At 32.5% G+C, this 280,171-nt stretch overlaps 37 protein-coding genes, 1 long non-coding RNA gene and 2 pseudogenes across 68 annotated transcripts in view; 26 read left to right on the forward strand and 14 right to left on the reverse strand.

Moving 5' to 3' along the window:
* LOC114379287 (protein JINGUBANG-like) overlaps positions 1–2,110 on the forward strand; it is a 3,022-nt gene extending 912 nt beyond the window's left edge. Inside the window, exon 1 of the mRNA XM_028337925.1 lies at positions 1–2,110. This exon is cut by the window's left edge and continues 912 nt beyond it. Coding sequence (XP_028193726.1) covers positions 1–1,523 — 1,523 coding nt within the window. The 3' untranslated portion in view covers positions 1,524–2,110.
* A 5,511-nt stretch (positions 2,111–7,621) lies between these two features.
* Positions 7,622–12,958, forward strand: LOC114378348 (extra-large guanine nucleotide-binding protein 1-like). The gene is made up of 8 exons (XM_028336926.1): positions 7,622–8,968; positions 9,103–9,240; positions 9,321–9,425; positions 9,717–9,890; positions 10,243–10,417; positions 10,997–11,235; positions 11,624–11,787; positions 12,035–12,958. The coding sequence occupies exons 1-8, from the start codon at positions 8,054–8,056 to the stop codon at positions 12,651–12,653; spliced, it is 2,529 nt and encodes an 842-aa protein (XP_028192727.1). The 5' UTR covers positions 7,622–8,053; the 3' UTR covers positions 12,654–12,958.
* Positions 12,959–23,003: 10,045 nt separating this feature from the next.
* LOC114379972 (diphthamide biosynthesis protein 3-like) lies at positions 23,004–24,978 on the forward strand. Its single transcript, XM_028338831.1, has 2 exons — positions 23,004–23,383; positions 24,688–24,978. Exon 1 carries the CDS (start codon positions 23,116–23,118, stop codon positions 23,374–23,376), a length of 261 nt encoding a protein of 86 aa, XP_028194632.1. The 5' UTR covers positions 23,004–23,115; the 3' UTR covers positions 23,377–23,383; positions 24,688–24,978.
* Positions 24,979–26,512: 1,534 nt separating this feature from the next.
* Positions 26,513–28,884, forward strand: LOC114379964 (pentatricopeptide repeat-containing protein At2g15630, mitochondrial). The gene has a single exon (XM_028338823.1). It carries the CDS (start codon positions 26,681–26,683, stop codon positions 28,550–28,552), a length of 1,872 nt encoding a protein of 623 aa, XP_028194624.1. The 5' UTR covers positions 26,513–26,680; the 3' UTR covers positions 28,553–28,884.
* Positions 28,885–32,417: 3,533 nt separating this feature from the next.
* Positions 32,418–33,679, forward strand: LOC114379968 (transmembrane protein 45B-like). Its single transcript, XM_028338829.1, has one exon. It carries the CDS (start codon positions 32,512–32,514, stop codon positions 33,397–33,399), a length of 888 nt encoding a protein of 295 aa, XP_028194630.1. The 5' UTR covers positions 32,418–32,511; the 3' UTR covers positions 33,400–33,679.
* Positions 33,680–34,451: 772 nt separating this feature from the next.
* Positions 34,452–37,508, reverse strand: LOC114379967 (B3 domain-containing protein REM20-like). 3 transcript variants are annotated; one of them, XM_028338828.1, is made up of 6 exons: positions 37,259–37,508; positions 36,159–36,317; positions 35,510–35,876; positions 35,305–35,438; positions 35,023–35,109; positions 34,452–34,951 (listed from the first exon to the last, which is right to left on the reverse strand). In XM_028338828.1, the coding sequence occupies exons 2-6, from the start codon at positions 36,228–36,230 to the stop codon at positions 34,712–34,714; spliced, it is 900 nt and encodes a 299-aa protein (XP_028194629.1). In that variant the 5' UTR covers positions 36,231–36,317; positions 37,259–37,508; the 3' UTR covers positions 34,452–34,711. The 3 variants fall into 3 exon arrangements, with proteins under 3 accessions (XP_028194629.1, XP_028194627.1, XP_028194628.1); XM_028338826.1 differs by having other exon boundaries at positions 35,510–35,909; positions 37,259–37,507; XM_028338827.1 differs by lacking the exon at positions 37,259–37,508 and adding an exon at positions 37,179–37,203 and having other exon boundaries at positions 35,510–35,909.
* A 1,997-nt stretch (positions 37,509–39,505) lies between these two features.
* Positions 39,506–43,172, reverse strand: LOC114379965 (B3 domain-containing transcription factor VRN1-like). 2 transcript variants are annotated; one of them, XM_028338824.1, is made up of 4 exons: positions 42,613–43,172; positions 40,523–41,195; positions 40,232–40,446; positions 39,506–40,137 (listed from the first exon to the last, which is right to left on the reverse strand). In XM_028338824.1, the coding sequence occupies exons 1-4, from the start codon at positions 42,673–42,675 to the stop codon at positions 39,763–39,765; spliced, it is 1,326 nt and encodes a 441-aa protein (XP_028194625.1). In that variant the 5' UTR covers positions 42,676–43,172; the 3' UTR covers positions 39,506–39,762. The 2 variants fall into 2 exon arrangements, with proteins under 2 accessions (XP_028194625.1, XP_028194626.1); XM_028338825.1 differs by having other exon boundaries at positions 40,232–40,431; positions 42,613–43,170.
* Positions 43,173–46,776: 3,604 nt separating this feature from the next.
* On the reverse strand, positions 46,777–48,756 carry LOC114379966 (annotated as a pseudogene).
* Positions 48,757–50,397: 1,641 nt separating this feature from the next.
* LOC114379970 lies at positions 50,398–52,055 on the forward strand. The gene is made up of 3 exons (XM_028338830.1): positions 50,398–50,869; positions 51,382–51,486; positions 51,593–52,055. Exons 1-3 carry the CDS (start codon positions 50,531–50,533, stop codon positions 51,893–51,895), a joined length of 747 nt encoding a protein of 248 aa, XP_028194631.1. The 5' UTR covers positions 50,398–50,530; the 3' UTR covers positions 51,896–52,055.
* A 119-nt stretch (positions 52,056–52,174) lies between these two features.
* Positions 52,175–55,370, reverse strand: LOC114379971 (annotated as a pseudogene).
* Positions 55,371–56,662: 1,292 nt separating this feature from the next.
* LOC114380198 (arginine decarboxylase-like) lies at positions 56,663–59,837 on the reverse strand. Of its 2 annotated transcripts, none has more exons than XM_028339166.1 (4): positions 59,708–59,837; positions 59,593–59,634; positions 58,635–59,192; positions 56,663–58,354 (listed from the first exon to the last, which is right to left on the reverse strand). In XM_028339166.1, the coding sequence occupies exons 1-4, from the start codon at positions 59,768–59,770 to the stop codon at positions 57,335–57,337; spliced, it is 1,683 nt and encodes a 560-aa protein (XP_028194967.1). In that variant the 5' UTR covers positions 59,771–59,837; the 3' UTR covers positions 56,663–57,334. The 2 variants fall into 2 exon arrangements, with proteins under 2 accessions (XP_028194967.1, XP_028194968.1); XM_028339167.1 differs by having other exon boundaries at positions 59,730–59,825.
* A 3,592-nt stretch (positions 59,838–63,429) lies between these two features.
* LOC114379457 (endochitinase PR4-like) lies at positions 63,430–64,967 on the forward strand. Of its 2 annotated transcripts, none has more exons than XM_028338121.1 (2): positions 63,430–63,828; positions 64,519–64,967. In XM_028338121.1, exons 1-2 carry the CDS (start codon positions 63,524–63,526, stop codon positions 64,541–64,543), a joined length of 330 nt encoding a protein of 109 aa, XP_028193922.1. In that variant the 5' UTR covers positions 63,430–63,523; the 3' UTR covers positions 64,544–64,967. The 2 variants fall into 2 exon arrangements, with proteins under 2 accessions (XP_028193922.1, XP_028193921.1); XM_028338120.1 differs by having other exon boundaries at positions 63,450–63,824.
* Positions 64,968–67,982: 3,015 nt separating this feature from the next.
* LOC114379456 (endochitinase PR4-like) lies at positions 67,983–70,006 on the forward strand. The gene is made up of 2 exons (XM_028338119.1): positions 67,983–68,475; positions 69,396–70,006. The coding sequence occupies exons 1-2, from the start codon at positions 68,040–68,042 to the stop codon at positions 69,800–69,802; spliced, it is 843 nt and encodes a 280-aa protein (XP_028193920.1). The 5' UTR covers positions 67,983–68,039; the 3' UTR covers positions 69,803–70,006.
* A 5,938-nt stretch (positions 70,007–75,944) lies between these two features.
* LOC114378111 (membrane-associated 30 kDa protein, chloroplastic-like) lies at positions 75,945–81,063 on the reverse strand. Of its 2 annotated transcripts, XM_028336656.1 has the most exons (11): positions 80,889–81,063; positions 80,657–80,763; positions 80,452–80,562; positions 80,126–80,190; positions 79,961–80,042; positions 79,262–79,336; positions 78,949–79,019; positions 78,769–78,851; positions 77,699–77,763; positions 76,877–76,951; positions 75,945–76,315 (listed from the first exon to the last, which is right to left on the reverse strand). In XM_028336656.1, exons 1-11 carry the CDS (start codon positions 81,007–81,009, stop codon positions 76,199–76,201), a joined length of 972 nt encoding a protein of 323 aa, XP_028192457.1. In that variant the 5' UTR covers positions 81,010–81,063; the 3' UTR covers positions 75,945–76,198. The 2 variants fall into 2 exon arrangements, with proteins under 2 accessions (XP_028192457.1, XP_028192458.1); XM_028336657.1 differs by lacking the exon at positions 80,889–81,063 and having other exon boundaries at positions 80,452–80,570; positions 80,657–80,765.
* A 1,550-nt stretch (positions 81,064–82,613) lies between these two features.
* On the forward strand, positions 82,614–86,160 carry LOC114379812 (peptidyl-prolyl cis-trans isomerase FKBP16-3, chloroplastic-like). The gene is made up of 7 exons (XM_028338546.1): positions 82,614–82,772; positions 83,097–83,365; positions 84,068–84,151; positions 84,864–84,913; positions 85,292–85,340; positions 85,496–85,570; positions 85,859–86,160. Exons 1-7 carry the CDS (start codon positions 82,721–82,723, stop codon positions 85,976–85,978), a joined length of 699 nt encoding a protein of 232 aa, XP_028194347.1. The 5' UTR covers positions 82,614–82,720; the 3' UTR covers positions 85,979–86,160.
* A 502-nt stretch (positions 86,161–86,662) lies between these two features.
* LOC114379811 (TBC1 domain family member 22B-like) lies at positions 86,663–92,509 on the reverse strand. 3 transcript variants are annotated; one of them, XR_003659614.1, is made up of 10 exons: positions 92,162–92,509; positions 91,448–91,604; positions 91,154–91,337; positions 90,763–90,833; positions 90,248–90,385; positions 90,069–90,160; positions 88,754–89,025; positions 87,869–87,976; positions 87,616–87,717; positions 86,663–87,108 (listed from the first exon to the last, which is right to left on the reverse strand). XR_003659614.1 is itself a non-coding variant. In XM_028338544.1 (10 exons), exons 1-10 carry the CDS (start codon positions 92,242–92,244, stop codon positions 86,947–86,949), a joined length of 1,347 nt encoding a protein of 448 aa, XP_028194345.1. In that variant the 5' UTR covers positions 92,245–92,509; the 3' UTR covers positions 86,663–86,946. The 3 variants fall into 3 exon arrangements, 2 of the variants coding, with proteins under 2 accessions (XP_028194345.1, XP_028194346.1); XM_028338544.1 differs by having other exon boundaries at positions 87,869–87,954; XM_028338545.1 differs by lacking the exon at positions 92,162–92,509 and having other exon boundaries at positions 87,869–87,954; positions 91,154–91,369; positions 91,448–91,573.
* A 6,743-nt stretch (positions 92,510–99,252) lies between these two features.
* On the forward strand, positions 99,253–107,947 carry LOC114380092 (ribosome biogenesis protein BMS1 homolog). 2 transcript variants are annotated; one of them, XM_028339019.1, is made up of 17 exons: positions 99,253–99,668; positions 99,753–99,843; positions 99,958–100,076; positions 100,221–100,411; positions 100,546–100,756; positions 101,440–101,680; positions 102,053–102,483; positions 102,751–102,847; positions 103,063–103,259; positions 103,459–103,811; positions 104,580–104,679; positions 104,748–104,966; positions 105,492–105,731; positions 105,865–106,074; positions 106,204–106,473; positions 106,580–106,789; positions 107,399–107,947. In XM_028339019.1, the coding sequence occupies exons 1-17, from the start codon at positions 99,375–99,377 to the stop codon at positions 107,558–107,560; spliced, it is 3,636 nt and encodes a 1,211-aa protein (XP_028194820.1). In that variant the 5' UTR covers positions 99,253–99,374; the 3' UTR covers positions 107,561–107,947. The 2 variants fall into 2 exon arrangements, with proteins under 2 accessions (XP_028194820.1, XP_028194821.1); XM_028339020.1 differs by having other exon boundaries at positions 103,066–103,259.
* A 4,629-nt stretch (positions 107,948–112,576) lies between these two features.
* LOC114380279 (B3 domain-containing protein REM20-like) lies at positions 112,577–114,116 on the forward strand. The gene is made up of 5 exons (XM_028339280.1): positions 112,577–112,585; positions 112,668–113,067; positions 113,139–113,272; positions 113,468–113,554; positions 113,625–114,116. Exons 1-5 carry the CDS (start codon positions 112,577–112,579, stop codon positions 113,862–113,864), a joined length of 870 nt encoding a protein of 289 aa, XP_028195081.1. The 3' UTR covers positions 113,865–114,116.
* A 2,890-nt stretch (positions 114,117–117,006) lies between these two features.
* LOC114380034 lies at positions 117,007–122,313 on the forward strand. 3 transcript variants are annotated; one of them, XM_028338933.1, is made up of 9 exons: positions 117,007–117,240; positions 117,713–117,803; positions 117,876–117,941; positions 118,024–118,057; positions 118,149–119,883; positions 120,267–120,345; positions 120,586–120,803; positions 120,880–121,148; positions 121,989–122,313. In XM_028338933.1, exons 2-7 carry the CDS (start codon positions 117,721–117,723, stop codon positions 120,620–120,622), a joined length of 2,034 nt encoding a protein of 677 aa, XP_028194734.1. In that variant the 5' UTR covers positions 117,007–117,240; positions 117,713–117,720; the 3' UTR covers positions 120,623–120,803; positions 120,880–121,148; positions 121,989–122,313. The 3 variants fall into 3 exon arrangements, with proteins under 3 accessions (XP_028194734.1, XP_028194733.1, XP_028194732.1); XM_028338932.1 differs by having other exon boundaries at positions 120,897–121,148; XM_028338931.1 differs by having other exon boundaries at positions 120,910–121,148.
* Positions 122,314–124,187: 1,874 nt separating this feature from the next.
* On the reverse strand, positions 124,188–130,434 carry LOC114379153 (protein NLP9-like). Of its 5 annotated transcripts, none has more exons than XM_028337756.1 (6): positions 130,354–130,434; positions 127,994–129,059; positions 127,411–127,455; positions 126,509–127,255; positions 126,113–126,236; positions 124,188–125,656 (listed from the first exon to the last, which is right to left on the reverse strand). In XM_028337756.1, the coding sequence occupies exons 2-6, from the start codon at positions 128,948–128,950 to the stop codon at positions 124,614–124,616; spliced, it is 2,916 nt and encodes a 971-aa protein (XP_028193557.1). In that variant the 5' UTR covers positions 128,951–129,059; positions 130,354–130,434; the 3' UTR covers positions 124,188–124,613. The 5 variants fall into 5 exon arrangements, with proteins under 5 accessions (XP_028193557.1, XP_028193553.1, XP_028193556.1 ...); XM_028337752.1 differs by lacking the exon at positions 130,354–130,434 and adding an exon at positions 130,090–130,308; XM_028337755.1 differs by lacking the exon at positions 130,354–130,434 and adding an exon at positions 129,953–130,059.
* A 4,849-nt stretch (positions 130,435–135,283) lies between these two features.
* LOC114378040 (U11/U12 small nuclear ribonucleoprotein 59 kDa protein-like) lies at positions 135,284–139,473 on the reverse strand. Of its 2 annotated transcripts, none has more exons than XM_028336549.1 (8): positions 139,124–139,473; positions 138,675–139,040; positions 138,481–138,564; positions 137,903–137,968; positions 137,374–137,446; positions 136,497–136,873; positions 136,142–136,182; positions 135,284–135,606 (listed from the first exon to the last, which is right to left on the reverse strand). In XM_028336549.1, the coding sequence occupies exons 1-8, from the start codon at positions 139,235–139,237 to the stop codon at positions 135,528–135,530; spliced, it is 1,200 nt and encodes a 399-aa protein (XP_028192350.1). In that variant the 5' UTR covers positions 139,238–139,473; the 3' UTR covers positions 135,284–135,527. The 2 variants fall into 2 exon arrangements, with proteins under 2 accessions (XP_028192350.1, XP_028192349.1); XM_028336548.1 differs by having other exon boundaries at positions 138,675–139,017; positions 139,124–139,472.
* A 2,199-nt stretch (positions 139,474–141,672) lies between these two features.
* LOC114378609 lies at positions 141,673–146,767 on the forward strand. The gene is made up of 7 exons (XM_028337256.1): positions 141,673–141,858; positions 142,877–142,976; positions 143,539–143,598; positions 144,218–144,326; positions 144,481–144,563; positions 145,609–145,670; positions 146,337–146,767. The coding sequence occupies exons 1-7, from the start codon at positions 141,683–141,685 to the stop codon at positions 146,443–146,445; spliced, it is 699 nt and encodes a 232-aa protein (XP_028193057.1). The 5' UTR covers positions 141,673–141,682; the 3' UTR covers positions 146,446–146,767.
* A 6,869-nt stretch (positions 146,768–153,636) lies between these two features.
* On the forward strand, positions 153,637–156,193 carry LOC114378214 (RNA-binding protein 48). Of its 3 annotated transcripts, none has more exons than XM_028336768.1 (9): positions 153,637–153,766; positions 153,941–154,013; positions 154,106–154,189; positions 154,296–154,376; positions 154,648–154,787; positions 154,885–154,975; positions 155,065–155,131; positions 155,601–155,663; positions 155,736–156,193. In XM_028336768.1, exons 2-9 carry the CDS (start codon positions 153,952–153,954, stop codon positions 155,811–155,813), a joined length of 666 nt encoding a protein of 221 aa, XP_028192569.1. In that variant the 5' UTR covers positions 153,637–153,766; positions 153,941–153,951; the 3' UTR covers positions 155,814–156,193. The 3 variants fall into 3 exon arrangements, with proteins under 3 accessions (XP_028192569.1, XP_028192571.1, XP_028192570.1); XM_028336769.1 differs by having other exon boundaries at positions 153,658–153,728; XM_028336770.1 differs by lacking the exons at positions 155,601–155,663; positions 155,736–156,193 and adding an exon at positions 155,235–155,287.
* Positions 156,194–163,308: 7,115 nt separating this feature from the next.
* LOC114380281 lies at positions 163,309–164,094 on the forward strand. Its single transcript, XM_028339282.1, has one exon. The coding sequence runs from the start codon at positions 163,309–163,311 to the stop codon at positions 164,092–164,094; it is 786 nt and encodes a 261-aa protein (XP_028195083.1).
* Positions 164,095–170,725: 6,631 nt separating this feature from the next.
* Positions 170,726–176,013, forward strand: LOC114380419. 2 transcript variants are annotated; one of them, XM_028339463.1, is made up of 4 exons: positions 170,726–172,503; positions 172,748–173,056; positions 173,769–173,860; positions 174,882–176,013. In XM_028339463.1, the coding sequence occupies exons 1-4, from the start codon at positions 171,538–171,540 to the stop codon at positions 175,729–175,731; spliced, it is 2,217 nt and encodes a 738-aa protein (XP_028195264.1). In that variant the 5' UTR covers positions 170,726–171,537; the 3' UTR covers positions 175,732–176,013. The 2 variants fall into 2 exon arrangements, with proteins under 2 accessions (XP_028195264.1, XP_028195263.1); XM_028339462.1 differs by having other exon boundaries at positions 170,728–172,515.
* Positions 176,014–177,396: 1,383 nt separating this feature from the next.
* LOC114380171 (calreticulin-3-like) lies at positions 177,397–184,012 on the forward strand. Of its 3 annotated transcripts, none has more exons than XM_028339123.1 (15): positions 177,397–177,588; positions 177,679–177,786; positions 178,215–178,407; positions 178,957–179,215; positions 179,485–179,541; positions 180,200–180,247; positions 180,406–180,492; positions 180,574–180,631; positions 181,165–181,232; positions 181,496–181,591; positions 181,687–181,743; positions 181,861–181,944; positions 182,483–182,512; positions 183,644–183,680; positions 183,835–184,012. In XM_028339123.1, exons 1-14 carry the CDS (start codon positions 177,489–177,491, stop codon positions 183,653–183,655), a joined length of 1,257 nt encoding a protein of 418 aa, XP_028194924.1. In that variant the 5' UTR covers positions 177,397–177,488; the 3' UTR covers positions 183,656–183,680; positions 183,835–184,012. The 3 variants fall into 3 exon arrangements, with proteins under 3 accessions (XP_028194924.1, XP_028194925.1, XP_028194923.1); XM_028339124.1 differs by having other exon boundaries at positions 183,644–183,669; positions 183,835–184,011; XM_028339122.1 differs by having other exon boundaries at positions 177,398–177,588; positions 183,644–184,011.
* Positions 184,013–188,325: 4,313 nt separating this feature from the next.
* Positions 188,326–192,338, forward strand: LOC114379750 (probable hydroxyacylglutathione hydrolase 2, chloroplastic). Of its 3 annotated transcripts, none has more exons than XM_028338448.1 (8): positions 188,326–188,731; positions 189,245–189,427; positions 189,583–189,786; positions 189,921–190,044; positions 190,601–190,701; positions 191,394–191,468; positions 191,562–191,660; positions 191,844–192,338. In XM_028338448.1, exons 1-8 carry the CDS (start codon positions 188,717–188,719, stop codon positions 191,988–191,990), a joined length of 948 nt encoding a protein of 315 aa, XP_028194249.1. In that variant the 5' UTR covers positions 188,326–188,716; the 3' UTR covers positions 191,991–192,338. The 3 variants fall into 3 exon arrangements, with proteins under 3 accessions (XP_028194249.1, XP_028194250.1, XP_028194248.1); XM_028338449.1 differs by having other exon boundaries at positions 188,327–188,731; positions 189,221–189,427; XM_028338447.1 differs by lacking the exon at positions 188,326–188,731 and adding an exon at positions 188,744–189,155.
* Positions 192,339–193,171: 833 nt separating this feature from the next.
* On the forward strand, positions 193,172–199,231 carry LOC114379749 (3beta-hydroxysteroid-dehydrogenase/decarboxylase-like). 3 transcript variants are annotated; one of them, XM_028338445.1, is made up of 13 exons: positions 193,172–193,345; positions 193,473–193,730; positions 193,855–193,944; positions 194,031–194,164; positions 194,283–194,453; positions 195,390–195,506; positions 195,585–195,664; positions 196,006–196,201; positions 196,531–196,648; positions 197,302–197,476; positions 198,081–198,237; positions 198,592–198,658; positions 198,741–199,231. In XM_028338445.1, the coding sequence occupies exons 2-13, from the start codon at positions 193,481–193,483 to the stop codon at positions 198,944–198,946; spliced, it is 1,761 nt and encodes a 586-aa protein (XP_028194246.1). In that variant the 5' UTR covers positions 193,172–193,345; positions 193,473–193,480; the 3' UTR covers positions 198,947–199,231. The 3 variants fall into 3 exon arrangements, with proteins under 3 accessions (XP_028194246.1, XP_028194247.1, XP_028194244.1); XM_028338446.1 differs by lacking the exon at positions 193,172–193,345 and having other exon boundaries at positions 193,352–193,730; positions 196,006–196,033; positions 196,124–196,201; XM_028338443.1 differs by lacking the exon at positions 193,172–193,345 and having other exon boundaries at positions 193,352–193,730.
* A 2,042-nt stretch (positions 199,232–201,273) lies between these two features.
* LOC114380101 (flowering time control protein FPA-like) lies at positions 201,274–213,225 on the forward strand. Of its 2 annotated transcripts, XM_028339034.1 has the most exons (7): positions 201,274–201,775; positions 204,217–204,462; positions 205,059–205,136; positions 205,356–206,347; positions 206,878–207,931; positions 207,962–208,432; positions 212,795–213,225. In XM_028339034.1, the coding sequence occupies exons 1-6, from the start codon at positions 201,503–201,505 to the stop codon at positions 208,418–208,420; spliced, it is 3,102 nt and encodes a 1,033-aa protein (XP_028194835.1). In that variant the 5' UTR covers positions 201,274–201,502; the 3' UTR covers positions 208,421–208,432; positions 212,795–213,225. The 2 variants fall into 2 exon arrangements, with proteins under 2 accessions (XP_028194835.1, XP_028194833.1); XM_028339032.1 differs by having other exon boundaries at positions 206,878–208,432.
* A 2,113-nt stretch (positions 213,226–215,338) lies between these two features.
* Positions 215,339–219,665, forward strand: LOC114379405 (F-box protein SKIP16-like). Its single transcript, XM_028338054.1, has 5 exons — positions 215,339–215,634; positions 216,549–217,271; positions 217,436–217,654; positions 218,343–218,449; positions 219,245–219,665. The coding sequence occupies exons 1-5, from the start codon at positions 215,431–215,433 to the stop codon at positions 219,321–219,323; spliced, it is 1,332 nt and encodes a 443-aa protein (XP_028193855.1). The 5' UTR covers positions 215,339–215,430; the 3' UTR covers positions 219,324–219,665.
* A 1,760-nt stretch (positions 219,666–221,425) lies between these two features.
* On the forward strand, positions 221,426–226,372 carry LOC114377908 (probable transcription factor PosF21). Its single transcript, XM_028336382.1, has 4 exons — positions 221,426–222,039; positions 224,333–224,465; positions 224,671–224,755; positions 225,454–226,372. Exons 1-4 carry the CDS (start codon positions 221,444–221,446, stop codon positions 225,840–225,842), a joined length of 1,203 nt encoding a protein of 400 aa, XP_028192183.1. The 5' UTR covers positions 221,426–221,443; the 3' UTR covers positions 225,843–226,372.
* A 6,495-nt stretch (positions 226,373–232,867) lies between these two features.
* Positions 232,868–235,126, forward strand: LOC114379686 (protein ENHANCED DISEASE RESISTANCE 2-like). Its single transcript, XM_028338374.1, has 2 exons — positions 232,868–234,136; positions 234,806–235,126. Coding segments are annotated over exons 1-2 (933 nt in total). The 5' UTR covers positions 232,868–233,204; the 3' UTR covers positions 234,807–235,126.
* Positions 235,127–236,531: 1,405 nt separating this feature from the next.
* Positions 236,532–238,100, reverse strand: LOC114377965 (RHOMBOID-like protein 13). 2 transcript variants are annotated; one of them, XM_028336458.1, is made up of 3 exons: positions 237,990–238,099; positions 237,757–237,873; positions 236,532–237,646 (listed from the first exon to the last, which is right to left on the reverse strand). In XM_028336458.1, exons 2-3 carry the CDS (start codon positions 237,773–237,775, stop codon positions 236,808–236,810), a joined length of 858 nt encoding a protein of 285 aa, XP_028192259.1. In that variant the 5' UTR covers positions 237,776–237,873; positions 237,990–238,099; the 3' UTR covers positions 236,532–236,807. The 2 variants fall into 2 exon arrangements, with proteins under 2 accessions (XP_028192259.1, XP_028192258.1); XM_028336457.1 differs by having other exon boundaries at positions 237,757–238,100.
* A 1,946-nt stretch (positions 238,101–240,046) lies between these two features.
* Positions 240,047–241,043, reverse strand: LOC114379787. The gene is made up of 2 exons (XR_003659604.1): positions 240,865–241,043; positions 240,047–240,490 (listed from the first exon to the last, which is right to left on the reverse strand). It is a non-coding gene; the product is annotated as an uncharacterized LOC114379787 (long non-coding RNA).
* A 969-nt stretch (positions 241,044–242,012) lies between these two features.
* LOC114379786 (B-box zinc finger protein 24-like) lies at positions 242,013–245,366 on the forward strand. Its single transcript, XM_028338505.1, has 3 exons — positions 242,013–242,587; positions 243,535–243,834; positions 244,724–245,366. The coding sequence occupies exons 1-3, from the start codon at positions 242,405–242,407 to the stop codon at positions 244,955–244,957; spliced, it is 717 nt and encodes a 238-aa protein (XP_028194306.1). The 5' UTR covers positions 242,013–242,404; the 3' UTR covers positions 244,958–245,366.
* A 1,893-nt stretch (positions 245,367–247,259) lies between these two features.
* Positions 247,260–251,336, reverse strand: LOC114378335 (fructokinase-2-like). Its single transcript, XM_028336905.1, has 4 exons — positions 250,833–251,336; positions 248,480–248,812; positions 247,793–247,909; positions 247,260–247,630 (listed from the first exon to the last, which is right to left on the reverse strand). Exons 1-4 carry the CDS (start codon positions 251,244–251,246, stop codon positions 247,502–247,504), a joined length of 993 nt encoding a protein of 330 aa, XP_028192706.1. The 5' UTR covers positions 251,247–251,336; the 3' UTR covers positions 247,260–247,501.
* Positions 251,337–254,897: 3,561 nt separating this feature from the next.
* On the reverse strand, positions 254,898–261,607 carry LOC114379514 (uncharacterized CRM domain-containing protein At3g25440, chloroplastic-like). 2 transcript variants are annotated; one of them, XM_028338192.1, is made up of 4 exons: positions 261,493–261,607; positions 260,915–261,254; positions 259,898–260,299; positions 254,898–255,514 (listed from the first exon to the last, which is right to left on the reverse strand). In XM_028338192.1, the coding sequence occupies exons 1-4, from the start codon at positions 261,576–261,578 to the stop codon at positions 255,062–255,064; spliced, it is 1,281 nt and encodes a 426-aa protein (XP_028193993.1). In that variant the 5' UTR covers positions 261,579–261,607; the 3' UTR covers positions 254,898–255,061. The 2 variants fall into 2 exon arrangements, with proteins under 2 accessions (XP_028193993.1, XP_028193994.1); XM_028338193.1 differs by having other exon boundaries at positions 260,915–261,249; positions 261,493–261,576.
* A 146-nt stretch (positions 261,608–261,753) lies between these two features.
* On the forward strand, positions 261,754–264,796 carry LOC114379515 (protein FAR1-RELATED SEQUENCE 6-like). Of its 3 annotated transcripts, XM_028338197.1 has the most exons (4): positions 261,907–261,925; positions 262,037–262,121; positions 263,221–263,783; positions 264,250–264,792. In XM_028338197.1, exons 3-4 carry the CDS (start codon positions 263,274–263,276, stop codon positions 264,475–264,477), a joined length of 738 nt encoding a protein of 245 aa, XP_028193998.1. In that variant the 5' UTR covers positions 261,907–261,925; positions 262,037–262,121; positions 263,221–263,273; the 3' UTR covers positions 264,478–264,792. The 3 variants fall into 3 exon arrangements, with proteins under 3 accessions (XP_028193996.1, XP_028193998.1, XP_028193997.1); XM_028338195.1 differs by lacking the exon at positions 262,037–262,121 and having other exon boundaries at positions 261,754–261,925; positions 264,250–264,796; XM_028338196.1 differs by lacking the exon at positions 261,907–261,925 and having other exon boundaries at positions 261,952–262,121.
* A 3,034-nt stretch (positions 264,797–267,830) lies between these two features.
* Positions 267,831–268,699, reverse strand: LOC114379191 (calmodulin-like protein 3). The gene has a single exon (XM_028337790.1). The coding sequence runs from the start codon at positions 268,418–268,420 to the stop codon at positions 267,968–267,970; it is 453 nt and encodes a 150-aa protein (XP_028193591.1). The 5' UTR covers positions 268,421–268,699; the 3' UTR covers positions 267,831–267,967.
* A 7,615-nt stretch (positions 268,700–276,314) lies between these two features.
* Positions 276,315–280,171, forward strand: part of LOC114379190 — a 4,008-nt gene continuing 151 nt past the window's right edge. Inside the window, exons 1-4 of the mRNA XM_028337789.1 lie at positions 276,315–276,448; positions 277,871–278,968; positions 279,782–279,819; positions 279,906–280,171. The exon at positions 279,906–280,171 is cut by the window's right edge and continues 151 nt beyond it. Of these exons, the coding sequence (XP_028193590.1) occupies positions 277,964–278,968; positions 279,782–279,819; positions 279,906–280,116 (1,254 nt within the window). The 5' untranslated portion in view covers positions 276,315–276,448; positions 277,871–277,963 and the 3' untranslated portion in view covers positions 280,117–280,171. The remainder of the gene's footprint in view (positions 276,449–277,870; positions 278,969–279,781; positions 279,820–279,905) is intronic.

Raw genomic sequence — 280,171 nt, forward strand, 5'->3', positions numbered from 1 at the left:
AGTCGATTAGCGCGCACGACGACGCCGTGAACGCGGTGGCGGCGGCGTTCGGGGGTTGCGTGTTGACGGGCTCCGCGGACGGGACGGTGAAGATGTGGAGGAGGGAGAACCAGGGGAAGAAGTTCAAGCACGTTTTAGACCGTGTTTTGCTGAAGCGGGAGAACGCGGTTACGGCGCTGGCGGTGAACCGTTTAGCTACGGTGGTTTATTGCGGTTCTTCTGACGGGTTGGTCAATTTCTGGGAGCGTGACCAGAAAGGTGGATTCTTGCACGGCGGCGTTTTGAGGGGGCATAAGCTTGCGGTTCTCTGTCTGGCCGCGGCGGGGAACCTTGTCTTCAGTGGCTCTGCGGATAAGAATGTTTGCGTGTGGAAGCGTGACGAAAATGGCTTCCACACGTGCCATTCGGTTCTGACGGGGCACAGTGGTCCTGTTAAGTGTATCGCCGTAGAGGAAGCAGAACCGCCGCCGGAGGGTCGTTGCGAGAAGGGGAACCTGCGGTGGATTGTGTACACCGGGAGCTTGGACAAGTCGGTGAAGGTGTGGTGCGTGTCTGAACACGCGCCGGACGCGAGCGTGTTCCAGAGCTGGGCCACACCGTATCATTCCTCCTCCTCCGCAGTTGGATTCAGTTATTCCTCGCCGGGGAAAATTAGTGTTAATTCATCACCGGCGTGGAGTTATTCGTCGCCGAGAAGAATTGGTGTTAGTTCCGTCTCAGCAGGATTCAGCTATTCCTCACCCACTTCATTCGGGCTCAATTCATCTTCCTCCCCAGCAGGAGGAATGATTTATTCTTCGCCCAGAAAAATCAATGTTAGCAACAACAGTGGAAATAGCAACCGCAATGGTGATAGTACTCAAAGTTTTGATAACGATGATGATGATGATGATGATAGATGTATATTCAATGGCAATGGCACCAACAACAGGAGCAGTAGCACTAAAAGCGGCGACAATGGCATTGGCAGCAACAACCGCGATAGTGTTAAAAGCAGTGGCAATGGAGAAAACAACCGCAACAATGGTGGTTCTAAAAGCGGTGACAATGGCAGCAACAACGTCAATCGTGATAATGCTAAAAGTGGTGGCAATGACAGCAACAACCGCATCAGTGATAGTTCTAAAAGTGGTGGCGATGGCAGCAACAGCCGCGACAGTGATAGTGCTTATGGCAGTGGCAATAACATCCGAAACAAAGATGGTGCTAAAAGCAATGGTAACAGCAGCAACATTGATAGTTCTTATGGTAATAGGAATAGCATACACAATAGTGATAGTGCTAAAAACAATCCCCGTAATGGTGATGATGCTTATGGCAACAAGAACAACAATCATAATGCTAAAAGCAATGGGAATAGCAATGACTATCGCAACAGCAATAGTGTTAAAAGCAGTGGCACTAGCAACGGCATCCGAAACAGTGATTGTGCTAAAAGCAATAGCAATGTCAATGGCCATAACAACAGCAGCTGCAAGAGTGATGGTGCTAAAAGCAATAACAATTACACTCGCAACAGTTAGGGTGCCAGTAGCAATTACAGCCAAACCAGTGAGGACGCTAAAAGCAATGCCAATGGCAATAACAATAGCAGCTGCAAGAGTGATGGTGCTAGTGGCAATGGAAAGAGCAATTACAACCGCAACAGTGATGGTCCTAAAAGCAATGCCATTGGAAATGACAACCAAAATAGTGGTGCTAAAAGCAGTGACAATGGCAATGAAAAGATCAATAGCAACCGTAGCAGCGATGGTGCTAAAAGCAATAACATCCAAAACAGCAATATTGCAATTAATTACGTATTTTATTAGTTTGTTGCAAAAGGCAATTAATTAATGTTTAGGAAGAAGTGCATTCAATTGCATGTACATAAAAGTTGAAGCAATGTGATGAAAGAGTAAAGGCAAGAGAAATGAAGATAGAAAACGAGGTGGAGCTTACGCGGGTGGTAATAGTGACAGGAGGGTGTGCTTAGGATTTCCCCTGCTTGCAGTTATTTGTTTAGCGTAAGTAAGTGGGATCAATTAGAGTTTGTAAATATGGTTTTCCAGCCTGTATATATGCATCCATAGCCTTAATTAATATATATACCTTTTGCCGTGTTGCCTTCTTCCCCTCCCCCCCTTTTTAACTTTATAATTATAATTCGTCATCTTTTCTCTTATATTCCATTTACTCTTTTTTTTTTTATCTTACAAATTTCAAAAGAAAAGCTTAAATGAGAAAAAGTAGTTATATTGTTAGAGTTTTTTTTATAAAAAAAAATAGAAATCAATTTATATTTTTATATGATTAAAAAAATTATATATTTTTTCTAAACAATCAATTGATTTTTATGAGAAGCTATCTCATTTTAATTAGATTTTATATTCTTTTTAGTTTTTGATTATTAATGCATGAAAAACTATTACAAGTTATTAACTTTTTTCAATGAAAGTGTTTCGTTTACAATTTTTTTTTTTATAACAAACATCCTATAATCCATAACATTTTTCTTTTCTAATTTTTCTATATCTCTTGCTACGCTCATTTTACATTTCTCTAAGGTGTTAAAATATTATTATTCATTCCTTTATATATATTTGCAGCACCTGTACACTTTTAATACAGATATGAACACTACACATTGCAATATAACTTTACTGAGTAAAAAGCTTTGAATGAAGCATAAAAAGTTGTCGCCAACTGATTCAGAAAACACTAGTTTGATAAATTGATATACTTATGCAATTTTATATTGACTGGTATATATATATCTAATTAGTGGGGAGCAGTGTCTGATGGTACTGCACTACTTCTGTATGATATTATGCTCTTGACAATTAAGAGCTGATATCCATGTACTGGTATGTGAGATGTTTCATACAAAATTGGATAATTTGTGAGAGCATTTTTGCCAAAATTATAAGCAATATGTTTTACGGTCATTTTGTGCACAAGTTCTAACGTCCCATTGTGATTGCATGAGTTAAATTTCACAAGCATATCGGCTTTAGTTCATTTGTGTCAATACTGTATGTATTTGTATGGTTGATATCATCAGGCTTGGTCATTTGAGTAACAAACTTACTGCACTTAATTGACACGAATAATCAGTAAGCAAAGCATTTAAGCATTTGAGAAATTAAGAGACTCGTATACCTCTGACAAGAAAATGAAAGAGTAAACACAAGAGAATCTAGTTCAGTACGTTGATTAAGTAAGAGTATATAAGTTGTTGTAAATCTCCTGACATTATATTATGTTTTTGATTCCTAGAAACCAAAAAAAAAATGAAGATAAATAGGAGGTGGAGCTTAAGCGGGAGAATTTGGACGGTTGGATTTGGTGCGGTAATAGTGACAGGAGGGTATGCTTGGGCCTTAAGAAAAGGGATGGCAGAGTTAGTTTCCCTCCTAAGGGGAGCACTTGAATTACTTTGGTTGCTTCTTTGATTGAGTGAGACGCGGAAAGTTACGCCTTTGTGCCCCAAATGAGAGGGACTAATGGTGGCCTTACTCGTCAGCATTCATATTTTACAGATAAGCGTTGGACCACCCTTCACTTTCAACGTGCAAAAAAAGGCCAACACAGCATGACGGCATTCTTTGTTTCATAATACCTTAAATTGTGTTTTTAGTATGGTTTTTAAGGTATGGCCGTCAGAGGAGAGGAGAAATAATTTAAGCTCTTTGTAAGAAAATGTTTCAGAAAATGCTCACAGGTCCTTTCATACTTGGATTAAATTTTTTTGAGTGTTTAGTGAAAAAGAGTCGCGAATAAAACGTGAGTTAGAGTGAACATCTCCGAAAAAAGAATTTTAAATTCTATATTTTTTTAGAGAATTTGAAATCATACTATTTTAATCAATCAAAATGATTCATAAAAATATCAGAAATTAAATATTCTTTCAAATATTCTATTCAAATAAACTATTTTATTATGAATCATTTTAAATTTTTTTAAAAAATAATTTTTCTGCTAAATTGATCCATCCAAGAGTATTCTATTACATAAGTTTCAGTTAATTCTCATTTGTGGATAACATTTTTTAGTGAGGAGTACAACAAAATTGTTTTTCTTTTTTTTTATTCTGTTGTTGCTGCCAGCCTGCAAGATTAAACTATTCCAATAGCCAGCCCTTTTAACAGGTAAACACAGTGCATGTAGAAGCCGCCTTCACATATTCTTAATCAGTTTTTTCCCCTCAAGTCCTCTGTTGCATAGATTAATCTCTTTTGGACCTTCGAAGCTGTTATAGCTTTAAATAAGAGAAACAAGTTTCTTCAGTCCAAATACCCACTTTGGGACAAAAGAAATAGCAGAAGAATAAGAAATATTAGAAAGATAAAGAGTGAGCAGAGGTGAGAAGTAAGGAATACCTTCAAGAACATCGTTCCATGTATTAGTGATCCCTTTACAAACGTAGACTTCGAACTTTATGGCCAAGAATCTTTGGAATATGTGACCAAAAACACAACTGTACTTGGTATAAAAAAGGGTTCTCTCCTAAAGAGCTGGAGTGTTATAGATGGAAGGTTCTATCCAAGATTCAAAAAGGGTTCTCGAAAGCCCTTTTCATCATGTGTATCAGGTAGACAAAATTGTCTCTAAAATTGTTCTTACAGAATCCCCAAAGAAAGTCTTTGTTTGGTCTCCTAATGAAGTACATGTACACTTGTTTAAGAGGGGAAACAAATTAATTTAGTGTAGTTTGGAAAGTCTGATATCATTTATTAGAGTATTTTTAAGCTCAAGAATCCCTTTATATAAGTTGTATTACTAAATTGTCATCAAAGATCTCCCCTATGAAAATTGGGTTCTAGACGAAGAATTCTTAAGAAATTTTCTTTTTTTTAAAAAAATAATTTGTATTGTCTCTTTTTCTAATTAATTTAAAATTAATTAATAAAATATATTTAAATAACACCTACGAAAATGTTTCAAGAACCTAAAGTGAAATCTACTAATAAAGAAAAAAAATGAAAAAAATTCTTACATCTTATTTAATACAATAAAATTTACAAAAAGATCCAAGAATCAAATGTGATTCTACTCCTAAAGATACTGTAATAATCTCCTATATGATTTTCCAAATAAAATACATGTAGACGGGTGGAACCAGATTGAAGCAAATAGGGGCTGTCGCTACCTTGGTCTAAAATTATTGCCAAACATGAACCAATATAATATATTTTACTTATTTGTAGTCCCATTCCAAACTTTTATACAAGTTTTACTATCTATTATAACTCGATACATAAAATAATAAATTGTATTTATTAAAAATGTTTAGCACATGTTATTTAGTTTGAATTGATTATTTAATTAATTTCTTTTATAGATATATGTTATAGATATATCTTTTTAATCAGTTTCTTTTTAGTTTGTTTTACCGATAATTCTATTTATTGTTAACTAAGGTTTTATAATATTTGGAATTTGGTAGATAAATTAATTTTTATAATGTAGTTGAAATATAGTATCTTAAAGAACTCCTTTTCCATTTTTAAGAAAAAAAATTCAATAATTTTAATCTATTTTATCTTACTCTTATATAAAAAACATCAGCACAAAACTTATGAACTTGATAAACTCGACCTTTTAAAAAGAAAGAATCAATAATTTTGATTTATTATTATATTTAATTTCATAAGATATATAATATTTTATTTTTGTATTAAACTAATTTTAGACAATTATTAATAATAAAAATAATTATTGTTGATTTTAATTATCATGTGTTTAATTATTCATGTGCTTATGAATAAGGGATACCTAGGTACGTATGTAGTTCAATAGTAGTGAGCTTATACTTGAAACGCCACAAACCTTTAAGGTTCTAGAGGAGTGGCCATTCTTTGACATAAAGAACCACATTTTCTCTATTAATGTTTACTTTTTGGCCAAAAGCAACATAACATGTATAAAAAAAACAAGTGAAAAAATGCATTTGGATTCTAGAGACTTCTCCAAAAAAGAATTAAATCATCTACAAAAGAAGGGTATGAAATAGGAAGGTCACTTTTACGATTTTTAATTTTTCTTTTCTCAATAAGATGGACAAGCCTTTCAAGACAAAAAATAATACAAATAAAAAAAGATAGAAGTCTTAATCGCATGAATGGTTGAAAGTATGTGTAAAAAATTTAATATTTTAATATAATAAATGTTTTCCATTCTATTGAATAATTTTTACGTGTTCCTCAAACAATGTTTTCACTTAAGATACTCGTTAGCACTCATTTGATAATTAAAAATAGAAAAAAGGATTTAAAATTAAGACTTATTAAACACTAATTAAAGAACATTTTATGCTTTTTACTAAACACTTTGAATTATGCAAAAAAAGAAGAAGTAAATATTAGCCTTTTTTATATTCTATAAACACTAATGGTTGAGTCTTCTGTTCAAATTAGTTATGACTTGAATTAAATTCTCAAATTTCCTCCATTCGTAGGCTATATGTAAATTCCACAATAAATATTTGTTGAGATTGATACTCTTTCGGTATTTCCTTACATTAAGGGTGTGACATGCCTTTTGCATTAACTTTTGGATGTACCAAAATCTAGAAGTGTCAATATTATAATATTCTAGAATGGAGTCTGCATGTGATAGGCAAGTGGGCCTATTAATTTATTGGCCACAGAAATGATCGAACCGAAAAGCATGGGCCTTATTGGGCTGCTATTTTGGTGTCTACAAAACTCAACTCAATGTCAACCTCTCTGCTTGGTGACTTGTGACAACAATTTATTTGCCACATTCAGCAAACATCTCGAAAGAAAAAGTCAGCTTCCCTTCTCAATTATCATAGAATAATTCTAGAAACCAAAACTTCAATAGTCCTAACTCGAGAAATGAAGAAAAAAAAAAACTGTGATTCCAACAATCACTAACGCGTGACCATTACGTATATTTAATATTTTTGTTCGTACTACTAACTGCTAAGCAATGCTTGTCATGCGAGTCTATTTTTTTTTTATTAGTTGTTGACCATTATTAAAATAAATAACTTAATAACATGATCCTTTACATTTTTATTCATAGAAAAATGATGCCAGTTTCAATTGACCTGTTCCTATTTTTAGCAAGTTACACTTCTATTTAAATCAACTTATTTTTATATTAAAAATGCTTTATAGTTCAAAATTTTGCAAAAATAGATGAAGTATTTAAACTCGTCCGTTATTGAAAAGGTAACAAATAACAATAGATATATAATTTTTTCTGCCTCGATTATAAGAAGAAGAAAAAAACACATTTTACATTTATTAAAAAAATTATATATTTATTAAATTATATTATTTTCAATTAAAACATAAAAACTTTTGTTAAACTATTATTTATTGGAATATAATATCAAGGATAAAAAGTATTTGACCCTGTTACATAGAAAATGTTTTATAGAGAGTCTTATCAAATAAGATATAAATAATTAAGATTTATTTACATTTTAATTAAAAATAATACATTTTTGTTGCTCATATTTAAGATTATATATATATATATATATATAAGGGGTATGATTTTTTTTTTTCATCATAACATTGTTATTAGGAATATTCACCACATGATTAATCTGAGTTGAAGAATCAAATAAACATTCGGATGTTTTCTTCCGATCATAATTATTTTCATTCGTAATGCTGGATTCCAAGATCTTAATTAACGGATCAAGATCAGTTTTGGACCAACAAATTGTGGGTAAGGTCTAAGGTGTACGATGTTTAGGGATAACTAAAACATACGCAGTAGAACAGTCCTGTAGTTTGAAAAAAGTTCCAAGCCGTCGTTGTTGTCCATTTCTTTTCTATGTTATTTCCGTTCCAACCTTTTGAATACGTTGTTCTTCCTTACCAAAACCTCTGCCACACTTTCCCTTCATATACTACTACTACGCAATTACCACTCACTTTGCTGTTTCTTGAGTTATGTCATGATCATTGATATTACGTTTCATACTATGAAGAACGAAGGTGGAAGAAGAGCATAAGCAGCGAGTTGGGGTTGATGAGATCAGAGTGAACAAGTTTGTTTAACTTGGGTTTTTGAAACGTTGACCCTGGAAATGATTTACATGGCTTCTCTTCTGAAAAATCTACGTCCTGGTGTGCCTTCAGTTCATGATGATGGAAGTCATCATTACAGCTATGAGTACTCTTTTGCTGAGGAATACAAAGGTCCTCCTCTCAACTATTCCATCCCAGAAATTCTTCCCTTCAACGTTAACCAAATCCCTCTTGCACACGTTGCTGATCATTCTCCCCCTCATCACTTATCACTCCCAGTCATCCAACCCTTTACAAAAATCAATGCAGAATTGGATTCAAGAACTGATTCTATTTCTTCTGAGCCACTTTCATGCAGAGAAGAAGAGGATCATCATGATGATCATGATGGCCCTCTTAGTCCTAAACATGTTAAACGGCCTTCTGTGGTTACTTTTCGTGATCCCACGACAAATGAGATAGTGGAGGATGAAGAGTTAGTTGAATCTGTTAGAGGAAAAAGTAATAGTAGTAGTAGCAGCAGCAGCAGCCGTGTGAGGCCACATGCTGTGAGAGGTGGGAAGAAAGGATCGTGCTATCGATGCCTTAAAGGGAATCGTTTTACTGAGAGGGAGGTTTGCATTGTTTGCAGTGCGAAATATTGTGGCAACTGTGTGATTAGAGCAATGGGGTCAATGCCTGAAGGCAGAAAATGTGTCACTTGCATTGGTTATAGAATTGATGAGAGCAAGCGAGGGAAGCTTGGGAAACCTTCTAGGATGCTCAAGAAATTGTTGTCTGAGTGGGGAATGAAACAAATCATGAAGGATGAGATGTTTTGTAAAGCAAATCAGATACCAGCAGAAAATGTTATGGTGAATGGAGAACCTCTTGATTGGGATAAGCTCACTTTGCTTTTGACCTGTTCAAACCCACCAAAAGGATTGAAACCCGGTTTCTATTGGTATGATAAAGCATCTGGATTTTGGGGGAAGGTAATTAAAGATTAAAACTTTCATATATACTCTTATTTTTGTTTAATCTGAGTGCTGCTTATTGAACTTCAACTTACTCTTTATGTTTTCTTCACAAGCAAAGCTCAAATATGATGTACTGCTTGATCGTGCAGGAAGGTCAACGGCCAAGTCAAATTATTAGCCCACAGTTGGAGGTTGGGGGTCACTTGGAGAGAAATGCAAGCAATGGAAAGACAAATGTAACTGTAAATGGTCGAGAGATTACGAAAGAAGAGCTCTGGTTACTGAAGGTTTGTTGCTGATCTGGGCAAATTTCATGTTATGGATTTTGAAACTGTTAAACTGAAGTGTTACTTTTGTTTGTTTGCAGTGGGCAGGAGTGCCGTGTGAGGGAACAACTGAATTTTGGGTGAGTCATGATGGATCATACATGGAAGTGGGACAGAAGAATGTCAAGGGGAATATATGGAAGAAGGTAATTCATGTATAGATGGATCTTGAGTTTAATTTTGATACATTGTGTGTAAAGAGTTTTATTCTGTCAAAAGTAGTTAGATATGACTTTTATAGGAATTATAAGAAAGTTAACAATCTTTCCATACATGGCAAATTGGCAATCCATGATTAGACGACGGTAATCCAAAAAAACTTTTAAAATCAATGCATTGTAATTAAATTATATAGATGTTGCCTTGTTTGGTTTTTTTTTTTTTTTTTGTAGTTATAAATCCCTCACCAATAACTGTAGTATGCATGCTTTTAACAGTCTACAGTGAAGCTAGCTTCTCTAGTGCTCTCACTGCCAGTTCCTTCTAGCACTTTGAATCTTACCGCAGAAGAAGAAAATGGAATTAGCGAACACAACCTTCAACAGAAAACGCTTCACAAATTTTTACTTGTTGGTTCTGTCAAGTCTGGAACATGTACTATATTTAAACAGGTAAGAAGCTACTAGAGGGAAATTATTTTGTCATGCATTTGTTTAGTATTTGATATGCTGCCAATGTCAGCTCTTGAATTTACAAGTAGTCTCATAATATGGGCTATGTTATGTCCGAATTTAATCAAATATAGTATTGGATATAAAACTTCGTTAATTTGAGTTTACTGCCAAATGTATTGAAAGCTTTTAAGGTCCCCCCTTGCAGCTTAATCTTTGCCTTACAAATTGCTTCTTGATTTTTTTTCCCCCTTTTGTGGTGTATAGTTCCCTGACATATGAGGAACTCTTGGTAATTTTTAAGTTGAAGCCTTCAGTTTTAGTAACACTAAGACTGAACTTTTTATTGCAGGCCAAGCTTTTGTATAATGTTCCTTTCTCTGAAAATGAGCGCCAAAACATCAAGTTGGTAATTCAAAGCAACTTGTATAGGTACCTTGGGATAATACTGGAGGCACGCGAAATTTTTGAAGAGAGTTTGCGCCAGAAAACTAACGGACGGCATTTTGATGAATCAACTTCTTCTGGTATTTGTTTTGTTTGGATAAAAATCTAACCAAGAGACATGTTCTGTTTGAATGAAGTATTTGTGTGCGCATTTCTTTAAGCAGTTCTCCTTTTGCATTTTACTTTTCGAGATAACGTAGACTATAAAGTAAAATGGCTTTATCCATTTGATCTTAATGAGTTGATAACAAGAGTGCTGTGAATTTCCTCCTTTTTTATACACAAAGTTAATCTGTTATTTGGTATCAATCACGGACACTGAGTTTTTCAATGTGGAGTATTACCATTGTGAAGTTTGGTTAGTCAGAGTTGTATAGTAACCTATAAATACACACTTAAATCAAGGGAGTCTAGCTCATTTGATTGAGTAGTGTGCATGAGTTTTTATAAATCTCTTGACAGTTGAGTTCGATTCCTACAGATAAAACTCAGCTATGTCTTACATAGAAATTAACTGAGACCATAAACACATAATGGTCCTAAACCATACAATAACTTCTCGCATCACACACCCCTTGTTAATTAGCTGAATGAAGAAGGTTTTACAATATATTGGTAAATGTTAGGGGCAAAAGTTATTAATGATTAATTTGCAACAGGGATCACTGGGGAAATTGTTGACACAACCTATTCCATTGGCCCAAGACTGAAAGCCTTCTCCAATTGGCTACTCAAATACATGGTGTCAGGTAACTTGGATGCAATATTTCCAGCAGCTGCGCGTGAATATGCCCCACTGGTGGAGGAACTGTGGAGGGATGCAGCCATTCAGGCCACATACAACAGAATAAATGAAATAAAAAATTTACCAAGAAGCGCGAGTTATTTTCTAGAAAGGGTATGATAATGTTTTTCCCTCCACATTCATCATCACATGATAATTCATTTGTACTCTCATAACTGATTCCTCTTATTAACATTTAACGCAGCCTCATCATTTTTTTGAAGTTGTTCTATTTCTACTTTGTTGCCTTTTTCTATATTAGTTCTGTTTGGGAATAGAGTTGGAATTACTGATTTCACACAATATAAATGGTTTATCACTGTATAAAAACTGTTTATCTTATCTTTTCTTATTTTAATCCCATTTGGACTACCGGAGTTACTTTAAATAAGAGACGGGATTAATTACCACCTAAATCAGTTTAGTGGGAATTTTGTATGGAGATTATGTAACACAAGATTACCTCAATCACATCAATATCTAAATATTTCTTCTGATGCAGGCTATTGAAATTTCCAGGATAGATTATGAACCCTTGGACACGGACATCTTGTATGCTGAAGGGATAACCTTATCCAATGGCCTTTCTTCTATGGAATTTTCATATACTGTGACAGGTCATGAGGACTCATTGGACCCTGAGTATCAACATGATCCTTCACTCAGGTCACCTTTCATTTCATTAAGTTTACACATGATTTTGAATTGAACTCAAGTCTAGTTAGTCAACATCTAGTGATAACAATCTTCAGCTATAGAGTAATGCACTGAATCTTTTTTTTTTTTTTTTTAATTTCAAACCAAAATTAAGGTAGCTGATTTATGTCACTCAAAGCATAGACATCGCAAAGAATAAAAACAACTTGGCAATGCACTGAATCTTTGTTACCACATTTCTATGTTGTGCTTGTAGGTACCAGCTCACCAGAGTAAATCCAAAAAGCCTAGGAGAAAACTGCAAGTGGTTGGACATGTTTGAAGACACTGATGTAGCCTTATTTTCGGTGGCCTTAACTGACTATGATGAGTACATAGTAGACAGTAATGGAGTTGCTATCAACAAAATTTTAGCAGCCAAACATCTCTTTGAAAGCATCATCACTCATAGAGTTTTCAGCAACAAGAAATTCCTTTTATTGTTGACTAAGTTTGATCTGCTTGAGGAAAAGATTGAACAGGTTCCTCTAACACAATGTGAATGGTTTTGTGACTTCGACCCAGTTATTAGCCACAATCATAAAACAGATAGTATTAGAAAACATAGCAATCATCCTCCATTGGCTCAACGTGCTTTTCAGTACATTGGTACGAAGTTCAAGCGATTGTTCAATTCTCATACTGGTCGAAAGCTGTTTGTTTCACTGGTTACTGGGTTGGAACCAGGTACTGTTGATGAAGCTCTTAGATATGCCAGAGAGGTTCTTGTGTGGGAAAAATGGGACCCCACTTTGAGAAATGAGAAGTCTGAGATAACATCCACAACTTTTGAGGCAAGCTCTGATGAAAAATATAATAACTATCACCCTTCATAGAAAATTCTATTGATTTTTCTTTCTCTCGCATTTTGGAATCAATCAATACTGGGATTGATATTGAAGGAAATGGTGCAACCTAATCTTGATTATGCTAGAACTCATGTTGCCACCATATATGGTCCAATTGCATGTCTCCCCATACATGCTAGAACTCATGTTATCACCCAAAATTAAAGTTTACCAAAGATCATTTCTCAATGCCGACTTAGCTACAGACGTTGGCATTTGTCTACGAGATAGAGATAAACTTTATGCACAGAATTATTTGTTTAGTATTCTAAGAATATATGTAGTTAAAATCATACACCTGGCACATATAATTATTTTTTTCTTCTAATATTTTTAGGCGAAATATACTTAATTAAAATTTAAAAGTACTAATTATCAAAGGAGATAATATTTATCAAGGGAATTTAAGTTAATTGAGGAGGTTACGCGAATATTCTAATTCCTAGTAATTAATCTTTGATTCTTCCTTATAAAAAAGAGTTCCTATTTAGTTTCTTTTAATAATTTTGCTTATGCCGGATAAAACTAACTCAAATATAGAAAGTTAGTTAGTAATTGAAAATTAGAAACTGAAAAATTAATTTATTAAATGATAAGTTTTTGGTAAAATTAATTATTAAACTAATTGAAAAATATAAAATGACAGAAAAAAATAATTTATTTAAAAAAGGTAATAAGAAAATTTAATAAATGTATTAAAATAAAAATTAAAAAATATAAAAAAAATTAAAAGTTAGAAAAAATAATACTTTAAATAACATTTCAAAAAAATATTAAAAATTAAGAAGTTATTAAAAAAACTTAATTACTAAATAATGAAACAAACATTTCAATTAATAAAAAAACTAAAAATTAACTAAAATACCACCTCTATGATAACCTATATCATTTTCAGTCAAATGAAGTAATTATTATCACAATCATCCCATGCCCCATTATAAACTAGTCAACAAGCTCTTAATGATTTCCTTTAGAAAAAAAATCATTAATGGGCTGTTTCTGCAAACACAGTTCTACGATTAGCTTGGAATAATTGATGTACAAACAAGATAGGGTCATGAGAGGACTCAAATAGTTTTTATCATTGATTCATGAAGTTGAACACTGGCCAATACAATAATCTGGCATTAGGGTGGAACTTTCTCCTGTTGTCGGTCTAGAAAATTTTGTATATATACAATACATATACTCTACACGAACCATATAAATATACAGAGGATTAAAAAGAGTGTTTTTTAATATAAAAAAAAAAAATCTTTGGTATGAATGGAAGATGTATTTTTTACTCAATGCTTAAATTAAGTTTTTTTGTTAGTATGAAAGAATCTGTTTCTTTATCACACTTTATATTATGATGCAAACTTTTAGATAGACCTTTATCACAAAATCAATGAATTTAGTAGGTATGACTATAACTATCTTGTCTAGTACTGACGCTGATATTTTTTAGGCTTGACAAATATCCAGAGACGAGAGGCACTTTGTTTCTAATAATCGTAATATCTAAACTTTTATGCGCATAAAAAAAGTTCTAAAATTTAAAAGCAGTGATATTCAGTTTTGAAAAATATTCTTGAACACCCTTAAGTGTTTAAATTCTAAGAGAGATAAAAAAAAAAAAAAACGAATCATAAATAATTGATTTGATTGATAATGTAATATGAAAAAAAAATTAAAGATGTTGATAGAATATTTGTAATTTGTGAATATCCAAATATCATCTTGAGTTTTAGTTTAAAAAATTCACAATCACAGTTTAACCACAACAATTAACATTAAACAATTTAACCAAAAAGGCACGAGACATTCTAAACTCGAGAAATTCTTATCTGCATTTTCTATAAAGTACTATAAAATTAAACTCAAAATACAAAACTTTGTACCAAAGTATTATGTTTTGATTTAATTAGATCGGTACTTCTGTACAATAGTTAACAACATCTCCATTACATATCTCGCGGACTAATATACAAGACATATTGTAACCAAAAAGCTTGAAGAAAATACAAGACATCTTGGTTCTGCTGTTGCTCATTCCTTGATGTCCTCAAGAACATCTTAATGAAAATATAGTATCACCAAGGCACAAATCGATCCATAAGCAAACACACCGTTGCCTCTGACATGGTTCCATTACTAGTATCTCTCTTAATCTTAGTGTTCTCCTTCTTCTTTTGAGTTTCCTTTTCTTCTTCTTGGTTCCTTTCTGATCCTACTTTGGCTTCGGATAAGAGAGGCTTGCGGGGAAGAACTTTTTCTCTAAGCTTTGTCAGCTCTCCAACCCATACCTGTACCATAGCAGACATTTTTCTCAGCACTTAGAAACTAATGGGGTAATAAAACTCTTTGTTTTCTTGTTTTTGCATGAATATGTTGGAGGTGAGGTGAGGTCAGTGTGGTTTATATAGGAATTGAACAATAGAAATTAAGGCTAATGATGAATGGGGCTTAAGGCTTTGTGATGGGCTTAGTAATGTGTCAGAAACTATGAGCTTTTGGGGCACCTTGGATGTGGTGGCACACAGGACTGAGTCAATTCAATTGGATATACTCTAAAGTTTGGGATATTCGGTGGGAGAATACTATTGGCTCACTATCTATATTTTTCTTGACTTGTGGTCCACTGGCCCCCGTAGTATGTTATGGAATATGATTGTCATAGCACCATGGTTTGAAATTTATTGAGAGGCCAAGGATAAGATGAGTGTGAACATTCAATATTATAGTTTTTTTTCCCCCTTATGAGAACGAAAACTATACTCTACATTCTCCCCACAAATTTTACTGAATTTCAGGTAGTTCATTTCTCTTACAAAAGATGCATATGTAAGACTTATAAAACGATTCAAACATGTTAAACAGATCAACATATTAACCTCTCGTCATTGTTATTTGTTTCGTTCTCTCTTTAGTTCAGTGTTATTATTTGTTTTGTTCTTCCTTTAGTTCAGTGACGCTGTCGTAACATGGATTCTAACATGGTTTTCCAAACCCTCACTATCTCATAATATAATATTATATAGTTTGCGTGCTGTTGATGATTTGTTAAAGTAAAACGTGATATGCATTTAATCCTTCTTGCGACACAAAATTAATATTAATTTAATATATCCTTTATAATTCGTTTTTATAAAATAAATTTTATTTAAATCTCATTTCATTTACACGAGTCTCACTTTTTATTTATAAAATTCATATAGAATTTTCTTTACGAGATAAAAATGTCAATGGGATACTTCGAACAAGACGTGTCCCGGAACGTTTTGTTTGTTAACCAATCTTCTCATTGTGAATTGTGATATTCAAGCAACCTCTTATAATGGAAGAGAGAGAAAAAAAATTAAAGAAACACAACAAACAACAGTGAAAAGTTTCTAGCCTGAGTCAGATTGACAAACTGACATGAAGCAACTTGTCCCACTCCCACCACAGTCCCATTCATTTGCCTTGTTAATTAGATTTAATTTCTTTAAAATGAAGAGATTCGTAAAAAAGTAAGATCATTATTTAAAGTGAATTAAATTTATAAATTACTTCAAGTTAAATTAATACAGAGTAATTAATGAAGATGACTTTAGAAATTCTACCAAAACTTATATAATGAAAATATATTATCGTAAGTTCCATAAAAACTTGTGATGAGGATTATGTCCATTAGTTTACAAGCTTTCGATAAAAAAAAAAAAGTTGTCATGATCATGAATGAAGTATTCAAATAGATCCTGTGCATATTATATTTCCTTCCTTTTACAAATATATCTCTACACAAAATACATACAAAAATAGAAAATAATCCATCAGTATAATGGTGACACTGGAATTGGAACATATGAATTTATACATATTATCTAATAAATCTCTCTCTCTCTCTCTAGCTCTACTAGACAGACTATGCACACATCATTTCTAAGGGTTAAAAGAAACCAACTAAAGTCTTACTGAAGTATTGATTGATTTATTTCCTCATCAAGGGTTAAAACATTCAACGAGCATGGAAATTGAAGCCTCCGAAAAGAGAAACCTAGGCTTGTTAAATTGCATGAGTTTGGCAACAATCACAGCGAACCCAGATGAGGTCTTGTCCATTTCCTGATGTTGAGTGGCAGCAGAGTTAAGGGATTGCTCCTTTTCCCTGAGCTTGGTCAGTTCCCTTGACCATATATTCACCACTGCAGACATTACTTGAAAATAAGCAGCAAACACTAAAGAGCTACCAAGAGAAATATATGTCTAGTTTGAATGTGATGCTTTGCCTGTTGTGAGAATTGAACAAAAACCGATGGAGCGAGGCATATTTATTTATAAGGAGACCAAGGTCATTCGGTTAAGTAAGAATAATACTAAAGAAAAAGAAAGGCATGCACAGTCGGAAATTACAGGACTCACTCTAGGGACCTAAAATCATCAAAGTAAATTTTATCTCTTTTAATAAAAAAATTTTCCATAGCACTATCAAAAAATAAAACTCCTGCATGCTTAGAAAAAGTGAATTTTGTTTCTCCCAACCAAATACACAATCAGAAAATCAAATCTGTCAAAATTGTCAAAATGCATAACAAATCTAGACATCTGGTAAATGTGCAGGACTAGTAAAAACATGTAATATAGTGAAAATCAATTCTTCACAAAGGAAGCTAGAAAAGTCAAAATATTTTATTGCGTTACTATCAATAATAAAAATTTAAAAGTGGAGCCCCCATCAGGTAACCGTGTTATTTTTGTCTGTGTGCTTTGAAACTGAAATTAACGTAAAACGGGAACTAGAAGCCTTGTGCAAAACTGCTGCTAGCTGGGGCGAAACCATGAAATGAAGGATAAACAACGGGCGTGGCGCATTATCAATAAATTTTGCAATTGCTGTTTTCTGTTGGCTGGTTCAATAAGATTCAGGTACGAGGTTTTTTGCTTTGATTTAATTAGCAACAACTGCACACAGAGTCACAGACCCAAAAGAAGAGTCTCGCACTCTGATTCAATGCTTCAAGTATTGCGCAAGGATTACTGTTAACTTTTGGTGCTCATCCAAACCATTAAACCAAAGTCCTTATCTTTATCTTTATTATAAAATTTTGTAATAATTAATTTTGAAGTTTAATCATTAAGTTATACAATTTTTATTTATTGGATTATGAAAATATAATCTTTTTTTTTTTTTTAATTTCACATACCATAGGATACATATTTTTATTTATAGATTATTATCTAATATATTAAAATACTTTTTTTCTTCTTCTCAATTCTCATCTTCTGTTACCTACATATTCTTTTCGGGTGTATCAAATTTTTATTTTTTTATCCTCGTTATTCTATTTTGCGAGAGGCAATCAGTGGCATGTTGTCTTACCCACTGGGTATGAGACCATCAACAACAAGCCAACATTCTCCTTCAAATAAAACATAAAGTTTGCAAACTAAACTAGTCATGTGTGCTCAACACAAAATAGTTTTACTTTTCATCGCAGAGCACCCTAAAATTATCATTGACCATATATAACTACAAGTATACTGTTTTCTTCATAACATGAAGACATCACCTTATATATGCATAATATGTATAGTTTCCAACGGCAATAAGGCCTCCTAAAGAATATAAATGGAAATGATATTACAGAAACAGGAAAATGGAAAGAAAAAAATCAATCAATTCTAAGGCAATTCTGCTATTATGTATGTTATGACAATTTTAACATCTGAGAATTGTCAAATTAAAGGTTGAACAGAAACAAATTATGATCACTAATATGTACTTGAGTGTAAAAATATCTGTAAATCAATTAAAAAAATGTTTGTTTTTTTTTTGGTTGAAATCCAGAATTATTTTCATCCTTTAACCATTAAAAGAAAATAATATGCAGGATTCCCAGCATATATAATACTTTATTATAGGGATATCAAGTGGCTTGAATTAATTGTGTCCCTCAGGCTAGCATCAGTAGCATGTGATGTAGTTTTGTTTAGTCTTGCATTATTTACATTATAAAGATTGGCACAGATAACTTCGAGTACCGGCCGGTAGCTTGGGTTTAAGCATCCTGGTCCTTGGAATTAAACTTGTTCAAGTTACAGTTTTGGTCTTTTAGATGCTAGACGGGGTGTTACCCAATGGAATTAAGCATGATAGCCTCATGATATTTGGGCTACACATATTGAAGACATTGATAGATTTCACTTTCTAAAAGCCATGACTTCAAGTTGGTCATTCATTTATTCTTGGACTGAATATTAACCCTACTTAAGAACACTTTAGGTGCTTGCTTGTAAAATAAGTTAATTTGGACTTCTACTTTTTAGTTTATGTTGAATTCAAACAAATAACTTAAGGAAAAACGCATTGAACTACTTTACGGGAAAACAAACCAAGCCTATTGTTTTTGTTCTCTACAAAGGAATACTAATTTATCTGAATCTCTCTAAGATGACATATAATAACAAAATCAGAGTTTTGAATCAGTATCAGCAAAAAACCAGAAAACAACATGCATAGGTATCAATATGGATGCCATAACATAATAGCTAAAGAAGCTTGCAAGAATGCATGAAAACACCCTAAATAGCAGCCATAAATTGAAATACGTTGAGGCGTAAGATTTTACTGCCATTAAACCTCCTCTGTAATTATGAACAGGTCTAGTGGCAGTTGGAGTACCTTTTACCTTGATGTAGATTTATGCTATGATGAGTAGACATGATAATGGGAAGGGGCGGGGACGTGTATTGTCTTCCCAAATCTCGACCCGATTCCCCATCATGTTTCCCGTATCCAATTCAAATTAGAAAAATAATTTTTTGTAAAAAATATATTAAAAATTTAATTTTAAAAAAAATAAATTGATTGTTAAACATTAATTTTTAACTATTTATATATCAATAAATTTATTTTATGTCCATAAAAATTGTTAAGAAAAGAATATTAAATTTTAAAATAAAATTAACTAGTAATAAAAATTATAGACCTTTTAATTAAATTATACAAAAATTCTAAAAATTTTAAGTGGCAGGACGAGTCCGATTTCAGAGTTGAGGCGGATATAGTAATCTCATACCCATGCCCGTACCCGACTTTTGGTTATCGGAGAAAACCTGAACCCATATCTGATCAACTGAGATATTATCTATGAAAGTCGAGACGGATTCAAACGGATACACAGGTACACAGGTTTTCTTATCATGTGTAGATGAGGGACTTAGAGAATCAAACCATTTGTACAATTCAATCACATTCACCTTGGTGCATCGGCTTTTCTTTCATTCTTGGGGTTGTCTGACAAACTGGCATAACTAACTATGAGCAGAGACATGAAAATGCCAGACAACCTTCTTCTCCCAAGATAAAGTGCATACGTTCCATGAATTAGTTATGCTGCATTGAAAATAAATATCAGCTAATCATAATTAATTGTCAAGTCATATAAAACTTATTGTAAATATTTATTATAAATAAAATGTCATGTAAGTAATACTTAACAGAAATATAACTGTTACTTTTGAGGGATTCAGTTATAAAATTTTAAAATATAAAGGATTTAATTAAATCATGATGAAACTATAATCAATAGATTAATTTAATCAAATTAAAAATAGTTATACATTTAGTGGTAAAGTTGTGCCTTGGTGACTTGTTGGTCATGGGTTCGAATCCGGAAACAGCCTGTTTGCATATGCAAGGGTAAGGTTGCGTACAATATCCCTCCCTCATACCTTCGCATAGCGAAGAGCCTCTGGACAATGGGGTACGTTAATTTTGAGGGCGAGCCCTGGTACAGCGGTAAAGTTGTGCCTTGGTGACTGGTTGGTCATGGGTTCGAATCCGGAAACAGCCTCTTTGCATATGCAAGGGTAAGGCTGCGTACAATATCCCTCCCTCATACCTTCGTATAGCGAAGAGCCTCTGGACAATGAGATACGCTAGTTTATACATTTGTACATGAGAACATGAAAAATTATACTTATGTAGTTACTAGAGATATTTGGTTAATGTAGCAGCAACTAGCAGGTACGAAAGATGAAAATAGAGCCCTTCATGATGTGGAAAGCTCGGTTGAGACCGATAAGGAAGGAGTTACTTTAGAGATATAGAGCCACAAAAAGAGAAATTGCAACCCCGATAGTTACATTACCCTTTTCCTTGCTTAACTGGTACTTGATCCCTAATCTAACATTGACGTACAGTGAGTTTCATATTATCAAACAGCAATAACTAAGACCACCTACAGTGCTAAACCCACAACACAACAAAACCAGGAACTAAAAACATATATGTTTCATTTTGCTTGTTACTATTGCTTCAACTTTATCTATATGTCCTTTCTTAAGAATTTACTTTTTTGCTTCTTAGTATAAAAAGTCTCTTTACTCTGAAATTTTCTCAATTTTTTATAGGAAGACTATATAGGAAATTCTCAAATTTAATTTGTTGGTATGAGTAACTGGTACGAAAATTGACCAAGAGGAGTTGAAAATCAACACAAGTGACATTCAAAGGGAAGTTAATGGCGTGGGGGCTGTTTGGAATCCTCATCAAGGGCTGAGTTTAATTACTTGGCTATTTTAAGCATTTTCATCAGTTAAGACAAATAAAATTCAGCCATTCAAAACCTTTCCAAGATGGTTACAAAAGAAGCATAAATGGGACATTCAAGGCCTTAAATAGGCGTGTGGCTAATTATGGAAAAGGAATATCATGAGCTGATTGCATTAAGTCATTAATTGCATTTTATTACTAGTTTTATTGTGTTTAATTAGGCCTTAATTGCATTTTATTACTAGTTTTATTGTGTTTAATTAGGCCTTACTGTTTTTCGGCCATATATGGATGTAATTTGATCATTGAATAAAACAAGAACAATTCAGTCCAATTAGAAATTGTGTTTACATTTTCGCCCGATTATTTGCAAGCGTCGTCTTGAAAATAGTCCGATTAGCTCAATTGGTGTTGAGTGCTAATCTCGTATTAAGCTATTGGTGTAGTTTAATATTGCTTATTTTTCCTTGCTGATTTTTGTAAAAACCCAAACACACAAATATCAAAAATACTTAAAGGAATTCGACTAATAAGGGTGGTACCTAGTACCTTCGTTATTGGTTGTTTGCTTCCGTTACCACACTCTGATTTCGTATCAGTAACCATTTGGACTTTGGAGACTTTGAAACATAATTTTCTTGTGGATGCTAGCAACAGAGACAGGAAACCCTTCAAGAGACATATTGGACACACCCAGCCACTCACTGCACGAGCAAAAGGACATTTTCACTTGACAAGAAAAATAACGCGGGAGGTGTGTAGTTAGAAAACAAAGTTTAGCAAAAAGAAACTAATTGAAACTAAAAAGGCAAATGGTGTTCTGAAAGCCTAACCATGCATAATATTTGAAATACTAGTTACTCAAGTATTTAAGTATGCATTCGAACGTCATTTCAAAAGACCACGATCCGAGAAATTATAAGAATAATAAAAACGATTTTATGTCCACCTATATGAAAATATCTTTAAGAATTCTCATCTTTTTAATACTTTTTTTAATTTTTATAGTTTATATTTTAATTCTTTTTTAATCTCTATAATTTAAAAGTATTTTTTTATCTTTATAATTTATATTTTAATTCTCTTTTAATCCCTATATTTTAAAAGTAATATTTTTAGTCTCTATTATTATCTTTCAGTCCTTACCAATATTAATTCCGTCAAATATATTTTATTTTATTTCTTTTTTTATTTAATTGTTGAGAAATACAATGCAAGTAACCACCGTTTCATACTGTTCGTGCTTGATAATATAGTAAAGTATAACATTGTTCATTTTAATGCTTGATTGTTTCTCGAAAAAAGACTTATTAATGCTATTTATTTAGTATAGTTTTAAAAACATAACTTATAATGCAATTAACAATGTTCGTGAATTAGATTAGATTGATTTTGGAAAAAAAATTGATTCAATTTTCTATTTCTTTTAAACTTACAATTTAATTGGTGTGATAATAAAATCAAATATGACCCAGTACAATTCAAACGGTTTATATTGGATCAATTCTTATATCTCTTCTACATCTTTTTACCAATATTTATTTTGAGTCTAAAATGCCAAAATTAAATAATTCATAAAGAACAGACACTCCATGTTTATTTTTTAAAAAATAAAAAATATAATAGAAGTTAGTGAATAATTCATAAAGAAAATTATAAAAATAATAATAATTTATAATGTAATTATAAGAATAAAATAAATATAAAAGTGTGTAAAAAAAAAATACCCTATTCCCTCCGTATATACAGTTATAGATTACATGGCTTTGTGGTTTGTACTTTGGAGGGTAGTCCCATAAAACTCCAAAAGCGTTAGATTGCATATGTTAGTTAGGTTTTGTCGTTTTGAGGGAAGTGCAGAGTAGTGAGAAATTCTCAAGATTATAGGGTTTAAATTGCAAAACGCAGAGAGAGTGAGAGGGCGAAACGATGTCGTACGACGATGTGGAGATCGAGGATATGGAGTGGAACGAGGAGTTGCAGGCCTACACGTACCCGTGCCCGTGCGGGGACCTGTTCCAGATCACGAAGGAAGACCTTATGCTCGGCGAAGAAATCGCTCGATGCCCTAGCTGCTCTCTCTACATCACCGTCATCTACAACCTCGAAGATTTCCTCGCCGATTCCGATCAAAATCGACGAAACAAGGGCCTCCAACCTTCCAAGCAGCAACCCCTCACCGTTGCTTGAATTTCAGGTCCGGCATTCACTATTTCTTATCCACAATCGTGTCTTGTTGAACTGAATGATATGTGATGTTTCTATATTACAATTATTGTGTGTTCCTTCCTGATGAATTTAATGTTACACTTAGTCTATTGGATTGCATATAGTAGAAGCATCAGTGAATGCTACTATCAGAGTATGTGTAATTGTGTAGAGAGACAAAAAGAGAAACATTAAGGGCCTGTTTGAATCACTTCTCTGTTTTTGGTTTTAAAAACTGTTTTCAAAATCAATTTTATACTACCGGGCAAGTTATGGAGTTCTCAATATGATTGGTAGAATGACTGATCATCTTAAATGAAAGGTAGTCCTGTGAACTTTAAAAGATAAGTGGAATAGTGGGTCTGTGGGAGGGTGCAAGTGCTAATTCTGCTGGTGTCTGTGTGTGGCTTAGGAGTTGAAGCAAAACGAGTAAGCGTGTCTCTAACTTTTCAGCTTTTTTAGGATGCCTCTTTGGTTGAATTTGAAGTTCTATAGTCACCCAAGTTTTTCCATTTTTAGTACAGCTTAGAGAACAAGTGTGTTTGTTTGTAATATAATACAATTTGATAGACTTGAGGTCTGAGTCTTTGACAGAGCCTCTTATCAAGTCATTGGTTGTGCTGATGCACTCATGGCTCGTTAGTGGTAAAGAACCTTTTGTTGAGAATTATTTATTCCAGATTCCACTATCTCTCCGATTCTAAAATTTCTTTAAAAAATGTAGTGGTGTTGTTTCCATTTCAAGAGTCAAGATCCTTCCAGCCCGCCAAAAAATCAATTCCAAGGGATCTCTTCATAGAATATGTAACTAGAAGGGTTTTAGGCTTTTAGCACATGTTTTAGGAGCCTCACAGTTAATGCTGTTGACTCCGATTCTTGTACTAAATTTTCCTTGTATGTCTCTTACTTTTTCATTTCTTGTCAGAAAGTCCCTCTCACACTACTGCAAATGAGATATCTTGTGTTTTTGTTGACTATGATTTGTGTTTATTTTTGTATTTTGGTTTTTATAAACTTGCCTTTTATTGTGTCAATGTTTGTGGAGGAGTGGCCAATTGCATATGCTTTGTACCTTTGGGCCCGGGACTCTAGGTTTCATTTTATGGGTTTTATTCTCATTGTATAGATTTCAAGGAGTTGAAGAATACTTTAATAATGTAGTTGTAATCAGATTTCTTATTGTGATTATTATTATTTGAGAGCTGATTACTCACTATTGCTTGTGATTTTATACAGAATTGTAAATAATTTATTTTATTCTCTCCTTAAATGACTGTATGCTTTGTCTTGCAGATGTCCTGACATGGAGAGCGCAATAGGTTTTGTCACGGCTTTGATTTATCATAGCATCACATATATTGTTTTGCAGATAGGAATTTTGGTTTTTTTTTTTTTTTTTTTATGGAAAAGGGTAATTAATAATATGCTAGATTATATTACAGCAAGAATACTAATCTTGTCACTCAACTCCATTGAACTTTGGTATGATATCATGTCAATTATCTAGCCTTGTGAAACATATCGTTGTAATAGTTAGACTTCATAATACCTTTTTCAGAATTATAGCAGCGACTTGTGTGATAATTTTCCTTTTTGAACAAGTCATCATGAAAAAGTAGGACCCGATCCTGTGGTTGCTAAAAGTTTGGCACTTAGATACTCAGATGCGTTCTGCACCATACAACATTTTTTGAGTTTCAAAATAGCGGAAAAAACACCTTGATTTTTTTTTTTTACATCTTATAACACATTAACCTTCAACTTAAATAATTAGCAAAATTTCCATATGCTTGTCAGTTGTGAAAAAAGATCACCAAGAATCGAGCAATCTCCAACAAAGACCTGAAAGTACTCTCAAAATAGATATATAAAGGATCATCACAACCCATTCCTCTTAAGAAAGAGTTATCATTTATAAAATTTCAACACTGTATGAGCGCAATAATAATGCAATGCTTTAGACAAGGCTTGTATGACATTTATAAATGATTTTCAAGAGGACAAAATTTAAAGTCAGTTTGTTTTGATGTCATGTTGATGTCAATCCATGTCTTTCAGTAGCATCTTCTTGTAGTTTTTGCTCATTTGAGTGGTTTCACGTGGTTATAGTGTTGGATGTGGTCCTAAAACCTAGTTCCAGACATGCTCTCAACCTTAATAAAGTAAAAATACATCGAAAGACCTAAGATATCAAGCATCCGACAAGTGAAGGAAGTCATGAAAACCTATTTTGTCTAAGAATATTTTGTTTTCATTTTTGCGTTTGTTTGCTTTGGCGTCTGTTGATGTCAATCCACATCCTTTAGAAGCATTCTATTGTGTAGATTCTATGTCATTTGAGTGGTTTTGGTGTTGGATGTGATTCCAATACGTTGTTCTAAACATACTCTTAATCTTGATTACCAAAGTCTAAATACCCAAAAAAACCAAATGTCACTCCAATAAAATTTTAAAAAATCAATGTTTCAATTTTTGTTTATTTTCAATTTGGATTTAAACATCTTAACCTATTTCACACACATACTGAGGGTTGTGACAAAAGTTTAATATATAAATTTAGGTTAGATGAGACAAAATTAGTTGAAAATTAACTTATTAAATTATAAATATTTTATAAAACTAACGGTTAAAGTAATCAAAAAGTGTAAAATATAAAAAATAATAAAACAAAGATTTATTTAAAAAGAATAATAAAAAAATTTGATAAATATATTAAGAATAAAAAATAGAAAATATAAAAAATAGAAGTTAAGATTTTAAAAAATATTAGTTCAAATAATGTTTTAAAAAATGTTAGAAATTATTTAAAAAAAAACTTATTTACCAGACCGTTAAATAAACTTTTTAACTAATAAAAAAATTTAAAAATAACTAAAATATTTTGTTGAACACAATCTTAAATGAATAATGGTACCTCAAAAGTTTTTATACTGATTCTTATAATATAAATGAAAAATATACCAGTATATTGGTTAAAATTTGGAGAAAACTACACAAAATTTTAAGGTTAAACTTTAATATTGTTTATTGTATAAAAAATGTAGTAAAAAATATGAAATTAAAAAAATTATGTAACGATTTACTTTATTTCGTTTTGGTTGCTCCTGCTTCATTTCAAATTCGCAGGCGCCGGCGCTTCCCACTTAGCCCATCATATAAATTTGGAACTGACAGACACTATCACTGCACAGCATCATCACCTTAGAATCTGTTGTCTGATGCAATCTCAGGTGCCCGCGTTTCACAAACTAACTTCCATTAGCTCTGTCACTTTCGAGTTTCCGCAATGAAATTCCTTAAAATCTTCAATTCCAAACCCTTCAAACTCCGAACTTTCAATTCCCTCTCCCATTCCCAAACACCTCCCTTCTCCATTCCCACCACACTCACCGAATCCACACTCCTCCATTCCATCGAATCTTCTCAGTGGCATTTCATCGAACAGGTTGCCCCACACCTCACTCCCTCCCTTCTCTCTTCCACTCTAACCACCCTTCGCCACAACCCCCAACTTGTCCTTCACCTCCTCTCCCATCTTCAAAACCACCCTCACTCCCTCGACCTCGCCACCTCTTCCCTCGCCATCTGCGTCCTCTATCGCCTCCCTTCTCCCAAACCCTCCATCAACCTCTTACAACGTCTCATTCTCTCTCCCACTTGCACCAACAGAACCATTTTCGATGAGTTGGCCCTTGCCCGTGACCGCGTCGATGCCAAGACTACTCTCATCTTTGACCTTCTGGTCAGGGCCTACTGTGAACTCAAGAAGCCCAATGAGGCCTTGGAGTGTTTCTACTTGATTAAGGAAAAGGGTTTTGTGCCTAACATTGAGACTTGCAATCAGATGTTGAGTCTGTTCTTGAAATTGAACAGGACTCAGATGGCTTGGGTTCTGTATGCTGAGATGTTCAGGATGAACATCAGATCGAGTCTGTACACTTTTAACATAATGATTAATGTGTTGTGTAAAGAAGGGAAGTTGAAGAAGGCAAAGGAGTTTATAGGGCACATGGAGACACTTGGAGTGAAGCCTAATGTTGTCACCTATAACACCATTATACATGGACACTGCTTGAGAGGGAAGTTCCAAAGGGCTCGTGTGATCTTTCAAACAATGAAAGATAAAGGTCTTGAGCCTGATTGCTACACATATAATTCTTTTATTTCTGGGTTGTGTAAAGAAGGAAGGGTTGAGGAGGCGTCTGGTTTAATTTGTAAAATGTTAGAAGGTGGCTTGGTTCCGAATGCAGTGACGTATAATGCACTGATTGATGGGTACTGCAACAAAGGGGATCTGGATAAGGCTTATGCCTACAGAGATGAGATGATAAGTAAAGGCATAATGGCATCTCTGGTCACCTACAATTTGTTTATTCATGCACTGTTTATGGAAGGAAGGATGGGGGATGCTGATAATATGATAAAAGAAATGCGAGAAAAAGGGATGATGCCTGATGCTGTTACTCATAACATATTGATTAATGGGTATTGCAGATGTGGGGATGCAAAGAGAGCCTTTGGGCTTCTTGATGAAATGGTGGGAAAAGGGATTCAGCCAACACTGGTCACATATACATCACTTATATATGTTCTGGGTAAAAGGAATAGAATGAAAGAGGCAGATGCATTGTTTAGTAAGATTCAACAAGAAGGTCTGTTGCCAGATATTATAGTGTTTAATGCTTTGATTGATGGTCATTGTGCTAATGGTAATATCGATCGTGCATTTCAACTCTTAAAAGAGATGGACAACATGAAGGTTCTTCCTGATGAAATCACTTATAACACCTTGATGCAAGGATACTGCAGGGATGGGAAAGTGGAAGAAGCTCGCCAACTTCTTGATGAGATGAAGAGAAGGGGGATCAAACCTGATCATATTAGTTACAATACACTCATTAGTGGTTACAGTAAAAGAGGCGATATGAAGGATGCTTTTAGAGTTCGTGATGAAATGATGACTACAGGATTTGATCCTACGATTCTCACTTACAATGCTCTTATACAAGGCTTGTGCAAAAACCAGGAAGGTGAGCATGCTGAAGAGCTCCTCAAAGAAATGGTAAGTAAAGGCATCACTCCCGATGACAGCACCTACTTATCTATAATTGAGGCGATGGAGACAGTTGATGACTTGGAGGGAAATGATGATAAATGAATTGAAATTGAATGGAGAAAGGGCTGTAATTGAAGAAAATAGTTTATTCAGGGGCTTGTGTGGAAACTTCTATCTTTGGAGTTTATGCACAAACATGCCTGCATTCCTTATTCTACAAGCTGCATCACTGAGCCAACATGTGCCTGTGTATGAAGAACAAGTTATTGGAGTTCCTGAAAAACTGTAATTTGCCTTACTTATTTCTTTTGTAGTAAGATTATTATTATTATTATTATTTCCTCAATAGTTAGTTTTGTACCATATGCTTCACAAAATATTTGTTGATGTTTCTGTTTGAGAAAAGAAAATGATAACTAATGATTGAATTTGTCTGTCTTTGGTACATAGAATTATGCAGGAAGATTGTTGTGATAGGGGCAAAATTGGGCAAAATATTTATTGTTTTCTAAAAAATAAAAAATAATTGCTTTAAATAATTTGAAGTCTTCTATTTTTAGTTTTTGTTTTCTGCTCATAATATCAGTCTTTGTACTGTAGTGTAGTTAAGTTGTTATTTTCTTTTGATTATAGACGCTTGTGGCTTTTTACAGCATTATACGACATCAATCCTAGTTATGTATATAGCCATGCTCTTCTTCTGACGTGAAATAGAGTTTTGTGTCCATGGATAAAGTTCCACTTTCAAAATATATCCTCTTTCAGCCTGTTTGTCCTTGTGTGCTTGACAGACACGAGATGACATGTTAGTTAATAGTTTTATATTGAGAAAATTGGCTTATCATTTAATCTGGTTGATTGAATAAGTAGATTTTAATGCCTGATTAAAGCATGTTTTATCTGCTTTCTTTGTCCAATACCCCCATTCATATATTAAAGCTAAAGCACTAGCTCTGACAATGGCATTTCAACTACTCAGTGAACATATTCTTCAATTTTTATTTTGGCAATTTAGCATTTTGCTTGAGTTGTCTTCTTATGGATCAATCCCTTAGTTTTCCTTGGTTTTGAGATTGATTACCATGCACACTGATTTGTCTTATTTCCCTCTTAGTCTGTAACAACCATTCGGTTTGGATTGAGGGAAGTGTGCGGTAAAATAGTTGATGTGGCGAAGAGAGATACAAAAAAAAAGTAATATTGTAAAGAAATGTTGTAGAAATAGTTGTACGAATAATATAACATCAAGTTTGTGCTACTGCATCATTTGCTGGTTTCTCAGTTCAATGGTATCTTTATTGATCAGAAGAGCAACATCTAGTGTTTTGCCTCATTGGAAGCTTTTATCAATTATTTGGAAGTTTCAACCAATTGGAGTGTCAAGTTTTGTGTCATCTACTATACTCTTTGAATTATTAAAAAAGAATGTTTTTCCACGTGCTATTCACTACTCAGGATTCAAATTCAAGTTTTAACATTTAGAAGTAATATGAATATGAATTAGAACGGATTACCAGCTCAATATTTCCCCGTACGTAGTTTCTCATGTCACTGCTTTATTCTTCATTCATTCATAAATGGCGGGGTTCTTTGCAAATGATGGCATTGCAATGATTTTAGTGATATAGACTTTGGATGGCAATTTTGTTCGTTTCTCAAACATGTGAGCACAAGAACAACGTTGCAAAGCTTTTTGTTAATTCCTAAAGTGCAACAAAAGGCAAAGAATATCAGGAGATTGCACAGGTGTTAGCTTAGGACTTTATAATTAGAAAGTCCGTGGCTTGTTTTTAAAAATTGTTATAGTTGTTGCAATAACTGTAGTTATGGTAGTTAAGAAGAGGGGAGTTAGATGCTCGATAATAGAAACGATTAATGTGTGTAAATATGACTAAATCCTATTTTACAGGTAAAAAAATAGAGTAGTCAATTGTAGAGTTCTCACCCCTAAACTAGAAGGGTAATGTCTTCATGTATTATGTATCATTTTGTTTTTCAGCTCTACTTTCTGGGGTCACGTGGATTGTTACTCAATGCTCCATCAATTGAATCTCAATGAATCAATGAATTCTCTGATGTCATAAACTGTAGTTGATTCTTGCAAGGTAGTTTCCATTGATTCATTGGCAGAAAATTATCTTATAAAATGGCAAGAATCAACTGCAAGAATCAAAGAAAACTACCTACTGCTATTCTAAAGACAATTTTAGGCATTCATAACCTTCTTTTTTTTAACTTGTATTATAAAACTTACATCTAATTTGCAGTCCTGGAGATCAAAACCCAAAATTCTGTGTACAATCAGCCAAGCGATCTACCTTGCATTTTTTTTAAAAAGTTTCTATTGCATTTATATGTGTATATTTAATATTATTTTCACATTCATGTTCATTGCGCATTTATAGCATAGTTGCGGTGACTTAAATTCGTAACTACTAATTAAGTTAGAATAATTACGTGTCAATTAATTCATGCTGGTGGTTGTATTTTAAATAGTTATTTTTTTTTTAAATTCTCCTAAGTTATAAATTTTATAGAAAAAATAATCCAAATATGATTTTCAGTTTATATGAAAAGTTCGATGTTTCCTAATTCACTAAAAAAAATGTTATCAATTTTTCAATATACTCTTTCAAGTTACTATTTTTTATTATTAGATGAAAACGATGTAGAAGAAGACTTGCATAATTTAATGAATCTCATATAAATTTTACCAAATAACGAGAATATATTAAAGAAAGCATATCATTAGCAATCACCATTCATCAGTTTCGGGCAATGATGCTGAACTTTTTAGCATTCTTTATTTGCTAATGCACATAAGTTTCTCATAATAGGTTGCCATTGCAAGGTAACGTCTAAAGCTAAACTTTCCAAGGATTATCATGTGTGTGTCTATAATATATATAGATGAAGGTGGCAGTACATGAATGTTAGCGGAAGTCCTCCATTGGCCAAGCTAGTTTTTCTCTTTGTCTCGTCATGAAATCGTGTTCTAACTTCTAACATCTTATTTTATAAATGTAACTTTTGCCGAGTCAAAAACCAAAACTTGAAAACTACAATTAGAAATGAAAGGAGGATGGTCGATGACTGGCAACTGCTTTGCCAAGATGTATCTCTCAATTGCATTCTACTTTGTGTTTTCTTTCTTTTTCCAATCAACATTCAAAATATTCACCACGTAATTTATAAAATTTATGTTTTTATACCAATTATATATACCATACGTTCATTACACGTATAATTCAGTGCTCTATATCTTTTCTTTTCTAAACTGGTATAGTTTTCAGTATGAAATATCATTTTATATCTATCTCTAAATTGAGAACTTAACTTTTTCGGAGTGGTCCATATACCTTGATTATTAATACAAATCAATTATGTTACCAACACGTACATCAATATGGTGGTAAAATAAAATACCCATAATCTTATCTCTTTCGCTGTCATATACTTTTTTTGTTTTTTTTTGCATGAATTTGCTTTAATGGAGAATCAACTTCTTTTAATGAGTGGGAACATATTGCTTGCCACATGAATTTATTGGAGAGATTTCACTCTCTACTCTCTGAAGGGACACATTTTGCTTGTATGGCTCAAAGCAAATTAAAGGCAAAATCACTATCAGCAGGGCTAGTTTTCAGTTTCACAACAAAAGACACAAGTTTGTATTTGATGTTGATTGCTGTTACATTTGGCTTTTTTGGTAGTGGAGTTGTATCTCATCCTCCAAACTCTAACGCGGATTTCCAATTAGAATGCAAACAGTTTTGAAGAAAACAACACATCCCTCAACTTTTACTTTAATCTCTGGTGAAGTGCTGTCCCCATTTTCATCTTCTTTCATGATGTTGCTCATATTAGGTCTTCTTTTTCCGTTTGTGGAAACACATGCACCATGCACTTAGTCAAATGCTTGGACTAATCATATATCACGTAAAGCACTTTATTTTGTGTATGGATCATATTTGCTATGGCTTCAATGCTTCATATATTTAAATGAAGGAATTGAGTTAAAAAGTGGTTGTCTTCTGAAGAGAAAAAAAAAATTATCATTCATGGGCTCATTTGTAGGACATGCAGTGCAAGGATCAGCACTAGCCCTTCTTGGATTATGGCACACCATCCACACCATCAGATCTTACCTTGTGAAGGGCCCTGCCAACTTCACTGTTAGATTCTGGTACCAGTTTAACACCCCTCAGTCTAGACTTAAACACTTGGAACTTGTTTCCATTTTATCCTTTTCCGTCCTTGCAATTTTCATGCAAATTCTAGACTTCCCTCATTTCCACTATGCCTTTAAGCTTGACAACTTTGAGCATGCAACTATGTTCATACACCTTGCTTTGTTTGCTGGTTTCTCCCTCTCCACTGAGTTGACTGATTCACTTGACCTCTTCTCCGGCTTTGTTGGGATACTTGCTTCCTCGGTGTTTAGTCAAGAACTATTCCTTCTCCATTTTCACTCCACAGACCATGTTGGACTTGAAGGCCATTACCACTGGCTGCTGCAGCTCATAGTGCTTGTCTCACTAGTAGCAGCTTTGGCCGCAACAATTTTCCCTAACAATTTCAACGCGGCTCTTGTGCTTTCTATTTCAGTCATCTTCCAAGGATGTTGGTTTATAAACATGGGTTTTATGCTATGGATTCCAGCTTTTGTCCCTGAAGGGTGTGTAATGAATTTGGCCAAGGCAAGTGGCCATGAAATTATTGGAGCAGTTACTTGTGGCTCCAAAGAGGCTGATTTCAGGGCCAGAGGATTGGCCAATTTACAATTCAGCTGGATCCTTTCTTCAATTCTGATATTTGCAGGAATCATTTGCTTGAAACTTGCTAGGAAATGTACCATTACAACAAACCGGTTGGAATATGAGAGAATTCAAACTAAAGGTGCAGCAGACTCAGCTTTGGCCAATGAAGGTTTCAAGCAGGCCAGATAATCTACCACCGCAGTTTGCTAAACAGGCCTGGTGCTTGCATTTTTAAGGTTTCAAGTGTATATAAGAGACCTGAGTTATGCAATGAAATAAGCTACAGTTTATTTTATTATAGACCAAGTTTAAATAGATGTCCAACAATCTGTTGGGTTATATCCTGTCAGGGAATCCTTAGCAAGCTACATAATGTTGGTAGAGTTCAAAACTATCAAGTGTCTTTTAAGTTACTGGCCTTTCTATGGTACACTCTTTCACTAAATTAAAGAAGCATAATATCTCCAGATCTTGATTGCTTCACGAATTCCCTTAAATTTCAAACAACAGACTGCTGGTATTGGACTTCTAAATTATAAGGATGTTTGTGCGTATCAATTGAGAGTTTAGCTTTGTTGGTTGCATTGATAACCATAAAAAAAAACCCTAGAGTTTTTTTTTTTTTAATCTCTTTTTGCAAAATTTCTGATTTTCATTTGTCTTTTGCTGTTATAACAAAGCAAAAGCAAAAGCAAACTGAGAAAATATAAAAAGGCAAGAAAATAGAAGACTGGAATTTTATAATTGCAAGCACACTGATTACAAAAATATTATAGCTCTTTATACATGGCCTAAGCATAACTAACAATTAAAAAAGAAACACCACAAATCAGTGTTTTTATTAAAAGACTTGAAGAAAGATACAATTTTGTTTTCTATTAAGACAATAAATACATTAATCAAATGAAGTTTATGAGATTCTCACTCAGCCTCTCCCAGAGAAGCTTCAGCTCAAAGAAGAACAAATCCTATGGCAATCCAAATAAGAACAATCCCATTCACGATGGATGCAATCTGGAAAATCTCAGTTGCAGCATTACATGTTGTTGCCATTATTTTATAAAATGAGGAGAAAATATATAAAATATAGTAAAGAATTATTATACACACTTAATCGATCTTAAATTGGTTCCAACATTTAGCAAAGGAAACAATTTTAACAACATTGGTTAACAAATCTCAAATGTGCATAAAATTGATGTTCATACTTGTCCAACTAGTAGCAAAGTAAACAAGTAGAATTGAAGTCCACAAACAAGATTCCAAATTCCAATTCAATAAATAGAAGTTGTCCAAAGCAGAACAAGACAAATGGATAAGCAGTGAAATAATGTAAGCTAAATGATGGTGCAACACTGCAACCAACTACAGACAAATATAGTTACCATTCCATGAGAAAATGGAAGAAACCATTATTACATAAGAGAATGAAATGTAATAATTCCAAAAAATATTTACAGCATGTAATTAATTAAAAATAAGCAACATGCACCCGTAGTGTTCATCTCCGCCTAGCAACATGCACCCGTAGTGTTTTTACTACTTGGTCTTCCCCTGATATAACTTCACAGAAGCATGTATCATTTCTTTCAATTTTATTCCTTCTACAAAAGCTTGCCCAACCCTTGATATATATTCTATGATCTTGCCACCTACACACTCTTCCTGTCACTTCCTGATACTTTATGCGGATGGGTGTCAAATTATGATGATAGTCTCCCAATTCATTCATTGGAATATCCTGTTGTAGCAAAGAAAGTACACAAATGAAATATAGTTGTCAAAAATGGTAAGTAACTATTAGAATTATACCTTGCGCTGGCAGGGTTGACAACATATAAGGGTGATCTTTTCAGGAAGAGTAAGGGAAAATTCTTGAATGGCATTTCCTGGAATATGCTGCAACAGGGAGGAATCAAATCATTAGATAAGTGAAGAAGGAACATGCAGAGAGATTAAAAGGGCTTACAAACCAAACCAAAGGGAAGCAAGATTTGAAACAAATGGACTAATTCATCTAACAGTGCTTTCGTGTCTGAAAAGCTAATATCTAGATACAAGTTAAAAGGACAGAAGAAATATAAGAATTCTAACCAATTCGTTGGGTCTAGTTCTGTAGAGCTTTGCTTTAAAAAAATGATTCTCCGGATGAATACACATTTGTGGATCAAATACATATTCTGGAAGAGGATCTTCAGCATTGGGGTTGGAACTTGATGCAGTCTCCCCTAAACAAGGACAAGCAGTAGGTGAAGAGAAATGGGAAAAAACTAGTTTTCAAGATGAAGATAAAACTTACTTTTGCAAGCTCTTCTATGATGACTTTGAAGATTGAATCCAGCACTGAATTCTTCTCCACTCTCTTCATCATCATCATCGGAAGAGCTGTCTGGCTCCTCAACTAGTTGTGTTGCTGCTTGCTCCTCCTCCATCTTTACCAAAGGCTTTTGACACTGTGTTGATAATTGAAGGATTAGTACCACGAACTCATTTCTCCGTTCAAGCTTGAAGACAAGAAAGTCTGCTTGGCCTAAGCAGTTTTCTTGATGGAAAGCCCTCCACCCATCATCAAAATATAATTTCTCTCCAACATATCGTGTTTTGACATGCCACACTCTCCCACTAGCATTTCTCAGGATCACATCCTCAGGGATCCTTCCTTGTAACTGTGGCAACCTCACAAAAGCATTTGGTATAAGCTGCAATTCAGATAATAGAAAAACCTCCTCTTATTATCATTTATCATACACTCAGCACAAGATCAATACCTTGGTAATCAACCACTACCATTACTTTTCTATGCCACACTTCTAAATCATTATAGAGATAGCTAAATTGTCATATCTCATTACTTTCAGTAATTATTTGTCCATACAATTTATATTCAAAGTAGTAATATGAGGATGTCAATATTATCGTTGCAGAAAATATAATCAAGAAAATAATACCATTCTCTCAGAGTGCCTCTCTGGGAGGAAGACTTTGAAGAAATCAGGGTATCTCTGGGCACCAGTACTCATCTATCCAAATCTCAGGAAGACTTTATGTATCCATTTTATCTTCACTGTTTCTTTAGTTTTTATCCATATAATTGAAAGAATGTTAATCTAATAAAAAAAATTAAAAACATATTGTCAGGGATAAATATTGAAGCAGTTTAATTTTTTATTCATTTTAAATTAACCAAAAAAAAAAAAAAAGAGCCACCAAAATCATTAGATTCTTATGTCAATCAATGACAAAGAGAAAGAAGTAAACAGAGATAATATATAAGGTAGCCAGTGTTTATTCTGCTTTTGGCACAACAATTGTTTATTTTTATTTTTTAAAATATATTATTGGTACGAAATATTTATTAACTTTGTAGATGACTAATCTGCTGTCTGATCCTTCTTAGTGAGGTTCTCTCTTCTCAATCACATTTTTTCTGTCCATAAAACTCGAACATGAAATCTTGTTTAAGAGGATTGAGTTCAATACCACTCGGCTAACAACTTGTTGATCTTTTTTATTGTTTTTTTTTTAATGAAATGTTTTGCCTTTTCTAAAAAAATCAAACTAAGGTTCTGACAAGGTAAAATAAAACACAAGAAGCATGAGAGACACGAGAAACCAGTCAAAATCAACTACCATGTCCACAATAATAATTTTGCTCCGTACACGACCTATTTGAAACCCTCAAAGTGTAAACAACATTTTCTCTTTGTAATATTCAACCACAAACCAGTGTTGAGATCAAGTTTTTCCCAACCACTAGCTAGCTATTTCAATCGTCAGGTATAAAGAAAATGGCTTCACTCGAGGCCTTGGTGGACAAATACAAGTTCTCTTAAATGGAAAAAAAAAAAAAAAAGGTTTCAGAACCACCAGTTTTTTCAAATCTCATTAATTAACTAGTGCTTTTAAACAAAAGGATTTCACTGTTTCAGAAGCAACAGAAGGTTGAAATAAAGCTTTGTGATCCTTACCAGCAAATCAAGTGATATATACCATGCATGAACCCTACACACACACATATATATATATATATGAGAGAAAAATATCATACCAGTACTGTATGGCGCTGCCACCTCAACTAACAGGAACCGTGAAAAGTGCTGTGGCTTTGGTGTGTTAATGGCTTCTCAACTTAAGATCAGTTTGAAAAGTGTTGGTGATGGCTTCTATGATTTAGCTGTTCATAACAAACACAAATGGATGGTCAATTTCTTTTGTTTCCCAAAAATCTTCTCTCGTGATGGTTGTGATTCTTTTCTTTGCTCTTTCTTTTTCCGGAAACTGATTGTGAAAGCATGCTGCATGCATGGTGCATGTGCAGTACACTAATAGTTTCAACTCAATGCTTATGATGCTAATTAATTAATCTGTCTATTTTTATTCCTGTGGTCCCTCACTATCTATTAATGATTTCTAATAAAAATATGCTATTTTTGAAAGTCTAACCACCACAAGCATCTTTCAGTTGCTATCTCATTTCTACTTTTATAAATCAAGTATGACTATATATGGACAAGGTTCCCTAATAAGTAAAGTGGGTCCAATGAAATAATTATAATTATTTCACCTTGGTAATTTCTAACTCTGATATTTATTTTCTGTAAAAAAACTGATTTTTATTTCCCAAATTGTTAAAGTAAAACTTCAATTTTAATTAACATTGTCTAAAATATATACTTAAAATTTCCTACAGGCTTCCCTTCGTAATCCGTCGCATGCAAAGAAAGATGTTTTTTTTTAATGCAAAGAAAGATGTTAACAAGAATAAGGATTAACGATAGTATTTAGTAATGTATTTAGCTCAAACAAACCCAAAGTAAAGCATAACTGAGAGAAAAAGGTTATTTATTGATGGTATAATTTTTTTTACACAATATTACAACTTATTATTATATATGATAAGTTTATTAATTTTTAAAATAATTATTTTAAAAAATTCAAACAATAATTTATAATTAGATAATAATATAAAATTATTTTATATTATTAATACATAAAAATTAAACTCTTATAAATTATATATTTCAAGATTCTCTACAACCGACTCTAGAAAAATTGGAGGTTGCATGTTATATCAGTTATTAATGCCACGACGAGAGAAAAAGTAAATGTGAATTAATCATCTCAAAAAGTTATTCTTCAAGTGCTTTTATTTTGTTTTCTTGGTCTATTTTTATTTAGAGAACAAGTCATAATCGAAATACGGAAGAACATCTTTTTCCACTCACACAGAGAAACTACTTATAATGCATAACCTTCTATACAAAGGAAGGGTTTCACTTTCACCATCAGAGAACTTGATGGGTACGTTTACCTTCCCCTGGTTCCCCTGTTTGTGACATTAATTTATTTATTTTCATTTTATAAACGTATGCTTTATTTGCTATCCAAAATGCAATGCAAGTGAACATGTTTTAAGACACTAACAATTATATGATTGGATTGAAATTATAAATGTTATGCACATATTTCAATATAAATCCAATTGATAAAAATAAAATAAAAACAAAAGAAGGATCCAGATTCATTAACAGAATTAATTTAACATCAAAAGTATTTTTTTTCACCTGAAAACTAAACATACACCCATTGACAAGTTGGGTCAAAGCACGGGTCCCTTGAAAGCACAGAATCTAGTAGGCTGAATTGCTACTTAATGGAATATCATCTGTTAAAATATCAAAACGTATTAACAAGGTCATTAAAATGTTGAATTTGCTTTACTTGTTTTCATTATCAACATTAGAGAGATTATGAGCAATTCCAGCTGATTTTTAAATATCTTCAAATATATTTGTTCAACTATCTTGAGTTAAATATAGACCCAAATGAATAATATAAAAATTACTTTCCATAAATCTTTTCATTCAAACAAAACCTTGAATAATTACATTTACAAACTTATTCCGTACTTGATGGAAAAAAAAAAAAAAACAATTCAAAGTGCCAACATGCCAATAAATTGATTTGAAAAAATAGCTCCAAAAACAAATTACTTCTTTTGCATCCCAGAGAATGGAATTTCTACTGATATAAAACATTATATACTTATAGTAGAGTGGCATTCGCTTGCATGAATTGAATGAATTATGGCAACCAAAATTACACAAGTGATGGCCTTTAAAGATAATGTTACAGTAATTTAATTTTAAGAAGAAAAATAAAAAAGTAAAAGAATCTATTGTTATAGTCGCCATCCATGCATCCATCCATCCATATCACAGAAAAGATGAACATGAAAGGGAATTATTAGACACAACTTACTTCCAACAATCAACAAAAACAGTAAACCGAGTTGTCATGCAGAAGAAGCTATATAATTTATCTCCAAACAGAAAAAAATAAATTAAAACCAAGATAAACAATAGGACAAGCATTGATTCGGTTTCTAATCAGCTAGATTGAACAATCTATTTACAACCCAAGTCAAAAGGGAAACAAAAGGTATCAAAACTATAATTACTATGTTCCACTCAAGTCACCCTGAAATGTTGGACAGAAAAAGCATCTAAGTTCCACACAGAAGCAAGGAGTTATTTTGATACAGTTGAACTATCAGGAATGAACCTGCTGCTGATTTCTAACCATTTTAGTCGAAGTGAGGTGTTGCTGCAAGGGAGTGTTCAGCATTTTAGCCGAGCTCATGTTTTGGTTCTGCTGCAAAGGAGGGCTCAACAATCCCACATCCTCAATAACACGAAAGACAGTAACTTGCAGCACTACTTCTTTCATTCTAAGCAGCTCAAACACACAGACATCACCTTCCCCTAAATTGTTCTCTAATGAAAATTCAAACCACCCCTGGCTTAACTTGGCTCTACCTCCTCTATAGAGGCAGCGAACAGGCCACTGTCTCCCATTAGAGATCTGAAGTTTAATAAACCCTGAAACTCCATTCAAATGCTTTTCTGCAAAGCAGGATGGCAGATACTGGAAAAACAAAAAGAGGAGTTTATAGTATGCAAGATCAACTATTAAAGAAGAATGAAAAGGTATGTATGTTGTGTTGAATTCAAGGGCTCACCATTATGCATCCCCTATATAAATAGGATGGCCGCAGGACAACCCGACAGAAAGGATTAGGTGGTTCAAATGCTTTTGCTGCATTGATGGCCCTCTCTCTTTCTTCTGCTGTTACAGTTCTTTTTCTTGCAGAAGCACTTTCATAAAATCTCAAGCGCATTTCTACCTCCTCTTCGTGTTCAGCAGAGGGATCTTGGCCATCTGCACTTGCACAAACTGTGTTGATCATAAAATTCTATTTCAGATAACGAGATCATAGAAAGAAAACCAAGTCAAAAGATACTACTAAGACCTGATTTTCGCTTCTTTCTTGTAGTTTTTTTCATCCTTTCCTCCATGGAAGCACGCAATTTCAATTCTTCAGTAGATCTTTTAAACTCGACTGCATTAAACTGAAGTCCTATGTCTCTGGTCAATCGATTATCTAGTGAATTGGCAATTCTTGAAGAATGGGCATTACCACCCTCTCCCCAGTTTATGCTATTAAGTTTAGATCCATTGAACAGATTCTGCAATGCTGGAGGTGTATAACTCTTCCCAGGCATCATTTTATCTACTGATCCAGTAAGAGCTTGATTTTGCAATGAACTGGGAGCAAGGTGGGAAGGTGATGAATCCGAGATTTCAATGGAATCTTCATCTTCCATTTCTTCAAATAATTTAAGACGATTTGTGAAGTGAAGCCCTTCATTACTGCTTCGCGTGGCTGATTGATAGTTTATCTCAGAGGTAGCCAAATTAAAAATATGGACACTGAAAGATGACTTTCCTTCGTATTTGAATACCAACAAGTATCCAATGCTAATTGAATAGTGTTTAACAAACTCTTTCCAACCATCAAGGAACCAATACTTGTTGTCTGCCTTTTTCAATCCTACACGCCAGACACTACCATCAGGAACAGAGAGGGTAACAATTGGCAATAGTTCACCCCCATATTTCCTCATAAAATTATCTGGAAGCCTCTGCAATTCACAAGTCAAGTTAGATTCCAAATATTGGTAATTGTTAGTAATACAGACTGAAGAAGGAGCATTCCACTGTAACGATGTTCTAAACACAAAGAATCAAACTTATCTGATGAAGACAATAGGCAGACTGTGCCCAATTCAATCACTATAAAATGCCCAATGCCCACGACCAAGAAGAATAATGTATAGATGATACTTTAAGTAAACATGGTTTGACATGGATGCAAAACTCAATTTCAGATGCAAAACTAGACTAATTCTTGAAAGAAGTTCAACTTTTAAATAGGCTAACTTCAGAATAATTGGAACTTTTCAATGTGACTAATGAAGCTCAAATGTCAAATACAGAATTAGACTTAATAATAATTCTATAGATAATTTTAATATAATTACATTGCATGGATATGTGTTCACTTCAAGTTAAGTGCTTCCTCCATCAGTTCTAATGTATGTTGAGAGATACTTAAAAATCTCCACCAAAATAAAATTGGTAGGGATAATAAAATCAGTTTCAGTGCATAGGGGGAAAACACTGTTCCAATGCATGATAACTGTGTTTCATACTTGCTAGAACCCGTGGCAAAAGAAATTGGAAGTGCTCAGTAAATAGATTAGATCAGATCTCTAAAACCAAGCATCAAATTAATTTATATTTATTAAGTATGCAATTTATCAGAATTCCCTCTGGTTAAACCCTTATTTCTTATGCCGAAGAACCCATCAACTCACTAGTCAACCTACATAGTCTAATTTGAAGAAAACAAAAAGTCTAGCAATTTTGCAGGAAGTTTTTCACCTAGGAATATAGAGAAAACTGAAAGGCCTATATATGAGAGCACACAGTAGAAAAAAGACACAAAATTAACCAGCCACACTTTTTTGACTTCAAGTCCAGGACTAATTCAAGTGAGCCAACACTACTAAGTGTCTCTTCTAAAATCCTAAGACCTAAACCCCCAAAAGAAATTATGGTTTTTCTTCATAACCATTCAACCTGTCTTCGGCGGTAAAAAAATTAAATGCAGGCCAATCATGAAATTAATATAACAAAACCCAGGAATTTAAGTTCAGAACTCATAACTCCACTACAAATAGTCTTTTTTTAACTAAAAAAAAATTATTAGACCAACCATTTAATTTTTTTCCCAACCCTAACAGAACAAACAAGTACAGATAGTAATTGGTATTCACAGTTCAGATGGATTTAAAAATCCAAACTTGATGAAAGAGGTGACAATGTTTGGGAATTGGGGGTGGTGTCGGAGTGTAGAAAAAGCAAAACCCAGAATCATTATTTACCCATTTCTTTCACTTTCACTCAAATTTCTCATATACCCAACAATAACAATAGCCACTCCAAAACAAAAAAAACAAAAAAAAAAGTGGAAAGAATGAGAGAAAATTGAGGTACCAGTTGTTGGTTGGGTTGGACAGTGGAGGGTAGAAGAAGCTTGTGGAAAGAAGGGTGCGGCATTTTCTGAGAGTGTCGGAAGGCAGAAAAAAACCAAAACGTTAAAGCATTTGATGACCCTTTAATTCAAAGTTGAAAACTTTGGGCTTCACCTACTCAAATTCTTCACCTTTCAGATCTACTTCGCCATCACTCCCTATTCTCTAGTCCACACTCTTCTCTGCTTTTTGAGTCAAACAATGGTTTTTTTTTTTAAACCTTGAAAAAAAAAAACCTCAACTTGACATATATGAAAATGTTATTAAAAAGCTAACGAGTCACGACTCGGCGAGTTACAAAAGCTAAGCGTTTCATTTCATTTCCCAGTTTAGATTTTCTCGTTCAATTCCCAAAACCCCGTTTGTTTTGTTTGGCTCTCAAGTTAGGAAATTGGAACAGAACAGAGTGGGTTATTTGATTTCATCATTTGTTGTGTTTGGTCCCTATGAATATGATTCTCCGTAATGTACACAAGAGACGTTACCAATTGGAGAAAAACACAGAGAGCCACGGCACCTCCATTTATAGCCCTCCCTATAAAAGATAAAAACGACAATGCTTTGCCTAGCCAAGTAATGTTATCAACGAAAAGCGCATTATTTTCCAATCACATTTGAATTTTTTTTCGCAAATTGAAATATGTATTTGTATTAGGCGAATATCTAGGATATTGATTAAAAATTTTAAAATAAAAATATTTTTATTATGAGATAAAAATCATATTATTTATAATCTTTTTTATATTCTGAATGATTTATACAATAAATATTTTTTATTTTAATTCTTTAATCCATATCCTAAAACTATTCATCACCTGCATTCTTTTTTTTATCACGCGTGTTTGTGTTTGGTGAGTAAGTGACCACAAACTTTGGGCTTTGGGCTTTGGGCTTTGGGCTTTGGGGACACTGTCCTTCCTGTGTTGAGATTCAGAGACCACATCAATGACATCCTAATTTCGTAAAAAGTTAAAAATAATATATATATATTAATGACCAATAAATTAAAGCAAAGCAATCCCTATGAAAATAGATGTCTTTAAGAGTAATGTTAAATTTTGTTTATAAATTTTTATTACAGTACTTTATAATGAAAGACTAAATGTATTTAAATGTCTTGGAAAGTAAGAGAGTTAGTAAAAAAAATGTTATAAAAGAATTTAAAATTATTTTATTTTAAAATAAAATGAGTAACTTATACCTAAGTTTATGATTGAAAATTTGCATTAGCACATGTAAATAATCTTAAATGTTATGTCTTGTAAGCTTGTTCAAGTAGAATCATTTGAGTTTACATGTAATTGAAAAAATGGTTAATTTTTTTAGAATTTTTTTTAAGAGAACTATTAACTGAGTTATTAGGATATTTTTTTGAATTATAAAGTATTGGTAAAATTAATTGTTAAACTAGTTATAAACATAAAATGACATAAAATAATACATGTTGTATGTTTTTTTACTTATAAAGAAAAATATATTTTCAAGTAATTATAATTAAAATATTTTAGTTAAGTATTTTATGTATAACCATGATTTAAATAATATTTATTTTACTTTATTTTTAATATAATTGTAATATGCATGTATATTATAGATAAAATGTGTTCGAAAGATAATAAATCAATTAATCTAATAATTTTAATATTTAATTACAAATAATTAATTGGTCAAATTAGTATTTTTTTTATAATTTAATATAAGTAAAATAGCATATGTTTGACTTTCAATTTGACGGTGTTTGGTTCATAATTTGTGATTGAAACCCAACACCTTTAGTAAGCTTGGTTAAGATAAATAAGAAATGTAATGTAATTGTTTTGGCTCCAAATAATAATAATAATAAGTTAGTTTGCTTATATTTATTGAACGTGGGATTAGTATATACTTATCACTTTTTTTTGTCTTTTTCCTATATAAAGTGGGAGACGATTTTTTTATCATATAATTTAAATAGCTATTGAGACATAATTTAACTAAATATCTTTTACTGTTCATATGTAATTTTATTTTATTTTTGTTTCATTATGTAATTATATAGTTAATACTAATTTCTTTCACCTTTCGCTCTCACTAATTTTATCCTTCAATATATCATACTAGAATGTAGAGAACGTGTCATTTAGGGGTAAATAATCTTCTGAATAATATATGAGAAAAAGAAGAATTAAAATTATGATTAAATAACATATATTATTATATAATGTCAAATTTCAATTCTACAATTTAGCTATGATTTTTAATGTTTTCTTTAAATTTCAATTCATTACACATAAAAATTGGGATGAAAATTTTAGCCGTTATTTTTCTAACAAATATCACCATCTCATTATCTTTTTCCAGTTTCTTTTTTTAATGCTAATATAAGGATCTAAAATTTTAGAATGAAAAGCACTTATTGGATTATAATGCTAAAGTTTTTATTTATTTTTTTGTTGCAAAATTAACGTTTTTAATAGTATGTAGAAATATAATTCTTAAATTAATTTCAAATGTATGTAATTTTTTATTCCGTTTAAATTATATAATTTTGGTGCTGGATTTTTTTATTTCATTTAAGTCGATTTCAAATTAAATTATATTTCTTAATGGATGTGGCACTAATCAAGCTATATTAATGAATAAATTTGCAATCAATAATCAAATGCTTAATCAATTGATAAATAATTTCTTGAATAAATCAATTTTATTTATTACCTTAAATATAAATTGGCAATGAATTTGCTTAAAAAATTGTTACATTTATAATTTTTAAAAAATTATGTCATGAATATGTTTAGTAATGATAAATAAAATTATATTATTTTTTTGTGTTGTCATTTTTTTGCTAAAAATTATATCCAGTTTAAGTCATTTAAAATGAATATTTTTAAAATTGATATTTTTAATCATTTAAAAATGGATATTTTTTTGTTCAGTTTTATTCTCTTTCGCTCTACTTTATTTTTAACTAAAAAAGTTTATTCTTAAATAATTAACAATGTCAATCTTAAAGTGATTGACAAAACAAAAGAAATATGAAAATAAACTTTTTAAAAAAAATCAAAGATTAAACTAAACAAAAAAATAAGATAAAAGATCAAATTAAACTTTCTAAAAATAAATAATCAAACTAAACATAAGAAAAATGACCAAATAATAAGTTATTTTACCATAAATAAATAATTAAAATTAAATACATAGGGTGTAAACATAACAAGAAAAAGTACTCCCTATCCGCAGGGAAAAAAATCCACAATTATATATTAAAAAAAGATATTGTAAGACTTTACTCTATTCTTTCATGCCGTTTAGTTTAATATTTAATAGGAAAATAATCTGCACAGTTAGGAAATGTAACTTTTTATGCACATGTCGGCATGAGGAAAACTAATGGGGGACCACGAAAAACTAAAGATGACAATCCATTGGTAATTTCCTTGTTTTGTAAAGTTCTCTCACTCCACCATTTCTCTTTCTGTTTTTGAGGGATCATTCTCTGAATAGTATGAGATTTGCTCCAAGATCCATCTCCACAAATGACAATTGGCAAGCAAAAGAAAAAATAAGTTACCCCAGCAAATTAATGCACTTACTATCACTCATTAAAAATCAAATTACCATACAATTAGTGAAATATAAACAATTCATCCTTCAAGTGTAGGCACAAAAGACAACATTTGCGATATATTAAATGAAGGAACAAAAATGGGGGATATATTAATTGAATACAAGTTTTCCTTTTTACAAGGAATACAAGTGTTTTATGAACAACAAATGGGAACAATTTGATTTTAGAGTGGTTTTTTAGATACGTATATACAAAAAAGATTAAAAAAAAGTGAGAGATTAAAAAACTATATCCAATGTCAGGTATCATATCAATTCTGTAATGTTCAAAACTTCAAATATTGAAATGCTCAAATTAAAATAAAAAGCTTTGAAATTATGAAATTTTAAATATAGTGGAAGAAAATTGAGAGCTAAGAGACTTTTAATAATATTATATTGATAACATGTTTATAAAATCTAGAATACTAACCATAGTTATGCGAATTATATTTTTAACTAAATAGAAAACAAATAACAAGGGAAAAATTGAATTGATGATCATATATTTAAAAGATAAGATTATTTATTATGTATGTCATGTTACCAAAGGTAATAGCCAAATGATAAGTGGTAATGTCTAATAGTGGAGTGTTTCTATATGGATACACACCATTCTGTAATACAATTCCTACTGAGATCACTAGCATAACGTAAATCAAATAACTGGATTCAAACTAATGTGGTGCACATCCGGTTCTGAATATGTGAACACTCAAATGATTTTGGTCTTCAAGTTCAAAAATGCAAGTGTCACCTTTCATGAGCTTCTTATCACGCACGAATTTTCCCCATCCTGTCGTAAATCTGAGTATAGCTTTTATTTTGATATCTTAAACAAGCCACTTCCACTTCCCAAAATTTTCCTTCCGAATTCCGAAGAATGATCTGCTTCACTGCTTCAAGAATGTACTTACAGGCAAACTCAGTAGCAATGTGCTGCATGCAAAGATAAACCTCAATTTATATCACATTATTCTGTGTTCTAAATGAAACTGTGTCTTAGGAGTGTGTGACGTGACTTAGATAAACACTCCCAACTAACATTTGAATCAAGAAAACTGATTTGGTTTTGTATTTTAAAATTTAACATGTGAAATAAGCATGCCACTCTATAGTAGTGATACTAATGCAGAAAATAAATTCATATATGTACCAATGTGCAATGATCTTCCACATTGCATTTTGTCATGAGGTGCTTCCAATGAGGATCGCGAGAGGTAAAGGACTCGACCAATTTGCATGCTTCTGAACTTTCAATTTTGATTGAACTCATAGGCTTTGGGAAGTCCTTAGAAAGTAAGGCTTTGTTGCTGAAAGGAAGATCTATTACATACATAAAACAAAAATTTAAGAAATGAGATATTTTTGGGGGGTTATAAAGGCCAAATTTGTAATGCTGTTTACATGTTCTGTTCAAAACATTAGGTCAAATCAAATTTGAACTTTTTGAGATTGTAACCACATTTATGTGTATGTTTGAGACATCATATTTACCTTCTTGACAAGACTTCGATTCATGGTGGTGTAATGAACCAGCAGAAGTTTTTCTTTGTTTACTCTTGTTTGTTGTCCTTGCCAAACTTGGGATGGAAGCTTGTTCTTGTCTTGTTTTCTTTATCTCACATCCATCAAAGAGTCAGGCATTGTTGCTGAAAGGCAGATCTATTTACAAACATAAAACAAAAATTTAAGAAATGAGATATCTTTTGGGGATAAAAGAGGAACATAAAGGCCAAATCTACAATGTTTAGCCCTCCAATCCATTCTCACCAAAAAATTGAGGGATGGCTGCTTTCTTGTCTTGTTTCTTCGAGGCATAGCCTCTCCAATCCATTCCCACCAAAAATTTGAACATGGAAGCAGTTCCCTCCATGATATGTGAAAAAAAAGAACTCATGAAGCACCACCGAGTTGTCTTTCAGAAATTGTGACCAACCATTCTTCATATACACGTCATTTCCTTTCTTCCAAATAGTTACTAGCCACTTATCACCAGAAGGGCCTATAAGAACTGCATTACTCCACAAGTCTTCATTCAAATGCTTAAGGAACTCCTCTGGGACTTTCTGCAAGTTATGACAAAAAAATCCAATTTCTGAACTAGTTTCTCAGCATCCAAAGAAAGGAAAACATTAATATTTTCTCAGTAAGAAAAAAAAAAAACAACAAAAGCAATGTAGCATGAGATCAGAGAGAAAAGCATAAAGAAAACCAGAATTAATCACCAGTAGCTTGGTGTTCTTGATGATAGTGAAGAAGACTGCAAGGTTGTCCTGATGATAATCCATGTTGTTTTCGTGTAATGAAAAGTCTCCCATTGTGATAGAGGAACAATGAAATAGAAATTGGAATGATACTTGATAGAGGTACATATATGCTCCACGCACAAAACTGGTAATGGTAGTAAGTGGTTATTCAGTTTAACAAAAAGAGAAAAATCAAACATGTACATCGCATGTTAATGGATATGATACATTATATTATATATGCAATAAAAAAACAGACATAAAAAAGAAGAAAAAGATATTATGGGTATGAAGGAGAATGGAGTCTTTGCACTATATATCCATCTGCCCCCTCTCCCTTTTTGTTTCCTTGCACAAGAGTAAAGCAATTTAAAGTGCTTCGTTTTCATACACATTAGGAACCTGCAGTGTGACAGAGGAACATAGACGGAAATAGAATTCTGAAATCATAAAGGTACTGGTCCACCAACAAAAATGGTAATGGTTGGTCAGCCTACTTATAGTATGGTTTCTACCTGTGATTCAAGTTTCTAAGTCAAAACTCCTAATCTAGAAGAATTAGTAACCTTAATTACAATTTCAGATAAAAATATTTAATAACAATGGCTTGTTTTTAGATAATTTAATAATAATTTTAATTATTAAATATCGTTTAAAAGTATATTAAAACAAACAAATGATAATAAATATAACTTAATATTAACTATAAAAAACAATTTAGTACAGGAAAGCAAAAATAAAGGAAGGAAAGAAACTAATGACCAGAAGCAAAAATCCTGTGATATGATCTGACAATAGATGATGATGAGAGATTTTTATTTTATTTTGTGAGTAGCAGGAGCCAAACCAAAACCCCAAAGATGATATGAGAGATGTGAAAAATGTAATGAAGGAATAAAATGAAATCGGGTCATGATTGGTCTTATGCCTCATTTGAAAATTGAAATGATGGAGTTAGGTATTATTGTTTTGCCAGGTTTTAATAAAATAAGAGATAAGAGATGGGAGAAAGTTTTGAAATTTAAACTGAAAAGAAAATAAATAAATAATAAAATTTTATTTTTAAAAAACAAAATTTCTCCATTTTTATTTTTCAATAAAATAAAAAGTGTAATTATTTGAGTTTTTATTAAAAAAATCTCGTTCAAATATAGCATAAGTTACAAATTCACATGGCCAATCTGGAATGTAGATTTATTTAATGCATTCTTAGGCCAATCTGAAAAAAAAACGACTTTCACATTCTCTAAATTTATGTATGCTTTTGGTACGGAAATATTTATTGTGATCTTCCTCCTAGGAATCGGTCTTTCCATATGACAAATATATTTTTTATTGGCTTAAATATCTTATTTTTCGTCCTTGTAAATTTATTTTTATTTTTAATACTTGTAAATTATATTTGTTTTATTTTTTTGTCCTAATAGTATTTTAGATAATATATATTTTTAATTATTTAAAGTGTTATTTAAAGTATTTTAAAGACTAAAAACAAAACAAACATAATTTAGAAAGATTAAAAGAAATTGTAAGGACAAAAAAAAACAATAAATTAAAAAAACTAAAAAGATACTTAAATTTCATTTTTTAATTTCTGGTAAAATCCATTCTCCATAATTGCTTCTGAAACAAGTTTGCCACCATATTCCACCTGGATTAGTTAACCTTTTTCTATGTCTTGGAATCACAGACACGCCAACCATCAGCTTCAATCTCTTCAACATTCTTAAAATACAAAACTCGTGTATCTTGGTTTTTGAGGTATGCAGATCAATTCCTTGCTTCGTAAGTAACTAATTATTGTTTTTTCATTCTTCTTATTTAAACACATTTTCCCATTGTTCTTGTTTAATTTAATTCATATCATATTATATTCTGGATTAAATGTGCCACGTACAAATCCATGAACGTTGTTACACGTTCATTTCATTCTTATAAATAATATACAAATGTTGACACCACTTTGTTTCTATCACCACAAAGATTGTTCTATTCTGTCCTACACACGTATTGACCCAGAAAAGAAAACTTTTTTTTTTTTTGAAGATGGGGATGGATGAATTTTTTGCCATGTCCAAGATGAGGAAAGCAGATTTGGTGAAACGGGTGGTGGTCATTGCCGTGATGGCTATGTTTGTTGCAGATGCAGCTGATACAAATGATGTTTATAGTCCATGTCTTGATGCTAAAGTTCAGAGAGGAGATGGTTTTACATTTGGTATTGCATTTTCGGACAAGCAATTTTTCTCCCAAGGTAATGGTCCACAGCTTTCACCTTGTGACAAACGCCTCGACCTCGCGAACAAAGGAGCACAGCTTTCTGTTTTCAGGCCAACGGTTGATGAGGTCTCCCTACTCACCATCAATAGGAGCACCTCAAACCCGGTATGCAATTTCATGTTTGTCATGATTCAAAATTGAATGTTTTGTATTGGATAGGAGATGTTCTCAGCAAGATTCATGAGAATGATATGTTTGGTATTTGACTTGGTTTAAAAGGCTTTAACACTTTCTCTTTTCTAGTCCCTTTCATTATCATGTGCTGTGGTAATTGCATCAATTCAGCCATGGGGCATTGCATTAGATAATGACATCTGACATAGTTAGTGTGTTATGTTTGATTGATAGCACTCTATTATTGAGACTGTCTATTAGATAATCAATTTTTTCATGTGTTAATGATAGCAAGGAAGAACCTTAGGCCATTTTGTGATTCATTTTAGGTGACTTTCAACTGGTATACAATATTCCCTGGCAAAAGTTAGAAGAATTCCTTGAAGTTTTGATGATATGTATGGTTTCTGCTTTGTTATGATTTCAAAGCTGAATGCTCCTGTAGCCACATATTCTTTAACAAAATTTTGGTTAGTTCTCTATTAATTTTGTGAGTTTATCAGGGCAACAATGCATATATGGTTGCATTTGCTGGGCAGAAATATGCAGCAAGGTCACTACCTATTATGTTTGCTGACAACAGTCACACAATTACTAGTTTCACTTTGGTAAACTCAATTGACATGCTCAGGCTTCGCTTCTCTAGTAATGTGATTTCCTTTAGGACCGACTCTAGGACTGTCATTTTTAATCTGAATGTTGAATGATTAACAGGTTCTTGAATTTCAAGAGGGAACCCTTCAAAACTTGTATTGGAAGAGTTTCGGTTGTGATGGATGTCCTAGTGGAAGCATTTGCCTGAATCAACAAGACTGTGCAGTTCCAAACAAAGAGTGTCAAAAGAATGGAGGGACTGCCTGCAACATGGGAATACAGTTGGCATTTTCAGGCACTGACAAGAATCTCGATGCTCTTAATTCTTGGTACGAAGTGCAAAATCTACGGCAGTACTCCCTCTATGGTCTATTCTCCAATCTTCGTGACTCCATCATTGGGCCATATGAAAATCTCTTTTAAGTCTACATATTTCCAGCTTGTACGCATGGTAGGCAGACTGTACCCATTTAACTGTTATTTGTGAGTTTAATAGTCTTTCATCTTCACATTCAAAATCCCCAACAACTTGTCTATTTCTATTTAGTCTAAAGTTATTGACGGAGGTTTTTCCACTTAACAAGACACGGAATTATGTTGATCCTACACTAAGGAAATCATGTTATGCAAAATCATATAGATACATTAAATTGACCAAAACATTCACAAGGACATAAAGAAATGTAGGTCATCAGTCCCCAATTAAAAGGCTATAAAAGAGATTCAGAATTTGTAATATATCACGCTAGAAGACAGTTATATATAACTCTGAGTCAATTTGGTATCCCTTTAAAATCAGAATGAAAAAAATTTGAAGATGAGTTTTTTAAACATTTTTTCCTGCAAAGCTCATAATAGAATATTGCAGCCCATTTTCAGGAGTACACCTAACTGACCATTAAAATAACTCTTTAAGCTGTATATCATTGAGAGAGAAAAATCTTGTTGCCCCAATAACTGCCAATCTGGTTACGCTCAACAACTAGATCCCCCATAACAAGTTATCTAGAATCTTATGAATTTTCAGGCTCAATTATAACATTAAAGCCAAATTCATTTCCTGGCTTGAATGATTTTTTGAGTTGTTCTTGCGTTTGGGTAGTGCTTATCTTCCGGTCCTTTACATCCAAGTTTTCCTGGTATTGTGTCATCAAATGTGGAAATAAGTTTATATCCATGACAGCCACATATGAAGGGGTAAAAATCACTTGCCTTTTTCACATAATCAGCCATGGTAGAATTGAGTATTTCTTGTATTGAAAACTTGGTGACACGTTCTTCCCCAAGCATCTGTACAAGGAAGTCCTTTGGGATCTGCATGCATTTCCTTATCAAGTTATCTTCAAGGAAGACTAAAGCATACATGATAGTGCTTACATTTTATTTATGTTGATGTTATTGACAATATTACAGATGAATGAGAAAATAACTTATGGATTAAATGATAATAAATAATAATTCATCAAATATAAAGAAAACTTGATTGGAAATCACGCACCTTTGATGATTTTCCTGGAGCAGTTCAGACATCACATGCACAATAACAATTTAATACAGTTAAAGCTCATGAACTGCAAATTCTTATGCTGTAAAAATACTGAAATATGATGAGCAGGAAAATGAAAAATCATATCAACAGCAAGAAATAAGTATTGAATTTGAAAAGGAAGCATCTATCAATGTAACTGTGAAGAGTAAAATGAAAATCAAGTTTCCTTTCTTTTCCCACTATTCTCATCATTGGTTGCATATTTGGTATCAATCTAACAGAGACAATTGACTACTATAGAGGATAGGGTCAACCAGTGAAACCCCTTTTCACTAACAAATACAGAAAGTGTCAAAATGGGCATCCAATTGGTAAAGCACTCATGCAAAAACCAAGATCAAGACCACCAATAAGAAGGATATGCTGGTCATTTCACAAGCCTTAGTTGAGCAAGAAAATGAGTAGCGAATAAAATGGTGACTAATTAATTGTCCAGGCCTTGGAAAGAGAAAGAACTAGATATTTTGTAATGAAGGTATAAGCAGCTGCCAAATGGTATTTCACATAAAAGATCGTTATCAGTCTTTACTTTTTAGTAAGTCTGGAATGTGGTAGGAAAATGGAAATACCTCGTATTTAAGAAACACTTGAGGATTAGGGAGAAATCTTGCAGCAAATACCAAATGCTAAGCTCATGTGTGTTCTTGGCAGGGAATGAAAGTGAATGACCAATAGATATGTTCAGGGTATGAAAGTGCATGTTATCAATAATGCAGCTTCTTACCTCCTTTTTGCATGCGAAATCCAGGAACTGGTGGGGCAGTACGGCCTAAGTTTGTTAGGATCCTGTCGAATACCTTCTGTGTTTGATCGCCAGTCAAGTCCACTCTTAGCTGCAATTTAATCCATAAGATAGTTATCACAACATCAAACCCAAAAGTAGTAGGGTACAGGGAAATGAAAACTTAAAAATAACATGATGCAGTAATTTATAGAAACACTGACACACTCCAGCAATATAAAAAATAAATAAATAAAGGATAGAAGGGGGAGACTAAGGAGAAGGCATGTTATAGTGATATACTGTGTGCATATTTTTTTTTGAAAGGCATATTTGAAACTGCAGGTTGCATTGTATGCTAGTGGTGGCAATGTCTGATAACAACCAAAAAACATATTTATAGCAATATTAGCTTCAATCTTGATCAACTTGTATAAACAAAAGTAACATGAAGTACACTATGACGACAGAAACAAATTAAAATACCACATGGGGAAGACTTTGCCTGATCAATTGAGCATGAAGACTACCAAAGGTTTAAGTTGAGGCTAGTTCTTCAAGGTTATCAAATTAATAAACTTGATCGGAAAAATTAATAATCATTCAGTACAAAAAATTGCACATCAGTTTATCAAATCATATTTCAGCCTTTTAACTGAAAACTCAACAAAGCCAGTAGGAATATGAATTTGAGACACGCACAAATTCCTCCATACAAAAATATAAGATTTATTTATTTATTGTTATAGATCACATTTTTCCATCTATGACAGTTCTGTTGAGAGAGATAGAAGAAAATATGAAGAGAAACAGAGAATAGAAGCTAGGGAGAAACAATTTGGGATACATAGTATGACAACATAAAGAAACACGAGATAATTTCCTGAAAGAGCCAGAATAGCAAATCTACATTGGAACCAGTATTTGCAGTGTGCTCACTTGTATCTTATTTTCATCTTCAGAATCTACTACTATTTTGGCATTTGCTAAGATGGCTGAAATATCGTTCGAATCTGTAATTGATGCTTCCAAACCTACAAGGCAATAGCATGATAATATATTAATGTTATTATAGCACTGACTTTAACTCACAGCAAAACGGGTATACAGGAAAAGACAATAAACCTAGGACATTGTCCACTTTCTGTACTTAAAACTTCGTAGAACATCCATTCATATATTTGAAATCCAACAAAGGAAAATGGGTCCAAAAGTTACCTGAATTAAGAGCTGAAATTGGTGTAATGAGATGTGTGGGAGTTGTCTCGATGGGACTAGAAAGAATACCTAAGCTGCAAGGAAAAAAGCATGTTAAAGCAAAATAAATAAGCCGTGTGTTATCCTCCATGTATATGCAAGTAATAGCCAATAGGGTTGCTAAATAAGAATCTCAAAGAAATAATGGTAAGTGAAGTAATTTGAGTACCTCATCCTCTTGGACAGAGTGGGACCGAGAGAAAAAGTGGCTCTGGATTTTGCATTTGGAATGGCAAGAAAGTGAATGCAGCAGGTTTTAGTTCTAGAGAATGGGCAAGTTGTGAAACAAGCAGCTCCAAATGTTAGGGAATTAGACTTGGAGGCCATCACCATGTTCGTGTCGTGGCTTATGGTTGCTGAATGACCATGTCTTATCCCTTAAATCTTTTTGAGGATGTGCCACACCAAGGTGGGGTCACGTTACAATTCCAATTTACAAACTATCACGTGGTTGCTTGTTTGATTTCATGATTAACTGATTTTACATAAATTTATATGTTTGATTTTATGTTAAAAATAATTTAAATTCTAAGTTTAAATAACTTTTGAATCGTTTTTCTGTTGTATAATTTTTTTTTAATAATGAGTCTGACTTTTAACTTATTTATGTCAAACATAAATCAGATGATTTTATAATTAATTTTATAAAATTAATTTTATTCAAAATCAATTTGGTTAATGTTGATCTAAACATTCATCAAGTGTTTTGCAATTTATCTTATTAGTTAATGCTTACTTATCTTCTTCAATATAATCCTCGTAGGAGAGTAAAAAATTTATTTTATTAGTTTTCTTTATTTATTGTTTATTGACTAAAAATATAATATAATTAAGCGTATTCCAGTAAAAAAAAACTATAAATAAATAATTCATGAGCCAATTTAAAAAAGACAAACAAAATTATTAAAATAATCTTTTTATTTCTTTTCCAATAATTCATATTTTGTCTCACATATATTGCTTTCCTAAATGTGCTGTTAAAAATGTTACGATAACCTTAAACAGAGTAATATTTTATATCAAGAAGATTATAATGGATACATTTAATATTACATTTGACTAAATTTTAATATTCCTAAATATATTTTTAAAATTTCATATAATTAAAATTAAAAAAAATATTAAATTACTCATTTAATTCCTATAATTTCACGATTCTTACATTTTTAATTCATAATTTTTTTAATTCTTTTAATTTTTATAGTTTAAAAATATTTTTTTAATCCTTATAATTTTTATTTTAATTCTCTTTTAGTCCTTATAATTTAAAAATGATATTTTTAGTTCTTATAATTTATATTTTAATTATCTTTTAATTCTTACTATAAAAAATATATAAAAATAATTAGTTATAAATTAATTATAAATTATCAACTATTTTTTTTATAAATTATCTTACGATAAATTAATTATGAATTGTCAATAATTTTGTAGTTAATTATAATTGATAATATTATTCATATTTTAATGGTAAGAACTGAAAAAAAATTAAAATATAAAATATAGAGACTAAAAATACAACTTTTAAACTATAGGGACTAAAAGAAAATTAAAATACAAATTATGGACTAAAAAAACCACTTTCAAAATTACGGAAACTAAAAGAGATCATTTTCAAACTAGGGACTAAAAAGATAAGAATCATAAAACTATAGGGATAGAATGAATAATTTAACCAAAAATAAATAAGAATTGGAATTTGTTAACATGGCTGAAATTTCGTTGGAATTTCAGATGGACTTATCCAATCTTGAAAATTTAGAACAGAAACAATTACTGATGGCCAGGACGAGCATATACATTAGACTGGTATCAAGCATTAACTTCTCAAGATTTGACTTTTCCTGTCACCATATGGACAATGACATAAAAATCATGAAAATTTTATATAAATCAATCCTTCTATTCTTCCATAACATTCTCTAAATATAAACTTAAAAATTCAATTAGTTGTCATTTTCTTTTTATATTTATGGCTTTTTCCAGGTAGTTGCTGGTTTGCTTCTGAGCTTTGCCCATAATTTCAGTCCTTCGATAAGGATTGACGCTATATTGCCCTGTGTCATGACATTTCTTTCCCAATGGTTTGGAACTACATTTAACGCTCGGGGAATCCAGCAGAATTTTCAAGAGACGAAAATTCAAAACTATTTTGCTTTTACCCATTAAAATGAGAGAATAGTTACCGACTTTAGTACAGCCATTAGTAGTTGCTACCAACTTGAGAATTCCTCCAACTGTGTAAATCTTTGTCTAACCGTATGGTGTGCAGAAAGACCAAAGTCCACTTGGGAAGTTTCAACTTCAAGATGCTTCAGCCCAGCTGATTTACTTACTATACATTGCAAACAACTATTGAAGAAAGTAAGGGATCAGATGCTCCAGTAATATCACCACCTTTACTCCTAACATGAAAAAGATAATCAACAGCTTTTTTGGTAATAACCTCGCCGGGGATTAATACTGGTATGCCCGGAGGGTATGGACATATAAGCTCCCCTGAAATCTCACCGATGCTCTCCTCTATCGTTACTTTTCTTTTACTTGCAAAAAAGGCATCTCTAGGGATCAAACTCGTGATTTTATCATCAAAGGGTGCATGAACTGTAAGCACTCTCTCTTCAGGTTGCTGAATGGTAACATATGTTGCAGCCAAATGCTTTATTCCTGATAAAAGCCTTTGGACATGGTCCCTACAAGTTCCAAGATTGAATGCATAAGTAATAGATTTATTCCCAACAAGTTCACAGACGACCCCGTAATCTCCATATAGGATTTCGTCTGCTTCGTAACCTGATAAACCAACCTTCCAAAAACCCACAGTGAGACGCAATGGATCAATTGCAGGAAAGGTTGGAAAGCTTGAATTCTCAAGCACTGATATACCAGGGATTCGTTTTAGCGTGCACTTTGCCTCATAAGCTAATGCCATTGCTTGGTTGAATACAACATCAGGGCTTTCACTAAGTTGAGCTCTAGCAGCATCCAGGGATGCCAAAAGCAGATAACTAGGGCTTGTGGATTGAAGAGTTTGGAGACATCTAGAAATTTTTTCCTTATCTACAATATTTCCCGACATGTGCAGCATAGATGACTGAGTCAGAGAGCATAGAACTTTGTGAGTAGACTGTACAGTCAGATCAGCTCCTTGCTGGAGGGCTGAGTTAGGCAGTTCAGTATGAAATCCAAAATGTGCACCATGAGCTTCATCAACAAGCAAAGGAATTTTATGAGAATGACACAGCTCAGAAATCTCACTCAAATTGCTGCAAATACCATGATAAGTAGGTGAGGTGATGAAGACTGCTGCTGCTTTTTTCCCTTCCATTTCTAGTTCTTGTATGGCTTTCAATACCTGGAACAACATCCAGCCATCCCACCGACAGAAAAAAGAAGTGAGAACTAGATAAGATTACTAGAAGAGAGTGCTAATATTGAGGAAAGAAAAAGTCAGAAATTCAGAATAATGGCTCATCTTTTGTGTAAGAGTTCAAAAAACCTATTTAGAATTTTTTTTTTAATGAATATGACAATTCTGTTCATGTTAACTGCTTGCATGCAATTTTTTTTTTTTTTTCATCAGTAAATTTTCCATGAAGGTAAGCATAATATGATATTGGACACAACCAAACCACCTGTAATGGAGTGACACCACCAGCAATGTCCCAATCATTCTCATAGTCAGGAACGATGTACTTAGGCACTGCACCAGATAATACCAAAGCAGATATAGCTGATATATGAGAATTCCTTGGAAGAATGAGAAATTCCCCCGGAGAACAGGTTGCCATTATTGCTGCCTGTATCCCACAAGTAGTACCTCCAACAAGAAACCATGTCTGCGACGATCCAAACAGTTTGGCTGCTTCAGTTTGTGCTTCTAATATGGGACCCTGTGGGCAAAAGAGGTTGTCAAGCTCCGGAAGCTCGGGCAAGTCATGAACAAATGGTCTTGTTCCAATGAGCCGAGTCAACGAAGCGGGCGCAGCACGCCCTCTGTTATGTCCAGGAAAGTGAAAACTGGCAACATTTTGCTCAGCCGAAGCTTTCAATGCACTAACTAGAGGAGGTAGGCCATTTTGTTGAAGCACCGGAGAGTTGTTCCTCAAAACGTGGTCGTTTCTGATTGCTATTCTTCCAATGCTTTCATCTTGCCCAACAGAAGTTACAGAAGGCGGTGCAAGGCTTCTTTCCTGCATAAAATTGTTTGCTGTGAATTCAATACCCCAATTAAACAAATTTTGGATTCTTCTCCATAACAATAAGCGCAAAACTTCATCAAACCCTAACAAATGCAATGCAAGAGCATCACTTGCAAACTGTACAAATCTCCTCTAAGATCATATGAACTGTACGGCACTTGCTGTAAATTTACAATTGGATTTGAAGTTCGACCGCGACTATATTTTGTTTTACAAATGCTTATTAACTCTTGGGGCAATCATTGAGGTTGAAAGGTTTCACTGTCTCGGACCTCAACGAATGAATATGGTTATACGAAAAAAGAAGAATGCTGAGACGCAATCGAAATTGTTGTACTCACAAAATAGAAAGAAAAAGAAAAGATTATAGGAATTAGGAAGTGAAGGAGACCTGGGAGCAACGAAGCCTGAAAGTGGAAGTGTTGGCAAAATCCTGGACATAAAAAAAAAAAAAAGTAAAGTAAGGAGCATAAGAGAAAGAGAGAGATTCTGTGATTAGAACTTACTGGAAAATGGAGAGGGCATAACCAGTTTGACATGCAAGAGAGTGAGAATGTAGGAGACATCATCTCCTTCCACGTTTCTCTGACTACAGCTCCGCTTGTTCTTGCTGGGCTTTTTCTTTAATTTATTTCATTTTTAAAAATATTTTTGTGGATAAATATAAGCGAGTTTTTTTTTTTTTTTTGTAACAGACACAGAATATTTTTAAGGGTGTTGCTAGGTGTAGCCAGCAATATTGCTGGTGCACCCATCATTTCACTTATTCATGTTTCTTCTTCCATTTTTCTTTCCGCCGTGTTCCTCCGCTCTCCTCCGCGAGTCTTCATCTTCTCTGTTCGTGGCCGTTTGGAGTTGCATTTTTTTGCTTCTTCTCTTCCATCGAGGTTAGTTTCACTTTCCTCTCCGTTAATGGCCTGTAACATTAAGGTAGAGGACTTACCTTAGAGAACTTAGGTTAGGAATTTTGAGTGCGGAAGAAGTTTTGAAGTTGTAACCTTAATACATAAGAAGTTCTTCCATAAGTATAACTTCTTCTGTATGTCTCATACGGATGAAGTTATACGTACGGAAGAACTTCTTCCGTAAGTGTTTCTGAGTTTGTAATGTTTATATAGAAGAAGTTCTTTCGTATGACTCATACGGATGAACTTCTTTCGTAAGCTTTAAATTACAACATACGGATGAAGTTCATCTGTAAAAATCATACGGATGAAGTACTTTCTTATGATTCTTACGGATTAACTAAATCCGTATGTTATAATTCTTACTTACGGATGTATTTCATCCATTTAAAACTTACGAATTTACTAGATCTACTAGAATACCAGTTACCCAGAAAAGCCAGAAAATATGTATCTCCGCTGAAATAAAACCACCACCAGTCAGAGTTTCACCTTCACCAAACCGCTACCTCTCTCAACACTTGCAAAAACCACCACCAACAACAGAAATCAGACCACAATGTAAAAAACAAAACTTTATATGCAAAAGAAAACGCATAACCAGTGCCAATTTAAAGAAAAAACAGGGAGGAATAGAATTGGAATTTTTAAAATATGCTAGGTGCACCTAACAACACCCTATTTAACTTAATAAAGAGAGAGAATATTTGCAAGGCTTAATTACTGTTCCTTAAATTATTTAAAATGTATCAATTTGGTTTCAAAATCTTAAAACGCTCAATTTAGGTCCTTCAATTGTTAATAAGAGCATCATTATTGCACACATGGGAAACAACTCCTTAGAGGAAGCAATGCGCTTGCTAGACAACTTCCAATGCCCGTGCCTATGGATTATTGCTAGCAAAGCAGCAATTGCTACCCATAATAAATTGAGTTTAAAAAAAACAAAACCTTTAAAATTTATCTCATTTCATTCTTAAAAAAATTCTTAACTTTAATTTATTTTCATTCAATGATTTAATTTCTCACAATATGAATTTGTTTTCTAATTTCATGTCAAATTCTCAAGTTCTCACAAATTCAAATATGCAAAATTTCTCAAATTTATAAAACTCACAAAATAATTCAAATCCAAATATGATAAATTTTTAATATCCTACGCTTCCATTTGCTCTAACTCATTGGAAGCAACAAAAGAGTGTTACTCCATTGTAAAGATTTATTGCTTAGAGTTATTTATATTGGGAAAAGTAAAAATAAATTATGTGTATATGTTGGTCTCATTCAAAATAACTATTGCAATTTGCTGCAATGTGGATGTTCTAATTCCTCAATTAGATCCCTTCTGTCCTATTGAGGTTGATGTTGTTAAGATTGTGAATTCCGATTATTTTCATTTTGGAATAGTGATGATTAAAAGTCATAATATTAATTATTATTATTTTAATATATATATATATATATATATATATATATATATATATATTTAAAAATAACGTTTAAGGACCTTCCTTCTCCATTCATTGACATGGCTCCAAACTTATCCGAATTGGAGCTTCAGGGCCTATGAGATGCTTGTTGGGGCTTGCCGAAGTGTAGGACTGTTTTTGTCAGAGTTGTTCTGATCATCATCGTCATCTAGTTGAATTTGAATTTAAATTTGGAATATTTCAATTTTTGTTAACCACCAAAAAAGTAATAAAATAAATTAACAATAAAAACTTAACACCAAAATGAATAGAAAAGATAAAAATATTGGATGAGAAAAAAGTTTAAAAACATAAACTATTCTAAAAAAAATTAAGAACCAAAATCATAAATATCAAAAAATGCATGGACTAAAAAAATGTAAACTTTTTTCCCTTCCTTGCTTAGGGTTTAAGTTTAACTTTAATTTCTTCACTGCCTAAGCTGCCGCCTATCCAACTAGCATGTCATTACTTTGTTTTTATAAAATTAGACATTAATATTTACCATAAAATTTATCATTGATTAAATCTTAGACCTGGCCTTTTATCTTTTTCCAATGTCGTTAATCATCTTTGTCAAAGCACCTATATTCACGTTAATCATTAAAACGTCCACTAAATCAACGAAGTTAGAAGATGAAGCAGACTTGCAGAGAAATGGTGGTAAGAAAACTAAGTAATTCCTTTGTTTCATAATAATCATCATATAAAAAAATATTTATCCTAAAATATTATTATTTTAATTTTTTACTGTAATATTAATTTTTTTCATTTATATCCCTTATTATATTAATGATATGAATAACATAAACTAAAAATTAATCAATGATGATAAGGTTAATTGTAAAATTGATATTCTCTTTAATTCATTTATTAATTTTTCTTATGTAAAATAACCTAAAAAATAATAATTATAATAGAACGGATGGTGTACTATTATTCATAGGATTAAATAGAACACAAAATTAGAAAACCAAACTAAAGTTCAAATCAAATTTAGAGGACAAAAATTATAAATAGATAAATGAATAATACTACTATAAAGTTACTTTATTGATAATGAAAAATAAGTTCGAATATAAAAAATGTAAATATTTAGAACTTCCAATCTTAAAACCATTAACCACACCCCACTCTTGAATTAATCCTTAATGCATCTCTCATTATGTTTAAATTGCTTTTTATACAGAAGTACTATTTACAATTTGAAAAAAGTTAAATATAAATTAATGAAATTTAAGATTGTACAAGAGATTTGGAGTCACGCAATATTTCAATAGTCACCAATTTTAATTGAATAGTTTATTAGAGCAGTAGTTAAATTTGTATAAGTTTCTATTTTTTCTTTTTAAACGGTGAGCCCACAAAACTTATCTAAATTGAAAAGTTTAAGGAAGTCAATAACTATTCTAATTTGTGATTATAGATAACCACACAGTCATGCACTGGTATTAACTGATCTAATCTAAACTAGGCCCTAAATACACTTTTTTTCCTAGGTTAAATATAGCTAGAGTGGCGGGCAACTTACGCCACTAAAGTCAAAAGTAAACGACTTAGGCTACACTCATGTTATTGTCTTTTTTTTTTCATAGTTTTTACATGTACAAGTCAGAAGAACAATATCAATGCCCATCCACATTCTTCAATTATCGGTATAAAAATCAAAGCCACAAAGTCAAAATCTAGCCCCCGTGTAATTAACGTTATTCTTTTCTAGAATGGGACATTCATTTCATAATCTTATCTCGCCAAGTTGATCAGATAGAAATGTCAAGCACGAACGTTAATTGGGGGTGGTACGTACCATTTCCTTTCCTAAAGTTCAAAATCCTAGTTAGCATTAACACTATAAATAGACCTCCCTTTTGCTCTCAATTCTCAACCTAAGCTTGTCTATCAAACATTATAATTATTTCTCTTACATATCTTATACTAGCTAGCTAGGATGAGCAAGTTACTACACATTCGTGTTGCTGGGTTTGTGGCAACCTTTGTCATCATGGTGATGACGATGGTGCCCATAAACGTGAGTGCTCAAAACATTGGTGATGACATCGTCACACAAGAATTCTTCAACAGCATAATCGATCAGGCTGATGCTAGTTGTGCAGGGAAGAACTTCTACTCACGAGATGTTTTCCTTAATGCTCACAATTCCTACAATGAGTTTGGTAGGCTTGGAAACCAGGATGACTCCAAGCGTGAGGTTGCAGCTTCTTTTGCCCATTTCACCCATGAAACTGGACGTACGTTAGTACTTCTACTATACATTTCATACTTTATTGCTACTACTAGTAGTATATATTTCTCCTTTACATATACTATTATATATAATTTGAGTTTAATTTATAAGCAGAGTCGGCAATCTCAGCATGATTTTTAAAAATGTTTTGTGAACCAACATTAAGGTTTTTCAAATTTTTCCGACCACAATATAACTACATCAATCGTGTATTTATTTATAAGTGTTCACAATATTAATAAAGGTGACAAAACTGTGACCACAGTGTATATTTAAAATCTTGACTGTTATGATAAAAGTTTTAGATTATTAATTAATAAAAATTTATAATAAGTATCACTTCTAATATAATTATTATAAAAATTAATAAAGTTATTATATATAAAAACATTATTACATATGTGATCTTTAGTAATATTTTTTTTAATATATACTAAAAATATTTCCAAAAAGATGTTAAGGAAAAAATGTTATTAATTAAATATTGCATATGTAATAGTGAAATTTTTAATTTGATGACAGCTTTTATGTATATATAATTATTTAATTATAAATTATCATTGTAGGATAAGTTTATTAATAATTTTTTATAATAATTATCTTAGTACCAAATTAGTGCCAATGGTGATTTCTTATTAATATGGTCGTTAAACTTTATACTTATGAAATGATTCATTAACATGGGCATGTGCATTCAGATTTTTGCTACATAGAAGAGATTAATGGAGCAGCAGGGGACTAGTGTGACGAGAGCAACACCGAGTAACCGTTTGCCCCTAACAAAGCGTACTATGGGGCGTGGAACTTCAACTACGGATTTGATATTGTGTCCTTCAAGACAGGATTGGAACATGTGATGGTGCAAACCCTAATACTGTTCAGGCTCGTGTTAATTACTACACCCAGTATTCTTCACAACTTGGTGTTTCCCCTGGTGACAATCTTACTTGCTAAGTTATCAGTATGGTACCATATGACACCATGCATTCATACGGTATATATTAACATATATCAGAAAATAAACCATTCAAGGCTTACAGCCTTATTTTGATTATTGTAATTACTACTGTTGGGAATATTGTATCTGATTAGAATCGATATTGTGTATCCAATATTGAATAAAAATACGTTATTTCTTTGGCAGTCAGTTTTATTGCCAAGATATATATAGGACTGAAATTTCAATAACAAGTTTTTGCTATATAATCAATATTCTTATTAGCAAATAGTTCATAGATTTTGTTGATGTTGAATCTTAATAACGTTTGGTCTCACAGTTTGATATTGCCGTTTGCAATTTTATGGCTTATAAATTCAAATTTCCATATGTCCTTAAACTAAAAAAATAAATAACAATCTATAAAAGACAAGCAGGGTCATAAAGATGTTGTTGTTGATAGTGTTGGTCAAAATGTTTAGTGTTGACCAAATCAACGGGTAATATAGTCAAATTATATATATATATATATATATATATATATATATATTAATTCTCGTCTTATAAAATATTTTCTAAAATTGAATTATCTTTAAATCAAAATTCTAATAATTATTAGATTATCTATTATCAGATTGTTATTAGATTTTTTTTGTCGTAAATGTTCAGTTCTATAAATTCTATAAATTTTTTTGTCAGCAAATTTATATGATTTTTTTTTTTTATCAAAAACCATCTCAATGATTGATTGACCAAAGCACATTATGTTACAAACAAATTATAAAAGTATGATTCTTTTAAAATATTTTATCAAATTGGGACAATCAATGCAGAAACTCTAGAATTTGACTCACGTGAGCTTCTTTCTTTTTCCTATCTTTGAAATTCTCCAAACGTTTGTTGCGATGGACGACGTGCCTACAAAACTGAACGTGAATTCTTGGTTGGAGAGCGTAGCCTTATTGCTTCCTAATGTGTGCGATCACTTCTTTTTCCTTTGAAATTTCCTAATTTCTTGTTGCATCCATTGACCCTCAACGAGACTAGACTATGTAATTTCTTGAAAGTCGTTGCTCGATCGGTTGGTACGTACGTTAGTATTTTTGGTATGTCGTCCAATGCAACAAAAGTTTGGAGAATTTCAAAGATAGGGAAAAGAAAGGAGATCACGTGAGTGTTTAATTTAGTTTTCTTAATCTCAATTTATTTTTTTAATCTCTGCCATTTATATTAACCTAACAATTAAGAATGTTTATTCTCATCCCCTATATATATATATTGGTCTTCTACTCTTTTGTGTGATTTCAATTATGTCCAGTTTGTCAATTTTGATGATTAATTTGTCGGTAAATCACCTATTTGGCATTTGAAAGTGAATATTATTAACTGTTGTCATATGAATCCATGGAACTGGGAATATTCTAATAAGTCCTTAAAATTTTTAGTTATTTTATATTGGTCCATAAACTTAATCACTTAATATTATTTTAATCCTTAAACATATGTTATAATATTATAATTAAGTTATATGTTACATGTAGCGATTATACTAAGTGACCGATTACACTGTCACAAACTTTATTTTTTTTTATTTTTAATTTTCTTAGTTTAAAGGACTATCTTAACAACGTTATATACTTTTCGACACCAAAATGACCTTTTACTCATAATTTGTCAAAATTACCACAATTGACTTTTTTAGCAATAAAAATCTCCACAAATAAAAAAAATGGATTAAATTAAAATCAAATAAAAATAAAAAGACAATAATAAAACAACAAAAAATGACAGATCAAATTAAAAACAGAAAACACGTTAAAAAAATCAAAAATACTAATTTTGTCCATAAATAGTAATTCCATTGTGTGAATTGCTAACAATTTATTAGGAATGAAAGAAATGGAAGATAGATGAAAAATAGTTTTAGGATTTATTTAATTTATTCATTCATTAAAGTATTACAAAATTGATGTATTTATACAAGATAAAAAATAACTAACTTGAGTAATCAACATTAACTTACTCAAATAACTTCTAGTAACTATAACTTGAGTAACCAACTAATTTACTCAAATAACTTCTAATAACTAACTAAATTAATTTTATGTCTAATACAATTGCCCCCATTTGTCAGTAGTTAATTTTAAACTACTGGCGTTATTTATGATATCACTTCTATTTGTGCTTCATTTGTTTGCATTAATTAAGAATTTTACCAATCTATCATGAAGTAGTTGTAACTAATCAAACCTTTTGTAACTTAACATTAATTGTAAGCTTTTAATGTAACGGTGAAGAAGCTGAAAGTATGAATATCAACTTCATCATTTTTACTTACTTTCATAGAAAAAAAATAGTAAGAGGATTATGCTATTCTAGAAGTTGTTTTATTTACTAAATAAGTTAAACGAATTTATTTATAATTTGAAAACCAACTCAAAACAAGACGTGCCAAAGTTAAAGAAAGTTATTCTAGAAGTATTTCCTAATAAAATTATTTTATCCATTAAATTTTAATTTGTGTAAATTAAATTTATTAATTTAACTGTTGAAACTTTGATAATAACTCAAGATTATGCACACAAAAGTTTTAAAAAGCCAGATATTTATATTTTATAGTGATATTAATACTATTGTTAATATTTATTAGATTATTAAATATACGTTAAATTAATATTATTTAATGTCATATCAAATAATTTAAAAATTTTATATAATTTATAATTTAAATTATTTACGCATTAAATTTAGACTTGATAAGAATTCTTAATATAATGGTTAGATTAATCAAATTTAATTTATAACAAAAAATTATTGAAAAAAATAAAGTTACTAAGATTTACTGCTGAATCTTGAAATAATAATAATTACAAGCATTCCCAATTTCCCTGTTATTCTTTACATATTTTTTATAGGTTAGCCCCACTCGCCCCTCCCCTATTATTTATGCCTTCTATAGTAGAATAGAATTCTACTCTTGCAGTCAAAGTTCAAGATATTTCATCAGCCAGAGACATAAATTTTACTTACTCCGGATCTACTTCTTTCATATTATACGTCATTACTTTTAAGAAATTAAAAAATATGTGTAATAATGTATTTATTCATTAATGTCTCAATTAAAAACTTGTTAGTAAGTGTCTAAGAACAATAAATGAGAAACAGAAGGAATAGGAACAAGGCATGCATGCTATAAATAGAAGTACCAAGTGTGCTCCGAACTCCCAACCTTGTCTATCAAGTGTGATCACACATTAGTTTGATAGAATTCTCCACAACAAGATGATGATGATGGGGAACAATGTGCATAGCATTGGTGTCATAGGAGTGATGGTGAGTGGCTTAGTGTTGATGATGGTGTCAAAAGGTGTGAGTGTGAGAGCTCAAAACTGTGGGTGTGAGGCAGAGTTATGTTGCAGCAAATACGGGTATTGTGGGAGTGGTGATGACTACTGTGGCAAAGGATGCAAAGAGGGTCCTTGCTATGGCACTGCCACACCCAACGACGATGTTTCCGTGGCCGACATCGTCACTTCCGAGTTCTTCAACGCCATAATCGATCAAGCAGAAGACCATTGTGCTGGCAAGAATTTCTACTCACGAGATGCCTTCCTTGATGCTCTCATTGCCTACGACCAGTTTGCTAAGACTGGTTCTGTTGATGACTCCAAGCGTGAAATTGCAGCTGCTTTTGCTCATTTCACCTACCAATCTCGACGTTAGTATTACTTACTACTACTCTTTCATTAATTTCTCCATATCCATACACTTATATTCACATTGGATGCAGTTGTTGTTTAGGTGTTTTAGGCTTTAAATATTGGTCACTGTTACGTTGCAATTTCGTTGGATTTGTTAATATCATGAACAAATGCGATCCATGAAGTTTCAATTGCCGTCACAAACAATTAAAGAATCTTGAAGTTACAATCAAAATCATGGTCTTCAGGACTATTTTTTAAAACTTTTCTTCAATAAGCATTCAAGTTGTATTTCAACAATATGCGTTATAAAAGTATACACTCAAGAATTAGGCAAATTATGGAGATGTAATTCTAATTCTTATTAGAAAATAACACCAACGAAGGGTATATCTAAGTTTTAGTTTTTGATTAAAAAAAAAGGTTGTTCTAATCATACAAAAGTGCGATAAATAAATCTTCATGCTATATGAATGATTAAAACTAAAAATCAATTATCAATAACGATGATTCAGTTAGTAACATACACTTAGTTTATAAGAGAGAATATATATTTGGTTCTCATAACTAATTAAAAAACTGAAATTTACGCAAATATTTTGGGATTCTCTTGAGGAGGAAAAGACCCTATAATTGTGATAGTTAAAAAAAACTAAAAATTACTTAAAATCTTATTATCATTTAAATTGTTACATGACTTCTCAGGGTCACATAATTAATTTCATGTCTTATGATAAAATTTAATGGTCTATATTTATCCTCCTTCTTGCATAAAAAAGACTTTCTCATTTGAAATCCTCATCGGTTGGATTGTCCGTGGATTCCATTATCAAGAAGTGTATCCACGATTTCTTTCACCAATTTCTCCTAACATATATATATATATATATAAACTTTGATTGATGAATCATTAATTAGTGTGGCCATGTGCATGCAGATTTTTGCTACATAGAAGAGATTGAAGGTGCATCAAAGGACTACTGTGACAAAACCAACCGCCATTACCCGTGTGCCCATAACAAAGGTTACTATGGACGTGGACCCATCCAACTATCATGGAACTTCAACTACGGGCCAGCAGGGGAGAACAATGGTTTTGATGGATTGAACGCTCCAGAGACAGTGGCCAGTGACCCTGTTATATCCTTCAAGACGGCGTTGTGGTACTGGACACAGAATGTGAGCCCTGTGATGAAGCATGGTTTTGGTGCAACCATTAGAGCTATCAATGGTCATCTTGAATGTGATGGAGCAAACCCTGAAACTGTTCAGGCTAGGGTCAATTACTATACTGAATATTGTTCACAGCTTGATGTTGCTCCGGGAGATAACCTCACTTGCTAATTAATTATTTGCTACTCAATGTATCGATGGATAATTGGATATGATATGACAGATATAATATCATACATAATTCGATTCCACATATTAGTAGAAGTGAACTGATAGTGTTGAACAGTTTAATAGCTGGAAGAGGTACATGTATAAGCCTCCCTTTATCATATATGATATACATTATAAAATAAAGAGTTCTACTTGTGTTTAATATCCGGAAGAGTTCGGGTTGTTTCCTCATTTTCTTTTCTTTTTATTATTATTAAGAGCTAGTTTTGTTATTTAGTAAGAAAGCAACAACAAGAATTCTGCATGAATACATGTACACTACCTTTAATTAGTTATTTGAAAGTTCAAGAAGAAAAACATGAACTTACGAGTTAGATGAAAGCATGGAAAATATGTTCGCAGATCATTTTGTGTTCTATTTTCTTTTTCTCATAACAAAGAGTATTACTCCGTTGTTAGAGACACACCGGAGTTCTGTTATAATTATTTTTTATTCTTTGTAAGATGCGTTATTGGTATAGTTATCTTTTTTCTTACCAGACTCCAAACTACTTTAACTAGGGCCTGAGTTGACCACCAATGTTACACTTAATTATGGATAAAAATTATTTGACATCCCTAAACAATTATATATTCTAATTAATTACCAACAATTATGTTGAACCGAGTGGTATTGGGTTCGATCTTCTTAAACGGTCTCAATTTCAAATCTTGTGCATGAAAAAAAATATAATTAGTAAGAAAAGTTTCACTAAAAATGATAATAATTAATTAATGTTTGTTGTCCTGGTCACAACGTACCAATTTTAAAATTTGAAATATTTATTTAATTCGCACGTACTCACTTAAACTGGTTATGGTATTAATGGATTACAAACTTACTATCATCTAAGTGCAAGACGTGGTAGTGCGGCAGTGGAGGGTTATAGTGGGGACTAGAGGCCAATGGTTGAAAAGCTACGACTTGGGTTCACTTCACGCAAATTAAATCTCTTTACTGCTGAATTATTAGTTAGGTATTCTAGGTTTCTAACTAGTTTGGAGATTGAGTTGTGGAATCTCACAACACTTATTGAAGGGGTGGGAGACATTAAGAAAAGGAGGAGGAACATTATGTGCAGCTTATTAGACACATAGCTAGGGCGAGTCAAGGTGGAGCCGCAGTTTTTGCCTACCTACGTGAAAAACAAATTATGGCTCTTGGGCTTGACTTTAGAATTGGATAACATGTGGCGGTGGTTCAACTTAATTTATGAACTAAGTCGAATTTGATTAGGGTGGAAATTGAAATTGTTTAATAAATAAATTAAATTTGAATTATGTATAGTTAGATTTCATCTGGCGTCAATGTTAATTTTGGTAACCAAACAGTAAAAAAGAATTCAAATATAAAAAAATATACTTATATATAATGATATGGCAAATTATTAAATGAATTTGTTAAAGAATTTATATTGATTTTAAACAATTAGTTAAATTGGATTGGATTTTACATGGATAAATGGATAACTTTACCACCCCTACACGTAACATAACTCTAATCTTATTGGTGAATAAATATAAAGGGCCATCATTATCAAGTTTTTACATATGATCCTACTTGTGTATCTCAATCCTAAATTAAGCACTTCGAGATTGAAAATATGAAAAATAATACTATAATTTTCCTTTGTTTGTTAAGATTGATAAGTGATAGATTTACTATTGACTATTAAAGGGACGAAAAAGAGCATGAATGGCGATGCTTCCTTCATTTGGATGACTATTGAGAAGGAAGGAGAATTTTAGAGCGTGTCTCACGCACTGCTGCTATCCATCCAAATTTGGAAGAAAAAGAGAGAAATATTTTAGTACAAAAGACAACAAAATAACTCTTTATCTCACATTTCCTTTTTATTCAAGGTATTTATGTAATTTTATACATTTTTTTTCCTTTCACTTTCTATACAATTGAAAAAAATATTTCCTCGTATTTTCTCCCTTACCTAATTAACTAATCATGTGAGGATATATCCTTTTTTGTGCGGCAGAATGAACCTTTTTAAGTGTGTGGCCGCACAACTTGTGTGGACATAATATAAATTTAGATAAATACTGAATGGTATCTTTGAAGCATGCTTCAAGGAATTAAAAACTGAATTTTTTTATTAAAATATATAAAATTATATTGCGTATAACTTTTTTCTACATTTTTTATAATATTTATAATAAATATTTTTTTTCTTTTAATTTTTTAATCAATACCCTACTATTAATGGTTTGCAAGACCCATAAATTTATTATAATGAATACCTACTCTGATGTATGTCATTTATTTAGCTCAAACACGTGATAGACTCATTCGTTTGTAGTGGTAAAAAAAGTTCAAGAATAGTCGATGTAGCCTCTTTAATATATAAAAAATTGAAAATTTGTTTACCTTTTATTCATTCATTTATTAGTAATTAATTTACAGTGAACTGTTGGTTTGGAACTTGATCAAGTCAAGGTATGTAGTGGAAGAGGTCAGGAAGAGCAAGGAGGTAGTTGAATGTTGATGGCTTTTGTCATTGTCACGATATACACACCAGTAGAATAGTTGTTTTTAAATGAATTTTGCAGGCAAGAATTAAAGTTGACAATTCAAAACTTTAATGGGAAATAATGTTTAGTACGAAACAACTTTTGGAAAACCGCACGAATCTATTATTTTCCGTCAAATTTTATTTTACACCTTTTAATTACAGCAATGCTATTTGATACGAAGCTTTACTATATGAAGGAATACGAAATCCACACTTGTTATAATATTACTAGATAAATATCAAATTAAAAATAATAAAAAGTTAAGATGATTGCCACAATTCATGATGGGTTGTCATGTATAGGTTTAATTATAAAATTTGTTCTTCTATTTTACCTATTACATTAAGTTGATTTTCTTATTTTTTATTTACTATTTGAGTTTTTGTATTTCAAAATATACTATTTTAATCCTTAAAATTAATTTTAATTATTGACTAATCATTTATCATTAAATTTTAAGTGTTGATTGAACTAAAAAATTAATTGATATTTTTTAAAAAAATAAGAACTTAAAAAAATTAGAATCATGATCTTTGATTCCTTCAAATAAGAAACACATTTTTTTATCATTGCACTCAAGTGTTCATTTAAATATTTAGTATAAAATATAATATTAATATAAATTTTATACGAAAATAATTCAAAACTCAATTTAAGATTTGTTAAAAAAAATATTGGTCTTTATTCTCTGTTCGTACATTTCGTACTGATCGTGTCCTTCGTACCAAATAGTATAGTTGAACTTTAAATTTGGGTTGACATTTCGCGGAAACCACAACTTAGGTTAATTTTGTCCACACCGCCATATATTATATGCAGATATTAATTCATTATTAACTAAACAAACATTTTTATGAACTATTATTCTTAAGACCGTGGCTAAAAAATAAAATTTCCATTATTTCTATAACAATCATTAGCCAAAACGATATTCACATCAACATTAATTCCACAAAAAAAAAGTAGCTGAAAAGATATATATGTATATAGAGACTAATAAATTAAAAAATGACGTATATAAATTAAAGAATCCTATTTCAAATACAGATGGATCTTTGCATTTGTTAGATCCGTGTTCCTTTTTTCTACATACATCCATTATTTATATGTGGATAGATAGGTGTGTGTTCACCGATAGATCATATTGAATAAAGAAACTTTTAATAAATTGACGAAAGTGATAAAATAATTGAGGTATTCTAGCTACATGTGAACATGGATGTGGTGTATTAGGGTGAGGTATCAATGACCAGGGCCTTTAGGACTTGGTCCAGAAGCCAAACGCTGCATCCAAAAACCCATGGTTTTCTTGGCTTGCTCATAGGCTGATGAGGTGTATGTTTGGAGATTATTAGCTCTTGCAAATGCAAATTCCTCCGAATGAGATAAAACCCTAGCCTCCACCCTACTTTGGCTAATCAAAATGGCAACGAACATAACAACCGCTACCAAATTCAAAAGGGTGCATGCCTTTGAGGAATTCATTGTTGGAAAGTTTCGTGAAAGCTAAAAAAGAAGGGTTGTTGTGAATTGCTAGGAGCAATGAAAGCTTTTGTGGTTGTATTGTGGCTTGTTGGTGGTGTGGGAGAGCAAGAAGTGGTGCCATTTTATAGTGAGACAAGGGGAACAAGTAAGTGTGTTAAATTTGTGCTTGCCCTTTTGGACTCAATCGACATTTTCAGTCCACATTGGTTTCAACGTGTTACGTGTTGACCAAGGATTTGGGGGAAGTTTCCAAGCAACGCTAAAATATTTGATATCTTTCTATATTATTTACTGTACAATTCTAACAAATTAAAAACATCAATTTTAATATGTATTCTAAAATTTAAAGATACATCCCAAGTATAATTCATATATATGCATTTATAAAAATTATAATACATTGATATAGTGTAAATATTTTTTTATTATGACACTCTATCCAAGATAATGCATAAAAATTAAACTTAATAATTTATATTAATATATACTAATGTTAATATAATTTGGTTACAAATAATATAACCCAATCTAAATATGACGCGCATGATTTGCCTGGAAAAGAGAATACATGGTTTCATGTTTGAATATATCAATGGGCATTATAGTTTAATAAGTTGATATTACCAATGTGTCCTTGTCATGGAGGCCAAATCCTAGGGTAGTTTTGGTTAATAGTGTTGACAATGCAAAGGTGCAAATATATTATGTTTGATCGTGTTAGGTTTTAGTCGTATACTGTGATTAGAAAATTTGAATTGACTAAACTACTCATATTTGACTATGCCAGAGAAAAATGAAAGGATAATAGAATAATAGATCACACCTAACTTTTTTCTTTTTTGGACGCAAGATCACACCTAACCTATTGTTTAGAATATCACATAGTTTTTCAGTTTTTGACGGAGGAATTTAATAACAAGTTGGTGTTTTCTTCCAGTCCCAAATTCTAACTAAACTACCACTTTTACTCTCTTTTTTTCTTTGATTCTGCAAAATAGGGAGAGAGAAAAATATATAGTAGGAAAAGAAAGAAAATCAAAGCCGTGTTAGTTGGGCTAGTAGAATCTAATGGGACAAATAGCACAAAAACAATGAAGGCGCGCCCAGACATGCTCCATGACAACCAGAATCTTCAACTGTCATATGTAATTTTTTAATAATTAAATTACTCAAATTCGCCAATAAAAAAGGTTAAATTATGTTTTTAATACATTGATTGTGCCTGTGCACATACACAAAATTATTTTTCAATTAATTTATCATATAGAAGAAAGGTATCGTTAATTTATCAGTAATCAAAATTAGATACTCAATGCAATTAAAATTAGATTCAAGTAATGGTGTCTGAAATGAATGAAAAATTATAAATGATAAAATTGGATACTCAATGCAAGAGACGTCTCTTGACTTAATGATAAAGAAAATAACTCTTAAAATATTCTCCTAAAGAATGAAGACTTAAATTTTTATTATGAGTCAATTACCTCACTATAATCTAATTTTTGTATAATGATATATTGTAATATTATAGTCGTTTCGCTTTTGATTAATTAATTTATAACAGTCAGTATATAGATTATGTAAGTATATAGGGTTGAAGTTCCTTTTAATTGATTAAAACAAGTTTTCTCGTGATTCATTTCGATTATTATAACATATTAACTTTGATATTTGAGTTCGTAGTTTGAATGCTTCATATGCTTGTTTCTTCCGTTCACTTTAGTAAAAATCAAAAGGGAGAATTTGTCGCCATACACTAAGATTGACCTCACTTTTATTCGTAGCTAGACACTATCAGTATGTCCTTGCATAAAAAAAATATGCAGCAGGCAGCACTCAAACATTATTTTGACGGTAAAAATAAACTCAATTCTCCGCAATTTTAACTCAAAAAGGAATATTTAACACCAAGAAAATGAAAAATCTGGCTTAACAAAAGGGTTATATCGTATTGATTTATGAACATGGTGGCGTTGCTAACCTTGCTCCTCATTGAAGGTATTCACCTACAAACTACGAGATTTAATACAGCATTGCTCCTGGTGAAAATTGTCGATAATAATAGCAATTGTGAGAAAATGTAAAGTTTTTGTGCAAATCATGCATTTAAATTTAATAGGAATAGAAAAGACTGTTGATCGTACAAATTATATATTACAATATCATCACACTTGAGGTATTTAAATATAACATGAGCATGCAGCTAATCAGTTCATTTTTCTAATCAATTTTTGGCCAGTAGTCGAACAATATCGTGATTGGCCTTGAGCTGTACAACGTTTATATCAGAAATAAAAGAAACTAAATTCAAGCTTAAATATGAAGAAACAAAAAAGATTCCATGATTCAAAATTCCTTAGCTCTTTGCCTCAATTGATCAAGTTCCAACTCAATCTCAGCATCTCGAAATGGAATTCCAGTGTTGGCGCTAGTGGTACTTCTTCCAGGAGGAAGGTCTCCTTTCTGCTTCAAGCAAACAGTCAAACAATTAAATGGAAAAAATTATATGTGGCACGTAGCTAGTATCGTACGAAATTTCATCTCCGTCAAATCCACTTTCTTTAGCAAAATATAATGCTTTTGGAAAAAAAATAAATATTTTCCTGTTCTTTCACAGGTTTACCGACTTCTGGTCACAAAAAAGGAAATGTGAACAAGTTGCAAGACAGTTAATTAAAAAAATCCTCATTTCTTTATTACCAAACGGTTATAATACATTTTTTGTCCTTGCAATTTAGCACTTTTTTTTATAGTCCTTTTAAAATTATTTTTTTATTTTTAGTCCTTACAAATTATATTTGTTTTGTTTTTAGTCCTTAAAACACTTTAGATATCACTTTAAATAGTGAAAAAATGTTATCTAAAGCATCACAAGGAAGAAAAACAAAAAAATATAACTTGTAAGGATTAAAAACAGAAAAATAATTCTGCAATGACTAAAAACAGAAAAATATTAAACTGCAAGGACTAAAAAGATATTTAAGTCTTACCAAACATATAAACTATTTCCCATTTGAAGCATACCTTTGAGGCACCAGATAACTCTTTTTTCAAATTTGCAAGGTCGTCATCAACTGATGAGCCCTCAAGCAAAGCAAACTGCAAAAAATCAATTATTAATAGGAGAATGAAATCCATAAGTTTCAAAAACAAATATATAGTGAAGGAATGAGTTTTACAGCCTTTGCCACTCCAAACTCCCTAATTCTAATGCATGATAAAATAATGGATGATGCAGCCCATGAATCCATTTGACGAAGCCAAGGATTTATATAACAAATCCCAATATATATTTGGAACTTAGGCTTGTTCTAAGTGCTTTTTGTGGTTCAGAGCTGTATTCAAATTATTTACCAAAGGGAAAGATTTACATAAAGCAGATTCGGCTACATAATCACTGGGCTCAGAGTCAGTTTATTTCTTTACTGAATAGCTTCCGGGGAAATGGTTTCTATATTTTCCAACGGTAAGTGAAATACGCAAAGAAAACTACATATTATTGAATAAAAAATAGGTAAAGAGAACTACATTATTATTGAATAGAAAATATAACTGTTTTTGACATTCCATTTGCAGGCAATTTATTCAATGACCCAGTGAGAAATGTAGTGAATCTGGCTATGATAATAATATTTCAGAAGATTTCAATTTCCACTATTTTGAACATTTACTTTTCCTAAGATGCAATAAACTTGGGTTTGGATCCTTTGATCCTGTTTCCCACAAGAATAAATTAAAATAAAACAAATCTAGTTTTCTTTTTCCTTTTAACCTGTATTCATTCATTTCCAAGTTCAACATATAATGCATACATATAAACTTGAAGTTACATGGTATAATTACTACCTTTCCTTCAAGATCATCACTTGTCAACTGGCCAAGAGCTTCAGCTTGGGACTCCATTGCCAACACTAACAAGATAACCAAAAATAATTACAGAGAAAAATAATTTCATATACAATAATAAAAGCACATAAAAAGCTTATGAAAATAATCTTGGCAGATATTCATATTTTTTATTGGTTAAATTAGTTTATTGGTCTTCTAATTTATTTTTTAGGTTCAATTTGATCCTCCAATTTTTTGGGGATTCAATTTGGTCCTCCAATTTTTTAAATCAATTCAATTTGATATTACCGTCTAAATTGGGCCAACGGCGTTGAGAAACTGCACTTTGTGGCTGCTTAAAACCACTTAATGACGGTTGTAAACTGTCACAAAACGCTCATTTAGACAATAGGACCAAATTTAGACAGCAAAATTACTCAAATTAATTTAGATGGGAGACCAAATTGAACTGATTTTAAAAATTAGAAGATCAAATTAAACCTGAAAAAAAATAGAGGACCAAATCGAACGTAAAAAATAAATTAAAAGACCAAAAACTAATTTAACCTTTTTTATTCTATTGATTAGTTTGTAGTTTTTAAGCATGTCATATCATATTAACATAAGCCAAGTTTCATTTTGCTTATAATTTCCCTCATTATTATAGATTTTGAATACAATTGCACTTATTAGGATAATTAAGAATGAGCATGCATATGGTCAAAAGTATAGGTTCAGCCTAATCATAATATATCTTGATTGTGCAGTATAGCCCTTGTTATTTGTCAAAATCAAAATGCATTCAGATAGCAAAGGTTTTGATTTTTGAACCACTAGAAGCTTCAACATGTCAGATCTTTTTCCTGATTTTATAGTTTATGCATATGCTAATAGGTTATCAGTTTGCAAAAAGAAAAAAGAAAGGGAAGCAGGATAGGAAGCATGGAACCTCAAAATATCTTGGGCATGGCAATGAAATTATACGTTTGTATGTGGTTAAGGGTACACATTAAGCACAGGCCAGGTTATATAGAAGTATTATTTATATATCCAAACAGCCAAAGAGTAGACTCAATGAATTTTCTTACCTTTCTCTTCCATCTTTTCAAAAGCTGAAAGAGCACTACTTGTATTGACATTTCCCAGCATCTCACTCACCTTGGTTGCAGTCCTGAAGGAGCATCAACCAACAACCATTACTAAAAGAGCCAGAGAATATAGACTGTAACAAGGCAGAAGTCAATGAATAAAAGATTTCAAAGACAAACTTTGCTGATTGAGCTCTTGCTTTGAGAGTATCCTTCTTCGACCTTGCCTCCTGTATCTTACTCTCCAAAAGCTAGAAATAAACAATTTATAGCTCATAATTGTGATAAATAAATGGTACTTATAATAAAAAAAAAATGCTAAAGAATATACACCAAGAATATAACATTATCAAGAGTCAAAACTAATCCAAAATGCTAAGCTTCATTGATCTTTGATTTAGGCTTTCTTGACACTTGTGACTCCTATGCTGTGATGTCACTACATTACAATCCAGTGTTTTGACAAACTGGGAAAAAACAAGATTTAGCTTACCCTTGTATTAGAGACAAGATTCTCAACAACAGTCTTTTGTTGATCAAGTTGAGCCTTCAAAGAACTGGCATTATCCTGCAACATATTAAAAGCATAGAATGAGCTTCCATTATGTGATATCCATGATAAGTCACTATTTTGAAGATGCACTTTCCTGAATCATAGAATAAAAGGTCAAATCAAACTTTGGCTAACTCCAAATTTTTTAATCTACAACACTGTCATCAGCATTCACATTCTCATCAATCTGACATGAGTTGAAATGTACATATGAAAGCACTTTAAAGAGTCAACTATTGTGTAGTCTGTCGTGTCGTCATCCAAAGATTCTAACAACTTCAGCTAATTAAAACACATTATAACCCATCACAATCTGAATAGTTAATCCAACTCATAGACCTATAGATTTGGTTATGAGGTTAAATAACTTTAGAACACAGGGTACAGTTCCAATCAAGCTTTTAACATGCTTCTAGGAATGGAAATATAACAATTGCAAGCATCAAATGCTTCAATACTATCAAGCAATGAGAGGAGGACAAGTTGCCAAAACATTTAACAACCATGTGAAAGGGAAAAAAAATCAACAACTTCATTTGACTCATTTACACTCCACAAATTAGCAGCCCTTTTTAAAACCTAACATAGAAATTCAAAACAAATATTAGCACAAAATCATTCAACAAAATGAGAATGTACCACATAAGATTTACGCCTCTTAAGTGCTTCACGAGCAAGATCTTCTTCACCTTTCTGAAGAGCAAGTTGTGCTTTCCGGTACCTACATCAGATGAAAAGCACAAAGGCATATTTATATACCATAAATCATTAGCAAATAAAGACAATAACTCTTTCATACATTACCACTCTTCAGAAGCTTGTTGTGCAGCTTTGTATTTATTTTCCAATCGCTTTTGAGATGCCAATACCTCAAGAAAGAAACAAAAAAGTTCAATAAAAATAAAATTGAACAAGAGATAGCATTAATAGAGGAAACTATGAATCTTCTTTGGAGTCAGTTTATATAGCTAAATAGTTCGTGTACAATCATAAAAAAATCAAACAAGCAAAACAATTATAACAATAAATAATGAACGAAAGAACAAAACAAACCAACATACGATAATTTTTTTATTTATTATAAAAAAAAATCCAAAACAAAAGAGATAAAAAAAAAAATTGCAACTAACTTGTGCAGTAGCTTGACGCATTTTGGTCAAGTCGTCGTTCATTTCAAGCACAGCTTGCTCCAATATTTTCTCCGGATCTTCAAACGAACTTAAGACAGCGTTTGCGTACGACTGCATTACTAAGATGACAAAATCTAACCATAACGACAACGACAATGAGAATATTAAAGCTAAATGACTGTCGTTTAAGTGCTTTTTTTTTCACCTTCACAACTCTGGCGAACCTGTCAAAGAGGTTCATGCGAGCACCGAGAGCACCTCCGCCACGCGTAGGCTTCACAATCCTCATCACTCTAAGTTTCAGAACTTCCACTGCAACGATTAGAAGTTGAAAACAAGGTTAATTAAGTTAATCACATGCTAAAACAGCGTCTAAGAAAAAGTAATGAAAAATAACGATTGTGAGTAGCGGAAAGAGAGTGAGAATAGTATAATACCTCGCGCGGTGCCGAAGAAGGAGGTAGTGAGAGGCTTCTTGAGTACGCAGAGAGTGGAGGAAGAAGAAGATTGAAATGGCGCGGGGGGCAATCCCGTAAATATTTGAAGTTTCGCCGCCATTTTTGTGATCGACGAACGACAAGGTTGGCTGTTGCAGATAGAGTTGAAGATATTGCGATTTTGGGAGCACTCCTCGATGCCAGCACCTTCCATTTTGGAATGGGCCGAAACCAAGGTTTATTCTAGGAGATTTTCTTTCTGCACTCACCGTTTTTTTTCAATACATCCAGTAGTGAGAGGGAAAAACCAAAAATATCCTTACATAACCCACAATCCGTATGGAGCTTACGGATTGATAATCCATATGTCTATGCAAGTCTCGAATCTGTAATTTTTGTGTTATTAACATGAAGCTCTAACCAGCTGAGCTAATATGTCAATTATATTAAGAAATAATTAGTGTCGTTATATATAACACTAAAATTTCTAATTTATATTTAATATCCATATTAGTTTACATAATAAATTTTGTAACAATTAATTTTGATCTAATAATATATTTTTTACATATATAAATTTTTATTAAACCTATGGTTTTTATTTAAAATTTTTATATGTAAAAAATATTATTAGATCAAAATTATTATTAAATTTTTTACATTATTAGATCATAATTAATTGTTATAAAATTTATTATGTAAACTTATATGTGTATTAAATATACATTAAAAAATTTAGTATTATATATAATGACGTTAATTATTTTTTAACATAATTAATCTATTAGCTTAGTTAGTTAAAGTATTGTGTTAATAATGCGAAAGTCACATATTCAATACTTGTATGGGGCATTAATTTTAAATTATTTCATAAAACATATACATGTTCGATACTTGCATGGGAGTAAAAGGGTGTCACGAATTGTCAATCTATAGACTATATGAAGAAAAAAAAAACAAAGAAGAAGAAGTAAAAAAGAATAAAGTTAAAAAATTTTAAAATATGTTAGATGTAAAAGAAATTCAAATTGTGCAGAAATAATAACCGTTATTCTAGAAGTTCACGAATTGGGCCTGTCTCCTGGATCGGCCCATTTTTGCACGTCGAGTCCATGCACTCTGCTCTATACGTTCGGAATCATTAGTATTGTTTTTCGACCAGAAAAGGAACAACTAAAATTTTATGAATTAAATTGATTTGATTAGTAACTAAATCGTTTTTTGTAGTTTTTTTTTAATTCTTAATTATGAGTTGACTTATTTTAGCTTTTACTTTTGATAAATCGCTTCTGAACTATTTTTTAAAAATTGGTTCTTAAATTTGGTTTAAAAACCGAACCATATAAACCTTTCGGTTTGGATTTTCTTAAATAAAGCATTTTTTACATACTCCTATTTGATAGTTTGAATTGATAATTTTTATCTTGAAAAGTATAACCTTACCATATTCAAATAAGATTTTTCATTCATTAAAAATATTGACAATCTCATAAAAAAATTCTTCAGAAATTAAGAAATTACACAATTTTGTCAGAAATTTATTACTATTTATTAAAATTTATCAAAAACTATAAAATTAAGAGTAAATCACATTAAACAATAAATATGATCCATAAAATTTTATAATTTTTAATAAATTTGAGTTAATTATATTATTATAAAAAAACACATTAAAAAATCACTACATAACAAATGCAAAATTAAGTTAGGTGCATGCATATTCAGTGCAACCTATTTCATTTCTATCTGCCACGTGGTAGGTACAAACACTTGCTCCAGCTCCAAGCCATGTTTGAGAAGATTCAGTTTATCCATTTTGCGGACATCATCGCATGACATCCTTGGATATGCCTACCATGGCCTCCTCTCTGCTTCTCCCACTTGGTAATCCCATTCACTTCTCTTCCTCAAATTTGCATTTTTCTGTTTTGCTCACTATCTCAACAATGCATAATTCTCTTCTATCCCATCAACAAGTTATAGCCTTTTATAGCATGATGACATGTACTTTAAAAATAAAATTGCTTTGTATAAAGAAAATAATAAAAAAATTATGTTGTGTTGATATATATATTGTTAATAGCAAGCACTAAGCAGTAGACATTCATAGAATGTGAATTCAGTTCAGTTTCTGCACAGTGTTGTTGGCCCAAGTTCCCTTCTTCGACTGCCACAATTGTTTTCTAAACTTAGTTTACATTTTTGTAGGTTCTACTTGTGGTAGAAGTCCCTCTTTTACTCCTCAAAGCATTTTGGTGGATAAACTTCGAAGATTAGTTGTTAAAGTCAAGTCCTCAGAGACAAGGGAATGCACCACTGCTATGTTTAATGCCAATTCACGTAGAGACTTTCTTGGGTTGGCTTTAGGAGTCTCGGGTGGTCTCTTTATGGGTTCATTGGATGCAAATGGAGCTGGTTTGCCCCCAGAGGAAAAGCCTAAACTGTGTGATGACACTTGTGAGAAAGAGCTTGAAAATGTATGGTGAGATTACATAGTCCCCTTCTTTGCCTTATTATATATTTTTTCTCCATTTATTTTAAATATTGCCGGTACTGATTGCTGTATGTTGCTCAGAATGCATTCACAATCATGAGGTTGCATCACTTTCTGTAAGGTGAATCATGTCTGAAATCTTGGGGACTTGAAAGTTGAAACATCATTTATATAAATATTGCAGAAGATATGATAATTTCCTAAAAAGTGGTTAGAGATTTGATAAACCCCCACTGATAAGGTTCTCAACAAATTGTTGTTAGTCTTAAAGAGACACCAAGGCTCACCGTGTGCTGTCCCTTCATTTCAAGTTTTGTGACCCAAAAATCTCTGGCAGCTAAGCTTTATTGACTAGCTGAAATTTAAGAATTAATATTTTTGCAGTGTCTAATCTACCCCCACATTGTTTCTAGTAAATAGAATCTGACTTTATAAGAGGAATGTGCAGAGATTCCTATAGTTCTACATATGATACTATATGATGTTCAATTGTGCGCCACGCAATGAAGAATCTGTTATTGTTAGAAATAGTTAACTGATATGAAGGCATTTGAATTCAAAGGGACACACTTTTAGGAACCTTTGACCGTCAATAAATGATTAGGCCAGTGGGTTTTACTATACTAACACTTTAATATCCATAGTTAATGACTGATGCTGTCTTTGAATATTTTATGCAATGCAGGTGCCTACGGTAACTACTGGATCAGGTTTGCAATACAAGGATATTAAAGTTGGGCAAGGTCCTAGCCCACCAATCGGATTTCAGGTGTGTAAAGTCTTCTGACTTGTTCAGGTTCTCAAGTATGCTTGTCTCAACCTTTCAAAATGGCAGCCAATTCCAAATTTGAACTAGATCAATGCCTAACTACTTAGGTCGTGTCTTGGGAACAACTGAATGTGTGTTTTCTTGGGAAATGGGCTGATTATATATTTATTTTTACCTTCTAGGTAGAAAATACTCTACAAATATTGGTGATGGCATTACCTTATATGGGTTTGCCATCTACTAAGTTCTTCAACATAACATTAACATATGCTTCTGCTGATTCACTTTGCCCTTCTTTGCTTCCTTTTTCATCAAAATTAACCTTTAGGGCACTGCATAACTTTCTCAAGCAATTGAATCACTGTAGGCATAATGGCATATTTGAAAATAATAAATAAAAAAATCATATGTGAGGCAGCAGCTGCATTTATTCCACAACTGAGCCAAACTTCTTCACAATGGCATGCTTTTTTGTCTAGGCATGGCCCCTCTACCACCTCCACTCTGAACTAGCTCAAGTTTGTAATATCTGTAAAAATGAAAGTATCTTCATTTTTTCACCCTTGAATAAACTTAAGAGTAGTGACCTTTGTCTGGAGTAGAGTTAAGTCCTCTGTCAGCAAGTGATATTGATCTCAATATGGCAAGACTGACTTGACTTCCATGTGCCTCTCTGACAACTCTAATAATACCTGATGAAATGTAATTACAGGTGGCTGCTAATTACGTTGCAATGGTTCCCTCTGGACAAATATTTGATAGGTATTACAAATTTCTATGAATCTTTCTTCAGTCATTGAATGGCTAGATGATGTGGAATGATGTTTGTTGTTGTCTACACGAGAAGTTTTATGTTACTATACAGAATTGTACAGCCATGCCTAATCATATGTTGGACATCTAAATGTGTTATTAAGAGAAACGTCAATCAGCCATATTTTGCAAGCTTGTGCATTCCTTTTTTCAGTTTTTTGTCACCTTCCAATTTTTGTTTTGAAGATCTTCACTTTGAAACCTGATAACAATTATATGTGTACTATCATGTATGCACTTTGCTGAAAATAAATTTGAAGCCTGTGAAGATGACACAAACAAAGGTGCATTATGTATTGCTCTTTTCCCCCCTTTTCAATTTTACAGTTCACTGGAGAAAGGTCAGCCTTACATTTTTCGTGTTGGTTCTGGTCAGGTAAACTCTGGATGTTGCTTTTAATGTTATCAAGCTTAAGAATTTCACCTTCATTATTGTAGTTAGTGTTCAAACTTGAAAAACAATAGTTTTGGGGCCAAATTGTTTGATAATCATTTTGAAGATTAACTGATATTCAACCCAATGAGTAACAGGTGATACAAGGACTTGATGAAGGTATTCTGAGCATGAAAGTAGGGGGGAAGCGTCGACTGTACATACCCGGATCAGTAAGCTTCTTTCTTGATAGTTGATGCTAGATCCCCATCTGTAAAGCCTGTAACATCTCCCAACGTAGCAACACATTCAAAATCTGAAACTGATATTTGTGTTTTTCCTTGTGAAGCATAGTACAACTTTTTCAATATTAGGCTTCCATATTCCAAGTTTAAATGTGCATTGACAATCTATAACAATCACTCAGTGCTCTGATAATTTTCTTTACTAATTGAAAATGGCAATTCTTCTTTTCTAATTTGTTGGCTATATATCTTTTCTTTTGGTTTTTAATTTGGCAGCTGGCATTCCCAAAAGGCCTTACTTCTGCTCCTGGAAGACCAAGGGTGGCTCCAAGCAGTCCAGTCATATTTGACGTTAGTTTGGAATATATACCGGGGCTTGAAGTGGATGAGGAGTAAAATAAGGCTGTCCTTTGTACGTGATCAATCTTGATTTTTATGTCCCTATCACCATCACCTTTCTATACAATCGATAATTCTTTTTGAGAAATTTGCATAAAATCTCATAGCAATGTTGAGTAACATTATTCTGACTTCTGAGTTCAAATATTACAAAAATTTTCCATATGTTTCTACTTAAAGGGCTAGTAAACCTTCTTATTGATAGTTTATCTATGAAGCACGAACTTTAATATAACTAATCTCTAAAATTTAGGACACGGGAACATCATATATATACACACAAACATAAAGACTCATGAAATGAAATGTATAACATAACAAAATATTTAAAATGATGATACATTCATCTTTTTAAACCATCTTCCTATGTTTTTTCAAGTGTATCAATTATATAAACATGATAACTTAAGTGTTAAAGCCAATAAAAATAATTTTTATTATTTTAAACACCTAATAAGAAATATCAGACAAATGTCGGTATAAAAAAGGTGTTCAACATGGCAAGCTTCATACTAGTTTGTGCCGGATTACCTGCTGGGAAGACGACATCTTTGTCCCACTTGGGGGTTTGGTCGAAACGTTAAACTTTCAGCCACATTAATAACTATAGAACAGGGTATAAATATCAACGATTACGTTGGAAATGTATGGCATTCGTGTTAACTAGCATTTCCGTATACATAACGCTCGAATAAGAATCCATCATAAAAAAATTGCATACACAAACTGGGTATTGATCGCTGTTCTGGAATAAATATCGTTAATACAACAAAAATAGACTCGCTCTATGTAACAATTGTTTTTGTATCTCCTTTACAAAATATTACAAGGTAACGTACAAGTAAAATTGGTTAAAAAAAATAACAAAAAGCACCACACACTGAGCAAGAGCAAAAGTGATAGAAAGCAAGAAAAGAAAAGGGGAAATTGAAGGAGAACTAAATTCAGAAACCACAATCGCCTGCTCAGCTAGCTAAATGGCTAGGAGAGTTGTTGAACATGGTGTGCCACATAAATGCCCGGGAAAGCACCATCTCAAGCTCCTGGTGAGTCCAGTTCTCTGTTGGAAGGTGTTGAAGAAACATTACCAATTCTTGGAAATCAAGTTTCTGGAGTTTGTCTGACCACTAAAGGGAACAAGTAAAAAGAAAATTCAGTTTCTACTAAATTAATCATTGCCAAAAGCAAGAATGTCTAAATAATGTAAGCAACTATACATAAATTCAGCAGGAAACAAAGAAATGCATAAAAGATTGTGTGTTTAGCAGTGGCAGACTGGTAGTAGACAAGCAGGAAATACAGGTAGTATCCAGGAATGCTAGAATTGCATCCTTTGTAAAGCAATTTTAATGCACATTGGACATAAGCTAACCAATTTTAATTCACAGAAGGAAATATCTACAAAAGGCATTTGTTTAACTAAAGTGGTAGAATGTGGTGCAAAAGCAAAAGACAAGTGTATGTTATGGCAAAGAAAAATGCAAATCATGCCTAGCTTTATCTTACCATGCCAGAAGAATCAAGGAAATATCCGTTAACAAATTGACCAATAAAGACTATTCACAATCAGCACAGCTACAAGATGAATCAAATTCAAATAGATTATGTGAAAATGCCAAGAAAAGCTAGCTCACCGTTAGAAGGAAGCTGGCAAATATATATACTAGGAAGTCTGGTAAGGCATCTCCTTCAGCTAAATATGTGTCCCAAAGGCGTGTGATGAGATGGAATGGTATCTAATTACATAATCAGACATCATTAGTAAAAAAGCACAAAATCATCCCATATTTATCCCAGACCAATGTTTTCATTCTGTCATGTTATCAATTATATGTATGTTCTTGAGAAAATTTTCCCACTTATAGTTATAAGAATATCCTTGCAAACCTCACGGATGAGAAGACAGTTGAACCAGCGGAAAGCAAACTGAAGAAATTCAAGTCCCTGATCCTCGATGTGCCGCGAAACAGGCTCTGGTGCAGCTCAAAAGTTTCACTACATCAGATTACATTTGAATACATACAAATAACTATATATATAGCAACAAAAATAAGGAGAAGGTTTGGTAATTCATTCTATGAATTCCTTATAAATGAGATGATGATCAAATTTTGACACTTCCATGTAAAGGCAAATAGTAGGGAATGTCTGGTTGAATTTTTCAAGACATGGTGATACCCAAACAGATTATACTCTTCTATGTGGGAAAAAAATCCAAAATAAGCACACAGAATTTTAACCACAGTCATAAGTTATTTTACAAACACCCACTGGCCACCATAAAACATACTCATTTACACGTCAGGTTAAAGAATTTCAATAGGAAGAATTTAAGGCAGAAATTGAAGATGCTTTACAAACTATACAATGTGAACCACGTGAAGTTTTCAAAAGCTTTTTTACATTGCTATCTATACACCTATTTCTATTGCTGAGGGTAGAATGGTAATGTTACATGTTCTCAGCTTCTGTGGTTCACATTCTTCTCTTTGTTCTAATTGAAGGTGCAAAATATGCGAGTATTTTTACCATAAGAAGTCAAAAATAATTATTAATATGTTGACACAAACAGGGTAGAAGATTCATGTGAAACATGAAATATTCAACACACAAATAATATTGCTAAAATTTAGAATCAATGACACTTTCAAAATAGAAAATGAAACTTAAGAATAGAAATGGTACCAAATCAATAAAAAATAGTGAGGCATTTAAATTTCATAAAATTATACAATGCTTGGAGGAAAACAAAAGGCCTTAGAAAAAGGTTACCATCAATCCTCCTGACCAATTCCTTCAACTTAAAAACAAGCCTCTGAATTCCAGGTTGAGCGAATGTGTAATGGTCTTGCATACCATCAAGCAACTTTGACAAGCACCAGTAGCAGTCAGCCTCTATATTAGAGATTATATCTGAAGATAAATCAGACATTGACCAATTATTGATATCCCCTTCAAAATATTCTGATAAGAAAACAACCAAAAATGGTGTAACAAGATCATTTATCCCCTGAACATATCCACTTGCAGGATGTCGAATGGCCCTGGTAAAAGATTGGGAATTGTGTTAGTGAAACAAAATAAAATAACAAATTAGTAAGCATTTGTAAGTCAATGACAAGGATTAAAGAGTTGCAGAGTTCTATCATGGATAAAGACTGAAGCCAGTACAATTCATGTCTGCATAATTGTTATATACACAGTATATACAGCAGCTTCTAAGCCGAGCTTATTCTCATCCAGCTGTCATTCTGTTATTGAGAGCTGTCAATTAGTTATACTGAATTGCTGATGATCAGCACTAGGATTTTGTTTTGTATAAAGACTAGTCACCTCTGTATTACCATTGAGATTTAATAACATCAAAAATCATTTTCAGTTTTCAATTCTCCCTATTTTTCTCTCTGCTCTCTCTCTCTCTACAATCCTATATTTTTTCACACTTTCTGTTCATAATTAATAGTTCAAATCACTCTGAGAGCAATGGACATAAAATGGGAAAGCTAGACCACAATGGTCTATTGTGATTCTGGCACCTTTTCTTTTTTTTCCTAAGTCATGGCTCAAAAATGCTGCTAAGAAGAAAGCAAAAGCATATAGTAAGACTAGATCAACTATTTCAAACATCTCCTGAATGCATAGTAAATATGCATCAGAAGGTAACCAACCATCTTGCTGATTTCTAGAAGGGTTGTGTGATCATGCCCCTCCCAAGGCCCCTCCTGAGTATCATGTAGTATCATAAAACAGTTACCAGTTTACCTAAAGGAGATGTAGCAACTTGGAAACACATTAATACCCAACTTTTTTCAGACTAGATTTAGCACAGTGCCCAAAAAGCAAGTATACGTCACACCTTATAAAACTGGTATGTACTCAAATGGTTGTCATATCTGTAATGGATACAGATCCAGTACCGTATTTGTTGGGTACATATTGGTGCATACCCAATACTTAGGAAGTCACATTGCATGACTTTCGTAGCCAAGCTAAGAGTCATCTTTCAACTTAAAAAAAAAAACTATAACAAAGAACACTTGACTAAGAATTATATCTGGCCAACAAATGGATAACAACAATATCTAACCATGCATAAAGAATACGTTCCAATGATTTCTGAACTTGCTGCTGCTGGAAGAATGGAACATCGGGAACAGTTCTTGGACAATCAACACCAATCTAACAAATATACAATGACAACAGTAAAAAACAAGGACAATATTTTCATGAATAATTAAGATAGGAATATATTAAACCTGGGAATACCTGACGAAGCATGTTGACCTCGTCATCTGAACGTTCTGTATCAGGAATATCATAATACTGAGAAATACAGTCAAGATACTCAAGGCGTTTCCTTCTTAGAACTCCCTCCCTTCTATCTGAATTAGGTGGTGCATATCCCTGTTGTCAGTATATCTTTAAATTTCCAGGAAGACAAAATGCTACCCATAAAAACACATGTAACTGTGGGTCAATAATGTTGACCCCTTACTCAAATAATTCTCTATAGTATAAATCACTTCAATTTTCTGTTCTAAAATCTTCTGTATCGTCTCATGGCAAAACATTTATGTAACAGCATCTTGATTTATTGTGAAAGAATATTCCCAAGGCTCACCCTCCATGAACAAAAGTTTAATATAAGGCATCGTCAAAATAAAATAAGAATCCACAAAGTCCTGCAAATTTCTTATACGTACTACAAATCTCCTTATCAATGCCCTACATCGGAGGCATGAGCTAGAGCAAGAGAAATAGATAAAGGTCATAGAGCTTACCAACAGAAGTCTCCACACTTTAGGACGCATATTGTCTGGAACACCACTCCAAGCTAATTCCCGCAACTTGTCTACAATATAGATTTCAAGGAGGAAATGCTTTATTGCGGTAGATAACCCTAAATTTCCAAAAGGCTTAATGTCTTAAAAAAAAGGAAAAGATCAAATTCAAGTTATGTGTGATATCATGGGCATGGTTCAATTTCTGTTGCAATTTATTTTTGAACCTTACTGTCAAAATTATCTATCAGGAAAAGGCAACCACATTGTGGGTATGTTCATATGAACACACAGCTAATAATTCCACAAATGAATGCAGCAAAGTAGGAGTTACAAGGAAGAAGCCAATGAAGGACACAAAAACAAATAGAAATATAGAAAGTTAAAATACCTAATATAACCACAGTCCCTGAAAGCACCTTAGTGAACTTCATAACTCTTGCAGAATCTGTAGCTCTAGCACCCATCGTAGACTTACGGAATTCTTCAGGCGGGCTCCCTCCAAGGGAGGTCGACACTTTTAGCTTACTGGCATTGGCAATACTAATTGGTTTGCTTGTACTCTGAAATTCCTCCTGCATCAAGAGTAGAAGTCCCACTTGATGAACTGATCCCCACCACTCATGTCAGTCTTATAAAGACACATACTATGAAATGATATAGTTATGAACAATACTAATATCACCTCTACTGCCCCAGATGTGTGATCACTTGTGCCAGCATCATTGTGAGAAAAGCTCCTTTTGTAATTTGGTGAGGATACCTTCGAGTTTGAGTTATCCGGAGGGTCTACCCTACGGCTCAATAATATTTTACCGGGTATACTACGACCTTTGAGTAACCTTGATAGAGACAGAACATAGATTATATCACTAATATCGATCGTAAGGTTACATTTGGAAGAGCTCATATTATGACATAAACACTCGTGTAAGTGTTTAGGAGAGTTTATGAATATAGCTTGTGATATGTCTATAAATTGTTTTCAGCTTATTTCAAAAAGTTCTTCATGATAACTTAAGAAAACGGCTAACGACTTATATGAAAACAGCTTATTTCCTTTTCAATTATAGAAAAAACTGATAAATAAGTGCTTACATGATAAGCACTTATTCAATAAATGCTTAATTAAGTAATTTATCCAAACACACCCCAAGTTAAGCTAGTAAGCTATGTGCTTCCAGTTGTAGGCGAAACTAAATTTAAAGAGGAAATCAATAGTTAACAATATTGTACAATTAATCAATCTACTAAAGAAGAAGAAAATCAAAAACAGTCAGAAACTAATTACCGTAGTTATTAAATCAGTTAGAAAATAGAAAATGGAAAAAATTGACCTCGACGAAGCAATAATAACCCTCGATCTGAAAAGAGAAAAAAGAGAAGAATTGGGGGTTACCCTTGAACATTTCTGAGGGTCTGATTGAATCTGGAGTCGAGGGTAGTAGCTATGTTGCGCACATCTTCTTGGCGCTTGTTCATGCTTACAGTGATCGTTCGTTGTTTGTTTCAGCTACTGCTCTTTGCTTACGGAAGATAGTCAAATTGCTGAAACTAACACTCATTCATCCATCATCATTCAGCCTCTAATCTATTACCGCCAAAATAACATTCTCTGTTCCACTAATCATGCTTAATTATGGAAGAAACCCACGTCGCTAAGCTTTGTATTTCTTTAATTCCTCCTAATCGCGTTGTATAATTTGATAATTCTTTTCCGACAGCACCTTTTCGCGCATTCGTTTCACGGAATACTGAATACATTTTTTATTTTATTGAATGAAATATATAAAAAAAAAAACGAGAGAAGTAACACACCGTAAAAATAATAAAAATGTAAATAGTTGTGAATATTATTTTTAAAAGGTGAAGTTTATTAAATATTTAATTTTAGAAAATTAAAAAGACAAAATATGTATATTTAATATCTTAAGAAATCAAAATATCTTTTATTTTACTTTGAGTCCCTCGCAAATATTTTAAAGACACTACCAAATATTTAATTTAGCGCAATTATGTCTGAAATTGAATGTGAGATTTGTTTTTTTATTGACAAAATGTTAATTTTGTTAGAAAAGTTAGATGGGGATTTAAACTTGTGATTTCTCCTTCTTTTCTTGTTTGCTTTCAACAAAGCATACTTGATTAATAAAAAAGGATATATGCTAACTTGAAATGAAAATTAAGGATGCAAATGTATTTGTAATTTTCTGGACGTGGGGAAAAAATGGTTTCATCATTTATTAGACATTTATTTATATATTATTACATTGTGGTTATAAACAGTTAAACTTTTTAACTTAAATTCGTTCTACGTAAAAATGTTTATGATAGTTGTGATGCAATCGAGTTCAAGGAGACTTTTTAAAAGATTTAAGTTTAAGAAAATTAGACTCGATGATCTATACATTTTAAGATAAGTTCAAGTTATATATTTTGGATTTTCTCAACTAATCTATTGTCATATATGCTTTTAAAAAATATAATTTTTAAATAAGTATATGCTAATAATACACATTTTTTACGTAACAAATAATGAAAAAAATATTTATATTCATATTATATATATATATATATAACTTGTCCAACATCTATATTTATCTATTATGTATCAATTATTGATACACTCGGTTTACTCTCTTGTCATTTTTTATCTTCTAAAGATCAATTTGAATTTAAAGAATTAACCTATCAAAATTAGAGACCAACTCAGCTTGACTTGTTGACACAATATATTGATTTTTTTTATCCATAAATGCTAGTTGTTACTTGTTGATGTGTTATGTTAGTGGAAAATTCGAATCCAAAAACCTCCTTATCACTCAAACCTTTATATGTCCCTTCTTCAATCACTAGTTCATCTTATAACTCATATAATAGCTCAATCATGAAATAAAAAAAGTATACAATTACAGTTTAAATATATCTTACAATATTTATTTTAAGACAAACTAACATAAACACGTCAACAAGTAACAATTTAAAGATAAAAAATGACAAGAGATATATTCCACTCGTCCCAAATTTTGTTGATTCCTAAAAGTCAATTTGGATTTAAAGAATTAACCTATCAAAATTTTTTAAAAAATGATAAGGATATATATCAACTTGTCTCAACTCGTCTCATAAACACCCATAATTTTATCTTTAATTATATATAATTATGTTTAGTAACAATTTAATGGAGAACAAAATTTCAATGAAAATAATTATGTTTTGCATGAGTTGATTTCCAATGATATAAATGTAGGATTTCAATGTTTAAGTTAGTATTTGTGTGAAGAAATTGGGAGTGAAAAAAGATAAAGAGTATACTTTTATATAAGTTATAGTGATGTTTCTTGCATGACAAGACATGATAAACATCTCTAGGGTGAATGTCAATATTTTCAAGACCAAAGACTTCCCTGTCTATGGTGGTGGCCATAGTGGCATGAAAAAAATGAGATCTATATATTAGATCTCATGTTTATCATGTCTCATTCTTATTATAACCATTATCACAAACATCAATATCATTATTATTACTACTGTCAATGTCAACGTCAATGTTATTATGAGAAACATCATCATTAATATTGTTGTTATTGTCATCATTATCATCACCAGCAAACAAAAAGAGTCTTAACTAATTTTAATAGAATAAGAACTTTTAAAATAACTTTATTTTGAAACTAATAATTAGATAGAAAACTAAATCTAAATTTTAAAAAATTAAAATATGGTCGTTGTTTTTAAAATTTTTGAAACTTAACTAAAAATCATCCTAAATTTAGGCTAAACTTTAATTATTATTTTTTAAATATGTTCGATCCAATTTTTTTTAAAAAAAAGAAGATAAAGACTTAAAATATTAAAAATACTATTTTGGCATAAAAAATTATGTGAATTTTAAAATATTTTATAGGAATATAATGATTTTTAAGACTTTTTTAAAAGACTTGTGGTTAGAATTTTGTAATTTGCATTTTAATGAATTTATTTTTTGAGATAAATATGTATGTTCAAGATCCAATCCATCATGTTATCAATTTTAGTAAAGAATTTATTTTATTATCATATTTATTATTTTATTAAATTGTTAATTTGAAGTCTTTGATTAAAATTAGAGACTTGTTATCATGATAGAAATTATGATAATGAAAAACAAGATCTTTATTATTTTAATCTAAATTATTCTTGATCATATGATTATTGTGAATATGACATCAATAATTCAAATAAATCAATATAGATATAATGATATTTATTGGATAAGGATTAATAGATCTTATTTATTAAATTACATATATAGATGTTATATATGTGTATATGTCATCACTGAACTAACTTAATTAAGAATTTCTAATAGTTAATATTACCATATGTCAATAGGAAGTTCTAAAAAATATATAATAGTTTCTTTTGACTTGAGATTATCATAGTAATTAACAAATTATTTGTTATATTTGAAGTTCGGATACCTAATGTCTTAAGACACTAATTGAATGAATATTGAATATGATTAAATACTTGTAGAAATAATGATTAATCAAGAAGGAGTATATCAACTCTAGGTAATGAGCTTGAGCTCTATGATAAAATTAAGACCTTCGCAAAAACAATTGAATGAAAGAAGAAAACAATTTCTTAAGTCATTCATTAATACAATGTGTTAACTTATTAGAGTTTGACAATAATATTATACTCTAAAGTTAATCTTGAGTTATAAATGATGAAGGAAAATATTAAGTTATTATTTCTTGAAGGTAAAAAATATTACTTCATGCTATTTGCACGTTAAGGCGTGTTGTTAGACTACCCAGTATCACCGGTTTAGTATTGAACCTACAGGATTACACAAACGAGTATTCCAATCTTTATAAAAGAAAATAATTTGTTTGATAATTAAATTAGAGAGTTTAATTTAATCAAATAAATATTTGAGTGGAATGTTATTATATTTTTGCTAGCACCAATAATATAATTAATATAAAAAATGAGTATTATTTTATAAATCTGGAAGTTGTCCATAAAACAAGAATAATATTCTATTGCTACCTATCAATATTAGATCATGTGATTAATTAGTGTAATTAATCATGTGATTAATTGTGAATTATCTTTGTCTTATACTAGGAAGCTTCTTAAAATAAAATATATGAAATAATTTTTATTTTTATAAAGATAAAGAGATATGAAATTATTTAAAATAAATATTATTCTTTTTTTCTTTGAAAAAAATGTTTAAATCCACATCTCTTTAACATTATAAATAGAAACATCTACATGAGACAAAGTGCACTAGACAAAAACTAAAAAAGTTAAAGCCTTGTTTTAGATCTAGAAAGTAATAGAGGATTTACTTTTTAGAGTTGCACTTATCAAAGAAATGATAGCAAAGATTGATCGATCTCAGTGTAGATACACACGTAGAGTATTTACACAATTCATACATCCTGGTACACACATCCATTTTTTTCTATGTATTATTGTTGTATATTTTTAAATGCAAAATAGATCATAATTTTTTGCTGCAAGTGTTGAGAATACTTCTATGTAACTATAATTTATAACATATGAATTCACAAGATTTGAAAAAAAAAACTTTATAGATTTACAAGTTTAAAGGACTCCATGATTTTTTATATAACATTCAAAATTACTAAGAGTCAATGAAAAGCTAATTGATTCTAACCTCATGCTATATAGCGTTTCTCTACTCTACTCTTTGCACTAGTATTTTCTCATTCCTGCACTTTGGGTTTGAATAATAGGTTCAAAATTGTGGTATTCATCAACCGATAATGTTTAAGATGAAATTTCGTCTAGTATTCTAATTGAAAATTCATCATAATGACATATTAACCCAAAGGGTTGGCACAGTGGCATATTGTCCCGTTGCGTTCACATGTAAAAATGATTTATTTAATAGAAGAATTCATGTTCAATTCCCACCAAGTGTAATATTTCATTGGCTAAAAAAAAGTTATAAATGTCTACACTGTCTTCAACGAAGAGAAAAACAATTATATATGATGGGAGGAATAAATGCTTAACATAGCCGACAAGAAAAGAAAGAAATAAAATATGGGAAAGTCTAAGTGTTTGGGTGTAATATTGTTGGAATACAAGTGTGAGTTGAAATTTCACATCGAGTATAAGTGAAAAAGTTGAGCATCATATAAGATGAGAAGAAGACTCATAAATGAGCCTTAAAATTTTGAGTTAAAGTGTTGTGTTAAGTTCCCTTATATGGTTGTTCATGACTCATTGGTGTAAATCTTCAGATTTACTCCCTTCGAATTCCCAACAAATATTTTATATTTTCTATTAAAAAATTTCATGAAATTCATCAAAATCCATCATAAAAATAATTCATCAAAATTCGCATACTTTTAAATATCACAAGATTTTTTATAAGTCATAAAAAATCTTAATTGACTCCTTAAAAATTCTAATTATCTTAATTGAATACCAGAAAATTTATTCTTATTATTTAAAATTCTTTAAAAATCCGAATTGAATACAGCCATAAGTTTAATATTAGAGGGAAAAAGCATAAACAAGCATGGTGGATTGTCTAGTTAGCAATAATCTCTGGAGTATTTGATCTCACCGTAATGACATTCTCTTAAATAAAGCTGTGGATTGAGAACTTTAAGTTCAGATCTTGGGATTGGATTAAAAATGCTATGAAAGGATTTGATGCCTCGTGGTATGTGTGGATCATGGATCCAGCACAATGTTTGCAATTGCTGTCATTATTTCTGGTGTGGTGTTTCACCTTGGCCACGAGTTTTGTAAACTTGGGGTTCTTTATGTTTGTTGGTGGCTAATGGTTTTTGTATTAACATATGTTGTGGGGGATGAGTGTTGTACGTGAGCTTAATGGCTTTCGGGAATGCTCTTGTGCTGTAACAGTTTTTATCTGGGTATCCTTGAAAAATAATTTTTAGTGGAACCGATTTTGTTCATTTTTAGCAATAGAAAAAAAAATTATACATTAAAATTTGCATGGAAAAAAAGTAAAGATAAATATTGCGGGAAAATATAAGGGTGGGTTTGGTTTACATTTTCATTTTCTGTTTTTATTTTCTGAAAATGATTTTCATTTTAAAAAGATTAAAATTCTGAAAACATATTTGGTTTGACGTATTGTTTTTGCTTTCAAGACATGAAAACACTGTGTTTTCAAAATGAAATATATTTTTAGATTTGATTAAAATTATATTATTTGTCAACCACGTTTTACTCACAATGAGGTCTATGGTTTCAATGAAAATATTGAAAATGAGATCTTATTGTTTCTAGTTTTTGATTTTTAGAAAATATTTTTACTGAAAATAAAAACAGAAATCCAACTAAACGTATTTTCATTACCATTTTTTATTTATAATGAAAATAAAAATAAAGAACCGCCAAATCAAGATTTTTTTGTGTGTTTTTAATCAGGTGTTTTAATTTTGTCAATTTATATTATTTTATTGTTGATCAAAATAATATGAGTTAGGTAGTTCATAGACCAAGCTAAATAATTAAAAAATAGGCTAAATTACTAAAGTTTCAGGCCACGGCCCAGGGATGGAACAAGGAAAAAATGTCATTAAAAATTATTACATGATAAGTAAAATTAATAATAACTAACTTCTACTTTTGATGCATAAAAAAAAGGAAGAAAGAGAATTGTTGACCCTATCAACCAAATGAATTAAAATTTTCAATTTTTTTCTTCTAAAAGAACGAAGACTTCATTTAATTCTTATACTTTAACAATATTATTGCAAATATTTTTTCAAACAGACTTGTCAAATGCTTGGGAGTGTTAACATCAAATAAGGGGGGCAAATTTTATTTTTCAACCCAGAAGCTAAGCAGTTTTTAGGGTTTTGGGGAGATGGATTGTGTTTCCCTTTCTAGACTGGTGAATCCTATTTGTTTTTTTGGTTTTACATACTTTCTAATATTGACCTTTTGATTACGTGGGTTTTTTTTGCTCATCAGAATTTGATAATTCTAATTTTATTAATTTTATGTAAAAAATAATGTTTTCAATAAATAAGGATGGATAAAATTAATTGAATTCACCCTTAATCTTTTTTTTGAGAGGGAATACTTCCCTAAGTTATTTTATCATTGTTTTTTTTTTACGAAAACATATTTACACCACAACCAATTAAAACTTGAATATATAATAATAATAAGTTATTATTATCATTATTACCAACTAATTAATTTTAAAGAATGTAATACAAGTTAAGTTATATTTTATAATTATTGTGCTTAATTTCTTTTATTGAACTTAAAATACTTTTGTCATTTGTCATATTATTTTTTTTATAGACTACTTTTCATTCAAATGTTTAATATAAGACAATACTTAATCATATACTCAAAACACAAATTGGATATCACTAAACAGTTGAATAGAGATCAGTGTTCACGTTGACTAATAATATTAGTATTTAAATTTATATTCATGTTTATTTTTAATTTTATTATTTCAATGTGTAACCATTGTACAAAACCCCATGAAGTTGCCGCCATTACCGTTCTGAAACTGGAAGCCGATAAACCCTAAACCCCACCAAACACTACACTGGCGAGAGACTTCATTGAGGGAACCTCTTTCGATGGCTGTCAACGACGCCGATCAATCCAATAAGGCTCATAGAACTCGTCAATCTGGTGCCAAAACCAACAAGAAGAAGACTAAGAAGAAGCAGAAGCTGAATCCCGATGACGTCGGAGGTGAGGATCCGAAGAAGCAAAACCCTAAGGCATTCGCCTTTTCTTCCTCCAACAAAGCCAAGCGCTTGCAATCACGCGCCGTCGAGAAAGAGCAGCGCCGCCTCCACGTTCCCGTCATCGACCGCTCCTACGGCGAGCCTGCTCCCTACGTCGTCGTCGTGCAGGGCCCTCCTCAGGTGCATATTATTCTATTCTCTTTTCTTTCTCTTGAATTCAACTCAACACAACGCAATTAGTTGCTAATCTTGCTCTGATTTCAGGTTGGGAAGTCACTGTTGATAAAGTCTTTGGTTAAGCATTACACGAAGCATAATTTGCCTGATGTGAGAGGTCCAATTACCATCGTATCAGGTTTGTGATTGTTTTTTCTATACCCATGCTTTTATTTGTTTATCAATGCATGTGTGTATTTCAGTATTTCTCTGGACTTGGTTAACGGTGATTTTTGTGTATCACATATGTCAGGGAAGCAAAGGCGGGTGCAGTTTGTGGAATGTCCGAATGATATCAATGGCATGATAGATGCCGCGAAGTTTGCCGATCTAGCACTTCTTCTTATCGATGGAAGTTATGGTTTCGAAATGGTGAGTTAGTTTTGAATGATGACAGGTTTGTGAATGTGTTTGTACTCATGTCGGGGTGCTACTGTGTGATTTTCTTGAAGTTGGTTCGGCATTAGTTTTTATAAAATAAGGATGCTATTTTTTGAGATTTTACTTCACTTGCAGGAAACCTTTGAGTTCCTTAACATATTGCAAGTTCATGGGTTCCCGAAGGTCATGGGGGTTCTCACCCATCTTGATAAATTCAAGGATGCGAAAAAGTTGAGGAAAACAAAACAGCGACTCAAACACCGGTTTTGGACTGAAATATATGATGGTGCTAAACTATTTTACTTATCGGGCCTTATTCATGGAAAGTAAGTTGTTACTATGTACCTGTTTTGTTGTTATACATTTTCTTCTTTGATATGTCCATGTCAATGCTTAATAGTGTTTGCTAAGCCTTGTTACTACTCTTACTTTACAGTACTGACTTCCCTTAATTGAACAGGTATGTCAAGCGTGAAGTTCACAATCTTGCTCGATTTATTTCAGTCATGAAGTTTCATCCTTTATCTTGGCGAACTTCCCACTCTTATGTTATGGTAGATCGTTTTGAAGACATCACTCCTCCTGAAAAAGTGCACGCAAATAATAAATGTGACAGAAAAGTCACTCTTTATGGTTATCTTAGAGGCTGTAATTTGAAAATGGGCAATAAGGTGTGTTCAACAGTTCTACTATATTATTGCCTTTAGCTGAAACTAAATTCATTAGAATCTGAAGCTTTTCGGAAGAATGCACCTGGGATATTTCTCAATTGATACTTAAGATGGTTCAGAACAATAATTTTTTGATTATATTAATATTCCTCAGTTTATTGTTAGCTCAAAGTTCACATTGTTTTGTCCTGATTTAACTTAAACAAATTCATGCTTTATTTGTTGATTCTATTGCAGTATAATGTTTGTTAACAACCAATTAGTGGAAAGTGGAGAAATTACGATCTCAATGTGATCTTAAATCTTATTATTTGTTTCTCTAATTTTCTTCATAATAATTTTGCTTAAATTTAATTTCAAAACGTCAATGCATTTACTTGATACATGTTTATCAACCACTAATTTGCTATTTATTCTCTATTTATGCACTCTAGCAACCATTTCCCCCTGAAATATCCAAGTACTCTTTCCTTCTTCGTAAGGGATTTCAATGTATATATTACATTAAAAGAGTTCAGTTATGGCATAGTTTCATGGTTTTAGCTTTGTTACTTGCTAGAAATGTTCAATTCATTTAGACTATCTGCATAGAGCAATAGTGATCCGATGGCACTTGGAAGTATTATGTTTATGTGTTCCCAAATATTGGTATTCTAATCAGTTCTTCGGAATTTGGAAATCAGGTGCACATAGCAGGAGTGGGTGATTATAGTTTAGCTGGTATTACTGCTTTACCTGATCCTTGTCCTCTTCCATCTGCTGCAAAAAAGAAAGGACTGCGTGATAAGGAAAAATTATTTTATGCTCCCATGTCTGGGCTTGGGGATCTTCTATATGACAAAGATGCTGTATACATAAATATTAATGACCACCTTGTTCAATTCTCAAAAGTTGATGATGAAAACTCTGCTATGACGGGCAAAGGTCAGTAGATAGTTTCCTGTTCTTCATGCATTTTATTTTTATCCTTGTTCGCTAAATCATATTGTGGTCATACGGTGGAAGAATAGAATATATTTCATGCATTTATCTTTGTGAAATTATATTATGATCATTTGGTGGCACCGTGGCAGATCTTTACAGAAAATTTCAAGGTATTGTCATGGAACTTTTATCATGAAACCATATTATGTTCATATGGTGCCAGTTATCTATAGTACTCTTTTTTTACCTGTATCATTTTAATATAATTACCGGTAACAATAGTGTACTTGTTTGTTTTGCTTTTCCAATTTCTTCCCACTTCCAATTTTTTATTTTTACTAAAATTTTGTCTCATACATACACTTTGGACAGGAAAAGGCAGCGATGTAGGGGAGGATTTGGTGAAATCACTACAGAATATCAAATACTCAATCAATGAAAAACTAGAGAACAGCTTTATCAATATTTTTGGTCAAAAGGCAAATGTGTCATCGGGAGCTCTAGGTGATGCACATGGCACAAACAAGAATGTTGAACAGAATGACAAAACAGAAGCTTTGGATAAATATCAGCCTGGGACTGGTGAAGATAATAACAAAACGGATTTGGATGTTTCAGAATCATCTGATCGGGATGAAGATGATGCCACTGACAGCGAAGCCTCTGGTTCTGATGAAGACGAAGATGCACCAAATAGTAATGCTAGGAATGGAGTCCACTTGCAAGAACATATTGATTTTCAAGATGGAAGATGGAGGAGAAGAGCAATATTTGGAAATGATGTTGATCAAAATGATCTGATGGTGAGCTTTAAGCAATTTGTGTTTGTTTTTGAGTCACGCCTCACTTATACCCACAGGAAAGAAACTAGATTGTGTTAAGGCCATTCCCTCAGTTATTATTTCTTCTTCCAGGAATCTGTGTACATAGGCTCAAGCTAAAAATTTTATTGAATTACTGATTGTGCAGTTAATAAAATTATTTTTCTTTTGTTTGTGATATGTGTATCAGTTTGCATTGATTAATGCTCTACTGGGTTACTCATAATTTCAGACTGACTTCATTGATAGGATTCAGAAGGGGATGAGGATGGTGCTACCAGTAATGATGATGTAGAATCTTCAGAAGAAGAGGAGGAAGATGGCAATGATAATGATGACACAAATGGTGCAGTTTTCCTCCTATCTTTGTTAAGATTTATATCTTGTCTGTTTTTATCTGGCTGTATAAATTTGTTTTATTCATGCTCTCATCTCAGTACTAGGTTTTGGTAAATCCTTGTAAATTAATCAATGTTCTTATCCCTTGTTAATTGCTACAAGTCAGTTGTTACTGGAGGGTTTATATTTTTTCTGACATTTCTTTCTTGATTTTCCTCATAGAAGATGACACGGGTAACGTTTCCAAGTGGAAAGAGTCTTTGGCAGAAAGAACTCTCTCACGGAAAACTCCTAGTTTGATGCAACTTGTGTACGGGGAATCTACTATTAATTCCACCACTATAAACAGAGAGAATGATAATAGTGGAGATGAGGAAAGTGATGATGACTTTTTTAAGCCCATAGAAGAAGTGAAAAAGGTTGGTCCTTTACTACCTTGCAGTTGCAGGACTTGGCAATGCTTCTTGCATGTCAATGACAATTAAAAAAAGCACTATTTGAAATGTACATGTTGTATATTTAAAAATCCTCATTTAAATTTAGTGAGCTCTCAGATTATGTTCTTATTTGCTTCATAAACTAAGGAACTGTGTTTGCTTTTGTCTTTAAAATATATAGCTAAACATGAGAGATGGATTGAATGATGATGGGATGTTCAACACTGAGGATTGTGCGAAGTGTACACAATTTGTGGTTCAGAGATGGGATGAGAATGATAATGAGGAGATTCGCAACCGATTTGTGTCTGGCAATGTGGCAAAGGCTGCACTTAGAAATGCTTTACCGGCAGCTAATACTGAAGAGGACAATGATGACGTCTATGCTGACTTTGAAGATTTGGAAACAGGAGAAAAGCATGAGAATCATCGGACAGATGCTGCTTTTGCTGCAACAACTCACAAGGGAGATGATTTAGAAGCTGAGGAGCGGAGGCTCAAGAAACTTGCTCTTCGTGCTAAATTTGACTCTCAATATCCTTTTATCTCTCTTTGTATACCTTATTTAATATGGACTGTTACTTCCAATAACCCCACCCCCCTCTTCTGTAAAAAAACTAGTTTTTCTTGGAATAAAGGAGAATGCCACATTTATTGCTTTAAGGTTCTGACTTTGGTAGAATCATGGCTTTAAATAACACACATAACTTCTGTCTTATCCAAAGGTTAACACCCACTCTAACATGCAAAAAAAAAAAAAAAATCCTCCATAGGACTAGGCCTATGTTTGGTTTTAAGTTACAGAAGTACTTTTGCAATTCCAATAGAAAATTGTGTGTTCCAATGCATGAATTTGACAAGGAACGATTTGTTGCTTTGGAAGTAAAAGTACTTTTGAGCTCTCCCAACTTTAATCCAAACATGCACTAGAAAGTATAGCAATATAGCAACATTTTTTTTGTTGTTTTCTAATGCTGTCTTGCACTTGTTACCTGGGTCCTAGCGGTGGAGCTTCTTTCGGTTGAGTTTTTCTCGTCCTTTCACTTTCATCACTGCCAATGCTTGATGTTTTTCTCCATAATTGAGGTCCAAGCTAACTCAGTGATGGATGGACTACATACAAAACTTCATCAAGGCCCTGTCTCCTAACTTGAGTAATAATAAGGATCTTATGGCTCAGCCATTGATGTGATAACAGTATGGAATATGAAGCTTCTACTTTTTGTTTGATCCTGATTCATTATATTAAAAGAAAATTGTTGGGCATTATGACACTATTTTGTTACCTTAATTGTGATTCACATTTGATGATGACTCTGGGTCACAAGAGGAAGATACGGGTAATGAAAATGAAGTCAAGTTCCATCGTGGTCAAGCTAATGAAAGTAGCTATTTTGACAAGGTAAATTGCTTACATTAGGTCTCAACTACCATGTTATATGGTGGATACTGACTCTTGGTTTTTGCCAGTTGAAAGAGGAGATTGAACTCCAGAAACAAATGAATATAGCCGAACTCAATGATCTTGATGAGGCTACTCGATTGGAGATAGAAGGCTTCCAAACAGGAACATATCTAAGATTGGAGATTCGTGATGTTCCTTGTGAGATGGTTGAATACTTTGATCCCTACCATCCAATATTGGTTGGAGGGATTGGTATAGGGGAGGAAAATGTTGGATACATGCAGGTCAGTGGAATTTTTAAAGCATAATTCCTTATAAAGTTTAAATCAAATCCACAGGTGTTATAAACATCTTTAAGTCAATATTGGATGCCAAAAATGTCTACGATTGGGTGGTGATATTATAAGGGAAATATATGTTCATTCAAAGCAAAATTGGTTGGAATTTCTACTTGGCCTGATTGTTTAATGCAATAATCTCAAGGACAAGAGACGTGTTACCATCACAAAACTTGGTAGAGCATCAAAGTGAGTATATCCTGTATTTAGGTTTGGAATAGTGCTTATAGCTGCATGCCAGGATGGTCTGCATAGGAGTTCCTGTTGATGCTGAAGAGACAAAACATTTTCTCTGTTTTGTGAATGGTAACATGGACCACCTATATGTAAGGAAAGGAACGCAATGAGCTGTTTGTGTAGAAGATGAAAACTTGACTTCAAAAACATGTTAATTAGCAGTCCTGAGTTCAATTTTTCAAGTTGATTGAAAATTGAAACTTTCTTGTCTTTCTTTTTTCTCTTTGCTTCCAGGCCAGGTTAAAGCGGCACAGGTGGCACAAGAAAGTTTTGAAGACTAGAGACCCAATTATTGTATCTGTTGGATGGAGGCGTTACCAAACGACCCCAATTTATGCCATTGAGGATAGTAATGGAAGGCATCGTATGCTAAAATATACTCCAGAGCACATGCATTGCCTTGCTATGTTTTGGGGCCCTCTTGCTCCTCCCAACACCGGGGTTGTAGCCATTCAGAATTTATCAAACAATCAGGTTAAGCAGTATATTCCTTTTTGTTGTTAAATGCCCTTCCTTTAATTCATCTCAAACTATGGGAGGTTTGTTTTTGTAGGTTTTTCTGTTATAATTTTGCTTAGTGCCTGAGAGGATGTATTCTGTTTATCAGGCAACATTTAGGATTACTGCAACTGCAGTTGTACTTGAGTTTAATCATGCAGCAAGGATAGTGAAGAAAATCAAATTGGTTGGTTATCCATGCAAGATATTCAAGAAGACAGCACTTATCAAGGATATGTTTACTTCAGATCTTGAAGTAGCTCGGTTTGAAGGTGCAGCTATTCGGACAGTCAGTGGGATCAGGGGGCAGGTCAAGAAGGTCTGTTAATGGTCAAATTGAGACAATGACATATATTATACTGATGATTTGTTTTGGTAGTTTCAGTTGGATATGTATAATTTAATTTGCCATCTATTTTGTGCTAAGTTATTTTCTTTAATCTGGCAGGCTGCAAAAGAAGAGATAGGTAATCAAGCGAAAAGGAAGGGAGGGCAAACCAAAGAAGGAATTGCTAGGTGTACTTTTGAAGACAAAATTCTGATGAGTGACATTGTTTTCCTGCGTGCATGGACTCAAGTTGAAGTTCCTCAGTTTTATAATCCATTGACAACAGCATTGCAGCCTCGTGACATGACCTGGAAAGGAATGAGAACTGTCGCAGAATTGAGAAGAGAACACAATCTTCCTATTCCTGTAAATAAAGATTCACTTTACAAGGTATGTTCTAGTTTGATACCAGTGGATCATTTCGCTTCCTGATGCACTTTGATACATTTCTCCTCCGTTATGGTTGTGTCTACTTATTTTCCTTTTCTTTTGGCAGAAAATTGAAAGAAAACCTAGAAAGTTCAATCCATTGGTGATTCCCAAGTCTCTACAAGCGAGTCTACCCTTTGCATCAAAACCGAAGGATATATCCAAGCGTAATAAGCCGTTACTTGAAGAGAGAAGGGGAAGGGGTGTTGTCATGGAACCTCGAGAGCGCAAAGTTCATGCTCTTGTTCAACACCTTCAGTTAATAAATAGTGAGAAGGTAAGTATGTTAGCTGATAGTTTGTTTGCTTGACTTTTGTTATTTGAATTTCTATTCTGGATTTCTTAGCAGACTGTGAAATTGGCTTGGGATTATACTCCTTTGCTAAAAAGTATTTCTGTTCCATTTTAAATTTGAGAATGACTCAACTTCAAACACAGTAAATCTGCCTTTTATTTCACTCAAATTCTAAGAAAGCTTGCATTAACCATTAGCCAATGACTTTGTAGCTTAATGGCTGCCGTCCTCTGGAAATACTTGATCCTGGGTTCTATTGCTAACCCAGCAGTTACAGTGCATTTATTAATATGTTTCTCCATCACATAGGTCTTTGGTTGGACCTTCCTTTTAACTAAATAATATAGTAGTCATGATTAATCTGTAAATTTGAAAACTCAATTACAACTCTTGATGGTTTATTTCTTTTCCTTTTCTTGCCTCAAGATATTGATGGTCAATCGTCAATGTCTTAATAACTAACCATTCTATAGACTTTCCTGTTGAGAAATTTATTTCAAGTTGACTAACGTGTAATTTCTTTCTATTGAAGCACTAACATTGTCACTGTGCATGTCTTTTGACATACTCTATTTTCTGAGCCTCTTGCAGGTCAAAAAGAGAAAGCTTAAGGAAGAGAATAAGAGGAAAGCACTTGAGGCAGAGAGAACCAAAGAAGAGCAGTTGTTGAGAAAGCGCCAGAGAGAAGAGAGACGAGACAAATACCGGAAGGAAGACAAGCAGAATAAGAAGATTCGGAGAGCAGAGGTTTGAGTTTACGACTTGAAATTGTCCAGGTAAATTAATTTTGAGGACAAAAAGAGAAATTACGGATTCAGCATCGTGTAGATTGTTTTTTGAAATGGTGCTACAGATTTGTGAAATTACGGGCAACATTGATAGATAAAAATGCTCGGGGATGGAAATTAGTGAGATGAGATTTAAGCGGGCTTCGGCTTCGGCTTCTAAATCATGTTACTTGTTATTACTACAAATTTATAGGTCAGTTAATAGATAATTTTTTTTTTCGTGTTGTTACTAGTTAGCTTCGTAACTCGTCTTGAATATCAATTTTGATCGAGGAGTTGACCCTTCAACCGTGCTTGTGTAAAAATATTATTTCAAATTCCATGGAAAATTAATTTCTATTGTTTTATGATCTGTGCTGATTTAGTGTTAGAAGCTTTTACCTTGTTATCTTCCTTTCCATTGAATTATCTTAAGCTTACGGTATGTTTAGAAGGGAGGTTTTAGAAAGAAACACAGGGCAGTTTTTTTATTTTTAAATTAAAAAGTAAACATTATTAAAGTACTGGAAGAACATGGTATATGTAGTCCATGCAAGATCATGGTTCCTACGGTCCATGGAAGATTTTTGACATTGGAAGCTCTAAAAATGTGTAAGATCAACAAATCCAACCTCCTCAGTCATTTTAACAGCATCCATAGTTTGTAAACAGAGAAACTTTAAAAGGAGAAATGCTATTCTATATACCTGCAAGGCAACAGTGTCAGATAAGCCTGTTCTTGAAGCAGGATTAGGATTCAGTTGCTTGACCATAGGTAGATAATGCAGTTGCTTGACCAAAGGCAAATGTTAAACATGGAAGCACTAAATGGGTCATTGCAAATTGATTAGAATACAAAATGATTTGTACAAATCACACATATAAAGTTATTTGGAAAAAAAATAATCTAATAGTTATAACCTATATCTCTTTGAAGGTTTTTGTAAGAGGCAGTGTAATTTTAAATTCTAAATTTATAACAATAAAATGTAAAATTAATTTTTTCTTAAATTGTATCATATAATAATTGTAGTTCGTGATAGTTTATAATAAATTAATATATCCGTGTATTGCTCGGCTCTAATACTAGTTCAACAAATATGTGAATTTTCAATTGAATGGCAATGCAATTATTTAAATAAAGATATATAAATATAATTCAGCTAAATAGTTTCCCTATGTGTGAGTGGAAAATAGGTTTTTCTGTAATTTGTTTGTGACTTGTACCTTAAATAAAAAAAGACCAAGAAAAAATAAATAAGGCACTTTAAGTTGAGGAACAAGTTTTTAAGATGGGTAATTCATATTTACTTTTTATCTCGCCGTGGCTTTAATAACTAATGTAACATGCAACCTCCAATTTTGCTAGAGTCGGTTGCAGAGAATCTTGAAAAATAATGCATTTCATATTGTAGAAAAAGAGGAAGTGTCAAAATAGGGAAAAAAATTGTTTAAATTGATTTCTTTTGGTCTTTGTTTTATCTTGGTTTCTTCTTCCGGGAGCCTTGTCCATGTCACACGTTATTATTATTTTATAAAAATAGAGATACGATAGCAACTGATGAAAAATGGTGACATATTGTAATAATTAGTATCATTAACATTGAGGGACCACACCGCAGGAATAAGAATGGGCAGATTATATATATATATATATATATATATATATATATATATATTGAGTTGAAACTATTAGTAGGTACTGCTCATGCACCATGCACCATGCACCATCTTCATTTCACAATCAGTTTTCAGAAAAAAGAAAAGAATCACAACCATCATGAGAGACTTAAAGAGAAGTTCTGTGGAGCGAGCCTTGAGGGAAACAAAAGTGTAATTGTTGTGAACAGCTAGATCATAGAAGCCATATCCATCAGCAATTAACACCTTCCAATTTATATCTGATCTCAAGTTGAGAATGAGAAGCCAACACACACAAGCTTCAACTATTACTACTTCTCCCTCAAAGTTAGCTAGCTTATAGTTAAACAAACAAATCTATCCCAAGAGCCTGTACTTACACCTGTGAGCGAAAGAGGTCAGTTCTATACTCTCTTTTGCCTCTTTGATGTTTACTGTTTGGATCTCACTTTTGCCACTAGTTAGTTGGTCAATTGACTCTAGTGTTTTTGTGGGAATTTCTTAGTGCTATATAATATGGGTGCATGGATCGGCAATTTGGTTCCGTATGCATGGTGCTAGCTAAAGCCTTCAAAAGTTATAGTTCCCTATATATATATATATATGTCCATTCATTTAAATGTGATTTTGTCGACTAATTAAATATATAATTCCCTTCCTTTCAAAGGTTATTCTTTCTATACGTGTTTTTTGACAATGTTTTAACAATATTACAATACAATAACTTGCTTTTGAATTGATTAGTGTACGTAGAAAGTAGAATCCCTCAAGGTCAATCTTTGCTCCTACTGGATAATTAACTTTTTCAACACCTAAAATTCTCTTATACAATGGTCTGAATAAAGAATCAAGGATCTAACATTAGTAAAACAATTAGGGGTATGGAGCCCCTTCTGAAATGGTGTGAAAGCTAGGATATGGCCTCTATCCTTTCTTGTAGGTACTGGACCCTGTGCAAGGTTTGCACTTTGCACTGCTTGTAGGCACCTGAAAACTTCAGGGCCATATCCTTTAATTTAACTGCATACAGAAGAAAACAAATCAAATTAAAATCAGTGCATTGAAAGTTTTAATTATATACCATAGATACCTATGTTCTGAGAAACATACAAGATCAATGACAAGTAACATTTGATAAGCAAATAATCAGTCCTTTTTGGATGAAAATCTAAAATTAATGGAAAAAAATTCACACCTATCTATCTAGCTGCAGATGGAGATTTTTTTAGTTAAAAGAATTTTATTTTTAAGATGAGAAACTAAAAGTAATGTTAGTATTATAAGGTGAAATTTAGAGAACTTTTTTTTAATGTGAAATTTAGCGAACTTTGTAGCTTATGTTTTATTCTTTTAGTAAATATGACTAACATTTTATTCACTTAGTAATGCATGTGTCTTGAAAAAAATGTACTTTTAGAATTTTAAAAAAATATAACAAAAGAAAATTCAATGAGAAATTTCATTTAATTTCCAGAGTATGCGAGAGTTAGCATTTATAATTATAAAGTACTTTGGACTTGACCTGTGCATTAAAATACTAGTTATAATAAATTTAAAATACAATGACAATAATAAAAAAAACAAGTTTTTGTTTTAAAAAGAGTAGCTAAATGAGATTTGAAAATTTAACGAAAAAATTAACCTTAAAAAATTATAATAATTTTTGCTTAAAAAATCCTTTTTCTTAATTATATTGATAGCACCATTTAGTTAGAACTGTTATGATCGGTTTTCTTCTTTCTCTTTGTCATTGATTGACATATGGATAATAATTTTGGAGGCTCCTTTCTTTCTTTCTTTATTTTTTGTACTAATTTATAAATGAATAAAAAATAAATTTGTTATATATATATATATATATATCATTAGATTTCTATTGGCATTTCAATTTCTTGACCAATTTATTTGGACATTTCAAATTTTCAAGACTTGCAATAATTTTGGATAGATGACTAGCCATACAGTACTGGTATGATATTTTTCTCTCATATATATATATGTGTGTGTAGGGTTCATGCATGGTATATATCACTTGATTTGCTGGTAAGGATCACAAAGCTTTATTTCAACCTTCTGTTGCTTCTGAAACAGTGAAACCCTTTTGTTTAAAAGCACTAGTTAATTAATGAGATTTGGAAAAACTGGTGGTTCTGAAACTTTTTTTTTTTTTTTTCATTTAAGAGAACTTGTATTTGTCCACAAAGGTCTTGAGTGAAGCCATTTTCTTTATACCTGACGATTGAAATAGCTAGCTAGATATGGTTGGGAAAAACTTGATTTCAACACTGGTTTGTTGTTGAATATTACAAAGAGAAAATGTTGTTTACACTTTGAGGGTTTCAAATAGGTCGTGTACGGAGCAAAATTATTATTGTGGACATGGTAGTTGATTTTGACTGGTTTCTCGTGTGTCATGCTTCTTGTGTTTTATTTTATCTCGTCAGAACCTTAGTTTGATTTTTTTAGAAAAGGCAAAATATTTCATTAAAAAAACAATAAAAAAATTAATAAATTGTTAGTTTGAGTAATATTGGACTCGATCCTTTTAAGCTTCGAATTTTGTGAATAGAAAAAACATAATTAAAAGGGAAAAACCTTACTAAAAAGGGTCAGACAATCAAATCGACAAAATTAATATATATTTCGTATCAATAATATAATTAAAAAAATAATAAATAAACAATTGTTGTACTACTAGCAGAATAAACACCGGCTACCTTGTATATTATCTCTGTTTACTACTTTCTCTTTGTCATCGATTGACATAAGGGTCTAATGATTTTGGTGGCTCCTTTTTTTATATTTTTGGTTAATTTAAAATGAATAAAAAATTAAACTGCTTCAATATTTATCCCTGACAATATGTTCTTAATTTTTTTATTAGATTAACATTCTTTTAATTATATGGATAAAAACTAAAGAAACAGTGAAGATAAAATGGATATATAAATAAATAGAAAGCACGGTCCTGATCATTTAATTAGAAAAATAAATTAAATATAGTCAACTAAGTAAGTGCTTCTACTCGGAAGTATAAGGTTGCCCTCAGACTATACAATATTAGATTTCTTTCTGGCAATTCAATTTATTTGGACATTTAAAATTCTCAGGACTTGCAATAATTTTGGATAGATGAGTACTGGTGCCCAGAGATACCTGATTTCTTCAAAGTCTTCCTCCCAGAGAGGCACTTTGAGAGAATGATATTATTTTCTTGATTATACTTTCTGCAACTATAATATTGACATCCTCATATTACTACTTTGAATATAAATTGTATGGATAATTAATTACTGACAATAATGAGATATGACAATTTAGCTATCTCTATAATGATTTAGAAGTGTGGCATAGAAAAGCAATGGCAGTGGTTGATTACCAAAGTGTTGATCTTGTGCTGAGTGTGTGATAAATGATAATAAGAGGAGGTTTTTCTATCATCTGAATTGCAGCTTATACCAAATGCTTTTGTGAGGTTGCCACAGTTACAAGGAAGGATCCCTGAGGATGTGATCCTGAGAAATGCTAGTGAGAGAGCGTGGCATGTCAAAACACGATATGTTGAAGAGAAATTATATTTTGATGATGGGTGGAGGGCTTTCCATCAAGAAAACTGCTTAGGACAAGCAGACTTTCTTGTCTTCAAGCATGAACGGAGAAATGAGTTCGTGGTACTAATCCTTCAATTATCAACACAGTGTCAAAAGCCTTTGGTAAAGATGGAGGAGGAGCAAGCAGCAACACAACTAGTTGAGGAGCCAGACAGCTCTTCCGATGATGATGATGAAGAGAGTGGAGAAGAATTCGGTGCTGGATTCAATCTTCAAAGTCATCATAGAAGAGCTTGCAAAAGTAAGTTTTATCTTCATCTTGAGAACTAGTTTTTTCCCATTTCTCTTCACCTACTGCTTGTCCTTGTTTAGGGGAGACTGCATCAAGTTCCAACCCCAATGCTGAAGATCCTCTTCCACAATATGTATTTGATCCAGAAATCTGTATTCATCCGGAGAATCATTTTTTTAAAGCAAAGCTCTACAGAACTAGACCCAATGAATTGGTTAGAATTCTTATATTTCTTCTGTCCTTTTAACTTGCATCTAGATATTAGCTTTTCAGACACGAAAGCACTGTTAGATGAATTAGTCCATTTGTTTCAAATCTTTCTTCCCTTTGGTTTGGTTTGTAAGCCCTTTTAATCTCTCTGCATGTTCCTTCTTCACTTATCTAATGATTTGATTCCTCCCTGTTGCAGCATATTCCAGGAAATGCCATTCAAGAATTTTCCCTTACTCTTCCTGAAAAGATCACCCTTATATGTTGTCAACCCTGCCAGCGCAAGGTATAATTCTAATAGTTACTTACCATTTTTGACAACTATATTTCATTGTGTACTTTCTTTGCTACAACAGGATATTCCAATGAATGAATTGGGAGACTATCATCATAACTTGACACCCATCCGCATAAAGTATCAGGAAGTGACAGGAATAGTGTGTAGGTGGCAAGATCATAGAATATATATCAAGGGTTGGGCAAGCTTTTGTAGAAGGAATAAGATTGAAAGAAATGATACATGCTTCTGTGAAGTTATATCAGGGGAAGACCAAGTAGTAAAAACACTACGGGTGCATGTTGCTAGGAGGAGATGAACACCACGGGTGCATGTTGCTTATTTTTAATTAATTACATGCTGTAAATATTTTTAGGAATTATTACTTATCATTCTCTTATGTAATAATGGTTTCTTCCATTTTCTCATGGAATGGTAACCATATTTGTCTGTAGTTGGTTGCACCATCATTTAGCTTACACTATGTCACTGCTTGGCCCTTTGTCTTGTTCTGCTTTGGACAACTTCTATTAATTGGATTAGAATTTGAAATGTTGTTTGTGGACTTCAATTCTACTTGTTTACTCTGCTACTAGTTGTTAAAATTGTTTCCTTTTCGCAAAATGTTGGAACCAGTTTAGATCGTAAGATTGGTCAAGTGTATATAATTCCTTATTATATGTTATATGCTTTGTACCCTCATTTTATAAAATAATGACAAAAACATGTAATGCTGAAAATGAGATTCTCCAGATTGCATCCATCATGAATGGAATTGCTATAGGATTTATTCTTCTTTGAATTGAAGCATCTCTGGAAGAGACTGAGTGAGAATCTCATAAACTTCATTTTATTAATGCATTTATTGTGTTTATAGAAGAAAAATAAAGTGGTATCTTTCTTCAATTCTTTATATTATTCAGAACTCAATTGTTCATTACATGAATTTTTATTTGGAAACCAGGAATTGTACACAATTTGTCTGGCTTCTGGCATAAAAACTAGGTAGCGTATATACGTCAATTTTTAAGTGAATGACAAAGTAAAAATTCTTTATATTGGTAGCGTATGTATTATTTTCTCTGTAACTTATATTTGTTTATGAGAAATATCTAATTAAAGATAATTGTTCAATAGTTATTTAAATAAAATACATTTATTTTGTGTAATGCACATGCTAAAATATTTGTTATATTATTCTGAGTTGTACAAATTTGTTCTTTATCATTATAAATTTTTAATTTTTATTTATTTATAAGAATCAAAGAAAATATTTAAAAATTTATAATAACTCATATCCGATTAACTAGTTAGACTAGTTTGATATAAATCTTAATTATATACAACAAATATTTTTTTGGATAGATATAAAATAAACATTTATTTTATGTAATATGAATGTTAACATAATTGTTATATATAGAGAGAGGGGAGGAAGGGAGGATATAACATAAGAGAATGAGGATCATTATTTTCATCGTTAGATTAAAATAAAAGGTTAAGATTAAAATATTTAAATTCAAATTAAAGTCTTGTTTAATTATAAAGTTTATATAGTCTACAAGATTTATTAAATAGAAAATCAATTGTTTTAAAGATTTAATTTATATTAAAATTATGGATGTTTGTGGGGTGTATGTGCTGATTTTGGTCAAATGAAAGACTCAATTCATCAAATTTGATTGGTTTGGTTTGGTATGGTTTTTATAATTTTTTTAAAAATCCAATCCAATCTAACATATTCATGAACGGTTTGTTTCGGTTCAGGCCAACGGATTACCCATTTAAATTTGATATTTTTTTTCTTAGAATTACTATTTTATATCATAATTCATTCAAATATATAATACAATTAACACAATATTATCAAATGTCTGAAAGTAATAAAATTGATTTATGTAATACCATCAACATAATATTCTAAAATAGACTAATACAAATTAAAATAAAATATTATTCAATGAAACTTATTATAATAGTCTGAATCACAATTATTTCATACAAACTAATTTCTTGCAATAAATTTAGTGGAAACCAGGTTTGCTACCACCAAATTTGTTGCAACCAGCTTTGCTGAAACAAATGAATAAAATATAATTCATTAATATTATAAACATAACAAAAAAAATAAATATGAAAAAAATAACAATGTACTTGAAAATAATATTGTAAGAAGTTTTAAATCAATCACCACCATGACCATCGTCGTCGCCATCAACATGACTGCCAATGTAGATATTTTATTTTAATCTAACATATGAGAATGACTATTCTCATTCTCACGTGAGAAGATCATTCTCGTATAATACGTTTTATATATATATATATATATATATATATATATATATATATATATATATATTAAGAGTTAAGTGTCTATGTATCAATAGTATAAAATAGTTTTAATCCCAATAATTAAATGATTGTGTACAAATTTTTTCATTGTCAATATATAATATTTTTTTTTTATCAATGTTTTAACCATTTTATATATTAAATCATATTTATTTATCATATATTTTTTGGTTTAGTTTTATTTTTTTTATCTTTAAAAAGTTTAATTTGATCATTTATCATTTTTTTAATTCATTCTACTTCTTAATTTTTTTTAAGTTTAATTTGATAATTTATTTTAGTCTTTTTTCTAGTTTAATCATTCTTAAGATTGACACCATTAATAATTTAAGAATGATTTTTTTTTTTGGTTAAAAATGAAGTGAAGGAAAAAGGGAGAAAACTAAGTAAAAAAAGTTAATTTTTTAAATGATTGACAAAATTGATTTTAAATAGATTAAAAGATCAAATTGAAAAAAAAAACATAAAAAATTAAATTAAACTTTTTAAAAAATAAAGGATTAAAATGAATCAACCAAATAAGATAAACAACCAAATAAACATTTAACTTTAAATTTTAAATGAGAATTGAATGATAAATTAAAAACAAAATCAAAGTAATATTGTGAGACTTGAATAATAAATTAAAAAATAAATCAAAGTAATCAAATAAAATAATTATTTTTTTTAAAATTAATTTACTACTTCTTTAATTAATTTTTAGATTTAATTTGATCTTTTAATTTTTAGAGATTCAACTAATTTTTTTAATTTTTAAAATCAATTTAATTTGATTGGTGTCATAAAATCCATAATATTAAGAAACATTATTGTGTAATTACCCAATGAAATCTTATCTATCACAAAATGCATATTTAGACGGTAGGATAAGATTTAAATGATAAGATAAGATTTAAGTGATTTTAAAAATTTGATTTGATGACATAATTACTTAAATTAATTTAGATGACAAAATAAGATTTAACTTATTTTAAAAATTAAAAATTAGAGAATCAAATGGATCCAAAAAAATTAAAGGATTAAATCAAAACAATTTTTAAAAATTAAAGGAAAAAATTCAATTCGAACAAAAACAGAGGATGAAGCTTACAAAATTAATTAGAAGAAAAAAAAATTTAACCTTATTTTTTGTTTTCCTCGAAGAAACCCTCATCCTCTGTCTCTCTCAGCCTCCCTCGAGACCCTCAGTTCTCATCTCAGTTGAAGCTTTACCCTCGCCGCACCTCCGTCGCCGGTAGCGTTTGAGACGAAGGAAATCGCAAGCTTCTGGCGGCCTCCCCCTGGACGACGGCGACGCATTTGGTATTGAAAACTGACGTCTTATCGGCCTCTGAAAACAGGTTCGCACTTTGAAGTTTGAACCCTTATGTGCTCTGTTCAAACTCCTCTGTTTAACCCATTCTCTGCTCTGTTCGAATCCCTTTGTTGAACCCTTCTGTTTGGTGCACTTTGAATTGTAGTTAATTATGTATCTATGTTACTGCTCTTTAATGTATTGTATGTTATATGTTCAGGCTGGGAATCCATGGTGCTGAATTGATTCTATTGTTCTTGATATTGTATCATTTGAATTTATGATGTGATTTTAAGATAATTTTTCAGTTTCAGATTGTCCTGTGGTTCTGAGTCTACCTACTATTTGTATTTCCAGAATATAGAATATCACTATTTTTTATGATTTTTTGCAAGTATAAAAGTTTGCAGGTTATGAATTATTTAATTTTTTTATTTAATATCGATCGAGTCAATAACTTGTCCGAGTATGATAATATTGCTGTCAATCACTCCATTCAATTCAATTTTGTGCAACAGTTTAAGCAATGATGAAGTTTGATAGAGCAGATGCCCAGTCAATTTTGTCCCATTTCAAGCGCAAAGACAAACAGATTAAACTTAAGAGCAAGTAAGTAACATCCTCATTCTCCTATTTCAACTTCCTTTTTGTTTAATTACACTAATACCAAAATTGCTGCAGGTGGTTACTCGGGATTCCTCTCACTAAATATAAGATGAAGAAGTTGAAAAAATATATCAAAAATAGGTTTGTGCCTCATTCCTTCAATCATTTTGCTTCTAGGTTTTCACTCTAATTACAGTTTCATTCTATATTTTTCTGTCTTTAGGTATTTGTCCGAGTCTTTAATCAGGGAAGATGATGTAAGCATTTGTATTTCCTTTCTTGTATTTTAACTATGGTTACTTGCATTGCTCTTTGAATGATAATTTGATAATCTTGTAATTGTTTCAGATGTTTTATGAGTCTGTAAGAACTCATGTTGAAGAAGCCTTTGGAATGCACCACATTGAACAAGAGAATCATGTCACCGTGGATGATATTGATTTGATTCAAATACCAAACATGAAAAGGTTGATATCATCGTGCCTTGATAATTTGACTACCAAGGGTCTCTACCTTCTTGCTATGATAGTTACTGGTGGCTCATTCAAGTCTGAAATAACTCGTTGCAAATTGAAAAAGGTTATCAAGGGTTCTCTTTCAAGTGTTCCGGGTAGCAAAAGCGACAACCGTCTGGAGACTCGTAAGCATATTTTTTCTCTTCTCACCAATCCACAGAATTTCCGAGACAGGTGTGAGCCTTTGGCTGCATTAAGATTCCAATCTCATCATGCTGCTGTAGAAAATATATTGCGTGGACTTCAAAAATTGCCATGTCAGGCCTTGATTGCAATGCGTAGAAAACTTAAAGGAGTGAAAGCATCAATACCTCAGTTACAACCTCGCAGACATGGATGGACACGGGACCATCTAATCAAGGTAGTGAAGAAAACCAGTATGGAAATGCTTTCACAACTTGATAGAGAAAGTGAGCTGCAAGAGCCATTAGCCAAAGCCATGGCAGTAGCAGACTTGTCACAAAAGCTGAATACTGGTTGTCATAACATATTTTCAAAAGAATTTTTCCAATTCTCCCCGGAGGTGAAGTCCTTGCAAAGTGATATTATGAATGCTATATGGTCTGTTAAGAAAGTAGTGACAGTGCCAGAACTAAGAAATTTACAGCTTCTCATAGAACCGAAGGCGGTAATATCAAATAGGTCCATACGGACAGCTTTTGTGAATTTTTTGATTGAATTTCTTTTTGAGTGCAGTGATATGGATAGTGTTCCAAAGTCTCTATCACAGACCCTAGATGTTATTAACAGAGGTTCTAATAGCTGCATGAATGATTTATTGTTCAAGAAGAAGTATATTGAGGAAGAAGTTGACTGCATACTAAACATGAGTGCTTTGACAAAACAAATTGTTTTGGATTTGTTGCCTGATGATGAATTGGATAAAGACTTTACTGATGCTTACTCGGAACAATTGGAAGAAAGTGATTACAGCAGCAGCGATGATGATGATAATGATAGTCAACTTGTGGAGGATATACAATTCAGAAATGGAACATCTGGTTCAATGTATTCATTCTGTGAAGGAGAAAGTATTGGAGAATTTGTGCCATTTGAGGAAAATGTTTCTTCCTCCCCACTTACAACTAGTGATAAGTTGAATAGTGGTTCTGAACAGCATCAAGCTAATAACTGTGATACGGTGGATTTGGACTCCAAAGTTCATAACACTCAATGCAACATTTTTACTGACCAATGCCAAAGAGAAAGCACAGAGATTTTCCATACATTTATGGCCTGTAAAAATAATAATTCTTCAGTTATTTCACCTGACAGAGAATTGGACGAAAATGTTGTAAAGAGAAATGAATTTTCTGAATCTGATGCTAAAGTAGATGCTACAGACACAACAGATTTGTTTTGTAAGGAGAAAGAACCCATGCCCACTAAGTGCAGTGAATGCAAGAACCAATACCTCGCTATCCAAGATGCTTGTGATAAGACAAGTATGCTTGCATATAATCTCATAGGTCATTTGTTGGAAGAGTTTGTCATGACTGAAGGCCTAGATTTAAACTTGAGCAAGAGTTTATACCTCACTGGTAATAATCGCATTGAAGATGTTGAAGGTATTGAAAGTTTATGCTATCTTCCCTATTTTAACCAAAACATATAATATAAACTATACTATTTCTACCAATTTATTGCTACTAATTGCAAGAGGGATGAAGCAATGAAGATTAGTGATCACCTTGCTTTCCACTTTTTTTCTCATATTTTGAGCTGAAAATGAAATGAGGTATTGGAATAGTAATGACAAAATAACCAAAAAAAGTATGCTTCTACTAGTCTGCCTTGTGCACTGGTTTAATTTATTGTGAATAACATCTAACTACTGCTTTGGCATACATTTATCAATTATGAATATAGAGATTTGATAAGTTGCATCCAATACTGCTAGGATAATTGTGATGTCTACCTGATTACTTTGTTCTGTTACACACTGATACAGAAGAGCAGTCATCATCTGGGAAACATGCAAGAGATTTTGTTCAAGTAATTGAAGAGCTGATTCCTTCCTTTCCAGATAGGTATTTGTTGCATTCCTCAAATATGGTGGCATAACTAAAAGTGTTGTATGTAATGTGCATGATTTTATTTTCCTAGTTAACCCTTGAGAACTTCTAACTTTATTCATTTGCTTCATGTGGAGTACCACTCAGATTTCAAGCAAATATATTAGATGATTACTTGGCCATATAAGTGCATAATAAACAAGCCAAAGTTATGTCTCTTAAGTATGAATAACTCTTGTGTTTTGGACATTGCAGTAGCATTGAAAGACTAAAGATGTTGATGGGCTTATGATAATGGGTGTTGGGTTTAAACAGAGAAAATTTTGAAATGGGCTTACCCATTTGTGAGTTTATTTCGCAAGGCCTTGCTGCTTCCCTCCAAGAAATTTTATAGGTCTCAATCAATCCTTTGCTATAACATAAAGAGCCTGTTTGGTTGCAGCCTGGAAGAACTTCTAAGAGCTTCTCTACTGGTATAAGCTCTTTACAATTTAAAAGTGGTTTATGGATGTATATTTTTTCAGCTTTTGCAAACATTAGAGCTCTCAGTTGAGCTTTTTCTGAAGCTACAATTTTCAGGTTCTCCAATTCTCAACTTTTCGGCAAGCAGTGCTACATTTTTTGTTGGACAAAAATGTCCTCATAAAAAATTTGAAAATGACCAGTATGTCCTACACTCTCAATTGCACAAAGCCACGAAGCCTAGCTCCTCTCTTCTCTCTCGTTTCGTAACATAAGGAACCCTAACTCTGATTCTCTCTCTTGGGTGTGATTCCTCTGTTCAATCCCACTGTTCGGTTGCAATCGCTGCTCTTGAGGTATTCCACATTTCAATCTCATTCTCTGATTTCAATATTCTGTGATTTCAATCTCCTATTGTTATATGATGTGAATTGAATCTCAAGTTTATTTTTGTTTTTCATTTGGAAGCTATTTGAATGATTGGTGTGTGTTTGGATTTGTGAGAATTTCGATTTGGATTAGCATAGAATGAAATCCAACTGTTTGAGACTTTTTGTTGATTTATCTGTGTAACTAACCTTATTTGATGGTTTCTCCATTGGCTTGTAATGTGGTTCCTCAACTTGGGCAGTGTTGGAGGTCAGTGTTGTTTTTGGTTCAGTGGAAAACTCTGGTAGAAACTGATCATGGGTTCCAGCTGATGGGTATTGAGTTTCTGTTGTACTAGATTGTTGAGGCAAGTGTTTGGTCATTGATTTTGGTATAAGGGTAGTGAATTTTAGGTTCAATAGAAAAAGATAATTCTGATGAAAATTGACCATGGCTTCCAAATGAAGGGTATTGAGTTTTTATTGCAGTAGATTGTTGAGGCTTGGTCCCTGATTTTGGTAGAAGGTTACTGAATTTTGGGTTCAGTAGTGAACTCTGGTGCAAACTTATCTTCTGGAAGGGTATTAAGTTTTTGCTGCACTGGGTTGTTGAGGCTATTGTTCGTCATGGATTTTGGTGTAACTTCCTAGTGAGCCATTTATATCCAGTTTAGCAGTGGCCACAGTGCATCATGGTTTAATCATAAATTTAATCGTAGTCAAATAGAGTATTTGTCTTGCCTGTTCAATCTTCAATCTAATTTTCAAAGCATTTTAGCTAATTGTGTCGGGTAATGACTTTTTTGTCTGTTCTTTTCATATGAATAGAAATCCTTGAGACTAGTCAAGCCATCAAATGTCAGAGGACAGGGGAATTGGATCCACTTGATGAAAACTACGAACAAAATATATAGTGATGAAGAAGAAAATGAAGTTGGCCCTAGTACAACCACATGGGATGCTCAAAGTGCTTTACTAATGGAACAAGTCAAAGAGTCGATTAAAAATATTTTTCCAGCACGAATTTAATTTCTGTTTTTTTTTAATTAACTACAATACTTATATATCTTTTAGTTTTATTGGAAGACAAGGTTACATGTTCATGAGATGGATATATTTGGACAAATTTATATTGGATGACATGGTTATATTATATATGTCGTAAATCATAATTGCACAGGTAATTATCAAATTACTATTAGGAAGGTGAGTAATTAGATTGTTAAAAAAATAATGTAAGAATTAGATTTTTATTTTGCAAATTATTGACGTAGAAAGCCGTACAATTGGACCATTCTTAAAAATTATGGCATGTAATTGAACCTTTTAATTATATTATTTTTACAAAAAAATAAAGAAAATATATAAAGAAACAAATAAAAAGTTAAAATAAAAATAATTTCATTTAATTTTATGACCATTTTAGTAATTTTAATAATATAAAAGAGAAAAATATTTATTTTTAGTAATTATATTTAATTTAAACATTTCATTTAATTTCTATGACTTTTTTTAGTAATTTCAGTAATATAAAAGCACTTTTATAAATTATCCAAACACTACTTTTGTAAATTCTTCTTGAGAAGCACTTAAATGTGTATCATCCAAATACCTAATTAATTAATTTAACAAGAGATTTTCATAGTAGAGCTTCTGGATAAGCTCTTCTCCTAAAAGCTCTACTAAAAAAGCTTATCCAAATAGGCCACTGTCATGGTAAAAGTAAAAGTCCAGTAAAGAAAAAATGCGGCATGCTAACAGAACATTTTCAATTACATAATTGTTTACTTATGTATGCTACAGTTAGCTGTGCAATTAGCCTCTCGATCGAGTTCATAGCATCCCAAACATCCACATAGTGCGTTGTTAAGAAGAAAGGCAGCATCCTGATTCTTAATTCATAAGTGTTTTATGCCTCATTTGAATGTATATTTTGGTCTGAAAATTAATTGCAATCTATCATTGTGCAACAACCATTATGTGGGGTGGAGTTCAATAAATGACTCAGGAAAAAACATGGACTTTTTGGTTCGATAAAATGACTCGCTGAATTTATTTTGTGTATAAAAATGGATGTGTTTTCTGCTCCTGATTTTTGAAAGCCAAGAGGTTATCTAATTTTTCTTCATTATCAAAGTCTGCTTAGTCTTAAAATTTGAGAAAGCTCAGTGGTCCTGAACTGTGAAACACTGGATGTGTTTTGCCGCTTAGTAAGCTCTGAAGAACCTCATGAGAAGATCCGACAAGAAAAAAGAGACAACATTTACAAGATATTTATGATTTTATTAATTAAACTATCTAAAGAATTTTGAAGAAGCAATTTTCATGAGTTTAGTTTTAGACTATTGTTGAACAACTTTTTTTCTCTATTCGAGTTTAAGAGGGGGTTTCTCAGGTAATTGAACAACACATACTTTGAATTTATTTCTTTTACAGTTAGAATTAATTGTAAGCTATTAAATAAAATTAAAATGTGTATCCAAATTAATTTGAACCACAATTTTTATACTAAAACACTGTCAGGGTTGAAAGAATTGAAAATCTAGGACTAAGGAGACCAAATGGACAATGATTAAGACATTGTTTGTTTATTGTTTTTAATAGTTTTCTAACTTAAATTTGTTTGTTCCTTCAATATATTTAAAATTGTTTGTCCCATGAGCACATTTTTATTTTGTAAAAAATTGTTTCTTAAATACTTTAACATAACATTTGAAAAAAAAAGAGAAAATATCTCCTACTATTTCTGTTTTTTTTTTTTTTAAATACTTCTTTTGAAAACAATTTTTCAAAAATTAATAGAATTTGGAAGAAAAATTAATTGCTAAGTGGTGTAAAATTATTTTAGAAATCAGTTTTTAAAACCAAAAAATGATAAGTGAATCAAACATGCCTTATATTATGGTACCTGAAACTTGCCTAACCACATAATTATGGTAGCTCACTACTTATGTTCATAATTTCTTGTCATTTGGCAAGGAAAAAGAAACAAGGACTGAAATATACAGTTTTTTTTTTTTTTACTTTTGATCATATTTTCTTATTACAAATTTGTACAAACTGAAGATTGAGCTAATTACAACTATGTTGTCTACAACTGTAGACTTCTATGCAGCTTTAATCATAGCATATAGAGAGAGAACTACATATTTAACATGCTAGTGCTAGTGCTACCATGTGAGTTTATCTTTCTATCTTCTAAAAACGAGCACCCTAAAAGATTGCACTATAACAAATATTTGACCCAATGGCCATAAATGACACTTGCAAGATCTTCACAGAAACTGAAGAAATTTGCATATGGCATAGGTGGCTAAAAGGCCAACTCCTCCAACCAACATGGTTTTAGAATCCAGTGTGAACCAAAATTCACATAAGAATGAGATAAACTAACAAAATATTGTTGTAGCAAGACTTGAATTTTCACAATGAAGCCTTGCATCATATCATACACTATGAGCTATCTGACAAGAAGCAACTATTGCTTCCGCGGCTTCTAAAAACACAAGGCACGTCACGGACAAGAAACTTCACAAAACGTGTGCCAATGTCACCCAAAATTTCTGTACATTCTTGCAAATCCGAGTCATTCACCAACATCACCCATTCCTCTTCATCATCAAGATATTTGAGCTGGAATGACCCATTTTGCAATTTGAACCTTGTTGCAACTTCTTCATATAGCTGGAAACAACCTGAGGATGGATCAAACTTGAAACGTATAGTATCACCCCTATAGCTAGCTTTCACAATCATTTTTGACCCACTATCAACACAATTTGACTTGACTTTTGAATGCTTTTGTTTCTCGAAGCTTTGAGAGCATGATGAGCTGCCATGCATCATTGAGCCAGAGCCATTGGATGAGTGTGTAGTGCTTGAAGAAGTCGGATGGTTATGTTCATCAGCTCCTTCTACCCTATCTACACCAACTTCAACCTCATCAGTAACCAAGGATATTGAACAAGTTTGTTCAGGACAATCCTGAGTCTTGGTCCAAAGGCAGGATTTCTGGCATGATCCATCATTCATGGCCATTGATTTTGAATCATCACAACAATCATCAGAAGAAACATTGTCTTTCTTCAATTCTCCCTTACTGCTATTGGAGTTAAGAACATTTCTTGAGTGCACAAACTTGTTTCTCACCAGACAAACACTTTCATCATCATTCAACTTAATTGTAGAATTCTCCCTAGTGCTTCCAGGTGCTGGAGCTACTGAGACTGTTTTTTGTGTTGCCGGCTTTGGATCTTTCACAGAACTTTTCTTAGGAAACACAAGATATTTATGTGCATCAATTTCCTGCATGATTGATCCTCCGGCAATAAACCCCCCAGTATAAGGATCAAACTTCAGTCCTCCTTCCACTCCCTGGACAGAATCAAGCACAGTTTGTATCTTCTTCAAAGAACGGTTCACTTTATTTATCTTGCGGGATGGCCATCTTGAAATTCCATGTTGCCTGCATATCCTTTTTAGAGTTGTTGGGCAAACTGTTCAAATAAAAAAATGTTTGTTAACGACAAATCCGTCTTTGTTAACTAGAATTACCTTTCAGAAATGTTTAACATAACTTTAAGATAAAATCATAGAGCAACAATAGTATATGTTTTCAATTTAAATTGTCATTAACAAGGATGTTAATGAACTCAACTCAGGTTTGACACTACACTAGCATATTTGATATCTCACTCTGTAACATCTCTCTTGTATCTTTCATTCTAAGCAATTCCACCATAAAACGTTCAATGAAATTACATTCATTGTTTTCCCTAGTAAGTAGTAACTTTGGGAGAGGGAAAAAAATATACATACAATGGCTTCTATAAAACTTATATGTATGCAACCAAGCAACTCAAACGATTACAAACATCCCTCATATAACCCAAAAACATTAAACTGAGTTAAAAATTGTGAATAAATTAACATAAATAACAACGTGGTCTCACCACCAATGCTTTTTGCAGCATCCTTCAGACTACCGGAAAAGTATTGTTGGAGAACACTCAAACTAACATTCTTCTCCACTGTGCTTCTCTTTTTCTCAACCTGCTTTCTTGATCCATTCATTGCCTACAAGACAAATTCCTACAATGTCAAAATTCAATTCCAAAAAGACATTAAAAATCATTTCACCAACAAGTTACAAAGTTGAAGCATAAACTCTATCAAATCAATGCTCCATTTTGTGACATAAATGAAATGTGATGGACATTCAATATTTTGTCCCTCCGTTCTATTCTGTGATCACAGTTACTTGGAACAAATGCTTTCTCAAACACAGCATCCATTTCATATTAAATTTCACAAAGGTAAAAGGATAAAGGATACTGGTCAATATATACCTGGCTATGAACAGCTTCAGTTCCATTATTTCTCATGTTAGATGTCTTCATGGACATCTTCTGGACCGAATCATGGTCACCATTTATGAATGCTATCTCAGAGTTTCTCCTGGACATTGGAAAAAAACCTGAGACTTTTTCCTTTGGAAACCCACCTTGGGAACCATCTATTCCTGTTAACTCAGCATCTGAAACTGTCCTCAAACTCTTACAAATTCTCCGCATGGTACCTGAGAGATTGTCCAATAAAAGTTGCTGTTCTGAACTCCCTGTCATATTGACAGGCAGAAAGAATTCTAATATGTAATCATCACCATTGGTATAGGTACTCCTTAGCCTAATTGCAACTGCAGCATTCAAGTTATATTTGCGTGCGTGATGAACAAGGGGATATTCACCAATATCATATGTCTTCACATCAGTATAGAAGAATGGATGATTTGATTGAAGAGCTTTCCCAGCTATACCTTGCCCTTCCTCAAGATGATGTTCAATGCATGCATGAACAAATCCTCCTACCCCTCCATCATTTACATAGCAAGCTGATTCTTCAATACATAGGACACATTTTTCATTAGAACTTGTATGACCCTCTTTGATTCGTATTCTCTCAGTTTCATCTCTTATTCCCTCACTGTAGCAACAAGGAATCCATGTTAGTGCAAGTGGCAATCTATGTGCATGACACATGGCACGTAACACATCAATTATCTCTGTTAAAGCAACTCTTTTGTTACTTGATAAACACTGCAGAAAAAGAAGCAATCTTATAAGAAGTTCACAAATCCAGATAAAAACACATCTCAAGCACTTCTACTCTTCATAATTCAGAAAGTTTAGCTTTGTCTTTAGACTAGGGGAAAATCAATATGATAAGTCGTCATAATATTGACTATCAATACCTGAGGAAGAAGTCGTGGAGGCATTGAAGTCCTTAAATTTACAAGCTGCTTAAAATCATCATAAAGACATTTATCATTAGTACCTTTGATGATAACATAATATGGAAATATCCAAAACAAAAAAAGGTCAGTTTTCTAAGTAGGTTGATAGTGCATCCATAACTGAAATGACTGAGACGTTTTTGAAACATATTAGCACAATCCTAGAGGTTTCTCAATCAATTAAACCAAGCGTACACTTTAAAGTAACTCTGCACTAATGAATATAGGATGAGCCTACACAAGATGATTTTTATGGTTCCACTTTTTGCAAACTAGTACTAGTTTGATCACAAGAAATATGAACACACCATACACATCCTGAAAAAATCTTCTTGCCTAACTGCTCCTCAACTACAGCAAGAGGTCAACATCAAATATATAAAAAATACAAGATACTTTGTCAGACAAGGTAGAAACTTCTCCATGATAACCTTTGTACTAAGATAGCCAAGTCTCTAATAGAATAACACAGATTTTCCAAACAGACTCAACATAAGAAGAAATTGAAGCATATGCTAGAAATAGCAAAAGAAAAATCCACCTGGAGTGCATGAGAAAAAATTTCTAATTCTCTGTCAAAATTAGCCTTTTCCTTTGTAGTGACTAGTTCCAATACAGCACATGGCACTTGAGAGTGCACATCAGATATAGGAAGAGCAATTGATCCACGAATCTCGTGATTCTTAGCATGCTCCAACCTTAAATACTCAGTTTTATTGTAGTAACCAACATTGGAGGTCCATTCAGGAACATGTGATATAAACACGCGAGCAGGAAGCCCAGGACATGTTCTTGTCTTTCCTTCTGCAGAAAATGTAAATGCCCTTGACACTTCACGATACCCTGCAAGCTTTGGATCTAACAAATACGGTTGTTGACTTGTGCTTAAGATGAATTCATCACCATGCTTTGTTGGCACCCACACCTGTGCCAACATTCCCTCATCAGCTGATTCCATAAAGAAGGACAAAGCCCTCAGCATTCTATCATCAAGCGACCTACCTGGTGACCTTGAGATTATGTAATTGCACATGTCTGAGGTATTAACTTGCTGAGATTTGCCATTAAGTTTTTCTTTTGAGTCCAAGTTATTTGAATCATTTGCTTCATCTAAGAACCCAAGATGGATGTCCATTTGCTGAAATATAACTCTCTCAACACAACTAGGAGAACTTTCCATACCATTGTGAAATTCACTATCTTCTGTCATAAAGAATGAACCATTGCTTTGTTCCACTAAATTCAATCCATCAGGTGGTGGATATGGCGCTGAGGAAAATAATGAAAACACATTAGCCACACTCAGATCAGTCATGGATGGGCTATTACTCCAGCCAGCATAGGTATCAAAGTTCATGAGCTCTGAGAAGTTGCTAAACATGTCCTCTGAAGATGAATTTTTCTTTCCACCATCTACCGATGTTGATTCCTCCAACTGAGCCCCAGGAGGTGCGCAACAGCTAACTTCCTTTCCCTCAGGGGAAACATGGTCTTCCATGATTAGGTTGAAGAGAAAAATTGAACTTGAAATTTGACCAATGTTAGAGTTCCTTTGAATTAAAATTTGCACCAGAGGCTTCTTCCCAGTTTACCAACATCCTAAAAGTCTGCAAGATTAACATTGTAAGGCATGCACAATCTCAGCAAAGTGTAAGAATTCAGGAAATTAAATAAAAAGTCACACAAAATTCTTTTGATGGAAAAAGAAAAATGACAATCTCAACCACTCAAACAGAAAGGAAAACAAATTGAATTATAAGATGAATATGTAGATTCTGGCAATTCACTGAGCACTGTGTTGAGCTGATTGAAATCCCTATACATTTTAATCTTCTAGAATTTAATTAAAATACACTTTTTTACACTATCATTCAATCTTAATTTGTCATATGTTAATTTTTACTATAATTCTATAAATACTTTAAAAGCCATACCTTAGATGATTTCTCATCAGTTTATAATGTAAAAAGACTGTATATAAAAATTAAACTCAATCAAAAATTCATCTCTCTATTGAACTATCCTCGCCTCATCATTAAAAAAAATCACCTTACTTTAAAATCGCGTATTTGAAACTTGAGGGGATTGGGATTCAGGATTCAAAAATCAGTCCAAAGTCCTCTTTTTAATAAAAGTCCTAATTAGTGGAAGTAAATATAAGCAACTCATCACATCTTAGAGTCAAAAATCGCCAACCAACTAATGAGTAGACACTAGCCACCAACTACCCTAAAGGCTAAAGCTATTATTTAAAGCCTAAAAAGAATTCCAATCTTAAAATCAGGAACAACTGTATAGCAGCAAATTTAGCATAAAAGATATTTTAAACATCATACCACGTAAACAAACAACAAACTGTTTTAAAAAATATGTATCAAATTTAACAATGAAACTGGGTTTCTTAGAAACCGGAATGCTTGTATCCGAGCAAGTGCAATCAGTGAAAGAGTGTAATACAGAATAAAGGCACCAAGACCAAGGATTTGAAAAGAGTGTCAACCACTTTTAGCAATGAGAAAGGGTGTGAATGCAAGTTGTTCAATGGAACGTGAGTTTGACTCTCACTTTCAATGTGAAAAATGTGAAAACTTCATTAGTGAGTAATTTATAAGTTGTTTTCTGAACTTTGAGATCTACCTTGTTTGGAGTGAGCTTTTGGATTCAATTCAATTTGCCTAAACTTTATTATCTAAAAAAGTATGATATCCTCAAATTCCAAAAACTTGAAACTTGCAAATCAAAATTCAGAATTTTCACACCCCCCAGGAGAAGGGAAGAGACTTTTATAAGAGGAAAGGTAAGAGAATAGAAGTGAGTGGTATAAGTCTTTTGCGGCAGTTTCACATAAATGGGTTACTTAAAAGTACACAAACTGGTTACTAAAAATAGAAATCCGTTAACCTTGATCGACCCTTCTCGGCCTCAGCCTCAGTCCCAAAAGCTTTCTTATTATGGACAAAATAAAATAATAACTGTACTCTGCCCTTGTGTTGTGTAATTAATTAATTGACGTGAAACTACCAAACCACCAGTATTCAAGTGGAATCAGGAATCTTATGTATAGTATTCAACCAAAAAATAGAATCTTATGGATAGACAACTATATTTCAATAAACAAAAAAAAGATCTTATATATATATATTATTCTGGTGACAGATTGCGGACATTGAGAATGATGTACTTTTTATTTTTTGTTTTTTTAGAACCTTAAGTTGTCTCCTTAGGTCATTTTAGTACCATTTATACTCTTTGCGCATATATTTAATATCTCACTTTTAGAATTTTTTTTCCAGCGGTGTTACTAATATATATATATATATATATATATATTTGGATACATATAAGTCATCATATTTATCTGGATAAAATATGTTTGAGATTTTTATAAAATTTAAAAAATATTAATTTGTTTCTATAAATTTTTTATATTAATTTCATCATTGTAAAAATAAAAAAATATTTTTGTCGATCCTCAGTGATAATTCCATTAAACAATTTTCTTATATGATTAATATACTTAATTATTATTTTTTTCTACTTCTCAAATACAATCTGAAGATAATCTTATAAAAACCAATCTAATCATTGACTCGGTCGAGGTAGTGGGTTAGTAGTTCAATCAGTGAGTCAATAATTGGTCTGGTTTGATCCGGTTTATATTAAAAATTCAAAATTATATATGTAACTATTAAGAAAAGTTTATTCATATTCCAAAATCCAAAATAACAATTGATAATAATAAAACATCAAAACGAAGTCGTAGAGGTGATCCATTTTTTTGTGTGCATAGCCCAGTCCGGATTTGTAAAGTTGGGTTGGGTTACCGGGTTCCTCAAAAATCGGTCGGGTTTGGTCGGGTCATCCCGAACCACATGTATGAATGGTCCAATAGCAAAACCAGCCTAATTAGGCCACTAGCTCCTGGTTAGACTGGTCCGACTGGGCGGGCTGAACCAAATTCCATAACATTGGAAAACACCAGAATTTACTATTACTTCATCTTTCTCCCTGGTCTCATCATAAAGTGCGAGAAACTTGTCCAAGAAGTGATGAAAAATTGTAATTTCTGGGGGTGTTTAGTTGTCATAAATTATTTAATTCATTTTAGGGGGTTTAGTTGACACAAATGTTTAATTTATTTGTAATCAAATTATATGTGCAAGTTTATTAGCCACATCAGGTTATTATCTAACAGAATTACCACTAAAAATTAATAAAAATATATTTTATTTTTATAGTGACCAAATTAATACAACAAATTTATGAAGACAAAATTAATATTTTTTTCAATTTTACAGAGATCTCAAACATATTTTATCCTATTTATTTTGACACATTAAACAATTCTTTATAAACAAATACAAATTTATAATAATAATTATTATTTTAACGTGTTTAATTTATTACATTTTTTTGTTTGTAGAAATTAAAGATAGTCTCAAGTGATTTACAATAAATTAATAACTTACTTATCATTATTTAACCAATTAAATTAGATCCTTTTTAACTCAATTTATTAAAAATTCATATTTACATTTTGATTTTTAAAAGTAACGATGGAACATAACAAAATAAAGATGATTTATTAGATAAAATTTTAAATATTTATTACTCAATAAATCATAAGATAACTTTTGTTTTATGCATAACATCACTTGAAAAGTCAAAATTCCCATCAATTTGAGACCATACCAACCTAATCAAAGTCAATAGAAAGCAACCAAGTTTTCATATTCATCATATTTAACTAATTTTTGTTTCAATTAGTGATCTGAAGAATTTATTAAAGCTAACTCCGTACGTCTGCTCAAATGCTAATTTTGTTCAAGTGATTATCTTTTGTGTTAAAAAATATTGGTGCATTAAAAGAGTGAAACATAATCAATCAAAGCTATGATCTTGAACAAAATATATAAATTATTGTAAATTTTATGACACTCTTTTAATTCCTATTAATAAAAAAATATTAAAAATAAAAAGAAATAAATTTTATCAATTTTGTTGAATTTAATTTTTTTTTCATTGAGATTGTAAAACGTACATCCTCAACCAATAAAAACTCATGTATCCATATCTTTTTAGTAGTTATTATAAAAATTAAAAAATTTATTATATATAATAATCTTTTATTAGATAATAGTGTAAAAACTCTTTACATATTAATGTATAAATTTTTTCTCAATTTCGTTAGAAAGTTTTTAGAAACGAAAAAATATTTGATAACTAAAAATCCAAGGATAAAAAGTACTTGTTAATTGATTATTTTTAAATTTAGATAAATATAGATATCTCCATTTTTGTAAACAAGTAAGAAAGTTGTTCTTAATGTGCATTATATAGTATATATTTTTATATTTTATCGTTTCAGATAAATACTTATAATCAAATGTAGAGTTTTCAACTTACTAAAAAGTAATATCGTTTTAACATCATTTGTTTAAAAGATTTATAAAAAGTAATTGTATTAAATAAATATAAAAAACTGAAAACATTAAAATAAAAAAGAAGAAAAAAAAATGTTGTAGATCATTTAGGTTGAGGGGAAAATATATTTTCATAAAAAAATGAAAATATATCACCATATTATCATTTATTTCTTATTTTAAAAGATTTTTTCACAAAATAATAAAAGTGAGATTTTATTGTCCCCGCTATTTAATGAACATAATTTTAAAATCAAGAACAAGTCATAAATTTTAATTATTTATAAATAATTTTTTTATCAAATTAAATCAGTATAAATGTTTTTAATGGAAATAATAATTAAAATTAATGACGTAATGCTTATTTATTTCTAAAAATCAGAAGAAGAAAAAATCCACAACAGATATAATGAAAGAATTTTTATATTATATATAAATATATAAAAGGGTATCTATAAAGAGTCTGGAGAAGTCATATTCGTCTTTGATGAAATTTTAATCGTACTGCTTGTCAATGTAAAAGTATATAATATTTTTCGCTTTCCAGGTCCTCAACCACAAAAATGAAGTGTTTTGTATGATTTTATCGATGTTTTATCATTGGTAATTAATAATTCGTTGATTATGTATGCTTTTATTAATTATGTACAAACTGTGCGTGCACCCATAATGTGAGAAGGCTAATATGTAACATTAAAATTCCTATAAATCTTTAAAATCAAATAAAATCATTTGATTTCAAATTGTTTATATGTAAAAAGGTAGTTTTCACACCAAGTTATTCAATGATAATATATATGGTTTAAGCTTATATTGATAACTTTTTATTTTATTTTATTTCATTGTCTGGGTTGATTTTTCTTTTCCCCTCTAGTCTGTGGAGGAAACTTGTACGTATTGTTTAACAAATCTATACGTGAGACGTGGGTGTGATTACTGATTTCTTGAGGCGAAAAAGCAAAATATGATGAATTTAAAACTATTTCACGTTACTATCCTAACATGACATATTTTCAGCGACATGAAATTCTTTTATATTAAATATAAATATAACAGCAAATCAAGGACTCCAGAACAGAAATGCATATATGGTTCACTTGTTTATGATTTATGATTAAGTCATGATTCATGAACGCTTGTTTTGTTCCCATAAACCCAAATGGGTGTAATTCAAATAACAACACACCTTGAATTTTCCACAACATAAGTTCGATTTATATTACAAATCGAGTGATTATAATTGTTTGTTAAAAAAAAATATATAAAAATAAGAAAGACCGCTAACTTTTGAGCATGTTCGAGAAAGTTTATTTTTAGAGATTTTATTATTTTTTTAGTAAAAAGCTGTTTACAAAAATGTTTTGAACAATCCCTGATTCTCAATAAGTTATTTTATTGCATCGATTATTTGAAGCTTAAAATTGCTTTTCGACATTTTTCTCTCTCTAAAGGACATTATTCCCAAATTACTCCCAAAGTTTCCAATAACTCTTTTCCTTTCACCTTTATACTTATGTTTTTCGTAATTTATTATGTAAAACTGACTTTTTGTTGTATCTAAGCAAAATTAAATCTTAAAATCAATTTATTAAAAAAAACTGATTCTAATAATAATAATAATAATTGATTATATATATGTATAGCCAATTATTGAAATAATCTATTTTTTCACAATGGTCAAGATTTCATATCATTTATTAACGAGTTGCTTTTAAATGAACCTACTTTTCTAACCCGTGCAATGGCATGACATAATTAAATATTAAGGAGTGTTGAAATTGAGAATTCAATTATTTTTTATTATATCATGTATATCTTTTACGTGAGAATATTATTCAAGTGAAATAGAATTATTATAATCAGTTAAGTTCTATATATACTTAACACAACTAAATAGATTAAGTTAATTAATTAAGTTTAAACAATTACTGAGATTAACTTACAAGTGAGACCACTAATTAATTTAGATTTTAACACACCAAGTAAAACACCAGTTAAGATTCTAAAGATATTCTATCATCAGTCTTTTGATACTTGAGTTTTGTGAAGGATACAGTGCCCATCTATTATAAATTTGAATTGTTATATGTAATTAAAAAGTTTACATGAAAACATGTCACATTAAATGAATAGCTAGAAATGAAAAGTGGTAACAATATAAATATAAGTTTCCATTTCACTTTTCTGCTTAATAACTCTGACTCGAAGTGTTTTCCATGCGGAACTTTCACTTTATGTCACGGCTAGATTGTAACCAATAAGTAAAAAGGTTTCTGAAAGCTTCTAATTAACATTTTTTTAGAAGATCTTGTATTGTCTTTCAAACACACAAATAGCTCTTTATAGTGCGTTTTCATATTGTTTAGTTTTCAAATTTTGAATTTCTTTTATATCAATGAGAAATTTTATACGTATTTTTAACCATAATAAAATTAATTTGGCTGTAAATCACTATCGCCTCTACGTCAAGAGCAGAATACAACGTGTCTGTACAAACAACAACGATTATCAACATCTGAACTGAACACATCAATAATATAAACATGCTGCCGCAAAGCTTATAGCTGAGGTTGGCCAAGCAGGAACATAGTTCAAACCTTCAAAACTTACCATGACATCTTTGTGCAAAACTGTTGATTTGTTAACTAATAATCATTTAGGTCTCACCAAGTAAGATGCCCATATCTCATTAGCTGGAGGAGGAGGCTGAACCCAGTGCCCTGGTATGCGGCTGGATGAAGTTGCAAGGAAACAAAATCAAATAAGATAAAATGCTTTATTTTCATTTTTCACACTTCATAAAAGACATTAGAAAAACCAATACAGTTGCAGATAAGCCACATAACAGCGGTGTCAAGGATTTAAGATAAGCAATAACTATCTAAATAAATTTTAGTCGTAACCCCAGCACTAACATGTGAAGTAAGGACATAGGTTGCCTAATATAGTGTACAGATCCTTTGTGTCATAAAAGACGGTGGTGACTTTTAGTCAGAGTATTGACCTCTCATGAATATATTTTAATGACTTAACATCCGGTGTTCTCTTTCTTAACTCAGTTTTCAAATGCAACCTAAGATATGCCCAAAACGGTAAAATATTTCCCTATGCAACTTCGGTATGCCCTTAAAAATGAGGGTAACATTACATCGAACATTGAGATCTATAAGTAAAATGACCCTTAACGGTCACCCCAATTTTTAAGGGAATACCAGACTAACCCAAAGAAGCATTAGCAGAATAGTTTCAATGTTCTAATTTCTTACCTTCCTCCTGGTCTGATATAGGCATCCCATCCTCTTCTAACCTGCATTAGATTGTTCAACAGCCTTAACATTAATGATCGAGAATTTATAATGAACAAGCAAGTGAATTAAACATAAGCATAAAAAATGTAGCATCATTAGGCTATTAGTGTACCAGTTAAGTAGAACTAGCAGCCTTCAAACACAGAAAAGTTGACTAATTACATTTGTATTCTAAGGAAAAGTGCTGTTTTTGCAAAAGATGTAGAATTTTATAAATAAAAATAGTCGAGTTTACCTCAATAAGTGTGCCCATATCATTGTTGCTTCCATGATAATAATGATAGAACTCATAAATAAAAATAGTCGAGTTTACCTCAATAAGTGTGCCCATATCATTGTTGCTTCCGTGATAATAATGATAGAACTCAATGGGTAAGTTTGCCAAAGGATCATACGCTCCTCCACTGATCTGTCCTATTTTACTAGATTTCTTCTCGTCAACTGCACCAGATCCCTCTTCAGTCACACTTTGAACTGTTGGCTCTTTTCTCTCCTTTACTTCACTATCATAATTGCTTCCTTTTGACAATTTCCCTTGATTCTGAATAGCTTTCCTGGATTCCTCGGCAGTTGCAATTGCATCTTTAGCAGCATCTGTTTCAACTGCAGCCAAAGCTTCACGCTCCTCTTCTTCCACAGCAGCTTGAACTTTCTCAAGAAACTTGTCATCCTCCTCTGGGAGAAAATGGCCTGCATAATTTGTAAAGAAGCATAGAAACATCAAACATGAAAAGATATTAAATGTAAAATATGTGAATATTACTAACTATTGCATACACAAAATGTGAACATATTGAAAATTTTCCAATCAGAAAAGCAACTAAAACCATTCCTATTTGACAAATTAAGAATGAATGGTTTCAAATTGATAATTAACATATTTGTTAAATATAATTCTCATGATACATTTGTAAGGTGAATAGGTAGCTATTAACTATAATAAAAAATGTTAAGCATTGGAGCCTGAACTCAAGCACACATAATTTATAAATATAATTAATCAATCAATCATAAACCAGCATTCAGGACTGTGAATTTAAGTTAATAAATTAATATAACAAGTTCAAAAGTTATATATGGCAGCAAAGGTGGAGAAAAAGAAACCAAGCAAACCAATAAGAGACCAAGTTATTTATGCACTGTAATCATAAGACAGTTAACTAGAAGCAAAGTGATCTTCTTATATATACCTTGTTTTTTCAACTTTTGTATTCTTATGGAGCGTAACTCTTGAAGCTTCTCTACTACCAAGAGCAGCTCAAGCTGTGATATAAAATAATGTAAGAGAAGCAATTAACTAACACCCAATAAGAACATAAGAGGAAGTGATGGGGGATAAAAATAAAATGTCATGATTCATATACAGACAGACAAAGATGAAAGTCATGCATAGGCTTATTTTCTAAGATTTTGTGAGGCGGGAAAAAAGACAGGCAACAAACCCTTTGACAGACTCAAAATGACAAAATAGAAAGACAACAAGACAACAAGACAAAAGGGCAAGTAATTTGATGGTGAGGAGCTAAGGAACATACTGTGTTGAAAAATAAAGGGTGAAATTAAATGATTTAGGTAGTTAATAAGTGAAACCTGAGCAAGAGAAATAAAAGTCATAATATATGCAATATTGCATGGAATGTTTGACCAAGTTCTTCAGAGTTAACAGCAAGCATAATTTTAGAAATGGTTTACCAGTTATTTGTACAAAAAGAAAGTTACCTCAGCCTCTACTTTCTTCTTCTCTTCTTTGGCTTTAGACTTCGCAATTTCTTTCATCTTCAGTACCTGCAAATAGAAATTCCTCTGACATTACTAAGACTTGCAGTGCAAACTGATGTAACTGCTAATATATCCAAAAGCAACTTCGGTAACAATGAATCAGCATTACCCTTCCCCATTTTTTTTTCCACAGAGAAGAGTAAAGAAAACAAAGTGGCAATTAGCACCACTCTTAATATCATGAATTGATTGCCTTTCAAGTAGCTTCACTCTTAATCCGAAACTGGAAGTATATAGGCATTACATAGACACAGTACAGTAACAGGGAGTGCACTATAATTATGTGCAATGATGATTAAAGTATGGGAAGTTTACCATAATCAACTAATAGTTCATGTTTATTTAAGAATCGATCCTTGACTTTTGTCAGGGATAGAAATCATAAATCTTTTAGAAAAACCGTTTTTTATTTAAAATTGAAAATCATATTGACATGGAATTTCATTCAGTCTCTGGTAAAGATAATTACCAATTTCAGTCAAAATAAAAGTAGGTATAGTTGGCAAAAGCTTGAATACCTTGCTGTTAGCAATTTCCTTGGCGTGCTCCCTAGCTATCCATTCATCAGCTTCACGGTCAATTTGTTCAAATTGCTCGTGCTCCTAGATTTTTTCAACAAAGAAAGCAACCAACCAAAATTATCAGTCTCAAACAGCAGCTACAATCAAGAACAAAGAAAAAGCCTAACACAACAAAACCAAAACAGAACAACCTTCGCCAGCATCTCCACAACGCGCTTCCTCTTTTTCTTCCTCCACAATTTATTCCGCTTAGACTTATTCACTTTATTTGCAAGCCTAGCCACAGCAGATTTCTCCTCCCACGGACTCGCTTCATCTGCGACATACCGGAATGGCTCCAGCTGAGCTCTTAGCCTTGACATCAAAGAATTTGCAGCTTCCACAGCCAATGATTCTTGGGATTCTATACCAACTCCTCTGTCTTCTAAACATTTTACAAAACCAGAAAGACAAGGTTCGTTTGAAGCATCTTTTACATCTTCTAAAGACCCTTTACCATCTTTTATCATCTTCAACATCTCTAACTCCTTCTGCCTACAGAACATAACAACAACACACTAATTCAACAATATCAAATAGCATAAAAAAAAAAATCAACGAGAAAAGCTTAAAATCATAATGTAAAAAAAGAAGAACGTACATTGACTTTGCGAGATGGAGAGTGTGTTGCAATTCTCTGAGGCGATCGCAGACATTTCTGTTGTCCCAAAAGGAGGTTGAATTTGGTGGTTCGGAGGGTAATATCGGAAACCATGGAGGAGGGGGCGGCGGTGCAGATTGAAAAGGAAGCGGATTCATAGTGTGAGATTCAGAGAACAGACAAAAACCCTAAAGAGAAGAAGAAGAGTGAATCGCAACAGCGTTAAACAAAAACGAACAAGAAATACAATTGATTTTGGCTTCCAGTGTTATGCATTGCCAGCTGAAACAAAACACAACAATTGTTTGTTTGATTTAAAAAGGATAAATAGTCAGTTCCGGTAGGATAAGAAATATAAATTTAGTTGATAAGTGTTATAAATTAGTCTGGTTATTAATTTATCCTAGCTTGTGTACATTTAAAATTTTCATTTTTTTTTTATCTTTTATTGATCAATTTAATCTTTTATCTTGCATTTTTAATAGAAAATATGATTGTTTACTCATTCAAAAAGGAAAAGGAGAAGAAAAAAAGGAGGAAGTAAGTTTCATTTATGCGCCGTAGAGGATAGAAAACAAGAAGAGTAAAAAAAAAATCAAATATTATATACTTAAAATTATTAATTTAAAGAAAATTTAAGGATTAATTATATTTTTATTTCCCCATCTTTTTAATTTTCTGATTTTGGTCCTTAAATTTTTTTGAAACCGATCAACATTCCAAAGCTTGTATTCCGTCCATTGTTTTCATCCTGGATCAGTGTCACTTGCATTGTTACGTATCTACATGTGTGTACACTTGGCTTGTTCCTAAATGGCAATAGGTTTTCTTCATTTTTAATTTTTATATATTAATAGGTTTTGTTTTAAAAAGTTTTCTTAGAACATCTTCAATATGTGTTCTTATACCTTGATCTTCCATGTAACATCTCATCTTGCTAACATATGTTACTCTGGAGTAAAAACATTGATTTTCATTATGGAGATATGTTCTTCTGTAATAACAATCAAGATCAACAGGCAGATCCTACAAAACTGATATTTTAATGTCTTTCCCATAACCAAAGGGTCCATCATGATCAATATATAAGTACTGAAATATTACACTATTTTCCTACTAAACCTCATCGTGCATGATGTCGTCAATATTAAAATATTGAAATATTTTTATATAAATACTGAAATATTATGTTATTTTATTGATTGTAGCTTTATTGTTTGGGTTTTTGTGTTTATTTGGAGAAATGATATGTGTAGTGAGTTACAGAGTGAATAGAGGATATGATTGTTTGGATTGTGTTACACATTCGTGACTAATTATTTACTTTTTAAACACGATTAAAACCAAAATAGACACATAACATTTTTGCATAAATTAATTTCTGTTACTGTCCACAATAGGATTAGGTGAGCCATTCCCTTCAGTATTAAGTGTGCCATTTACTTCAACATTAGGTGGTTTATTTTAATATTTTTAATTTTTCTAATTTAAGTTACTTAAAATTTATTATAAACACTTTCTTAATTTTTAAAAAAAGATATAAATATGTTCTTAAAAAACTAGCTGAAAATAAATAATTAAATATAAAATTACTTATTTAATTATTTATAAAATTATAAATGATTTAGTGAAATTTAAAACTTTTATAAAATGCTATAAATGTTTATTTAATCTTACATACCGAATGCCATTGATACAAATAATTTTTATTCCTTCATAAACTCACAACTTATGAACAAGGTAAGTTTGCCAACTACCTTAAAGTGAAACTAAGGGAAAGAAAACAAGGTAAAATAAAATAATTCTATATTCAATTATAAATTTTTTTATTAAATAACAGTATAAAATTATTTTATATTTATGATTTTGTGAATACATATTTATTAAAGAAAACATGTTATTTGTTAATATTGTAAAATATTTTTTACTTTGTTATCAAATTACAATTTATCATGTATGATAAATTTATTGATTTTTATGATAATTAATTTAAAAGTCATGTGAATGATATTTTGTAATTAAATGATGATATAATTTTTTTTACACAATTAATATATAACCATTAAACTGAATTTTTAATATATTTTAAAAATGTAATCTGTATATACTTTCATATAAAAATAAGAAATTACTATTAATATTTTTAAATTTCAAGAAACTTATCAGGTATAACTACTTTTTTATTGAATGAAAATGGAAAAACAAATTATATTATTTATTCACATGTTAATTAAATAAAAATAAATATTATGAAAATTATTGTTTGTTAAACTAAAAGTTGAAGCTTTACTTAAGAATGGTAAAAACAGAAGAGAATTCCTCTCTGATTTGAGTGATTTGCCGTCCTTGTCTCTCTAACGTGTCCATCATTATCAACCACATTTTCAAATACGTTTTTGATGTTATGCGGTAATTGGCGGGAAGCAACTGTCAATTCAGATACCCTTTGTATTGTGTGGAATTGGCCAATTAGGAAAGAAAGATTCGCGTGGAAAAGGATTCATTCAGAAGAATATTTTGGAAAAGAAAAGGTTAAAGGGGGTGTGGCATCAAATTTCAATGGCTAACTCTTCTGGGAATCACGAAGAAGAGCAGACAACCCATGTTGCGTCGTCGTTTAACGGGAATTTGGCACCCGACACTTCGCCCACCGCGCTCGCCATGAAGCACAACCCCGGCATAGCCCTCGATTGGACTCTCCAAGAGCAAACTATTCTCGAAGAAGGACTCTCTCTGTATATAATTTTTTAATTCTTCTTTCACCCTTTCAAAGCCTTTTTGTACTGGTTTTTCGATATTGAAACTGTGTCTGACTCTGTATGCATCTTTTTCTTGTTTTGGATAACTCGTCAATCGAATAGTTAGTTATCTCACTTTTTTTGTTATTGACAAATGTTAGTTTTGATAGAAATAACCCGAGACCTCTCTCCCCTCCCTTTCCCAACCACTAGGCTAATCTTATACCTCCAATTTAGTTATCTTACTTACCTGTATTATTATCATTATTATTATTATTATTAAATATGGGGCGGGTTTTGTTAATAGGTACCAATTGAATCCGTGGAGAACAATTTATGGATTAAACTTTAGTATGAGAGAGATAACGGAAACTTTTTGTGCTCAATTCCATCTAAAATTTTCAGCTAAAATACACTTTTGGTCTCTCATCTTGCTTGGTTTTGAATCGGTGTCCTATGTTTAACAAGTTTCATTTTGGTTCCTCAAAATCTACTATCTACTACAACAAATTGATCTTCTCATCAATTTTTTGCATTGTCACCATTAAATTTTTGCTGATGTGGCATCTCTCACAGTTTGTCACTTGTCACCAAATTGATCAAATTAGTGTGGTGTACTGATGGAACGGAAGGGCCAACTTGGTCTAATAAAAACACTTTAAAGGTACTAAAGTGAAATTAGTTATACTTAGGGAATCAAATTGAAACCAAAAATGTATTTTAGCCTATATTTTCTTGCGTTGCCATTATTGTTTTTTTTACTATTAAGGTTATTTATTGGCCTTATCTTCTAGTGGTTTGGTTATTGCAGTTTGAAATCAAATATTGTCAGTACATGTATTTAATTTGATGTGTAAGCACACAATCTTGAATTGCATTCTGTGGCTATTCAGTGAATTCATTGTTATGTTGTTTGCCTTTTAACACCTGTTCCTTGACTAGTAAAGTGTGTTTGATAAGTTCTATAGCTAGTTGTTTTTTTTAAAGGAAAAGTCCATTTCTTTTTTACTTGTAGGTTTGCATCTGAACCTAACCTCACACGCTACGCAAAGATAGCACAAAATCTAAATAACAAGACAGTCCGGGATGTAGCACTGAGAGTCAGGTGGATGAATGTAAGCTACATACCTGTTGTAGTCTCAAGTGATTTATGTCATTGTGAATGCCTTAACCTGTTCTTCAACTTAGATAGGATTCTTAGCAAAATTTCTTGTACCGAGAAGATACTTAGCACCATTTTTATTTGATCATATTTATTAAAACACAACAATTCATTAACAATAATCATCTTACCTTCCTGAAAGAAAAGGATACGTGATGAAGGTTTCACCATTAGAATGATGCTGGACAGTGACATAGCTTTTGCAACCCTCTCACTCTTAATGAAAAAGAAAACAAGATGCTTTTTATTATTATTTTTGCACTGTGAATGCTAGACTTAGCTTCTGCATACACTGATTAAAATGAAGACAGTTGCTCAGAGGCAGAGCTGGTTCTTTATTGTAGGCTCATTAGAGCCATTTCTATAGTTACATACCTTTGCCCACCCCTCTTTGTGGCCACTTATGTTAAGCAAACATTATTTGCTTTCCTTTTGGGGGCATTGTTTGAACCCAGATTTTTTTAAGTGGTTGTTTTCCCTGAAAAATAACACCTCTAGTTTTCATTTTTCTACAGAAAAAAGAAAATTGCAAGAGAAGGAAGGATGATTTTCCAAGGAAAAGTAAAGATAAAAAGGTATTGCTTTCATTTATTTGATGTCATGTATTAATGTATTAACCAAATGGGTGTTTTGTGTTTCACTGTTGTGCATACCAATGTAGGTATGCTTTTTAACATCTTTCACTGTCCTGTGCAAGCTAATACTATCTCTCTGTTTCCTTTTCACGGCATACTACTTTGAACTGATAATAAATCTGAAAGCAAACGGTGAGCCTTTATATGCTAAGAATTATATGATAATATTATTAATAATGGCTGGCTCCTTTGCTATATTGTTTTCTTTTACCAAACATCTACATTGTGTCATTGCCTGCACATTATGATATCATCTCTTTTTAGTGTTGTCTGGTCTTTTTCTATTTAGGTGGAGAGATTATTACTATGAATTTCGCTCTTTCTCCATGAATTGCATCCTGCTGGTTATTTTTCTTTTTTCTTTTGAAATAGACCAAGCATCATATATTTAAGTATAACCAGGGCAAAACTAGGATGTCATTTCTTTCATTTTTACTTGTTAAATAAGGAACAACCTACATGTGGCTTAAAAGAAATACCAAGAAAAAAATGTGAAAAGAGGAAGCAATCGCCAAGTAGCATATATTTGCATTTATGCAATACTGGATTTTCCCCCTAGGTTTCGGATCCTGCAGTGAGATCATCTCACTATACTGCTCAACCCAATGTTTCCCCATATGCTCCTGCTATGACTATGATGGATAATGATGATGGCATCTCTCACATAGGTTGGTTCCTTTCATAGCATTAAATATTTTGTTGTTTGCATATATGATTTATCTCTTGTAAGCCCTTTTCTTTCCTTTGGATATCTCATGTATTTGCATGTCCCTTTTGAATGTTTATGCATCTGCTTTGAACTTAGCATTGTGCTTTTTGTAGCTATTGGAGGCCCCACAGGTGAGCTCTTAGAGCAAAATGCACAGGCCTTGAATAAAATCTCTACCAATCTTGCTGCTCTTCAGGTGAGTTCATTCCATTTTTAACTGATTTAACCTGATGTGCACAAAAATAATCTCTTGATCTAAAAGGCTAAAAAACACAATTTCTGAATCAACTTGGTTAGTTATATGTGCATCAAGTAGATTGTTTTCCTCCAATTTTTCTCTTTTCCCATTTTCCCTCAATGTCCTTTTATATCCATTTTTTGTCAAGGTCAATAATAACACACTTATTAAAGGGATTACACGATCTTTGAGTTGAGAAATTGTATGTTTTTTTTTTCTCTTCCCTTTCATTTTCTTATTATCTAGGTAGAGAACACTCATATGTTAGATTTTTCAGAAACCTTATTTGAGATTTTGGTTTGACCAGTGATTGTTGAAGGCTTGTACAACTATGCTTATACAGATCTGATTGATTATAATATATCTAAAAGTAACAAAGAGAATGTTAAAGACATGAGCATAAAGTGTATTCTTGGGATATTTTTTAATTTTTTAAAGTATAGGTATTCTTCAAGTATGTAAATGAATACAATTCAGTCACTGTAGCAACCTTTTCATGTCTATCTGAAGCCTTAGAAATTCAACTTCAAAATACCAGTGCCGGCACTAAGGTAGCAATATCTTATTTAAGCAGAATTTGACATTTATAAACTTACGTTGGGATAGTTCACCTAATGGATTTATTGATCTTTGTGAATTAATGGAATAAAGGGGGAAGTTTAAGCATTCTATTTAACAGGCAATCATCCTCTGGGCGGTGTATCAATGCTTATATATATATATATATATATATATACTCAATTTTTTCCCCTTTATGCTTTTGTTGTTTGGTATTATATGCAAATTTAGTCAACAACTTGGCATCATTGTATCTTAAGAGGCTGAAAAACTGAAGAAATGACTACAACTGGGGTATTTTATAACGTCTCTGATATACGTAATATAGTTTAATTTTCCAGAACTGGTTGTATGGTTCATATATCTATATCATATGCATTCTTAAGCCATTCATGGTGGCTGTAATGCTGCTGACCTTTAACTTTTTCTGTTCTCTTGTTTCCAGTTACAGGGTAACATCAATCTTTTCAGCCAAACGAGAGACAACATCATCAAAATTTTGAATGAGTAAGTAAGAAAAGCTTTTTTTGGTTGTTAAAAAATAAGGTGCACTGATCCAAGTGATCTATTTCTTTTTCTTTTTACATTATGGTTTGTGAATGACTGCAAGTCCTCTTAATCCATATTCAATAGGAAAAGTGGAAAACTAAGGTGAAACACAACTGTTCATTAACTCTATTTTTGAGTCTCAATCAAAAGGGGCAATAATGGATACAATCTCTTATATTTCCATAGCATATGATCCAAAATTCCCGGCTTCTAACTGTCTTAAAACTCCTGGAGTTTTTTTGCTTTTATGATTTCAGACGAGTTGGAGATTTTTCAAAAACAAACTTGTTTTTAGTTGTGAAATGGTATTACCTTAAACTAATAACTGAATTAAATAGAGTGCTCTTGTTTCCCCATCTTGTGTGGTGACGATTTTTATTTTTATTGAATTTGTTAAGAGTCTTGTAACAAATGCTATGATGTGTTAAGGAAAACGAAAGTATTTATGAAAAACACCACATATAATACATTTGGAACTTGAAAAGTGTTATTTTTTTTGTTTAATACTTTCTATTTTTAAATTCTTAACTGTCCTAAAGAGCACTCTTTCGCATTTGTCTTTGTAATTATTATTATTATTATTTTTTGTTGCAATTTGACTGTTTCTCTTTTTTTTTTTGGCAGCATGAATGACATGCAAGAGGCAATGAAGCAAATGCCACCTCTTCCTTTTAAGATCAATGAAACGATATTCAACTCCATACTTTCCAAAACAAATCAACATATGCAATAACGATGTTTGCTCATTCAGTGTGATATCTGGGCCTGCCGTTTCCATATTTATGCTTGCATTCAAATTGACCCAGCATTAAAGAAGAAAGAATGGAATAGGTTGACCACAACCCAGCTAAATTAGCCTTCATTTTTTGTAACATTCTGGTTTTCCTGCTCTTGCTCGCTTGCTAAGTTTAACTTAATTGGAGTATAGGAAGTAGTTGTTATTATTTTGGGGTTGAATTTAGGGACTGATAACAATAAGTATAACTTAGTTATTTGTAAATTTTATTCTCCATATTATATAAATGATAGATATTGTTTCCTTGTTTCTCTTCTCACCACTTTATCTGTATTTGGATTTTTTGGGGTCTTCTCTTGCAGTGAATCTGTTATGTATATTGGCGTTATAAATAAATGAGTTTTTCCATTGATTAAGTTGACCACCACCCAGTTTTTCCATTATAATTAAGTATAATTTTTATTTGTTGAAAGATCCCAAAATATGTTGTTAAAAAGTTATTTGTGTAGTATTTAATTTAATTGAAATAGCGAGTGTACAATTTTTTTTGTATTATAGTAATTCAATTATGTATTGTCACATTAATGAAAATGATTAAGTTTTATAATAATTATTTTAAAATTGATATCTAAAGTATTTTTAATGGGTTGAGAATGTAAACATCTTTGTACTGACGTAATATTAAAATTAAACATTTTTTTACCCTGGGTACGTAAATTGGGAATGTGTCTTATTAAATTTTCACATGAATTCGTCATGTGAAAATTATTATATCTCTCTTCATAAATATTTTCAACTATTAATAATGCCTCACTATTTTAATGTTTATAAAGAAAGAGCTTGCCTCATAACATGTTTAAAAATAATTATTTTTTCATAAGTTTTTCATGAGACGGATAAAAATAAATGATTTTTTTAAAAGTAGACTAAATATACTTTAAAAATCAATATGGTGTGATATAATTGACAAATGATGATCTCCCACATGTGATAAGGGATTCAATTTCCATATCTGTGTGTATGATTTTTTTTTTTGTAGAGAAGTTAATCTCTTAACTAAATCTTTATATTTTGAAGGATTAGATCATAAATCCTCATCCTAGGTTGAAAAAACAGACTCTTAATAGTATCTTCCAAAACCATGCGCATTTGAGACTATTCCTTTGAAATATATGACATATTTTCACTTCTTTGTTGTGTGAGGAGTAGATTAACTTTAAAACTTGAAAAATGCATGGAACCATCCTTCGTAGGAGAATCTTGAAAGTAATTAAGAGTGTTGAACATTTTTTTTCTTAAATAAATTTGAACAAATTGTTATTATTAGACTTAAGGAAAATCCTTTATTTAGGGTTTTATAATTTGGTAAACAAATTAATGGTCTAAAGCAATACCACTTTTTTGGTAAAATGTCTAACACCGTGCATTTCAAGCAAACTGATAATAGATTTTCTGCTCTCAATTGATCATTAGTTAGTTTGCTTTTTTGGCCTAGTTACTTCAAATATGCAAATATATATGCCATTGTGGTTTTCAATATGGTTCTTTTTCGTTTAGAGGATGACAAAAATCTAATGCAGTTTCAATTGTAGTTGGATTTGGCTAAGTTTGCTCTACAATAAATATGTGAAAGATGGCATATGAATTGTAAGTAGCCTGAATTCCCATGTGTATTCTGTTAAAAGAATTAAAACTTGAGAAGGTGATGACTTATATACGAAGTTATATATATGTCGATCTTCATATTACATATATATGATGAAAGGATTTTAGGTATCCCTAGGTTGAGAAATTACGCCTTAAGAGTAGCTTTTTGGAGGTCTTAACTCCTAAGGAAGCTTTCCAGATCATTTTTCATCTATATATTAGTTTATCAGGTAAAGTCATTCCAAAAAACTGCATGTGTGTATTTGAGTACTTCTACAATTATAGGTTTTTTCATTAATTGTAAGTTTGTGACCAACTATTCTTTTGTTATTTGTTAAAGACAATTTTTAAAATGGTCTCAATCATTACATGCACCGTGCAAAATTTCTAGCAAATTTGCAATGCAATACACATGAAGCATATATGTTGTCAAACCACCAACGATTTTAGTTCATATATATATATATACACACACACACAAAATGCATTAAATTATATTAATTAGTCTCTAATCATCGACCATGCAAATATTTGTGAAGCAGAATATCTTTGTTGTTTGGCTTTGCAGGTTAAAGATGGCCATCCCCAAAGGCACCACTATTGGCTTAGCATCTATTATTGTGATTATAGCATTAATTCTCCACCAAACCGTGGCACAAGCTGTGTCTCCCAATGGTTCCGTTGCAAGTAATATAAAGTGCTTTTGTTAGAAGATCTCTACGATCTTAATATATTATTATCCCAGTTGTTCTGCAATTGTCAAAATTAAGATTACAAAACCATGAACAATGTCATGATTGATGAATTTAGGTTCAAATCTTCATTGGGAGAGATGCACACATCTAGTGTCTGACCTGTCCCTAACAAGATTTTCTACTGATCAACATTATTTTACTAAATAAAATGTAGAGAATGCATTGTTGATTGCTGTCCAATTTTGCATTTGATGGTTGACAAGCTTTTTTTTATAAAAAAAAATAGTGCATGTCATGTTTAGTTTTATCAAAATACTGTAACTTTTGAATTACTTACTAAGTTAGATCAAATTGTATTTGGAAAATACGAAGTATATACAAATAAGTCATATCTGATGAGTATGACTATCAAATTATAAGTTTTATGCAATCTTATTTCGCAAATACGACTTTATAATATTTTAATTATAAAGAACAAAGACCTTCATATCAAATAAGAGTTTCACTTTTTTTAATACATAACTTAGTCTCACCAAATACAACTTACTTTGACTTGGTAAATAATTTAAAACTTGCAACAGAATTGGTAAAATTGAACACAAATTATACTAGTTTGATTAAAAAAAAAGGCATCACAAGTTATACAATATGATTTTGTGTCTTGTATCCCCCACTACAACGCCTAATATGTGTTCAAGTTTCCTGTGTATCCTAGTTTTTAAATGACCTGACAGGAGCATATTATTTGGAACAGATAATGTATCAAAACCCATTAAGCCGGACAATACTGTTAGAGTAGATCCATTAGATCATTTAAAAAAATACAGAGGAGGATTTGACATCACCAATAAGCATTATTGGAGTGTAAGTCTGTCTACCTCTTCATTCTTGTCTAAGTCTAAATTCCTAACATCCATTATATATTTTTTTTAACTTGTCTTTGATGTTTGTAGTCAGTTTTCTTCACAGGAATATATGGATATGCAATTGGGGTGCTTTGGCTTTTATGTGGAATGGTGTGTGGATTCTTTTTGTTAACAATCAAATTTTGTTGCCAAAGTGATGGAGGAAGAAGGACCAAGAAAATTCTTTCTTGTAATTATATGAGTTGTGATTTTTCGCCAATTCCTCTGGCTATATCATTCATGATATTAATTATGTAAGTCTTGAAACCTTTTGGGTACATATGGTATATACCAGTTATTGGTTCTGTATATAGTTGCAACATGTGCATGGTTAATGTACATATAGTAAACTGGTATTTAATGATATAACAAATCTTTAGTAAAATATTTTTATGCTGATATCCATTAAAATTTTGCCACTTTACTACATTATCCTATTCTTTAGTATATGATGTGGCGATGACATAAAAAGTAAATAGTATATGCATTGATAGTATAAACAATATTAACATTGTTAGTCAATCACAAATTGATGTGTATGGTAAATTTTTTCTGATTGACAGTGTAAAATTTTTACTTACATAAAAATTCTTACACTGATTATATTAATGGAAAGGAAAATGATCTTTATTACAAGTTAGATAATAGAGAATCATTATGAAATGGTATTTGATCTCAAATTCTTATTCTGTTGCTTTATCACAAATGATGTATATATAATTATTGTTTTTATAGGGTTGCCAGTGTGTTAGTTTATGTTGGGAGTTCAAAATTCCATTATCAAGCAAGGACTTCAGTTAATGTTATAATCAAGATAGCAGATGATGCATCAGAAATCATACACAATGTAACAAGAGCATTAGAAGACATCCAAGAAAACTTGGTGGATTCCGGTATTAGTGCTGAGGTTTCTGAAAATCTTAACTCCACGGCTAAGAAAATGGATAATGCTGTTGATAATATCGTAAAGAAAACTAGGAAAAATAAGCGCACTGTTAACAGGGCTTTCAAATTTGTGTAAGAATTTTCGGTCTCTCATTTTCATTTTGAAAAAAATGTAAGTGAGTACCTAACTAAGATATGATTGGATGCTTTTAATTTGCAGGTTTATAATAACCATTGTGATCATAAGCTTGAATTTAGTTGCAGTACCAATTTTGTCAGGTATGTCTAACTGGTCAATAATGATGGTGCATAACATCTAATGACTATGATTTCTTCATTCTCATCCGTGAATATTTCAAATCTTTGTATCCTGTTTAGATTTTATGTTCATGATTGAAGGAAATTTTCTACATGAAATAGGTATGATTCTCATAATATGTTGGAATTTTCTGTTGAACAGTTTTTGGAGTACACATGTTTTGGAGGGCATTTTACCTGTAGGTAAACTAAATTGCATTTGCTTGGAACTAAGATTTTTATCCACGATTTTTTTGTTTTTTTCCTCTCTTTTTCTCTCAGGTTTGTTATACTGTGCTGGCTGATGACGGTGATATGCTGGCTAATCTTTGGATTGTATTTCTTCTTAGAAAAGTAAAACCAAATTCTGGCTAATTTATTGATTGTTGTATTTGTTCTCAAGAATTATCAATATTTTCCTGCTTTAGTAGGAGTGAAGTTGGAATTTAATCCAACATACTAGAGGAATTGTGCTCAGCAAAATCAATTCTCCCTGAAGTTGTAATTGCTAAAAAACTATCCTATTCTGCAGTTTTTCTATTGATACGTGCACAGTTCTTTGCAACTTCGAAGAAAATCCATATAATAACAGCCTAACCTCCATCCTCCCTTGTGACGAATTGCGCTCAGCGAAAGCAATTCTCCCTGAAGTTGGTGCAGGGATCTCCTTCCTCATCACTAAGGTAGCCTTTGCATAGTCTCAGACACGAATTTCTTCTTAAGGAGTGCTAGCAACACAAATGCTCCTTCTGACCCACATTTTACTATTGTTAAGAATTTATTGAAGAGTATAAAATAATAAAAAGACACATTAAATAAGAAGTCAAACCACAAAAAATTGTAATTTCTAAAAAATTTCAGCTAATTGTAAGAAATGTGTTCAAAAGAGGGTGTGTTATAATAATTAGGTGACCTAGACTATCATGGTCCCTGCTAATCTTTGTATGACATCAAGTGTTATTAATTTTTTTTTTCCTCCATTAGGATCATGAATAGGTGGTGGGGTCTAGAACCATCTAATAATTTCTTGTGTTAGTTAGTGTATTATTAATATTTCTCCTTTTTCTTTCACCTTTTAAGTATTATGACAATAGTCTAAAACAATCCGACAAAGAAGACCAAACTATATCTCCCAAGCCATACGGTTAATGTTTCTATTTTTCTATAGTCTTCATTTTGTGTTGGTGTTTAATCCAACATACTAGAGCTTACATGTCATAGACGACTAATATGTCAAACTGAGTGTAATGTGTAAAAACCAGAGTACAACAATTCTCAATATTTGGGAGAGCATATGATGTTGTTAACTTATTATTCTTTGGTTTAATCTCTAGGTGAATTCAAACTTGGGGCCAATGTTTCCAAATAATGTTTATCTGTGCAACCCTTTCTCAGCACCACCTAAATATTTATATCAGCCAGAGTTTTGCCCACCTAATAGTATTCAAATAGGGGATATCCCCAAGGTATGCCACAAACAAGTGTATTACTAACACAAACTCTTCCATAATCTTGTTTTACAGTTATTCTACTGGTGTAGTCTATGTTTACTAACCTTGCTCTATAGGTATTGAAGCCTTATACCTGTTTTGGTGATAGTGATGAAAATTGTGGCAGTGATCATTTAATGAATGGAGGTGAATATAAGGTAGTTGAGGCTTACACAAGTTCAACTCAGAACTTATTGAATATGTACCCTGGTATGGAAAACTTGATAGGATGCAAGTTGGTAAAAGATGCATTCTCTCAAATCCTTTTCAAACACTGCAAGGCTTTGAACAATTTTGCTCGAATGGCATGGGTAGCTATGGTGTTTCTTGCAGTCATGATGGTGTTTTATGTTGTGCTAAGCACAATAAAGGCTTGTCAAGACCATAGTAGTTATCATCCTTCAGATGATTCTGTGTAACCCCATTTTGTAATAGGAAATAAGAATTAGTAGCAGCTTAAGTGAATCATAATCTATTCAGCTTCCTTTTTCTTTTATTGAATTCATCAAAATTCCTATTATATCAAATTTAGCCAATAATAATATTCACTCATTAAGCCAACAATAAAACATAAATCATTCTGATGGACAAATTTTATTGACAAGTTTAAAGCAATTGAAATCAAAACAGTGTAACTTAACCCTTAGACTCTTCATTTGCATTGAGACCATCAAAACGATTAAATCCACTCCTAAGTTTCATCATTTTACAAGGAAAAACACATTTCTGTTTGAGATAACTTACATAATAGCATTACCCAATCACATGCGGTTTTTGAATTTTATCCTTTTTTTTTCCAACTCGAATAAAAAATTATCATCCATTTAATTCATTTTTTAACAACAAAAATATAAGAAACTTTTTATTTTTAAATTTAGATATTTTAGATTCTATTATTTAGACCTCTCCTCTATTTTGTTTCCTTTTTTCCCTCCATCTTGAGTATTTCCCCGTCTAATGTCTTTGACCTAAAATTATTGAAGAAAACAGTTTTTATTATTATTTACAACTAGTAAAAAAACCACTATGATGTAATTAGATGTGATTTTTTTTTTAAAGATGTAATTGTGGTTGAAATAAAATATTATAATGATTTATAATATTGAGGGTAAAAATATTTCAGAAGAAAAATAAGAAATGAGATTATTTTCTTTATAATAGTTATATATAATATAAATTTCAAAATTTTATGTTTTATATAAAAATAAGCAAAGATAAAAAATTTAGAAAATAATAATTTAATTTAATTTAAATCAATGACTCACTAGACCGGTTTTTCTTGGGTTAACCATAAACCACCATCAATGCATTTCTCGTTCCTGACTGCGGCAGTGTTCTTCCGTCGTCGTTGTCACCACCGCGTAACTTTTGCCGTTCATATATAAACAAGCCTTGATTGGTTTGTCCTTAATCAATTTGCTGAGTTCTAAAACCTAATTCGATCCCTGAATTTTCACATGCATGGATCTTATAACATACGCTAATTTTTCAGTTTCCTAACCCAACCCTAGTTTCCACGATTGCCGTTTACTCTCTTCATATAAACCTTAATTTTTCTTTTCCCTCTGAACAGTTAATTCTCCAATGCCTCGTTACAAGGACGAATCCCCTGCAGTTCGGGTCTACACTGTTTGTGATGAATCCAGGTCCTGTTTGAATACTCTTTTTATTCTTTCGTCACTTCAATTTATTTTTTTAGTAAAAAAAATTATTGAATTGTTTCGTTTGGAAGGTGCAGATATTTGATTGTGAGGAACGTTCCAGAACTAGGTTGTGGGGATGAGTTGCTGAAATTGTTTTCTTCCTATGGAGAAGTCGAGGAGTAACTTTATTCATCACTTGGAAAATTGTGTATTTATTTGCTTATTTATTTTTCTTTTCTTGTTTGATTCTATCTATCGAGTTTATTTGAGAATTTTTCTGTGCAGGTGTAAGCCAATGGATGCAGAGGACTGTGAGAAATACACTGATGTATTTTGGATCAAATTCCGCCTTGTCAACAATGCCAGGTTTCATTCTGTTCTTTGTTGGCAGATGAAGTAGTTATATTATCAATTTAATTAGGAACAATAGTGACACTCTCTTTGGGAAATTTCTTAAAATTCAAGTGGACCATTCTAAATAACTGGAGCTCATTTTTAATTAGTGGGGGATCAGTGTGGAATTTTAACCTATAATGATAGTTTTGAAAAGGTGTTATAGAGTACGATACTAGGCATTTCTTTATGTTATGTTTGAGAAGGTTGACTTGAGGGAATAGCTATTATCTACAATTTTCAGGTTTGCAAAAAGAAAATTGGACGATTTTGTTTTCTTTGGGAATAAACTGCAGGTTTCTTATGCTCCCCAATTTGAGAGCCTGTCTGACACAATGGATAAGTTAGAGGGAAGAAGAAGGGAGGTTTTAGCACGATTGAACCGTAAGTTAAAGCCTGACAGTGGTTACACAAATGCTTGTTATATAAATTATTGTTGTAATGACATTTTTATCAACTTATACCTTCCATGTGACATCAGCTAGAAGATCTAAAGAGACCACAGCCTCAAGCTCTAAGCCCCGGATTACATCAAAGACCAATTGCTCACAACATTTAGATTCTAATGCAAGGTAATTTATTTTGACTGTGTTGTGCGATTCCAAGCTTTAAGTTGAAGCTAAGGCAACATTTGTAATTGTTTCTCTTTCCCCCCCTGTAGGGATGTAGAGCTCAAAGGAGGTTCACACAGTGGTAATTTTCCAATAAGAATGGTTTCCTCTAATGAGGTTTGTTGCTTCTCTGTTATATGAATATTAAAAAATTTACTCTGGTTTCTTGCTCTCTCCTTTTTTTTTTTGCACTGATTACTCTGTCCCCTTTGAATTGAAGGAAAATTTCTGGGTGGGGATGAATAAAATTCTTCTTTGCAATTAATGTTCCTAGAATATTTGTAAGGACATTCTGAAATTATTGAGTTTCTCATCTTTATTAACTTTGCCTCTGAGAACCGACCGGAAGACACCTATATGCAATTGTATTTTTCAAATGTTCGGCTATCTTAATATTTCTGATGGAAATTATTTTTACAGTTACTAATTTTGTTGCAATCTGTTAGGGCTTTGATTGGTGGATATAGTTTCCCAAGTTATTAGACTCTATTAATTTGCTCTAACTAGGATGCTATATGCAAAGAAAAAAGGATACTTCCTTTTCATACATTACCTCAAACTAAGTACTAACATGTTCTATAACCAGGATTATTTTGCTTCAAATTCCATGAATCAAACAGTGAGTCTTGTGCGGGATAAGCTTGATAAGGTAATGTCTCCTACTTCTGCATAATATGTTTTAGAATTGTGTTGAGGTTTCATACAATTTCTTCTCATCTAGATTCAATCAAGTGGTGAGAATACAAAAGCTGGATCTGCATCAAAGAAACAACGAGTTGATAATAGGAAGAGAATTTAATCTGCAAATTAATGTTTTGTTCTCACCTGCACTCCTATGTTTTATATGATTTTGGGTGTGATAAAGCTCAATCCCCAAGCCTGTAAGGAAATTTTTTATTTGAGGAGTCTCATCCAATTATATTGTGGGTCACATACTCTGTTCCAAGATAGGTTTTTTTTTTGTATAATGTTACTAACTGGTAGCGCATCAGCAATCCGTCCAGGTAACGGTGCTAGAAGCCTAGAACACTTTTGAATTCCCAGTCACCATGCAATTTGTTTGCTAGCTTTTTGTTAACCAAGCCATGCCTTATAGGAAACCATATATTGAAATCGCATGTATATTATTTGAAATTTTAAATTATATAGCAAATACGGTTTCCATTTGGATTGGTGCTAGTTATTTCGTGCATAAATGATGCTATGATTCCGCAGCCACAGCTTAATCGGTGATGATCCTGCTACATTGGGTGGGTGTTGCACCTAACATTTTAATTGCATATGTACCAGAGACTTTGTACTTCCACACTTGGGCCTTCCACTTACACCCATTTGTACTCTATGTTTGAACCAACAAAAATTAACCGTTGTGTTTACTGTTTAGATTTGTTGCATGGTGTCCTAGCCTTCTAAGCTTGACATATATACATGCTTGGTTAGAACCTAGAACTAGAAGTATAATATTGCATGGCAATTTTCTGAACCTGAAGCTTTAGTGCTCTTTATTTTAGAATAGAGTATGTTCCTAGCATTAATTGTTGGCCAAATTACACTCACATTTTCTAAAATTTAATGAAATTAATAGCTGGCCATCATAAAATGCTCTGCGTGTATCTGATTCATTTCTGGCAGTTTCATTAGTACAACCACCCCTGAACCCGTGTCATATGCCACTCTCAGCATTGATAAAATAACTTACTGCTAGAACTTGGGAGATAAATGCTGTTCATTCTCAGGGAGGGAGGGAGGGAAACTACTGGCTGATGGTATTTAGCCAAGGGGGGGCAAACTATGGTGTTCATTTTCAGAGAGTTGAAACTATACCATCGCAGTTAATACTTACTAGACATGCTAGATGCTGATGCTAGGAGAGTTCTCTCGGTATTGTAATTTTTGTCTTTTCCCTTTTGTCTTGCTATCGTCAATTACCATTAAAAGAACCCACCGGATACCCTTCTTTCTTGGATTCTACATAGACCTCCCTCAATTTATATAACAATGTAACACCATTTACCCTTAATAAGTTGGTATGTAATTTCGTTAAATCTGAGAAAATATCATTTTCTCTTAATTGATTGGCATTGTGATGTTAATACCCCAGCTACTAGTGATCAACCCATCGGTCCAAGACGTCCTTGTGAGAGCCTAATTAATCATCATCGCGATAACAAGTACCACGAACATGCCGCTATTTTTTTGGACATTTTTTTCCTCAATGCAGAGTGTTTATGTTCTCCCCATCTTAATTGTTGGTCTCTCTATCTACCTCTCGGATTCACATCCAATAAAACAAGCAAGGCTTCTTCGTAAGCTCCCCTAGTGATCATATATGGTGGTTGAGTTCCCTTTTCATTTGGTGTGTACCTTTCCTCGGTTGTAGAAGTGCCTAGGACCTGATTGTTTGCGTGCATTTCCAAACCACCTTTCCTCAAAGGATAAAAAATCTCTTTCCATCCATCATACATAGGAATACGTGCTTTGCAAAATGTCAACTAGAGTCCGGTGGAGACAAATTTACTTTATAGGGTTTCTTTTAGAAACTATTTACGAAAGTGGATCTCATTTGTAACAAATTGCAGAGGGGGTTCGTTTTTTACGTGGGTGCCGCCAATGACAGTGGCGGGAAGGGTGAGCCGCCAGTGCCAATGGCGGTATAATGGGTACCGCTAGTAGCAACAGCAGGACAAGCTGAGTAGGAGTGAGAAATGGGTACCGCCATTTCTCCTGGCGGGACATGCCTACGTGGGCAGTCCCGCCTTTGGAGTTGGCGGGATAGGGGCAAAGAAGGTGGGTACCGCCAGCTGAGGTTGCGGGATAGGGGGAGAGGAGAGAGGGATGGGATGCCGCAACTGGCAGTTGCGGGACAGGCACCCATGGTGGGATTTGTTGAAGGAATAATATAACCTTTTGTAAATTGAATTCAAGCAATCAGCATCTTCGTGATTGATTACTTTTAACTTCGTAAGAATCGTAGGTGATAGTTTGTACTTTATTGTAAAACTGTTGGAGAAACATGGACATCCATTATTATTTATTAGGCAAGATTCCTAAACGTGTGTGTTAAAACATGGACATCCATTATTATTTTAAATTTTAATTTTAAATTTAAAATGTAATTTACAAAATTAATACACTTAAATTTGAGCTTCAAATTTCATTCTAACCATAATATTTGTTACTTCAAAATAAAAAATTTGTACATCATAAATAAACAAAATGAAAGAAAACTTTAATTAAATAAATATAAAACATCCTTACTATAGAATCAAACTTCAAAACTCTTTCTTCCTCTTTCAGAATATTCTCTTCAGTCTCAAATTTATGTAAGTGCAAAGAATGATTGAAGTTTGCTCTATTTAAAGAAATTTTTTAGCAAAAAAGCTACGTAGCAAATTTATACACCATTATTAAAGTAACTCTGTATGGTTACCTCCTAGATGCCTAGCTCTTTAATCTGCCATGCATGCATGTGATTTCTGATTTCCCTATGCAAACAGTGCGCTATTCTCCTCCCTAGCCCTGCATAAAAAAAAAAATTTCAGGTGCATGTGAACCCTAGCTGCATCATCAGGCTTGAGTCCCATCATTCAGCATCACTCTCTAAGCTTCAGTCTCATCTGTCCACGTAGAGTGGTTTAAAATTATTATTATTATATAAAAAAATGTATGTTTGATTTATGGAAAAAAAAAGTGTAAGAAAAGAAAAATAAGGAAGGAAAAGGAATAGAAAATATATAAATGATTTTTTTTTTCAAATTGTATGATAAGAAAGAAATAAAAGATAAGAAAATTAGTATTGTTCTCTTCTTGTATAGTTGTATAGAAAGAAGAATAAAAAATGTGTTTAAAATTATAAAACAATTTAAAACAAAAAGATAAAAAAATTGAGAAAAAAATTGTTTAATTTGTGCATGAAAGAGTTTTTTCTATTTTCCATCTTCTATGTTTGAACAGAATAATTTAATTTTTTAGTTTGATTCCCACAAAAATGTTTTCAGTCTTTTAAATAAAAAGCTAAACCATGAAAAAATAATGAGCCTCACCTTTTTCGTTTGCCTTTTCATGCTTCCACATTTTGGGAAAAGAAAGACTAGAACTAATAAAGTTTCCAATTTGCAAATAATAACATAACAAATAATAACGTAACAGGAGAGGAGAGAGAGACATATGCCCCTATCCCGCCAGCTCCAAAGGCGGGACTGTCCACGTAGGCATGTCCCACCAAGAGAAATGGCGGTACATGTTTTGCCCCTTACCTGTCCCGCTGTTGCGACTGGCGGTATCCACTATCCCACCATTGGCACTGGCGGTTCAAGCTTCCCGCTAGTGTCAATGGCGGTACCCACGTAAAAAAACGAACCCTCCCTGTAATTTGTTATAAATAAGACCCCATTGAATAAATAGTTTCTAAAAGAAACCCTCTAAAGTAAATTTGTCGTCCGGTGGATTGATATAGGAAATTGTGCCACGTTCATGCGTCTAAGAAACAAATGGGCTCTAAATCACACCATTCACGCCTATAGCTTACATTTAACGTTACCAATAGTTCTCTACCACCTGGGATCAAACAAAACAACCTACATTAAATTGAAATTTTGAAACCAAACACGCTATTAGAAGATCTGTGACTTGATTGGCTTTCTGCCCAACGTGCTTCCAAATAATCTGTACTTGAAGACCGAAGACATGGTGAATTAACTCTGTTCACCATGATAATGAAGGGTGGCAAGGGAAACATTTCTTCAAAATGAGATTGTTGGACACTAGCTAATCTGATTCAGTTTTTATTCTAGTATAAAATATGTATTTTTTATTATTACAAAAAGTGCGACACTCTTCCCAGATTATAATATGCAAAATTAGATTCTTGGTATAGGGATGGTCACCAGATTAAATTTATAAAAGTTATTTCGACTTTTACACATAAAAAATCACTACTTAAGGGTTTTTTTTATAATGTATTTCTTTAAACTTTGTGAAAAGAAAAGAGAAGTAATACTAAAATGAAACACATTTTTTTTTTCTATTTGTATGCAAATAAAAGATTCGATTCGTTATACTCCCACGCCAACTTTTAAAAATGATGAATAAACGTCAAAATATGAGTTCTCTCCGTTTTTTTCAATTTGAGCAGTCACGGGGGATCATATTAAATTTTTATTTCTAAATACGATTGAAGTTAATCAAATTCATGTTAAAAAGTTATCATATTATTTAAAGAATAAAAAATTTATTTCCATTTTAAAAATAACCAATAAAATAAAATGCTTTCCCCTTAAAAACAACAATTGAAAAGTAAAAAAGGACTGAACTATACAAACGAGTTTGGTTATGAGTTGAAAGTTTCCAATGTTAAAGTAAAATTGAAAAAAAAATATCTTATTTGATTTTTAGTTTAGTCTTATTACAAATTAAGTTTTACCTCAATTTCATCTTAGAATTCAAATTAAAATAAAACAAAATAAAAGACTAATTTTACAAACTCAATTTACAAAATTAAATTCATTCAGACCCGATTTACAAACTTCAATCCAACAATACATTCATAAAATTTGTGGCTTCACGTGGAACTCTCAAAGATGATGATGATGATTGCCTTTAATTTGATCCCCACAGTCCAAAATGATTGTGGAACACGATTCAAGTTCAGTGTATACTTTTTGCGTCGGTGTGGAGTACTGTGGACCCATCCAGCCCAGAAATTTGACTTCACCATCTTTCCTTTTCAAGAGGTACTAAAGTGACAGAAAAATAAATCAATAAACCAAAGATTAACATGACAATGTTTTAAATTTTTGATGACCTATTTTAATGGATAGATATTTAAGAGAATTAAAAAGACGAGACGTGAAACTTTAGGAGACCAGAATTAGGCTTTATGGGGGGAAAATGTTTGTAATTTATAAAAAATTTCTATATTATTTCAATGTATTAATATTAAAACATAATTTTTTTCTTTACATTCAGGTTTAATATTTTGAATTTCCGGATAACACTGCTCAATTTTTATTTTTCTTACAAACCACAAAAAACTATATATCGTACGAACATTACCACTTATGTATTAACTCCATCATATCATACAAATTCGTAAATATGTAAACTTATAAATGCCAATTTGCTGATTAAAACGCGTGATATATATAAACCTTTTCTTTGACAGGGTGATATATATAAACTTAATAGGCACATAGATTGTAAAGTGATAGTTTGTTAATTAGAAGATTAGCAGAAAAAACTAATTGAGGCTTTAAGAGCTAGTAAAATTTTGAAGTGAATGGAAGATTGCTTATGACGCGAAGATCTATTTGATGAAGACAGTTGAGATTTTGTGCTAGTTACTTGGATTCTTGCAATTATATATTTTAAACCAACATTGACCTTTTTGTGGTTTTAGATAATCATTTGTTCTTCTAATGAGTGTGCCGAGGAAGCTTAAACTTGATACCTTTTCTTTAATTAACTTTTAGAGCAACCAATAATCGCAACCACCTCGTTACCTAAAAAAGAATTGCAACCACTTTAACATGATTGATTATTTTACAAACTGCTGATTCTCTTTGTTTCCCCTGAATTAAACCATTTTCATCGATACAGAATCATTAGGTAATCAATCATTAACACTTAGCAAAGGTACCAAACCAATTCGCTACTATTCCTTTTTCGATGCTATATATTGAATGCACCACGTTCAATACAAAAAGAAGAAAACCAGATTGAGCTTCTAATCATTTAAGTTCCTATCTGATTTTTTTTAATGTCTTAATGCGGAAACACCAGTTTTTCCATTTTTTTTTAAAACGCTACCTTGTAATATTATATTATAGTTTTTGAGCGGAAAATAACTTTTTGATTCAAGAAAATTTAGATTGGGGGAAGACACTTCCTTTGCAATGTCAAGAAAGATCACCAATCTCAAAAATGTTTATAATGGAATTTGCATGTCACGTCCCAACGAAGAAGCACACTTAGTGTGAGCGGAAGATTACCATATGTGTCAACCTTACTTGGTAAAGATGATTTTTTTGAAACCTGAAATGAATGTGTTTTATTTTAATTATTTTAACATATTAAATGTGTTTTAGACTATGCTGAAGAAGAGGTGTTGGTAAGGAAGAAGGGGAAAGGAGGTACAACTAAAGGTGACATATACGTATAGGAAGCAGAGGATGGACGTGTATATGGAGGAGGGTATGTGAAGCAAAACACGTACCAAAGAAAGGGGAGCTAGGAAGCAATGAATGATAAGCAAAGACCTTATGATAAAGAGATCCTTCTATTGAATATGGGTCAAAGGGGACTAAGGGAAGCCATTGAAAGCATGCCTCCCATCAACACAATGGGTTCAAGAATTTATCTAGAGCACCGATGATGAAAGCTCAAGCCAAGCTGATGAAGTGCACTGGACATCCTGCCAACACTATGACTTGTAGTGGCATCGACTTGAAGAGTAGTAAATGCGGGAGGGAGTTCCAACTCTGTTATTGTTGTCAAAGATGTAATGGCAGAAGGTAAAAAATTATGAACTTTGGCGCAAAAAATGGGAGGGATGTTCTATGGAAGCGAAAAGGAGATGGTACACGACTTGGTGAACCTTGAATTGAGAGATAATGGGGCAAAAGAACCATGTGTGGAGGAGAAGGCAAGGCATGAAGGAAAGTCTTTATGAAGTTATTAAACCATAATGTGAGAGGAATTGGGGGCAGGTAAAAAGAAGGGTTGTTAGGAAGTTGATAAAAAAAGAAGAAGGAGGAAATAGACTTCGCCTGTTTTCAAGAGACCAAGATGGATGTTATGTAGAGGCACACGCAAAGCATTATGGGGAGGCGACGACTTTGAATGGAGGGAATCACAAGCTATTAATTCAGTTGGTGGACTACTATGCATTTGGAATAAACAACTCAGAGGTAACTAATACATTTGTTGGAAAGGGTTTTCTTAGGGTACAAGGTGTCTGGAAAGATGGTAACAATTCATGCTTCATTCTTAATGTATATGCACCGTGAGTTAGGTGATAAAAAGAGGTTATGGACTGAGATTGTTAATCTTAGAAATCGTGTGAAGAAGGATAGATGTTGTATTGTTGGTGACTTTAATTCTATTAAATGCCTTGAGGAAAGAAGAGATAACTTCAATGTGGTGGTTGGATGTAGGGACATGCAAGAGTTTAATAATTTCATCCATGAAATGGAAGTGGAGGGTATTCTGTTGGTAGGGAGGGGACATACACTTGGTATAGAACTAATTCACACTCAAAGAGTAGACTTGATAGAATCCTAGTCTCTAATGGGTAGATGGAGAAACGGTCGGGAAACACTCAATATGTCATGGAAAGAAGTATATCGGATCATTGCCCTATAGTCTTGAAAGTAACAAACTATGATTGGGGTCCCAAACCCTTTAGGGCCCTTGATTGTTGGTTCATGGAACACGGCTTCAAAGAAAAGGTAGCGTGGATGTGGAATTCATATGAAGTACAAGGGAGAGGGGCTTATGTACTCAAAGAGAAGATCAAGCTACTAAAAAAAGACCTTAAACAGTGGAACAAGGAAAGCTTTGGGAACCTTCAAAAACAATCTAAGGACCTAGTGGCAAAGATAAATCTCTTAGACTTGAAGGGTGAAAATGGAAGCTTATTGCAAGAAGAGATGGATAGCAGAAGATTTTATGTAGGTGAGTATTGGAAAATTGCAAGGAGAAATGAATCCCTTCTACCTCAAAAATCAAGAAGTAGGTGGATAAAGGAAGGTGATGGTAATACAAAGTTTTTTCGTGGTGTCATAAATTGGAAGAGAAGGAAGAACAACATCAAAGGGATTTCCATCAAAGGAAGATGGGAGGAGGAACCAAGACTTGTGAAGAAAGAGGTGTTGGAATTTTATCAAAAAATATTCTATCAAGAAGCATGGATGAAACCACGACTTGATGGCATGTCCTTCAAACACTTGGGGGTTGGTGACAATGATTCGCTTTGTTGTTGTTTTAATGAAGGGGAGATAAAAAAGGCAATGTGGAATTGTGAAGGTGATAAAAGCCAGGGCCCCGATGGGCTCAATTATAATCTTATAAAGAGATATTAGGACACTATGAAACCAGATATCTTGCTCGTGATGAAGGAGTTTTGGGAGAAAGGTCTTCTTTTATTGCCTTAATCCCAAAGAAGGATAGATCTTGAAGAATTTAGACCAATCTCCTTGATTGGATGTGTTTACAAGATTATAACAAAGGTGCTTGCAAAGAGGTTGAAGTTGGTGCTTCTCAAGATTATTGATGAGAAGCTAAGTGTGTTTGTAGGGGAAGAAACATGCTTAATAGTGTGCTAATTGCCAATGAAATAATGGATAATGCAAAAATGGGGAAGCAAAAATGCCTTGTATTTAAGGTAGACTTTGAAAAGGCATATGATTGTGTGTGTCTTGGGAATTTTTATTTTATATGACAAGGAGGATGGGCTTTAATTCTAAATAGATATCATGGAAAGTAGCCTGCTTGAAATCTTCATTAATCTCTATATTGGTAAATGGTAGTCTAACCGAGGAGTTTAGTCCTATGAGAAGATTGAGGCAAGAATACCTTATTGCTCCCTTTTTGTTTCTCATTGTTGCAAAAGGATTGAGCGGCCTCATGAGACAAGTTTTGATTGGAGGAACTTATTTGGGGCATAAAGTGGGGGAAAGTTAAAAAAATGAGATTTCTTTGTTGCAATTCGTGGTTGACACAATCTTCTTTGTGGAGGAATCAATAGAGAATGTCATGTGCATTAAGGCTATGTTGATATTCTTTGAAATTATTTTGGGGCTAAAGATGAATTTTGGCAATAATAAAATAGGTAGGATTGGTGCAAAGTCATCTCTTATTCAAAGGTATGCAAGCATCCTTAATTGTAGTTCTATGTCATTCCCTTTTGTCTATCTTGGGATACCAATAGGAGCAAACCCTAGGAGAGAAAAAATGTGGGATCCTATTATTGATAAATGTAGGATGGGATTGAGCAAATGGAAACAAAAAAAAACACTTTCTTTTGAGGGTAGGATGACTCTAATCAATTCAGTTCTCTCTTTTCTCCCTCTCTTTTTTCTTTCATTTTTTATGATACCGAAGAGTGTGACTAGTAAACTTGTTAAGTTTCAAAGGGATTTCCTCTGGGGGGTGAGGAGGGGAGAAGGTGTCTTGGGTAAAATGGGAGGATGTGTGTAAACCTAGTGGTGGGGGGGGGGGGGGGGGGGGGTTAGGTTGTTTTTTAATATTGTTTTGCTCTCAAAATGGAGGTGGAGGTTTATAGAGGATTAAGGCTCGGTGTGGAGCTTAGTTTTGAGATCTAAATATGGTGAAAAGGGTGGATGGTGCAATGAGGAGGGTGTCTAATTTGGATTCTATTTGGTGGAGGGACATTGTGGACATTTGTGGTGATAGGTGTGAGGGTTTATGGTTTGATAATAATATTACTTGGTATGAAGCTTAGTTTTTGGAAAATAATTTGGGTGGGTGATGAATGTCTTGCTTCTAGATATAATAGGATTTTTTTATAAAAAATTCAAAGCAAAAGGATAATCTATTGGGTCACGTTGGGGAGTGGGTGAATGGAAGCTGGGTGTGGAAGCTTAAATGGCGTAGGGAGTGGTTTACTTGGGAAACACTTTTAGTTAGTGATTTGATGAGGGAAATGGAGGGTGTGAGATTGAAACAATGTACTTGTGATGAGGTGGTGTGGAAAAGCTCTTCAACAGTATTTTTCTCAGTCAATTCAGCTTATAATATTGTCACTTTTGATCCAAATTTTGTTGAAAAGTTTTTCTATAAACATCTTTGGAAGCTCTTTATTCCAAAAAAAAAAGTCTTGGTTTTCATATGGAGAATGTCGTTGGATAGACTTCTGACAGTGGATAATCTAAACAAGCGCGATATAACAATTCAAGGGGAAGCAACTATGTGTTTGTTTTGTAAAATAGAAAATGAGACGTTGGAACATTCCTTGTTTATGTGTAAATTTGTCGTAGATGTGTGGAATGCATGCTATAGATGGTTGGGCATTTGTTCTGCGCTCCACAACCAGCTTATCCAACACTTCCTAACCCATGAGTGCAGCTGGCTAGGGATACGTAAGAATAAGATCTGGAAATCAATATGGGGAGCAGCGCTGTGGGCTATGTGGTGTCATAGAAATAATATTATTTTTCGTGAACAACATTTGGACCTTGACTATGTTGTTAAATTAATAAAATTCAACTCTTGGCTTTGGTTGGAATCTTTTGTGAAAGAGTTTCACTTCTCTTTTTTTGAATGGTATTCTAACCCATTGATATGCTTGCAATGTCTGTGATGGTTGTTTACCTTAGTTGGCCGACTAATAGACTATGGTATGGTATGCAGAAGGAATGATTTTGTCATGAGCTCAACAATGATTTAATGTTAATAACGTTTGGACATAGGGTATTGATATAAAGGGGTAGCAGAAGAAAAATGCAAGTTGTAATTCTCTTGATTTTTTACTTCTCGATGACTTTCACACTATGACATTTCACGCGATGATACTTCATTTAACATTTTCTTGTTATTCAGAATCCTCCATCAGTTTAAAATTTCAATAGTAATTCTTTCCGAGACCTCAAAAATTAACTCTGCCTCTTTTCAAGATTAATGACTAATCTCATAAACCAATATAAGACTTTTGAGTGTGTTTTATCTTCATTCACACGTTTTTTTTAAATTTTCATAAGATCACTTATCTCATAACTACTCCAAATTGCTATTAAAATAAGATTTAATCGTACTTGAGGTCTTTTATATTTAAACTGTGTCCAAGTTAAGTCTCTCTAATATTTTTAAGTCTTTGAATTTCTCCTTAAGGTTATTACAAATTAAATTAGTTTAAATCTTCTACTAATTTATTTAAAATTTGTCTATCAAAACATTAACTTGCAATAAAATTTAAAAAAATTCAAAATTTCCCATTCAAACATTGATGAAATACTGGAAAAAAATCTCCAAATTAGTATGCTTCGTGTCCCTTGTTTCTTCTTAAATTTAGTAGTCTGATTTTTTAAAACTTTGAGAAAAATATTTTTTCACAATTGTAAACTATTGGATGCTATTAAAATTTGTCATATTGTATAAAAAAAATTGAACGACAAACGAGCAAGCACTTAACATTCCTCACATGCATGGTAGTAAACGATGACAAACAACTGGTATTTTTTTTTCTTTGCTGAAATAAAAGTTCGGTGAATTGGACTTGGAGAACGCAATAAGATCAGGACAAGTCCCTTTTTTTTATAGAAAAAGAACATGAGAATTTTTAAGGCTCAAAAAATATTTATAAAAATTCTTAGAAATTACTTGTTAATAAAATTCTCTTGTCAACAACGTAAATTAAATCTACATCCTTTTAAGATTTGAGTTGTTTGTTATTGACTAGATCAATAAGAGATAGCATTATATTCCCCATAAATACATAAAATATGCTCAATAGATAATAATTGTATTATATTTCTGTCCCTTCTTTTTCTTATCGCTCATAAATTCTTATCTTTAACGTTGAAACTCCTAAATACCCATCTCCTATATTTCTGCCACAATCACATATAAGAATAGTATTATATTCTTTCTATCGATTACTATTTTTATATATAAAAATTGTCTAAAGTCAAAATTTAAAAAATAATAATTTTATCAGCATGTGACCTTTCTAAAGTAACGAGTTATATTGATTATAAATTTTATACTTAGATATGCTTTTAGTTTTTGTAAAATAACGAGTTTAGATTTATTGCTTGTAAATTTTTTTAATCTCTCAAAAATCTAAAATCATTATTTTTTTATTAATATTTGGAATTACAATTGAAGTATGACAACTCAAAAATCTTTCTTCATTCTTTAGGAAAAAAAATAACAATAGTTTTGATCTATCTCACCGCATTCCTTTATTGTAAATTTCAAAAATTTTACTACAAACTTGTATTAAGGTAGTTATATTTATTTTCATATGATAGATAACTTTTTTTTTATTAAACTTAATTTTAGATGATTATTCATAGTAAAATTTAGTCATTATTAATTTTGTTTATTGTGTATTAAAATTTCGTCCCCCTTGATTTTTTTTTTGTTCCGACCTGGACGAATACTCGTATATGTTACCTATTTTTTTTAATGGATAAATATTAAATCATCTTACTAGCTTGGTAATGGATGCAGGATGGGTGGTTGACGAAACTTGCCTTTTTGTTGTTATTATCTTTTTGGGGAAAAAATGTAAATTATATTAAACCCAAAATGATACAATAATAAATGGGGCATACCCTGCAGTTAAAGAAAATCAAAAGTCTCTCTAATACAAGAAGACCTATATCAAGATGCTAAAACAAATACAAGAGGTGCGTCTTGTCTATACATAAGAAACTTAATCTTGCTAATAACCTATATTACATAAAAATTGATAATCTTCAAAAAATCAGCTTGTTCCTAGACAGCCAAATGCAGTAGACTGTAATTGCTATAGCCAGACAACGTAATTTTCCTTGAACACCTGATGTGGATCTGCCCCTAATTAAAGAGTCAGTAATGCGCTGTAAAGAAGTGAAACGCCTGCAGAAAGAAACCAAATCACGAATGTGAGTCCAAACTTGGAGAGATTTTCTGCAAGAAAAGAACAAATGAGCATTTGACTCAGGCTCATTTGAACATAAAGGGGAACCCTTGTTCAAAAAAGCAACTTTGTTAAGAGTAAGCAGCGGATTCCTTTTAGCAAGCCACAAAATGAAAGACATCTTAGGGGGATTGCTGGGTTCCATATAACAGAACACCAACTAACAGTAGGCTTGACACCTCTAATGTATTCATAAACTTTGCCAACAAGCAATTCTTCATTGGTGCTCCAAAATTGAATCATTTTTTTGGCCTCTTCCGTACTTAGCTCTTTAGAGATGATAAAGTCCCTTATTTATTCTTATTATTTGTTTTAAGAATACACGTAAGTTTTGACTCCTAAATGTAATTATCCGACTCCTAAATGTAATTATCCAATCTTTTACTTCCGTACTTATAGACCGGACAAATAATGTAGGTTCTTCTCTTACGTATACAAGACTTGTTAATTTTCAAGGATATACTTCCAAACTTTGAAAGTACTTTCTCTCTTCATTCTTTGTTGTTAAATTAGAGTATGCAACTAAGGTGGGTTGCTTAAATCCTTTTTAATAAAGTAAATCATGTCACATTAAATTTAAGAATTTTAACAATATTTTATTTCAAAGATATGTTTTTTTAAGAGTTTAAAACGAGTTTCATTATTATTGTACATAGGTATATTCTTAAAGTGAGAAACATTCAAAACACAATGCGTGGTACACATTTTCACTGGTTTTTATTTGTTTTTTAACATTTATGAAAAAGTTTGAGTTATATAATTACAAAACTTTTATCATTTATATTTAAAAATGTAATCTTGATCGCGGATGTAATTAAGATATTGGTTGAAAAACAAAACATAAAAAATGTTAAAAATATGCTTAAATGTATTAAAAATCATAATGGCAATACATTAATCATGTTATGTTTTTAATAATTTCTTAAAATTCTTAATCAGTATCCTAAAAAATATAAATACTAATTAGCGTTTGCTACAAAAATAATATTATTATTTGACTTCTCTTCCTTAATTACTTTTATATACTTCTATATTCTATTTATCCAGATATTTATTAGGTTGCTGGGTCGATTCTTAATGTTATCACATGTTATAGGTTTAATAAGACCAAAAATGTCCCTAATTAAAAATATCACGTTCGTTTGTTTTACGGTCCCATGCCACCTATTTTTTGGTACATAAAAGATTTACGACCCCATGACACCCATGAAATAGAAGTATAGAAATATGTAAATAAAAAAAGGTTAAAATATATGATTGGTCCCTCATTTATTTTTCAGTTGTAAATTGGTTTCTTATATTTTAAAAGTTTTAAAATAATCTCCTAATTTTTTTTTTTAGTAACATGTTTGTCATTCAACTAAAGTGGCGTTAAACCTGCATCATTGGCGAGTCAACTCTGACTCTCGTGGAATGCAAAGTGGTAATGTTGTTCCTAAATGACAAATTAAATTTATTTTAGGTGAACCCCTGTCGGCAATTACAACATCTCCATAATCATGAAATCATAGAACAAAATTGGTGCTGGAAACTACACTTTTAATGGAGTCAGGAGTGCTACATTTGCCTGTGACACAAGTTTAACATTGTTTGGATTAAAACTAACAGAAAGACAATCATATTACTAAAAAATTCTTTAACAGGCCATTTTAAAAATTTTAAATCATAAATGACCAACCAAAAAATAAGTTTCAAAATCAAACATATATTTTAGCGAACAAAAAGAAAACCTATGAAACAGAGCTATATGCAATTTTTTTGTTGTCATCACACAAATAATGAACTACTTCCACTACAACGTGACTCTTGTTTTTTTTAGGTAGCCGACACACCATTACCTTGTTCTTTACCCCGCACATTCACCCCTATCTAGATTTATGAAATTGGAATCTTTCTAAGTAAAGGTCAATTTGTTAAATGTTAATGCCCTTTTTGATTCATTTGCCCCCCCCTCCCCCCTCTCTTCTCTGTGTGGTTCAGTAACAACACAGCCAAAAAAGAGTGGGCCAAGTTCAGGTTTCTCATTCTTTGTATGAATTGATGTGCATGTGTTTAGATGTATTTATCAGACACTGACAGCTCTTTTTATATCAATCATGCAATAAGCATGCTGCCAATTATGCCCCCCTTACCTATTTTCCTTAAAAGCTTTTATCTAAATCCCATCTCATTGTCCAACATGACACAGTGCCAATAAAGGTAGCTTCCACAAAAGAATTGTGTTTTTATTATGGCTTCTAAGTATTACTTCTTGGTGTAGAGTGTAGTAGACAAACAAAAACAAAACTGTTATTGTTATCAGTATTATTATGAAGTGTACAAGACTCTAATTCCAAAGGAGAAATAATTCTCCCTTTTCTGGACTTCACATTATTGTCAGTGGCTCTCTATCTCTATGATTGTAACAGTCTGGCTTGTGTTTCTAGGAAGGTGGGTGGGTTCTCCTTCTCAAGTCCTAGCTGTACCACCCAATGATATAAACCACAATAGAAAATCTCTTCATCCACTGGTTGGGGAATTCTTTTTTGATAGCTTATTGCTGTCTTATTTGTTGTTCACTGTTCTTTTTCTAGTATTAAAAATAGCTACCAAAACTAAGGCTTTTTTCCTTTCTTCCTTTTTCAAAATCTGATATATTTCTCATTGTATTCAATTTTCTATGTACTTGGATAGTCTATGATTAAGACCTTGTTGCAAAATTTCCCTCTCTGTCTTATTGGTTCAGTTCAGATATGGCATTCCATCTGTTGCAAGTTTGATTAGCAAACGTCTACAATTCTACATTTTCCATTGCAAAACGCTTCCTTTTTTTTTATATCTTTAAAACCCCATTTGGGAATTGGGAGAGTGATGCATATTGAAGCTGCCAAAACAACTAAAGATGGCAAATCTTGTTCCTGGGGTGCTTCTCAAACTTATGCAGCACATGAACACAGACGTGAAAGTAGCTGGTGAGCACAGGTCCTCGTTGCTGCAAGTTGTGAGCATTGTTCCAGCACTTGCAGGGGGTGAGTTGTTCCCAAATCAAGGATTTTATCTCAAGGTTTCTGATTCCTTGCATGCCACCTATGTCTCTCTCCCTGATGAACATGATGATCTCATCCTCAGTGACAAGATTCAACTGGGGCAGTTTGTTTTCGTGGATCGTTTGGAGGCAGCTTCACCAGTTCCTATTCTTCATGGGGTTAGGCCTGTTCCTGGGAGACACCCTTGTGTTGGAACCCCTGAGGACATTGTTGCAACAACTCACTCACTTGGGTTCCTTAGTAACGGCAAGGCTAACAAGAAAAGTCCTTGTTCTGGACCCTTGGACTTAGAGAGGTCCAAGTCTCCGAGGAAAGTGTTGAGCAATCACCATGTTGGGGAGAAGGAGAAGAAGGAGAAAGTGAGATTGAATAATGAAGATCAATTAGACAAGAAAGCAATGCTGTTTGCTAAGAGTAAATCTCAGACAACAAAAGCAGCAGCAGCTAATGTTGCTGATGCGAAGAAGGAACCGTTGGCGAGATGGAAGTCATTGAATTCAAGGACCATTCCTTCTTCCCCCACTAGTTGCTATTCCTTGCCTACTTCTTTTGAGAAATTTGCCAATGGGGTCAAGCAGCAGGCAAATATCAAGGGAGTGGACAGGCTAACTGCTAAGGTGGGAGTGGTGGAGATAGGAAAGGGTGTCCGTGGAACCAGTCCAACCGGGAAGAGAATTTCCGTGGGAAACCCGATCAGAAATTTGGTTCAGGGAATTGAGCTTGGAGCTAAGGCGCTGCGTAAGAGCTGGGAAGGGAATATGGAAGTCAAGAAGAAAGATACATCCAAATTAAGGGCCGCCAAGTGTGATCCTAAGCCAGAGGTTCGTGGCTCAGTAAGTGTGATTCACAATTTGCCTTTTTGAACAACTCCTGATGTCAAGCTACAAGATTTTTTGGATTTAATTAATATCATTTATTCCTTAAAATAAATTAGGCTAACTAGTTTGCTGCTCTGAGATACTTGTATTTCATTACCTTTTATCTTTTGGGTCAATCAAACAGTTATGCTCTTAATTCACCAAAAAAAAAAAGCTGTGTTCTTACTTTCACTTTATGGCATTGCAGACTCCTAGGAGAAGTACTTCAAGTGAAAAGTTGCCCTCTAAAGAAGAGAGCAAGATGCAACCGCAGACAAAGTCCTCCAAGGAAGAGCACAAGACTCAAACATCTATAAAGAGAGTTATTGTCAGTGGAACAATGGAGGAACAAGAAAAACCAAGTAAGCAAAGAGTTCCTGTTGGAAAGAAATTGTCAGAAGCTTCTAACAATGGATTCCCTGGAAACTTGGTCAAAGTTTCTCCAAGTAGTAGAAAAGTGACAGATGCAAGTGTTCCATGGGCTTCACTCCCGTCATCTATTGCAAAGCTTGGGAGGGTAAATCTCCTGAAAACACTTTTTTTCCTTCCACTTTTAGCTTTTTTGACTCTTTGCTGTCAAGTATATATGCTGAATGCTGAAGATAGTTATATGCAATCTTGTAATTTTCATTGACATGTTTTCAAATTTAGCTGAGGGTGAGCCTTGGCATAACAGTGAGGTTGCTGCCTTATGACCTGAAAGTAACAGGTTTAACTCTTGGAAACAACCTCTTTGTATGCGGGGATAAGGCTGTGTACATCTACCCTCCCCCGAGACCGAGACTAATTAGATGGGAGCCTAATACACTAGGTTGCCTTTATGTTTTTGAACTTGGCTAGATAATGAGGAATTGTTCGGAGCATAATTTTTTTTGTACTTGTTCTCATTTGGCCAATTGGCATGTCCCCAACTTTCAATTAAGGTCATGATGGAAAGGGTAATGCTAATGGGATAAATTCACCCAGATGCTTCTTCATGACGTTAAATAAACAAGTTTTATTAAAGCTATTTTTATGACAACATAAATGCATATATAATAAGTACGCAACAGCCAACAAGTATATTGCCAGATCATACGATTGGTTTATTCTTTGGTTTTCTGAATCTGCCATAATAAAATGTTTTCGGCCCATATTAAATTATCTTACTCATAGAACCAGCTGTTTGGACAAGAAGTTTTGTGACTGTAATGTTTCATTATTATTTTATATTTTCATTTCTGTCACAGGAAGTGATGAAGCAAAGAGATGCCGCACAGATGGCTGCAACTGAGGCTATACAAGAGGCTGCTGCTGCTGAGAGTTTGCTGCAATGTCTAAGGTATGAATATATTCATATGAACAACTTTACTATGAACTGCTCAATGTCAGATCAGTACTTCCCATCATTAGTGTTTCTCAATATGGTTGAGATTTTGGACTGCTCATGTCAGGAAATTGAAATTTAGATTTTAAACCAAGATATATAGTACTGGTATAGGTATGTTTTGGCACCTCTAGAGGATATGCGAAAACTAAGTGGTTTATACTCATACCAATGAAGTAATGTTGATACTTTCTGATGTACTATGTTCAATATTGATTTCCTATACACACATCTGATATACCAAAATGACTATGGAATCTGAAGAATGTGGGTTGGCAACTTGAATCCTAAATTTTAGTAATAGCAAATGCTACATATGGGATTTCTTCGTCACTTTGTCTTATATGGAGTTACATTTTATGACTCATACAAATATAATATTTATCAGTTTTATGCTAATCATTTCTTGTGTGCTTCTTGATATTGATTTGAATATTTATTTCTAAATCCACTGAAGATACTAATAATTTAGTAACTTTTAAGGCAGAAAAAGGATGGGTTGTCAGTTGTGGGGGCTAGGTCAATGTTGGGTCCAAGCCTACCTAAGGTCTGTTGTGTCATGTGTGTTTTGACAAGTATGACTCTTGGCATTTGTAGTCATGGTGGAGACTTTTTTTTATATTTGTTTGATATATTTGGAAAAAAGTGAAGAACAATGTGTATGAATGCAGTCAATGTTCAACTGTTAATTAAAACTGACCTGTATTTGGCTGAGTTAAAAGGATGAGTTCAATTTTTTTTAAGATCATCTGATGTACTACATTTCATATGCCTGCTGAAAATATTGTAATACAATCCTTTTTAGGTAATCTTGTTAATCAATGATACAGTCAGATTGGGATTTAGCTATAGACGTTTATCATCCATCTTCTTCCAAACCCATTCTTCTATGGGCTGGTAGGAATTTTATTGTCACCCTCCTGCAATGCAGCATACCATATTGTTTCTAACATTTCTTTTGGGATGTTTCTGGCAGTGTATACGCAGAGCTTAGTAATTCTGCTAAGGAACAAAACCCGCAGCCTGCAGTAGAGGAGTTCCTAACTCTTCATGCTAGCCTAAATAGTGCACGGATGATTGCTGACTTGCTATCTAAATCCAATCCAGATGATTCTTCTTCAGATAATGAAAGAAGCATAACAGAAGAGGCACTAAAACTCAAACTAGATAGACAAAGGCGTGCAAATTCTTGGGTCCAGGCTGCTTTATCCACCAATCTATCATCCTTTTCTATTTATAACCACGAACCTCTATCATCCAAGCTTCCAGTTTCAACCAATTCTCAAAACCAAAAGAATATCCTGGGAAGTAAACCAATGCTAGTCATGGAAAATTCAAGTGAAGATTCATCAAAATCTCATGGAAAAACCCGTCAGACGGCTAATTCCAAAACTCCTCACAAAACAGGTGATATGCTAGCAAATGGACACAAGCAACTAGTCCAATCACCGCCAGAGTGGGTTAGAGGAAATGGCCTTGATGAGGTGGTTGATTTGGCTGACATGCTGCAACTGCGGTCACGAGATTGGTTTTTGGTGTTTGTTGAGAGATTCTTGGACCCTGATGGGGACACTAGCTTGTCAAATAATGGTCAAATAGCAGGTATGCTCACTCAACTGAAAAGTGTGAATGATTGGCTTGATGAGATAGGATCAAGCAAGAATGAGGGAGAACCTTGCCAGATACCAGCAGAGACAATTGACAGGCTGAGGAAGAAGATATATGAATATCTTCTTACACACGTTGAATCCGCCGCCGCTGCACTCACTGGTGGATCACAATCATCACCTAGAATCCAAACAGCAGAGATCAAAGCCAAAAAGTGATGAATAAGTACATAGCTTAGCTTGAGGATACATTATTTATGTTGGCATGGGAGGAAATTTAGTCACCAAAAGTTGTTCAAAAGAATTTCTCTTCTTCCACTCATTTTTTTTGTATATAAATCCCGCATGTGTTTTGAGGTATAGAATATGGAGTGATAATTATTTATCTGGGGAAGTAGCCTATGTGATTTGTGAGGATTTTCTTATCCTTTTACCAAGTTATACAGAAATTGGAACAGTGGACAAATATAAGCAGAAGTGATCTTTGCATGATTATGCTTCTTTCTCTGTGATTCCCTTCAAATAACTAGCATATGGTTATCAAGTCATGAAACTCTGACATAACTTCAGTACTGAAAAAATGTACAATAGAAAGAAAAACCTATAAATACCAATATTCTGGACTTAACTCAAGCAATACAAGAAGAAACATTTATGGCATGCGGTAAAGGTATGACTAAGTTAATGCATATTAACCACAATGGATGTAGAATTGTTTGCAATTCAACTGGCACGAGTCCACCAAAGGGGGTTGAGTTTAGTAGAAGGTACTAATCTTTTAATTAAGATTTGAATTTCCATTGGAAAATGTGTATAGATTCTAGTGTTCTTGAATAAGATTGCTTAAGAAGAGATTTATGGGAAACAAAAAAAAAAATCATAGATTCAACCTTAAGACGAATAAAGTACTCTTTAATTTAAAGGAGATTTTACTTATTAATAATAATTTTAAAAATTAAAAAAATTGTTAATTATTTGATAAATGATATTAATTTATTAAGAGTACTTAAATATTTTTTCTACAAAAGATTTTATCTTATTATGATTTTTTTTCTTCCTTAAATAAGGTTGGTTCACTTAGTTGGCCTTCCTCTTACAAAGTTAGGGCTTAAACTTAATTTCAGGAAAACTTTAGGCTGTATATAATCTTCTTATAAATTCTAGCTGAAATTTGTGATCATTCTTAACTTTATATAAAGGAAAATCTTTTTCTAATCTAAACATTTTTATAAAAGGAAAAACTGGCTAGATTAATTATTGCTTCACGGCTTCAGAATCTACACAAGTGTAATCCTCACATGGCATGTTTTCCTACCTTTACTTTAGATCTCCTCCCCACTCCATTAGAGTATATTCGGTATGATAATTTTATGAAAAATATTTATAGTTGAAGATATTTATAGCCTCTAAAAGTAGTCAATATATTTTATCATATATATTAATTTTATATAAAAAATATTCGTCAAAATAATATTTGTTGAGTTATTCATAAACTTCTCATATCATCTTTTATTGATAAAAGATAGATTTAAATATACTTTTATTCTTTGTGTTTTTTCTTATTTTTGTCCCTATAAGTTATTTTTTTAATTTTGAGTCAGTAAGATATTTTATTTATTTTTAATTTTTGTAAGTTTACATTTTTCAATATTGATCTAATGTAAGTGTAAACTTATGGGAACTTTAAATGAAAAATTAAAATTTTACAGGCATCAAAATTGAAAACAAAAAATGAGTCAAATATGTTACAGCCGACGAATGATAATTAAAAGTGTTAAAAATACATAGTTAGTTTGTCTTAAAAATACATGTCTCGTATGGGAAATTCATAGTATAAAATATTTTAATGCTGATGGAAGTGTTCTAGAAAGTACCACTCCTCCACCGTTCGTTATTTTAAATTCGTTTGTCTCAACTCTTTTCAACTCAACTCAACTCTCTAAGCTGAAATCTGAAGCTAACTTAAGGGAAATGAGATGGCCAATGGCAACACTAGTCATCGCTTCAAGCTCTTGCTTTTCCTTCTAACTCTGCACTCTTCATTCGCTGAGATTTTCTTCGAAGAGAGATTCGAAGGTAATAATCCTCAATCCTCGGGATCATTTATATTTTGCACCTCAAAATCACTATCAAGTAACACTTTATTTATTCAATTAATTATTTAAGATGGATGGAAGAGCCGTTGGGTGCTATCCGATTGGAAAAGGAGTGAAGGAAAAGCGGGTACCTTCAAGCACACAGCAGGAAAATGGTCTGGGGATCCTGATGACAAAGGTATTACATTTTTTTTTTCATTTCATTTCATTCACATTATTAATCTTTCTCAAATTCATTCATTAAATGGATTGTTATGTTCACCAATGTTGGTGACGGCTTTTTTACCCTTTAGGGGTAATTTTTTTTTCAAAATTACCAAATGGGACTCTTTTTGAATTAATTCCCATATTGGGGTAAGTTCGTAAAAATAGTCACAACTTTGTAACCAGAAGTTGTAAAAGTAATAGTAGCTGATGAAGTGGGATAAAAATTTATGACTTTGTTTGTAAAGTCGTGATTACTTTTACTGACTATAGATAGTTTTCACAAATAAATGAAAAATAAAATAAAAAAATAGAAATAAATCCTATGCACAATACAAAATCATAGTATTTCTTTTGTATTATATTAATTACATAAAAATGAATTTGAATCCTTTCTTGCAGGTCTTCAGACATATAATGACGCCAAGCATTTTGCCATATCTGCAAAGATACCCGAGCTAAGCAACAAGGACAGAACCCTGGTGCTGCAGTATTCTATTAGGTTTGAGCAGGACATTGAATGCGGTGGCGGTTACATCAAACTTAATTCTGGTTATGTCAATCAGAAGAAGTTTGGTGGTGATACCCCTTATAGGTTCGCCAACTTCTTATGCCATATGCATTATCCTTGTTTCCTTATATTTTACTTTTAGAGGATGATATATGCTAACTTGGTTAAAAATAGGAGATGAGCTTTTATAGACATCAAGTATATCATATCGAGAAATGGTAGTAGCACACTTTTTATTATTAATTGAAACCCATGAAACGATGAAAGAGACTTGTTATACAGAGAGTGGGACTCACATTGTTTCGTAAATTTCAATAAATTCCAGTTAACAGAAAAAATGTTAGAAAGAATGTTGTAAAAATTAAGTGCATAAGTTGATTTTAGCTTATGCAAGAAATTCAATTCATTTTACTATCTTATTTTCTTCTTCTATAAGTGCTTATGAACAATTTTATCCAAACAGGATTGCACTTACTATTTTCATACATATAAATTATGTTTTTCTTTTTCCCACTTGGCATTAATTGAAGTGAGGCTTTGATTTGTTTAATGTTGTAAAAATATTTGATTAAACGTTTTAGTTAGTCTATCACTGTGCTAGTAGAGTGAACTGATTGGTCTTGCTTGATGCAGTTTGATGTTTGGACCAGATATATGTGGTTCACAGACAAAGAAGCTCCATCTTATACTATCATACCAGGGGCAGAATTACCCCATTAGAAAAGATCTGCAATGTGAAACGGATAAGTTGACTCATTTCTATACATTTATTCTAAGGCCTGATGCCTCTTATAGTATCCTTGTTGATAATCGGGAAAGAGATTCTGGAAGCATGTACACAGATTGGGACATCCTTCCTCCAAGGAAAATCAAGGATGTCAAAGCAAAAAAGGTACAACTTTGGGACTGGACTTAGTGTGTTGGGGTGCATTTGTGTCTTGCCTTATTTGAATGATCAATATTTGTAATTGTCATGTTAAGATTATGAGCTGCAATGTTATAATCATGCTTTTCTGGGGGTCTCAAAGGCCATACATTCAAAAACTACTTAAACAAACATTCTAAGGGATTCTTTAATTGAGATAGGAAACGTTTTGGTTCTTTCGGTTTACCTTTCATCTGAAAGACTGAATTTTTTATTTTTATTTTTTCCTATTGCAGCCGGCTGACTGGGATGATAGAGAGTACATTGAAGACCCTAATGATGTCAAACCAGAGGTATTTGCCCCCCTCTTCACCCTAATCCTCTGCTGGTAACTTGTAATTTTCATCAAGTTTGTCAAACGCCTTCACATTTACAATTTTAGTATTTGCATTTACATGAAAAACCTTATTGATCACCTTTAGGAATTTCTACAGTGGTATGACTCTTCCACATGAACAATAGATAATATCTGCTATCAGTGTTTTAAGTTGTGGTTAGTAACCGCAAATGTGACTAGGTTTCATGGTCTCTGCAACCAAAACCACGGTGCAATTTAGAACACTGTCTGCTACAATTAGCTGGGCTATTAGCAAAATTTTGTTTATTTTTGTATGGAAGAGGTTTCCATTTTTTTACGACAACAAAAATATCATTTAAAATATAAGCATGGCTAGAATTACTTTTTTTAAAATCTCAAGAAGCATCATAAATGGCAACAAACTTTTGCAGATACTACTTATCTTTTCCTCAGTCCCCTGTTACAAGTATTAGATTATCTATTTAAAGGGGTAAATAAGCAGAGTAGATTTTAATAAGGATAGAACACCAATTTGACAATTCTTTTTCCAAGTAAGTTTTAATAGCCAGCATCTGCTAGAAAGGTTCTTGGCAACACATAAGGACATAGTGATTTTTAGTTATATTTTCACGTGCTTCTTTCTTATATTGCAGGGATATGATTCAATTCCAGCTGAAATCCCTGATCCAAAAGCCAAGAAGGTTGATTTGTTTACTTCATATTTTTTTAATTTGAAAAATGTCAATAAATATGTATTTGGATAGTATGATCACTATTATTTACAGTAGACTTTCTTTGGCATGAACTTATGAATGTTCTTTTCCTTTTTTTCTTCTTGTTTAATTCTTTGTTTGAGCAGCCTGTTGAATGGGATGATGAAGATGATGGACTATGGAAGCCCCCGAAGATTCCCAATCCAGCATACAAAGGACCATGGAAACGCAAGGTTCTTTAAGCCGCACATTAAAAGTTGGAGGAGTCATTAATTTTTTAGGCTTTCTAATTGTTGAAAATTGTTGAACTGCAGAAAATCAAGAACCCCAACTACAAAGGAAAGTGGAAGATTCCATGGATTGATAACCCAGGTAGATTTATTTTATATGCTAGTGAATCAAGAAGTAATAAGCTTCAAAGCATTAATTGGGTTGTAACACATGTGACATAACTAGTTTATAATTTTAGGCTCTGTCATTTATGTTTGTGTTAACTTGTAACTATTGCAACTTGCGAATATGACGTTTGCTGGCATTATAATGTTATATGGAATTAGACTGTAGTTGTTTGCTAACTTGTTGGCTAGGGAAATTTGATTAGACAACAAAAATTATATGATGGTATTATGATAGTTTTCACTAGTTGAATACTAGCCTATCAATTATTTTACTATTTCTACAGCCTCCATCGCATTCACTTTAGCATATATGAGCCTCTGCAGAATGTTATGCATATTTGTTGTGGAACCTTTTTGACACACCAGAAACCTATCGGCAGCAATTGGTTTAGTCAGCATCTATGAGCTGCCACATTGCCTGATCTTTACTTTCTGGTCTTGCTCCTGAAATGTTATTAATGTCATCTCTAATTACAAACTTTGCTTTTCCTTTACTGTTTCCTGCAGAATTTGAGGATGATCCTGATCTTTATGTTCTCAAACCAATAAAGTATGTGGGCATTGAAGTGTGGCAGGTGTGTGTGTCTATATATATACACATTTTGTTCTTCTTTATTGATTGAAAGAGAGCTTTTAGAACTGCATATTTTAGTTTATGAAAGTGGCTTATGACCTTCATTAAACTCTCATTTAACAAGAAATTATTGAATAAGTGTCTGATTAAATTGTTTACTCAAACATGCCCTGAGTAGTAATTGCCTATAAAACTAGCTGTACTTGAATATTTAGCTATTATTGAATATTTGAAGTGTAACAATATTAAATTTTGAATTTTTAGGTGAAGGCAGGTTCAGTTTACGACAATATCTTAATTTGTGATGACCCACAGTATGCAAAGCAAATTGTGGATGAATTTATGGCTAATAATAGAGAGGTGAGCGTTTACTTTTAGACTTTGTATCTATTATTTAGTTTGTAGGAGCTAGGAATCATAGTATCAAAGCATTCTCATTATGTGTAAAATCTCAGGCTGAAAAAGAAGCTTTTGAAGAAGCAGAAAAAGAAAGAAGGGCTCGGGAAGAAGAGGTGATCTTTCAAAGCTTAAATGCTTCGGCACTATTTTAATATGCATGAGCAGGATAATCATATTTGTTTTGTTACTTCTGTACAATACCAATACTTTTTTATGTTATGATTATGTAGGAGGCACAGAGAGCAAGAGAAGAGGGTGAAAGAAGGAGGAAGGAGAGGGATCATAAATATGGAAATAGGAGGCATCGTCGAAGGGTAATTTTTTAATCCTGATTCCTCTCGAAAAATTGTTCTGGGGTGTATAACACATCTATTGTTAACTTTGCAGTAAAGGTTTTGGTTTATCTATTCTATTTTGCACAGCAGGAATTAATAATAGGGCGGGTGGTAACAATTGATGTGGAAGACTTCTTGTTATCCTTCTTTCCTCATCTTTGTTTCTTTTTGAATTGAGATTAGTTTCATCATTGTGTTTTGGAAACTCTTTCCTTCAAAAAGCATCGGGCATTCCTTCTAGGCAAAAAGAACAGTGAATAAATTATATAGTTAAGGTGTAAGATTTAGGATCTATGCAGGCTCCGTGTTTGAAAATAGAAGGTAAAACATTAGAACATGAGTTTGGGACATCTAAGGGGGGAAGCTAAACATTGCAAACTAGCAGTTATTTGTACTTTCTTTTCTCTTCAATTTCCTGCCAATCCATGTAACTTTGTTTGGCCCTTAATTCAAATGGGTTTATGATCACTTATTGCTTATGGAATATAAAATCTGATTTTGAGACTTTTTTCTGCAGCCGGATCCCCGTGATATGGATGATTACCATGTAAGTCTAAAACTCTCTTGTTATTTAATATTTATTTATGTGAATATGTCTCGTAATACTTTATTGCTTTTCGTTGTTCATGTAATGATGTGTGAAATATGAGCTACTGAGGTTGAAGTTGCTAGTTTGCTTGAGTTGAATTTAACCACTGCCCATAACTTGTTGCCATTTAGGTATCAACCTTTTCCATATCCAACTCAAATACAATCAAGATATTTACAATAAGAAAGACATTACATGATACACACACAAAGTAAAGCTAAATATAAACATTATTCAAACTGTATCTGTTCAGAAACTCAAAAAATGGCAAAATATGCAGTGATAATAAACAATGGTACTCGAGCGTCATAATAAGAAAATTATTGTCGTAATGAAATGTGCTGAGTTAGAAATAAATTCCTGTTTTTTTTTCTGACACGTAAGCATAAAACTAGCATATAAAAAAATTGTAAATTCTTTCCTTGCGGTCCTGCCATAGCTTGGGAAAGTTGTCAAGTAATTATTAAATGTTAGTTTGGGAAGTCTAATTTGTTATCACTCTTTATTAATTTATTAAAAACTAGAGAAGTTTATTAAATGAAATATGAGATTTACAAAATTGTTATTTTTAATAAATTTCGAAGAGTCTTTCTTTTTTATTAGTAAGAAAAATGTGTTTGTGAGTGTATTGCTAACACTTTTCTTTCATTAAAATGTCTCTGTTATGTAATGCACAACATTAAACATGACCATTCATTCCTTTTTATCCTACGTGCTAGTACCTTACTTTCGATAAAATCGATGATCCACTTCAGTTCATGTTCGTGAATGCTTGAATTAATTTATTTTGAAGGGAACAAAAAAACAATTTTTCCAATAAAAAATGCACTTAGTCATGAGTTGACATGACTCCGTCAATAATTATGAATTCCGCTATTGATAAATATCTAATATTTTACATTTGTATAGAAGCCATAAGGATAATATATTGTATGATACAAAATGCAACTTTCTGAAATTCTTGAGCTATTGTTAGAGTCGTTGCATTGTACTAAGATCTTTGCATTCCGTCAAATTTCATTTTCTTCCGGTAAAGGTCAGTTTTCATTCTCATTAAATATGCATTTTCTTTGTTTTTGACTCTTTCAGGATGAACTTTGAAGACTGCACTAAGGGTAGGTGGCAGGTGCGTAATTACAACACTAAAATGCATCTTTGAAGTTGTGAATTGTAGGACCAAAGCTGCAATTGCACTGACCATGCCGAGCTGTACTGAACTGTAACATCTGAAATATTAGCGTCAGTCATTATGTTTAACTTCATTTCTTTTCGATTATTAGGTAACAGCTGGTCTGCTTCTGCTACTGCTACTGTATTCAAAGGATGGAATTTAAACTTTCTCTATTCTGTTACCGAAAGGGGGGGATAGAAAGAAATTATTTTTTACATTACTAGCATTATCTATAAATGTCATATATTTTACTCTTTCATAAAAGTAGAAATAACTTTTCTTCCCAGTGTTGCTGATGTGGTTAAGTAGGAGGGGATATTTTTTAGGTTGGGGTGTATTATAGAAAAAAAATAGGGTGAATAAAAATAGATAGATGTGGTTAAGTAGGAGTAGTATTTCAGTCAGCGAAAAAGAAAGTAGGAGTAGTATTTTTTTTATATTATATTTCTTTCCTTCTTAATTACAAGACTCTTTTAATTAACTTATTTTTCTTTGAGAAAAATAATTAATTTAATTTATTATATTAAATCTGTTAATTATTTATATTATTATTCTAAATTAGTTTTATCTTTTTAATTATTTAATTATTTTTATTAATGTTTAAGACAGAATAATTAAATAAGAATATATAAAAAATAATAATTAATGTATTTAAAACTTAAAAAGAAATCTTATAAGAAACTTCTGAAAAGGATTTTGTAATTAGGCAAGGAAGGACACCCATTTAGTTTTAGGTATTGGAGGGAGAGACGGAATCTACAAGAAAGAGTCAAAAGCGTCGCGAAAAACAAGGAGGAAAAAAAATAAAGAAGAAAATAAAATAATAGTATATAATTTGGTGAATAGAAATAAAATAATAGAAGAGAATTGGATGATATATGGTGCTGAAAAAAATAGAAGATACGGCACACGGCGGCATCACAACCATTTGTAAAAGCAGTCGGTGCCAATGGCAGCATGGCACAAACACATTATAGACTAACACTAGCACAATCATCATTCATCATTTCACCATCATGCTCCTCATTCCAATCTCCACCTCAACTCGCCCACTTCCACGTGAAAAATGTCCACAATCTTATTTCGAATTACTTTAAACAAATTACCTACATGTTAGCTAGTATTTGTGTCTTTATGTTACTCATTCAAATCCCAAAATAAAAAGTAGTACAATTTCTTATAAAAAAATATATTTTATGTTCTATTAAAAATACGTAAATTACAAGCTGTTGATGGAGAGTAGGAATAGTTAAATTAGAGTATCAATATCCCCACCATTATTGTATTTAGAAACTTGGTTAAGAAAACAAAACTACAAATATTTATTTTAAAAGAAAACACTTGTCGTGTTAAAATACTAAAAAAAACAAAAAAAAAACTTTTAATTAACGAAAGGTATTTAATAAAGCCCCTGATCAAAATTTTGAATTCTGAATTCCTGATTTTTTTATATGGAAAAACTTTATTAGAAAGAAATCATCTATGTTTAAAATGTCTTCAAAAATCCATCAAAAGATATTACATAAAAATACATGTATTTTTTTGGTGTCTTCAGCATACTCATTAAGAACTTTTAAAAAAGTAAAATAAACATTGACTATGTTATGAGATTTTTATTGTTTACTCATGAATACGTAATAAGTTCAAAATAATTATTATATAAAAATATAAGTCATTCAATATTTTTTTATACTAAAAAAATGTCTTCACACCATGTTTCATTGAACATAGGATGAAGGTAGAAAACCCCTTTTGTGGTGACCGGTAATGTTTTAAATTAATGTTGTGAATAAAAAAAATGTGAGTTTAAGTATAACAAAGGATTATCCTTTTTAAAATAAAATCAATAGTGAAATATTGTCATATTCTTAGTTTAATAATTAGAGGTTTTATTGAAAACTAAATAATAGGAATGTTAGTGATATTATTTTTTGACTTTTTTTATGATTGATTGAATTTGAATGAAAATTATCAATTTTAATGAGTTTCACTTCTAAATCAATATAGAGAGTCCTTTAATGGAAAGTGAAATTCACAAAAAGTGAATGACATGATAATAATATCAAATTATAATGTTCGTTCAAGTTTAGTCAAAGAAGTCATGCATATCTAATATGCATGACTGTCATGGTTGTGAAGTATGATGGGATGTTAGGGTCTCATTGCAAGGTATAGGACCTGTGTCCCACATTAGAAGTATGGAATTCCAATGTAGGATTTATAAGTCCTTGGAACTCTCTAATTACAATAACTAGGTGGGTTCAAGTTAGTCACAAATCTAGTACCCAAGGTCACTAAGAATAATCTATTTTAAAAAATATATATATATATATATATATATATATATATATATATATGTATGTATATATAGCATAAAAATATAGTATTGAGTTTAAATATCCAAAAATAAGAGATGTAAAATACAAACTTTTAAGATAAATATTAATGATTTTATTAAAATAAGGGAGTGTATTTGTTTATCCTCGCATGAGAATAATTTAGAAAGTTTAAATAAAATCAAGAGATACAAAATATACAATTTTTAAATATAATATGACTTTATTAAAATAAGGAGATGCTTTGTCCACCTTCACACAAGAGTAGTTCCCCCAAATATTCAAGTGCTCGGGTTTTTATCAATAATACAAAAATTACCCAAAGTTTTTACAAATTCAAAATTAACTATAGAATATAATCAATTCCTCAATATGAAACTAAACATACGAAATGGGTGTTTGGAACAAATTTTGTAACATGAATCAATGCTCTCTCTCCATCTCTAATAGTTAAAATGGATGGAAGTTGTTTCACTTAAAGACATACATGATTTTTTCATGCCCTCGTTACATTCCCAAATATATTGATTTTTTTAATCTAAAATTACGTTAACTAACATTTCAACATAGTTTTGAAGAATCAAATGTGAACATTAAAATTAATAGTGTATGTTTAATGTGAAAAATCACATTCACGATCGTTTCAAACATGCACTCTAAAAATCTAAAAGCTACAAAAATTTAAAGGAATAAGAACCATTTATTTTTTAAAAAAAATAAATAGGGTTTATATAAAGAAGCTAAACTTGGTTTTGGGATGTGAAATATGAAAGTTGCATAAATGTGTTCTGTTTATGGAGGAAGGTTACCACTTTTGAACAGATCAGCTTGCTCTATGTTATTTTGATGGAACCCTATTTCATGGATCCAATTTTTAGCATCAGCAAATTGGGGAATCTCTTTTCTTTCCTTTGTGAGAGAATTTAGTCTCTCGACAAGCTATTTATTAAATCTCTTACTTCTTGTTTAAGTGATTGGTTCATCCACATTGAGTACTCCCAAGCGAAACTCTTTCTTCTTAGATAATTCTCTATCAAGTTTTGTCCCAATAACTACAATATTCTTGATTGTTTTGGAATGTTTTAGGGATAATAATAGTGGTGATTGGTAGAAAGAGGTATTATGATAATAAATCCAATGTATTATCGTTTTACATGATGCACCATTTTTGAAAAACTGGGGATCTTTTATTGTGGTATGTTCACAAGATCCTCAACCTTTGTAACCACTTGTCCGTTGGAAGTTAGATCGTCATTGAGTGTGGAAAAAATGAATCTAGGTCCCCTTGACCAAGAGATGTGTGAAAGAAAAGTGAGACGATATAGATTTTAATTTAAATTAAGGCATTTTGTGAATATCTTCACATTTTTATTTTACACACTTTAGCACCCAAATTTGGGGAAGAGAAATGATTTTCGTGATTGTGGATTCATTTTTTTATGAGAAATGTTAACGATAGTTTCTTTTTAAAACTTTGTAATTTGATTGATTGAAATTTATGAAAACATTCAATTTAATGAATTATACTCTTAAATCAGAAAAATAGTTATTAAATGAGAAATATAACCAATCAATTGATGATTTGTCTAATAAATTTTAAACCATAGAGAGAGAATTAAAAAGAAAATATAAAAAAAATATTGCTAATATTCTTCTCCTTTTATCAATACAATCTTTACATAATAATCTGTAATTATTTAATTCATAATAAAATTTCATCAATAATGTATTTTTTTTCATAAGAACTAGTAAGAAGCAATAGTACAGAACTAATCCCCGAGTGGTCCCAACAACTTTGTTCTGTTTTATAATGCGGAAATACTTTATTCACTATTAATCTATTCTAAAATCAACTAATAATTGTTCCATTTAACCTCAATTTTCATTCTTATTTATTATTATTTTAAAATTATAAAACATATTTTATTTTTTATACTTATTTAATTCTAACAATTAACTATACATAATATTAAGATAACAAATACTAATCAATGTCTTAATGACATTAATTAAAAAATTTAAAGTAGAAATATTTTTATTAAGAGATGAAAAATTATATTATTTATAATTTTCTTTTACATTTTTTTATGATTTAAATAATAATATTTTAATTTTAATTTCTTAACCAATATTCTAAATAACATATTAATATTAATACACAATGTTAAAATTGTTGGGTAAAAAATTATACTACTAGAATAGCATAAAGAATAGCACTATTTAAATATAAAAATATTTAAGATGAAGGTTGGTGGGGGGTGGAGGAAGACAAAGACAGAGGCGTTAAAAGGTGGTGGGAGGGGGGAAAAGGCAAAATCGTTTTCAAGCACACAGTAGACAAGAAAGAGTGTGTGTCAACGTAGTAACATAAATGCAACTGCTTCTCTTTCTCTTTTCATTCAGATGAGATCAATGCACTTCCATTTCCACCTCCTCCTCTAGGGTTTCTCTTTATCCCTTTCTTCCACGCATCCCGACTCCGAATTCAATTCCCCTTGCATTCAACTCTCCTTTGCCGAATCTGCAACAATTACACAAAATGAATTGCTAACAACACGCACACACACTCTCCGTGTTTTTCCCCCCTCTCTTTTTTAAGAAGAACGCGCTTTCTCGTATCTCCTCGTTTGAAGAAGCGAAACGGCATCGCATTCGATGAGTGATGCGAAGGTAGTTTAATTTATTTTGGTCATCGTTGCAATTTTGTTTTTCCCGCAGAATCCGAGATCGTGCAGAGATGTTTTGAAAAAACGGTTTCCTTCTTCTTTACGCTTCACGTCATCGTTTTGCTGCAGTGCCGTGTGAAAATGAATCTCCGTGTTCGTTATTTTGATTTGCTGAATTTCCGCGTGTTCAGATCTTTTCAGTGTAGATCTCTTACAATTTGGTTGGAAGCAATAATTGGCCTTGTAATTTGGAAAATGTATGACTATAATATTTTAGTAATTTTATTTATAGATAATTCGGTTTAATTTAATGGCCTTATGGCACGGGGTTAAGGGTTTCCTGAGTGAAATTCGTATCATCTACGACGGCATTAGTATTATTCACGCTGGCATTGCGAGTTTTGGTTCAGATGAATGTGCTCGTATTTGTATGTACTTTCTATTTTGGTTCCCTGTGAACTTTTATTTTGGATTGATTATGATATGGCAATAGGTGTTGCTTATTCTCTATCTTTAGGAAAGAAGTGGGTTTTGCGTGTGGCCAGATGCGAGACAACTTTGCTTAAGGAAAGGTCTTCTGTATGGATTTATGCGATTATTTTCAATACCATTAAAAACATTGCGCGGAGCTAGTCGGTCGTTGAGAGTGGATCAATTTTGCAGTGTAGTGAATCTATCTTCCTCATTGCAGATAGAATTGGTGAGCAGATCTCTTCTTCCTTTTTATAAGGCTTTTGTGATGCAATTAGATTAGTATTTAGTCACTCAAGTTGCTCAAGCTAATAAGCTCTGGAGCCATATGCTGAAATCCTAGCATGTGCTGTGTTTCTTATCTCATTTTTCTTTAATTGTTAGGTTCCATGTCTTAGGGACAATTATGCATATCTTTTACACGATGTGGATACGGGGACAGTTGGTGTTGTTGATCCTTCCGAAGCTGCGCCTATCATAGATGCGTTGAGCAAGAAAGATTTAAATTTGACTTACATACTGAACACCAACCACCATCCTGATCACACTGGTGGAAATGCAGAGTTGAAAGAAAGGTATGGGGCAAAGGTATGATATTTATATCTTCTGTCGAAGTTTGTTCTATTTTTAATTAATATTATAAATGTGTTGTCAGAAAATGTAAAGAGAAGATATGAAGTGAGGTTACTTTGATTTATTCGTAACATTTCTTCGTCTTACAGGTAATTGGTTCAGAAATAGACAAGGAAAGAATTCCTGGTATTGATATCTATTTGAGTGATGGTGATAACTGGATGTTCGCAGGCCATGAAGTGCATATATTGGCCACACCTGGTCACACCGAAGGTCACATTAATAGCCTATTTGCATTAGTAAATATTCTTATTAATTGTTGTCTGCTATTAGATATATTTCAAGTTAATTGATTAGAACCAGCACATTTTTGGCTTGTTACTTTGGCTCTTTTATTCTCCTGCAGTCTTCTTGACTATATAATAAATTTCTATATTCTCTTCTAACTGCCATGACCCTGTCTATTTAATCTACAATTTTCAACTCTGTGGGTTTTCTTTGTTGTTATCTTGACTAACTCCTGATTTTTACTTGAAGTCATATATGTTCTTGGTTTAGCCTGACGTGCATATTATCTGCCCGCGTAGAATCCAAGTAAATTCCTTTCCCATGGCTAGACTCTGGGAGTTATTGTCAATACCATGGTGTAGGACTTTTATATGAATGTTTTCTTGGGTTATTGCTTTGGGTAGTGTCCAGTGTGAGGTTATGCAATTAACATGCTGAAGGTGCTGCTAATGTCTTTTATTTGATTTGATTTTCTTTACTTCAACCTGCTGATCCTCACTTTTTCAATTTACTATCTAATATCTATTTGTACTATAAGCAGGTCATGTAAGCTTCTACTTTCCAGGTTCTGGGGCAATTTTTACTGGCGACACCTTGTTCAGCTTATCATGTGGCAAGCTCTTAGAAGGAACCCCCGAACAGGTTGATTTGAATTGCTTTTAGTTTCTCATTTTGTTTTCTGGTTGTACATTTCTATCTTCAGGGACAAGTGATTGCATCTTGTTGCAATGTTTCTTTCTTGTTTTATATATCTTGTTTTAAATTGAACTACCTGCAAGAAAGGACTCGAATTATAGTGATTTAAATTACAAATAAACGAGGACTATATGATATTTGAAACTTGTATTCTTTTGTGAATGTAAATGCCAGTACAAAAATATGGTAGTTATTTGACTATATTTCTTGAAGGTCTTGTCTAAAAAGAGGTTACGATGTTTGTATTCTTAGTTAGGCAGATATTCTCCATGTCTGCAATCTTAGTGGGAACATTTGAATTTAATTATTAAGATCTTACTAGATAAGACTAATTAAATAATACTACTATGCCATTTCCTACTAATTACTACGTTAATATCAGAAATCACTTATGTCAATAAATATTATTTTAGTGGTTATAATAATGTTTTTCATATTTTAACTTTTGTTGTTTATATATATTTTGTCATATAATGCTTGCCGATATGTTGAATATTGGATTTTGATTTCTAGATGTTATTGCAGATGTACAAGTGGCTATGAATGCAATCCATTTCTTTTATGTGGTCAAGTCTGTTACTTGATAAGTTAGTAATGTGTTTTATCTTTAATTATTGAGAATTTCTTCCATGTTACAGATGCTATCTTCTCTTAAAAGGATCATGTCTTTGCCAGATGATACAAGTATTTACTGTGGTCATGAATATACCTTGGTTAGTTGTTTCTACTTTCATTCTTTATTTTCCCTGCTTCTTTTATAAGCCTAAGTGTTGCGACCTTGACTTTGGTGCTTTGAATTTTGGCAGAACAATTCAAAGTTTGCCTTGTCTATAGAACCTGAAAACAAGGAACTTCAATCCTATGCTACCCATGTATCTAACCTTAGAAATAAAGGCTTGCCCACGGTAATTTTCAGAACTTGGCTTCTTTAATGGATGGTTTCAAGTGCCCTCTGTAGGGGCTCTTCCTTCACTAGAAACACCTGTCTTTCACAACTCATTGTTATTGAAGCTTGCATTGCCTTATTAGTTGTTGGTATGCTGGAATTTTGTGTTTTTGCTTTTAGCAAATTATTCCTGTTTTCTCAGATTCCAACTACGCTGAAAGTGGAAAAGGCTTGCAATCCATTCCTTCGCACATGGAGCATAGAAATCCGGCAAAAACTAAATATTGCAGCCACGGCAGATGATGCAGAAGCCCTGGGTGTTATCCGGCAAGCAAAGGATAATTTTTAGAATTTTTTAATTAAAATTTAAAATTCTAAAGATACTTATTCTGTATAGATTAGGTTAATGAATCCATCAAATGGAATAATATTTACTTGGTGATATCGTAATATAATTTTTCAATTTTCTTTGGGTTCATTTGAGATGTAAATTAGATTTCAGTTTTGTTGGCCTGATGGGAGTCAAAATCATGATGGTGCGTGGAAGAAGCTCATCACTCAGACACTCCCTTCGTGTTTAGCATATATATGCATATGTTGAGAATTATTTAGAAAGTTGTATTTTGATCCATTGCACTTTTGTGACATGAAGATTTTAAATATTTCAAAGACTAGTTTGTACATTTAAGAGCATTAACGTTGGGTTTATCAGTAATTAGGCTGACGACATTTGGCATTGTCTTGTACTCGTGTTTCCCTCATTATACGACTGCACGAAATGTCAACGCAAGTGGTTCATCAGTCTCTACTATGATCATTTTATAGATAGACATATCGGCTACAATGTTACATAAGGTTTTTCTAGTGATAGCATATGACCTCAAACCAAAGGATAGAATAGAGGATGCAAGCATTAAAATAATGTATTCAAGCATGAATTTGATTTCAAATGTTTTGTTTATACGTATTATTTAACTTTCATTCATAGAAGATCATATTTTGGTCCGGCAGTGGTTGTTGGCCCTAGTTGAGTAACTTTTGAGGAAGATTGATGTGGAGTATAACCCTTTACGAATAGGACTCTCAAGCATGGTGGGTTGTTACTCTCACATTTTTACGTTGATGGATGGATTCACCTAAAACCCGAATCTGCAACAGCTTGGGCATTAATCACTACTCTTCAAAGAAACAGACAACGCCATCATCATCCTTCTCGAATATGACAGAATTACTTAATGGGCTAATCCTCTGTGTTCAGAAAATTATAGACCAACGCATGTCATCTCATATCTGTTGGTATCACCCCATATGATCATTATTTGGTTAACCACTTACAATTTGGTACAGTTGGATGTGTGTCTTAACGTTTACGTCTTTTGTCTCACGAGTCAGAAAAAGCACATAAAATGTGCGAGCACTGCAATTCAGTGGGCCCCCACACAGCCAGTGTAAACACTAACGTTATGCAATGGATACGATCAGATTAATATATAATAATAATAATAACAGAAACAAATGTAATGGCTGTTATGTGTAGCATTAGCGTATCAGCATCAGAGTTATTATTACGCATCATGATCCGATTACTAACCCTCGCTCTTCCCTTGTCCAAAAGATTCTAAGAGTGGACCCCACCCACTCTCAGTGCGATTTGCTTTGCATTACAGAGAGTAACAGTTTCCGCGCCAAAGGATAAACTACTCTGTCTCTCTTTCTCCTTATCTCCTTTTTCTCGCTCTCATCACATTAATAACGCACACAGAATAATTGAATATGAACACGAGTATATGATACGATACGATACGACATTAAACGTTCGTCGTTTTCGCAGCGTTAACAATGGCAGTGGAAGACCGGTTCGCGAATTTGAACCCTAAGACGTGTGTGGTTTTAGGCGGCAGAGGATTCGTTGGAAGATCGTTGGTGCTGAGGCTGTTGAAACTCGGTAACTGGATCGTCCGAATCGCCGATTCCGCTCAGTCTCTCCAACTCCACCACTCCGAGTCTCTCCTCCAACAAGCTCTCTCTTCTTCTTCTCGCGCTTCTTACTTCCACGTCGACCTTCGCGATAAACGGAGCATTATCAAAGGTGCGCAATTTTGTTTGTGTAACACTCTGAATCCGCGTGATTTTCTTTCAATTTCGTTTGAAATGAAATACTCTGTTTATGGAAAATAACAGCAGTGTTGAAAATTGAAATGCGTTTTGTGCAGTTCTACAAGGTTCCTCTGTTGTCTTTTATTTGGATATTGCTGGCGTCGATGGGAATGACTTTTATACTTGCTATAAGCTTATAGTTCAAGGTTCTTTTCCGTTTTGTTGTTTTAATTAATCATTTAATTGTTGATTCGTTGTTTTTGGCAATGTAATTTGATGTTTGATTTTTCAGGTGCAAAGAATGTCATTAGTGTTTGCCGCGAATGTAGAGTGAAACGCCTGATATATAACAGTTCTGCTGATGTTGTATTTGATGGTTTGCATGATATTCGCGATGGAGATGAATCGTTGGCGTATCCGTGGAAAGTAAGATTTTGTTGACCGAGGTTCTTTTGTTTTCCAACCTGTTAATGGCTAGATTAGATGGTTTTGGTTTTGGTTTGCGAATGAATAAGCATTTTTGATAGGGGGATGTGAATTGCAGACTGACAACATGTTAAGTGACCTTAAGGCTCAAGCGGAAGCTTTGATCCTGAGTGCCAATGACATTGATGGCCTATTGACATGCTCTCTTCGTCCTAGTAATGTTTTTGGACCTGGTGACACGGAATTTGTGCCATATTTTCTCAAATTAGCAAGATATGGTTTTTCAAAGGTAGTTTTCTTTTTGCACAGAATTTTCTTTTTTTTTGGTTTGTAGTTGTAGGGGGGGGGGGGGGGGGGGGGTTGTTTTTAATAAAACTGCGTAATGTAGGCTTTGCAAAAAATATGTTTTTGCATTCTTATAATCAGGTTGTAATTAACTTATGTCAGTTTTGTCGAACACTTGAAAAGATATTATTTAACAACTTTTCCCTTTAGCTAATTTTCCCTCTCAAAAGTTATGACCAATGGTAGCTGATTTTCCCTCTTGAAAGGTCATCGGTCATGACCAATGGACAGATTTTGGATTCATGCAACATCTTGGAGTTCTTTGTTATGTACCTATTTGAATAAATCCCAACCCCCTTCCTCCTCTCCCCCAACAAAATAGTGTTGTTTTTCTAAGCATAGGAGGTAAAGATATTAGGTTCTGAAGAAAGCATTTAATAGTTGTTTTCTGGCTTTTGTTTTTTCTAAAAGCTATTTGTTTAGAAAAGTTTTCAGAAAAACCTTTACTTCATACTAAACTTTACTTGAATAGGAAATGTGATTGATATTTCTATGCCATATCTTTTCTATTAAATTTTGGACTTGGATCTGTCTGGTCTGAAGCTCATTTCATATGTAAATGATAATGAACATAATTCCATACTGACACTGAATTGATTACTTGAGTCAGTCACTTAAATCCACAATTATGGGTCCTTGATTAGTTGTGATTATTGGATATGCTATAAATTCTTTCCTGCTCCTTATGAAGCTAAGTTCAAAATTTCCTATTAGTTTGTTCTATAACCAAGTTGAATGATATTGTGTGATTTATGTAGCTTACCTCACATAGTGGGATAACACTTTTGTTATTGTTGTTGTTTTCATATATCATTTGATTCAAATTGGTTGGCATTGCTGACTTCAAGTCTTATTTTAGAGTAACAATTTCTCATTTCAGTTTATCATAGGGACTGGTGATAATCTTTCAGATTTCACATTTTCTGAAAATGTTACTCATGCCCATATCTGTGCAGAAGAAGCCTTAAATTTCCAAATGGTTTCTGCGGCTGGAAAGGTGTGTATATATTGAATATCAATTTACTGTTTGCTCTGATTAGTTATTCATGCATAATGTATTTTTCTTTTTGTACAGGCATTTTTCATCACAAATCTTGAGCCTATGAAATTCTTGGAATTTCTCTCGCTTTTGTTAGAAGGTCTTGAATATCAAAGGTAAAAATGAGCAATCTATTTTGATATATGAGGGGCATAATATTTTCTCCAATGTTACTGATGTATAGTTGTATATTTTGACATGATTGTATGATATAGCTTACGGGAGTTCATCATAACATTATGGAAAAATCTTTATAAATTATATTTTCTCTGCTTGTATCTTTGGAAAAAATTTTATAAATTATATTTTCTCTTCTTGTATCTTTGGAAAAATCTAGCCACATTGACTATTTCCTGCCCATTTAGGAGACATCATAACAAATTAGCACTTCTTTATTGCCAATTTATGACCTCTTATGCTGTTAACCAAGTTAGAAAAATCCTTGCTTTAATTGCAGGCCATTCATCAAACTTCCTGCTAAGTTGGTACAATATATTCTATCAGTTTTAAAGTGGGTACATAAAAAGTTGGGGCCCAGATACTTCAGTTATCCTTTATTAGTTCACTTTTTTCAGTTAGCTTCATACACCCGAACTTTCAACTGCATGGCAGCTCAGAAAGATATTGGATACTCACCAATAGTCTCCCTTGAGGTTTAATTCTTCTTGCTTCTTTATAAATTTTTACTTGTTAAATCTCCTAAGATTCTTGTTACTTCCCACTGATAACTGAAAACAGCCTCCAAAGAGGCAAAATGAAGATTCGTTAAATAAAATAAGACCGTTCCCTTTTCAATAGTGCTCAGACCCACAATCCGACACACATACAGATACACAAATTAGGCTCTTACTGATATTTTCCTGTCTATGTGACTTTATGATGTTTTAAGAGTGAGATATACTATTTGGCAATGTTTATATATGGCCTGGAATTTCTTACTGTTAAGATTTGCATTTATATTTGCCAATATTGGATAATACAGGAAGGAGTCACATTAACCATAGAGTCATTCTCTCATTTAGCCAGAGACTCATCTTTTCCAAGATGCTGCAGTTTCACTGAACAGTCAAAAGCGGATAAGCTGCTGGGTGGTGGAAAAGGTTGAAACATAATGCTTTCTCTTGCATTGCAAAGTTTACATACATGAATTAAGGTTTACTATGTTTAGTTAATGTCAAAGCAATTTTTGGTGGAAATGAAATGAATTGGAGCATATTGATAGGTATACCTTATTACATGAATATGTGGCTCATCTTGTTAGAACTTAGAATAGTTAACTCTTAACCTGAAAATTGACTAATTAAATTAACCGACATAAGTATAAGGGCGGGCAACACCACCAATTATAAATACCTTGCTCATAGGATTGTTTGGATATTTGCATTTTCTTGTTTACTTTAAGGGCATGCTTGGCTCAAATGAAAATTTCTTTGCACTAGTATGGTGCAAGTTAAGTGTAGCAGTAGTGAAAGAAAAGTGCAACTTATTTGCACTCCATACTAAATTTTAACCTCTCCCTATTGAACACAGAAGTGAGCTGAAATTGATTCTTTTGCCCTTGTTTTTCTACTCTTGACCGCACATTGAGGACTGAGAATAAAATCTTCTCCATCCCAATCTACTTTGGTAGAATACATTTGAGTGATACATCATTATTAAACTGAATATTTGGCAATACATATGCTAACTATTCTGAACCATAGATATATTATAACATTGCCAAACCAAATAATTCTTAGCTTTATTTTTACAGTGGCTGACATTTTGTTGTGGAGAGACGAGAAGAAATCCTTTGCATATTTCCTTGTGCTGGTTTTGTTGTTTTACTGGTCTTTCCTTTCTGGAAGAACTTTTATATCATCTGCTGCGAGACTTTTGCTGCTTGCCACATTACTTTTATATGGACATGGTTTTCTGCCATCAAAGTTGTAAGTGCTGCTCATAGTGAGACTTTAAATTTCTGTTTTTAACAGATTTAGGAAGCTTTATGCCTTCAAATTGTGTATAGCACAATTTTCTTAAGAAAGCCAGTTGCTTTATTGAAATGATGCTTCAATAGTTTGTCCTCCCTCTGTTTTCATCCTGCTGGTTACATCTTTGGTATGACTGTTATGTTCTAGCCTCAGCTTACTTAAAAACTTCGTACCCCATTGCCCAGAGGCTCTTCGCTATGCGAAGGTATGGGGGAGGGATATTGTACGCAGCCTTACCCTTGCATATGCAAAGAGGCTGTTTCCGGATTCGAACCCATGACCAACAAGTCACCAAGGCACAACTTTACCGCTGCACCAGGGCTCGCCCTCTAGCCTCAGCTTACTTATTTAATTAAATTATTTTAAGAGTAATATGGTCTATATCTCAGCCTTAAGGCTACTCATATGTCCCCACAAATCAGTGCCAAACATGGGAATTACGTAGTATACGTTTAATGAACACTTAAAGATTGTTTTGGGGATTTTGGCTCTCAACAATTATACCTTCACTGGAGAAATAAAACGTTCTCTAAGTACTAAGTGTATGACATTGTGACAGATTTGGTTTTCACATACAAAGGATACCCACGTCTTATTTTGAGATCTCTGATACGACAGTCAAAGATTCAGTTACCACTACAGTATATCTTTGGAACCGGGGTTTTCAAAATATAAGAGGACTGGCCCAAGGGGACAATTGGTCTGCATTTTTCAAGGTAAATGATGAGGTCTCCTTTTAAATATTAAAAAGAAAAAAAAACGAAAATCCCCTCTTTTCTTGTTCTTATTAAATTTATTGTAATTTTTTTAAATATATGATGTAGGATCATCTGTTTATTGAGAATGCATGTGCTCTTTAATGTCTGGATCTATTGTTGGGTTTTGTGAAAAAGGATTTTAAGTTTCTATCTTCTAATTGGTCTGCGGGTCACCATTTTACTTTCTGTCTTACATACTTGTTTGAGAGGTTGGCTTGAAAGAATGAATAATTCAAACATGAATTAAGTTTTACTACATGTAGAGATTCTGGGAATCATTGCCTTCATGTTTAATTTTTTTAACTGATGCAGATTGCAGTTTTTCTTTACCTTCTGAAGTTGATCCTGTCAGAGTTGTTCACGAAAATGATAGGCATAGGTATGGAATTGTTAACGTGAGTTCCAAAACTTCTTCAGTTTGTGCCCTTTTCATTTTTACACAATCTGAATTGTTTGTGTAGGTTTGGTGATCGCATTTATGGCATTTTTTGTTTACGAGCAATATGAATCCGAAATTGATGGATTGGTGGATTTTCTGTTCACCAGTTTGAAGGAGTTCATGATATATTTGATGAGAATTTCACCTGTTTCTATATTGCGGCTTCTGCATTATCACGACAATTTTCAGCGCTATGAAGGACCAAGAAAGGTAAAAGACCTGAGATAACCAAAAAGAAGAGTTTCAGCTTTGCTCTGCGATCTTAAACCTCCATCACGCTATCTATTTACATACCAAAAACTTGAAAAAAGACCTATGTCCCATGAAAAAGATAAGAAAATATAAGGATAAATAGTCAATTTTGTCTCTAAACGTGTAATTCGTTAACAAATACACATAAATTTAGTCTCGAAAGCGTAAAAAGTGCGATAAATACATTTGACTATTAGCTTCCGTCCATCACCGTTAATAAAATAACCTACGCGATAAAGAGGGATGAATTGGTTACTGAAATGATGGTCAATGTGATCATGTTAAATTGTCAGCATAAGAGTATATTTATCATATGATTAATTATTATAATTTGAAAAAATTTATATGGATTGAGACATTTTTTTAACAAACTTATAAATTAAATCAAGTCTAAAAGAAAAAAGAATACTAGTTTTATAAACTTGTAAATATTTTTTTTATACTTCCATGCTTGATGAAAAGTTTAAGTAAAAAAAATGCTTATTGTAAAGCATTGTAGTTAAATTAGATCCATGAATAATTTTTAGGAAAAATTGTTATTGCGATAACACTTTTAATTTGTAAAAAACACTCACTTCCTTGGAATGATTTTTTTAAGGTTATGATTTTTTAAATGACCAGTTAATAAAAAATAATTGTATATGATGTAAAAAAATTAATTTAAAAATTAACAAACTTTTATTATAATTTGTAATTTGATGCTATTACATATACTAATAGACATTCATATTTTATTATGAAAAATTTATTAAAAAATAATTAAATAAAAAGTATTTGATTAAATAGAAATAATGTTTTTCTTATCATTTTACATTATTTTTTTTTTGTGTTGATGTTATAAATTTTTTAAAATTATAATAATTAATTACAATCTAGTGTTACCGTCCAGATTCTTTTAGGAAGGTAGTCGGTGGAGTGAAAGATGAAAAATATTAAAAAATATTATATGACAAATATGTCCCTATGTGCATAGACTATTTGATTAATGATGATCGATAAAAGTTAACGGTCAAATATATTTATTGTACTTGGAGACAAAATTTTGTATTTTTGTTTAGGGATATATTTGTTAAAAAATTATACATTCAATAATAAAAATAATTATTTATCTAAAATATAATATTTAGGAATGCCCTCTCCCTCTCTCCATGTAATCACATTTGAATGAATCAGGCGGAAGATGTTGCTGTTTGAAAGAATTGTGATATTGATACTCTTTTTTAACTGGTTAAATATTCAGAAACGGATTGATGGTTAATTGACAACAATAGTTGCAGAAAGGGAATGTGGAGTTGACTGTTTCTATAAAATCTTAGAGTGTTACGTCATATACGTGTTGTAATTATGTAAAGGACGAAGGCTTATTACGTAAAGGAAGAAGGAAGTGCCGAACACGGGCTGCAATAGGGTAATGTGCTACCATGGTGCTTCATACTGTTTTTTTTTCTCTGTTCGAATCAAATCATTATGGCAATCTTATAATATGAACTGCTCACATTCATAAATTTTAAACTTGAACACTTATCCATGTCATTTTTATTACACCAGCAATAATGAGAAAAATGTAAAACATGAAAATGTTTAACCTCACATGCATCAACAATTTTACACTGTCCATCCATAAGTCATCACAATTAATATTATTATAAAAATTAATAAATTTATCATGTAAAAATAATAAAAGATAAAATTAGAATAGAATATTGTAAATTATACTTATGTTCCCGTATCCAGACTTAAAAAAATCTGCAGATCCAATGAGTTTTTAAAGTTAAAACAACAAAAGTGAAAAGTAGTTTAAAATGATTGGAAAAAAATTAAAAATATTAAGAATACTCAGTTAAGAAATTGAAAGAGTAAGAATATGTGTTTTTTTTTTTCATTATCATATCTCTTTATAAAATAAAATAGTTATTTTGAATTAGAGTATTTTTTTGAGCAATTCTTTAATAAGAATATTTTTATTATTCTTAAATAAGAGTATTTTTTTATAATTTTTTCTTAATTTCTTATGTCTTTTTTTATCTTTATCTTTAAATTAAATTTAAATATTTAAAAATAACTTTATATCATAATATCATAAATCTAAAATATACTTTATATATTTAAAATTATTTATTATTATAATTTTTAATAATATAATTTATATATTAAACGAATATTTGTTTATTGAAATTTTAATCATATAAGAAAATATTTTCTGTAAATTGCTCAAAATAAATATTTTTTTACTGCGGGCAAAATAAAATCCTAGTAATAGAATACTAGGAGTATTTAAAGTTGAAATGGTGCGAGTATCCGTAATTTTACCACTGTGAAAGCCGAACATTCTCGGTCTTTCCACCTAAAAAAAAAACTGGAAGGAACCACTTGTTTTTATTTTTTAACCCTTCTCTCCGTTTCTTTCTTTCCGTATCAAAAAATTCATCCTCTCTTCTAGGGTTTCTTCCGCTCCCAAAACAATCTCGCCTCCAACCTCTCTCTCTCTCTCTTCAATTTTCGTTGCATTCGCAGGGCACTTCTCCGCTCGCAATGCCGTTTCCGGCGAAACCAACGCGGGATTTCGACGAGTCGGCGAGTCCGTCGAACAACCTGTGGGTGGGGAATCTGGCGGCGGACGTCACCGACGCTGATCTGATGGAGCTCTTCGCCAAATACGGCGCACTCGACAGCGTGACTTCCTATTCCGCTCGCAGTTACGCTTTCGTGTTCTTCAAACGCGTCGAAGACGCCAAAGCCGCCAAGAACGCTCTCCAAGGAACCTCTCTCCGCGGCAGTTCCTTGAAGATTGAGTTTGCCAGACCGGTTTGTCCTCATCTTTTTCCTTTCACTTTCTCTGCACATCCCTGTATTCTTCTTCAAACTAACATCCTCTTATTATTATTATTATTAAAAATGTTATTATTTCTGCATTCTAGATTTTGTATCTTTTTTCTCTCGTTGCCAGTTGTCTCACAATAAATTGCTCGACATGCATGCACAATACTCTATCCATATCCCTAGTTTCAACAACTTTTTGTGTGTTTGGGTCGGCGTTTTTTGAAAAATCGATTTGCAGAATTTATTTTGAATTGAATTAATTCTTAGAGAATTATGTCTTGTTGATTTTACCCCGAAAGAATATTTTGATTCGAAACTTAGTGTAAATTTTTAATCTAATGCGAAGCTGATTTGGCTAAATCAATTTTAGCTAACAATAATCGTACATTACATTAGGAAAACTTAGTGTAAATTTTTAATCTAACGCAACAACTAATTTAGCTAAAATTCGTGATGGTGATTTGTTTCATACATTACAATAATCGTACATCACATTATGGAGGTATAATCAATTATGATACTGGATGGTGAAAGTGTGAAACCAAACACACGAATTGAGAATTTGTTTCATACTCACATTTAACGAAGGAACTGGAAACTCGTTGTTCATGCGAAGGTCGGTGTGCTGGGAATTTACGTTGAGCCAAAATCCTTAATGTGTTGGTGATTTAATTTAAGACACAAATTTCTATTCCAAATCGTTAGAAATTAGCGGGGCGAATATTTGATTCCCGAATCATGATCCGCAAAACTGGTTGGAAGTTGGTGACGTAAGTTGAAAGGGATCCTAAAAGCATGTTTTGTGGTTCGTTTTTTCAAGTTACCCAGATTTGGTTTTAAAACGAAGATCTAAAATGTTTAAGAAGATGCATACTTGACCCAAGTGATACAACGTTGAAGAAAGATGCTTCAAATAAACCGATATGAAACTAATTGTGTTATCTAATATGAGATAACTTTATATGATTTGGTTGAGTGAAAGACTAAAGAATGAAATATAATTAAGAAATATTCAAATTAAAGCATAGAGAAAGAAATGTAACTCGCAAGTTTTTGAATTTTTTTTCTCCTATCTTTCCTATTTGAACACAACCAAACCATAAAATATATATAGACGTTAGAAATGTGAAGAAATCGATTTCAGTGCACGAATATTTGAATTTGTTGGGGCAACACTTAAACGCATTGGCTTTAACCGCGAGTAACATGCACAATTGCAAAACAGCAACAGTGAAGTAAAGCTCTGTAAAAACTTTATATGTATATACACACCCTTGTCAGACGTCAGAATAGGCTTGAACACGTATAAGCGGCGGGGACAATAATTATTACTGTCTCATTATAAATACTCGACATAGTGTGGAAGAACTATGCCTTGCTTTCTTCTCTTGTACTGAAACTCTTAAAATTAGTTGGCAAGAAAAAGAAAGGAAAAAAAAAGAAAAAAACTCCGAACTAGCAGCGCAAACCCAAGTTTAGCTAAAACCAAAAGGTTAACTCCAATGGGATTAAAAAGTGTAATGTAGGTATGAGTGAAGTGTGTTTTGAGGTCTGAAATTGGAATAATTCTGAAAATTATAGGCAACACATAAAAAAGAGGAAAAGAACATAATGCGGACAATTGGGAAGAGTGCCTTTCGAAGTCTCTGAATTGCAGCATATCCTATTTTGGATTTCGAAAACACACAATGGACATTCGTTTGAGGTCTGTGAAAATGCATCACTTTGATTTACTCCATTTAATTACCACTGGTTTTACTTTTTGCGAGAGGTGATGCGCACCTAGCTGTTCTGTACCCCAAGCATTAATTTGAAAAGAATCGTACGTTACTGCAAAAATCATAACTATCAGCCATCAGACAACTTTATATAGCTCAGCCATATTTTTTAAAAAAATATGCTATAGCCCTTCAAATAAAGAAACTTACATGAAAATAAACTGAGACAATTTAATTTAAATTAAAACAATGCTGGTGCAGTAGTATTATGATTTTCCAATTAATGAAACACAACTTTTTTCTTTATTTATCCAACTTATTAAATCCTTTCACCTTTGGTGTCTACATTATCAAAATAACAATTTAGTTGAGTTCACTTATAGTTCCTACCATTGGATGAGTTCTCTTATGTGATAAAGTGACTGACAGATCATTGCCTTTTATTGTTTTTTTCTTGGTCAAACCATGATTTGACCTTCTTTTCAATGGTTCTACTGGGAAATTCATGGTAGGAGTAGTCCTACGAATGTTTTGAAGCAAAAATATAATGAGCCTTTGCACAGTAGCAAATGTTTCAATTGTAACATTTTTTTTTGGTCGGCTCAATTTTAACATGTTTGTTACTTTTTTTCTTTTTCTTTTAATTTTATAAATGTGTATAGATGCTAAGATTTGTATTCTTTAATTTCCAAAAAATCCTGTTCTCAGGCAAAGGCATGTAAACAACTTTGGGTGGGTGGTATTAGTCAGGCTGTTACAAAGGAAGATTTGGAAGCTGAATTTCAGAAATTTGGTAAAATTGAGGATTTTAAGTTCTTCAGAGACAGAAATACTGCATGTGTTGAATTTTTCAATTTGGAAGATGCTACTCAGGCCATGAAAATCATGAATGGGAAACGAATTGGCGGGGAGCATATTCGTGTTGACTTCCTTCGATCACAATCTACAAAAAGGGTAAGTTTATATTTTTATATGTTGTTCTTGTTTGCCGTTCTTCCATTTCCTTTTATTATTCAATTACCTATTACTACACTCATCCAGGTGCCTCATGATAGTACCTAAAGAGAAATTTCAATTAGATTTGTGGGGAGTGATTATTTGAAAATGACACATCTGGAATTTTATTTCTTACATTAATAAATAATCCATATTTTTCTTAACTTTTTGTAAAGGTTCTGCAGTTAAAACTGTAATTTGTCTGATTGGGTCAAGTGTTTTTGTCTGATTGTCTATATTCTACCATTGGTGTATTAGGTTGTTTCGTTTTTATGTAGTTTTTCTCTATTAGAGAAAAATTAGTTTAGTTGGTTACAAGTTAGTTAAAGATTAGTTTAGTTGGTTACAAGTTAGTTATTAGTTTAGTTTGTTATAATTTAGTTTAATTTGTAACTAGCTAAATTAAATTGTAACAAATTAAACTAATAACCAACTTGTAACCAACTAAACTAATCTTTAACTAACTTGTAACCATTTTAAACTAATTTTTATCTCTAATATTCTCTGTTTGTTTTGTTATTCTGATTGTAGTTTTTCTTTGCTTATTACTGTAGGATCAGCTTGATTATGGGCAGTTTCAGGGAAAAAACTTGGGGCATACTGATGCTTATTCTGGACAGAAAAGACCATTGGTGAGGGTCCTCTGCAATGTGCATCTAATTGCAAGTTTATCACTTTATTGTATCAGTCCTGCTCATTTTTTTTTTCATTGCATTGTGTGATTCGGTTTTAGGAAGCCAAGACATTATTTAGACAAGCATCTACTGCATGTAAAATGGTTAATATTTCTGTATACCCGTGGCTTGAACTTTGTTAGTTCCTCTTATAAATGTTTTTTCTTGTGTCAACAGCATTCACAGCCTCCAATGGGGGGAAAAGGTGACAGTCAACCAAGTAATATTTTGTGGATCGGTTATCCACCTGCTGTTCAGATTGATGAACAAATGCTCCACAATGCCATGATTTTGTTTGGTGAAATCGAGAGAATCAAGAGTTTTCCTTTGAGAAATTATTCTATTGTTGAGTTTAGAAGTGTTGATGAAGCTCGACGTGCAAAAGAGGGCCTTCAAGGACGCCTTTTTAATGATCCTCGAATAACAATTATGTATTCTAGCAGTGACCTAGTACCTGGCAGTGATTACCCCAGCTTTTTTCCTGGAAGTAATGGACCAAGACCTGATGTATTGCTGAATGAGCATCCATTTCGACCATTACAAATGGATGTATTTGGTCATAATCGTCCAATGGTTCTAAATAATTTTCCTGGACAGTTACCACCTAGTGGTATTATGGGACTAAATGTACCAATGCGACCTTTTGGTAATCACGGTGGTGTTGAATCTGTTATTTCTGGCCCTGAGTTTAACGAGATTGATGCGCTCCATAAATTTCAGGATGGTAGCTCCAAGAGTAACATGGGTCCAAACTGGAAAAGGCCATCTCCTCCTGCACAGAGCACTAGGCTTCCTACCAGATCAACGTCTGGGGCATGGGATGTACTTGACAAAAACCATATTCCAAGAGATTCTAAACGTTCAAGGATAGATGGACCCTTGCCTGTTGCTGAAGCCCTATTTCCTTTTAGGAATATTGATGATCGGGGGTTAGCTCTAGAACAAGCATATGGGATTGATCCAGCTATTGATGGAAATGGTTCTGGTCCATATGTAAACATTCAAGGAAAGAGTCACCTTGGTCCAGTTAGCTCAAGGATTACAGCTGGAGTACATGATATTGTCCAACCTGATATTGATCATATTTGGCGCGGAGTTATTGCAAAAGGGGGAACTCCTGTTTGCCGTGCTAGATGTGTACCAATTGGGAAAGGAATTGGAACTGAGCTGTGAGTATAGTTTTATCTTCTTTAATCTCAATTGAAATTTGAAAATGTGAAAGAGGAAGAAGAAAGTAGGAATATTCCTTGGAATCTGTTTCTTTCTGTTGACTTTTGCATTTACTTCTTTCTCATTGCTAGTGAGGTCACATGTAGCATATTCTCTTCTGTGTGTTGTTTCATTTCTGCAAGAAATATTTAGGTTTTACGAATTTCTCTGGTTTGTGCTGCATGCTAGCTTTTCTTGAATGTCTTTTTTTCTTTTACTGCATCATCAGGAAGAATGGTGTGTTTATTTTTCTTATATATCGTTTCTGAAAAATCCATTTTTAAATTTTTTGTTTTTTATATTATATTTTTGCTAAAGATGCTAATTGACTTGCTCATTTTTATCTCGAGCACAAACAAATGGGCCCTTATTTTTTGGACACTTTCTCCTTGAAGTTCTAGTTTCTTGTCCCAACGGTTGAAATGTATACCTGTCTTCAGGGTACTGTTTTAATATTGTAATTAACGTTTGTTTTGTTTTTTTGCTGCAGTCCTGGTGTTGTTGATTGCTCGGCTAGGACGGGATTGGATATACTCACAAAACATTATGCTGATGCAATTGGTTTTGATATTGTTTTTTTTCTGCCTGATAGTGAAGACGATTTTGCTTCATATACTGAGTTCCTACGCTATCTTAGTGCGAAAAATCGTGCTGGTGTTGCCAAATTTGTTGATAACACCACCTTATTCTTGGTGCCTCCTTCTGATTTTCTCACAAGAGTTTTGAAAGTCACTGGACCTGAGCGTCTATATGGTGTGGTTCTTAAGTTTCCACCAGTGCCAAGTAGTGCACCTATGCAACAGCCATCGCATTTGCCTGTACCGACAACTCAGTATATGCAACATATTCCTCCTTCACAGACTGAATATGGTTTGATTCCTGTTAAAGAGGAACAGGTTTTGCCAATGGATTATAACAGACCGTTGCATGAGGATTCTAAGCTTCCTGCTAAACCAGTCTATCCACCAGCAGGTGGGCCCCCTCCAGTTCATTCTGGGCCTCCCGATTATTCTACTAATAATACTGTTGCTGGGTCCCAAGCTGGAGTTGCATTAACACCTGAGCTTATTGCAACTTTAGCTTCTTTACTTCCTACAACTACACAATTACCTACCACTGATGGTGCCAAGTCAGCAGTAGGTTCTTCGACCATGAAGCTTCCATTTCCTCCCATGACACCAAATGATGGAAATCAATCTCATCAAATTGCAGATCAATCCACTCATCCTCCTCAACAGTTGAGGAACATGTATAACGTTCACAATGCTCCCTATCAGCCCCATCCACCATTATCTGCTCCTGCTGGCAATCCTGCTCAAGTGTCTGGCAGTTCTCATATCCAAGATACTGCTGCCAACATGCAGCAGCAGCAAGGTGCTGTTTCATCAAGACACATGCCTAATTTCATGATGCCTACTCAAAGTGGACAGGTAGCTGTATCCCCCCATGCCAGTCAGCATTACCAAGTTGAGGTCTCCCCCAGCAATCAGAAAGGCTTTGGAGTGGTGCAGGGAACAGATGCCTCTGCTTTATACAATTCTCAGGCTTTCCAGCAACCTAATAACAATTCTCAGGCTTTCCAGCAACCTAATAACAATTCTCAGGCTTTCCAGCAACCTAATAACAATTCTCAGGCTTTCCAGCAACTTAATAACAATTCTCTGGCTTTCCAGCAACCTAATAACAATTCTCAGGCTTTCCAGCAACCTAATAACAATTCTCAGGCTTTCCAGCAACCTAATAACAATTCTCAGGCTTTCCAGCAACCTAATAATTCTTTTGCCTTATCTAATCAAACTAATAGTGCTAATGCTTCACAGCAGCAAACTGCCATGCTGTATACAGTGGACCAGGTAAACTCGGACACCCCCAATCAGCAACTTCCTATGTTTGGAGTCAGTCAAGGACAAACAGAGGTGGAGGCTGATAAGAACCAGAGATACCAGTCAACGTTACAATTTGCTGCCAACCTTCTTCTCCAACTACAACAGCAACAGCAACAAGCCCCAGGAGGACATGGGCCAGGACAATGAGAACTGTTTTCTGTAAGTAATCATTCCATGACTAATTGTTTTATATATGATCCCTACTATTCACTAACCTAGGTTGAACATGGGAGCTTGCAAAGACATAGTAAGCAGTTGTAAACAAATATATGTGGTAGGATGTCTGTCCAAAGTTTTATGGGGAGGATCGTAGAACATGATGGTTGTTCTGTTTGGGGCATTTGAAGAGAAAGTGCAATTGTGCAAGGCTGTAAATTGTAGGTTTCTTTCTTTAGATAATTTGGGATTAGGGTAGGTGATCTTAATGATATCATTTCCCAATCAGTCAAATGATGGTGTGACCGAACTCTGTAAAAACCCATTGTATTTGTTTTGTCCTATTTAATCCTCTAGTAAATTGTGATTTGGATCATTCATCCATTATTTCTTAGTCTTTCTTTCTATTGGACCCTCATTAAGTTTACAAGTTATCATGTTATCAGAATTCCATCCGGTTTCTTGAAAGATTTATAATATTCTCAAAAATCTATGCATTCATTACTGTTGGCATTAGTGAAGATATTTGGTTCCAACACCTGATTCTATTCTGATTCCGTGGTTTCCAAGCCATCTTCCTGTTCCATATGGATGTGGATCCTATTTCTATTCTATCCCTTTTCTTCCTCCTGGCTCTATTACCACATTCAGAATTTCCATTCTGCATCACTAGCTCTAAATGACAATGTTATTTTGCTCATTATGAAATGAATACGGATGCAGAAACACAGACACTTATTTATTGTGTCTTATTACCAAAATGCATTCTATATTTATCTTTTTATGTATTAAATACTAATAGGGAAGATATTTCATTTCACTGTATAATATCATTATGTTTTATTGAAATTGTGTCTCGTACATCCATATTTAAAGGATATCCAGTGATTCTGGTCTAATATTGTTGAAAATTTGTCCCTTTCAAATTGATGTGTGACTAGTAAATGTATATATTGTTTCTCTCCTCCTGCCCTAGCTCTTCTTCCCTTCTTATTAGCATGAAGTGATTTTTCCATGTGTTATATAATTATTGCCTTCAAATATTAATAGCTTTACAAATTTGAAGTTAGCTGTTTACCAAATACCGTATCGTATTAGGGTGTCTTATGTTTTTCACCTTTTCTTATTGCGATATTAGTAAATTGCTTTACATTGCACAGCCATGGGCTGGCTTCCATCAAATCCTTTTCACATGTCTCTCTCTCTCTCTCTGTTGTAGCTCTTTCTGATTATTGTGTTATATGTGGGTTGTGCCTTGATGACCAGTTGGTCATGGGTTCGAATTCGGAAATAGCCTCTTTGCATATGCAAGGGCAAGGCTACATACAATAATCCTCTCCCATTCCTTCACATAGCGAGGAGGAGCCTCTGGGCACTGGGGTACATTAGTTAGTTAGTTATGTGAGTTGTGTTTAGTTTACCTATCCCTAGCATATCTGTGGTATGAAATCTTGTAAATTCTGCTGTGCCACGTCTTTCGTAGTGACCATTATGGGATTAGGGTTCGAGTATTGAGCTGCTTGTTTTTATCATTGAACCACTTCAAACTCTGTTGATTTCTTTTGTTTTCTGCTTCACATCTAGTTATGGCAAGGTAACCTCTTAATGTTGCTTGCTAAGCTTTTGTTCCTTTCTGTCATCATCTGAGATATCTTCTTTGATTGCTTCATAGCCAATAGGCTAACAGCTGGAAATGTCCAGGCATGTTAGGAAAACTCCTTATTTGAATATTAACTGAACATGAACCCCTTCAAATTTTGGGCAGTGCGTAGAATTGATATTTTTATCTTTAAGGATTTGAAGAAATCCATCCTAGTGGATGCATTATTAATTTGCACTTTCTCTTCAATGCCCGTTACATGATGCCTTTGGTTTAGAGCTATAGCTGGTTTGCAATGGCAGTTTAGTCATCATTGATAATTGGGAGGATCATCTGTTAGGCTTCTGCTTTAGAAACCCATCTGATAGAGTTTAATTAATAATGTGGTTATTTTGTCCTTGTGGGTAAAATAAGTTGTTTTGTATGTTTTTAGTATAAGTCTCTCCATCTAATATTTCTGCATTACTTGGTAGCACCATTTCATCAGCTGACTTATTTCTGATATCAGTAGATTAATTTTCTAGCAATCCCTGTGGTATATTACTGTTTTTTGTTTTCTTTCTATGATGCATGTCTTGTGTTTCTTTCTGTTTTTGTTATTTCAGTAGTGTACATTATCAATTTGGTTGAATGTGTTATAGATACGAATAATGTGACAAAAACTTTGTGTGGGTATAACTAATTCTGTTCTAAGTTTTGAATCCAACTATTTTTTAGCTGTAGGCTGTGATTTTTCTTTTCTATTTAGGGCTGGAAATTCAGTCATTTTAACTTATTTTATTGTGACTTGTGAGGTGTTATTTCCACTTGTAAGAATCTTGAACGTGCTTTTAAAGATTATGTGAAGATACTTGCTGATTAAATTTGTAAATTGAGTAAACTTGGTTACTACTTTCCTAGCTAGCCATAATCAAGGATTGGTATATCTAATAAACAATTTTGGTTCCACATGCCAATTGTGGTTTTCCCCTTAATTTTCCCTATGTCTCTTTTGAAATTCAATCACCCTATAACTTATTGAGACTTGTGAGGGCATAATTCCCACTGTGTAAGAATCTTGAAGGTGCTTCTTCAGATCATGTGAAGACACTTGCTGACTAAATTTGTAAATTTAGAGTTAACTTTGTTTACTACTTTCCTAGCTAACCATAATCAAGGATTAGTAGATCGGATTAACAAATTTGGCACATCATGTCAATTGTGGTTTTCCACTAATTTTCCCTATGTTTTCTTCAATATTGAGGACAGATAGAAATTAAAAATTCCGCTGAGGGATATTAAAGATGCAAATATTAGAAAACTAATGACCTCGAGATTGAAATTTCTAGGAACTGTGAATCTAATCCTAATTGGTCACCAACTTGGTTAAGAGTAATTTTTTCAAGTGACTAGTAGGCTTATGAAATTTTGGACAGGAAACTTCAGCTGAAAACTTTAGATCCTACCTGCTCTATTAAAATTTAAGGACAGTTATATAATATTAATATGGTATCTGTGGCATGTGTGCTAAACCCAACCATTTAGTTCCCAATATATGAGGGTAAACTTTTCGTTATAAAGTAGCGTCTAATATTTAGGAAAAGGTGGCAGGAATGCTATGGAGAGGCGGCAGGAATTTATCATCATTAGAGGGCTAATAAACAATTAATTGTATGCATTCTTGTGAATGTTCTATCAGTCCTGAAGGTTTTGTTTGAGGAGACATTTGTTTATTCAGTCACTTGAATGACTTCGTGTTGAGTATCAGCTAGTTTTGGATTTAAGGAAGCGTAACATTAGAAATTATGTTATTGTGAGCATTCGTGCAAAATTGCTTTCATCCTCATTTGACTTTAGGGTCCTGAGTTTGTTCTATCTATTGTTTTCGATGCCTTTTCTCCAAACAGCTTGAGGTAATTAACAAAATAAAATTTGAGCAAAAAAGGGGTTCGTTATTCCAAAAACTTTAGAACTACTTTTTAGCTTGGAATACTATGGTAACATAGTTTTCCCAAAAAGAAAAAAAAAGGGCATTTCCGTCCACAGTGCTGATTAATGAGTACTTCAATGTTCTTAAAAGGATGGGTGATGTTACTTAATAGTGTTGAGTACCACCATATTGCAGGGTATTCAGCCTCTATTGCTGCTCCATTTAATGCGTTAAATAATCTGATTCCATTGACTATTCTGAAATCTGAATCCCAAGGACTCCTTTATAGGAACACTAGGTGGCCTAAGGCATAGTACAACACAAGTCCGATATAGATTCAAAGTGATCCATTAAGTAACTGATGCATTCGATGCTTCATTTCATAGTTCAGTCTTCTAATTGGTGGACTTCGTGGTTCATGTTATACTTTCGTATAGTTTTTCTAGACATTGAGTTCGTACTTTGTAGCACTGCAAATTTCTGCCCGATTAGGTTTCTGCATTAACCAAAATGGTTACGTTCGATGAAAATAAAATTATAGATTCAGCAATTTAAATGTTTACACGAGGAATTGTTTTTGAGTGTTTGGATTTCACTAGTGTCGGTCATTTATACACGTTATGGTCCTTGTTTAATAATGCATTTCTAAAAATAATAAAAATGTAAACTATCCATGGGTAAAAATGCTGATTCATAATGGTTTTACGCTTTTTGAATATAATTTTATCAATGTTTTTTGTGTTTTGCGTCAACGTAATCGTGAAGTTACCAGCAATTGCTAACAGGTTTTGTCAAACCATTATATTCTAATTGTGTCGTTTTTTTTTTCCCTTCTATTTTTTTTATGAACGCGTAGGTAATGACCGTGCCTAGGGAGATGCATGTTCGTATGCGACAAATGTGACGGCGATTCTTCGACAACTATTTTTATTTAAAGAAACTAGTTCTTTTATCACCAACTTATTCTTTCTTTTTAACATCTTTGCTCACTACAATATACAAAGGTGTAAGGTTGGTTTTTTTTTTAAAATTGTTGTTACTGTTTAATGTACATAACAATTTTCATCTGATGTCGTTCTTACTGGAATACTAGTTTTTTTTAGCTCTATCTACGAGACGTGTGAGAAAAATTATAACCGATTGTGGGTCCAATTACGACTAGAATGTTTCGCTTTGCTAATTGTTTTATGGTCGTGTCACTTTGGGAAGAGAATCGCATTGATGCTAAGCTTCCCAAAATAGTGTAAGTAAATGTTTGAAAATCGAAAAGGTACTTTGGTTCGTTCAGATGACGGTGATTATGATACTGGTCGGGTATGCCATGTCATTTTATTATTTGATGTTTACTTCAATCAATTTTATTTTTTTTGGACCAAGAAAAATAAACTAACGTTTGATGGAATTTTACAGTAAAGCGAGAAAAACTACGATGTTGTTTCTAATCGATAAAACCAAAACTTCCACGATATCTTGACCAATTTAACTGTTTGACATTAAATTTCACCAAATAAAAGAAGGCTAATGCAAAGATTTTTTGGTCCCTTATGAGGGTTGGGGTATGATGGTATGATTTATCTAGTAATTTAAATTATTACAATTACAACATGGGTTATGTTTGAATTGGTAGAATATGTTAAAATAGTGTCAGAATGAAATAAAATGAATAAATATTTTATTCTATTACCTATATATGTATTTTTGGAAGAAGAAAAAAAATTACATTCTGTTGTATCCTCCTAATTTGGGGAGAGAGATGAAAGATTTTGGATGAGAGAGAGGGAGAAATGAAGATGAATAATGAAATAGGTCTTATTAGTTTCTTTTCTATTTTATCTGTATTTTATTAGTTTCTTGTAAAAAAAAAGACTATATTTTATTCTCCTCTATTTTTTTTCTATTATATTTTCCTAATCCAAACATAGTCTTACCTACTGGTAAATCTTCATGTTATTTACAATTTAGGTATTAGTAAAATTTGTCCTAGCAGAGTTCAGGTTAATAATTAAATTATACACCGTGGTTAACCAATAAAAAAAGACAGACTGTTCTGTGATCGTGATATTTGTGAAGGTTCTTTTCTGTATTGTCTATCTTGTTTTTTCTTGTTATAAAAAACAAAGAAACAAAAAGTAAGTTTGTGGCGCTTCTGTTTTTCCTTTTCGAATTCATCTAATCAAAATTGTCTTATAAATTTACCTAGAAAACAATTTTAGCTGTTTTTTTTATCACCTTTAAAATAATTTTTTTTGTCTTTAAATTATTCAAGATATAAATAGTGGAATAATTTGATATTGATATAAACCTAACGGTATTTATCAGAGTATTATTGAATTAGCACTTTTTTTAAACAAATGTTCCTTTTAATTAAGTGCTCATTACTTTTCTCCGTCAAATATATTCGTGACAATTTATTAATATGTAAAAATAATGAATAATGGGACACATATAGAGTAACTAACAATTACTATAACATTTTTCTAAAAACATGTAAAAAATTTATTTGGTGCAGGAACAAACATCAAGCCTTATCCATTTTGTCTTTATTTTAGTTTATTGTATGCACATTTTAGTTATAAATCATTTTACACAGATATTAAATAAAAAAACAACTTATTGTCATGAAAAAATAGTTAAATCTTGTTGGAAGTCTGTGTAAAGATAATTCATATTAATAGTATAAAGAAATTGTATTGTCATCTAATAACAAATTTACACGCAAAGTTTTATAATAATGTTTTAGGTAAGAAAGAAAAAAATAAACGTGAAAATAAAATAAATGTAGATAAGAAAGAAAGAAATATAGTGAATGAAAATATTTGAAAAATAAAATGAAAATATAAATATAAATATTTGATTTTAAAAAATAAACATAAAATAGGAAACAGGAAAAAGAGATGGAAGAGTGATATCGTTCATTTTTACTCATTTAAAAGGTGTATATTTCTGATTGACTAAACATGTATTATTTCATATCCCATTATTTCCACACTCTTGCTTATTTTTATTTATTTATTTGGTCTCTATCGAATCATTCAAGTTAAAATAAAGCATAAAAATGTGGGTTTTATTTTTTATTATTTATTTTGGTTCTCTTTCATTGTAAACAAATGCGATTAAAGTAATGTTTTATTTAATCGGACTTAAATATATTTGAGATGAAAATTTAAAAAATGAATGAGTATCATATTTTTATTTTAACTCAAATTTTATCACTTTTATTTCATTGATCCAATAAGACCTTAGCGTCATTTTAAGAATCATTTTTAATAACATACATTATAAAATAAATATAAAAAACCTATGAAAATATATTATATGTGAAGCGGTTTTTGTTGTTTGGTGTTATTTTATTTTTTTAATCCGTAAAAATAAAAAGAAATACAACATTAGAATTTAGAATAATTCAGAATTCACCCACCCTTGTTGTTATGTGAGTGCGGCAATAGTGGAATAGCGGTAGAGTGTGCGATCGAGAAAGCAGAAAGCAGAAAGATGGGGTTGGAATCGGTGGGAGATTTAGCGATTAACGTGATTCTGAAAAAATTAGGAGCCCAAGACATTGCGAGAGTGGCGTGTGTGAGCAAAAGGTTCAGTTCTTCCGCTTCCGATGACACTCTTTGGATCAATCTCTGCTTCAATGAACTCGCTTTGACACAACCCCTCGATCATCTCGGAAACCCTCTCTCTTCCTTCAAGGTTGGAATCTCTGCTGTTTTTGGATTCCAATTATGTGGGGGGAAATAAAAACCCTCTTTTTATTTTTCTTCTTTGTGGTTGGTTGGTTCCTTTTTCGGGTCTACTAATAAAGTTTGTCTTGTCTCTGCGTCTTTCAATTTCAAGTGTATGATGGGGTCCTGCTTTTGGCTGTCCTTGGTCTCCCTCGTGTGCTGAAAAAATGACTTTGTTGTGTTTGACTTGGTCCAAGTATGAAACATTGCCCTAATTAATTAAAAGTATACTTGACTTGTTGGAGATAGGTTGTGTTTGAACATCCAATGCCGTGTGGAATGGAATGGATAGAGATGGGATGGGATGGGATAGAATGAAATTATTGTGCCTTTGTTTAGATATTTTCTGGTGGAATAGAGTGAAGTCTCAATTTCATTATTTGGGAAGTGAATAGAATTGTGAGAATTATGATTTTATTCCGATGGTTTCGTCTCGTAACCCTTATTTTGGGGGCTATATAAATTGAGAGTATTGGATGGACTGGGGGTGGAGTAGACTCCATCATGTTCCATTGCATGCTTTCCATTTATTTAAGAAATCTAAACAATGATATATGATAATATGATGATGTTCCATTTGATTTCCCTCTTCTTTTTTTCCCATCCAATCCAGTTGTAGATTTAGTGTACTTTACTAGTTGCTAGCATGTTTTCTTGGCACTACTTATGAAACTAACTTCTGGCTCTTCAGTATGCTGGCTGATGAACATGCTAAATTTATTGTTATAATGTGGCATCTTTTTTTTTTCTTTTTCTTTTTCATTGAGGATGTGATGGATGTCCTGTTGCAAAAGACTGTTGATGATAGACACCTTGCGTATGCTAAAGTACAAATAATGCTTTTGGTACAGCTAGAAATCAGACTCTCTCTGTATTATGCAGGAATGCTATCTAGCATGGAGAGGAGCTTTTGTTATGTACCCTTGGTCTCTTGTTAAGCGTGTAAAAAGGTGCTGGGATAGAATAAAAACCTGGTTGACCAATCATTTTCCTGAAGCGGAGGCCACTCTTTGTAAAGGTGCAACTGAAGCTGACATTCAGGAGTTGGAGAATGTATTAAAGGTGAAATTGCCTCTTCCTACAAGGATCCTTTATCGCTTTCACAATGGGCAAGAATTTGCAAAGGCAGATCCAGAAACTAGTACATTTGGCAGATCTTTGGGTCTAATTGGTGGCTACTCCTTCTATGGTCATTTGGTGAATGTTTATCTATTACCTATATGTCAGATAATCCTAGAAACTCAGCAAACTAGGCGTCGCTTGAGCTTTTTAAGAAGATCAAAGTATGTTCTTGTGGCTGCTTCATCCACATACAGTAGAAAGTTGTTTTTCCTCAACTGTACCAATGGTCAACTATATGTCGGGACCAGGTCTCCTCTTACCGAAAGAGACATAATCCCTTGTGTACCTCATGACCTGATTAGTTTACATCAGGAATTGAATAGTTCAGAGCAACAAGATGCCATGCTACTGTGGTTAGAAGAACATGGTCGCCGTTTAGAACACGGCTTTATCAAACTTCATGATGAAGGAAATGGCAAAAGCATTAATCTTTTCCCAGAAGAACCCCATATTTGTTCAACGGCTGTTACTAATGGTGTGAAGGTAAAAGAGTGTATGCTATTGTTTATGCTTACTCATTGGTGATGCATGGGATATTCCAATTTGCTTGTCTATTCTCACTATTACTGGATTTTTTTTACAAGTATTGCTTAATTCTGGTGGTTCTTCTTTTCTTGGGAACTTATAAGTGGTGTTTATATCTTAAGGTTCGCGCTTCTGCACTGGTTATCCCTGAGTTGATGGATCTTCAAGATGACCTTGGAGAGTACTTATTTGCTTATTCAATCCGCTTGTCCCTTGAACCTCAAGGATGCATTATTAATGGAATGTCCTTCAGCTCTTGCCAGCTCCATTGGAGGCACTGGATCATCCGTGCTAATGATATTGTTATATCTGATGTCAATGGAAAAGCTGTTATAGGACAGGTATAAGTTCCCCCTCCCCACCCCCCTCAATTTCCTTTTTCAGTGTAATTATTTTTATTCTAATGAAGTACTGATATTTAATAAATATGTATTTTAGTCTAATTCATGCTTTGGCTGTTGGAGATTTGATCTTTTTGAATCAATTGTTTTAAAATGCCAAATGAGATATTAGCTTTGAGCAGTGAGTAGCTCTTCAGTGCCTAGGCAATAACTTAGTTGCATTGACTTGGATTATGCACATATCAGGATCAAAAAATTGTAAAATTTCCCAAAAGCAACATAATGACACTCTACCATTTCTTTGCTATGAGCTGATATCTGTGGCCCATGTCTAGTAAAATTCTAGCGGCTTTGGTGTTTGGGGCATGTATTGATCGAATGCATCCAAGTGATGCTTGGAAGCTTAGTTATGCTGGTAGTGGTAGTTTACTTTATAGCTTGCAAGCAGTTGAGTCATCCTTAGGTTCAACTCTGGTAACCATATAAAAGTTGTACTGATTTAGTGGTTCTGATTTCCAAAAGTAGAAATGGTTTATAATTCATAGTTTTGGAACTTGGAGGCATGTCTTAGAACTTTCTTTTTATTAGAAAACAAAGAAAACTGTCTTTATTTTTTTTAACCCAAGCAAATTTGGTAAATAAAGTGGTTAAAGTGTCAAACTACTGAGTTCAATGTATCTCTCTGCAGTTTCCACTTTTGCGTCCGGGTGCTCAAGAATTTGTTTATCAGAGTTGCACGCCTCTACCAACACCATCAGGTTCTATTGAAGGTTCTTTTACATTTATACCCGGCAGGTATGCATTTATGTTATTTTAATTATTATTTGTGACAAGTGATTTGGTTATCTATGATTAGTTAGGCAATGTAGGAATATGTGAATTGCGGATTGAGGAAATTTCTATAACAAGTTCACATGATCCTTTTTTTCTTCTAATACATGAACTTTATACTTGATGGTCCGGGTTTTGTGAAGGCGTACTATAATCAGTGTGTGTGTTGGGTGGAGGGCGTTGAAGCCGGAAGGTACTTGGTGGAGCTTATGGGATGAAATGAAGTTCTAGTGGGAGAAAATTGCAGATAGGTGATTTAGGGAGTTCAGAAAGGCCAAGTAGGGGGATGAATCCTCTGCAGTTATATTTTGTCAATATAATATATTTCTATTTTAAAGTTAAAGGTTTAAAAGAATAAACAGTGAGATCATGACAATTGACCATGTCAAAGTTTTTTTAAAACTTTAGAGGGAGGATCCAGTGATAAGTAGGTTGTGCATGATGGGCATGGTAGAGAAACCTGAAATTGTCCTCAAAACTGTTTGTGGTGTGTTGTCTTCCAGTGTAAACGATGTTGTGTTCAATGTTGTTTCAGCATCCACTACTCTGACTACTGCTTGTACTGTTTGTATACCTTGTATCTTTTAGATACGCCTACTTGAACCACATTTATCTTTCAAATCTTAATATCTCCTTGGATGATATGGGATGCCTCTATTTACAAGCATCAAAACCCATGCATTTGACACCCAAAAGAATAAAATTCAATTGTTATCGTCAATGAGCTAGTTTTTTTCTTGTTTTTCATTCTAATTTCAGATTGGCAGACCCAAAAGGAGACCCTTTTCTAGCTACAGTGGCTCGTTTCCCGCTCCAGCTGCCAGACTATATATTCTGATTTTGATTCTGGATGGGATTGAAGTATCTCTAATGGCAATTGCAGCTCTCAGATATTGTTTGGGTGTATTATGTCCCTTTCGGGAGAGGTTTTTAAGTTGGACCTGCACAATTTCCCTATCTATAAGAGAAGCAAAGTATGTACAATATTTGATCTCTATCATAAGAGAAGCAAAGTAGATACAATATTTGTTAGGGGTGTTCATGGTTTGATTAGGTTGGATTTTTTGTTAAAAAATCATCCAAATCAAACTTAAAAAACGTGTGATTTGGTTCGATTTAGTTTTCATTTAAAATAAAATTCAAATCAGACCAAGTTAATATATATTGCACTTTAGTTCAATTCGATTTTGGCAATGGCAATTTCTACTTGAATGTTATTTTATTAAAATTTATATACTTTCTATTTAAGTTTTAAATTAAATTACACCAAAAAAATTGCTAATAACAATCTACATAATTTATTAATATGTTAAACTTTCTAAAATTAAAATTTATCAATTTTTCATTAATTTTATATCAAACATATCTATAAAAAAATTGTTTGAAAAAAAAGTAACATACATTGTATATTTGTATACATAACATTAGAAAAATATTAAAAAAATACTTAAAATTCAAGTGATATATACATAAAATGTATAATAATAAAATAATATGAGTGTTAGGATAAGTGTTGTAGTTTAATTTGAGAAAAAAATCATTCAAATAAATCTAAAAAGAATTAGTTTGATTTGATTTTTATTTTATATTGCTTACCTTTAATATTTATTATGATGGACATAATATTGATAGGGGTGTTTATGGTGTGGTTTAGTTCGAATTTTTATTAAAAAATCATCCAAATCAAACTTAAAAAATGTGTAATTAGGTTTGATTAAGTTTTCATTTAAAATAAAAATTCTGATCAGACCAATCTAATATATTGCAGTTTAGTTCAATTGGATTTTGGCAATGGCAAGTAGCAATTTGATTTTGGCCATGACAATTTCTACTTGAATGTTATTTTATTAAAATCTATATACTTTTTTTTTAAGTTTTAAATTAAATTGCACCAAAAAAATTACTAATAACAATCTACATAATTTATTAATATGTTAAAATTTTTAAAATATTTTTTTTAATTTTTCATTAATTTTAAAAAAACATATCTATAAAAAAATCGTTTTAAAAAAGAAAGGAACATTATATATTTATATACATAACATTAGAAAAATACTAAAAAAATACAATAGTCAAATGATATATACATAAAATGTATTGATTTGATTTTTATTTTATATTACTTTAGATTTGAACACCCTTAATATAGTCAAACTTGTTTATTATATTTGAAAGTTTAATGTTGAGGACATAATATTGATTTTAGTAATTTTGAAAAAAGACCGTTTATCAATTATATTTAATCGGTAAGGAAAATGAATTATAACAAAAAATATTATCACGCACAACACAATAATGTTTTTTGGTACAATGCACAATAGTTTTTTGAATCCATATCCATGATGATAATATAAATAAATGTTTAGAGTGGTTATTTTATTTAAAAGGAATATTTAAGAAGAGTGCTCATGAAGAAATATTTGTATTTTTATTTAATTATTAAAATGAATAATTGTATAAATACTAAGAAAAACATTGAATGTGCTTTGTATAGAGTACTGAATAAATCATATATTTAATACCAAATATTGATCTTATCAACAAGCGTCATGTTGTTGGTATAACAATTTTATGAGACTATATAATTTTGTTTTGTTCTTATTTCTTCTCTACTTCAACTGTTTTACTATACGCCCATCTCCCTCTTAAAAAAAGTATACACCTCTCTCTTATAAAGGAATTATATAAATATAATTTTTCTAGTAATGACAAGTATTGGTAAATTTGTATTTAAAATTATATAATGAATGAATAAATAATTATTTAAAAGTCTAAAAAAGAAAACATTAAATGTATTTAAAATTTAATAAACATATTCAAATATTTTATATTTAAACCCATTACATTTATTAACAAATAATTACTATAACAAGTTGTTGGGTTTGACCGTCCCACAGGACTCGTAAGTTACTGGACCAAATAATGTTTTATAAAATAGTAATTCAGTTACCTGAATGAATGAGAAAAGAGGAAAAGAGAGGAGCATTGCAGAGGTGGGGAACCTGGAATGGAATCTCTGATCCATTTTGTGTGTTGAATTTGATTTTGTATTGTTATAGATTACAGATTTGGTGGGCAATGGATAGGGACAACAAATCTCCTCCACCTTCTTCTCTTTATGTGAAATCATCATCTTCATCCTTCAGCCACGACGACATAAGCGCCATGCCGGAGAATCCACCCAAGAACAGAGGCCACAGGCGCGCCCATTCCGAGATTATAACCCTACCGGACGACCTATCCTTCGACGCTGATCTCCTCCCCGACGACGACAACGACTTGCTCTCCCTCTACCTCCAATTCGATCAGCTCGATTCCTCTTCTCTTCCTCCTCCTCCTCCTCCTCCTCCTCCTCACAACAACATTAATGAAAGGTCAACTAGGGTTAGACACCAACACAGCCACTCCATGGATGGCTCCATCCACCCGGAGATGCTGCTCTCCGCCGCCGCCTCCGCCGCCGATGACGTCTCCGGTGGCATCGACACCAAAAAGGCTATGTCTGCTGACAAGCTTGCTGAGCTTGCCTTAGTTGATCCCAAGCGGGCTAAGAGGTAAGTCTATATTTCACAAAATAAATAGTGCCGGTTAATATTGTTGTAATTCTAAATAGGTAGATCAAAATGGATTCAATTACCAATGTCTTATGTTTGAGTCTTGTGGATGGAAAAAACATAGTTGGAGGGGAGAACCCCACTAAAGGTGGCCAGCCAGTTTCTCCAATGAAGATTAGTAATCGGCAAAACCGTTAGATACTCCATACCAATAACGTGATTTGATTAAAAAAATGGATTCAATTTTTCTTAAAAACTTGTTTAAAGGTTATATTCTTCGTGGACAAATCCTTGGTTTTTTTAATATCATCCTTAGTGCAACAGGGGAAAACTGCCGTGTAATTGTGTGGCCTAATGTGTGCTTGTTTCGGAATTTATTAGATATTTGAGAAGCAATCCTCCCTGCTGCTGATCTATATAGGTTTTATGCATGATTTTGCTTCATTTCTCTGTCATAGTTGTGGTGGTGACATATCTCTTGTGATTGCGCCAATTGGCATGGATGGTATTGTGGTATTGTAGTGTATATGCATGTAGTCTCAACTCAAATTTCATTGCATAGACATTGCCTTACTTCAATAATTCTAGCAAAGACTGCAGCTTTGGGGAAGAATTAGGTTCAGAAGCAATGTTGAAGTAGGAACGACAAAATAAGGATTTTGTGCATTAATTTAGTTTTGGAAGTTCTGGTACCATTACTTCGGGAAAAAATCATTGGGCTTGGTTATTCTGTTGTCGGTTTCGATTTTCTACCGTTGCACGTTTCTGTCCACCTAGACTTAGGTGGTTTGGGCATGTAGAGAGAAGACCGGTAGACTCTGTAGTGAGGAGAGTAGACCAGATGGAGCGAAGACAAACAATTCGAGGCAGAGGAAGACCCAAAAAGACTATAAGAGAGGTTATCAAAAAGGATCTCGAACTTAATGATTTGGATAGAAGTATGGTACTTGATAGAACATTATGGCGGAAGTTGATCCATGTAGCCGACCCCACCTAGTGGGATAAGGCGTTGTTGTTGTTGTTGCACGTTTCTGTCCACCTTGCATGGGGTTGTTGATGTGTTTTTGTGGAATAAATTGCTTATATGAAATGCCCTTCTAAGAAGGAACCATCTATCCACCTTCCTATTCTACTAAATCAACATTCCAGCTTGTATATATGTGAAATCTCTGTATTCCTAGTCTGTTGGACACACTTGCCCCTTTTTGTTCACACTTGCATTTTAAAATTGGAGGGTGTACTGTCTATCTTTCATCTCTCAATACTTGATTTAAAAACACTTACCACCAGTGTTATTGCATAACCGTTATTATGGCGGTGCCATGATGGCATTTTGTTCCTGTAATATACCAGTGGACCCTGCAATCTGTTGTCCATTATTTGGCGTTTTATAGCAGTGTTCACCAATATTGTGGCAGCTTTTCCCCCCCTTTTTTTTTTCTTCTCAAAATTCTGGGCTTGGGTCAGCCCATTTGTAATGACCCAAGGCAATCGTTTCTCACACGGCCATACATAACATATAAATCACACTCGGAAAGGGTGGACAATTAGCTAGAGCAGTAGGTGCTGTAGCAAAACTAATTGCAAAAGAGGGGAAATCGGCTTTTATTTCTCCCATTCGATTCTATTTCTCTCCCATTCAAACGAACCCTAGTGACCCCCATGCAAACCATGAACCCAATTTCCAACAACAACCTCTATCCGGCGACAACAGTGCTGTTTTTTTTTTTCGTTTTTTCTTCCTCAACTGTTTTTCTCTCCTTTTTCTCCTCTTTTCAAATGTTCTTCATCTGGTATTCTGTTTATGTTGGTGCTCTGTTTTTTTGAAATTTCAGATTTTCAATTCTGTTTTTTTTTTTTAATTTCAGATTTTCAATTATGTGCTTTAATAATTTTAGAATGTGTCTTTGGAGGAGGGGGATGAAGATGAGGATGATTAGTTTTATAATTTGTCATTGTGTCTTTAATATTGACTCTTCGTTAGTTGTTATTTATCCTTTTTGATGGTGTTTTTATTAATTATGCTTATTACTTTATGTGATGAGAATCATGGAATTATGAATGTTATGAATTTTAGTTTGTCATATGTTATTTTGCTGTTTTTTTTCTTCAGTTTTTATATAAATATATTTTTCTTTTGTCTGTCACACCATCTGCCATATTTGCATGGTGGTGCTCACCACCAACCACCGTAAAACACTATTGATAACCTTGCTTACCACCAATTTTTTTTATTAAAAGTAAAAAAAGCCTTTCCATTGTGACTAATAATCTGCTGCATTGTGTGTGATAGGATATGGGCAAATAGACAGTCTGCTGCAAGATCAAAAGAAAGGAAGATGCGTTACATTTCCGAGCTTGAAAGGAAAGTGCAGACATTGCAAACTGAAGCAACATCCTTGTCTGCACAATTAACTCTTTTGCAGGTATTTCCTTAACTCACCATTTTCATCTTATGTTGTAAACTTTTCTGTTCTATAATAATCAACTTCTGTGAACTTCAGACAGCTGTTTAAATGTGTTTGACATTCTGTTCTCTTAGTGGTCTACTAATGCCACTATGTCTCCTGACTGAAAAGCAAATAGTGGGGATTATATTATAATCAATGTATTTGTGTCTCTTCTGAGCAGAGAGATACACATGGAATGACTGCTGAGAACAGTGAGTTGAAGTTGCGATTGCAAACCATGGAGCAACAGGTCCACTTGCAAGATGGTAAGCTCATGCAGTTATAAACGTTTGAGGCTATTGCTCTACCTTTTTCTTCTCCTATCTCGCTAATTTTAAAATAAAAATAAAATTGGCAGACCATTGTAAGCCATGACTTGCAACTTTTGCTGATATATAATTTTACCTTTATGAGACAATGATTTGATCAACTTTCTTTGTTTCTGGAAAGAGGAGGGGGTTGCTCAATAGCATGTGTAATGATTGGTAGGTAATCAGCTGTGTGAAAACAGTGGTTTAGTTGAATAGAACTTCAATTTATTTCAGAACTAGGAAAGGAAAAATATAAAACTGATTATGGTACTTGGAAATTACAATTTAAGCTGATGAGCTAATTTACAGTATTTTGTTTTTACCTTTACATTTAAAAGTTTGTGCATTCCTTTTATGACATTAGTAAGACTGCCCTTAAAACTAATACATTTGTCTTATATAAAGCCACTTTCCAAGTGTAAAAAGCTGCCTGCAAAATTTTGTTGGTTGATTGGTTGGCTTTTTGGGTGCATTTGAAACATACTCTTCTGCTTGGAAATGCAATTTCACGATTCTGTTTTGAATATATGTGCATGGAGAGTTCGTCCTGATTGAATTGATAAAATTCAAATTTACCATTCAATGGAGACTTTGTCCTGATTTTAGTTCCTCGGTCACAAGAACTAACTCAGTGTTTTTTCTACCTCCTACAGCATTAAATGATGCATTAAAAGAAGAAATTCAGCATTTGAAAGCACTGACTGGACAAGTTATGCCGAATGGAGGACCGGTTAATTTTGCTTCATTTGGTGGGGGGCAACAATTCTATCCCAACAATCAGGCTATGCACACTCTTTTAGCTGCACAAAAGTTTCAACAACTTCAAATTCATTCCCAAAAGCAGCAGCTGCATCAACTTCAGCAGCAACAGCAATTTCAGCATCAACTTCAGCAGCAACAACAGTTTCACCAGCAGCAACAACAGCTGCAACTGCAACAACAGCTGCAGCAGCAGCAACAGCAACAACAACAGCAGCAGCAACAGCAACAACAAACAGCAGCAACAGGAACAGTAACATCAACAAACGGGGGACATGAATAGGGAGGGGACACAGATAGCACCTCATCAAATGTAAATCCTTCTGCGGAAGAGGATTTTAGAGACTACAAATTGCTTTCTCTTCATCACTTTTAATTACCCTTTTGTTTAGAGTTTGTTTAGGTCACAGTCATTATATTTCTTATTCATGAAACACTGCAGATAGTCCTAGTTAGAGATTGAGAATTATGCATTGGATCTTGGCTATGCAAAATTCTTTGCCACCTTTGGTTGTGGATCTTGGCTATGCAAAATTCTTTGCCACCTTTGGTTGTGGATCAGCGGGGCGGATTTATGTTTGTTAAGTCTTTCAATTGCTTTCGCCTATGGCTATGCCTGCACAAGTGGTCTGTTTAGATTCACAATTTCCGCGGGAATAGCTGTATGTTCTCCTAAACTAGCATCCCACCGAAAACACTTGGGTTGTCTGGCACTTAACAGAGGGGGTTCCATTCAAGTTTCTTTTAGGTTGTTGATGTTAAATTTCTACATTTGCTCTGACAATTTTTAAAATTATTCTCAGAAATTTTACATTCTCAGGAATCATTTTTATTAAATTTCTCAGTAAAACTTTTCCCTGAGGGGGTGGGAATTCAAGATTCTGATATAGAGGAAAAGCTTTTTTAATATTTATGTCCCTCATTTCTAAAAATATTTTAGACATACCAAACATATTTATAATATTCAGAAAAAAAAATGATTACTAGGAAACATGATGTAAGGGATGGAAGAAAATCTATAGATCAAATGCCCCTTCATTGCAAATAAGTTTAGGGTGCATTATACGTGTATCTTTGAATTTATAGAAATTTTATATGAAAATAAACTAAAGAGAATAAAAAATATTATTGTTACTATTAACCATGAATTTTAGATCATCTTAAATTTTTTTTGAAGAAATAAAAATTTTAAAATTGGAAAGGAAGTTATTAAAATTAAGATAGGGTTAATTAAATTTAGTCCTCAAACTATAAGAGTTTTAAATTTTTGGTCCCTAAAGAAATTGTCGTTATTAAAAATAGTCTTTATCATTAATAATTTTGTTAAGGGTAGAATTATCTATTTAAGTAACTATGAATATCATCATAGATTGTAGATGAAGATAATGAATTGTTGCTCCACATCATAGATCTTCTCCTAAGTGATTGTTATACCATGGGTGTTTGAAGCGTTAGATTCAACAATAACTTTTTTATTTTCCTTTTGCATTTTTATAACATAACATAATATTCTAATTATTTACCTAAATATAATAAAACTCATGTGTCATACACGTGACATTTAATTTGTCTTATTTTATGACAATTCATCACTTAACATAAGACATTAACGGTAGAAACTACTTTTAATAATGATAAATTCTTTAGGGACTAAATTTTTAAAAAAATAGTTTTGGAACCAAAAATTTAAAACCCCTTTGAGGGTTAAAAATTTAATTAACCCATTAAGATATAATATCTTTATTGATATAATGTATTAAAATTTAAAAAATTATGTTCAATTTAAGATTAATTAATAATCTTAAAATTTAGATTATCTTAAAAGGAAAAATATCTTTATTTTGATATAGAATATTAAGATTAAAAATTTAAATTAAATCAAATTTAAATAATAGTATTTAAAAAAGGAATAAAGTTATAATTAAAAAGTTTAAATGATTGCTGCAGGAAACGTGACATAAATAAATGTGGACGCAAATAGTTTTCTAAAACACTTTCATTCAAAAATAGATATTTAGATTTGCAATATAAAGGTGACTTTGTATTTCAGAATGACTTTGATTATTCGGGCTGAAAAATCTAAGTACATTATTTTCAATGTCTTTTATACATTTATAAGATGTATTTGACGTTTTTTATTTATTGTTTGACAGACGATGTATTTGATGTTTTAATAGACGTTTGATGGGTCAATTAAGTTATTAAGTTATTCAATTTATAAATTTGTTTAAACAAATAAAAAAATAAACGTGAAAATTAATTTAAATATGGAAATCAGTTTCCTTTAATTTACGAGAACAGCCTAATCTATTTTTTTGGCCAAATTAAACCGACCCAATTAGCCCTTATTATTATTTCCAGCTACATAGAATGCACTATGATGTGAGGCAACTAACTGCTGTTTCTGTTTTCTTTTGTCGTTGGATTTTATGTTAGCCTTTTTGCTTGCGACTCCCTCTTACGTTGGTGTCCCAGAAGAAACCAACACCACTCCTCTCCACAGCGTCACCAAAAAACGAAGGTTTTATCATTCCATGCTTATTATTTCTTTCTAATTCCCTTTTTCTTTCATTTTATTATTAGGGCAGCTCCCAAAACCAAAAATAAAAAATAAAAAAAATCCCCTAATGCTCCCTGTTTGTTTGATGAAATGTCTTGTACTAGCTTTTGCTCTTGGGTGTTTACAATTTCTTAAAGATTGCAAATTTCCGAACTTCAACTTGGAGAAATAAGTGTGTGGCTAGTGCTATTAAATATTGTGTTTGAGGGTTTATTATTTCACTGGTTGGTTATATATATAGTGTTATGTTTGATTGAGTGAATTCCTCTTTGGCCAACTTGTGTTGTGTGGTTTAGATTCCTAGTTGTGAAGAAAAAAAAAACTGTTTTCGTACTCACTGATGGTGGTTCATGCAAGAGCCTATGTGGATCTCGGATAGAGTTTTAGTATTTATTTGTTGATATTATACAGATGAACTATTGGATCTTGTGTGTTAAATTCATGAAATAAACTTGTGGTGGCTGAGGTTAAGAGTATTCATTGTTTTATGTTAGAAATATTGTCTTCTGTGTGTTGCTTTCCTATTTCACAGATCAGTTCTTTATATTTGATGATGTGTGCATATGATGAAATGTTATGCTATGTGATAGCAGTTAGGTAGAAATAGTTTATTTGTGCTACTATAGCAGTTGATATCGATTCAAATATTCTAGTAAGATGAAAAAGACTTGTGCAGGGTTTTGGAGTTGCTGGCCTTCATGAAGGATAGAAATAACCATGATGAATGTTGGGAAAGCAACAGTGTAGACAATGGTGCTGAATCCATGGAAGAAGTTCATGAGCTAGACGTAATTATGCATGATAACACCAATGGGGGTTTTGAACCTTGCGAGCCAGCATCAGGAATGTCATTTCCTTCTAAGGAAGCTGTTAAATCATTTTATAGGCAGTATGCTTCTAGAATGGGATTTGGTTTCAAAGTAAGAAGCTCAAAAAAAGGACGTGATGGAAAGTTACATTATTTTATGTTAACATGTTCACGAGAGGGAACTTGTGTGCCAATCACTTTGAAGACATTGCCCACAATCAATAATAATTGTGAAGCCAACATTACAGTTTCCTTCAAAGATGGACTGTGGTACATAATGAAAGCAGTACTTGACCGCTCTCATGAACTTAGCCCTACAAAGGCAATGATGGTCAGAGTAAAAAAAACACTAGCATGCATGTGAACAGAACAATAGAAATCAATCATGAAGCAAAGGTGGTGATGAACAAGACCATCCAATCTCTTGCTTGTGACGTGGGAGGGCACAGAAATTTATCATTTGTTGAAGGAGATGTGAAAAATTATGTTCTGAAGGAAAGACATACAATTGGAAAGGAAGGCGATGGTAAGGCTCTAATGAGTTATTTTTAAGGATGCAGGAAAAAAATCGTAATTTCTTCTACAATATAGACTTAGGATGATTTTTTTCGTGTAAAAAGTAGGGCAAGAAGTAGGGCAACATATGATTCATTTGGGGATGTGGTTACTTTTGACACAACATATCTAACAAAAAAGTATCACATACCATTTGTTTCATTTGTTGGTGTTAACCATCATGGACAACATGTTTTATTGGGATGTGGCCTACTCTCTAGTGAAGACACAGTCATTTGTGTGGCTGTTGAATCCTGGCTTCGTTGCATGTCAGGCAATCCTCCAAAAGGTATTGTGACTGGCCAATGCAAAGCAATTCAGCTAGTCTTTCCAACAACCCAACATAGGTGGTGCTTATGGCATGTAATAAAAAAAATCCCCGAGAAGTTGAAAACAAACACCAAATACAATAAGAATATAAAAAGTGCCATGAAAAGTGTAGTTTATGATACCTTCACAGAAGCTGAATTTGAAGATCAATGGAGTCATTTCATAAAAGGATTCAACTTACAAGACAATGAATGGTTGAGTGAGTTGTACAATGAGCGAAGTAGATGGGTTCCAATTTTCTTAAAGAAGGATTTTTGGGCAGGAATGTCTACCACTCAACGAGGTGAGAATGTACATCCTTTCTTTGATGGATATATCAACTCAACAACATCTTTGCCACAGTTTGTCCAACTGTATGATATTGCCCTCTATGACAAGGTAGAAAAAGAATTTGAAGCAGATTTACGATCATTCAACACGACTATTCATTGTTGGTCAAATTCAATGATTGAAAAGCAATTCCAATCTGCTTATACCCATGCAAAATTTAATGAGGTGCAAGCTGAATTTAGAGCAAAAATTTATTGTTCTGTGTCCCTTGGGCATGTGGAAGCATTTGTACTCATGATGTGTTGGAGAACATAATAGTTGAAGGACAACCAAATGAAGCTATTTTTAAGGTAGTATTTCGTCGTGACAACCATAATTTTAGCTGCAAATGTTTATTGTTCGAGTTTAGAGGTATCATGTGTAGACATTTGCTTATTGTATTTGCACAAGAAAGGGCGAAACAAGTGCCATCAAAGTATATCTTGCTAAGATGGAGCAAAAATATAAAACGGAGACATTTATGTACTAAGAGTAGTTATGATGTGATACAATTGAAGCCACAAATGCAAAGGTATGACAATTTATGCAAGGACTTTAATGAGATTGCAGAACTTGCTGCAGAGTTCGAGGGTGTTTCCCATTTCTTCCAAAATAGCTTGCATGATTTGAAAAGGAAGGTGCAATCCATGGCTCTATCCACTCACAGGCCTTCATTCTTACCTAAATAGGGAGAAGCAAAAGAAAGACCCAACAACCAGGTAAAGTCACTCTGCTGCCTTGGCTGTTCCTTTACGTCTGCTTCTAGGTGAAAAGGGAGAAGACGGATGGGAGGGAAAGTAAAGGGGATTGAGGGAAGGAATTTTTTGCTTTTTGGTTGATGTGGCACACACCTTAGACGGCATACGTATATTACTAGTATGCAAATATCATGTGTATATAGATTTAGATGTCTAAACCCTCTTGGCGTCTTCTAATCTTACTGCCAGTGTGCAACTGTAGATTTTTGTATAATCTAATCAAATAACCTGATTTTCACTTTTGAACCATCTGGATGTGCATGAAAATGCTATCTTGAGTATTTAATATTTGACCTGTTTTTGGATAGATAGATATGTAGAAATTTATTCAAAGTTTGAAAAGCCTTTTAGAAACCAAACTGGAGTAAACTGGAAATACATATGCTGAACAAACAACATACATAAACTTTTTTGAGCAGGTCTGCAGGATGGGATGGAAGAAAATCTAGAAACAATTTTTATTTTTATTTTTTTATCAAATAACAACAGTATCGTATAAAGGTGTTTGGGAAAATTTACACCTGTACCCCTTTTCGTTTTCACAATTCTTCCTCTCCCACCCCTTTCTATGTTCTTCTCTATTTGTTTGTTACGAGAGTTTGAATACATTCCATCCACACAGCCTTCTACGTACTACAGAAGCCTAACTTTGGATCCACCTCCCCAGGTTTTCTTCCCAATATTAATTATTACTGTTCTCAACCATAAGCAACTGACAAAACTTTCATTTTTATACCATTTTTTACATGAACTCAATTGTCCTAATGAAGTATGGAGTTTATAACTTGTAATGATGTTATTCGTACTTATTTGTTTGGATATAAACAATAAGTGTTTATGAGAGTTTCGCTATTAGAAATATAGTGTTTTTTTTCCGGTAGAGAAGCTTTCAAAAGCTCTTAAAAGTACTTCTACTTTTGTATTTAAAGAGGCTGCGGAATGAATGTAGGGATATTATAAGTTTTAAATCACTCTCAATGTTGAAAAAGAATAACACTGAGCTGATGAATAGTAAAGGCATGAGAGTCTTCAAAGTCATTTTAATAACCAATATCGTTGTTAACTCACTTATGCTAGCAGCCATACTTTACTAAGAACTTTTGATAAATTTGAATACAAGCACTTATGTATAAGATAAAATAAATTGAGTTTCTCCCATAAGTGAATCAATTCATGGATTTAACTTTTATAAAAGTTTTCATATTTAACTTTTTTAATAATGAGATGTATAAATTAATTCTAATTTATGAGAGACAATTAATTCATTTTATTTTAGTTTTTTCTTTTCCTATAAATAACCTAAATCATATATACAATACATTATATCATGAAAATTGAGAATGACTTTGGGGTGAGGAAACTATAATTTACTGATAAAGGAGGGTGGCAATGTGATTGAGCCAAACCAAAGAAGCCTGCCAGTAGTTTCTTATTTGCAAACGCATTGCTCGTGACAGCATCAAGGATGTCCACTGTTGATCGCATTCTGTGACTTGTGTTGGAAAGAACTCTTAAGTCTTAGGACACAAACAATGTTTTCGAGCAAAGTCAAGGTTAAGTCACATCTATTATTGCTTGTCTTACACGTGCATACTTTCATATTTGCAACAACAACAACAACAACAATAATAATAATAATAATAATAAAAAAGTGAAAATAAACTTAATAAAAGGTTTTAACATCGAATGCATAAATAGTCTGACATCAAATTGTTCTAGCTTAAATTCAGTTAGAGTTCTAACTTCTAAAATATACACTTTCAGTGTTGTGGGCTCGTACCAAAATGTAAAGGGTTTTAATAATAACAAAATAAAAGTCTAGTCTATGCCCCTTGGGCGCTAATCGATTATCCTTCGGACCCAACAACTTAATTTTCCCAAAAATCAAAAATAGAAAGAAAGCAAAAACAAAACTTATTAGAAAAAAAAAAGAAAAATAGGAAAGCTTTTAAAAAAAAGTTTGCAAAACTTATTAGAAAAAAAAAAAAGAAAAATAGGAAAGCTTTTCCTGATCTTGATTCCTGGAGCAAACATATCCTAAATTCGCATCACAAAACCCTAATTTCAGATCTCAATTGTGATATAATTAGTTTTTGCAGAGGCTCCTCATTGCTCACAAATCCTCTGCATTGTGCGTGTACAAGTTTGCATGTCTAATTATATGAATTTGGAATATGCGTACACGTACATAATTCACATTATGCAGTTTTAGATTACTTCTGACATATACATGCATCATCATATTACCTTATATTTTTGTTGTTGCCAATTCTTTTTCGTTAATGTAAGTTTATATTGTGTATAGCTTGGAAACAGTAAAACATTATGGCCGGCCCTGATGATCCAAAGAAATCTGAATGGATAGATAGAATAAAATCTGAAGGATCCATTCCACTCCTTGATCCAGATAACTGTTCAAATGGTTGGGCTTCACCTCCTGGAGCTGCATTCAAGATTAGAGGTCCTGAGTATTTAACAACAAAGGCTAAGATTCCTGCTGGTGATTATCTGCTCAAGCCTCTTGGATTTGATTGGATTAAAAGTTCAGTGAAAATGGGTGAGATATTGAAGCATTCGAATAGCCGGGTTAGGAAGGTCATTGATAATGAGTTTCCAGCTGGTGATAAACCTTTTGTCTGGGCATTCAATATTCAACTCCCAACCAAGGATAACTACAGTGCGGTGGCATATTTTACAAACAAAGAGCCTATTGCTGAGGGGTCACTAATGGACAAGTTCTTGAAAGGTGATGATGCTTTCAGAAACTCAAGGCTTAAGATGATTGCCAACATTGTCAATGGTCCTTGGATTGTGAGAAAAGCAGTTGGAGAGCAAGCGATATGCATAATTGGGCGTGCCCTTTTCTGTAAATACTGTGTGGCAGAGAATTTCATAGAAGTAGATATTGATATTGGATCTTCCATGGTGGCAACTGCTATAGTTCATTTGGCATTTGGTTATGTGACAACTTTGACTGTTGATCTGGCTTTCCTTATTGAGAGCCAAACTGAGTCAGAGCTTCCAGAAAAACTCTTAGGTGCATTCAGATTTTCTAACCTCAATCCTGCTTCAGCTAGACAAATTGACCCATCATCTGTTTTGAGCACTGGTGGTTTACAAAAATCCTTATCTAAAAGATTGTGGAAGTCAATAGGGCAGATTCTTCTTCCTGGTTCTAAAGAGGATGACTCCACTTCTGGTTCACAAAATACTAAAATTGTAGATCACAAAAACAGTTCGACTGACTTCAAGAAATGGTGAGTATTTGGAATATGTGTGATCAACTTTTAGTATGATTGTAGATGGTTTAAAAATTAAACTAACCTTCAAAGTATTCTCTTTAGATTTAGGACTTGTGCTTCTCAATTGCCCACATACCCGCTTTTTTTCTGTTATTGTTTCTCTCAATGAATAGAGGTGGATGGGGAAGTGGTCACTCTGATCAATATCCACGAGAACACAGTTTTATTTGCCTGAGAGTATATTTTAAGTAGTAAATGCAACTATTTTTTAGATGTGCCTCCAACCATTAGTCCATTACTTTCCTCTCTTTTGGTTCAAACATACCTTCTTTGTAAGAGGGGTAAGAGAAGAAAGGGGAAAGAAATGGAAACCAATCCTGTCTCTGAATCACTTATTAATTTTCTTGTATTATGTTAAATATTATGATGTTTCACGGTAAGCTTGTTGCACAAAAACAGTCTGCATTGTGTCTGTGTTACTAATCTTGATTATAGAATTTTGTCTTTCTTTTCTTTCTAAATTTACATCTATGACTGTGACTTCAACTCTGAAGTGAATCACATCAAAAGAGCTTGAGCATAATAAGTTGTGATCAATTGGTTAAAAAAAACGGGTCAATAAGTGGACCTTGACTATATTTTCTCTATGTCATAATCTTTTTTGTATTATGGTTTTGTCTACAGATATACAGGAGGAATTGAAGGGAACGGAAAGTCCATTTCAGGTTGTTATTCTTTTAACAATTCATTTCAACGGTAGAGCTAAAGGCATTCTTCACAAGACTTAATGCCCGTGACTACTAAAATTTAGAATGGCCTTATTTTTTTTTTTATACCTGGTTATTAACTTATTATTTATATCTTTTATACTAATTTGTTTTTGCGGATTTTACATATGTATAGTTGACAAATTAAAATTTATATGCAAACGCAAATGGCGATACATGCTGTTATCTGGTTATTCCTTGTTTATTGAAATTTAGATTTCCTAAAGTATTTTAGCTATATATTTTCTTTAGCAATTCATTCTGGTAGTTTAATATTTTTACACTTTACAATTCAATTATATTTTACGCCTAAAATCAAGGTGGAACTCTGATATATAGACACACACAGAGGTTCAAGTTGATGCAATTTTTATCCAGTTGAAAGGCAGGGAGATGCCAAGAGGAAGGATAGAGTAACAGAAAAATGTGCAAATTAGCAATCTTATAACACTGGATCGATTATCTGTCAATTACTTATCATTTGATATAACATTCTCTGCTCATATATTCCTCAATTTGAGTTTGAGCATCTTTTATTCCAAGCAGCACCTACCTAAATCACATCTTTCATGTATATGCCTAAATAAATAATCTACCATCTGGAACTTTATTAACTTAGACAATATCCACAATTGATTTGAGCAGCAAAATAACTTTAAACTCTAGAAAAATGTGATTTGATGCCAGATCAATTACTGCTATTTTAGCACCTATTTGTTGACATTGTAAATTAATTCTCACACTTTATAATGAAAATACACATTTTAATGTAAATCCATGATTCAATATTGATTTGAACACATCACAATTACGTTCAATAGTTAAAAATTAATTCTGTTCAAATCAATTCTATCTAATTTCGAGGGAAAAAACAAGTCCTTAATCTCCATATTAGCTTGATACTTTTCTTTAAAGGCAAATCGCAGATTGCCAAGTATCATATCATATTGGGGCTTTCCAAAACTCAATCAGCCAAGACAACTTCATTTAACCATTCAACTAAAACGTCACATACTTGCACACCCGAATAATGAAATTAGTTGATTTTAAAAGTAATGTTTCATTAAAAAAATGCCCTTTATGCAAAACTGTCAAGTTAGATAGGATAATCATAGAAGCTCAATGTGGATGTACGATGGTTTAGAGTAAATACTCAAATTAGTCCTTCAAAGATTCAAAGAGACCTCAAGTTGGTCCTGCTAAAACATCAATTGGGTACCTTAATATTTAAAATAACATCAATTTAGTTCATCAATATATCTTTGGATACCAGTTTGATTCCTAAATTGAGGCTTGCTTTACACTAAGAAAAACCATACTAATATCCAAAATCTTTAGAGAACTTTGGACTACCAATTTGATAATTTATTCAATGATCATCACTTGATATAACATCAACAATAAACTTTGCAAGTAAACAGAAATGCAGTAACCTGTTAATTGACTATATAAAGATGAATATTAAATTCTCCCAATATACAAACTACTCTCCTACCATTCAGGTTGTGTGGTTACAAACAGCAGAAATCAAGAAAAACCAAAGCTATGTATTGTATATCTTAATATGATTGTATTGTCCATGAGCTTTGACAATAATTTCTATTTATCTAGTTTAAGGGTAATAATATATCTTAATATGAAAGTATTGTCCATGAGAGCAATAGATTCAGATTCTAGCACACAAATTAAACAAAAAGGCAAAAAGTAGCAGCAAATTTGCAACGAGCAGTATCACTTCAACAAATGGATATACAACATCAGAGAACATTCATTATCACATAACTAAAGATGCAAACTCTGAAAAGGGATATTGCTAAAGCTTTAAACAAATTCTATATTGGAAGAATTAGAATCACATTGCTATCAATATTGAGTGTGTCAAGGAAACATCTGATATCACAAGATATATCAGTTTAACATTAGACAATTTCAACATTTCCATTTGGCAACGCACTCATCTGCAGTGTTCTGCCACTGTTTGATGCCAAAAACCGCACAGATGGTAGGGAAGGATCTGTAACAGATTCAATCTCAAGAAAGTTTAGGTCAACGGCACCAGATCTCTTCAAACTCAAAACAAAGACAAGCGCAATCCATCCCAACAAGGAAAGTGCCCAGTAATTGCTCATCCCATGAATCAAACCCCATGCTATAGCATATCCAACAACAATGCCCGATAAATGGCCAAGAAAACTCGCCTGAGGAACAATGATCGAAGTGAAAATAAGCGATTCAAACGGCGCAAAACTGATAGGAAGAGAAAGAAAACCAAAGAGATCCAACTTGGAAGATGGTTGCTTCACAGAAAGAATTGTCATCCACCCAAAAACAACACAGGAATACCCAACAGCCGTCACTCGACGAAAATACTCAAGCTTGAACCTTTGAATCAACAAATGATACATTGCAAGAACCAGCACTCCTGATAGAACAACCAACACAAGTGTGTACTGCAAGTAGTACTCAACACCAAGGCCCAAGTGACCAAGCTGCTCTACCACCCCAAGACTCCAAAGTGCACTCATATTAAAAACAAGATGAATAACACTAATATGAGAAAAAGCAGAAGTAATTATCCTCCAATGATGCCCTTCTACAGCGGTCTCATAACTCAGACCCACATGTGAATACCCAATATTTTTCTTCTGTATGTAGAACCAAATCATGCTGCATATTCCTATGATGCAACTTGTGGCAGGTTTTTCCAAGATCTCATAAAACAAAGGCTTCCCCATTTCCCAAAACCCCTTCTTAAATGCTACAATCAAACAACACAACACAGTCAATTCAATCCAACGCTCCCAAATTCAAGGGTTTCTTCTTCTTTTTTTCAATTTTTAGGAAATCTTAGAAATTAACGATACCCACCAAATGAAAAAGTGCGCATGCGTTACCAAGCACAGAACAGAAACTTTTCTCAAGGGATTGCACGAGAACAAAGCCAGAAAGGTAGTGTCTGTAACTTGAGGGAGTTCATGAACAACGCTGAAGAAGTTCAATTCAATTGTATGAAATAATAATTGTGGGGTTCTATTCAGATTCAATAAAAGGGTTTTGTGAAGAGATCAACGAAGAATCGGGGATGAGAAGAATGCTCTCACCTTGATTGAGGTACTAGAGACGATTCGAGTGTTTGGATGAATGCTCGCCTGCGTTTTCTGAAGCATATGCATATTTTAACTGCCTATCATTTTGTCAAATTAATGATCTTAAATTACATGATATGATGGTAGGTGCCTTTTTTATTTTTATATAAAAATTATGCCTAGAAAATATATTGTTTTTATAATTTGCTGGTTTTAAAAAAATATTTATTTAGTTTCTCAAAAGAAAAAACAAAATTATAATTGGACACTTAATATGTCAATTAACACTTAATGAGAGAAAGAAATGAAAAAAATATGTATTATGATTTGACATGGAGATAAAGATAGAGAAAAAAAAAAGTATTTGTTAAGTGTTTAAAAAGATAGATGTTCATATATCATTATTTAAAGAAATATATTTGTTTAGCCATAGATATTATTTACTATGTTTTTCCTTGTTTTACAGGTAAAAAAGACATCAAAATTTTATTTTATTTTTATTGTTAAAATACAGAATTTTATAACATTTTTTTATTTCACATGCGATAATTATTATAGTCAAGCTTTTAACCATATAGAGTGATCGTCTTTACAATATCTACCAATAGAAAACATTATATTTTAATTATAGTGCATTAAAACTTTTGTTTAAAATTCAATTATGTAATTTGAGCCGTCTAAAAAAAAACAATTAAGTAATTTGTGCTATTATGTTTCTACTTGTATTGAAGCTTTTATTGCAATGGAAGTGATATAAGTTTGTTTTTGTCAAAAGTAGAACTTTATTCAGAGAAGTTATTATTATTTTAGTGAATTTTTACTTCAACGAATTAGTCTCCTATTATTATAATGGAATCTTTAATGTACACTAAAAAATGTTATTTTCCATTGAACACTATTTTTTTTTGTTTTAAATACAAGTACAAAATAATTTAGACAATGAAACATTTTTAAGTAAAATGTCATTTTAGTTCTTCAAAGATTAAAAAAAAAAAATCAAGTTGACTAGTCCTTAAAAAATGAATTTCGACAAATGCATCCCTAAAATAATAGTTTGTTGACGAAATTAATCCTCATGCAAACTTATGTTACTAAATGATACTAGAAAATATGATACAATAAATGTCTCAGTGGAGGTCCATTTTACATTAAATTTTGAACAAAGATTATTTTAGTCCTTTAAAAAGTTGGGACGTTAGGTTAAGTTGACATCTGAAAGATGTAAAGAGTAAGATTAGATTTAAAAAAAAAAAACAAAAAAGACAGGAAAAGAATGACAAATTTCTCACTTTACTGCCAAACACCCTTACTTCATCATCACCAGGATCCCTTATCTTTCACACAACCAGAAACATATCCTCCGTAACTTCAATGCTTAGTTAATTTTGGGTGCAACAAAACAACCAACCTTAACACATTCATTTCCTCTATGGTTTAACCACTCAATTAAGCGTATCAAAGCAATCAAATTAATCCATTTAATTGCTTTTACCCAGAAAAATGTTGATTATTGTATTAAGGACATTGGTTAAGAAAAAAAATAAAAATATTTTTATTGAAAGTCAGAAAATTACCCTATCTATGAGTTTTATTATGTTCTTGTACTAGTTGTCCCTTCCTAATGCGAAATTCCGAAGTTCGTCCCATCAAATTGTCCAACAGTTTAGATGCAAATTCTGATGATTACTCCCTTCAACTAACACCCAACTTATTGCAACATATTTTGGTACGCAAGACAGGCATTTGTGAACAGTTACCATTTCAATTTGGAAAGAAACAATGGTAGCTTCAAGGAGAAGTTGAAAAAGTCAGTGAAAGAGGTGAATGAAGCTGCCATGAGAATTTTTTTGGGCATGAGTCAAAGGGTGTACAAGAGAAGGCTTGGAATAAGGGCCTATAGGGTTACTATGACTTTACCTTCTACTTTTCTTGTTACCATAAGATGTTTTATGCCATGGTTGAACAAAAGGGAAATTATGAAGTGTAACAACCATTTAAGTATCAAGTGGACTTATAAGTTGTAATGGTTGCTTTGAATTAGGAAAAATATAATTGGCATGCTTGTGAATAAATTCTCCAGATATAATGAACTCCTTTATTGAGAAACTACACTTCCTATAACGAACACACCTTAAACGAGTGTTCAACATCCAAAATCCTTTACTAATAACAGTGCTTATTTATCTCTTTTGCAGGGAAAATTCCATATGGAAAAACTACCTCTATGCTCAAGACTTTGGGAAATTCCAATTACCTCAAATGTGTCTATCTTTGTGTGGAAAGTTATACGGGACAAAATCCAAACCAGAGGCAAACTTAAGAAAAGACAAATCAAGTTACAAGCGGAAGACTATTCTTGTGCTCTCTGCCATGGGGAGGAGGAAACGATTCAACACCTTTTGTTCACATGTCCTTTTGCATCAACTATATGGAATCGGTGCTATGCTTGGTTGAACATCAAAAGGGTGCAGCATTGTGATCCACAAAAGCACTTTACGCAGCATGACACTGTGTACCTATCAAGAAAGAAAAATATCAAATGGAGGACAACATGGTGTGCAGTGGTATGGAGTATATGGCTTCGTCCAAATTATCTGCCTTTCAGAGAAGGAAAATTGGATATCGAGCAGGTAGGAAGTCTGTTTTGTTGTATATCAGAGTAGGTAGGCATTTTTTTTTCTTAATTCTCATCTTATCATCGAAAATGATTTTGACTCATTTATAATTTGATTGAAAAATAAATAAAATTTGATCAAGAATTGTTTATGTAAAGATAGAATAAAATATTGTTCAAATAATTTAAATTTAATTTCAGCCTATTTAATCACATGTGTCTAATTACTCACAAGAATAAGTGAAGATAAAACATGAATATTATTGAAACAAATACCTCTAGAAAGCTGTTGTTCTTCGTCTTTCTGCTCTTCCAGACTTTGTTTTGGGTACTTCTTATACCCCATTTTTTTGCATATTAATATTATAATATCATATTTTGTTGCCCGGCCAAAAAAAAAAATCCGAAATCCACGTTTTTGCAAGAGATTAGTTAAATTTGTAAAATAACAAAGGAGCAACTATTAGTTGCAACGCGCATTTGTAGCTACACGCAACAAACTTTTCTTTTAAGACAGCACCACAGATCTAAACACATAACAAACGTCATAATGTATGTATTTGGTATATCAAATAAATTAGTTTTAATTTATATATAATATATAATGTACTAGTATTTGGCTAAACAACTTAATTAAATATTTATTAAAAAAATGCTTATCATAATGTAAGTATTTCTATATAAGTCGTTTATATAATAAAATAAAACAAAAATAGTTAAATCAAGCTCCTGTTTTGGTTGGAAGTGCGACAAAAATACCAAGAAATATTTGAAAGTCAAGACAAGAGACTAGCTGAACGACACGCTATTTTTTACACCAACCCAACTCCATATGTGTTTGACTTAAGGATGAGATTAATGATTTATTATCCACCAAAATTCAAATAGATGGGTATTCACCAAATGTGGCCGTAAATAATTTTCAACAAAATTATTTAATTAGGTGGTAAAACATTTTAAAAGATGCATATTTTATACTAAACTGCTTTTAAATATTATTTATTTATAAGAAATATATATGGCGAAAACTTACATATTTTAACAACTTTAATGCATGTGCCTTATATAAGATATTTTTTTCTGCCATTTTTTTTTTCTTTTTTGTGAAAACATTTTTAAAAATAAAATTGGTTTGGTTTCCATTATTCTTGTGCTCAAGTGAAACAATAACATTAAGAGGGGTTAACCTCTATTAAGTTGATGCACAATTTCATTATAAAAAATAATTTGTCTTGATTAGAATTGATAAGATGCATTCCCTTTGTTCATTTTACAGATGCGCAAAAATAAAGAAATTGATTGCAGTAGTCGTAGTCGTAGTCGGCAGCTCTAGGACACGGACCACACATGAGAATATCTAAAACGAGAAATTGACGCATTCGATGTGGTACTTCCACAGCCACAAGCATGGCAAGCTGACCCCACTCTTCCTTATTCTGATACGTAGGATCTTTCACCCTTTCACCAATTGCACCCTCCTCCAGTCACTTCCTTTTCCATGGCCCAAACACTTTCTCCCTCCATTTATTACCTACCACTGTCACTATGAATGCTCTCTTTTGTTTTTCACCTTCTTCTTTTTTTTTGTGTGTTCATCTTCAACTTCATCCAAACCTTTTACACATCATATTTTCGGCTTAGAACAACCAAAAGCAAGTTCACATTGTCTTGTCTTTTCGGGTAGTGGCTGTAGAGGAACCACTCCTGTTTTGTGCGCATATTGATATTGGAATAGTCTTTCTCTGAACCCCATTTTCGCAAAAAGGAAGAAAGAGAGAGAGAGAGAGAAGAGATATACACTGCCAAGAAGAAGAACATGAAAATTCAGTGCGATGTGTGTGAGAAAGCCCCGGCAACCGTGATTTGCTGCGCAGATGAGGCAGCTTTGTGTGCCAAATGTGACGTTGAAGTTCATGCTGCAAACAAGCTTGCAAGCAAGCACCAGAGGCTTCTCCTTCAATCTTTATCTAACAAGCTTCCCAGATGTGACATATGTCAAGTACACTCCCTTCACTCTATGTCCATCTTCTAGTTTTATGATATTATCACATATTCTTTTACAAATTGTTGTGCTTGGATGAATGGATCGTTTAATTCTGCCAATTTTTTTCCCTCTCAATAGATGTCAGTATGTGTGTTTCAAATGAGAAACAACAAGGATATCTAGGAGTGTAGTTATAATTTATAGCCCTGGCTATTATTTCAATATTAAACATAGAGATGTGTAGCACAGGACGCCAGATCTATTAAATGAATCTGTTTGACATGTATGGTTATGCTTTTAATGGACCAGTCAGGAGGTTGTTTAAGAAAACTTCATAGCAGATCAGTCTAAGGATTGTAGAATTTGATTCCATAATCCTTCTAGTTAGTTAATATTGTCTTAATTCATATGATATTTCTTTATGCTTCTTGAAGCCTCAAATTTCTGATGTTTTAAAGCACTAAGTTTATGAAAAGAGCTAACTGATTACTGATCATTAAAATTGTCTGACATATGTCATATAAGCTTGTGACAGGAACATGTTAGGGAATACTGTACTATTTTACCAAAACTTCATTGATCTTTGATTATTTCTGTTGGGTATCTCAAATTGACTAATGATATATTCATATCATCAAATGATGTGAGATCTCCAACACACCCCTTCATTATGAGGACGGGATGTCTCAAGCATGAAGTTTGCAGAACTCAACATATGTAGTTGGTTCGATAACAGCCTGAGTGGCCCAATGAGCGGCCCAGTGATCCCAAGAATAACTACTACTACTACTAGGATAGGCTATGTTATCTAGATTTCTGTTATTCTAATTTCAATTTGATCTATTTAAACATAGAGTTTTTTGTTTTGTCTTTTGAATATTTATAAATCAAGTAGAGTATATGAGGTGATACCTGTGTTGAACATGGATATTAACCTTCTCCTATATGTAATGTAACTGTAGGATAAGCCAGCTTTCATATTTTGTGTTGAGGACAGAGCACTCTTCTGTAAAGACTGTGATGAACCTATTCATTTAGCCAGTAGCCTTTCTGCAAACCACCAGCGCTTCCTTGCTACTGGTATCCGGGTGGCTTTGGGTTCTAATTGCACCAAAGGCAATGAAAAAGGTCACGTGGAACCATCTAAACCAAAAGCACAAGAAGTTCCTGCGAAAATTCCTTCTCAGCAAGTGCCTAGCTTCACATCCTCTTGGGCAGTTGATGACTTGTTGGAATTAACAGACTTTGAATCACCAGACAAAGTAAGGCAGTTTTGTTTCATAATTCTAGTTGTATATATTAGCTAAAAAATTAGAGTGATTTTGATAAAGGAACCTAGTATGGTTATGATGGACCATTTTGTTTTGTTGCCACCAAAAATATCCATTTTGAAATAGCATACAACAGCCAATCATCACGGAACATGTGAATATCATAAAATAGGCTTATTAGGGCTTGAATCTGTGAACACAATTATTTTATCTGGAAAACATTATGTATATTCTTCAGAACATAACCCCCTTTAATGAAATTGACAAGACATGTCATTAAATGATATTATACAATGACATAAAAAATAGACACCCGTGAAAATGCATCAAGGAATTGAGTTTGAAGTTATTTTTTCAGGACCATGTTTGGTAACTGGTATGTAACTAACCTCTCAACCAGCTGCTGGTCTGATACAAGTCCGAAAGAAAAAATATGCACACATATTTTTGTTTGTTAGTGTGATGGATGAAGACTGACCAAAGCTGTTATTTTTTAATTGATAACTAATTGAGAGACTACTCCCACATTACAGTATAATGGTATAAATGTTTCCTTTGTACATGATCAAGCACTAAATTCTATATGTAAAAAAAGATCCTTAAAGGAAGAGGCTAGTTCTTTTAATTTAATAATTAGCAACTAGCAGGTAGGTTAACTTCCTGTTCGATGTATTACATTCTGGCTCTTGATTCTGTTTCATTTGACTTTCAATGTTTTTAAACACTACTTTGTATCATATTTGCACCATATTTTGTTGAGGGCTATGGTAAGGAGATTTTTATCCCGGCACTTGTGAATTGTTAACCAGTCACTTAATTATGATGTTCCTCATGTGCCTTTTTAAAACGTCTGGAACTGTTTTTTTTTTTTTTTTTTCAGGTTCAGAAGCAATCCCTTGAGTTTGGAGAACTTGAATGGCTAGCAGATGTAGGCCTTTTTGGTGAACAGTTTCCTCATGAAGCTTTAGCGGCGGCTGAAGTTCCTCAGCTTCCAATGACTAGCAGTGTTGGCTCACACAAAGCCCCCAAATCCTTGTTGTCTTACAAAAAGCCTAGGATTGAAGTCCTAGATGAAGATGATGATGAGCACTTCACCGTACCAGATCTCGGATAAAGCACATGGTCATGTAAACAATTGCCTGAATCAGTAGGCAGTAGGTTGACGAGTTGTATATGCATACTAGGTGCAGATGTTAATGAACTCTTCAATGTGCCTGGTCTAGCTGAAGCTCAGGACCATGAGGACTATTGCATGAATCTGTAGATTGATGAGCTGTATATGCATACTTCTCTTAGGACAGTAAGTAATGAAGTATGTTAACTAGCTTGTGGAGTTGATAAATATCTCATTTTAGGAGCTATGAATGGTTTGATTTTTAGAATATAGCATAAATTAAACCTTAGGGGATTAAATTTTCCTTGCTCTTTGTGATCATCACTGTTTACATCCTATAGGTGCTCACACCACACAACAATCCACGTGAACTTGAATGGTTAATTATGTATGCTTGTGTTGAAGATCATTTTGGCCTAATAGCTACGATGAGGCACGCGCCACTACTTGTAGTTATTTCGTCGTTTCAGAACCTAACAGCAACTAACTTCGCGACCAATCAATTTTCTTGTTCCACTCCTGAGAAACATGGATAAAAAGCAGAGATCCAGCAACAGAATGCTTAAGGTATCACTTGGTATGTTGTTCCCCTGCTCTAGGCAGTTTTGGTATGTGACATGCAAAATTCAACTTGATGGTGATTTTATCCATAAGAATCGAAAGAATTCGGATATTAAGAATTTTATAACAATTCCCATTCATTATTTAATCAATTGAGTTAAACTCCTGGTAGCTTTAGTTTTCATTGGCTTTGATATTTTGCAAACAAATACGCTAGGGATTAAAAATCCTCACCAAGGTTTCTTACATGAAATTTTTTGCAGAAAAAAGGGTGAAAAATTATTAGTCACGAGACAAAAAATCAATATGAAGCTCAATTAGAGACTGTCAAAACAGATGCTTCAATATTTGGATCAATATGTCCTGGAATCACCTATCATCAAATTTTAAATGCTGAAAAGAAAAGGATCACTTTTTTTAATACAAGAAAGAGCACTGTAGTTACTTTGTATTCAAAATCCTTTGATATCAATTCACGACAAGTTTGCACTTTTACAAAGTCGTAATAACTATCAAACACTTTGACCTTGTCTCTTCAAAACCTTAAGGGCTAAAGACATTTCTTATCTAGAAAACAAATTTTTCTCTCAATTTTTATTTTTGAAAATGGTCAGAAGATTATCTAGATAGATTGTTAAAATATTTTTCTCCAAAAATTGAAATATCCCTATTAATTCCCTTAAAAACCTAAATAAATAAATAATTGAGTTCATCGTGGTTGACACAAATTCAATTGAGATTACTCATAATGATAACCAAATTCTCTTTCCAAAAGTCAAACTTCTTAAAACTACTCGTTCAAAATTGAAATCAAATGAAGTTTTATGATTTTGAACCAGCACTCTATTTTTTCTAAAATATGCCAAAATCACTTGTCAATGTCAAGCTATTGATTAGGAAATGAGAAAAAATCCTCTTTTTGTCCTTACAAAGCCAATTTTTTTATTTCTCTTCTTTAATATTTAGTTTTTTAATCTTTTAGTTTTTATAAAAGTAATATTGAATGATAAATCAATAACTAAAAATATTGTAGACCTTTATAAAAAAAAACGGCATTTTCCGAGTTAGTGATTAAGTGAGCTTTATTTGTAAATGTATTTAAAATGTATTTGTTGAGTTATTGATACCCTCCCAAGTTCACAAATGTCAAAGAAATTACTTATCTTTTTTTAATTATAAGTAGGTTTAAAGGCAACTACACGGACATAACCTCTCCAACTTTTTATTCATTTATTTTACAGAGGGTTGGGGTATTGCTATACACCACGAACCAATTTCGTGAAATTTATTTATTTTTGGTAAGAAGAAGGGACAAGGCTCAATTCCGTGAAATTTATCATAAAATAAGACATCTGCTGTTCCCGGCTTCACGCACATGCTCCTTTATCTTTTCCTGTCAATTAAAAAAAATGAAGAGAAATCCACTTTTTATTAATATTCCTGCTCATTAAATAAAAGGAAGTAAAAACAGTTTTTGCTTTTAAAATATATTGTATCTTTTTTTATAAAATATTTGGGAAATAATGTAAAAAGAAACATTTCTCTTATCAGTGTATCAGACCAAACTAACCACTAGAGTATATCAGACAGTCTGTTTCAACTATTACTTTAACTGGTTGAATCAATCAATTACACAAAACTTTGGTTGATTCAATCTTTATAAAAATAAAAATCACATAATAAAGAAAAAATTTTATAATAAAAAGACAAAACAGTTCAAGTATCGAAGAAGGCGCAATTGTGGGCTGACCTGATAAGGACTAAATTTTTCATTCAACCAACAATCTCAAAATTTGAAAGAAATCATTATGCAAAACCCCAAATCATATGATATTACCGTTAATGCAGAATACGGTAAAAATAAAACAAAGAAAACCAAGAAACAAAATCCATCTTAAGTTGACAGCAAGCAAGTCCAACACAAAAGTGAAAAGGATGAAGATATATATAAAATGAAAACCAAAAGCTACAAGCACTAAATTTCTATGCCTCTTTGATCAGCTTGAGGGCATCAGCCTCTGTGGGAAGAGCAGGAATTGCTCCCTTTTTAGTAGTTGTAATTGCCCCACACGCATTTGTAAACTTGAGTACTTCCCTTAACCTTGCTTCATCCTGCAGTTAGCAACATGTGAAAATAAGTCCATCATATGAAAAACGATTAGAAAAAGGCTTTACAAAACAATACACTTAGAAATGGTTAACAATTTCCAAACTTCTCATTTTAAACGAGGCAGCTAATGTGAGGTTTATGCAGGGCGTAGTTAAAGCACTAACTTCAAGTATGGATTGATCATCGACAATCTTGCTTAATAGTGCACCAACAAAGGAATCACCAGCGCCAGTTGTGTCAACTGTGTTGACATGAAAAGCCTCCACTGATCCACGGAAATTCTGGTTTGTGCAAAAAAAGAACAATTATTGCAAATAGAAAAGGAGTGATCAGCCATTTGACATACTTTGCAGAACATAACCTTTTAATTTGGGTAAAATGAAAATATCATACTGAGAACATGACAGCAATAAAATCCAAATGCAGAAAGGAAAGTATATTCATAAATGAAGCAAGTCATGTTATTTGCTAACAGAAGTTGATTGGGGCCACAAGGCACAGCATATGGATGAATATATCATATAGGAACATACAGATGAAAAAAATGATATGTGATAGCAATACGACTATTGGAGTACAAGTCTGAAATGAAGTCTCACATCTTATAAGAATGGGAAGATTAAATGTCATATAAGAGAAGATAAGACCCATAAACCCAAGCCTTAAGGTTTTGGGTTAAAATGTGATATTAAGTTCACTTATGATGACACTTGGGACCAAGGAGGTAGTGCCTAAAATCCATTGACACCTAACCAAACTAGGACATAAAATTTGAATAATGGATATAATATACAACAAAGTTTGGAAAGTAAAAAAAGGATATGTAAATTGAAAGAGTAGAGTGTTTTTACCTTGGTATAGTACCTAGAACCATGTTCTCCAAGAGTGACAAGAAGCAACTTTAAATTGGGATGCCACAGGGAGAGAGCCGATGCATCATCAATTTTGTCACTTCCAGTTAGGAATTCCAGTTCCACATCACTGACCTTGATCACATCAGCCTTGTCCCATATGCTAAGTATTTGCTGCCGTGCTTCCTCGGCCGAGGGCCACAAGGGTAGCCGCAAGTTTGGGTCATAAGAGAGCAAGCACCCTGCTTCCCTGGCAACTTCCATTGCCTTCAAGTGTGCTGATCTGCATGGCTCCACGATCAAGCTTATCGATCCATAATGGAATACTTTTGCCTGCTCACAATTTAAGTTTCACATTCAATCACCAACAATATATATAAATCACTTTTACACTATCATGCAATCACTCACAAATTATCATTTGTGATAGAGAAAAAACACTATTGCATTGAACATTTTCATCCAATCATAACCCATCATGCATAATCAATTTGTTGACTTTTATAATAATTACCTTAAAAATTATAAAAACAATGATTTGTGATTGGAATTGAGAGTATAAAATTGTTCTAGGCCATTAGTGTATAACTATTAAGCTCTTTATGATAAATTTGTCAACTTTCATGATAATTCTTTTAATAGTCATCTATAACATCATTTCTGATTGCTTTACCTTCTAAACTCAATAAAATATCACCAAATCCACTACCAAGAGTAATTTTTGGATGCGGTTTTTCTTTTTTGGAATACTGATGGGGTTATTCTTAGTACTTCAGAATTTCAACCACATTGATTAAAAACAAAATACTTTGTTGATGAATTTCATTACCGTACCCTGCATGGCAAAAGGCCGGCAAATTATTCATTTTTTTTTTTAATTATGCACGTGCTTGCAAGGCTGTAAAATATAAATGGTGGTCCTTCATTTGCAACTCAGAAAAAAACTACAAATAAACAAACAGTGAACTGTCTCCCATTCATGATTCGCTGATAACCCTGACGGTCTCTATCATCCTCCAGATTCAAGTTATTTATGGGAATAAAAATAAAACCCGGAATTTTGGTCACACGAGACCAACAAACAAATAATGCAACACAATATGATAAAATGATAGTAATTAACAATGCAGCACATATCCCTATCCATAAATATTTTCAAAAATTAAGGACACGTTTGTTATATATCGAAAATCACTTTCCCACGTCATACATGATTCAATGCTAATATTAAATTTATACTGGCATCTCAATTATTTTCAATAATTTACAATTAATTCCATCAAAATTAGTTTTATTTCACTTTAATAAAGTCAAGTAGTAAACCGGCGCGTGAGAAAGACAACATCAACAAGTCAAAGTGTCTGTTTGGACAGAAGGTTTGCAAATTACTTTTGAGTCAAACATACATTTACAGAAGTATCATTATCTTAACTTTTATTTTCAACTTACATTTATAGAACCGTAAGTATAGCATTTCCAACTTAAATTCAAACAAACACAAAGTAGATTACAACGTGAAGAGCTTCGTTAGTATTCCCACCTCGACCTAGGGCGCGTGAGAAACCGGTATTTAAAATAAAATTAAGAAAATTGTGATAAATATCCATAAAATAAGTTTTACTTTTTATTTTTATACTTTAGGTCCTGCATATATACTGGTTCTAATTTTTATGCATATAATATACTCTTTCGTTCCTACAATTTTATATTTTAGAGATTACAACATAAAAGATTATACAAGTACGGAAATTAGACGAATAATTAAACCTAAAATAAAATAAAACTGAAAGTTTCTCATTTTTTAAGTACGTTTGAAGAAAAGAAAAGAAAAAGTGTATCCAATTTGTGGAAGTGAGACCAACATTTATCTGTATAAGTGATTTAATATTTAGCATCTCTGGGATTCCATTTTAATTTGGACATGCAGTCATAATTGAAGACATTATTTTATCTCAGAAGTCAACATGAAACAATCCAGTGGAAGAAGAATGATTTGACTGTTAAGTAAGAAATATTAGATTATACAAAGAAAAAAAAATGTGGAAGTGGGACTGGAGCCGCATTTTCCACATCGATGAAGTTGCAACCAAAACAGGGAAAAACACGTGAGACACGTCGTCACGTGACATGGTATGATTGCGAGTTAGAAGAAAAGAAAAAAAATAACGTTGTGCGTTTGTTGTCGAGGTATCCTAGATCCACTCGTGGACCCCACCTACCTGAAGCTGACTCAGCATAATCCATTTACCTTAAGCCCATCATTTCCACACGCGCGTGAAACACAAACACTAACGAAGAAAGGAAGAAAAAAGGAGAAGAACTGAAAGTTGAGAATTGAGATAGATTTGCTTACGGATCTGATGAGTTCGAGATTGAGATCTTCGGGCGTGAGGAGCATGTCGGCACTGGGGTTTCTGTAGAACATGAACTCACGCTCCCCGTCGGCGCGTAGGGTCACGAACGCCAGCGCGGTGCGCGCGCCCTTGTCGAAGTTGATCCCGTCGGATCGCACGTCGTTCTCCTTCAGGATTCCGGCCAGCATGTGCCCGAACTCGTCGTCGCCGAGCTTCCCGACGAACGCCGCTTTGCCGCCGAGTCTCGCGACGGCGATGGCAACGTTGGCGGGGGCGCCGCCGGGGGCCTTGAGGAATCCCGGAGCCTCCGCGAGGGACACCCCGGAGACGGTGGGAACGAAGTCGATGAGCATCTCGCCGAAGCTCACGATGAGGCCGTTGCCGGTGGGAGGAAGAGCATTAGTGGAAGCCATGGTTTTTGTGTTTGAATTGCAGAGATAGAAGAAGAATGCTGAAGATGAGAGACTGAGTTTGGGTGCTGAAATGGTAGATATGTAGGGTGTGAGAAAAAAAAAAAGTTTAAATACTAAGATAATAAATTGAGTAAATAGTTATTTTTATCCTTAAATAGAGTTAAATTTATCCTTCGAAAATGAAAAAAAATAGGATAAATTTATTCATTTATTACTTTATATCACCCATTAATGAAAAGTTTACTTAACATATTAAAAACTAATTTGTCAACGACTTCTATACTCATATTTTTTTATTATTTATTTAAATTATAATTTAATCTTCATATTTATTTTTTTTAATTGTTATAAATATATCATTACAATAAATATCTAAAAAAGAGAAAAACAAATATAAGTTAGAATAAACATAATATTAATTAATAAGCATAATTTATCTATTATTATTAATCAATATTGTATTTATTATTATGTTTGTTCTGAATTATGTTTGTTGTCTTTATTGCTTAAGTGTTTATCATGATGTTATGCGTGCAATTAAAAAAAATGTGAAGATTAAATCATATTTTTTTATCAATAGTCATTTTTATCTCTGAACCTGTAAAGCGCTAACAAATTCATTCTTGTATGTATCATGACGAAAGTTAACGATCGAATGAATTTGTTACATTTTCTTTATTTTCGGTGACTAGAATTTGAATTTTTATCTTTCCGATATAATTTTATCGGACACAAGAATGACTATTTATCCTAAGAAAATCAATCAATTTAATTTTAAATCCTCATTGGTTCTTAATATAAAATAAATTATGTTAAAAAATATATTTATATTGTATGATAAAGATTAATTACTTTTATATCAATATCTAAGAAAAAAAATTATCAATTAAATCATGTCATTAATATTCAAATTTTGACAATAATAACTAATAAGTGATTGGTCTTTATCTTTTTAAATTCGTTTTTGGTATATTTTATCTTTTTTAATTCAAATCTCTGCTACTTATTTAGTACACCGTGGATAAAAACAAACAAGTCAGTGGATAAATACTGAAAATATAATTTATTTAATTTTTATCAATTATTTTTTAAATTTAACAGTTATGCATTATTAAAGTAAAAATATTTGCATTGTTAACCAATTAGATATTCATTTTTGTATATTTTTTAAATAATTATTAAAAAATCAACAAATTCAAATACATTGTAGTTATTTTATGATTAGGCCACAATTTGCATTTTCAGGGGCATATTTTCTGATTGTCTAAGATATGTGTATATTTTTTTTACAAGATAAGTATATATATATATATATATATATATATATATATATATATATATATATATATATATATATATATATATATGTATGTATGTATGTATATATTTTATATATATTTTACAATTATAAGTATATTATTTTTTTACAAGATAATTTATTATTCCTTTGTGTGACTTTTTTTAACTAAACCTTCCCGCTTTAATTAATAAGTACATTATTCTTCTTAAAATGAATAATACAAATAAGCATATTATTCATTTTAAAGTTTCTGAATGTGTTTGTAAAACACGACCTTATCCTTTTTTATTATAAAGAATGTTATCATTAATCTAGTAATCTATCTTTATTCGTTTCTTACCCTCATAGTAATAATAAAATAAAATAAAAAATTATTCCTTTCTTTTTCGAATGTAGAACGATTAATCAATAAAGATATTATATTTATACTTGAAATGTAAGTGAAGAATGATAATGTCTCATCAATTAATTAATGATAAGAATAAGTAAAATATAAATAAATGAAAACATTTAATTATTTGTTTCTTATGCACAAGTTTCATTTTTCAGAGGCACTCATGTCCAAGAGATAACTAGTGATATGTGCAAAAAATAATTAATTGTAGTTAATGGACATCACACACAGAATTTGTAGACAAAAATGATTTGGGTTCAATATTTATAAAATACATTTTTAGGAAAGAACAAAAAATTTAAATATGATTAAATTTTAGATTAAAAATTAATCTCATAATCGATCTAAAATGTGAAAAACTTATAAGAACACTTTAGAGTCTGATTACAGAACCAAAAACTCTAAATACAATAGTTAAAAATATATTTGATTATAATCATTTATGTTAAAATTCACCGTTCAATTTGAATAAGAATGACATCTATATCTATTAATTATCAGGTGTATTTATACAATTGAATTACATTTGACTCCGCATATTTAAATTGACAACAACCTGATAAATTATCTAGATAGGATACAATTCAAACTAGTAACAAATACAGCTTGAAAAACTATCTAGATAAAGATAAATTCAAACTAGTAACCAATTGGACCAACCGGTCTTACAATGCATAAAGAGTTAGTGAATGAAGAATAAATATTCGTAAAATGATTTGATCTCTTCTCATATGTTTTGTGCAATTTAATAAGTTGTTTAGTAATCTTTATGTAGCAGTAAAATATTTGGAAAAAACATTTTATTTTGATCTAGGAATAGAAAAGTGGGAGCCAAGGGGCTACGAGATCTGATCTGATCACAGTTAAGTCCAACCCTACTGGAATTAGACAGTGTAACTAAGTCACTAACGTGCCTTTGAAGAAAAGGTGTTGTTTTGCTCTCCACTCTCAAGTCATGATTAATCGATCTAAACTTTCCTCAGTCCTTACTACAAACTAAAAGTCTCCTTAAAAGTATCAATCTGACAACGTGGGCGTGAAAAATGGGAGGAAAAAAAAATCAGCATCCCCAAAACTGGGTACGATTATTAAAACTATAATGAGATTTGTATTCATATATTTTCATTTTTCAATTTTATTTTATTTTTTAAACAAAGTGTTATTAATAACACTTTGTTTACATTCCAATAATTTAAGACTATTACTTATAATTTAAACAGACCTACATGATCAAAAGAGTGGAATCAAGAACCTAGTAGTTATGATAAGGAGGTGGCATTGTCAAGTGACTCAGATGCCATTACAAACCATCAATCATGAAATATATAATTTACTGAATATAATTAGCATTCAACAACAGTTTAGATCAGGGATATTGGCGCCATTTTGAATCAACGTGTCACGAAATAATCAGCAGTGGCATCAATACCGTTCCATACACATCCATTGTAGTATAGAAGTGGCTATAAAAATATAATTTAATATCTAGTACTTGCATTTGGAATTGGAATTAGAGGTGCTATTTTCAGGTCCCTATAGATGTTGGGAATTCTGATGCACATGCAATAACAAACTCTCACAAGGTCCATCCATGGCCTCATGATGTACTCTGATACCATCTCGCTAGGGAGAAAAAGGTAACTTGACTTCATTTGAATTATTCCCATGTCAAGACACGTTTCACTAATACACAATCTATAACTAAATTAATTTAGACACTTCAATACTAAAAAAATAAGTTTACCAAAATAAATTCCTTTCAACTTTATAATAAAGGGACCATAATGATTTAATTGGATTTGCATATGTTATAGCTGCCTTCATTCTCATTTGACATGTTATAAGAGTCCAGGTTCTATAATTTTTATTTTATTCACATAATCTTGAAATATATCTATCCTATGAGAATATCTAGATTAAATGTTGGTTAGTGTTTACCAACATGTCGTTGGTTTGGGTAGAACTTAACTTGAATTTCTTAAATAAAGGCCTAACAGAAATTAGTCCCAGGTAAAACAGGATAATACTTCGCTCAATATATTTTTCAAATTCCTCCGAGGTATTGATTTACTCAAGGTAACTGTTAACAAAATATATTTAATCTATAGTGAATAGAACTTGTTATAAGTATTGCTTATTATAATAGTGGCTATCTTCAGACACTGATGAAGAACAAGAACCTGTGGTCGAGCTTACACTTTCATCTTGAATTTTAGTAAAATATACCTCTCTTTCTTGATTACCATTGGAATCCAACATGCTGTCCTCTTCAGAATCTGATTCATTCATTGACATGTTTTCATCTTCAAGACTATCTTCTATTTCTGATAGCTCCATTTCCGTGGAGTCTGCTTCAGTCTCTGAAAGACTGACTGAAAAATCATCACTAATTCCATGATTACCTTTTTCCTTTGAGTTTCCACTTGGGCCGTCCATCATTGATAAGGGATTTCGGTTGTTTGGATCACCATAGAGTGCAACGTGCCTACAATATAGCTCTAATTCTTTCTCAGCGATAGCAATGAAGCGCCTCACTGACTCAAGTGATTGCTCATACTTGGATTTTTCAAGTGCCTGCAGGAAAATTTAAGTTATTAGATTAAACTAGGAGTAAACCAACAACAAATCACCAGTCATTAAAAAACACCTAATCCACTATTATTTGTCATTGAGCAACTGAACCACAGCTGCTAATGTCCAAATTCAACTATTTGTAGAAAGATTAACTATTTTGTAGAAGCTCTCTCATATTAGTTTCTCTAAAAGCTCATTTTTAACATATGCATAAGCTAATTTTAACTTATCTTATTTTATTTTTTATTCTTATTTTTAACTTATGCACAAGAAATTTTCTTCTCCTAATATCTAAAAAGAATTTTTGGAAGGGAAAAATAACTGCAGAACACTTTTAATACCATGTTAGAGAGAAGTCTTAAATTCAGTTAGTTTTCAGTTAGTTGTAAAAACTGTTTGTGGTTACTATTAGCTGTCTCTTCTTAGTTAGTTAGTATGCTGTGATTCTGTTAGTTACTAACAGAATCAGTTAGTAATTGTTAGAGTCAGAGTTAGGCCTCATTGTGAACTCTGCTCTATATATAGTCCTTTGTTGTAATCATCAGATCAATAATGAAAACACAATTATGATTTCTATCAGTTCTCTATCTCTCTCTAAATGTAACATGGTATCAAGAGCCTTCTGATTCTTCCACAAGCGTGGCAAGATCCTCCATTTCTTTCCTCTTTCCTCTTTCCTCTGAATCTTCCCTTCTTCAATGGATTCCCAACCTCACACACCTCGTACACCACCAATCTTGGCGACACCCAACTCAACAATCACACCTCTATCTTCTTTCAACTACAAGATTTCTGTCAAATTAGATGCAACAAACTATCTTGTATGGCTGCAACAGATTGAACCAGTCCTAAGGGCTCATCGCCTTCATCGTTTCTGTGTCACTCCTGAGATACCTCCTCAATATGCTTCGGAACACGATCGCCTTGCCAATATTGAAAACCCAGCTTTCAGCAACTGGGAATTACAGGACCAGCTCCTCTTAGCATGGCTGCAATCATCTCTTTCCCCTGCCATTCTTCCTTCTGTCATTGGTTGCAAACACACATTCCAACTCTGGGAAAATATCCATCAATCCTTTCAATCGAAAACCAAGGCTCAGGCGCGACAATTGCGAACTCAGCTACGCACCACGAAGAAAGGATCATCTTCAATTTCTGAATTCTTGGCAAAAATCAAACACATTTCAGATTCGTTGACATCAATTGGTGAGTCTGTTTCCCTTCAAGATCAACTTGATGTGATTCTTGAAGGTCTTCCTAATGAATTTGAAAGTCTCGTAACCCTAATCAACTCAAAGATCGAATGGTTCGATTTAGAGGAAATTATGGCCCTTCTTTTGGCTCATGAGCAGCGATTGGACAAGGCGCGTATCACTGAAGAAGCTGCATTTTCAGGATCAAAGAGAACCCGGATGGTACCATAAACAAATATAAAGCACACTTGGTCGCCAAAGGATTCAACCAGAAATATGGTCAAGATTACAGTGACACCTACTCTCCAGTGGTGAAACCAATCACAGTGAGAACTGTCCTCACCATTGCTCTTACTTCCAAATGGCCCCTTATTCAACTTGATGTCAACAATGCCTTTCTTAATGGGCAACTCCATGAAGATGTCTACATGCAACAGCCTCAAGGCTTTATTCAGGGTGAATCCACTCTTGTATGCAAACTTCACAAGGCAATATATGGTTTAAAACAAGCCCCAAGGGCTTGGTATGAGAGTTTGACAAATACTCTCATCTCCTTTGGTTTTCAACAATCCAAGTGTGATCCCTCTCTTCTCATATTCAACAAACATGGCTGCTGCCTGCTTATTCTCATTTATGTAGATGATATAATCATCACGGGTTCCTCCAACACTGCTATTAACCTCATTGTGAACAAGTTGAATGCTACCTTTTCTCTTAAGCAGCTTGGCACTCTTGAGTACTTTCTGGGCATAGAATGCAAGCTTACTCCATCTGGTGCTCTTCATTTATCTCAAGCTAAATACATTAGAGATATACTTCACAAAGCAGGCATGGAAGACTGCAAAGGGATTTCCACTCCTTTACCTGCAAATCTTAAGTTGTCCAAAACTGGTGCTGACCCCTTTGACAACCCCACTCTGTACAGAAGCATTGTAGGAGCCCTGCAGTATGCTACAATTACCAGACCTGAACTTGGATACTCAGTCAACAAGGTGTGTCAGTTTTTCGCTCAGCCACTGGTCTCTCATTGGAGTGCAGTCAAAAGGATCTTAAGATACTTAAAGGGCTCCATTGATCATGGTCTCACCCTTCTGCCTGCCACCACCAGTGCCCCTCTCAGCATTAATGCTTTCTGTGATGCAGATTGGGCCTCTGATATTGATGATAGGAGGTCCACTTCAGGTGCTTGTATCTTTTTTGGTCCTAATCTTGTGTCCTGGTGGTCTAAAAAGCAAACTCTGGTTGCTAAATCTAGTGCAGAGGCCGAATACAGGAGCCTAGCACATGCTGCATCTGAAGTTCTATGGCTCCAGTCTCTTCTCCATGAGCTCAAAGTTCCCATCCCTCCTCCAATTATCTATTGTGACAACCAAAGTGCTGTTGCTATTAGTCACAACCCTGTGCTTCACTCCAGAACGAAACACATGGAATTAGACATTTTTTTTGTGAGGGAAAAGGTTCTGAACAAGTCTTTGGTTGTTTCCTACATTCCTGCACAACTCCAAGTTGCTGACATACTCACCAAATCACTCAGCAAGCATTTGTTCTACAACTTCCGCTCCAAACTCAGAGTACTTAGTATTGCTGAGCTTGTGGGGGGAGTGTTAGAGAGAAGTCTTAAATTCAGTTAGTTTTCAGTTAGTTGTAAAAACTGTTTGTGGTTACTATTAGCTGTCTCTTCTTAGTTAGTTAGTATGCTGTGATTCTGTTAGTTACTAACAGAATCAGTTAGTAATTGTTAGAGTCAGAGTTAGGCCTCATTGTGAACTCTGCTCTATATATAGTCCTTTGTTGTAATCATCAGATCAATAATGAAAACACAATTATGATTTCTATCAGTTCTCTATCTCTCTCTAAATGTAACATACCATAACCAATCAACCAGCCATCAAATTCATATGTCAGCATGAGTTTTGAATTGTCCATGATCATACAGCTCCAAAATGCAGACTGGAGATCACTATACTATGATACACAAAAAAACACAGCATACGAAACTAGATCCTATAGATCAAGTGCTACGGATATAAACACTGACTAGCCTGGCTCAACCACTTATTTTTTTAGATTTTAACCAATAATATTTTCACATTGCATTGTCCCACTTACAGCTTGGCACACCTTGGAACACTGTCCTAAACCTATTTCCAACTTATTCTTTGTTTAATGTTTGATTTCACGGCTTTGTAATACCAATCATGTATTTATTTACAAGCAGATGCAGCAAAACATGCAGAATAAATGCCCTATAATTGGAAATATTATGGAATGGAAATAAAAAGAGAAAACAATTAGAACATAGATTCTTTAGTCAAGTTGAATGTACACAAAGATTTATAATTTCTACGGTATAAAAGGTCTCATTCAAAACAGAAAATGATGTGTGTAGAATTAAAATTTAAAAAACAGTTAACAGAATGGGGGAAAAAGATCTCGAAACACAGTTAGTGAACCAAATAATGGTGCAGTGAGCCAGTGACCTTTAAACTGAGGCTAGTAGGTGCAAAACACCTACACTGATTATAGTTTGATTACTAACCAAAATATTAGGTGTATGAGAATTCAACAGTTTGTAAATGGTCTGAAATGAATTTATAGAGAAATGTAAATGCCTGTCATAAGAAAACAATTTTGAATGGATGAGACATGTGTTAGTGCAATTACATGGGTTCAATATAATTAAACAACAAATAGTTTTGTACACACGCATATAACGAAGGATTTGGGTCCTACAATGTGAGGGGTGCGTACTTTTAAAAATAAAGCGCACTAAGTAACAACTGTTGATTAGAAAATCAATGATTGAGATTGTAGTTAATTACAGATATTGTTATGCATGTCTTTGATTTTATCACAATTCTCAATCATTAATTTTCTAATCACTAGTTGTAAGTGCACTTTATAGTTTATCCTCTAAGTGCACTCCCCTCACTTTAGAAGAGTTGGATCCTGTAACAAAAATACACAATACTGGTTCTGAACACTGTTGGAGAGGAAAGGTGAAAATATATTTTTCTACTTACACCACATTTTACAAAATAGTTGCATGACATGAACCTTTTCTGCAACTGACAATGCAGGTAAAATATCGAAACAATTTGAATTTCCAATGCTTTTAAACGATGAACAAAAACTATAGCAATCATGCATTTCAGATCTTTTTTTTTTTTCATGAAGCACAGAAACACACCTTTTTCTTGGACAGGGTATCAATTGGTGACATAACCTCAGGCTGTTCATAGTTCTTTCCGCGATAAAATATTATAGTGTCATCTCCAATTATTTGAAGTGGAATACCACCACTCAATCTGGCAAGTTCTTGTGCATACTCATGTACTTGACCAGGTTTACAAGGCTTGCAAAAGACCTTAACAGTCTCATGTTTCTTCCAATGCATATGCATATTGAGAACAACCCCTCCAAATAATCCTCTTCTGCCAATTTGTAGATAATTAGATCTCTTCTGAGCCATTTTCTTCAAATAAAATCGTTCCTCCCCCGTCAAGTCATCAGGCTTTACAACAGGACCCTGAGCTTTAGGAACTTCATATCGTTTGAGCCTTTCAATGAGCAATGCTTCCTTAATTCTGGCCTGTGGTTAAAACCAGAATCATGCAAAAATTTAGTAGAATGTACAGGCAGATAATCATTTCCAGATTTTTGTGATTGTTGATGACAAAATTTCTAGTCTCATCAATTAAATACTGGAAATACACAAAAATCAGAAAATCCCCATTAGAACAATGCTGCAAAGAAAGAAGAGATCTTTCTGACCATGTAAAGTTACAAACAACTAGGGATCACATATCATGAGTAAAAATAAACATGCATGCCTCCAGAGTCCAGACCCATAACTGCTATTGCCAACTCTCTAAATGGACAATATAACTAGCACAACCGAGAAATTTACCATTGCTTTAAAAATATAGAAAAGAGAGAAAAAAGAAGAAAGAAAAATATATCATCTAGAATCAAGAAGTACAATAAAAAATAACATCTTGTACCAAAGCATGTTGATTTTTAGTTTCCCCTCAAAGGGAAGAATATACTAGCGAACCAATTTAAAATTTGGCTCTAGTTCGATCCAATTAGCCTAAAAGTGGTATATTCGATCACTTGAGATCCATACACATCAACACAAGCAAACAAAGACAATTAAAATCAAACAAATGAAGCGGTATGCTGTAGAAATCGAATCATAGCTTACTTTTTCAATCTTGTACTTGATTCTCTCTTCTGCACAGGCAAATCTCTGCTTCTTCTTCTTCCCTTTGATGCCGAGTTGACGGGGGTCCTTCCTGTTGGCCGCTCTCCTCTTCTCCTTCTCTCTCTTCCTCTGCATCTTCAACCTCTTCTTTGTCGTCCACTTGTCCTTCTTCGGAGGCTCTTCCTCATGAGTCTCAAACTTGGTCTTCCCTCCCGTTATCACAAGGTTCACCCTGCCATAGCTCAAATTTCTCAAACCCCACCAATAACCTTGCTCTCCCACCGGGACACAGTGCCTCAACGGAGAACAAACACACATCTGAGTCCTCCCAACAACTGACCTAGAACACAAAGGAATTAGAACATAATATTATAGCACCTACACATAACACATGTCAATTCAAAGCCTTAAACTTTCAACAACCCAGAACCACCAACAAGAAAAACTAAATTTACCCATGTTAGGTTCTTCAATATATTGTCCGTATAACAGTATAATTGGTTTTGGGTAGTGACTTAGCAGAAAACTATAATTAACAAAAAAAAAAAAAAGTGACAGTGAGAGAGAAGAGAGACAACCTGGGAGAGACCGAAAACGAGGTAGAGTACGAGAATCTGAGAGCAAAGAAAGCTCTCCTTATGCTGCGGAATAACGAAGTTGCCATTGTTGAAGAAGAATGTTTTTTGTGTTGTTGTGTTATATAGTTGGTGGTGGTGTTTTTCAGGTGCACTACCCGTATTGGATCGGTGGGGTTAGAGTCCGGGTGCTAGTCTTACTGGACTGTGTCCACCTCATTTGACACGTGGCAGGAAATCATTGGGTCAACTTAAAAAGTTGACTTTATTGAAGAGCGTATGTCCAATGAGTTTTCGACACGTATAGAGGGCATTCGGTGGTCCATATATGCCTCGCCTTACCCAAATCATTTCTTCTGTGTTCTCTCTGTAGCACGGAACAGAGGATCGAAAATAATCAGCCGCATCACACACCGTTTCCACCACGATCCAATTAGTTAGTTTGTTCTTCTTTTTATAATTTGTTTTTTTCTTTTAATTTCAATTTCTTCTATTTGTTTCGGATTTGTAAACTCTGTTGAGGATTTTGATTCGTATGGAATTTTAGGGTTTTGCTTTCTTGTGGTTTGGGGGAATAACTGCATAATTGCAAGAGTCCTCTTTCTTTGTATTTCTACAGAGGATTTCAAAGGGTATGGGGAAAATAACTCGAAATTGAAGCTTGACGTTGTTGTTGTTGTTGTTGCTTTTCTCTACTGTCCCTGTTTTTGCTCTTATGCGTTTCAAAGTTTTGGACTTCATTTGAACCTTTGCGCTTACGAATTCTAGCTAGAGACGATGAAATTCCTGTTAATGCTCAGTTTTTGGTATGATAGAATTGGTAAATTGAAAAGGAAAAGCCTTTCAGAAGTATAAATTGTCATTTTTTTTCCTTGTGGTTTTAATCTGGACAAAACTTAGATTTTGGTGATACTGTTCTCTGATAAAAACATGACATACGAGTTATTTTTCATGGTTGATGCTTAAAAAATAATTTGCATGCTATGTATTTATCGGACAAGAGCACTACAAACACTTAAGTTCAGATCCAACGAAAAAAAAATCCTGTTTCGTTAAAAGGAGAGTATATTGATTGTGAAAATGCACACATTTGGATTCATGTGACATCCTTTTAAACGTTTAAGGTGACTACTGTACGTGGGTGCAATTCTCCACTTTGATGTGGATGAAGTGATTTTCTTTCAATTTCATTAGTGATTTAATGGCCAAAGATGTCATTGGCTTTAGTGCATTTTTAAGATTTTATTCGCAATACATGACAGGACATGTGGTAACTTTATAAAATTTGGAATGCTTGGTTGCTTTATAATGTAGGAGAGAAACACTTCCTGACTTTGGATAAGTGTTCATTGTATTCAATGTTTGATTGTTGTGGAGGGGAGTTTATTTGAAAAATACTTGGTGATTTAAAGGCTGTTCTCTAATAGTGAATTCTACGTTCTTCGTTTCAATTTTAGAATTTCATGTTAAGCCATATTGTATTCATTGTATTCCTGTCTATATGTTAGACATTTCCAAATATCAATAGTTGGTTAGAAGTAGAGTATCAATAGACAGTTAAAGAAGTGGAAGGATTAAGGAATGGGAATTAGGATTAAGTTTATTGACTCGTTCTTTCTTTATTTGTATTTTTAATGAATCAGTTATTCATCAATTCCATAGACTGTTGTGTAGAACTGGAATATCACCTGTGCACTGAAAATCTTATACCAGATTCTTTTGTTACCGCAGTGGAGGTTGAGATTGATGGCTCTGTTACTGTCGAAACAGTAGGAAATACTGCTATGGGTGAGGTCAGTAGCATAGCTGATGACAACAGAGAAGGTGGAAGTTCTGTTGAACCAAATGACAAACAAGATCAACATGATAACATGACTCAAGATTCCTCTGGAGGGATCACTATCCCAACTGCAATTCCCACAGTATCAGTTGTTTCAGTTGAAGAGCCCTATGTGGGTCAGGAGTTTGGGTCAGAAGCAGCAGCACATGCATTTTATAATGCTTATGCTACAGATGTTGGATTCATTGTACGTGTGAGTAAACTCTCGCGGTCAAGGCGTGATGGAACTGCTATTGGACGCACTCTTGTTTGCAACAAAGAGGGTTTCAGAATGGCTGACAAACGTGAAAAGATTGTGAGGCAAAGGGCTGAGACCAGGGTTGGTTGCAGGGCAATGATTATGGTGAGGAAACTTAGTTCTGGCAAATGGGTTATTGCAAAGTTTGTAAAGGAACACACACATCCGTTGACTCCTGGCAAAGGTAGAAGGGATTTCTACTATGAACAATATCCGGTCAGTTTCTGTTCTTTCACTACTGAACAACTGTACATATTATGTTGTGTCAAGTGTTACTTGTGCTTAATAGATCAGTTATGAAATCTGAGTCAGATCATGATGCTCATATTGTGCTGAATATTAGAGAATTTGAGGCTATTTCAGAACGAAGTTTTCAGGATAATATTAGTTCTTTTAACATTTTCCAACTCTATTATGAATGAAGGTTCTGTCTCTTTTCCCCTTAATATAATCCATAATCCAGAGAATTTTTCTCTTCTGCATTGCCTCACATCATTTGATATTTGCTCAAATGGTCTCATTACGCTTGCCCTTATACAAATTCCTTTACTCGTAATGTAATGCAACTCAGAAAGTGCCATATAAGTAAAGAGCAACTTGGGAGATTAGTAAATATTCTATTCAGCACTCCTTTTCAGTTCATTTTTATCCTAATTACCTCTTTTTTTTATGCTATTTTTAGACTGAACAAGATAAAATTCGGGAACTATCTCAGCAGTTGGCAACTGAGAAAAAGCGATCTGCGGCCTATAAAAGGCATCTTGAATTGATATTTGAGCAAATTGAAGAGCAGAACGAGAACCTTTCAAAGAAAATACAGCACATAGTAGACAGTGTGAAGGAGATGGAAGCCAAAGAAGAACATAGTAGACAGTGGGAAGGAGATGGAAGCCAAAGAAGAACATATTAGACAGTGTGAAGGAGATGGAAACCAAAGAACAACAGTGTAGACTCTGGTAGATTCAACTTTCAACGCGATACTTTTAGTTGGTAGAAGAAACTAGTTCAGTCAAATGTAGAGGTCCTTTGAGTCCACTATTGTCAAGTTGTGCCAACAATGTAATAACTCATAACAGACATTCAAACGCCCTGATAGAGTTTCATTCTTCCATCATTTTTCTAGTATTTCCTTTGTGTATAGAATGAGACTGCTGTTGAGAATGCTGTGGCTGAATATTCTCCATCCAAATTTCCACCAATGGATTTACAGCATTCATCGATTTAACTTATTATACGATATAATATACATAGTTGTTATTGGTCCCAACTCCATTGCTATTGATCCCTACCAAGGGTCATGATGTCGGTGAGAATGTGCAGAGGCACGAACGAAGGTGCAAGGCCAAGGGGTTGTGCGATGGGTGATGGCTAAGCCAAAGGATCACACAGGTAGTCTAAAGTCGGGAACTATACGCGATGTTGTTTAGAACTAGGTTGGGTGGGGTGAGAAGAAGGTGAAAAGGAAAAAAAAACGAGTAAGAAGATCTTTTCTCAAACTTGTAGGAGTCAATAGCAACTCCCTATAATATATGATTCCTTTGGGACAATATGTAACAATAATTTAGCCCGCATGTGTCTAATAAGTGATAGTATTTATTCTTAATAATTAAATTTTTATAAAATTACTAGTTCAATTAACAGTGGAAAAATGTTAGTTAGATTAAAAAATTAATTGATTAAGTTGAATATCGGTCTCAATGAAAAGCCAAGTAATTAAGAGAGTTGTCTCTAACTCAACATAATTATAAACAGGTTAAAATATTATTATATGGTAGATTTATGAAGTCTAACAGTAAGGACAAGAATAAGACAAGACAATTATAAAAGCTATACTTAAACCCCTAACTTCTAAAACATGTTCCTGGTCATAATAAATTTGACATACGCATCCTTGCACAAGGAAGTGAAATTTAGGCCTAAAAATAGAAGAAAAAAATAGTAGATAAAGTTGTTAATTGGCCTAATTCTATCATATAGCATGACACTATCCAAGGAGTGCCACTTTTGAAGGATTTAACTCCGGTAAGGTTCAAAACTTCAACTTGAACAACAAGACTTTCAACCAACCAAACAATGATGATACTATTCCGTAAATTCTACCATCGCCTATGGAGTGTTGGGCACCAACATCTATTCTAGCTTCATGGTCACCTTCCGAATGTTCGACATGAATCTCATTATCATCATCTCCATGACCACCTTCAGAATGTTGGGCATCAACCTCATTATCATTAGCTTCGTGAACACCTTCCGAATGTTGGGCATCAACATTTTCTATAGATTCATTAGCATTAGCAGAATTAGGTTCAATAAGATCCACTTTAAGATTCTTTTTTTTCTTAAGCGCATGTTTAATAGCCACTATAAGTATTGAAGCATCTTCCACGCCCTTGACTTCAACTAGTTCCCTCTTGACGTTGATGCTAATATCAGTTACTCCTGCGTAGGAAATAGTTAAAATACTAAAAACTAGTGAAGCTACCAAATTAGAATATGATTTGTGTAATGACTCAAATAAAGTGTAAGAACATCTATCATATATGATTACTGAAATGAGTTGTTTTATCTTAAATTTATTAGTCTTATAATGTCACATAAATTTAAGAATTTGTAAAAATTTACTCTAAAGTTATTATAATAAGTATTTAACTTGAATCACATTAAATTTAAATTAAAAAATTATTTTTTTTTTATAATAATAGACTAATAACCATTGCTTATATAAATAACTTTTTTGAGCAAGTGCATTAGAGATGTTATAATAACACGGATGATAATTGACTTCATTTACCAGACCAAGAAATCTATTAAAACAAAAATTCATTCATAAAATTAACCAAAAATCATGCTTAGGTACCCTTAATTTTTCTAAGTTGTTTCTCCACTTTGCCAGCGCAACCCTGGCAACATAATCTACTCACCCAGAAAATATGAATCTGAAAATTTTCAAAGCACACATACGTAAATATAAATCAAGCATGAATTTGTTAATCGAAGGTGTAGGGAAATATGCATATGTCAGGGTTTCGTAGGCGTTACCGGCTCAGAATTACTCATTGAGAAAAACCTTTGATGAGTTATCTGTCACTCTTACAACATGCAAATGCTAAGTGCGATATATCTTGCTCTCACAATTACAAGCAAATAAATACTATGTGCTTCCTATAAATAGAGGCCAAGCAGGAAAAGGCAGGCAGGGAGTTGATTTGGAAAGAAAAAAAAAAGAAGAAGAAGAAGATCAGAAGAAAAAGATGTTTAAATCAAATCAAAATACTTTTCATGATTTATTTGTTAATTAAATCAAATTAATATTAATTTATGATATGGGCTGGCCTTCTATCAATCATAATTGCTAGAGCAGAAAAATATTATGAAACATAATTTCCTTGCATGAGGGATTAATATAATAATATCATAATAACTAAATAATATTTTTTATTACATGTGTGTGTATATATATTATAAAATATAATTGCTGATTAAGATTGTGATTACACTTGTGTAATTTTTTTCCTCCTCTTCTTTATCACTTATTTTACTATCATTAATTGTAATTAACATTCATTTTTTTGACAGAATTAATTATATTAATTGGTATTAGTACGATCGTATCACGACCTTTTTATATATAAGACATTTAATTAATTTATATAAGACCTTTTTTTTCTTTATATTTCTCCTTCCAGACTTTGATAATCATTTTTAAAAATATATCCTAATCACCTTTATATTTTAAAATAATATCGTGATACCCAAATTTAAAATAATATTTTAAATGCTTTAATTAATAACCTGCATGATATATTGATTATTCTGAAAATTGGAAGCACTTTATTGTGGAGTCCAACTCGAATGAATGATGCTATTCAATTGTTGTCCAAGTGTTGTTGGAACACCGAATCACTCTATCCATGCTTTAGTATTATTATTCAAAATAGGCAAATGCTAAGGACCTCTAGCTGGTTGGGGTTGAAGACTTGTTGACTTGGAATGAAGATGAGGAGTAGGAAGGAGAACGCCAAAGAATAGAAAAAAGATAGAGGGAAAAAAATTATATTTTATGATGATTTTTAATGGTTAATACATTTGTTTCATTAAAGACAGTTTATATCGATATAAGAATTATTTTAATATTTTTTAAAAATAAATTATCAAAATATTTAAAAATAAAAATAAATGATCATCAAATTAAACAATAAAATGATAAAAGATTAAATATGTTATTTAATTTTACTATTTAAGGGTGATTATGAATAATCCAAGTGAAGGGGCACACATAGTCATTAATCAATGAAATCTCGTAGATGGGCAAACTTATTTACAAGATGTGAATTGAATTAAATTGAAAATTTGATAGATTTTGTAATGGCACGCATGCTTTGATTTGCATTAAACGTAGGCTAACTAAGAGCAGTAAAGCCTCCCCCCTTCATCATTTGCCTGAACTCTTTGTAATTAACCATGCCATCCCCATCAACATCGACTTTGGTGATCATCTTCTTGCACTCGTCAAGGGTCCCCCCTTGTTTGAGTCCGAGGGAGGCCAACACCCTTCGCAGTTCCTCGACGGTTATGAAACCGTCGCGGTTTTGATCGAAGACGTTGAAGGCCTCCCTCATGTCCTCCTCCTCGTCACGCTCCTCCATGATGGACTCGTATAAGTCTCCAAACTCATCCATGTCCACGCAACCGTCTCCGTTCAGGTCAATCCTCTCGATCATCTGAGCAAGGTCCTTGTCCGGGATCAAGATGCCCAGATTCTCCAATGAATCACTCAACTCCTTCAATGAGATTCTCCCGTCACCGTTTCGGTCGAACATTTGGAAAACACGCTTAAGCTCCATAGGATCCATTGTTAATAATAACAATAATAATGGACAGTGATGAATGATGGAGTTGAGGAAGAGAAATTGAAAGAGGGTTCTCAGATTTTTGGGACCAAACAAGGAGGAACTTAACGAATTTATTACGAGGTTGTGAAGAAGGAAAATCCTACGCAAAATAGTTGGCAACGAAGGGACTGAGACAGCGAATTTGTAGTGCTTGTTGCTTTGTTGGTATGACTAAGGGAGAGATTTTCGGACACTAAATAAGGAGCCTATTGCAATATATATATATATATAGGACAGTAACTCATGTAAGTAGTTTTTTTGGGATCATGTGTGTGATGAGATGAGTACTATATATAATAACTCGTTGTTTTATTGACAGGTGTCATATGACAGCAGGCATGGAAATAATTTGATATTCACGTTGCTTTTTGACTTTAGTAACATGATGATTTTAGACTTTAGATTTTAGATTTTACGTCTTTTCTTGTTACTCATATTATTTTGATAATTGATACCCATGTACCGTTGCTCTACTCAACGGTAAAAGAAGATTCAAATTCATACTTTTATATTATGAAAATTGATTTAATGTAGAGTAAATAATAATTAGCTATATCATAATTGTTTTTTGTATTTTGTTTTCCAAGATTAATATATTAATAAGTAACAAAAGTGTGTTTAAGTAAATAAAAGTTATATAATTTTGTTTTGATGTATGTTTCTTTTAGTAATAAAAAAATTATGTTTTAAACAAAAAAAATATTACGGAAAAAATTGATTCCAAAAATGTGATTTTATCTAAGAAATTGCGGCAACTCTGTTATTCGAAGAAAACAAACAGTGAATTATTTTATTATTTAAAATATTACAGCAGCACTTAGACTCGTACTCGTATTTGTTTGGTGGACGGTTGCAAATTTGCAATTATCATTGTGATTGATGCAACTTTATTTTTATTTCAAAGACGCGTTGATATAAATCATTGCTTTAATCGTGGTATATATATTCAATTCGGTCCTTGGCAATTCAACTGGGATGTGTTGTTGTCCATGAATAAGGATCGTTGATGCCAAATAATTAATTACAAACAAAAGCAATCATGGGACTAAATTAACCAAATAATTAATTACAAATAAAAAAGCAATCATGGTGCTACATTTAATTTAGGCTTAATTATATTTTACATTCATTTAGTTTGGGTCTTTTAATTATTATTTTTTTAATTTATTAATTTTGGTTCTTTTTTTACCATGCATTTTTTCTATTTTAAACTCTGGTTTCTTTTTACTCAAAATGTTTATAAATTGCATTGAATTTCACTTAAATAAAAAATTTAAATACAAAAAATTGATACAGAGACCAAATTTATTGATTTTAAAATTAAAAATTTAACTATCTTAAAAATTAAAAATATAAAGTATATAACTTTAATTAAAAGAAAAAAAAATACAATTAAACGTTTAATTTAAAAAGTTACATGTCTCAGCATGTGACCGTTGATAACGGATCTAAGCGCTGGAAGATGGGCCCCGCCAAAAAAAAATGAGGCCGGCATTATTATATTTAATATTTAATTTAATTTAATCATAAAGTCATAATTAAACTATATAGTATTTCATAAAGTTGGATTTCCTCAACGGATATTTCTATTTGCGCGTGTTGGGTGGAGCACTTACACTATAGAGTGGACAACTCTTCAACCTAATTTAAGTCTTGAAATTGAGAAATATGTTTGGTTTTTTCTTCACTGACTTTTTCAACACAGACAAAGAATCAATAGACCTTGTAAGTTTCTTGTTCTGGACCTTTTCTCTTTCTGGTGTCATTGTTCTTCTACGTGCTTCTTTCTTTGTGTTTTGAATAACCCCAATACTTTTGTAATAGATTTAATATTTCTTGTATTATTAACAACATTTATTTTATTAAAAAAATAATTATTATAATTTTTTTAAAACATGACAAAAGTTGTTTAAATTTTGCATTCTTTCTTTTTCATTATTAATATTTTTTATTCATAAATATTAATTGTTAATTTTTATTAATAAGAAGATTTAAATTCACACGACCACTTTTTTTCTCTTTTCTTTATTTACCACCAAATCAATCTTATAATTTCTAAGCTTTACTTTTTTAGACCAAGTCATGACTTACTCTTTTTTTCATTCTTGAGTTTAATTTTAATTAATATATTATCAACATAAATATTTTTATATTACCAACCAATTAGAAATTATTTTAGATATAATTTTTAAAATAATTATTATAAAAATAACAAATTTACCATTGATGACTGTCCATGATTAGATGATAGTATAGTGTAAAAATTATTTAGTTAATACATTCTAATTAAATTCTTTCTTTTACCTTCATAAAATTATTGTTTGTAATTTTTATTTGTTTATATTAGGAATTGAATCTCAAATTTATTTTGAGGTGATTCGTGACTTGTGTTGAAAAACACAGTACAGAATAGAGATTTCAACAAATAAATAATGAAAGAAGAATCTAAACATTAATGGAATGAGAAATATTACTATACATACAGAGTTATAATCTGACTAACATACTACTAACAGAGATGTAACTGCCCAACTAACAATCAACTCATGGGAAAATAATTTTTTTATTAGAATTTAGTTGTTTTAACTTCAGATAAATTAGAATTTTTTTTATAAATCATAAATTAACACAAAAAGTCATCAAATAACCATACATATAAACTTTATAACCCATGAATTTCTACTCTCTTCATGATCCGTCCCAAAACAATAGTCAGCCTAAGTTATTTTATTATTATAAAAAAGGCAATAAATAAATAAATAAATAAGGGTAATAATTTTACATATTAACCTTATGTCATCATTAATTTATTTATAGATTTTGTTGTTTACCATAAATATTATAAAGAATATAACTGAAAAAAAATAATAAATGTTACATTATAAAATTAAAATAACAATTATTTTTGGATAATTTTTGTAAACAACAATTATAATGGAATAAAAAAAGTAATTGGTATTGCGATGAACGGAAGACCCTGGCACCAGTCCACAAGATGGTGTTGACTGTTGAGGGCTATAATTTCTTTTAAAAAAACAAGTTTAATTTATTTTTAAAATAAGCCAGTAAACGTGTATTTATCATATAAAACTTTAATTTAAAATATATTCTTATTCTTATATTAACTTGTAAGTAAATATACTCCTTTTACTATTTTTTTATAAGAAATTTCATGCTATGGAAAACGTGATGAACAACCATAGCTTGACTAGTGTGCATTTAATTTCGAAGTTAGGTATTCAAAAATTATCTTTAAAATGAGAGAATAATATTGTTGCCTTCATATTTTGGTATTATAAGTTCTAGAGCTCCAGTGGAGTTGAATTGGTCTTTGTTCATAGTTGATTAACTAGCTAGTTCTTGCAGTATTGAACCTACTGACGCTTAGTGTAATTACAAAATCTGAAAATTGTCTTAAGCTCACTGAATTAATGTTTGACTTAGGCAACAAATTGATATAACATTTTACTTTCCCACCTTGCTACTTAAAATGATTCAAGACAATTGACCTTTTCTATTTTGATATTTTCTAGCCTTTACTATCACTCCGTTTATAAAAGTGTAAGAGAAGTGTGCCGTCCCAAGACCGCAAGACCTATTCTTTATTTAGCAAAAGGAACCATTCTTTATACAAATATATATATATATATATATATATATATATATATATATATATATATATATAGTGACAGTTGCTTATATAGTTTAGTTATACACATATATATATATGATTTATACCATATGGCTTTCTAACTATTTTCTAATGACTTGTTCCAATAATGTTGTCTCTGATTTTTAGAACCTGTTTGGGTAACTGATCTGTTGAACTATACTTTATTCACACGGGTCAAGAAACTAACAAGATATATACTAAACTACTAGATTGCTTGCTATACTAGAGACAAGCATAATTACTGTAAAACTAATTAAGTTACAACAAGACATGCATGTTTAGAGAATACTATCAGTTGCATTCCCCACTAACTAGTTGTGGCCAGTGAGCTGTGAGATGGTGCTTACCAGGTGTAAAGAACTAAAGATATATATATTTTTGAAGATGTATTATTTATATAATATAATTTTGGAATTAAATATAATTTAGTTTACATTTAATAAAATTCATAATTTCAATTAATTCTCAATTTTACTTATATTTTATTTCTTCGATTAAATCCCAGACTTGACATCTCATTAGAGAAAATTAAGGATTAGAAAAAATATGAATTTTCTAAAATAAAGAGATCAAATATTTTTATTTTAAAATAAAAAGATTAAAATTATGAATTAAATAAAATAAGAGGATCAAAATTATATTTAATCCAATTTTTTTCTCACACTTTCTATAACATATTTTTTGGGTTTTAATTTATTATCATTTTGTACTTCTATTGTTTATTCAGTATTTTCTCATGATGTGTCAGAATCATGAAGCAAAGCTGAATGGATGAAAGTTCACTTGTTTGTGCTAGGGAATAACAACGACTAGTACTGTGTTGTTACTCTACGGTAGAGTAACAAAACGCATGGCAGACCACAGTTAACATTGTACTGATAAGAAAGAAGTAGCAATAAGGGACTTAAAAAACAAAAATTGGAAAAGAAATAAAGACAAAATATATAAAAATAAATAAATAATAGCATTTGAAAATTGAAATCATCCCCTCACAAGTTTCGAATTCTATTGACAGACAAATTTTAGATACATTGACAATAAAGGGTTATTAATTTATTTGAGAAAAAATTAATGTTAGTCTATATTTTTACTCAAACTTAATATGAGTTTCTATATTTTTAAATCTATGAAATTACTTATTTGTTTATAAAAAATGATAACATTTGTCACTTCATTAACTCTAGATCATGCTAACATGACAAATGATATAAAGTTGATTTAATAATTAAAAAAAAATAAAAGAAAAAGATTGTAGATTTAATCTCCTGTTAATAAAAACTAATAAACTAATAATTAATAATATTTATCGATAAAAAAATGAAATCACTTATTGTAATAATCCAAAATATAGCTTTTTAATTGTTTAAAACTCCCAAAATATGCATTTCAAATTATGTTTAAATCAAAATTTTCTAACGATATTTTACTTCCACATATTGAACATAACACAGAGAACTCAATTGCTCCCAACCTTTCTCCGACCTCCTTCTAGGAATGAGCATGATCGAACTGCCCTAAAGTTGATTTGGATGAGCTAGTTCAACCATTCAGGTTATGAAATTAAACCTAATACATTTTTAAGATTGATGCAGGTTATTTTTCGAATCATTTCAATCCGATTTGGTGTCCTATATATCCTCTTAAAAAATATAAGTTTTTTTATCTAACGATTACATATTAAGATTAATAGATAACATTCTGTATAATATGATATTATACTTATAATGAAATTATTTATTTTAAAATATATATGATAAAATATACTTTAATTTAATTAAGTTTGATATTTATTTTATTCTACGATTTATATATATATATATATAACATTAAGATTCATATATTGTGTTAAACAGTTGGGTTAACTTTATCTTTTCTGAATAGTATTTTCAGTAATGCCATTTAGAGCGAGAATGAGAGAGGGACAACAAAAATTTATCACCAAGTAGTTAATTACAAGCATATAATCGATGGAAAAAAAATATAAAATTGGGTTTACATTTTTTTTTCTGCTCTTCATCAGTTGATGAACCTGGAAGACATCTGCAATGGAATATGTGCAGAGAGGCCAATAATGCACTGACTGGTTACCTCGACAAGGATCCTCAACATCCTCTTCTTTTGCGATTTTGACATCTTGTCCAGTGGAGATGAAACATCTTATGTTTTTAGATGCTTTTGGTGTAATTTTTGTTTGATCTTAGTGATCTCTTCCTCTTTGTTCTTTTTTCCCACTCAAAAAAAAAAAAAATAGTCTCTTCATAAAGGCATGCACATAGCATCTTCTCAAGGATCATGACCCACGTGGAATCATCATCCACCAGGAGACCCACTAGAAACTGGCGGGAGACAACGTTGGCAGATTTCATAAGTATGCTTGTAGTAACCGTTGACATGCATCCTTTTTTTGTCGCAAGATTAATGTTTCAAAGATCCAACCTGAATATATAGTGACACTGCAAATAGACAACACAACATGACATGACAATGGCATGCATTCACATAGTTTGAATTTGAGATGAAAGTGAAGTGAACAATCGAGGATCATCTTCTACTTGACAATTTGACCAAACACAATGCAAAAATGGGAGAAAAAAAGAAGGATTTCTTTTTAAGAAATCAATAACTATTGTTCTATGCCTCAAGCTTATGTCCTAACTTTGTCATTGTCACATAATTCAACAAGTATTTAATTATTCGTTAATTATTTTTATTAATAATAATAAATAAAAGCTTTAATAATTATTAATCAAGTTTAGACGAAAATGATTATAATCTCTCCTTCTCTTATCCTTGCTTCAAAGGACAATATGATCATTTTGTGTGATGGTTAGAAACCACCCATCATTATTGAATAGAGAATAAATGAGATAGATAAAGTAAGAAAATCTCTTATATTTTATAGACTTTTTATTTGTTAACTTTATTTACATTTTTAATTAATTTTACATTTTACTAATTTTCTTTTGTTTTGTTTATTGTTATGATTTCCTTTCTTTCATTTTTGTGTGTAGTTGAGAAATTTGAAGTTTACATGTCATGAACCTATTGGAAAGAAAAAAATAATGAACATAATTGTGAAAAACATGACAATATATATCTCTCTTCTTTTATCTTTGATCATGTCATGCTTATAGTATTTAGTGGTATAAATTTGTATTGAAATTGATTTTTGGATTTGTATTTGGATAAATTTTTTGCTGAATTTTTTTATTTAAATCATGAACATCGAATTATGAAAAAACAACTTAATCAATAATTGATAATGTTAGAAAATAATTTTATTGAATTTTTGTAAGGTTTTTAAGATGACTTTTTCTCTTAAGGGGAGTTTATAAAATAAATTTATATAAGCAATTGAAACATAAATGTCATGTCATAAAAAAAACATAAATTTTAATATTTTTAAATTAATATGTTTATATAATGACTTTAACATAATATTATCTTTAATTTTTTCTTCCAAAAAAGTAAATAAAAAGGATTAATTAATTATTTTCATTGTCATTAAAATTTCTTATTTATCAAATGCTAGCAGAAAAACAAACACCATTACGTATTTTTGTAATTTGTTAATTTGGGATATAGATGGCTGAAAAATCATAACAAACTCAAACTCAAATACATTGTGAAAGGAAACATGACTTTTTTTTTTTTTTTTCAATTACAATTAGAAAATTTGTTTGGATAATCTTTACTTTCTACACATATTTTTTTATATTTACTTTATATATTTATCTATTTCTCTTATTTTTTTTCTTCACCACATATCTTACTTTAAAATATATATAAAATATCCTTAGAATTGAAGTTTGTACATCCTAAGAGTAAAAATAACTAAAGATCAAAATAAGAAAAAAAAATCTAACAAATAATATAATAATTTTATCATTTCAATATTTCATAAATTTATTTATTAAATAAAATGATATTTAAATATAATGATTTGGTCAATTATATATAAATAATCATATATTTACAAACATAATATATTAATACCATATTATCCTAATAAATAAATAAACATAAATAAAATTATTTATATATTAAAAACATATTAAACTAAAATTAATATGTACATCAATTTACATATTATTTTAATATATAAATTTTAATATAAAAAAATATGATAACGTAATAAAAATATATACAAACAAAAAAGACAACCTCTCTGCGAGTAGAATAGAATGGAAATGGAAATTACTATTCACGAAATTACCACTCTCAAACACCAAACCAAATCAAACCTTCCCTCTCCTTCTGTTCTAAAACATTGTCCCTATTCTCTCTCTGCAACATTCATTTTCCATCGCCATCAGGTATCATCGTTTCTCTGTCTTTTTCGATTTCTTAGTAGCTACATGTTTTGCTCACATTGTTGTCTCAAACATACATACATACACACACGCACGCACTTAATTTCTTTTGGCACCTTCACTGCTACGTGTCTTAAACTACACCTAGGTTGCTTCTATTTTTGTACCTATGATATGAAATGTGCAATGGGGTTGCTCAGAAATGAATATGATAGCTCTCACTCATAAGCATAACGTAATGAATAGTAAGTGATTTAGTGTAAAGGTTCCCTAATGGTAATTTTCCCCAGTAGAGTTCCTTGTTAAATGCACAATAATAACAGCGTTTTAAGAAACAATAATAATAGGCAGAAAGTTTCTTAAAGATATTTAGGTATTATTTTTTTCTGTGTTGATGTCCAAACGTGATTTTTCTTAAAATGGAATTGCTCAGTGATTAGGGAACGCTGAAGTAGATCTAAGAAAACTAGATATCGCAGTGTGGTGGTGCTGAAAATTCACAAAGCAATCAGGTGGAAGATAAACAAAATTTTATGTGGAAAAACCCTCTAATACTGAGGGGAAAACATATTCCACTGTATCATTAACAATATCCTTTCCACACCCTCTCACATGAGAGGTATAAAATCCAGTTTTTCCCACTGAGATTCACTTGTTCTAATATTACCATTTCCTGTGATTGCGATATCAATGAGTTACAGAGATGATACCCAATCCAATTCAGTTTATTTGTGTACTCCTAGGATTTACTCACGCTTTATTGTCTTCTCACTTTGAGAAGCTTTGGCTCTGCCTTTTGCTTCTGCTCTCATTCACTTTTCATTCTGAAAATCCTCCAATTTACAAGGATTGGGGGACATATACACCCAATGCTTGATGCAAGATCTTTATCATGGTTGAGCCAAAATCCCACATCTTAGCTCTCCATCCTAAAGATTTCATATGACTGACCAAAACTAATCTGGCTAGTGGGTGGAAATTACTTTTTTCACTGCTCCTGATTTTCTTTATTTCATGCATTAATGTTTGTCATCTTCAACTTTGGCATGTGATGCCAAATTTGACTGGATCCACAAGATTATCCTGGGTTTAATTGTGCAGAATTTTCCTTAGATTTTTTTAAAGAAATCTGGAAGCAATTTAATATTTTAGAATGATGGTTGTCTTAGTGAGGAAGACAATGAAAATTTCAGTCTTCCATTAATGGTTTATGCAATTGTTCGAAAGTTGAAAACTATGCTTGGTGTCTGTCTACTTAAAAAGTTCATAATATGAATTTCACCGAATGTATTGCTCCTATGACTAGGCATAGATGTGTACAAGGCAAGGACAGATGATCTGGATAAAAATTTATTCTGTCTTTAATTGCATTTTTTGTTTTCTTTGTACTATCTGTCGGAACATGTCTCATTTAATCGTGTTCAGTGCCATGCAGGAGGCTTTGGCTATACAATGCATGTAGGAGGTTTGAAGAAGTCCAAGTAACCTGGAAGAAGCTTTGACATACATTCAGGTAAAATGAGAGACAGCACAGTGCAAAATTGTCACCAAAATAATAGCGGAGCAGTAGAAGCAGGTGCACCTTCAGTCGAGAAAGATCTTGCTTCTTCAGTAAAAGCAGCTACTGAAGTTCCTCCATCCTCTTTTCAGTTCTATGTCTGGTCAGATGTGGGAATTAATCTTCATGTTGATTTAAATCTGTCCTCATCAGATTGGATTAACAGGTTTAGAAATGAGGTTTGCATAAGTGAGAATATGCATCGAAACAAATCCCGAAGCCTTTGGCAGGATCTGAGCAGCTTAGGAGAGAATTATATGCAAGGTAAATCTTCCTTTTTATGGAGTAAAAATTCTAGTCAAATTGAGGATCATGATGGACAGGCCAGATCTTCCTCAAGCTCTAAACTTACAAAAGATGGTGCTACAGAGTCAGGTCAACAGAATAAAGATGGCATTCCTTTGAGATGTGATTCTTTTACTCCATGCAACATGACTATAGAAGTGAAAGATAATATACTGGAAAATCATTCAACTGTCTCAGCTGAACTAAATGTAAATGTGGTAGACAATTTAATGCAAGAGCAATCAACTGTCTCAGCTGAGGTTAGTTGTGCTATAGACGCATCTAAGAAAATTATTGATTCAGATGCTACCAATATGCCATTCATCAAGTCACTTTGTGATTCTGTTGTCAACTCACTGTCAGATCCTGGCACACTGGAACTTCAAAATTCAAAGCCTGATAATGAATGTTCTGAGTATTGTGCTCTGCTAAATGGTTCTTGCTTTGTGAACCCTGGTGTGGTGTGTGCTGGAGCTTCATTAAGTAGTTCTGTGGGACTACAAAATTCAGAAGTTATAAGTTGTCATAAATATGAATCAGTTTCACTCTGTGACAATGATGGTTCCCTGGATTTAAGTGATCCAAAGAGTACTTCTGACATGGAACAGGATAGACTAGTCAAAACTCGGATTATTTTTGAAACTGACAGTCACAATTTCACATCAGTAACTGATGAATGGGTATAGTGCTTTCTCTAGCCTTCTAGATGTATGTACACTTTTTTTTACACACACACACACACACACACACACACACACACATACATATATATGGGGTATACGTTTGGTGCTTGGTATATTACTGTATTTAGAAGATGTAATTTGGAGAGCCTTTTGATCATGAAATTGAGTCCATTGAACTGTAAACTGAAAAATTTTATGTCTTCCGAATGTGGTGCTAATGTATTAAGCTTTGCATGTAAACATCTCTATCTTGAATAAATATTCAATAAATTGTTGAAGAATTTGAAATCTACCAGTACCGAAAAAGAAACATGAATGATTCTTATCATCATAGTTACATTGATATTATTACTAAATGTTGTTGCCTAAATAATTTGTTTCTCAAAGTCTTTAGATTTTGGTATCTGATATTATAATAGGCTTCTTATTAACTGAAATGGTATATCTTTCGTTGAATTTAATCAGTATTTGTGGGCTGTTTATGATCTTATTATTTGTTGGCTGTTTATTTTGGTACTAAAGCACTTCGTACTTTTGTGTCTTGGAATAGTCCATTGTATCCACTGTAACATATCTGTCATCTGTGGATTTTTTTTTTCATGTTTGTGATGTGCTGGAGATGATAAGGTATATGTTTTACTTAAGAAATAAGAAAAGAACATTGATTATTTAAATATTGGCAATATAAAAGTTTTGATGATCCTTTGCATCTGGAATGTTGCTCTCAATCTCACGTGCCTAAAATTTTCTTATTTTTTGTTTAGTGTAATCACTTATGTTAAGAATGTAAAAACATTCTGTTGTTTGCAGGAGGTGGACAAGATTGTTGATGGAAGGGAGAGTTCAGAGTAATTACTTTTCCTAGTAATATTTTCCAGTGTTTTTAAAGTGCTTCTATGCAACCGATTTGAGTATATTTATACTGTGCTTTCAGATGCTCCCAGTTTGATGATCCACTTAAGAAATCCAGCCTAGACTATAATAATCAGGATTCTAAACTGGAGCTCTGCAAAAAGAGAAAAAACCGAGACTCTGAGATTCAATGTTCAAATGGTGAACCTACTACTACAAGAGTTTTGCGGAGCATGAAGAATACTGCTACAAGAGTTTTACGAAGCATGAAGAATGTGAAGCTTCCTAGATAATCCATGAGGCTAATCTCCAAGGTGCTTTGACACTTTCTTATGGAATTAAAGTAAA

This window comes from Glycine soja, chromosome 12 (genome assembly GCF_004193775.1).
Source record: "Glycine soja cultivar W05 chromosome 12, ASM419377v2, whole genome shotgun sequence".
Lineage (NCBI taxonomy): Eukaryota > Viridiplantae > Streptophyta > Magnoliopsida > Fabales > Fabaceae > Glycine > Glycine soja.

Excerpts from the sequence above, each read along its gene's own strand:
- LOC114378348 (XM_028336926.1), top strand. The coding sequence starts at position 8,054 with ATGATTTACATGGCTTCTCTTCTGAAAAATCTACGTCCTGGTGTGCCT. Across the intron at positions 11,236-11,623 it reads CGAGTTATTTTCTAGAAAGG|GCTATTGAAATTTCCAGGAT; the intron begins GTATGATAATGT and ends CTTCTGATGCAG. Across the intron at positions 11,788-12,034 it reads CAACATGATCCTTCACTCAG|GTACCAGCTCACCAGAGTAA; the intron begins GTCACCTTTCAT and ends TTGTGCTTGTAG.
- LOC114379972 (XM_028338831.1), top strand. The coding sequence starts at position 23,116 with ATGTCGTACGACGATGTGGAGATCGAGGATATGGAGTGGAACGAGGAG.
- LOC114379964 (XM_028338823.1), top strand. The coding sequence starts at position 26,681 with ATGAAATTCCTTAAAATCTTCAATTCCAAACCCTTCAAACTCCGAACT.
- LOC114379968 (XM_028338829.1), top strand. The coding sequence starts at position 32,512 with ATGGGCTCATTTGTAGGACATGCAGTGCAAGGATCAGCACTAGCCCTT.
- LOC114379967 (XM_028338826.1), bottom strand. The coding sequence starts at position 36,230 with ATGAGTACTGGTGCCCAGAGATACCCTGATTTCTTCAAAGTCTTCCTC. Across the intron at positions 35,910-36,158 it reads AGAGGCACTCTGAGAGAATG|CTTATACCAAATGCTTTTGT; the intron begins GTATTATTTTCT and ends TCTGAATTGCAG. Across the intron at positions 35,110-35,304 it reads GAACTAGACCCAACGAATTG|CATATTCCAGGAAATGCCAT; the intron begins GTTAGAATTCTT and ends TCCCTGTTGCAG.
- LOC114379965 (XM_028338824.1), bottom strand. The coding sequence starts at position 42,675 with ATGCCGCACCCTTCTTTCCACAAGCTTCTTCTACCCTCCACTGTCCAA. Across the intron at positions 40,447-40,522 it reads AAGAAAGAAGCGAAAATCAG|TTTGTGCAAGTGCAGATGGC; the intron begins GTCTTAGTAGTA and ends TGATCAACACAG. Across the intron at positions 40,138-40,231 it reads TATATAGGGGATGCATAATG|TATCTGCCATCCTGCTTTGC; the intron begins GTGAGCCCTTGA and ends TTGTTTTTCCAG.
- LOC114379970 (XM_028338830.1), top strand. The coding sequence starts at position 50,531 with ATGGGGATGGATGAATTTTTTGCCATGTCCAAGATGAGGAAAGCAGAT. Across the intron at positions 50,870-51,381 it reads ATAGGAGCACCTCAAACCCG|GGCAACAATGCATATATGGT; the intron begins GTATGCAATTTC and ends TGAGTTTATCAG. Across the intron at positions 51,487-51,592 it reads CAATTACTAGTTTCACTTTG|GTTCTTGAATTTCAAGAGGG; the intron begins GTAAACTCAATT and ends AATGATTAACAG.
- LOC114380198 (XM_028339166.1), bottom strand. The coding sequence starts at position 59,770 with ATGATGTCTCCTACATTCTCACTCTCTTGCATGTCAAACTGGTTATGC. Across the intron at positions 59,635-59,707 it reads TATGCCCTCTCCATTTTCCA|GATTTTGCCAACACTTCCAC; the intron begins GTAAGTTCTAAT and ends TTTTATGTCCAG. Across the intron at positions 59,193-59,592 it reads TCAGGCTTCGTTGCTCCCAG|GAAAGAAGCCTTGCACCGCC; the intron begins GTCTCCTTCACT and ends AATTTTATGCAG.
- LOC114379457 (XM_028338120.1), top strand. The coding sequence starts at position 63,524 with ATGAGCAAGTTACTACACATTCGTGTTGCTGGGTTTGTGGCAACCTTT. Across the intron at positions 63,825-64,518 it reads TTTCACCCATGAAACTGGAC|ATTTTTGCTACATAGAAGAG; the intron begins GTACGTTAGTAC and ends ATGTGCATTCAG.
- LOC114379456 (XM_028338119.1), top strand. The coding sequence starts at position 68,040 with ATGATGATGATGGGGAACAATGTGCATAGCATTGGTGTCATAGGAGTG. Across the intron at positions 68,476-69,395 it reads TTTCACCTACCAATCTCGAC|ATTTTTGCTACATAGAAGAG; the intron begins GTTAGTATTACT and ends ATGTGCATGCAG.
- LOC114378111 (XM_028336656.1), bottom strand. The coding sequence starts at position 81,009 with ATGGCGGCGAAACTTCAAATATTTACGGGATTGCCCCCCGCGCCATTT. Across the intron at positions 80,764-80,888 it reads CTTCTTCGGCACCGCGCGAG|TGGAAGTTCTGAAACTTAGA; the intron begins GTATTATACTAT and ends TAATCGTTGCAG. Across the intron at positions 79,020-79,261 it reads ATCTTGTCTCTAATACAAGG|CTTTTGGAGAGTAAGATACA; the intron begins GTAAGCTAAATC and ends GTTTATTTCTAG.
- LOC114379812 (XM_028338546.1), top strand. The coding sequence starts at position 82,721 with ATGACATCCTTGGATATGCCTACCATGGCCTCCTCTCTGCTTCTCCCA. Across the intron at positions 82,773-83,096 it reads CTCTCTGCTTCTCCCACTTG|GTTCTACTTGTGGTAGAAGT; the intron begins GTAATCCCATTC and ends ACATTTTTGTAG. Across the intron at positions 85,571-85,858 it reads GACTGTACATACCCGGATCA|CTGGCATTCCCAAAAGGCCT; the intron begins GTAAGCTTCTTT and ends TTAATTTGGCAG.
- LOC114379811 (XM_028338544.1), bottom strand. The coding sequence starts at position 92,244 with ATGAACAAGCGCCAAGAAGATGTGCGCAACATAGCTACTACCCTCGAC. Across the intron at positions 90,161-90,247 it reads AGGTCAACATGCTTCGTCAG|ATTGGTGTTGATTGTCCAAG; the intron begins GTATTCCCAGGT and ends TATATTTGTTAG. Across the intron at positions 87,718-87,868 it reads ACTGTCTTCTCATCCGTGAG|ATACCATTCCATCTCATCAC; the intron begins GTTTGCAAGGAT and ends TTATGTAATTAG.
- LOC114380092 (XM_028339019.1), top strand. The coding sequence starts at position 99,375 with ATGGCTGTCAACGACGCCGATCAATCCAATAAGGCTCATAGAACTCGT. Across the intron at positions 102,848-103,062 it reads TGATAATGATGACACAAATG|AAGATGACACGGGTAACGTT; the intron begins GTGCAGTTTTCC and ends TTTTCCTCATAG. Across the intron at positions 103,260-103,458 it reads CCATAGAAGAAGTGAAAAAG|CTAAACATGAGAGATGGATT; the intron begins GTTGGTCCTTTA and ends TAAAATATATAG.
- LOC114380279 (XM_028339280.1), top strand. Across the intron at positions 113,273-113,467 it reads GAACTAGACCCAATGAATTG|CATATTCCAGGAAATGCCAT; the intron begins GTTAGAATTCTT and ends TCCCTGTTGCAG. Across the intron at positions 113,555-113,624 it reads GTCAACCCTGCCAGCGCAAG|GATATTCCAATGAATGAATT; the intron begins GTATAATTCTAA and ends TTGCTACAACAG.
- LOC114380034 (XM_028338933.1), top strand. The coding sequence starts at position 117,721 with ATGATGAAGTTTGATAGAGCAGATGCCCAGTCAATTTTGTCCCATTTC. Across the intron at positions 118,058-118,148 it reads CTTTAATCAGGGAAGATGAT|ATGTTTTATGAGTCTGTAAG; the intron begins GTAAGCATTTGT and ends TAATTGTTTCAG. Across the intron at positions 119,884-120,266 it reads TCGCATTGAAGATGTTGAAG|AAGAGCAGTCATCATCTGGG; the intron begins GTATTGAAAGTT and ends ACACTGATACAG.
- LOC114379153 (XM_028337756.1), bottom strand. The coding sequence starts at position 128,950 with ATGGAAGACCATGTTTCCCCTGAGGGAAAGGAAGTTAGCTGTTGCGCA. Across the intron at positions 126,237-126,508 it reads CTGAAGCTGTTCATAGCCAG|GCAATGAATGGATCAAGAAA; the intron begins GTATATATTGAC and ends TTTGTCTTGTAG. Across the intron at positions 125,657-126,112 it reads TGCTGCAAAAAGCATTGGTG|TTTGCCCAACAACTCTAAAA; the intron begins GTGAGACCACGT and ends TTATTTGAACAG.
- LOC114378040 (XM_028336548.1), bottom strand. The coding sequence starts at position 139,281 with ATGAATCCGCTTCCTTTTCAATCTGCACCGCCGCCCCCTCCTCCATGG. Across the intron at positions 138,565-138,674 it reads TTGTGGAGATGCTGGCGAAG|GAGCACGAGCAATTTGAACA; the intron begins GTTGTTCTGTTT and ends GAAAAAATCTAG. Across the intron at positions 137,969-138,480 it reads AGGAAATTGCTAACAGCAAG|GTACTGAAGATGAAAGAAAT; the intron begins GTATTCAAGCTT and ends TTCTATTTGCAG.
- LOC114378609 (XM_028337256.1), top strand. The coding sequence starts at position 141,683 with ATGGCTAACTCTTCTGGGAATCACGAAGAAGAGCAGACAACCCATGTT. Across the intron at positions 143,599-144,217 it reads GGAAAAGTAAAGATAAAAAG|GTTTCGGATCCTGCAGTGAG; the intron begins GTATTGCTTTCA and ends TTTTCCCCCTAG. Across the intron at positions 144,564-145,608 it reads CCAATCTTGCTGCTCTTCAG|TTACAGGGTAACATCAATCT; the intron begins GTGAGTTCATTC and ends TCTTGTTTCCAG.
- LOC114378214 (XM_028336768.1), top strand. The coding sequence starts at position 153,952 with ATGCCTCGTTACAAGGACGAATCCCCTGCAGTTCGGGTCTACACTGTT. Across the intron at positions 155,132-155,600 it reads GAATGGTTTCCTCTAATGAG|GATTATTTTGCTTCAAATTC; the intron begins GTTTGTTGCTTC and ends TTCTATAACCAG. Across the intron at positions 155,664-155,735 it reads TGCGGGATAAGCTTGATAAG|ATTCAATCAAGTGGTGAGAA; the intron begins GTAATGTCTCCT and ends CTTCTCATCTAG.
- LOC114380281 (XM_028339282.1), top strand. The coding sequence starts at position 163,309 with ATGGAGAAACGGTCGGGAAACACTCAATATGTCATGGAAAGAAGTATA.
- LOC114380419 (XM_028339462.1), top strand. The coding sequence starts at position 171,538 with ATGGCAAATCTTGTTCCTGGGGTGCTTCTCAAACTTATGCAGCACATG. Across the intron at positions 172,516-172,747 it reads AGCCAGAGGTTCGTGGCTCA|ACTCCTAGGAGAAGTACTTC; the intron begins GTAAGTGTGATT and ends ATGGCATTGCAG. Across the intron at positions 173,861-174,881 it reads AGTTTGCTGCAATGTCTAAG|TGTATACGCAGAGCTTAGTA; the intron begins GTATGAATATAT and ends TGTTTCTGGCAG.
- LOC114380171 (XM_028339123.1), top strand. The coding sequence starts at position 177,489 with ATGGCCAATGGCAACACTAGTCATCGCTTCAAGCTCTTGCTTTTCCTT. Across the intron at positions 180,248-180,405 it reads CTGATCCAAAAGCCAAGAAG|CCTGTTGAATGGGATGATGA; the intron begins GTTGATTTGTTT and ends TTGTTTGAGCAG. Across the intron at positions 181,744-181,860 it reads GAAGGGCTCGGGAAGAAGAG|GAGGCACAGAGAGCAAGAGA; the intron begins GTGATCTTTCAA and ends ATGATTATGTAG.
- LOC114379750 (XM_028338447.1), top strand. Across the intron at positions 189,428-189,582 it reads CCTCATTGCAGATAGAATTG|GTTCCATGTCTTAGGGACAA; the intron begins GTGAGCAGATCT and ends TTTAATTGTTAG. Across the intron at positions 191,661-191,843 it reads GAAATAAAGGCTTGCCCACG|ATTCCAACTACGCTGAAAGT; the intron begins GTAATTTTCAGA and ends CTGTTTTCTCAG.
- LOC114379749 (XM_028338445.1), top strand. The coding sequence starts at position 193,481 with ATGGCAGTGGAAGACCGGTTCGCGAATTTGAACCCTAAGACGTGTGTG. Across the intron at positions 193,731-193,854 it reads TAAACGGAGCATTATCAAAG|TTCTACAAGGTTCCTCTGTT; the intron begins GTGCGCAATTTT and ends CGTTTTGTGCAG. Across the intron at positions 194,165-194,282 it reads CGTTGGCGTATCCGTGGAAA|ACTGACAACATGTTAAGTGA; the intron begins GTAAGATTTTGT and ends TGTGAATTGCAG.
- LOC114380101 (XM_028339032.1), top strand. The coding sequence starts at position 201,503 with ATGCCGTTTCCGGCGAAACCAACGCGGGATTTCGACGAGTCGGCGAGT. Across the intron at positions 201,776-204,216 it reads AGATTGAGTTTGCCAGACCG|GCAAAGGCATGTAAACAACT; the intron begins GTTTGTCCTCAT and ends TCCTGTTCTCAG. Across the intron at positions 206,348-206,877 it reads AAAGGAATTGGAACTGAGCT|TCCTGGTGTTGTTGATTGCT; the intron begins GTGAGTATAGTT and ends TTTTTGCTGCAG.
- LOC114379405 (XM_028338054.1), top strand. The coding sequence starts at position 215,431 with ATGGGGTTGGAATCGGTGGGAGATTTAGCGATTAACGTGATTCTGAAA. Across the intron at positions 217,272-217,435 it reads CTGTTACTAATGGTGTGAAG|GTTCGCGCTTCTGCACTGGT; the intron begins GTAAAAGAGTGT and ends TTATATCTTAAG. Across the intron at positions 218,450-219,244 it reads TTTACATTTATACCCGGCAG|ATTGGCAGACCCAAAAGGAG; the intron begins GTATGCATTTAT and ends TTCTAATTTCAG.
- LOC114377908 (XM_028336382.1), top strand. The coding sequence starts at position 221,444 with ATGAGAAAAGAGGAAAAGAGAGGAGCATTGCAGAGGTGGGGAACCTGG. Across the intron at positions 222,040-224,332 it reads GATCCCAAGCGGGCTAAGAG|GATATGGGCAAATAGACAGT; the intron begins GTAAGTCTATAT and ends TGTGTGTGATAG. Across the intron at positions 224,466-224,670 it reads CACAATTAACTCTTTTGCAG|AGAGATACACATGGAATGAC; the intron begins GTATTTCCTTAA and ends TCTTCTGAGCAG.
- LOC114379686 (XM_028338374.1), top strand. The coding sequence starts at position 233,205 with ATGGCCGGCCCTGATGATCCAAAGAAATCTGAATGGATAGATAGAATA.
- LOC114379786 (XM_028338505.1), top strand. The coding sequence starts at position 242,405 with ATGAAAATTCAGTGCGATGTGTGTGAGAAAGCCCCGGCAACCGTGATT. Across the intron at positions 242,588-243,534 it reads CCAGATGTGACATATGTCAA|GATAAGCCAGCTTTCATATT; the intron begins GTACACTCCCTT and ends ATGTAACTGTAG. Across the intron at positions 243,835-244,723 it reads ACTTTGAATCACCAGACAAA|GTTCAGAAGCAATCCCTTGA; the intron begins GTAAGGCAGTTT and ends TTTTTTTTTCAG.
- LOC114378335 (XM_028336905.1), bottom strand. The coding sequence starts at position 251,246 with ATGGCTTCCACTAATGCTCTTCCTCCCACCGGCAACGGCCTCATCGTG. Across the intron at positions 248,813-250,832 it reads ATCTCGAACTCATCAGATCC|GCAAAAGTATTCCATTATGG; the intron begins GTAAGCAAATCT and ends AATTGTGAGCAG. Across the intron at positions 247,910-248,479 it reads GTTCTAGGTACTATACCAAG|AATTTCCGTGGATCAGTGGA; the intron begins GTAAAAACACTC and ends TGCACAAACCAG.
- LOC114379514 (XM_028338192.1), bottom strand. The coding sequence starts at position 261,578 with ATGGCAACTTCGTTATTCCGCAGCATAAGGAGAGCTTTCTTTGCTCTC. Across the intron at positions 260,300-260,914 it reads TCAAGTACAAGATTGAAAAA|GCCAGAATTAAGGAAGCATT; the intron begins GTAAGCTATGAT and ends TTTTAACCACAG. Across the intron at positions 255,515-259,897 it reads ATACCCTGTCCAAGAAAAAG|GCACTTGAAAAATCCAAGTA; the intron begins GTGTGTTTCTGT and ends ATTTTCCTGCAG.
- LOC114379515 (XM_028338195.1), top strand. The coding sequence starts at position 261,769 with ATGTCCAATGAGTTTTCGACACGTATAGAGGGCATTCGGTGGTCCATA. Across the intron at positions 261,926-263,220 it reads TTTCCACCACGATCCAATTA|TGGAGGTTGAGATTGATGGC; the intron begins GTTAGTTTGTTC and ends TTGTTACCGCAG. Across the intron at positions 263,784-264,249 it reads TCTACTATGAACAATATCCG|ACTGAACAAGATAAAATTCG; the intron begins GTCAGTTTCTGT and ends TGCTATTTTTAG.
- LOC114379191 (XM_028337790.1), bottom strand. The coding sequence starts at position 268,420 with ATGGATCCTATGGAGCTTAAGCGTGTTTTCCAAATGTTCGACCGAAAC.